Here is a 244,772-nt window from a genome sequence, read left to right as displayed (position 1 = left end):
CCTGAACACATACGCAACAGTGTCTGCTAATTATTAAGAATTGTTCAATTCATCCCCATCTTCCCAGCATGCCAGGGACCTGTCTGCTCTACAGTGTTAAGATCTGAGTCTCACCTGAGCACCTGGGCATTCTTCAAAGGGGAAACTGACAGTTGAGTAGACATTTCTGTGAGCTACTGTTAGCTAAATAGATAAAGAAGATCGCCGTTAGCTCTCAGAGACTGAACCGTGAACTAAAGCGCATACACAGGCTGGCCCAAGCCCTCCCCTCCCCAGCACCTTTGTAGCAAATATGCAGCTCAGTCTCCACGGATGCAGCTCAGTCTCCATGGATGCAGCTCAGTCTCCATGGATGTCTGACTTCAATGGAAGAGGATGTGCCTAACCCTGCGGAGACATGATGAGCCAGGGTGGGGTAACACTGGGGAGGGAGGGCACACTCTCAGTCTCTTCCTTCATTCCAGTACTGATGGCATCACATGGCTAGGCGTGAATCCATAACAAGGATGTTGGCCTGGCCTCTGCATCCTTCCTTTCCCCATTAGTTCTCAAGTATCAGATGAACACAAGGGAGTTTTCAACTGCCACTTGGATGGAAGAGCCTTTCCCAAGCCTGCTGCAGACCTCCTTGCCTCTAAAACTCTGTCTTGTCTAAATATATGCTGAATAATGAAGCTTTCATTTGACAGATAACAATTGTATGTCTGCAGAGAGCATAAACACTGGGGGGAGAAGTACTGAAAGGGGTGAAAGTATTACAATTATATATATGTATGTGTATATGTATGTGTGTATATATATGTGTGTGTATGTGCATGTACGTGTATGTGTATATGTACATATATGTGTGTATGTGCATGTACATGTATGTGTATATGTACATATATGTGTGTATGAGTGTATATATGTATGTATATGTATGTGTGTATATGTGTGTATATGTGTATATGCATATGTATGTTTGTTTGTATACGTGTATGTGTGTGTGTTATGTATGTGTATATGTATATTATGATGAAACCCATTACTTGGTATGATATCCTAAATTTTTATAATAAATAAGTATGCATTTGTATAAAGTGGTGTTTTGGTACACTCATAGACTGTGGAGTGATAAACTCAGGTGATGGTAATGATGATGGTGGTGATGATGATAGAGATGTAACATGAGGCATGTTGCATTTAACTAACTTTTCATGGTCAAGGATCTATAGGACATCAAGCAGGCTCCTTAACTTCACTTAGCCTCATCCTTGCAATGGGCTCTCCTTTTTTCATTTCTGATTCTGTTTGGTTGTCTCCACACCAGCTTACCTCTCTAATAACAAGACAAGCATGCCAGTATATTTCAGGGTTTGGTGCCACTGGATTGCACGGAACTCTGCTGGACCGCTTTCAAACTTTGTGTTCCCTTTCCCTAAATACCTAAGTACTACCTCAACCCGAGAAGGCAGAGAAAAAGAAACCAGGTCCTCGAAGAGCGAGCCAAGAACACACAGGAGATGTAAACTCAGAAAAGCGCTCCCGTTGTCCTGGAGCATAAATCTGCAGCTCTGCGGATCTGCTGGGCTTTAAAGGCTCCAAGAACTGAAGCTTGACAAACACTGGGACACGCCAGGTCTCGCTAGGCAGAAGCCGCCCTGGGAACGCTTTCCATCTCCTGTAAAAGTTCAAGAGCTTGGCGCCAACTGTTTGTTTTCACCATTCCTGGAAGGAGCTCTCCCCTCTGTGGACTCCCCTCTCTGTGACAGGAGACAGGCTTGGTGTTTCTCCAGACCTTGAAAACAGCACAGTCAAGAGCTGTGACCTTGAAGCTATCTATCCCAGCCAACCATACTGACCCTGTTCCAGTGTGGCCCCAGAGAACACGCAGGAACATCCCAGAGGATGCCTTTTGCACAGAAAGTTCCTTTTTGCTAAACTTTAGGTCTCGTTTTAAATTTTAATCTTTTGGAGCAACAGCATCTCCATCATCTCCAGCTATCCGCAAACGTGCCGTAGCCAAGAATGATCTGGAACTTCCAATCCTTCTGCCCTACCTCGCTAGAACTTTAAGTACAGTCATACAAGGATTTGACAGCGCGGGGAGTTGAACCCAGGACTTCCTACTCACTGGGCAAGCACTCTGCCCTCTGAACCACATCTCCGGCACTTAAATTTTAGATTTTTGTGGGTGAAAAATAAATTGAGGGATACAGATGAGCTCAGTGATGTAGACATTGAGAGAATGGGCAGATTTACTGAGCACCCTCATGGGCCAGGCTTGGGGATGGGTGCAAGTGAGGCACTAAAGACCCCCACGTGAAGTGTGTGGAGGCAATGCTGTCCTTCCTGGAGTTTAGTAAGAAAGAATTCCTGGTCCTCCCTCTTACATTAGGTGTATTTACAGATTCCTGGATTCAAGAGCACAAAGATGAATAAAGAAGGCAAACCCGGCCGAGCCATTTCTCAGTCTTGCTGTGGGTTCCTTTCCTTCCTCTGCCTCAGCCACAGGACCCCATTCCTCCCCATGAAAAGCCCCAGCTCCTTTTTGCTTCTCTCCTGCTCTCTGGCTCCTGGAAGCTTTCATTGAGCTGATATTTGATAGAGGTAAGCATAGACTCTCCCTGAAGATGTGGCATATTAGATACTCTATAAACATTAAATTTTATTTTTCCATATTTTATAAGCTGGCATGTTATCAGAGCTTTCTCCCTCTGTTGTCCCAAGTGCCACTGTTTGAGGATACTCAATACCTCTTGATCTTCTAAAAGGACATAAAGACATACACACACACACACACACACACACACACACACACACACACACATCCAAGAAGAGAGAACTAAGAGAGTTTGCAGAAGCCCCTTGGCAAGAGATGATTATGCCATTTAAAGCACCCCGTGATGACCTTTGTGGCAAGCCTGGGGACCTGACTGGCAGCCACAGCACCTGTGACTGTGTACTAGGTCCCAGCAGTGAACATCTTCACTTTTTAAAAGAATATTAATGCATAGAAAAGTGAAAACAAATGAACAGTTCAAAGAATTTTCACACGCCCTTGTGGCCAGTACCCAGAATGGGAGATGGAATTTTATGAGCACACAGTAGCCTTTCAACTTCCTTCCTTTGCCTCTCTCTAAAGCAGAGGTTCTCAACCTTCCTGATGCTGTGCCCTTTCTACGTAGTTCCTCGTGTCTGTGGTCACCTGCACAAAGGCAAACCAGTCTGCATGCCAGGGTAGGGGAAGGGCTCATAGTGAGGAAATGTTAACAGTTGATGGATGCCAGGGGAGGAGAGTCAGTTTCCTTTAGAGGAATGGCCATACAAAAGGGGATGACCCAAGTCCCTACACACATGCACAACACAAAGGACTCAGTGGGTTATAAAGTAAAAGGAGACAATGTTGGGAGGGGAAGAGGGTCCAGGAGAAGTTAGGAGAAGGGAAGGGAGGGGGTGAATATTATCAAAATACATTGTATGCATGTGTGAGCTTCTCAAAGAATTAATTCAAAATATCGTATTAAGACATAAAAATAAATAGCTGGGGTGGACGCTAACGGAGAGAGGGCTCAGCAGTTAGGAGCGCTTGCTGCTTTTGCAAAGAATTGGAGTTTGGTTCCCAGCATCCAAATGGCAGTTCATGGATCCTGTAATTCCATTTCCAGAGCCTCCAGCATCCTCTTCTGGCTCCTCAGGCACCAGATACTCATGCGGTACACATGCATACAGTCAAAACACACATACAATAAAAGTAAATATATATTTACAAGAACTGGATGCAAATAATGATATATGCATTTAATCCCAGAGCTTGGGAGGCAGAGGCAGGCAGATCTCTGTGAACTCAAGGCCAGCCTAATCTACATTAGAGAGTTTTGTACCCGCAAGGGTCCCTATCTCAAAATTAATTAATCCAAAATACTGTTTAAAAATTAAATGTAGGGACGCAGCTCAATAAGGGGACTTGCCTAGCATATGCAAAGCCCGTGGACAATTTTTACCATTGAAAACATATTTTCCCAGATGATGTCTGTCAGGTGGGCAGTGATGTTATCCAACTTGCTGGGCTGTGATTAGGATGGCTAGGGTCTGGTGAATACCCGCAGACAGTGTCTGAGTTGTCACACTTGTAATGTATTTGAACAAAAAATCCTGCTTCTGTGACAAATCTTCTATCTTTTCTTGCCACACGATCACCCTCTACTGCCTTTCAAAATACTTTTCATCCTGAAAGATTTTAATACTTTGCTTATAAAATTAAAAGTGCTTCAAATTTACTTGATAAGTTTGATATCTAAAACATTACTTGAGTGTCTCTCATGCCCCTCCCTCCACCCCCATATTTAGATTTTCCCCACTCCTGTATTAGTTTGGGTTTTATTACTATGAAGAGACACCATAACCAACTCTTTTTTTTAAAGATGTTATTTAATTAAGTATATGAGTACACTGTCATGTCTTCAGACACACCAGAAGACGGCATTGGATCCCATTACAGATGGTTGTGAGCCACCATGTGGTTGCTGGGAATCAAACTCAGGAGGACCTCTGGAAGAGCAGCCAGTGCTCTTAACCACTGAGCCATCTCTCCAGCCCATGACCAACTCTTATTAAAGAAAACATTTAATCGTGGCTGGTTTACAGGTTCAGAGCTTTAGTCCATTGCCATCATAGCAGGAAGCATGGTAGCATGCAGGCAGACAGTGCTGGAGGAGCTGAGAGTTCTACATCTGGATCTGAAGGCAGCAGAAAAAGACTGACTTCCACAATGGGTGTAGCTTGAACATAGGAGACCTTAAGGCCCATTCCCCCATTTCCTCCAACACACAAGGCCACACCTAATCGAAAAAAGGTCATATCTCCTAAAGTGCCATTCCCTGTAGGCCAAGTATCCAAGCACTTGAGTCTATGAGGGCCATTCCTATTCAGACCACCACACTCCACTTGGCAGTGCTTGATGTAATCCAAGGCCTCAAGCATGCCAGACAAGCCACTGATCACTAAGTTGCATCCTCAGACTTCAGACTTCCCTCATCTACAAACAGTGCCACCATTGCCTATCTAATTGCACAGTTAATTGATGATCACATGATGTGCTAGTTAGTGTGATGTCCCTTGTCACAAACTATAGTCATCTCAAAGGAGGGAATCTCAATAGAGAAAATACCTCCATAAGATCAAGCTGTAAAGCAATTTCTTAATTAGTGATTGATGGCGGAGGGCCTAGCTCATTGTGGCTGATGTGTTGGTGGGCCTGAGTTCTATAACAAAACAGGCTGAACAAGCCCCAGAAGTTAGCCAGTAAGCAGCGCTCTTCTATGACCTCTGCATCAGCTCCTGCTCCCCGATTCCAGCCTTGGCTGAGTTTGTCCTGTCTTCCTTCAGTGATGAACAGCAATATGGAAGTGTAAACCAATACTCTCTCCTCCCTAACTTAGCAATACCAAAGTAACCCTAGCATCCAGAAATTGGTACCAGAATTGTGAGGAAGTGTTGTAAGAGACCTTCCCATGTTGCTTTGGGGAGGATCGTGGAAGGACTTTGGAACTTTGGGTTGGAAAAGCCATTGAGTGTTCAAAGCTTGGTGAGCTGTTCTTTGGGAGGCTGGAAGGTAAAAGTGTTGAGAGAAATGCAGACAATGGAGCCTGGCTTCTGAATCTCCTGGTGGACGTCTGGGAGTCACGTAAAGACCCTATCAGGACCAGTGCATGTTTTGACTTAGGAATCTGTGCTTCTAGCCCACTGGGACTGACAGAATCAGCTGTGACTAACAAGGAGCCAGAACCACTAAAGTGAAACCTTTGCTCTACTGTGACAACCGATGCTGGTCAGTATTCCATTTGATAAGAGGTTAATGTTCCAAAATTAACACAAGGAATTCATACAGCGCATGTTTGCGGGCCCGAGTAAACATGTTTGTCTCTATGAACACATGCAGGACTATCAACTTGTCCCAAAAAGTGAGAATCAGGCAATAAATAAATAAATAAATAAATAAATGTGGAGAACAATTGAGGGAGACACCCAGTACAGACCTTTGACCTTCATACACAAGCACACATAGAGGGACATACCTATGCATGTGCACACACACATACACACATGCACACACACATGCACACACACATACACACATACACACATATACACACACACATACACACATGCACACACATACACACATATATATACACACATGCACATACACACACTACACATACACACATACACACACATACACACATACACACACACACACACACATACACACATACACACACACATACACATATACACACACACATACACACACGCACACACACACACACACAGATTTTTCTAAATTCCCCTCCATTTTCCTTAGAAGTCCACAGACTTACTCATAAATTCCATTCTTTCTTGTTCTCAAATCCACCGACCCTTATTCTGTCTCCCTTCAATCTCTGCCGTTCGGGTAAGTTCCTGAGTTCAATGTTTGCCTCATGTCATAGTTTTTCCTTTCTTATTTCTAAAGATAGCTCTGAGCTGGTGGCCCCCCTCAGGCCCCGCATGTGCTGCACTCCTAAATGCTCCTCACGGAGCCCTCAGCTGTCAGAGATTCTAGCTCTTTCCACTAACTCAGTATTTAGAGACAAATAGTTTTGTCTATCCTGTGATCTTTCTCTTATATGTCTGTTACTATATTTCCACTTTTATTGCACGGTATTCAGCATGTTTGAGCTGCATTTTATCATTTGGGGAAGTACTTTTCTCCAGTGTAGTCAGTTTTGATAGACATTAATGTATGCCCACGGGGAGGATGTAGTTCCTCGATAGTAATAGACTTATTGAATTTTCTTAATTTTATTATTGAAATTCTCTTCCGTAATTCATTAAGAGTGTCTGGCATAGGATCTTAACTGTGTAGTCCAGGCTGATCTTGAACTCTTGATCCTCTGCCTCCCAAGTACTAGGATTGCAGGTGTGCTCTACTGTGTTAATTTGCTTGTTTGCTCTTTTCCTTATTGTGTGTGTCTGTTGCATATATGTGTGTGTGTGTGCTTGTCTCTGTATGCTTTGCCAGTGCGGGCATGTGTAGAGGCCAGAGGGTGCTGTTGGGATGTCTTCCTGGACCACTCTCTGCCCTATTGTTTGGGACAAGGTCTCTCACTGAACCTGGAGCTCACTGAGTTTCATTGGTTGGAGCAAGCCCCTGGGATTCTCCAGTCTCCACCTCCACACCGCAGCTGTGTAGTACAGACAAGCAAGCTGTGCCCACTTTTTTTATGCGGGTGCTAGAGATCTAAAATGAGGCTCCCATGCTTGTGCCACAAACACTTTATCCACAGAGACATCTCCCTAACATCAAATTTCATTTTTTAACTAGATCTGTAAGAACATACAGAGAATGTTTTAAAAGACCTTACTTCCAAGTGCTCGTTTTTTTTTCTCCCTTATGTATGACAATTGGTGCTTTCCATTGGTGGCTGTTCTATACAGGCTATGAATTTTGGGTTTTTTTAATTTTAGTCTGTAGTTGTTGTTTTTGAGACAGTCTTATGCAGCCCAGGCTGGCCTGAAACTCACCATGAACAGAATGCCACACTTAGCTTTAAGTAACTTTTTCTCATTCGTTTCTTTTAGTGCAGATTTTGAAAACAGCCTGTTGTATTTTCCTTTTAAGTTTTATTAACAAGACTGAGAGGTGTGGTTTTTTATTTTCTTTTTCAGAAAATTGCACTGTTTCACGACCATTGCAGGTTGTGTTCCCAATACTGAGCCATTTGACAGGTAGTCGATGAAAGTTCCTGTGCTATTGTACACATTTGATCACCTGTCAGGCCCAGTTTCTGGGTTTTCCTTAATTTTTATAGGAGTGTGAGTGAACGTTGGCTTACACTGTGTTGAGGCCTGAAAGCAAACGCTGTTTTAAGTTGGAGTGCGTCCAGCCAAGTCTGCATGCAGTTTAGCAAAGGAAATAGGCCGCTGCCATGGGCCAGGTGTGTGGGGGTGGGTCCCTGGTCATGTGATCATCTTTATATCGCTCCACCCTTTGGTTCCCACCAGTGGTTTCCCAGAAGGTAAGCTTAGGAGGTAGCAAATATAATTTCAGCTCAGCTGAACACCTGTTGATTGCTCTGCCACACACTAGGCTAGACTTGTTTATGAACCTAACCAAAATGTATCAACCTAACCAAAATGTATCAACCTAACTGAAATATATCGAGCAATAACTTATGTTGGAATTGTGCTGAGCCCCAGAGACAGGAGTGACCATCCTAAAAGAAAATACATTTCAGTACCAAAAAGGGGTGAACAATTAAAAAAAAATACATAGGAAGCTGGAGAGATGGCTCAGCAAATAAGAGTGCTTGGAGTTTGGTTCCTAGAACCTACATTGGGGATTTCACAACTACAGGTAACTCCACCTCCAGGTGATTCAATAACTCTGCCCCCCCCCCAAATTTAAAAAGTGAAAGAAATATTTTTAAGAGAGAGAGAGAGAGAGAGTTTGTGTGTGTGTGTGTGTGTGTGTGTGTGTGTGTGTGTGTGTGTGTGTGTGTGTGTTTGTAATTCTATATTGTAATATGTGCCAAATGGAAGAGAGAAGCTGAAGGCTGGGAATGTAGCTTAATAGTGTAGTATTGGCCTAGCATGTGCAAAGCCATTGGTTTGATCCCCAGCACATCTTTTAGGTGGAATGGTCAGGAAAGAGACATCAGAACAGCACTTGGAAAGGGCGGGGCCAGCTAAGAAAGATGGGCTTTAATAGTCCAGGCCAAGGGACTGGCCCCTAGGCCCCAAGACAGGAGCAGGCTGCTACCAGAAATGAACTTGAGTCCTGTTTCCATGTGCAAAGAGTCAAAGCTCTGGGTGGGTGTAATAAGAAGCTATGCCTGGGTCATAGCTCCCCTCGGCATTCAGAGAGAGGACGTGGCTGAGCTGTCTCTTCTCTCTGGCTTCTATAGGAGAGGAGGATGTGTACTGGGAGCTCTGACATAACCCAGGAAGTAAGCAGCTTACTGGGTGCATATGGTACACTCTACTGATTTCATCCTATGCCTTCCCACACTTCTACATTAAAAAGTCCAAAACGGTGGAGCTAGAGAGAGGGCTCAGCAATTAAGAACCTGGGCTGCTCTTGCAAAGGACCCAGATTCAGTTCCCAGCAGTCACATGTGGCTTATAACCATGTATAACTACAGCTCTCGGTGATCTAAACACACATGATACAGATACACACACATACATATAGGCAAAACACTCATACACATGAAGTAAAATAAATCTTTAAATGAATTTTTTAAAAGATAAATAAATGTTCAAGTTAAAAAAGGTTCTCATTAACATTTTGCAACCAAGTCACACAGCACCAGAAATGAAGTCACCCAAAAGACAGCTGCTGAACATGTCCCCAGTTCCTGCAGCCAGCTCACAGTCCAGGATTTCTACACAGTGACCATTCCTCTGATTCTTTTGGATTCATTCTCAATATAATGAAATCCTTGAACTCAATAATCCCTATATAAAAATAAAGTGGAGAAGAAAGAGAAGAAAAGCTTAGAAATCCAAATATGTACAACTATACATACATATCATTAAAAATGTAAAGGAAACAGAAAATCCTAAAATAATATAAAGTTATGTCTAGTCTAAGATGTTAAAAATTATCTATTAAATTTAAAAGTCCAATCGAAATTAAAATGAACAGCTATCAAAATTGTAAATCAAACTTAATTGAATAAAGCTGAATTTTAAATTTAATTATCCACAGTTTGAGGCATGCAATAAATAACAGATTAACAGAAGTTGCAACAACAACAAAAAGGACCTATTTCACTTAAAAATGTTTTTGATATAAAATTTGTTTAAGTCAGGAGAAACATATCATCAAGAACGTTTCAATATGCAATGTATACAATTTACAAAATAACATTTTAGCATGCAGTTAGAACAATGAAACAAAATCCTTTGTTTTACTAGAACTGTTTTGAAAAGGAACCACTTTTCACTCCACAGGAGAAGCAAGTTCAGTTTCCCTACATTCTTGCCAGCATTTACCACTGTGGGTCCTTCCTTTTATCACAGCCACCGACTGTCTGTGAAATGGTATCTCTTTGGAGTTTGAACTCACATTTCTCTTTCACCTGATATTGATAATGTGGTTCCATGTGCTCATTGCCTGTCAGCATAACTTCCTTGGTGAAAAGGCTATTTGAAAATTTTAGTCATTATATAAACTTTAATTGTGGAATTGGAAGGATATCGGGTTTTTTGTTCCTTTGGTTGGTTGGTTTGCTGTTGCTGCATCAGGTTTTTTGCTTATTTGGTTGGTTGGTTGGTTGGTTGGTTGTTGTTACATCAGGTTTTTTGCTTATTTGGTTGGTTGGTTGTTGTTACATCAGGTTTTTTGCTTGTTTGGTTGGTTGGTTTCCTGCTGCTGCTGTTGAGACAGGGTTCTCTGTGTAGTCCTGGCTATCCTAGAACTCACAGAGATCCATCTGCCTCTACCTCCCAACTGCCACCATACACCATACCCAGCTGGACAGCAATTCTTTATCAGATAGTTTACAGAGGTTTTCTTTGGTATGGCTAATCATTTTTGCCTAACTGTGTTCTCTCTCTCTCTCTCTCTCTCTCTCTCTCTCTCTCTCTCTCTGTGTGTGTGTGTGTGTGTGTGTGTGTGTGTGTGTGTGTGTGTGTGTTGGGGGTGTATTTTGTTACTGGAAGCACACCCTTGTTTGATTTGGAGTACTGGGCATAAAAAAAAAACAGGTCCCCAGTATCCTAAGCAAGCTCTACCACTGACCTATATCCCCAGCCTTCATCTACACTGTCAACTAAAGTGGCAAAGCTCTGCTTGCAACAAAGTGCAAGCTACATATTTTTTCTTTTAATTTATTGAGCTGTTCATGACCTACTTGGCATTTTCCTTTACATTCAAGGAAGACAATGTACTTTTGACTTAAAAAATATGTAGTAGATATACTTTTATTGACCACCAATGTTGAATAAACCTCATAGAGTGGCCATGTATGTTCTCATCAATTTCTTCAGTGCCAGGTTGAAAATGAATCATCAGAACATTTTACTACCCATGAAGGTCGCTCTCCGAGGAGTGTGTGACCCTCCCATCTGACTTCCCCATGTTCTTGGCTTGGTCCTAAAGCACAAGGAAAACACTTCATTTTAAGCACAAAGTCACACACGTTCCACATGCAGAACCCCACCAGACCACAAATAAGACATCAGAAATAAGAGGCAGTAGAGACTGGTTAATCACTATCCAAAACTCTTGGAAGCAGAAGTGTTTCATATTGCAGATAATTTAAAGATCTTTAGTACTTCCATAATGAGCTATCTTGGGTTGGGGGGACCCAAGTCTAAACTTAAGTTCATTTCTGTTGGGGCAAATGACCCAAAGGTAATTTAATATAGCTTTTTCAGTGTGCCTGCAGGTTGAACTAACATGAGGTCAGGTATGGAATTTTCCGCATGCGGCATCCTGTTGGCACTTAAAAGTTTTAGACATTGGCACACTCAGATGTTTGAACTGGAGGAGCTTGCTTTAGATTTGTGGGTCGGTGTTGGAGTTCCCGCCACTTACTAGCAAGGAGACCTTGGGTAAGTATTTAGTGTGCCTAAATCTGGACTGGAATAAATGAAAGGCCAGCCTGGACAACTTAGTGAGTCCTTATCTCAAATTTTAATTTGTTTAAAAAAAGGAATGGAGTTGGGGAGATGGTTCAGTCATAAAGCACTTCCTGCATAAGCTTGAGGACTTGAGACTGGTCCCCAGAACCCTTATAAAAAGCCAGGCATAGAGCATGCCTGCCATCTGAATGCTCGGGAAGAGGAGCGAGGAGGATCCTGGGGGCTCATGGACGAGCCAGTCTCGCTGAATTGGCCAGCTTCCGGTTCCGGGAAATGCCCTGCCTCAGAAAGGCAGATAGAGAGCTGGAAAGAGCTGTACACGCTAAGCCGCCCGTCAGTGCCAAGTGCGTTGTCACGGCCTTTATCATCGCTGTCATTAATATTTAACTAGGACCTGCGGGGGAGGTGTCCGTGTTCAGAAAGTCCTCTTGAATGTAGGTTTTAACGGTTCGTAGGTACACAGATAAGGACTGCTACTCAAGAATGTGGCCCGAGGGCCAGCCCCATTAGGACCATCTGGGAGCTGGTTAGAGTGCACACACTCCCGGAACTAGATTCTGCATTTTAATTTGGTGCCATGGTGAGCTTCTTGTGGGTTGCAGTTGAGAGGCATTAGAATCTTCTAGAATCAGGTGTGGAAGTGAGCATCTCGGTCCATCAGTCTGCCTCCTTAAGCTCTGGCTCCACTAATTCTCACCAGCCTTGCCTTCTTTTCATAGGGACTCTTCCGTGAAGTCCTGCCTTTGGTTTTTGGCTTTCTGTACCCAGGGAGAAGAGTCCCCTCTTATCTGAGAGGCTACAATGATTTATTTAATCAGCTGTTTGATCGGGGCCCTTTATCACGAGGTAGGTTACTGAATCCCTTCAAGAGAAAGGGGTTGATAACAAACAATTAACAAGGACAGGGACAGATAGGTCAGTGCCTAAAAGTGGGAGGGGTGCTTTCTCCTCCCCAGGAGTCAGGCACAAGCTGACAAAATTCACTCTGAAGCTCCAAAGCGCTGTTACTCTTTCAAGTCCACACCTGTTTAAACGGCTTAAATACAAACCATGGCCTCTCAGATGGGTGTTTGTGGATTGCAGGCTTTTCTCAAAGTCACAGCCTTTTTGAAGCCATTGCTCCCAGGATCAAACACAGCATGGGAAAGATTAGGTCTCACTCTAGTGTGTAGCCCATCTGTTCCTAAATCCTTGGAAGCAAAACAAATGCGTGTTCTCTCTCTCTCTCTCTCTCTCTCTCTCTCTCTCTCTCTCCCTCCCTCCCTCCCTCCCTCCCTCCCTCCCTCCCCCCCCTCTCTCTCCATCTCCCTCTCTCCTTCTCCATCTCCCTCCCCCTCCCTCCCACTCACTCATTCACTCAATGTAGAGCCCTAAGAAAAAGTGTGGGGAAAGTCACACCAGAAATCACACATCCAGGGTCCCATTGTGCTGCAGTAGACATTGAAATCTTTACCAAGAACTTTCAAGATTCTGGGTGGAAGACAGAGGCTGGGGGCTAACGAATGAGATCCACAGGCAGCAGAGGATAGTCTCCCACAATGTTTACTTTTCATTCTCCTTGGGCCTGGCAAGATGGCTAAGTTCAGTTCCAGGACCCACATGGTAAGAGGAGAGAGCCAACTTCCACAAGTTGTGTTCTGACACAAGCATGTACCCGTGCATACACACACACACACACACACACACACACACACGAACACATGCATGTTAAAGCAAGCAAACAACAATAACAAACAACCTATGACTCTTATGAGGCAAACTTGAGTTAAGAGGAGAGAAAAAGCCGAGCAGTGGTGGCTTTAATCCTAGCATTTGGGAGACAGAGGCAAGCAGGCGGATTTCCGAGTTTGAGGCCAGCCTGGTCTACAAAAGTGAGTTCCAGGACAGCCAGGGCTACACAGAGAAACCCTGTCTCGACAACCCCCCACCCCTACCCCCACCCCCCAAAAAAAGAGGAGAGAAAAAGTAGCAGCAGAGAACATAGTTTTTAAACACTGAGATGTAGATCTGGGAGTGTGGCTCGGACAGTGGAGTGTTTGCCTCGTCTGCACAAAGCCCTGGCTTTGCTCCCTACACCACTGTAACTGGGTATGGTTGTTCACACCTATGGTACCAGTTCCTGGGAGATGGAGACAGGATGGTCAGGAGTACAAGGGTCACTTCTGGTACATAGTTCAAAGCCAGCCTGAGCTACATAAGAACCTGGAGAGAGAGAGAGAGAGAGAGAGAGAGAGAGAGAGAGAGAGAGAGGGCATTCCAATTGTGTTTGCCAGTATGTGTATATGAGCAACAGCAGCAGCAGAACCCCTGGAAGTGGAGTTACCACTTGGTTGTTAAGCACCATGTGGAGACTTGGAACCAAACTCAGTCCTCTGCAAGATCAGGGAGTGTTCTTAACCACTGAGCAGCCTGTCCAGCCTGACTCAGTCATTTTTCTTCTACTGACAAGGCTGCTGACTGGTGTTCACAGTCTGATATTCTGTCACTCCCATGCTGTTTCTCTGCCTTCTCCTGTGTCTGTCTTTTCAGGACAGAATTTCACTCAGTAGCTCCAGGCTTGCCTAGCCCTAAGTAGTTCAGGTTAGCCTTGAACTTACACCAATCTTTCTGTCTCAGCCCTCGGCCATTTGTGATTCTCATCGTCAGTGGAGAACTTAGATCTTGCAGCTCTGAACTCATCCACGAATGTTTCTCCACTATGACATTGCCCCTGTATCACAATGTGTATCTATCCTGCCCTGCCCCCAACACCCTGTCATCTCTCCTTCCAGAAATCCATGTGCATTATGTCAGGAGGCATAAATGAAATTGAACTACCTTGAAAATATTGAAACATTCAGATTTAGACTTCTTCCTGGCACAGATGTTCAATCGGAAACAACTTCATGGCCAGTACCTAGGTATAGGTCAAGCCTCCTGCTCGTATCAGTCAGCTTCCCTGGTACTTCTTTTTATCTGGGGGGAAGGAGGAGGGAGGGTTGGTTGTTTTTTTCTCTCTTTTATAAAATAGGAAGTTTGCTAACAATCATTACAGTATCCTCGGCCTTTTCTCCCTTCACAAAGTTAAGATAAAGTGTATCATTCTATGTGTATACCTCTCTCTCTCTCTCTCTCTCTCTCTCTCTCTCTCTCTCTCTCTCTGTGTGTGTGTGTGTGTGTGGTGTGTTGATATACACATGGCTGTGAGTGCATGTGGAAACCAGTCAACCTGGGGTCATTCCTCAGGAACTGTCCACCCTGGGGGTGTTGTTGTTGTTGTTGTTGTTGTTGTTTTTAGACAAGGCCTCTAAATGGAACCTCAGACTCACTGATTCTCTATACTGGCCAAAGGGCAAACCCCAGGAATCCTCCTGTTTCCACCTCTCCAGCACTGGGATTACAAATTCCAATGCCCACTCCCTACACACCCCTTTTACATAGGTTCTGGGGATTGAACTCACGTCCTCTTGCTTGCAAGAAAAGCACTTTACTATCTGAGCCTTTGTGCCAGCGTCATGTGTGTCATTTCTTAACTGAATGATTAAGGATGAGAGGCCGGTAGCATATTGCCATCGTATAGTTTGTTCAGCTAGGCTTTGGGGATGAGGAGCACTTTTTAAAGGTTAAGGAACTGGGAACTTCCTCCTTCTGTTTTTTTTTTTTTTTTTTTTTTCTACCTTCTCAACTGTGATTTGTCCTCAGTGATTTCAGATCACTTCAGCTCCCAGGGCTGTCCCAGTGCCAGGAAGCACATCCCAACATCGAGGCTAATCCTCCCAGCTGCAGCTAACTTCTCAGCAGCAACAGTGGCCACTCCCTGATAGGCGCTACTAAGAACTTCCTGCTGCCATGTGTTCGTTAATGTCTGTGCCTTCTTTGTGACATAGCATATTCACAAATTTCACAACAAAAATTCATAGAAAACCGCATCTAATCTCAGCAAGTTAGGTATTGTCATTCCTATAAAAATATCACATATATTCTGAGATTATATATTTTCTAAAATATATATTTGACTACTGTGCTTTATTTTATGTTCGTGTTTGACCTCCATGTATGTCTGCACACCATGCGTATGCCTGGTGCCTGTGGAGGCCACAACTGAACCACTATGTGTAGTACTGGGAATCAAACCTGGTCCTCTGGAAGAGCACTGGTGCTTTTAACCACTGAGTCATCTCTCCAGCCCCCCTGAGATTCTTTCTTAGTGAGAAAGAAAATGTCATCTTTTGAGCAGCCTAGATTTCTCTGGAACTAGATTATACCCACCAGTGTCCAAATGATGGCAACATTCTCTGTGAAACGTGTCAGGGTGAAAAAATAAAGTTTGGGATGTCTTGTAGGTGAGCGCTCTTACTTACCACCCATCACTTAACAGGCAAGAAGCAAGCCCAGAGAGGTTAATAACTTAGTCAAATTCTCCAGTCTGCTAGGACCCCAAGACCTGTGTTTCCATGTAACATGAAGGAGATTAGCTCCAAAGGAGACGAAGCTCCTGAAGGGCTGTCTACTGCCAGGCGTTAATTCTGTCTACTGGTGTCCCACGAAGCCATAGGCTGGCTCATGTCTGCTCTGCTTTCCTATTAGTGTAATAAATGGCTCCAAATTTAAGAGCACAGATGCGTCCTCTTAGAATTCTGGAGTGGAGGGGTCTAATCTGAGCCTCTCTGGGCTAATATTACTAGTCAATTAGTGTGATCAAGATAATTGCCCACAGACATGCCTAGAAGCCAATGTCATGGGTAATTCTCTGTTCAGTTGGGTTGGCATGAAACGCCTTCACACCCACTACCATTCCCTCCTCCCCTCTCCCATTAGTTCCCTTGGCTACCCTAAAACTTCACATCTAATTTTATGTACTGATGTATCTATATAAAACTAGGAACTGCGTATGAAAGAAATATACGATATCTGTATTTCTGAGACTGGCTTAATTAACTTGATACAACTATGTCCAGTTGTAGCCATCTTTGTGCAAGTAACAGAACTTTTGTTCTCTTCCATGGCTGAAAACATTGCATTAAGTATGCATATCACCCTTTCCAAATCAACTGGGCTGTTGTTAGACACTTGCATTGGTCCCATAGCTCAGCGAATGTGAACATCGCTGTGATTCACATTGATGAACAAGCATCTCTGTGGTGTGTTCACTTGGAGTTCATTGGGTAAACAGCCAAGAGTGGAACAGCTGAGTTATATGGTGGATCCATTTTCAGTGTTACGAGGAACCTCCAAACTGACTTCCATAGTGGCCAGGCTAATTAGCATTTCTCTGAGCAGTGTCTCAGGGTTCCCTTTGGTCCTTATTCTCATCAGCATCTGCTGTTACTTATTTTCTCAATGATTGCCATCATATCCTTTCTCAGTGATTGCTGGGGTGAGATGAACCCCCCATGTAGTTTATATTTCTCTGATGGCTGGTGAAGTTTACCAATCCTTTTCCTTTTCAGACAGAAGTGAATGGCTCCCTCATATGCACCAGGCACTTTCTCTCTTCTGCACTTTGTCCTCCTTATTTTCTCTGCACGGTGTTTCCTTTTCTGTTCACCTCTGGTTTTATAATTCCTGATGTCTCACAGATTCAGTTTAAATGTCAGTATTGCCTCACATCCTTCTGCATTTCCTCCCTACCCACAGGCTGGAAACAATTTTTCTCCCAGCTTGTCAGGGCCCCCTCTACTCCTTTCATGTTGAGCACATTCTTGCTGCTTATTGCATAGCAAGTGGCACTGAGTTTAGTGCTTTAGTAAGATACCTCATGGGCCAAAATTTTGTCCAGAGCACAGCAAGGATGGCTTGATATGTCCCATGACCTCTGGAGCCTCAGCTGGGTTGTCCTGAGTTTCTCTTACTCCCACTCATCAGCACTTCCAACATATCTGACTGTTGCTTTCTCAGCTTGTGGTGGCCTCTGGTTGGAGATTATTTTATTTGACATGGTAGCCAAGGACTCCAACAGGCCAACATGAAAGCCAGTGCATGGGCCAGGCATAGCCTGACTCTATTGCCCACAGTAGTCACGTACTAGACTGGAAGTAAAGAGGAGTGCAACCACACCTTCTACAGAGTGTTAAAGAATTTGCGGCTCTGGAGATGCCAGGCAAGCCTAAGGACCTGAGTTTGATCCTGAGTGCCCATGTCTAAAAGACAGACGTGAGGTTTACTTTTAGCTTTTTGAGGATTCTCCACACTGATTGCCATAGCAACTGCATCCGTTTACAACCCCACCAACAGTGAGTGAAGGGTCCCTTTCCCCACATCCATTATTGCATTATCTTTTCTTTTTTGGTTCATCTTTGCCACTCTGACTAGGGTAAAGTAAAATCTCAAAGTTGTTTTGATTTGCATTTTCCGAAGTGCTAGGGCCAAAGAACATTAAAAAAAAAAAAAAAAAGATATGTCTTAGACATTTGAATTTCTTCTTTTGAGAACTCTTTGTCCAGATCCCAAGTCCATTCTTTTTTTTTTTTTTTTTTTTTGAATGGACCATTCTTTTGACTCTATTTTTTTGAGTTCTTTATATATTCTGGATATTAATCCTCTATAAATGTATAGCTTGACAAAGATTCTCTCCCAGTCTGTGGGCAGAACCATTTTAGTTTTATGAAGTCCCTCTTGTCAACTGTTGGCCTTTTTCTTGGTCAAATTGAGTTTTTGTGATAGTTAATATTATGCTTGGCCCAGGGAGTGGCCTTGTTGGAGTAGGTGTGTCACTGTGAGTGTGGGCTTTAAGACCCTCATCCTAGCTGCCTGAAAGTCAGTATTCTGCTAACAGCCTTCAGATGAAGATGTAGAACTCTCAGCTCCTCCTGCACCATGCCTGCCTGGATGGACCATGTTCCTGCCTTGAGGATAATGGACTGAACCGCTGAACATGTAAGCCAGCCCCAATTAACTGTTGTCCTTATAAGAGTTCCCTTGGTCATGGTGTCTGCTCATAGCAGTAAAACCTAACCAAGACAGTCTTATTGAGAGAGTCCTTCCCTGCACCTGTATCCTACAGAGTGATGCCTGTGTCTTTTTTTTTTTTTTTTTTTTTTTTTTTTAGTGGTTTCAGTGTTTAAGGTTTCATAGTTAGGTCTTTGGCCGACTTGGAGTTAGTTCTTGTACAAGGTGATAGATACAGGCCTGATTTAATTCTTCTGCATGTGGACATCCAGTTTGCCCAGCATCATCGATTGAAGGTGCTGTCTTTTCCTCAGCTTATGTTTTTGGCATCTTTGACAAATATTAAATGGCTGGGGTTCCATGTACTCACGTTTGGGTCTTCAGTTTTGTTCCACTGTTTTGCAGGTCTGCTTTTTTGTGGCAGTAGAATTGCTTTTACTACTGCCATATGATCCAGCTCTGCCAATCCTTGGCATACTCCACAGAACACTTGATTATTATCCATGCTCTTTGCTGCTCTAGTCATAGTAGCTAAGAAATGGAAACAACCTAGTTGTCTTCCACTAACAAATAGATATTGAAAATGGGTTGCATGCACAGTACAGAATGCCATTCAGCTGTAAAAGAAAAGTGAAACCATGAACTTGGCAGGTAAAAGAATGAAGCTAGAAAAGATGACTTTTAGTGAGGCAAACCAGACCTAGAAAGACAAATGTCACATGCTCTTCTCTCATCTGAGATTCCTAGCTTCAAAAGCTCCTAAAATTGATACAATCGTTGTGCAAAATACATACACGAATAGTCTTCTTTTAAAAATATAAAATAAATAAGCAAGATGTGAAAATAGGCGTTTCCATTAATGAAATGAAAAATTTTTTAAAAGAAAGTTTTCCTTTTGTTTCATTTGTAGAAGGGAAATTATCATCTAAGACAATATTCAAGTTTATTAAAACAAAAATTTTTTAAAGTATTATAGAATGTTTAGCTTTCATCTGCCTCAAGGTTTATGTTGCAGCCAAATTTCATGTATAACTGCCCTTTTAGGTCGGCTAGCACCCGATGAATGGATGCTACTTTGGACTCCAAGGCATTGATTTCTTCTTGCAAAGTTCTCTTTGCACCTTCTAACATTTCCTGTGTTTCTTCTTGAGAGTGGCTAATGAAAACGTCTCTGATCTGGTCTGGGATCATTGAGCAGTCGTCATCTGCCAACATGATGTCACCACAAGCATGCTCTAAGTTCTAGAGGTGTTCCTTCTTCACTTCTATCTCCTCCTTTAGCTCTGGGATTCAGCTCATATTCCGAGCAAATTTGTTTGTTGATCTTTCAAAGTAACATTGACGTCTTCTGCAGCCGCCTTTCTTCATAGTGGCTACCATCTTGCCCTAGCTCCAAACCTTAGATTGAGTATATAAACTGGAGTAACTTTAGAAACCAGGCAAGTGAAGAGGGACCATAAGGTGAAGGCACTAGAGAGGGAAATAGCAGGTTACAAGTGGCCCAAAGATGGAAACTGGGGGAACACAGGGGAACTTTAATGAGAAAAGGGAGGTAGATAATATAAGTGGAAAGAATTAGGAAAATCACAGTAAAGATGTCTGAAAAGGTTTGTAAGGAAGCATAGTATTAGGTAGTTATTTAAAAATACCAATAACATGTTAACCTGTGTATATATAAACATATAAAGTTTAAATCCATAGACTATCTAAGACAATCCTCAATACCAGATATGCGAAGCCCTCCTTGAGTTGGTCAGGGTTGTCCAAGAGACTCCAAAAACCTTGTAGGCAATTGCTGTTGGCCTTCGTTGTACCCCAGAGGTAGAAGGTAAGTTATACCCAAGTTGGATCTGACCTAAAACCTCTCCCCTAAGAACTAGTTTTTATGATACCAGAGGGTAAGAAACATGCTTCCAAAGGAGGGAAGCAAACATCTACCCAACTATGATGCCTAGGAGCTAAAACAACAACTAGCACGTTAGGCTAACCCTAAGGGTGAAAGAGCAGCAAATGCATCCTGGTGATAACAAACAGCTCTGTAATTGGACTTGAAGCAGGAAATGGGGCCTGGTACTGGAAACCGAGCCAACTATCTAGGGCCAGTGAAGTCACGGATCTTAAGAGGAGAAACTATAACCACCACTATACTAAGTCAGCATAATCCCTAAATATATTTTAAATATTTATCTCTATGCCCACAGATAATTGTAGTTATCAGCCCTCATCAGGAGCCTTCTCTTTGTAGAATATGGAGGCCATTATAGAAAATCATATCTGATCTAAATGCAGAGTTGTGGATCGCAGTCCCAAGCAATACATCTACAGCACAACGCATGCGCCTCAGGCTCAAGGCTCATTTTGGAAAGCAGGCCAGAAAGATCGTAAGAACCAGAGGAGCAGGGAGTTTCCAGGGAGATTATGTCTCTCAGGAATGTCAGAGAACAGATAACCATGAAGTCTCAACAACATGGCTGCACAAGGCCATGAACAAGGATGACATCAATAGGGAAAGCTAATGGGGAAAGGGGGAGGTGCACAAGGCCTCAACCCTAGACAAAGAATAACAGGTAACTGAGGAAGGCTGAGAGTGGGAGAAATAGTCTTCCCCAGGGAAAAGTACAGCAATTAGTCAGTCATCCAATACTAAATGGTCACCCATGAAAATGTATACATACAAGTGATGCTCTACAACTAAGCAGGCCAGACACACACACACACACACACACACACACACACACACACACACACTTATAGCAACAACAATTTAAAAAAGAGAGATGGAGTGGTATATGAGAGGAGTTGGAGAGAGGAAAGGAAAGAAGGGAAGTGATATAATTATAACCCCAAAACTAAACAAACGATAATAATTTTTAAAAGCCAGATGTTTTAATACATCTGGGGAGGTAGAGAGAGGAGGATCCACAGTGCTTGCTTTTCAGCCAGCCTAGCAGAGCCAGGGACTCTAGGTACACTGTGAGATTAAAAAGAAAATGATAGGAATAAGGAAGATACTAATGTTGACCTCCAGTCTCCACATGCATGTGCACATGTGTACACAGGCACCCACACAAAGACATACAGATATACCTAAGAGGTCAAGATCATCTTTAAACATCCCAGACTGCTTTCTAGGTGCTTAGGTGCATAGCTGATTATTTTCCAGTGGCTATGAGTTCTAAATACTCTGGTTCAGATGTAGAATACTCCTCATAGGTAAGAGTTGTAGAATCCTTGGGACTATGGATGGGCTAGCAGAAATGGGTCACTGGTGTGGGCCTTGAAGATGATATCCACCCCTGGTTCTGGCCCAAGCTCTCTGCTTTCTGATCCAACAGAGAATATTGGATTCACAAATAAAAACATAGACACACCTGCCTTCTTGACTCAATTGCTGGGTGTTTCTAATCAACTGTGGCTAGTGTGCCCTTCTCAGTACTCTTAGTTTAGCACCCCAAATCTGCCATTAACTTAGTTATGGTTCTAGCCTCCAGCCTGGAGAAACAGCCTATGGTTGATCCTCCCAAGATCTCACATGGATGGTCACCTTTTCTCCCTCCAAAGCAGGACAAAATCCTCTCCATTTTGTGCACCTCCTGTTCTCCCCTCCAGGGACCCAGAAGTCCTGCCTCTTTCTTTCCGCCCAGCAATTGGCCACTGACATCTTTACTGATAGTTCAAGAACCAATTGGGGAGCAGGACCTTAGAATCAGAACAACCCTTACACAAGACCATCTCTTAAAAATGGAGGAAAAGGCTGGCAAAGGTGGTGAAGCAAATAAAGTCTTTTGGTGTTGAGCACGACAAATCCGAATTCAAACCCAAGGATCACACCGTAGAAGGAAGGAGAGAATGCTCACAAGTTGTCCTCTGATGTCTACATGTGTGTGCCCTGAAGGGTAGTATGTCATGGCATGACTGCCCCCCCCCCCATCACACAATAAACAATCAGTAGATATCATTTTAAAAGATTCAAAGGAGGAAAGGGTGACCAGAAAGAGAACAGAATGTGTGCTAAGTTCTAACTTGAGGAACAGAGGACAGCAGAGAAGTTGGAGGAACGAATGGGAAACTAGCAGCAAGCAGGACCTATAAGACACAAGGTACTTTTTGTCTGCTTTTGGTATATATTTGTTTGAAACAGGTTCTCACTTTATAGCCCAGGCTGTATTGGAATTCCATATGTAGCCCAGGTTGGCCCCAGACCTACAATGGTCCTCATGCCCTAGCCTCTTGAGCGCTGTGTGCTTCCAGGTGTGAGCCACTGCTCCTGGCAATACAAGATACCTTTTGTTGTTGTTGCTATGATATGGTATATGGCTATAAGAATAAGCCTTTGTCTGGTATCTATATCCCAACAACTGCAAATAACAGAAAGCAACACTTCTGTTTTATGATCGCAGGTGACAAAGTGCCCTCCTCTCCTTAGCCAGAGTGACCTGGAGAACCTGCCTGTCTCCTGTAGTTTGCCACGTGATTTAACAATAGAACAGATGAGAAAAGTCTTGGCTCTGTTTCTTACTGGCTATGTGACCTTTGACAGGTTTCTTAACATCTCTGACATATCTTTCTTCTTTGCAAAGTGGAACGACTATACTGTCGCCCTATGGCATCGGAGTTGATATGAAACGACATGCAGAAAGCTGTGGTTTATTGCTGCAGTTGTGATAAACCTCACTGGGCCCGCCAATGCAGATGCCTGGCCCTGCCCAGAGAAACCCAGGTTCAGTGCGTGTGGGTGGAGCTCAGGAATCTGCCGGGAGGTGTGTGAACCACAGGTTGAGAAATAATGCCCCAGGAAGACAGGTGTGGGGCCATCTGGCCTGGCAATGTGACCCGGCCTAAGGCATCGATGATCAGGAACCGAGTAGCACCGAGTAGGCGGATTGTCTGGGGGTGGGAATGTTTTCCTCTTCAAGCAAGCCCAAGCCTGAGGTTGAGTAAAGCCAAGGAGGTAAAGTTAGGTTTGAGACCCACCCAACCCTCTGTGTACTCAGTACCAAGCACTTTCCTGTTGTAGGCAGGGGCATGTACAGATTATGCAAAGCTATGAGTTGGTGGTCACCTTGTCCTGTGAGAACAGCTAAGGAGCCCAAACACTGCAGTCCCCACCCAAATCCTGTCTTTCTCCCTGTAGTCAGAAGTATCTGGTCTAGGAAGGCCCTAGAGGCAGGCAGGCCTAGCCCCAAGGGACAGTAGGGAGCTATGCTGACTGCGGTGAGCCAGACAACACTGGCTGTACCCACAGGGCTGGTGGCTCCTCTCCAGCCTGTTGCTGTTCTAGAAGGAATGCAGACTGAGAGTGGCTAGATAGTCTGTTTTCCAAAAGAAGCCAGATCTCCGGCTTTTTGTGTAGTATATTCCCATTAATGAACGTTGGCAAGTAAGCCAATTTTTTAAAAACCCCATGTGGGCCAAACAAAACACATCTGCTGGCCGGATCCAGCCTGTGGGTGGGCCTCCAGTTTGCAAACTCTGGTCTAGACTGAGCGATTCCAGCCTGAGGATCTGCATGGAAGCCCCCCCCCCCCCCACCCTACCCCCACCTGCAGGAGGGAGAGGGTTTAACACAGGGCATTGCTCACCTGCCCTCCATGCACACTGAACTCATCAATATGCATGAAGTCTGGGCTCCATAGCCAGGATTCTGACTAGTGCCTATGGACAGCCCCAGGTCCTAGGAGTCAGAGCGGAGCTCCACTGTGTTTGGAGAAAGGCCTAGGCCTGGCTGGAAGGTGCACTCGTTTAAAAGCAGTGCCAGGCTGGAAAAAAAAACATGGTGTTTTTTTATTTCCCTTATCTATGGAAGAGTGCCATACTATTACAAAAGTGAGGTTCAAGTTTCTATTGGCAGGTGTGTGTGTGTGTGTGTGTGTGTGTGTGTGTGTGTGTACATATGAATACAGAGGCCAGATGTCAACTGTGAGAATAATTCCTCAGGTCCTACAGACCTTGTCTTTGAAGACAGGGTCTATCTCTGGGACAGGGGACTTGCTGATTAGGTTAAGTTGGCTGGCTAATGAGCCCTAGAGGTCTGTCTGACCTTGTCTCCCTCCCCAGCACTGGGTTCAGAAGCACATATTACCACACCCAGGCGTTTTTGTTTGTTTGTTTGTTTGTTTGTTTTTGAGATAGGGTTTCTCTGTGTGGCCCTGGCTGTTCTGGAACTCGATCTGATGATCAGTCTGGCCTTGAACTCAGAGATCCAGCTGCCTTTGCCTCCCAAATGCTGGGATTAAAGGCGTGCACCACCATTGCCAAGCACCCAGTTTTGTTTGTTTGTTTGTTTGTTTTTTGTTTTTTGAGATTTTTAAATTTTATGTGCATTAGTGGGTTTTGCCTACATGTATGTATGTCTGTGTGAGGGTGACAAATTCTCTGGAACTGGAGTCATAGACAGTTGTGAGTCACTATGTGGGTGCTGGGAATTGAACTTAGGACCTCTGGAAGAGCAGCCAGTGCTCTTAACCACTGAGCCATCTCTCCAACCCAACTAACTAACTCTCTCTCTCTCCTTCTCCCTCCCTCTCCATCTCCCTCTTTCTTTCTTTCTTTCCTTCCTTCTTTCTTTCTTCCTTTCCCACACACAGATTCTGTGGCTGATGCTCAGGTCCTTTGCTTGCATCACATGGAGTGAGCTCTCTCCTTAACCCCAGTTGTCACCAAATTCTTTTTTTTTAAAAAAAATATTTATTTATTTTTATTTTATGCACATTGGTATGTTTTTGCCTGCATGTATGTCTGTGTGAGGTTGTCAGATCTTAGAGTTACAGACAGTTGTGAACTGCCATGGGGGTGCTGGGAATTGAACGGGGGTCCTCTAGAAGAGCAGTCAGTGCTCTTAACCACTGAGCCATCTCTCTAGCTCCTGTCACTAAATACTTAACATCCTAACTTAGCATCATTAGATTAAGGTCTCAGCCACAGTCATGGTTTTAGTGAGGGAAGTAAGAAGCAAGGAAAACCCCTTCAGCCCCCTCCACCCAGAAGCAACATCTCAGGCAGGACAGATGCCTGAGGCGACAGCCAGCAAGCAGCCCACAGGGACAGTTCTGCCGCTCAGAGCTTCAGATGTGAGGCAAATCACCTTAGTCTCAAAACCCCTAGAGGAAAGAGACTCCCGAATTTGGGATAAGATGTTGATGTGTGGCTGATGAGTTACTTTTACATCTTTGATATCCTAGACACATGCTGAAGTGGAAAGGGGGGCAGATACACACAGAGACAGAGGAAGAGATAGAAGAGACAGTTCAGCTCATAGACGGCTTGCCTAGCAGGCACAGTGCCCTGGCTTCAAACCCCAGTACATTAACCGGGCTTGGTGCCACACATCCATAATTCCAGCCCTTTGGAGTTGGAGAAAGGAGATTCAAGACTGGACTCAGCCACATAGGAAATTCAAGGCTAACCTGGGCTACATGAAACACTGTTTCAAGAAGCCAAGCATAAGAGAAGCTTTTTGGTTTTTGTTTTTTTTTATTGATTTTCTGTCTTTTGAGGCCATGCTTCCTTGTCTGAGTCCCTCCCTGTGAGCAGCTTGAGGTCTGCATGGGAGCTGGGGTCACTAAACTTGATTTCATACTCCATGCTGAGGTGGTTTTTTGTTTTTTTGTTTTTTTGTTTTTTTGTTTTTTTTTTTCAGAAAGTTCCCAAGTTGCCAGGGTGGCTTCACACAATGGCCTCCCTCATGAGCTTTAATTGGCCCTTAACGCACAGGAAGACACCAGGGAAGTTTTATGGTGTGTGCAGAGCTTTTGAACCAGGAACCAGATTCCTTGTATTCCCGCACTCCAACCCTGTACACCCCCTGTTCCTTTTGAAGTCAACAGGAGCCCTGTTCAGGGTGTCTAGCAGGAACCAAGGATCTGGTCTAAGTGAATCGTTAGGAAAACGTATTAAAGCTCTTAAAGGGAGATTAAGTTACCCGGGAAAACATACTTGGGCTAGAAGCAACTGCAGTCAGAGCCACCTGAGGCTGGTCGCCCGGTCAGAGTAAAGAAGCAAACGACTCTTAAAAATTTAGTGAATGTCTTCCGTGCCTGGGAAGAAATAAGGCTCCATTGTCCTTGACGTGTTTAAAATATGAATTGCCAATTAACAATCCGATTGGCAAATTGTTCTACAATTAAAAACATAGAAATGTTGTTAGAGGCAATTAGAATAATTGTCACATGTTAATTATGGGTTGATGGATTTTGCATGCTGCCAGCAATTACCCTTTGAGCCCGAGACTTTTCTGAACAGGATCCAACCCCATAAAGACATTGATATAATATAAACTGTCTTCCTTGCTGGCACGCTTGCTGTCTTTTTAGTGTCTTTTAAGGTATGTAATTATTTTTAATTAGGCTTCCAGAAGACATTTTCTGAATATATGTTTTGCTACGTCATCCCAGAGAATCCTGTATCCAATCCGAGAGCAGAAGGGAGGGAAAGAAACCACATCGAAGAGTCAGGTTTCTGTTTCAGTGTGTACTGGCTTGCTGTGATGGGCAGCATGCTTAGTCTTTGGTAAATGACTTCAAAGTAAAATTAGGGCAAAGTACAATTCCTGACAGGGCTGTTGGATAATGTTGATGTATCCTCAGTCACCGCTCAGAATGAAGTCATTGACATTTGAACCTATGAGTGGTGTCCCTGAGCTCAGCCCTTCCTTGCTCTCTCTCAACTCTTGGGGAATTGTTCTTAGGTTGATCCTCTTCCCTCTGTATATCCTGGTTTCCCCTATTCTTGAACCTTCTGGTTTCACATTCAGGATCCTCTTGCCTAGCATCCTAGAGTCAGTTTTCTTCACATAGCTTCTCTACTTGCAAATAGGATCCTAAATTTAAATCATGTTTTGTTTTGTTTTTCTTAGTGCTTGGATTAGCATGTCCTATCTTCTTCACTGGGCCTCTAGCAGAACCCTTTTCGGCAGTATTGATTGAGGTGGTGGTGGTGGTGTTGGGATCAGCTGATTTTCACCCATAGTCCCAATTTGGCCTGCAGCTGACTTTTGTAAATAGAGGTGTGTTGGAATGCAGTTATAGTCAGTCATTTGTATACTATTCTGTGGCAGTATTTGAGATGCAAGGGCATAAGCAACTGTAGAGACACTGTAGAGACACTATGCCCACAAATATTTACTGCTTAGCCTTTCACAGAGAAAACCTGTCTGTCCCTGGTATTGATATTTATCTTACCAAGTACCTGCTTATTTTAATTTCAGGGAAAGTTAAAGCATTTAGTGGTCAGTCTTTCCTCTCACACCTTTGACATTAGGGACCAGGAGCTGAGGGATTATTTCATTTCATTTTATTTTATTTTATTTTATTTTATATTTTAGAATAAAGAACTGGAGTCACAGGCAGTTGTGTGACACTTGTAGGTGCTGGACCAATCCTGGGCCTTAAGTACTGAGCCATCTCTCCAGGTCCCTAGCATCACTTCTTAAAAGTGCTCTCCTACAGCAGAAAGGTGGTGGCCTTTAATCATAGCACTGAGGAGGCAGAGGCAAGTGGATCCCTGAGTTCAAGGCCAGTGTGGTCTACAGAGTGATTTCAAGGACAGCCAAGGTTACACAGAGAAACCCTGTCCCGGGGGGAGGGAGGGAGGGAGAGAGAGAGAGAGAGAGAGAGAGAGAGAGAGAGAGAGAGAGAGAGAGAGAGAGAGATATGCTCTCCTCATGATGCCCCATCTCTTTCCTATTTTTAAAATCTTCCTTATTTATTGTTGTTTTTAGGTGACAGTTTTATGGTGTCATGTAGCCCAAGCTGGCTTCAAATTCACTCTGCATCCGAGGATGGCCTGAGATCCAGATACTTCTGCCTCCACCTGGCAAGGGCTACGCTACCAAACCCAGCTTTGTGGTACTGGGAACTGAACCCCGGAGTTTATGCATGGTAGGCAAGCACTCTAGTGTGTGTGTGTGTGTGTGTGTGTGTGTGTGTGTGTGTGTGTGTGTGTGTTTAGTGCGTCTGTGTGAATGCATATGTGTGTGTATGCATGTGTGCATTTGAGTATGTGTAACTATAACCTGTGTGTGTGTGTGTGTGTGTGTGTGCGCATGCGTGTGTGTGTGCATGCGTGCACATAGTATTGGAAGTGTTGTCTTCAGAAATAACATCCAGGGTTTCTCATTGGTCAGTGTTCACCAATTAGGCTAGGCTGTCTTGCCAGTGAGCTCCTAGTACCTCCCTATCTTAAGTTTGTCCCCAAGTCTGGCATTTTTACACAGGCTCTGGCAATTAACTTCTGGTCCTCATGATTGTAAGATAAGCATGTTACCGACTGAGCCATCTTCTCAGCGTCCTTCCTTCCTAATCCCCCATTTATTTATTTATTTATTTATTTATTTATTTATTTACTCCACTAGAGGCTCATCAGACTTATGAATAAAATTTATTGTTAAACTGGGCATGGTGGCTCACACTTGTAATCCCAGCACTCAGAAAGCTGAAGCAAGAGGATCATCATGAATTTGAGTCCAGCCTGGGCTACATAGTTAGCTCTAGGCCATCATGAACTACAAAGTAAGATCTTGTCCCAAGGCACGGGTAAGAGGGCAGAGGGATGGAGAGGAGCAGAGTTCTTTCCAGGATGTCCAAAGTTGTTTCCTACAGCTGATTTAACTTCCATTTTGTTTCTAGAATCTTTCTGCTCTCCTGAGGTGATTGGGGCTGCATCATAAGAAAGAACCACGTTGGAAACCGTAGGATATATTTGAACTGACTGCATGATAGTAGAGGATTCTCCTCTTGTCACAGCCTTGTCACTCAAACGTGTCATTGGATGCAGAATGACTCCAATGATGCTCCAAGGATTACAGATAGGAAAGATGGAGGTATCAAGAGGGTAGGTCCTGAACAAGTGCCAGTCCTCTGTGTATGAACTGTGGCCTGGGCTGTGTACCGGTTCTTCCCAAACTTGAGGTTTTCATTCTTAAGATGTAGACACACAGGCTTCTGATACTAAGATAAACAGCAGATGCCCATCTCCTAGAGGTGCTCAAATCCAAGCTTTCAAAATTAGCACAGTGGGTTAAGTCAATGCCACTTGAAGTCTAAGTTTGGCCCACTGTTAACCTGGGTGGTGTCTGAAAAACAGCAGGCAACTGTTAATACTAGACCCCCATTTCAGCCTGTCAGTCCTCCAGTCAGTCAGCCTTCTGTGCCTGATGCTTCCGTTTCCTTCCCATATACCTGGTATGAGTCTCCTTCTATGATAGGTGCCGTGTGCAACCCACTGGGTCTGAGTTGTGGTCCCTGCTTCTATCTCCATCCCTACTGTTCGTGAGAGTATGGGACAAGCAGGCTGATTGATTGTAGAAATGACTGCAAATGTGAGAGGTGTTATAAAGACAGAGGGTTGAGATTTCATAAAAACTAAGGGCATAGCTGGGGACCTTGATGGTAACAATGATGTGTCTAGCGATAGTGGTTGAGGGCAGATAGTCCAGAGTCTGGATCCTGGTTGCACAATCTTGGGCAAGTTACTAATGCTCCTGTACTTAAGAGCTTTGCTCTGCAAAGTGAGGATACCGGGTCCCTCTGCACTAGCATACAGCGTCTCACCCAGGTTAGCCGTATGCCATGCAAAGCCTTCTGGGTAAGAATTGGGAAACTTAGGCTCTAATCATGATAACCAACTTGTCACTTGTTTTGTAGAAATGTGTCTGCTTTCTGCATCTTGAGTGTCATCCCTCACAATTCATGCATTAGAAATGGAAGCCCTCCCTTCCCACCCCCCAGGGATAGAGAGATGGCTCAGCGGTTAAGAGCACTGACTGCTCTTCCAGAGGTCCTGAGTTCAATTCCCAGCAACCACATGGTAGCTCACAACCATCTGTAATGGGATCTGATGCCCTCTTCTGGTGTGTCTGAAGAGAGCTGCGGTGTACTTATACACATAAAATAAATAAATTATTCTTAAAAAAAAAAAGAAAATGAAAGAAATGGAAGCTCCCAATTTACGTGTTCATCTACTGAAGATGAGGGTTTGGGGTGGTTATTAGTGTTAGATGAGGCCATGGGGTAAGGGGGGTCACTATGTCATTAATAACTTTAGAATATTTCATTTTATTTATGTGTATGATGTGTTCATGCTAGCAGGAGCCCATGCGTAGTGCCATGTATGTAGAGGTCAGAGAACAACTTTCAGGAAATAATTATTTCCTTCCACTGTGGGTTCTGGGCACTGAACTCAGTTCATCAGGATCACTTTACCCATTAAGCCATCTTGTTGACCCATCTTTAGTAACATGATAAGAAGAGAAGAACACTGGTCTGCATTCCTGTGACACCGCACTATGATGCAGCAAAAAAAGCCATGACCAGGTGCTGAGCAGTCACTAGGACCATGCTTTTGGACTTCTCAGTCTCTAAAACTATGAGCTACATAAACCTTTTTTCGTTATAGGTTGTCTGGTATCAAGTGTTTTGCTATAGCAATACTGTTAGCACTGGGTTTCATGACACAGGAGACTGCATGTTTCTCAGCGAACTCGGGTAACGACTTGTCACCCTCATTCGACCTGAAGCTACTTCACACCTACTGTGTGACTTTGATGAATTTAGATTAAATAGGTGACTTTTGTACCTGAAATACCTATTGTTAAATTGTTAAATTGCTCCACCTCTGAAGACAGGGATAGGGCCTGGCTTACTCTGCAAGAAAATCACCAAAGTTATTAGGCATCCAGAATTCTATCCAGCGTCCTGTGAACTGCTTAGAGTCTAGCTTGAGAAAATGGGGTTCCCATATCAAAAACCATTTATTGGATGCTAACCATGTTGAACTCCTTCTACTTGTCAAGCCCTTTCCCCAGAACTGGGGAGCCGTGACTAGAAACTCTCTGGTGGAGGTCTTGGTGAACTCGGCTTTGGACCCTGCATTGTTCTAGTATTCCACCGCACAGTATGCAGTCTAGCTCCTAACACAAGAGCCAGAAGAGAGTGGAAAATAGTCACAGCCCACATCCACTTATTCTCCTTTCGCATCTTTGAGACAGAGTCAGTCCCATGTAGATCAGGATGACCTCATACTGGCTATGTAGCTGAGGATGATCTTGAACTGCTGATTCTTCTGTCTCCCCTCCCCCACCCCACTTCCCCATGCTGGTTTTAGCATCACTGTACCTGGTTTACACAGTGCTGGGAATCAAATCCCAGGCAAACAATGAATGGTGCATGCTAACAGTACTCAACCGAGTTACAGCCCCATCCCCAAATCCACCTTCCGAGAAGAAACTAATGCTTTGTGTTTCTGTCAACCTCAAGACAGGAAGAAAGAAGCTCATTCCGTGGCCCACTAAAGAGCCACAACATATACTACCCAAGAAGCTGTGTTGGGCAGTGTCAGCCAGTTCACACATGGCACTCAATCAAAGATGGTGACAAAGATGTCAAGGAGGTCAGGAATAACACTGATCTTTTGATGTTCTTAGTGACAGGTGCATTTGATAAGACTTTCTTTCTTCCTTACAATCCACTTAAGTTTTATGACCTGTCTACTCAGTCACACTTGCAGTCTCTGCTATCTACAGCTATATAACAAATCACCCCAGACTCAGGGGTTTGAGAGCAAGGTCTGTTTTTACTGGTCATGATTCTCTGGGTCGAGAATCTGAATGAGGCTCACAGGGATGCCTGCTCATCCTGGGCCTGCCTTGCTCATTTCCACGACTGCACTTTGCCAGTAGCTAAACTGGGCTAAAAAGAGCACCGTGGGGCTGGCAAGATGGCTCAGCAGTTTAGAGCACTAATAGCTCTTACAGGAGACTGGATTTGATTCCCAGAATCCATATGGCTCACAAACTACCTGTAACTTCAGTTCCAGGGGATCTGATGCCTTCTTCTGACCTCTGTAGTCACTAGGGATCTACATATAAACATTCAGGCGAAATGTTCATTCACATAAAGGAGACAGTGGCCAGGTGTTGAGCACATATCAGCACCATGCTCATAAAGAAATATAAAAGAACCATTTTTGTAAAAACAAACAAACAAACAAACAAAAATTTTGGCTTTCCTGTCAGATCTAGGTATAGTTTGGGCTGGGCCTCCCCTTTCCCTACACACATTCTTTCTTTCTTCCTTTCCTTATGGTCTCTATTCTTCCAGGCCTCAGTTTCTAGGGCAGCCTGGGGCTCCTCATATGGCAGATAGTGTAGGAAGTGGGCACAGCCACAGTTGCCAAGCTTAGAACTTGTTAGAGCATGACGTCTAATATTCATTGGTTAGAATAAGTCACCATGTCATTCATTATTCAAGGAAGGTGGCAAAGTCCATCTTGATGCAAGAAACTGCCTGAGGCTGTCTTTGCCCACTGTTGTTCTAGACACTTGATTTCCCTGATTCTTACCCATTGATGCACTTCCAATATAACAGTGACAGTGAGGGTTTCTAGGTGACAAGAAGGAGAGTTTGATTTGCAGCATCTGTATCCAAGGAAGTGTCTGGACTTCCTCAGGGAAATAAGGAAACTTAAATGATTACCTAGTGAATGTAGCTCCTGGTTCAGATGGCAGTGAATGGCACAGAATATGTGGCTGTCTGTGTGTACATCTATTTGCTTGTTTCATGCACATGTGTATGTGCTGTGTACAAGGTCCATGCATGTATGTGCTGTGCATGTGGTCTATGTAGGTGTGTGCTGTGCATGTGGTCCAAGCAGATGTGTGCTGTGCACGTGATCCATGCAGGTATGTGCTGTGCATGTGGTCCATGCAGGTGGGTGCTGTGCATGTGGTCCATGCAGGTGTGTGCTGTGCATGTGGTCTATGTAGGTGTGTGCTGTGCATGTGGTCTATGTAGGTGTGGGCTGTGCATGTGGTCCATGCAGGTGTGGGCTGTGCATGTGGTCCATGCAGGTGTGGGCTGTGCATGTGGTCCATGCAGGTGTGGGCTGTGCATGTGGTCCATGCAGGTGTGGGCTGTGCATGTGGTCCATGCAGGTATGGGCTGTGCATGTGGTCCATGCAGGTATGGGATGTGTATGTGGTCCATGCAGGTGTGTGCTTGTGAGTGTGTGCTTTTGCTCACCTGTGATTGTGCCAGTGGAGGTCAGAGATTGGTGTATTTCTCCCTTGCTTTTCTACCATATTTAAAATTTTGTTTGTTTGTCTACATGGCATATGTTTTCTCCTTCCCCCATGTGAATCCCAAGTTCAAACTCTGGTTGTCAGCTTTGCTGCAAGCACCTTTGCTCACTAAACCATCTCAACTGCCCCTCCTTAGTTTTCATAGAGTTTCAATGTTTCATTCATTCTTTAAAAAAACAGTTTTAAGGCTGGGCATAGGAGCACAAGTCTTTAATCCCAGTACTCAGGAAGCAGAGGCTGGTGGAACCCTATGAGCTAAAGGCCAGCCTGGTCTACAGAGTTCCAAGACAGCCTGATCTGTTACACAGAGGAATTATGAAGCCAAAAAAGAGAAAATTATTTAACTTTATGTGTATGTGTGCGTGCCTGAGTATGTGTACGTGCACCGGATGCATGCAGAAACCCTTGGAAGTCAGAAGAGACAACAGATCCCCTGGAACTGGGGGTACCGATGGCTGTGAATCACACTGTATAGGTGTTAGAACTCGAACCCAGAAGCTTTGCATGAGTACTGCCTGTATCTCCTGAGCTGCAGTATCCAGATGCTTCATGTAGATTGATTGGCCAGTGAGCTCCCTCTTGTCTCCTCTCTACCCTCAGCATTGGGGTTCCAGATGCACTGGGCCATGTCTGGCTTTTTATATGGACGCCAGGATCCAAACTTAGCTCCTCATGCTCGCAGAGCCAACACTTTGCCCATTGAACTGGCTCCTGGCCCCTCTGTCTATATGTGTAAGATAAATTTGAAATGTGCAATAAACCCAACTGTGCTTTTGGAAACAAATATAACAGGTCATAAAATTCACAAATGCTTCTTATTAATCTGCATGCCACTCAAAGAAAAATAGTTGAGTGGCTTGGGAGAGTGTTTTTTTTGTGGTGGTGGTAGTGGTGGTGGTGGTGGTGGTCTGTGTGTGTGTGTGTGTGTGTGTGTGTGTGTGTGTGTGTTTGTGGGTGTGTGTGTGTTTCCCAGAATTTCATGTGCTGCAGATGTTTTGAATGCTCCTCAGTTTAGAGGCAATAATAGAAACCACATGCTCGCCTTTATTTTTGAAATTGTTTTAGTAAGCACTTGTGAAAATATGGAAAATGTAAACACGCACCAGCACATACAAATACCTAATGTGCAAAGAAGCCAGACTATCATCTAGCAACGAAGGGGCCACACTGGCATAGGGGTGGCTGTCGTAAACACAAATGACCTGGTGCATGTCCGTCTTTAGGTGTGCCAGTGAATCATGACCTAGTTAAAGGCAGATTCTGAGGCTGGGTAGAACATTTGCCTAACAGGCATATGGCCCTGGGTTGGATGGCTAGCATCACATAAAGCGAGTCTGGTGGCATAGGCTTGTTTGTGTTCCTAGCATTTGAGAGGTAGAGGCAGGAGGAATAGAAGTTCAAGTTTATCTGCAACTATGTAGCAAGTTTGAGGGCAATCTGCTCTAAAATACACAAAATCTTAACCGTGTGCATGGGGTGGGGGCTGAGGTCACACCCTTGAGAGGCTTTCAGGAAGATGCTGCTGTACAGATTTCAGTGCTAGTAAAACGTGGGAGGAAAGGGGGTTGACAAGTGTCCCTTTTAAGGAGCAGGAAGGGCTTAGGGAGCAAATATTGTGTGTGCACTTGAAATTGAGCTAGACAGTGGAATGCCACCATCAGATTAAACTCAGTTTGGGGATTTACTAAACCTCGAGTCAGAAGGAAGGTTAACCGGAAAGTGGATGGAAACAGAATGGTACAAGGAGGTGTAGAGTTGCTGTGGACTAACTCTGAGCAGAGTCTCGGGTTCATGCTCACTGTTTAAGTAGTACATGGCATGAGATGAGTGAGCTCAGAGTCTCTGTATTTTCATCCAGAAAAAAAATGGTGACCACTACAGTCCTGACCTCATAGTTTGAAATCACAATTTCTTAGTGCGAAGCATCAGAACGGTACTTTGGGCACTCTAGGTAAGTTCTCTGCCACTGAGCTGTGCCTCAGTGCTTACCTCATGGTAGGAATCAAGTCATAATGTGAAATAATGCTTAGCAGAGAGTAGTGCTCAAAATGATTAACCATTTAATACTTGCTGTTACAATTTAATATAATTATAATTATAAAGTAATATAACTTATCATATATAATATATCACATAGATACATAATAAATAAAATAATATAAATTCTAATTAATAATATTATATGAGTGTTGGTAACTAAAGAAAATGTCCATCTGCTTTCTAAAAGAAAAATTTAGCTTATGATTCATAGATCCAACTCTGGAAATCTATTAGTAGGCATGAAAAAGAAAATAATTTTGGTCACTCTCATAATGTTGTTGAGAAAGAGGCATCCTGATATAGTTGATGAGACATTTCCTGAACATACATCATGAGTCATGGGTTAGAAAACCACTCTAAGATTTTACTTATTCCTGACTTTGTGTGAGCACAGCTCTCACCTCTATAAAGTGGAGACAGTTACAACTGTCATATCCAACTGTCATGTAGTCCCAGGAGGCTTGAAGCTGAGGTACAGGTTGACATTTAAGATCAATCTGGGCGACATATTGAGACTCTGTCTCAAACCAGAACAACAACTTCAGCTCCCAACCCCTACACTTTAAGAGGCACAAATGTCTTAAGGAGTCTGACGTCCACAGAGCTGTCACTTCTTAGCCCATGTGGCCATGACCATTTTCCTTAAATCCTCCCCACAATGGAGAGAAGTATAGAAAGCACTCAGCAATGTCACAGACACAAAGCAAACACACAGGAAAATGACAATTGTTGCTGTGATATGAAATTGCTTTAAAAAAAAGGAATCACAAGGTGTGTTACTTCATGAAGATGGTTATTCTGTGCTGTGATAAATATGCTGTTTTCAGTATACATCCAACTGTTACTTCAGAGTTGCTGGCAGTGAGGAATAAACTTTGTGTCTCTGCATCCCTAAGCCCTCACATGCTTCTCCAAGTGACATTGAAGAGACATAGACTGGGGAGGTGTGTGTGGTGGGGGGGACTTAGCAGCTCAGTCTCTGGTGATGTCATCAACCTATCTTGGAATCACCATTGGAGTTAAGAGACTGCCTCTTTGGGGAAACTGCAGGATTTTGAAGTGGTCATAACTTTGTTGACTTAAAAAAAAAACCCAACCTCTCATCTAATCAGTTAAAATTAGAAATTCACAGGTAAATGACAAGTGTCCCCAGGAGATGGCTTGTGTCCGGGAGTGGGCCACACAGTTGTTAGTTGATATTAATAGTTCTGAGAGGAGGGTAGGAGCCTGTGCAGGTCACAGCTGAGCCACAGGCATTACACATGCTGCTGGTGGAGACATGGCAGCTGCAGTTGGACACTAGCCAGCTTTCCCATAGCCAGAGATGGCACAGAAACAAACAAACAAATCCAAACAAACAAACAAATAAGCCCACTTCTTCTCACGTCTCAGAGGACAATGCTGGCACTGGGGGCAGGGAGACATCAACATTCCCTTTCATATCCCATCCCCAGACTCTTTAGCTCTCTCTCTTTCTCTCTTCCCCATCCATCTCCTTGACAAGATTATTGGAAAGAAGGAGTTAATGAGTACACAGTTGTCTTTTTTTTTTCTTGGCAGAGAAGTACAAGACAGGCTCAGAGCAGGCTGTCATCGCTCTTGAGATTTTAGGGATTTTACAGGTAATTATTAACCCTTTGTGGCATTCCTGAGGGAAAAAGCCTGGGGTTGAAAGAACCTACTAATATTTTTCTATCTCTATTAAAATCATGGACTTATGTTGCTTCAGAGTTTAAGTTTAGCAATACTTACCCAAGAAGCCTGAGATATATGTGGTCTTACACTGCCTATAACATACCTGATCAGAATGGTATGTTGTATGAGACTGTTTAGCACTTGTGCATATATGTGTACCCATGCACACATGTAAGGGGAGGCCAGAGGAGGACCTTGGTGTCTGTCCTACTCTACCACTCCCTGCCTTGTTCCCTTGCAGCAGGATCTCTCACTAAACTTGGAGCTAGGCTGACAGATACCAAGGCCTGGCCATCTCAATCTCCCCCCAGCTCTGGGGTTACAGGCTATGCCCAGCATCTTATAGGGGTGCTGGGAATTTGAACTCAGAACCTCATGCTTTGCAGCACGGGTTCTTAGCCACTGAGCTAGCTCCCCAGTTCAAACTAGATCATTTTTAAACCCCCTCACACACAGAGGGCATCATTCCCCTTTGCCATGTGGGAACACTGAAGTTCAAGAAAAGACATAACTGGACAAAGGTTTCTAGTAACAAGGCTGGAGCCAGGGCTTTTGATTTCTGCTCAGGGGACTTCATTATTATTATTATTATTATTATTATTATTATTATTAAATTGCAAAACTGGTGATGTATGCATGCCAGGCAAGGGCGGTGCCACTGAGCTATGCTGAAGACTCCAATGCTTTTTTAGTGCACCAAAAATAATGTAAGTTCTCTTTTGATACCAAGAAGCCATAATTCTGACTCTTGAAAGTTGGACTTTTCAAACAATCCCCATGATCAACCTGCTTTTCTGATTAAAAAAAAAAGTATGTGGAGGTTGGGGGTGGTGTATGCTCATGCCACAGCACACATGTCGAGGTCAGTGGACAACCTTGTGGAGTTGATTCTCCCCTTCTCCCTCTATATGGATTCTGGGGTTAGAGCTTAAGTCCTCAGGCTTGTGCCTCAAGTGCCTTTGCCCACAGAGTCAGCTTGCTGGCTCCTTTCCTATACTGTTTTGTGTGTGTGTGTGTGTGTGTGTGTGTGTGTGTGTGTGTGTGTGTGTGTTTCTCAGTGCAGTTTGCTAATTCTGGGCTTCTAGCACTGGGATTAGCATGATGTATTGCTGAGACTTTTGGATGCAAGAAACCTTGACTGATTCTTAGGGGTGTTGGTTCTGGGCATTGGTTTCTGCAAACTGTAAAATCTAGAAAGCTTCTATAGATGACTCAAGTACTCAGGAGGCAGGGGCAGGCGAATCAGGAGCTCAAGGCGATTCTTTGTTACCTATTAAGTTCTAGACTACCCTGGAGTGTATGAGACACTGTTAAAAAAATTAAAGCACTAGATTAAATAAATAAAAAAGATAAAGCACAGATTAAAAATGAGGACCAGCTCTTTGCTGGAAGGACCGTGACCTGTTCTAGCAGGTAGCTTTCCTTAAAAGTCCCCCTTGGTGTTCTCTTCCTGATCTTCGGTTGTAGCTACAGACGATTCTTTCCTAAGCTGGATTTCTGCTCTCCAGCCCACACTCTTGGTGCAATCGCATGCAGGTTGCTAGTATGTGGGCAGACTTCCATACATGGTGTGAGGAGCAGACATGACTTCATGCTTTGCTGTAGACGAGAAGAACTGCCAAGGCTCAGGCGCCCCATTCCCCCCAAGACTCACTCCCTCTGTTTGGAATCCTCTTCTCTGGTGGTGTGGTAACCAGACCACAGGGGATGCTGTACACCTGTGGGCAAATTACCTTGCAGATTCTCAAACCTTGTCCTCTAGGATGCCAGGAGTTCCCAAGTGCATCTCATAGTCCCACCCACAGCGTTTGAGAACCTTTTGGAACACTCTACTGTGGTGACCAGCCTGAAGGTCATCTCCAGCCAGGTTTCATGACTTGTGATGAACTGTGTGTACTATGCTGCTTGATGCAGGGGCAGGGTGGGGATGACCTGGCAAGTTTCTTTAAGGGAGAGCTGATCACAAGCATTCTGCATTAAATAATTCTTTTGTTTAAAGATTGTCTGTAATTCCAGTGCCAGGGGATATGATTATCACTTCTGACCTCTGTGGGCACCAGGCATGCATGTGTTGCCCAGACATATGTAGGCAAAACACACATACACATAAATTTAAAAAAAAATCATTACAAATTTAAAATAAAAATTTAAATTAGATTTGTGTGTGTGTGTGTGTGTGTGTGTGTGCGCGCGCGCGTGCGCGCGTGCGTGCTCATGTGTGGAGGCCAAGGATAGCCTGCAGGAATCTGCTCTCTCCTTCCACCTTGTGAGTTTCAACGATCAAATTGCTCTCTCATTCTACCATCCTACTGGTCTAAATTACTCTTTTGTCCCAGCCCTTGGGATGCCGAGGCAGGAGGATTGCTGCAAGTTTGGTGCTAGCCTCACTATATAGTGAGATGTTGTTTCAAAGAAAAAGAAGGTGGGGGGCAGAGAGATTTCTCAGTGGTTAAGTATTCCTCTTGTAGAGAATTCCGTTTCCAGCATCCATGTCAGGTGGTTTACAACTACCTGTGTTAAGCTACAGTGGCTGTTGGCTTCCTTGGATGTCCTGCACTCATGCCCATATACATACTCACAGACATACGTACATGCACACACATATGCAATTAAAAATAAAAGGAATCTTTAAAGTGTACTATTTTGTCTTGAAATTCGTAAGCACCATGATAGAGGACTCCAATTTGCAGCTCTTGTATATTCCATTCCCCAGCTTCCTATTTCTACCCAAGGGCATGAAAACAAGGAGACCTGTTTCTCCTTATCCAGTTGGAAGGTGTATGCTAATGTGGACTGCATGTGTAGCACATATGTTCCTGCTCATGCGTGCATGTGCACACAGATACTAGTTGGAGCTTTCCTGTTAAGATTTCTGAGGTATTACATTTGGCTTAATTTATGCACGTGTGGACACTGCTTCACCATCACTTCTGAGATATACAGAAAATGGGAGAGAAACCCAACAGCATTGCTCTATAGTGTAGGCAATCAGGAGAAAGGGAAGGCTGGTGTAAGGATGAAAAGAATGGCAAACAAAGCCGGGCATGCTGCACACACCTGTAATGCCAGTTGTTCCAGAAGACTGAAACAGGAGCATAATAAGGTTGAGGGAGTCTGGGCTACATGATGAGACTCAAACAATCAAAAAAGAAGGAAGAAAGAAGGCAAGGAAAGAAAGAGACAGAAAGCACAGACAGCTAGGCAACAATCACCTGACTACTAAATACAGGTCCAATTTTGGTTTAAAAAAAAAGCAAAACTTGAGGGACAGCCACGTTTAGCATCAAATCGTATTTCTTGAATATGTCAAACATGTAATGAAATCCCTTTAACTGTTCGGTGTTTTTCTTCCCGATGAACAGCGTTCCTACTCCCTTTCTATAAAGCCTAAGTTAGATTTAACCGTGCTGGAACAAATGTTTTCCAGAAGACTCCAGCGCCTTAGTTTCCCTGACCCTGTGTGCAGTTCGGACATCAGCAAGTCAAACCGCCCAGAGGCGGCAGATATGTATTACAGTGCTAATCTCTTCCCCCCGCCCCCCCGCCCCACTCCATTAAGTGTGTGTGTGTTCGCGCGCGTGTGCTCGCCTATGTCCAAGCACTGTTTCACATGGCGGCTATCAATCTATTCTGATCCGTGTTTGCCAAACTAACAGGTTCTCTCTCTCTCTCTCTCTCTCTCTCTCTCTCTCTCTCTCTCTCTCTCTCTCTCTCCTCTCTCCCTCCCCCCACCTCTCTCACTGTCTATAAAGAGCACGTCACGGATAATTTCTTGGAAATTGTATTTTAAAGGCACTGATTTTCAATAACAAAACACACCACCACAGCAACCCCCTTTATCCAAGTCCAGAGCACTTCCCGAACTATCCTTCAACTAACTAGGGGCGGGGAAGTGGGCGTGCCCTCAAGATTCAATTTCTGCAGCACACAGTCATTTCGGTAGTCAAGGACACATTTCTGGATTAAAGATATCAAGAAGAACGAGTGTGGAGCACAGATGGGAAAGGGGGCCCCACCTCTGAGGAAATAGCTGAGAAACTCATGAAAGCAAGTTTTAAATCTTTTTTTTTTTTCTTTTGCAAGGCACCTGAAAAAGGGTGCTCGTTTGCTGTAAATCCACCATGATGTTTTTAGTTTAGGAGAGCAGAATAAACCTTGGGTCCAGATAGCTCCCAAACCCGTGGATTACAAACTTTCTCTCTTCTCCTAGGCTCAATGGACCGAAGCTTAGGCCACTTTTCCAGATTCTGGTACTTGGTAGCCAAAACCCTACAAGTCTCCTTTAAGAGGAGGCAGCACGCCTCTCCTTTTCCCCGCCCCGTCCCCGCCTTTCACACCTTGGGTGGGAAAAGCGAGCGGAGGCGGGACCTCAGGGAGCGAGCGCTCTTATGGGTTAGGACGCCAAAAAGGCGCTCCAGGAGCCAATGAGCAACGGGCAGGGCGGGGCGTAATGCTGTAGCCCTGCAGCCAACGTGGGCCGATCTGCGCCCCGGGGCCCCATCGGAGGGGTGTGTGAGGGCGAGCAGCCGGGGCGGGGCCTGGGGCCGCGGGGCTGGACCGCGGAGCGGCTGGCCGCTGATTGTTCGCAGCGCTGAGGCACGGTGCGCTCCGGCCGCTCCGGGACGGGCAGGCGCGTGGGGTCCACGGCTATCATCAGCTCAGCGCCCTCAGTGAGATGCCCGCCCGCGCCACGCGCAGAGGCCGAGGCTAAGCGTTTTCAGTCCTCAGAGGCGGCGGCTCTCGGCGTGCGCCCGAGCTCTGAAGGCGACTCTCAGCGCGGCGGGAAGGACGAGCAGCGGCGGCCGGGCACTCACTGCGGGACTCCACAGAGTTCGCCGCGCGCGGGGCTCGGCCCGGATGGGCGCGGGGGTGGCGGTCCCCGCAGGGTGCTGCGAAGCGGCCCGGGCAGAGCGTGCCGGCTGAGCGCCGCGGCCCCGGAGCCGACTGGAGTCGGGCGTCCATGTCCCGGCGCGGAGCCTAGCTCCGAGCGCAGCCCGCGCCCGCGGCCGCCCGCACCTCGCAGCCCTCGCTCCCCGGCTTCGCGGCGCGTTCCAGACAAGATGGCGCGGCCCGGTCCGGGAGTGCTCGGAGCCCCGCGCCTTGCGCCTCGCCTTCTGCTCTGGCTGCTCTTGCTGCTACTGCAATGGCCGGAGTCAGCGGGCGCCCAGGCTGGCCCGCGGGCCCCCTGCGCGGCCGCCTGCACTTGCGCCGGGGACTCGCTGGACTGCAGTGGGCGCGGGCTGGCGACGCTGCCCCGGGACCTGCCCTCCTGGACGCGCAGCCTGTGAGTATCGCCTTTGCCTCTCGTCCGGGCGCTGTCACTAAGACGGGGCTGCTGGTGTGCTCAGCCGGAGAGGGTGCGGAGTGCGCTCTGTGGGCTGGGGAGACTTGTGGGTGGCCGAGTGGAGGTCACGCGTGGGAGCTCGGGAGAGAGGACTCTGCTTCTGGGGTTTGAAGGTGAGCGTGATTCTGGAGGAGCCTGCCTTGCGGCGAGCGTGTGTTGTGGAGAGGATGCAGGACATGAGTGATCCTGTAAGGGTGATCGAGTGTGCCTCGTGAAGTCTGGAAGTCAGCGAGTGTGGGCCGTGGAGGTGAGCCACCGGTTTGTGATTTGAAACTGAGTGAGAGTGCTGTGGAGCGCGAAATATGTGTGTGTGTAGAGTGGAGGTGAGCGAATTTGTGTGCATGTGAGACGGACGCAATGGCAGAGTGTAGGAGCCTGTGTTGGGATTGGGATCCATGGCTGTATCTTTTCTCCTGTGCTGTATGTAACCCAGCCCTTAGGTGTCTTGAGTTCCCTCAACTTACCTTCAGTTGGTAATGAATGACAGTGACTCACATCTCCAGGGTTCATGCTATTTATACTGTGTATTAGTGAGTATGTGTTGCAGTCTCCTGATCACCAGACAATCGTGGTGGCTTGACTTGGCATTGGCCAGGGCAAAAGGGACCCTGTCCTGAAGAAGCCAGGAGTTGAGAAGCTTTGAGACAGTTCTTGGAGATGTCTGAGTGTGGCTGTTAGCTCTTTTCCGCATGGCTGGCAAGTACAGGAACTGTGTTCCAGATCCCTTCCTGTCTGTTCCCTGGGGTCCCCTTGGGCTTGATCCACTGGGGCTGGGTCTGCTCCTACCCTCGAGTTTCTCCTCCATAAATGGCACAAGTTAGTTGTGGAGTAGTGCTACTATGGGAGAAGGTGACAGGGGGCCTGGCTAGCTCTGTCAGTTTAGGTGCACTTCTGTGCTGCTGGGATTGGGGTTCGTTGGGAACATTAGATTTCTGTAAACAAAGTGGAGTAGAATAGCATTGTTATTCTTAAAAAAAACAATACAAAACAAATAAAAAACCAAAAAAACCTAGACCTTTGAGTCGAATCTTGCTCAGCTATCAGTAATTAGCATCTCTAGAACTATTAGTACCTTCCAGAGAAAGGCCTAGCTTGAGTAGTCTGCGTCTCATTTGAGCTTTTGAATGTCTTTCCTAGGACACAGAAGTAGTACAGCAGTAGCTTCAGTCATGACATTTGCTGTTTTAAAAAGCGAAAATTGATGACACAGGCTTTAACTCACACCTGTGGCTTCATTGCAGAAAACTAGGGGCTGGGTATCTGACCGTCTTGAAGGAGAGAAGTTGATTCTTTTCTAACAAGAAGACTGTATTCTTAGAGTGAGGGGCTTGGGTCTTCACATTGGTCACTTGGGCAATCTGCTGTGGGAGTTCTGAAGCCAGCAAAGACCCTTCTGCTACTGTTGCTGCCTTGAGGATTTTTCTCTTCTTCAGTATCTGCTTCCTCTCTGGAATTCACTACTGAAAATGCCTGGTCTTAGAGTGGGGCTGAACAGTGGCTCTGTCAGTTACTGGGAGGTAGACACACTATTGCTCTCTGCTAAGATTTTTATCTATTAATAACTGAGGCAGTTTGGGGACATTTTGGGGTTTTTTTTGCATACTTAAGATGGAATATTATTATTATTATTAAATAATAGAACTATGTGGGTAGAGTCAGAGAATGTTCTCAAGTGTTCACTTGTTGGAAGACTTGCAAAGCCATGTGTCAGGGGTGTTCTGAGGAAGGCTCTCCGTTCCCAAGCCACACTTCCTGGAGAGGACAGAGTGCTCTTATTTGTACTTTCTTTTTGTCACAAGACCTACCTTGGCTTGCCCTTCCTTGGAGCAGAACTTGCTGGTCATTTTTAGGCTTTCAGTTGCCTACAAGTGACAATTCACACAGCATAAATACCTTTAAAATTGTAGTCTCTCTTACTCACACAATTTAGTGATCAGTAAATACCAGACTGAGTGTTCTGGGCTTCAGGAGATAGGCCTCTACTGAAGATGGTTTTAATGGATTAGTTTTAATATTCAAGCAGTTTGGTTTCTGGGTTAGTATGTGGCATGTGCGCGCACGCACGCACGCGCACACACACACACACACACACACACACACACACACACACACGGGCCTTTGAAGAATACTCACGAGTTTATTTTATTTCTGCTTAAAGTGAAATCAAGTGTGAATTGTCTCCTAACCTTCATGTTTCTCAACATATTTCCCCCCACTGGTATTGAGGGTTGCACCCAAGGGCTGCAGCACGCGAGGCTGGGCAAGCTCAGCTACTTCTGAACCGTATCTCCAATACCAGCACTTTCCTTTTAAACCATTGCTTTTACTTTTTGGCAGGATAGCAGTGGAGAAAGTCTCCGTATGTAATACAATAAAGTATCTTGTATTTTCACTGCATTTACACCTTTTAAGGTCATTGTGTCTAGAAAATGCTTTGAGCTAGTTTATAAGCCTATGAAGTAGATTTACTGCAGCCTGCTCAAACAGTTTCAGGCTGTGGGTTTGCGATAGCAGGAGACCTATGGCTTTATGGGACTCCTCCCCCTTTTGTAAACAGTACATCTACCTTTGGAGTTGCTCGTAGGCCAAGTGTAGAGAAGCTAAACGTTTTTAATAGTGAATAAAAGTTTAGTGTGAGTAGAAAAAGCAGGGTGATGCTGATGGAGGAGAACAGAACCCTTTCCAAGGCTGGGGATAACTTACTCTCTATGGCTATGTAGAGTGGTGTGGAGCATAGCTGAGTCGCCTGTCCTGTTGCATAGGAGAGATTGGCATGGTCCGACCAGAACACTCATAAACAGCGCCAAACACCTCCCAGAACCTTACAAGAGGCTGAACTTCTTAGAACTTAGGTGTTTGCTTTCCTTCAAACTATTTTTGAGAGCATGATTTCAGAAGCTCCTTAAAGAGCATTACAGATTTACTTTAGACTGTTTCTCACCTGTCTAAATTTGAACAGAGGGTTTAGTTACAAAATAGTGTTAGTGTTAACATTCTGAGAGTTAACTGATGGTTGGGAGTGGGAGGGAGGCGGGCTTAGGAGGGCAGTCCTTGGATCCTTGTTCAGTGGGGGAAGGGAACAGGGATTCAAAAGCAAGGGCCTTTAGGAAAGGACACCAAGTGTGGCCATCTCGAGTGCCAGTAGTGAGCACTTATTGTTTTGGCTTCTCTTGTATCATATACGTATTTGCAGTATCAGGTTGGCTGCCTCAAATCTAGCTTCGATGGTTTAAGCACATAAGTGTTGGTTTTGGCTACATTAGACAATATGCATTCTGTGCTTTCACTGTAGAGTTGGGACACAAGGACAACCCCTGTCTGTCAGATTCTCCAGCAGTGCTTCAAGGGCTTGGTGTGCAAAGTGTTGTGAGTTAAGGTTCTGGAAATGACCTTCTATCATTATTCAAATCAGATGACCAAATCCTTTTAGAATCCAAACTGCTGTGTGTGTACGCGTGCACATGTGCAGATGTGTACGTTTAAATGAAGTACCCAGCTGGTTGATAGTCAGTCCCTCCTCGCCCTTTCTTTTACATTGGTCTCATATCACTTTAAGAGTTCAGCAGACCTTGAGCTTGTGTCGATTTGGGATCAGAGGCTGTTTGAAGTAGAGACGGATTTATTTATTTTGTGGTGCTAGGGATCTGAACTCACTGCCTGGGACGTGCTAAACAACTGTGCTTTCCTGCGGAGGAGCTCCACCCCCAGCCCTACAGGCCTTGAGGGGATTTGCACCTTTCAAAGCTTTCTCTGCTCTGGGGCCATATTGAAGAGATCTGTAAGAATGGGATGGAACCCAAGGCTTTGCCTACTCTTAGGCAGGCATTCTGTTAACTGAGCCCTATCCTCACCACATTGTCCCCCTCCAGGGCACTATTTTAAGAATCCACACGCTCAACCCGTTCTATAATTACATATAGTTACTAGATTTCACAAACTTTGGACTTCTGAGTGGATTATAGGCAGTAGTTCTTGGCAAGATCTTGAGAAGGCTGGGGACAGACAGTGCAGTATGCTGTGTTAAGAGCTTCTTTCTGTCCCATGTCCCCATATGCCTGCTCTCTAGCCTCCTCCCTCTTTGGCTAATTATCTCTCCTGGGTTCCCTGGGCTGCTTCCCTGACCAGTTGGGTTGCCCTCTGGCTGACCTTTTCCACTGTCAGGCCCTATGCTCGCCATGAAAGAGTCTCTTCCCTTCTCTGCAGAAGTGTTTCTGTGGTGCAAAGCCTTGTCAGTAGAGCTAGAAATGCCCCAGAGCCTGCTAGAGGCTACTGAGACACCTGGCTCTAAAATATGCACCTGCCTGGAAGAGAGGTCTGTGAGATAGGAAGGCCAGATGGTGGCCGTTTGAAGTAGCCCATGGCTTTTTAGAAGTGAGAGGGAAATCTAGAAGAGGGATCCTTTGAATTGAAAGTTGCTGTAAGCAGTAAGAATGGTGGTGGTTTTGTTGATTTTGTCATCTTTCTCTTCCTTGTCCTCTTCTCCCTCTTCCTCCTCCTCTTTCTCTTCTCCCTCCTTCTCTCCCTTCTCTTTCCCCACATTTGTTTAAAACCTAAAGGGGATTCCTCTTTCCCTATAGTTGTAAGACTAGGTTTCCTGGTTATGTAAGCCTAACTTTCAACTAGTTTTGATGAGCTTGGTGACATTTACTCACTGGGGTCCTTCCCCCTCCTCAGCAATCCCCAGGGGGTCTTTATCAGGAGCAAACCGAACTTCAGGTTGTGTTGCTATCCAGAGTTGATTACAATGGATGTTCTTTCAAAGGTTAAAGCTTTGTCTGAGACAGGAGAGAGAAAGGGGTGGAGGGGAAATGTCCCAGGCAGAGGAAGAAAAATACACAGAAATCTCAATTGGTGTCTGGCCTGTGGGAGGTTTAGGGGTTGTACCAAACCAGTGGGGTCCATTAAGGGTGGACTTCATTACTTTATTTCTTGCTCTGTGCGGAAACCTTGACTGCTGCTGTTCCTAGTAACGTAGCAGTTTTGGTTCTATTTCCTTATAGACCTTGTTGAAGACCAGACGTTAAACTTTGTACAGTGGAAGTCACATTCATTTATTGACTTAGTCCACATATTTTATGTATGAATGAAAATTTCAGTTTTTCACCAGTTAAATTGCAAACTGCCAGTTTGTGTCCACACTCTCTTGGGTGGGCATTCTTTTTCTCATCCAAGAGCTTTTTGCTTTATGTTTGTGTGCTGTTATGTTTTGTGTAATCTAGTGCTTCCTTTGTAGGTTTAAAAATACTCATGTCCATTATTTTAAATTATGTGTACGCCTGAGTGTGTGTATGTGGCATATATACCCATGAATGCAGGTGTCCTTGGATGCCAAAGGTGTTGGATTCTTGGAGCTGGAGTTCTAGGCAGTTATGAGCTGCCTGGTCTAGATGCTAGGAACTGAATACAGGTCTTCCAACAGAGCAGAAAGTACACAAGTGCTCAGCTCTCTCTCGGGCCTTTATCATCTGTTCTTTTGACCCAAACATATTTTGCATAGACTTCTAAAACGCAGTTCCGCAAATCTGCTAATAAAAGTTGTTCTAAAAGTGGTTTCTTCCTTTCCCTGGGTCTTGTACTCTTTGATTTCCCCCTGCCTTGTTCTTTGTATCCTCTCTAAATGGGCACCCGGTCCTTATACCCTGGTGTCTGATGAGTGTGATGGATGGGAATGGCATGAATAGAACTTCCTTTATTTTTACTCTGCTATACATGTTGGTGCCATCCACCTTGCAGGGCGCACGGGGTGGGGGCACCGGGTGCCACCCGTCACCTCGGAGTGAGGGTGGAAAGCTTGAAAGTTCTTCTTAAGGTTTGTTTCTGGTATCTCCACTCTCCAGCCCTTTGTCCCCGTTTTTTTCAAGGGGATGATAGTATCCTATCTCATAAGGGCTGGGCGGACAGTTACATTGTGCATGTGTGCCCTGGCTTCCTCTGTGGAGTTCACCAGTTAAAGGTTAAGGTGGCAGTACCTCTGTCTTGCATCCGTTCTCATGATTAGTTCCTCCGAGTTGCATTTCCCAGGGACGAAAGAGTTTCCTAGGGAAAGGTTACTTTTCAGCTAGGAAGGAATCTTTTGCTGTGGGAGCATGGCATGACTCACAAGCCAGGCATCGTGCTCTAACAGCCGTTTTGGTGGTTCAGGAAAGCTGCAACAGGTAGACACCGCCGCCGTGTGCCTTGGGAATCTCAGATGAATAGGCAGGAAGCTGTACACAGTTGCAGTCAATTATACAATTAGCAAAAATTGTTGAGGTAGTTTAAAAATCTATTCCAGTTGTACAAATACTGCCGAGGTAGCATTTATTCTTTTGGGAAGGTGCATGGGAAAAAGCAGGAAAGTGAGAAGTCCTTAAACCAATCACTTTATCCTCTTGTTTCTCAGGGTTTCGTTGAAATTGAGCTCTACCCAAATACAGGTAGCTTGGAAGAATGCAGGTGTGCTCTCATAGACGAGATTATGTTACAGTCTTTAGGGCCGGCTGATTCTCACTGCTTCCCACCTCTGTATGGAAAGACTTGGAGGAGAGGAGGTAGGAGGGGAGACAGTTACTGTTGAAGGCAGACAAGAAGCTTCATCTATTTTGGTCTGTGTACAATGGTGTGCTAACTTGTAGGCAGTGCAGACAGCAAAGGCCTGGCCATCTGAGGAGCCTGGCAAGGGTGCACCTTGAAAGGCCGTTTGCTGTTGCTCCTGGTGCACCTGTTCACGAGTCCTTTCCCTCGTGAATGGCCATGATTCACAGCCTTGCCCACCTGAAGGGCTGCGATTGTTTGCACCTTATTACTATTTAATCCAACCTAACCGGTAAGGCCCATTGTGCTAACAACTAGTCCGTTCATCTCCTTGAGGCCCGGCCGGATTCATCGCTGCTTCCTTGTGAACCAGGATACCGGTTCCAATCACCGCTCCTTGAGTTTGTTTTGGCAAAAGACAAGAAAGCACGGCCTGTCTTTAAGTCTTTGTGATGCCTAGGTCTCTTTCCTTTTATGATCAGTAGGTATTGGAAATGAATAAATGAGTACCATTTGCCCCCCACAAGCAGCCCTGTCCCATTCTTGTAAAAGCTGATTTAAAAACCAGTTAGTCCTTAAAATTTGTTTTCTGTAGCTTCTTTGTGCAGCAGTGAGCAGTTGCCCCCAACCCCACTCCCTTCCTGTCCTTTGACCCTTCTACTAATGGATAATGTGCTGTTCAAATGATTCACTGCTCAACTCGCCAGAGCACACACTGCGCTGGTAAAATTCTGTCTTCTGGATTACCTACTTGATGATGGCTGTTGGGGATCCTCAGGACTGAATTTCTGAACTGGGGGGCATCAGGCATCTAGGTAGCACTAGGTCCTGTGGTCCCAGTACTCTCCCTTTGAAAGCCATTTGCATCTGAAGCACTTTGGGTTGGACAACAGGAAAGGGCTGTGAAAGCTGTCAACTGACTGTGACAAAGCCTGTTGCAGAGAGAACTTTTTTTTTATTCTTGTGAGGTGATTGGAATGACCAGCCTTAAAACCAATTCTGAGTTAAGGAAATGTTTGCCATGTAGCCTCTGTTGATGTAGGATGTTTTCTTCTTATCACTGTTTCATAAGAGAGACAAGTGGGCAGTGTATTAATGACGTCGTGAATTCTGAAACTGTCAGCCACCTTCAGTAATTGCCCATGCAGGCCTGTTTCATAGGCTCCATGCTCCTTTCTCCTTCTACAGGGTTTTACAGAAGTAAATCCAGAGCATGCCATTTTCTCTGTAAATGTGTAGGATGTTCATTTAGCAGGTTGGGGGGGGGGGCATACTCACATGGCAACTCCTCATTAAAAGATGACTTTAAGACATGGGAACATGAACAAGTTCTGAAAAATAATGGACTTGTTTTCTAAAGGAAATTCTGACAACGTGTTTACAGGATGTTTGCCAAGCACATATTTCATGCACCCTGTTTTTTATATTCTCAAATTACGCGGGTTTTTTTTTTCCCCCCTACCTTTGGTTTTGTGAGGAGAGTTTGAAACATTTTTAGCACCCGAGCTCAGTCAGGTTGTAAAAGTCACTTGAGTTTTCTTCCATAGATCCTTAAATGAGAGGGTTCTTCCAAGCTATTATTTAGATTAGACTCTATTAGCAAGCAAATATAATTACAATGGGTCATTTCAAAGAGGCATTTTAGATATTATTATTATTTAGTGTAGAGATGATTAGCCGGTTGGTTGTAGCTAAGTCTTGAATCTGAATTGAGTTAACTCGTGTTTACTTTGCAGGGCCTGACCCTCCAGCTGTGTCTACTTGAGTCTGCTTTAAATAGAGTTAGAAGCACCCTATAAGAAAATCCCCCAAAAGCACAGAGCCAGCTTCCTGGAACCCTCTGGGCTCCTTTTAGCTTCACACAGATTAGAACAATGCTTTTTCCTCCTTGCTACTGAGCGGTCCATGGTCCTTGGTTCCGTTTCTCTGTTCTCTTTCTGTTGGTTGGAGGAATTTCTTTAAAATAAAGTTGATGATTTTCATATTCTGTCTGTGAAAATCTAATTCTAGGTAAATTACATAGTGTTTAGTGGTTTAAAAATCCAGCCTGTATGTGTCATTTTAAGCTCACAGACTCAGTTAAGCATAATTAAGCCACTGTCATATTTGATTAGATACCATTTACAGTGGATCCTCTTGTTTACAAAAGCATGCATACACAAAAGAGTTTGCTAAAACGTATAGGCAGGAGAACTAACTATGAGGCTCTGATTGTAACTTTAAGTTCTGTTTTGCAGATTGGGATGTGTGGTACCTAGGGTCATCTTCATGCTCACAGACTGAGTTTTCTTTTCTTTCTTTCTTTCTTTTTTCTTTTTTTTGACTAAAATAATTTTGTGTGCGTCTGTGACTTCCTTTCTCCACCTGGGACAGTGTGAGTTTCTGGCACATGAGCGCCTAGTGTTTGCAAAACTTTATAAACAGCCAGAAGAGCTCGTAGCTTCCAGGAAGTGGGTTGTTGATGCAACCGAGTGATGGATGCTGAGGCCAACTTGAGTGGGGGGGATTGTCCGCTCCTCTTCAGGAGAGGAGAGCCAGAAACCAAGCCAAACAAAGTGTTTATTAGCTACCAGGGCTACCTCATTCCCAATTCACTGTTTTCTCAGACCCAATGTCCGTCCGTGTCTTGTCCACAGGTAATCTGACCTCATGGAAGAGGCTCTCTGCCTTACGCAAGAGAAAAACCAGAAATTCTGCTAAGATTTTCGCTTTGTATTTGAAATTATGTATGTATGTATGTATATGTGTTTGTTGTATGTGCATGTGTTCACATGTAGTGTGTGTGTGCTTGTGCATTCTCTCTCTTGCCCCTGGAGCCCAGAAGAGGGTGTCAGATGCCTTGGAGCTGGAGTTACAGGTGTTTCCGAGCCAGCCAACATGGGGGCTGGAGTTCAGAGTCTGGTCCTCATGGTTGAACAACAAGTGCTCTCAATCACTGAGCTCTCTCTCCAGCCCCCGAGAAGATGTCTAGATTATTTCACAACTCTGTTTGAAATAATAATTGGGAACAGTTTAATTATGTTAGTTCTGGACCCACAAGTGAAATTTCTAAAGTTGTGGATAATAAGAATGTGGTAATATGGAAACCAGCTTGCAGCTGAGTCTCAGCAGGCCTGAAGTTCTGTCCTGGCTCTGCTACTGACGGGGAGTGTGACCTCGGGCTGGTCATCTACTTACCTATCTGTAAGAGACTTAAGACTTATAAAAATTCATTTTTAGGGTTATGATTCTGGCAATTGGAAGCAAAGAGGGAGTGAATTTACTGATTATTGGATTTACTGGTAAGAGAGTAAGTGGGTCTGTGTATGGGATGCCTAGCTGAAAGTACTCTGGCTTCTCTGCACAGATACCTAGGACAGCCAAAGGAGAAATGGAGCACTGGGGGAGGGGCTCCGTTAGGGACCCTTCACTCAGCCTTTGGTATTACTAAGGAGAAGCAAATAGTGCACTTTAAAGCAAGGCGGACCTTCCCCAGTCTGAAAGTCCAAAATGCTTCAGATTCTGACAGTTTTGAGCGCTAGCATGACACCACAAGTGGAAAATTCCGTACTGGGAACTTCGTTTTCATGTACAAAAGTATTAAAATTAGTGTATAAAGTTGCCTTGAGGCTATGTGTATAAGGTGTATATGAATCATAAATGAATTCATGTTTAGACTCGGATAGACTCCTCATGTAAATAACCCAGAACTAAAAAAAAAATCTGAGATCTGGAAAACTGTGGTCCCGAGCATTCCAGATAAAGGATTCTGGGCCAAAGAAAACTACGGGACCTGCAAGCTTGACGTCTTTGACTTAGCTTTTGAGGAACATAGCTTTAGAGAAAAGGCAAGAAGTTCCAGGGTCATTTTAGTAGGGTTTTCTTAGGGCCACCGAAGGCCACGGATGGAGTAGTTGGATCAGTGAAGTTTTCCCCAGCCTGCTAATCTTTCAGCTCCATGGGCTGAGAGTACAGATTCATTGGCAACAGCTGCAAGGAAGGCCACACCCACAGCTCTGTCCTCTGGAGCCAGCTTGCCTTTGGTTGTATGCATGAACATGGCTGATTCTGAGTAGCTTTAAGCCATTTTCCCTGGGAGCTTTTCTGTGTGCTTTTCAGTGTGGACACTCAGTAGCCTGACTTTTGTACAAATCAGTGACTTCTTTCTCCAATTTTTGTATTCGCTCACTTCCTTTTTAAAAATTGTTTTATTTATTTCTCCAGTCTATTTTTGTTGTTGTTGTTCAATAGATACCAAATTTACCCATCTATGGGTTTCCTTTTGGTCTAATATTGTTTTTGGAAAGTCTTGATTTATGCCAAATAGGAGTTCCGTGGAGGACCTAGTAGCTTTTGTTTTTTGTATTCTTTATTTTAAATAATTATTTGTGTTTGTATGTGTGCATGTGTTCTTGTTTCTGTGGGTGTGGATGTAGGTGTGGGGGAGTCTGGAGGGCCAGTGTTGGGTGTCTCTCTTCTATGGCTCCCCACTTTATTTTGAAGTGGTCTGTCAATGAAGCTGAGACTCATTCTTTAGGCTAACTTAGGTGGCCAAAGGCGTCATTTAGAACCTGGTGCTGAGGTTACAGGCGCATCCTCATCCAACTAATTATGCCGGTGCTGGAGATCTGAACTCAGGGCTCTGCGCACACACAGCATGCATGCATTATCTGCTAAGCTATTTCTGCAGCCCGTTCTCTGTGCTCTTCACAGCTACCTTCCTTCCATGTGCATCTGTTGTCTTCGCTGGAGATTGTTGGGCTCTTCCTTTTATGCAATTCTTACTTTGTATGTTTTCATGAGATGAGGCCGTAGGGTGTTCTTCTGTTCTCTTCTTGAAATCATGCTTCAGGGAGTTTGAGCTTTGTTTGGGGCTACACCATGAATGGGGTGAAGTTGGAGGCCAGGTAGTGGTGTTTTGAACCTCTTGATATAAGTTCAGCAGGAATTAGAGATTATTTTAGGAGTGAGTAGTCCAAAAAGCTTCTTTTAAAAAAAATATCTCATTAGGCGCCAAGGAGATAGCTCAGATATTAACATGCACGAGATCCTGTGTTTCATTCCCAGAATTCATGTAACAAAATCCAAGTCTAATAGTTTGCACCTGAAATGCCAGTGCTGGAAGGGCAGAGACTGGCAGATAGAGCCCTGGGCTCACTGGGCAACCATTTTCGTCTACTTAATGATTGACAGACCAGCAAGAGAGAAAAGAACGGGTCAGGTGGTACCAAATGACACATGAGGTTGTCTTCTGACCTGCACATGTACGTGTATGTACACCCCGCACACATGTACACACATGACACATGTGCAGCCTTAGATGTGTATAACCTTACACCTGTAGTCTCAGCACTGGGGAGGAGGGGCAGAAGAATCAGGAGTACAAGGCCAACACCTACTGTGGTTGAACCCAATCTGGACTACCTTTGTTATTGTCTAAACAAACAAACAAACAAAAACAAGTGAAAAGGCAGCCCTTTTCTGTCCTGTTGTTTAAGATCAAAATAGCCCAAATGCTTTTCCCACCCTTGTACGAGCTTAATCTAGAGTGCCATTTTCTGCTACTCCTGTGCTCTTCCGTGTCTTTCCTGTTTGTGTCTGATCTTCTCCCAGAGGATTCTCAGTCCTATTAGGTAACTTTTTACCTCAGTTAGTTGGGGAGGCCATAGGAACTGTGGTTGTTTCAGTCCGGTCTGTGGAGAGGACTGAAGGCACATGGAGTGGGGGTTAGCTGTGAGGTACTGCCGTGTGTGGGATCTGTGTTGCCCTCATAGCCCATTGAGGTAAAGGGGTGACAGTGGCCTCTGTCAGGTGGGGAGCAGTGCTTCTTAGCTTGGAGTCAGGACTTTGCTTGTATTCGAGAGAGAATCTGGGACATAAAACCAACATTATGGCAAGTGCTCCCTTCCCTCCTCCTCCTCTCCCATTTTCTCCGTTCTGCCTGAGAACCACTTCAAAGGCTCCGATGTGCTGGTGCCGCAAGCTGCACAGTTATTGTTAAAGAATTTGGAGATATAATTGAAAACAAACTGTTCGAGCAGAGCAGATCTAGGCAAGTTCTAGCTCTGAGGGAGAAGGGAATTCCAAGTTCTTCCTCTATTTGGAGCTGATGTCTCAGAACACTTGTTCTGTAGAGTCATCAGTGAACGTTACGTCTGGGAGTTGTATGTTGGGAAACGGCGTTCTTTTTAGATGGAGAAGAAATATAAACGCATACATAGAGTTACAGTGCAGTTGGAAAAGTGTAGTCAGAGTTAAAAAAAAAAAAAAACACAAACAAGCTAACATTTAAACCAGCAGAGTGATTGGCCATGCGATTGTGACTCTTCAAATGGAATGTCCATATTTGGATGCAGTACCACAGCTAACTTACTTACTGGGCCCCCTGTTCTTCGTTTTGGGGGCCGCTGACATTTCAGAAATATCACAGGCAGAATCATTAGCCACAGCAAGTGTGACTTCGGAGTTTGAGTTCCCTAAACATTTGTGCTCCTTACGTCAGTTCAGCTTCTGTTTGCCAGTAAAGGCCCTAGAGCATCCATGGTTCGGACTCTGTGAGAAAAACTCACTATCATCTGTGAGCTTCTTGTCACAGGCTGTGGTTGGGAGATAAAACAGCCTGTGATCTCTGATTAAGAGTGGCACCCCTGGAACGTGGCCTTGTTTGAGTGACTTTGGACAGTTTATTTTCTCTTTGCCTCCTTTTTTTTTTTTTTTTCTTAAATGAGAATGACTGAAGTTCCCACCTTATTGAGATCGTTTAAGGACAAATGCCTGACACGTGGTTGAAGCCACATGAGTTGTAACCGTTTATGTTTTTATAGCAGGATATATGTGTTAACTAATTTGAAATATTCTGTTGAAATATATCATGGATGTTTTATACATCAAGTCCAGTGTTGGTAGAGGACTGGTCAGGGCCTATCCGTAGCTGAGGTTGGAAGTCTAGTCTGCTTGCACATGATCGTAATAGAAAAAAACGCTGTAAGACAGTTCCTGGCCCTTGTAGTATTTTCAGGTCTGAGTTCCCTGAGGCCAGTCACTGGCCCCTTCTGCTCTCGAGTGGCCTGAATTACCCCGTTTTGGCACACAGTTGGTGCTTTATTAGTGGTGTCTAAAGTGTGATTTTGGAGTGTATGCTTCTGGACTGCTCTGTGCTTTGCCTCTTTGGTGAGGAGGTGGTAGCAGGCACATATGCCTTGCCATCTGTTGTTTATTGTTTCTGTTAGGTTGTGGTTTGTGTCCCTGTTGCGTGTTTCTTTGGTTTCTGGAGCAACTGCCAATATTATATGCTTGGGGATCAAAAAAAAGTAAACTATTTATAAACAGTAAAGTATCCTTGGGTTTGGAAAGTGTTTTTCTCAAATGCGTGTATATTTGGTGGCTTTATTATAATCTCACTGATGTATCATTAGACAGTGTGCAGATTGAGGCTCATCTAGAAGATGGGCAAGTCAGAGTCCAGCCTTGTGTAACCAGCACACAAACAGCCTTGGTGATAAGGCCCCGGTGTTAACGCTGACCCGAGCGGTGTATTTTTAACTCAAGAACATATAAACAGTTTAGCCTGCTGATGGAGTTTATACTTGCCCAAAATCCTTGGCATGCCCAGGGCCGGGTGGTGCTGGGGAATACATGTGGTCTTAGGAGAATGCTTCGAGCAGCAGTCACCCATGGCCCCCAACCCTTCATTTTAGAGAAAGGAATGCAGGGATGGAAAGAATGAAGGGACAGGCCGGTTGCTGATTTTGTATGGTGCATTTTACATTGAACTTTAAAAAGTCCCTTTTCTCCTTGTTGTGTAGGCGTGAGGTGAGGTAGAGAGCTGTTGACTCCGGGTTTTGTCGGTGCTTTCTCCCCTCCCTTCTCAAGCCACAAGGGGTCTTTGCAGAGTCACAAATTAGAATAGACTTCCTGCTGCAGGCTGTCCACTCCCTCTCGAGCTTCCTAGTGCATTCCTAGCTGGTTCCATCTGCCCGTGCTATCATGTGGTGTTTTTTCTAGCTTCTGGTTTGCCAGCTTGTCCTGTGCATGTCTGGAAGAAGGTTCTTCAGTTTTGGAGACTCCTGTCTGTCTTTCTTAGATGTCTGTTCCCCGGAAACTATCATTTGTATTCTCTTTGACTTGGATTCCCGTTCCGGAAGACCCTACAGTACTCATATAGGCTTTGCAGGGCGTTAATGTGGCACCTCAATTTGTCTGTAAGCTGCCCTAGAGTCGAGACTGCCTTTCTTTCTAATGCTTCTTTTTTTCCCTCCACAGACTCTAGGTAGCATCAAGCCTGATAGATACATAATATGTGCAGGCAGCACAGGTACAGAAGTACAAAGACTGACAGTCCTTCTTCCAGGCTCTCTGGCAGGGCTTGGATAGCTCAGGTTGGCCTCAAGTTTGCTAGTAGAGAAGAATGAACTTGAACTTCAGATTCTCCTCTTCTGCCTCCCAAGTGCTGCCTTCCAGGTGTGTGCTGCTGCGCCCACTCTATTCAAGGGCAGGGCTTGAACCCAGGGCTTCCTGCATGGTAGGCATTTGGTCCTGGCCAGTGGTCTTCTTTCTCTCTACCTTTCTAAGTCCTGTAGGAATGGACAGAACAGCTCTGGCTTCCCAGGGCTGTGTATCTGTTCCTTTCCCCATTGACCTACTTGTTTAGCAGCCCCCTTCATCTTCTACCAAGTGCTCATGTTGAATATTTAGAAGAACAGGAAGGTTTTAACACCTTACAACAGGAGTTTAGAAGATGACTGACAGGCACTGGAGGCACTGCCCGGGACCTGTCTTCCCTGTGGGGTCCCTGGGTTCTGCTTCCTTGCTGGAGTCTTCCCCATGGCTGTCCTTGGCAGGTGGGCCAGACTGTACAGCTTTCCTCTGAGTTGTGTTTGGCCAGGGCACCCATGGCATATTTCTGAACTGTTGACATGGTCTCTCATCTGCTCCTTTGCCGGAGCTGCCCGGTGGAGTCTGTTTTGGGGAGGGTTGCTTTTCACTTTGACTAAGGCTGTCTAGACACCCTTCCCCTTGTGGTTATTCTGCTCAGTTTATGCTGAGCCCTCGCCAGGCAGCTGGTTTTGGTTGCCTGAGCTCTTGGTTACTCTGCTAAGACCTCCTCTGACAGAAAGCATGAATAGGCCAAGGTCATTTTTCTTCCTCTTTGCTCTTGGCAGAAGGAAGGATTGCTCTCCTTGACTGGATCCAGTACATACAACATTCAGGGCAGGTTACTGTATCCTCAGGGGACAAAGCCAAAGTAGCAACACAGATTTCTAAGGGCCAGTACAACAGACTCTGGCCTCAAGGACTTATAAATCTGACCCCTTTCTGTGTGGCCCTGGGGTATGACACTTCAGCCCCTACTCCATCCTTAAATACATAGGACCTCTGAAGGCAGAGGAGTCATTGCAGATCTTCTCAGGGTGGGTCCTCGCTGGGCAGTTGAGAACAGCTGAGAAGACGGCTCTGCTGCGGCTCAGCCTTGCTCATTGGTTTTGATGATTAGGGAGACTTGCTTGGGCTTGGGATTCTTCTGCAGGGAGGCCTTTGTACCTGATAACCTGAGCTAGCTGGGGGGAGGTGTGCTTTCTGACGTTGGTTGGTTGAGCAAAGCTGCCTTAATCTAGTGAACATGTTATTAATTACTTTTAATTTATATGGTAATAAATGTTAGGAATAAAAAAGGGAAAGTGCAAAAGAAATGGTGATTCGCTTTATTATTCAGTAATAAATACCATCATTTTGTTGTATGAGTTTGCATCGGTGTTGCGATTAAATGCCTGCTTCAAACTGCAGGTGTTTGTTTTGAGGTGACAATATGATAATGTTGTGCAATCCTGAATGGCTTTGAATCCCACAGCCTCCTGCCTCAGCCTCCAAAGTGTTGGGATTATAACCCCAAGCCCCTTACAATACCTGGCTCAAATTATGGGTTTTTTTTGGTCTTTATTATTTTTTGAAATAAAAATACGATCACATAGTTTTCTTCTTTTCTTTCCCCGATCCCACCCTTTCTGTGCACAGTTCTCTCCCTTGCTCTTTCTAATTCATAGCCTCTGTTTCTTTAAGAGTTTGTGTGTGTGTTTCTAAATACATGAAGACAACCTGCTTAGTCCATATACTATAACTTGTATGTATATGGTTTCAGGGCTGCTTACTTGGGTAACCAACAATTTCAACTTATGTTTTAAAAACTCAGTATTATGAATATTTCCTCTATGGTTAAACTTTATATAAAACAGTATGGTTTAAGTTATAATTAATCCTTCCCTGATAACGAGCCTCTAATCCTTTTGTGCATAGTTATTTATATACTTCTTAGTTCTTAGACTGAGTTACCTCGTCTAGGTTGCTCTTGATAGGAAAATTCTTAAGGCTTTTACTACAACTTCCCCCAAGAAAGCAGCTGCCAACCAGTTTCCAAGCTCCTGCTTGCTTTCCTCACTCTCAGCAGCTCAGAGACTGCTTTTCGCTCTCTGTGCTGCACACCAGGACGCTGCCTCGCAGCCTCCCAGCCTCCCTTTCTTTGGATGGTGAGGCTGAACATGTTTCACTGGTTAGCCACAGGTTCTTCCTCTTTCAATCTTCTTCTTCTTTTCTTCTGTTTGATCCAGTATCGATCATGATGCCCTAACCGTGGGCTTGAGACTTGGCCACTGTCGGACTCTCTGGAGCTGGCGTTTCTGAGCCAGGGCAGATCTAATTCTGTAGAAAGCTGTGCTCCTGGTGGCCATGGCATAATTTTGGCCCTGAACCAGGACGTTCTTTCTTTTTCCTTTTTTTTCTTAGACTCATTTTGCTCTTGTGTTCCACAGAGGAGAATTGCAGTGGCTCTGTGGGTCCCCAGGCTGCTGTAACCCCCTGTGGACTCAGGCCAGCCTACTCAGCCTCTGTACCCCGTCTGTGGCCAGAGTGCCTGGTACCTACAGCTGGTAGGAATCAGGGCAGATTAGCGTGGCCGAGAACCCTTCAGGAACAGCTTCCAGCAAATGGAAATTATTTTAAAACAAATTGATGTGGTTTTTCTGTCAAACCTACTTGGAGCGTAAACAAGGTTGGACTGTAAGCTGCCCGCCGTCTATGGACAAGCCTGTGTTTAGAGTGTGGCTTTCAGCACAGTAAACATGGTCTCTAAAGTGAGTTGTCATTGTGTCTGATTTGAAAAGTAAAAGTTGTAGGCTGGAGCCAAGCCGGCAGACAGTTCTAAGGCGGTGCTGCGCAAGACATCACTCAGTCATTTGTCTTTCTGCCACAAAGATACCACTTCCTGTAAAGGGCTATGGAGCGAGGAGTCATTTGGTGTTAAACCGATTAAGGGGAAAGAAACACCAGGGCGATTTCTGTGGTGAGATAACTTCTTTTATGTTGTTCCTTTGCCATGTGGTAATATCAAAAACATCTTGTGAAATGCTTAATTCTTGGGTGTTTGTGAGTGTGTGCCCTGCACCCTCTCCCCAGTCTCTGTCTGTGTGTATGTCTTTGAATTCTGTGCCAGGCTCAAGGTGGTTCCCCAACCTAGGAACAATATCTTATTAAATTGGTTTCAGCCTCCCTAAAGGGTGAAACAATGCTTTTAATGTTCTGATCATGTATTAATGAACAGCCAGGCCAAGGGGCACTTGCCAAAAAGGTTAGGGCGAGAAGGCCACCAATATCAGAGGGACTTTGTACTCTGGGAGTGTGAATGGTCTTGGGTGAAAGGAGTTTATTGCACAAGGGGAGCAACTAGAATCTCTTTGATGTTGGCTAGCATCCTCCGGGGCTTCCCAGCTAACAGGTCTCTGCTGGCTGGGGTGCTGCTGCAGCGTGGTACTGGGGGGGGGGGTGTCCCTGAACTTGCCCTTGACTGGGAAGGACCAGTTAGGTACCTGTGCAGAAGGAAGCACTGGCCACTCAGAGGGTCTTCAGTGAAGTTCAGTAAGTGCACGCCCTACTGCAGAAGGAACAGCTGTACCTCCCGAGCTTTCCTCTGGAGGGACTGTTTGAGAACCAGCATGCTAGTATTCTAAAACCTCCAGCCCCAACCACAGAAAGAGGTTTGATCCTAATCTTAATATGACTAATTTATTTTCTCCCCAATGCACTGACATTTCCTCCTGCCTTCTGGCCTGTTCTAAATTTTTGAATGGCTGGCAATTGGGAGCCCTGCTTTCCATATCCTTATTAAATAATTACTCAAAAGAAGAAAGAAAAAAGCCTTTTCAAAATCTAGAGGCCATGGGCGGGAGGAGGAGCTCCCATTTAGGTTTTGTATGGTGAGGATTGGCTGAGCTCGGAGTGAGTATGTCCTTCCAGAAGCAGAAAGGGGACAGTGGCGGAACTATCACAGGTTCACCATCATAAATGTAGGTACTTTGGACTCTCCTGTACCTTCTAGCATGAGAGTTTGAAGTTGTTGTTGTTGTTGTTGTTATTATTATTATTATTATTGTTATATTGAAGTGAGGTAGCATTTTTAGTCTGGAATTTTGAGTCTCAAAGTGGTAGGACACTATTTTATCCCCTCCCTCCCTTTGTTTTCTCCTTCCCCTTTCCCTCCCCTCCTTTCTCTTCTGTATCCACTCACCCCCTTCCTTCCTTTCTTTTTAGAGACAGGGTTTTACTATTTAGCCCTGATTGTCCTGAAAATGACCAGAGCTGTGCCTGCCTCTGCCTCCTGAGTGCTGGAATTAAAGGCGTGTGCCACCACTCCTGGCAGGCAACTGTTTTCTTTTTGACTATTAGCTTTACGGAGATAGAGTTTGAACACCACATTCATCTTTTACGTGTTGAGAGTCTGAGTTTTTAGTATGTCCAGAGTCGTGCAGCTATCACCACTAATTCTGGGTTCTTTTTAATTGCTCCACCACAAAACCCCATGCTGGTTGGCGCTCCCATCCCCAGCCTTCCTTGGCTTCTAGTTTTCTGCATTGGTAAGCCTGTTTTGAGTGTTGGGTGTAACTGGAAACATACTGTACCTGGCCTGTCATGCTACCTGCCTTTGCTTAGCCTAATATTTTCAGAGTTCTTACATATTGTACATATCATTCCTTCTTTGCTCGTTTAAAAAAGATATTTATTTGTGTGCGCATATGTGTGCACTCTCGTGTATGGGTGCTCATAGAGGATGGAAGAGTGTCCGCTCCTCTGGAGCTGGCGTTGTAGACAGTTGTGAGCACTCTGATGTGGGTGCTGGGAACTAAGCTGGTTCCTTGTCAGCTCAGCAAGTGCCCTTAACTACTGAGCCATCGTTCCATCACCTTCACCCCACTTTACCTTTAAAACATCTGAATAATGTTCAGGTTTTTTGTTGTTTGTTTTTGTTTTTGTTTTTTTTTTTGGATATAACAAATATTGTCTATTCATTTACTAGCCAGACATTGGAGGTTTTCTTACCTTCTGGCTGGCAAGAATAGCACAGTTATGAACTTCCCCCAACCAGGCCAGGTCTGGCTTTGTAGCACTGCCTCTGCTTCCTGTATGCTGGGATGACAGGTATGTACCGTACCATAAGATTTGACATGACAGTTTATGTGTATGTTTTGTGTGAGGGTATGTGTTTCTATGTGCCTTGGACATGTTCCCCAGCATATGTGGAATTGCTGGGGCATATGAAAAGTACATGGTTTGGGGTGGGAGGATTCCTAGGCTGTTTATAAAGAATCTGTACCATTTTTAAAAAAGAAAAGTAGTATGATTTCAGGTAAGGAAAGTTTGGGCTGTTTCTCAGGTAGGGATGTTCCTCTCAGGCTTGTCTTCGGGCTTAGATCTCTTGGAGTCTTCTGGTAGAAATACAAGTAGAAATCACAAATGCCCATTAACTCATAAAGGTAATATCCCACAGCCCATGGTGAGTGAGAAACACTAAATCCAAAATGTATTTGCTTCTTGTAACTTGTAGCTTAGCAACACAGTGCTTGGTTGTTTGTGTTGGTTGCTGGGAGCTGTGGCTTGCCTGCAGAGAGAGTAAGGATCAGACCACACATCACTACTAGCCTGGGAAAAGATGACATTCAAAATTCCAAGTACAGCTCCTACTGTGTGTCTCTGGCTGTTGAACCTCCACAAAGTCCAAGAAGAGTGACTGTCTGTACTTAGTGGCTTGCCCCTGTGGCAGCACATGGCAGTGGTTACTGTGGGGACCCTCGGTATCTGAGTCCAGAGGGGTTCACAGTGCTGGTCTCTGCCAGGACAGACTAGGGGAGCTTGCTTTTCTGTAGCCTGCTGAAATTTGCTATGCGTCTGCACCCGTCTCTGGGTCTGATCATTTCTTCTGCTTTGGGGCAAGCCTGCTTTGCCAACCGACTGGCTATAAATTTAGGTCGAAATGCAGAAAGCAGGCTGTCCAAAGGTAGGCTGGATAATTGCTCTGGACAGGTTTACAATAGGGAGGTGTGAAGTGCTTGGTGGAGGCAGGAAGCTGGGGGAGGGGGATTGAACTTGAGCAGTTCAGGGAGACGGTCTGACACCACTAATTGAAAACTATGGCTCTGGTGGCTTCTAATTGGAAGGGAAACCAGGGCATACAGTGGGGTTTTGTTGTTTTGTTTTGAAGCAGGAAAGCAGAGAAAAAAACCACTCACTGAGTTACTGAGGAGGTCGGTTTGGGATCTTTTCAAATGGTATTGTGGGCTGGAACCTGTATTTTAAAAGCTTTAGGAAATTGCTTTGGATTTTTAAGTGTGAGCTTTCCTCTAAAGTGTGCTTGCCTGAACTCAGCTGACGCCCGATCAGTTGTTTAACTTATTCTCATGGCTCTTGGCTTTTTTTTGTTGTTGTTGTTGTGCTCTTTTACTTGAAACACTGCCTCTGATACTAGTTGTTTATTATACCTCAGATTAAGAGCTAGATTCATTTTCATTTATTCCAGACTCCCAGCAACAACTTGCAGAAAGTCTGTTCAAAACTGAGGTATAAAGGATATATGGGGAGTGGAGGTGAGTCTTCCTTGAAGTGCAGTGGTTCTCAACCTGTGGGTCGAGACCTATTTGGGGGTCAGATGAACCTCTCATTGGGGTCACCTAAGACCATCTGAAAACACAGATATTTACATTACAGTTCATAACTAGCAAAATTACTGTTATGGGGTAGCAATGGAAATAATTTTATGGTTGGGGGTCACCACAACACAAGGAGCTGTATTGAAGGGTTGCAGTATTAGAAAGGTTGGGAACACTGTTGAAGTGTGTGGTGGTTAACGGTTAATCTCTTTTAACAAGGCTCAGGTGGACCTTTATGTTGCCTTGCAACTGTGATGGATTCATAAACCCACACAGTGCAGCCAACTCATATCCTCAGTTTAATTTCCTTTGGTTGAAATAACAGCCAGCAGCTGTTTGGCAGTCTCTTATTCTTCAGCATGCTGAAGACACTCACACGGTGGCTGGAGAGAGGCATCGTTTGCACACAGCTTTAGGATTCATGTCCTGGCTGTAACATTTCTTTGGGAAATGAGGGAAAGTGATTTTAAGTGAGACCAAGGAAAGAGTCAGAGTGGTTAGGGTGGGAGGGGAGAAGGGGCGGGGCGAGGAGGTGCAGAGTCACTTAGTCGCGGGATAAGAAAGGTCCTCTGAGTCCGAGCAGCTTGTCTCTTGAATGGTGGTTATTCTAGCTCTCCCTCTGCTCCACTGTGCCCTGCTATCTTTGGGGAGTGTCAGTTGGAAGGATCAGGATTAAAAACGGGAAAGCACAGTCACAGTACTGCCTCAGCAGCAAAGCACTGTCCTGGTGGGGAGTGTCTACAGTTCTGTAACTTACTGTCCACCTGTTCTGAGAGGCAAGGGCAGCGAGGGCCTTACACATTGTGGAGCCCAGAGGCCCAAGAACCTGGGTAGTGGTATGTCTGGCTTCACAAACAGCACTTTGAAGTGCTACCTGCTCCTAATGGCAACAGAACCATCAGTTAAGCAGGCAGCTGCTAAGCACAGGAGTGTTTGCACAAGCAACCTTCACATTTTCTGATCCTTGATGAAAGCTTGTTGGTTGTGAATGATTAACTTCAATGTGCACGAGGAAACGCTATCCTCTTAAGTGTCAGGTATATTTTTATGTAAGAAAAAAATAAAACTAACCACACCCTCAGCTGTCACCATTTGGGGTTGAGAATCTGTGTGCTCATCCGGCGAATCCACTGGGCAGTGTATTTAAAGCAGAGTAGGAATGTTAGTGTGTGCTAGCTCTCCGCTGACTGTCACATTCTGTGAGAACGGGAAGAAGGGAATGGGTTCTGTGAGGCGCTGAGATGTGTAAACGTGACGATCTTATCAGGCTGCAGCGAGTATCTAGATTCACAGGGAGGTGCTGGGTGGGGTATTCCTCCACTTGGGAAACACGTTATACGCATAACATCAAAAGAGTTTGGATAAAAGGGTTGGCTTGAGAAGTCTGCCCCAGTGTCACGTCCTAGCACTTCAACAAGAGCGATTGAGGCAGGTGCTCTGTCTAATCTGTCCCTGGGGAGCTGAGGACTTTGATTCCAGTGCAGTGTGTCTCTTTGAGAGAATGGCAAAGAGCTGACTGACTGGGGAGCTACAGTGTAGCATCCCAGGGTACTCTGGATCACAAGAGACTTGGAGATAGCCATTGTGAGTCTGGTTCCCACCATGTGCAGCAGTGCCCAGAGGTCCCTACAGCCCCTTGAAGCTGACAATGATGGGGTAGTTATTTCTTCTATCATTTACTGGGGAAGAAAACTTGCGATAAGGTTTTCATGTGGAGTCAGAGTGGATGAGGTCATGGGGAAGGAGGAAGGGAGAAAAGAGTCTGGGAAAACCAAGGCTGACCTGAAGGGGCCATTTCATAGCTTCCCAATGCGTGAGAGTGGTGGAGGCTGAAGTGATGGATGTGGTGTGAGTGGTGTGGAGAGGGTGCTAGGCATGACTCTTGGGGCTTGGTTACTTTACTGCAAGCCCAAAGCTTTGCTCATTTCCAGGACAGAAAGCACGCATGCTGTAGGAGGGGAGAAAGCAGGTGTTTTGCCTTTCTTCTCTGCCTCTTTATTGTCTTCAGGTGCAGTGACATTTGATATTGGCAGTTCTGAAATACATCGAAGGCATTATTCTCAAGCTGCAGGGATTAGTCCTGACATAAACGGTGGGTCCTACCGCCAGCCTCTTGTATGGCGATGAAGAAAAGAAACTCAAGCTGTAAATGAATCTCTGTTTTGGGGCTTTGTAGTGGCAAATTATGTGAATGGCTGAATTGAAAAGGTGCCTGGTTTTATACCATCATGAATACCCAGGTCTTAGATAAATATTGACACCAGCAGTGTGACAGGCCTACCATTTGTCTCATGCTCGTAGGAATAAAAGATCTTTTCTCAGGTGCTCATGACCTTATAAACCACCCTGACGAGTTTGTGCAGGTGCTTTTCTGCACTGCTTCTCGGGGTTTGAGAGTCGGTGGTTTTCTCTTTGTGCAGACTTAAGCCTTGCCTGATCTCAACTCACTTTGGCTTATTGATCGTGGTTGAGTTGGCTGCAAGTGAGGGTAGCCACTCACACAGTTTTGCAGTTTGGCAGTCATTGGGATGACCTGGGTTGGGAATACCTTTAATGACATTGGTTGAATTTGAAGAGTGAGGGTGGCTGGATTATGATAAGAAAGGGAAAGCATGTATAGACCTGTGTGGTGTACAGCTATGGAGCATGTATAGACCTGTGTGGTGTACAGCATGTATAGACCTGTGTGGTGTGCAGATAGGGAGCTCAGCTGAGTAAACTCTGCCTGAATCCCAAACCATACTTCTCTTATGGAACAGAGCTAGCCTGACACTTCTGAAGATAATACCAGTTTTGCCAGTGTGAGCTATCCAGCAGGCTAGCTCTCCTACTCTCCAGTGCTAATGGGCCAGGGCAGTCATGTTAGGGTCATTTGATTTAGGGCAGGGTGGTGAGCAGATTCATCAGCAGCTCTGGTTTGATACCATCTTTGAAAAGGTGTGATTGGTGGAACTGGGACTGTTAACCCGTAGGAAGTTCTAGCTGTTCATAGGGCAGAGCGTCAGTGGCCCAACCTCATAAGTGTCTGCATCTGAAGAGACCCTGGGCTTTGATTTCTTGCTCAGATGGGAGGATACTCTGTGGACTGACTATTCTGCCTTTCCTAACATACACAAGCTGTAGAGTATCTAGATCTGTGGGTCTACTCTTCTTTCTATACACAGGTATCTAGGCACATGTGTTGTATTTCTTAGGATTTTACCTTTAAATAGAACTCAAAAGGGGGTCATTTATGTGTGATTTTGTTCAGACTTCTAATCACCTTTGCTGGTTCTATTCTATAGGCACAGTAGCATATCATTTGGTTAAAGTAAAAGGAATCAGGTAGAATTGACTGGTCATATCAACTCTCTGAGACCTGCCTTTTGGGAGCAAATGACCAAAAGTCGAGTGGAGAAGGAGTGGCATGCTACCATAAGCCTCGCTGATGCATGAGTAAAAACCAAACATTTGTTTTGTAGCCAGCTTTCCTTTATGTGTGGTATAGTTTTAGTGTATTAGAGGAGAGAGGTCTTAGACACGCGTCACCTGATTCTCTGCACTTGTAATGTCGTTGAAAAGGGAGGCCCATGTAGGGACAGCAGAAAGCAACCTGTGAATGGTGCGTGCTGAGTCCTGCTGTTCAGTCAGACACTGGCTTTGTATCTGTCGGGGATGTTGGCACCAGAAGCAGAGTGATTGCCACTGCCCCTGCTTCTCAAGCAGAGAAGGTAAAGCTGTGGACCGTCTTTCATGTCCATAGTGTCTTAGGATGCTTTCCTGTGGCAGAGAGAAAACTGGCTTCCATCTTCAGCTAGGCATCCTGTAGAAACACATGCAATCTTTACAAAGCTCCTTGGAAAAACAGACGGAATAAAAGCCCCTGTCTGTTAGCTAGTTAATAAGGTTGTTAGCTGCAGATACCTTACGCCTGCACCCGTGTATAATGCGGAGCACCGTGGTAAATTCTAGTAAACATGGGCTTCTATATTGTGTTACGGATTCTGATGCTTGTGCTTGCCGTAGACTCATAGTGACATCACATAGAGATGGTAGCAGGCAGCAGGCGTGACGTTAGTTAAAAATGCAAGGACACGTGTAAGCCAGGGGAGCTCACAGTCCACTGGCAAGGGTTTTCCTTATAAGAAGTTGCAGGATGGGAAAGTTGTTACATTCACTGTGTCCTGTGCTTATTAAAGCGGTTTATATGGCAGAGAGAGGGAGGAGGGACTGATAACACCAAGGTAAGCTGCAGTTTGTACAGATGTATTTGTTTAAAACACACCACTTCTGTTTCCTTCTTCCTCCCTTTTAGTGGAGGAAGTTAGGCAGCATATTATGTATTGTTCCTTTGTAAGCTAGGACATAGCTGCCGAAAATTATCCTTCTGACTGCTTACCTTAAACATTGAGGACAGTAGGCTCGGTGGTTAAAAGCACTGGCTTCTCTTTCGGAAGACCTAGGTTCAATTCTCAGCACGTACATGGTTATCCCCCAGTGGGACTCCCCCCATGGTTACTCCCAGTACCCACAGTTTACAACTATCTGTAATGTTCCAGAGCACCTAACATACTCTGACATCTTCAGGCACATACATATAATGTAGTTTGAAAAAAAAATCAAATAAAATTTAATAGTTGGGTGTAATTCCAACACTCAGGAGGCAGAGACAGGTGGATGTCTGAGTTTGTGGCCAGTCTGTTCTAGAGAGTGAGTTCCATCACAGACAGGGCTATACAGAGGAACTCTGCCCCAAAGGAAATAAAACAATGAATGAATGAATGAATAAATATTGAAAGCTCTTGATTATTACATGTTAAGAAATGAGTATCAAATTGATGTTGTCTGTTTGTTTCTGTGATATGAAATTTTGTACTAGTATTTTCCCTCAACTGGTTTATATATAGTAGAAGAAAAAGAATTGGAACTAAGGGTTTAAAAACAGAAACTATAAAAAATTATTTCCTGGTTCTAGGAAACTGGAAACTGGTGTTTAGGATGGTCTCTGGTGGGGTGGTCCAGATAGAGGAATTTTGTTTGTTTTTATGAATGCCTGTTTTACTCAGAGAAAGTGCTGAGCCATGGAGCCTTCATTCTTAATGCATATTTATATCTTCTGCCAGGAAGACAGGTGTGGAACTTGGTCCCTTTAATCAGGGATGCTCCTTATAGAGCTCTGCTAAGATGGTTATTTTGCACATTGAGAGCTGTCCTTTCACGGCTCTTACTGTTAAACACATAGATGTGACTCTGGGCATGAAGTAGAGAATCATTTTAGGTGCTGGAACAGGAAGTTGGTCACAGCATTGTGGGTGGTGACTCTACCAGAGCTGACAGCTAAATTCTGTCGCTCATCAGAAGTGTCTATCAAGGTAACCAGTTTCCATCTTCCTATGTATACTCTAAGTAGTGAATTTTAAATCTGTCTTGTGAGCTCAGGAAACACACTGTCTCCCAAGAACTCACATTTGGTGGGCTTTGCAAAGTACTTGGAGAACCCAGGATTTCAAATTTATTCACTAGGCTAATACATCTTTTTTCTCAGTCCCTCCTGTCCTGACCCCTTTGCCCAACTGATTTTTGTTCCTCTAGAGGCAAACGTTAGTTCCCTGTTTCAGTAGAGCATTAGGAAGCTCCTTTGCCATCCTCTCACTGTGAGCACTTATTAGCTTCTAAGTAAGTGGCCAGAAGTGAGCACTGTCTGTTCTCAGGTCTGGTGGCCATCTTGGGATCATGAAGTGCCCAACTCCGAATGGAACCATACTTTAAAAGGTAGATTATGACCCAAGAGTGACTGTTGTACAAATAATGAATGAGGACTCTGGGAGAATAAATTTATGACTTCTTTGTAGAGACCAGGGAAGAGGCGATTCTGAGGGGCTAGACTTGTACCCTGCTTCCCTGACACTTCCATTTCTAAGTCTGTTTGAAACCGTTCTCTAATGGTAAAATTAAATAGTGGCCCTCCATACCACTTCCCTGCTTCGGTGGTCATGGTCACACGCCTCTGGTGGCAGATTTGTGTGTGTGTGTGTGTGGGGGGGGGTAAGTGGGGGGATCAGGCTTGTGACAGGTGGCCATCTCATGCTGAAATAAACGCCTTTTGCTTATAAAGTGCCCACCAGCTACAGCAGTCATGGGCTGGAATGCACCTTCATCATGGAATTAATTCATTTGTAGGTGTTAATGATGCACAGACCATGTTAACAAGTGACTATTATGGGGAAATTGTGACTTCCCCTCAGTGTCAGCCTCTACCAAGCATGCCTTAATAATAATAATAATAAATAAAACCATGCCCAGTCACATCACCCCTAGGTGGCCAAGCAAAGATTCTGTAAGGAAAACAGACCCTGGAATCTCTTTTGTAAGGCGCGATGTACAGAAAGCGAATGCTGTTTGTCTGTAGCGATGCCAGCAAACATTCCGGTGTCTTAGGCTTTAGGTTAAAATGTTTACCTGGAGGAACAGTAGGTAGTTCTGTGACTGAGAAAAGGACTTTAGCGGTCCAGTGATTGGCATTTAGGGAGAGTCTTGGCTGTGAGATTAGGTTAGGATTGGAGTAAACGTGGGCTCTCACCTGCTTGTTGGACGGACCAGGAAGCTCTGGGCTCCTCTGTACCACTCTGCCCTTTCCTTTCTATGAGGTTCTGGTCGCTTGGCATCTTTAGCCATTTGTTTTACCCGTTTGCCGTGTGGCCTCTCTGCTCCTCCTATCTTGCTACTCAGGACTCTTCCCCCAGAAAACAAGTTCCTCCACATCTCTTCTGCCTCAGCCTTGGTTTTTTAAATCATTCTCGTCACAGCAGATCTTCCGTGCCCTGGATGCTTCTGGACTTTATGTGCCCATCCCAGGGGTGCTAGCCTCAACTAGGGGCCAAGCAGATACTGCTGATGAGATTAGAGGGCGAGGTTGTTGGTACAGAAAAGCCCACACAGTGATTGTTCTCGAGAGAAGCTGCAATACACTCACTGGGGAAACAGTTTGTGCTTGTCTTGTTCGTTTTAACATACATACATACATTTATTTATTTATTTATTTATTCACTATTTTCATGTGTTTGGGTATTTTGCTTGCAAGTCTGCCTGTATACTACATATAGTGTGAGTGGAGGCCAGAAGAGGGTGTCTGATCCCTCTGGAAATGCTGCCACAAATGGTTTTGAACTGCCATGTGGGTGCTTGGAAATCATTTTTCCAAACACATTTCTCTGCAGTTCAGTTTTGGCTCAGGTCTACTAGTGTGCAACTTTTAGTGTACCTCTGTGAGATTCTTTCTGAGAGCCGTTTGGTTATGGTTTTTGGTCAGGAGTCCTACCTGATCAATACATTGTAATCTTCAGACAACAGATAACATTTTATCCTAATTTATATCAGAATTTATTTATTCATTTAAAGATATTTTATGTGTAGGGATGCTTTATCTACTTGTATGTCAGTGCACCACTTGTGTCCAGTGCCCCCAGAACTAGAAGAAGGTGCCAGATGCCTTAAAGCTTGAGTTACAAATGGTTGTGACCTGCCATGTGGGTGCTATGAATTGAATCAGTCAGTGGTTTTACCTGATGAGTCACCTCTTACTTCCCAGAAGGTACAAACACAGACACAGTGCTAAATGCATAGGGCTTATATGGCTTGAACTCTCTTGCACTTTAGAATTCTCAAAAGGAACAATCCTGGTTTCCTGAAGTGGGCAATTGCCTCTATAATGGGTGACAAACACTACGAGTTCTGGGGTTGAAGAAGAGACAAATGGCCAGAGCATATGGTATCATGACAAAGGAGTTTCTGGGCTAGCTCTGGGCACCTCCTGGTACTCAGAAGTCGGCCATTGGTTGTCTCTTACCCCCATCCCCCTTTGTTGTATTTCACTTTAGCAAATATCTGAAAGCTTAAACTAAGCAAAATTCTGTGTAGTCCAGGAGCCCAGCCAGGGCGGAGCAATGGGAAATATACTCACTCGGAGGCCAAACTGTGTAGGGAAACCTCATTCAGAAGGGAATGCTTTCCCAGACTTAGGAGCAACGCCTCCCACTTTGACTTCTCGGCTGTTAACGTTGAGAACCAGAACTGTGCTTTTTTTTTTTTGGTTTTTCAAGACAGGGTTTCTCTGTATAGCACTGGCTGTCCTGGAACTCACTCTGTAGACCAGGTTGGCCTCGAACTCAGAAATTCGCCTGGGATTAAAGGCGTGCACCACCACGCTCGGCTAGAACCCTGCCTTTTGCTGTGCTTTGTGCTTCGCAGTGAGAGTTTGCCTGTAGAGGCTTGTTTGTGGGGATGAAATGCTAATTGTGTTGTCTAGTGAAGGGAGGTTACTTCCTCACCACAGCTTGCTCAAAAAGTAAGTGGCACTTTTTGTCCCTCAGCTTCCAAGAAGTCAGTGGATTATTGTTTGCCAGCTTTGGAGCATGCTTGCCAAGTTTGTAACATGTGGTTCAGGCTATAATCCAGGAAGGTGCTGGTCAGATTATGTAAATACCGATTAAGCCTATAGCATTACACTAGAGTAGTTTTTATTAGAGTCACCTTCCGAGGGACTTGGGATTTCCAGGGCCCATTTCCTGCTGGGATAGTTATAAGAACTCGGGGCCAGTCTGGTGGTGCAGACCCAAATCCTAACATTTGAGAAGTACAGGAAGATCAGAAGTTCAAGGTCACTCTCAGCTGTTTAGTGTGTTTGAGACCAGCTGGAGTTACATTACTAAGACCCTGTCTAAAAAAAAAAAAAAGACTTGGATTAGTTTATTAATATCTCTGTACACTTTGAACAAAGCTCTTGTGTTATTAGGAAACAGCTTTGGAGTGCTGGTGATCAAAGTGCAGACCTTGAGTATAGGCAAGCACTCTCCCACAGCCCTGAGTTACCATTATCATTATTCTGCTTGGTGTTGGGGGGGCCTCACATATGCCAGGCAAGCACTCTACCCCGAGCCCCTAAGATTAACTTCTAGCATCCATCTTTCTTCTGTAGTTGCCATTTCAGTTAGAATGGTGGGGTGGTCATATCATGACTTAGATGCATTGGTTCTGACACAGTTTAGCAGAAATTTCAGTGATAACTGAAGTGCCCACCTCCATGTAGTGCACATGTGTCTGTTGAGCGCTTACAATATGGTTAATATGATGAGGAGCTGAGCTCATAGACTGATATGATATTAAGTGGTTTCAATGAATGGCCACATGGTTAGCCATGGTAGTGATCTCTCAGCTATTGAAATTCTCTGGCTTGTGGGTGGGGAGCTTGCTGGGCAGCATGCTCAGCGAGCACAGGGTTGTCCTGTGCCCGGTTAAACAGTGTGCTTTTCAGACACGCCTGAATAAAACCTGAGCTGTTCTCTGCAGCCTTGCCTCTTGTGTGTTCTGCAAATGGTGGGCTGCACGACCATCTTTCAGCAGATTAGCTGAAAAAAGTGTCTATGGCTGGGCCCAACTGTTTGAAGATCAGCGTGCTCTTTGTGCAAGAACAGGGGCGATTTGTGTTGTGACAAGGCTGATGGTACTCAGTGAAAGCAGCAGTTGGCAGGGACTAAATTCCCGAGGTTTCTTTCCTTGTGCGCTACCGAAAGGTGCAGAAGTACTTTCGACCGTGTGTCCTGCTGACAGATGGATTGTTTTGACAGGAGAATCTGAACCCTCCACTGAAGCACCATTCAGATGTCAGGCAGGAAGGGGCAGCCATGCTCCTTGAAATAAGTGGGATGTTTTAGATGTGTGTGCCTGTCAGCTGCCACCTGGAGGAGCAGAGTTCGGTAGTTAACCCTTTCACTGGTCTTGGGATCGGAAATAAATTCATGCTCCTTTCTGCTGGCTTCGTGGGCTAAGTATATGTCTGTTAATGTTGGAAAATGAGTGTTGATATTAGTAAGTATAGAGGACAAGCGGTTTAAAAGCCTGTTACTTTTCTTTTCTTTCTTTTTTTTTTTAATTTTGGGAAAAACCACACTGTACTCATAATTGCTTTATTTATAGCAGCCAAAATAGAAACAAGCTAACTGATCCTCAGAAAGTAGGTAGGCAAAATGTAGACTGTTCATACCAAGGAGTATTGTTCAACCATCAAAAGCAATGAGACTTTCACATATGTGATGAGATTCATCTATGAACCTTGAAAGCATTGTATTAAGTTAAATAAGGCAGACACAAAAGGACCTATACCTGTGATTCCACTTACATGGGGTTCCTAGAGTAGAGTTTATGGAGACAGAATGATGGTTGGCACATACAGGGAAAATAGGATTAGGAAAAAGTTGATAGTGGTGGTGACGATGGGTGTGTCTGAATGTGTATGTGGTCACTGAGCAGCAACGTACAAATGGTTACATACATTTTATAACAGTGAGCGAGCGGTATTGGGCATTTTTGTTTTGGCCGGTGTTTGACTATTTTATTCCTTGTTAGATTTTCACAGGGGAATTAACTGGTTTCCCTGTTTCCTGCTAATGCATTTGAGGTCTCAGTTCCTTCAGAAATTCAGGACCTCTTCTCAAATTTAAAAGCCAGAGTAGCTCTGTCTAGGGACAGGAGCAGTTCCAGGGGCTGTGAGCTGTAGCACCTTCACCCTGTGCTGCCCACAGGTGTTATGGGAGAATGGCCCTTTCTAGGCAGTCCCTTGGCACGTGTGTTGGTCTGTGGCTTTTCTGGTTCAGTGACTATCCAGGCTGACCCAGTGAGGGCTAACACACTTAGTGTCCTGTCTTTGTAGCAGATCGCTGGCATCCTGGTATCAAAGACCTGGTGTTCCTCAGCTCCGGATGACAGTGTCGGTAAAGGTTCTTTTCTCAATCTGCCCTAAGAAGCAGAATTAGTGTTTCTGAAAGCTAGTTATATTATCTTTCCAAGAAAATACAAAGCATTGGGTATATGGCTTTTAATGGCTATGTGAGGTGTGGGAAAGGAGAGACATGATTTTGTCTCAGAGTGTTCAGAATGAAGCCATCAGGACTATAGAAAGCCTGCTGAGCCCCAGCCCCTCCCACGGTCCATGCCTTCTGAGCCTGTAGCTTCTGGAGAGTCCAGGTCCCAACGTAAGCTGGTGTCCTCAGGCCAAGTGTGGCAGCTGGCAGAGAGGTTTTGTTTGCCCTGTCCTTGGTTACTCTTTTAGGTTTGTTTTTTTAAGGAACTGAGAACTTTTCTCATAAGACTTGGAGTTTCTCTGAAAATCCAAGCTTGGTGTCAGCACGAGCCCTTGCCTCTGGAGTGAAGGAGTAAATGCCTGTGAAGGTGGGTAGGTGGACTTGCTGGCTTGCTCCATCAGCAGCCTAATCTGATGACCCTCCCACCTGCTCAGTGGCCTCTGAGAGCCTTTATTAAGTTCTCTTCAGCTCAACCACGCCAATTACCCGTGATGATGTAAGTTCTGTGCTGCCTTTACATCTCCCCCGCCTCCGCCCCAGACAATGTTCCCATATCCTTAATGATAATCTGATCAAAGCAGCAAACAGTAGTCCAGGCAGTCTTTTATGATGTAGAGAATTCTCTCAAAACTGGAGTTTCTTTCCTGGGCCTAAGCTGTTAATATCTACATTCTCATTAATAAATATCTCCCAAGCACAGTCAAGTTCATACTTGACTTCAGTATGTGGTTTAAAAATTACCACCTTCAATCTTTATGGTAACTTAATCTCTGGACAAATTGCTTTTAATTCAGACTGTGCCATGAACACAGATGGGCCATTAGTTTCAAGTGCAGTTTGACTTTTATTTAGACGAATGTCTTTGAGTTCACAGTAAAATGGCTATCAGCTCTAGGGTAGTATTGATCGAAACGTCTCCAGAGTAAGTTTAAAAGATATTTACCATTTATGATTAGTAGCATTGTTAATTGGCATTAATGTCAATGGAATTAATAGCCAAGATGAAAAATGTTAATCTCTTGCACCCACAGGCCTGGGTGGACTTCTGTGGCAAGGAACTGGAAGGCAGTGAAACTCATCTTGATTACCTGTAGTGGCTTCTGTTCCTGATGGGTTAGCCTGGCTTGTGTTCAGCGTGTGGTTAAAGAAGCTGAGCTGACTGAATATTACTGAGCTTACTCTGCCTGCAGCTAAGGCTGTGTTCCCTAGGCAGTGGAGGGGAGAGAGGTCCAGTTCTGAACAGGATGGGTGCTGTTTTACACACACACACACACACACACACACACACACACACACAGCTCTTGTGTGGCTTCCCTGCCTGGGGTTAGCAAGAGTATGTGTCCCCACCAGTTGGCTTTCTTTTCTTGTGACTGTCATTCCTAATCTTATTCATTGATGGTAGGCATCCTGTGTTCATAAATAGTCACAATTCTGAATCTGTTCATTTGTCTAAATGTCTATCCCCCCCCCCGACATTTTTTATTATTAAATTCTTGTTTTGACTGAGATTTCTGGGTCTGAGAATGAACACTGAGGTGCTGTGTGCCTGCTTGTGGGACACTGACTGCTTATGCTTGGTGGGATGTTTGAGAACATCTGCAGCTTAATCTACCAGATCTTAGTACCGCCTCTACCATTGCTGAGAGCTGAACATATCTCTAGACATTGTCATGTGAGTGCGTGGGTTGCACGCCCGTGTGTGTGTGTGTGTGTGTGTGTGTGTGTGTGAGTGAGAGAGTGTGCGCGTATGCATGAAAAATCACCCTTGTGGAGAACTGGCTTAGACTATGAAGTGCTGACATCTGTTGTTCTCTCTCTCTCTCTCTCTCTCTCTCTCTCTCTCTCTCTCTCACTTGATGTTGATACTTTAGTTAAACATTCATTTTTTAAAAAGTCATCAGGGCTGAGCCTGTTAGTGTGCTTCTTTAACCCTGCCAGAGGCAGGGTGATCCCTGAGTTCTTGGGCCAGCCTGGTCTACATAGCATATTTAAGGCCAGCGAGGGAGACCCTCTCTCAAAACAACAACAAAAGCCATTAAGACTGTCCTTGAGGAGTCGGGCATGCCTTTAATGCTAGCACTCAGGAGGCTAAGTCACATTCGTCTCTGTGACCAGACTGGTCTACAGAGTGAGCTCCAGGTTATCCAGGTCTGCTACATTGAGAAACCCTATCTTGAAAAAACAGACAAACAAAAGATTGTCCTTGAGGATTTGCTGTATGGGTCTCAGCCTGTGGGTCTCAGCCCCTTTGGGGGTATCAGATGACTCTTTCACAGGGGTTGCCAAGACCGGCAGAAAAAAAGATATTTACATTACAATTTATTGATCCATAACAGTAGCAAAGTTATATTTATGAAGTAGCAACAAAAAATAATTTATGGTTGGGGTTACTACAAAATGAGGAACTGTATTAAAGGGTTGCACTATTAGGAAGGTTAAGAACCACTGACTTAGAGAGTGAAGGCACACATGGTGGCAGGCAAGAACCAACTCTCACAGATTGTCCTCCGATCTGCACGCGCGCGTGCACACACACACACACTATAAATAAAAATGTTTCTGTGTATAAGCCTGAGTATATGTATGTGCACCATAGCCTGTGTGAGCCTGCAGTTATTAGTAGAGAGTGTTAGGCTCTCTGGAACTGGGGTTACAGGTATTTGTGAGCCTTGTAGGTAGGTACTGGGTACCTAAGCCTTCTGCAAAAACAGTAACTACTCTTAACCCTTTCTCCAGTCCTAATACATGCAGTTTTAAAACCTGAGTGGCCCTGGACTTGATACGGTACAAAGCATTTGGATTAGTACTGGCCCTTCTTAGTTTCTCAAGTGTTGGTTAGCCAGTTGGTACTGGAAGTCTGCTTGAGTCCACCCTGGAAGTGCAGGTTCCCGGCCTTGCTCTGTGCACTCTGTGTGCACTGAAGCAGGCGGGGAGAGCGATGTTTATGAAGCTCACCGTGTCTGTTACTAAAACAGGACACAGGAGGGAAAGGTCACTAGGCAGAGGGTGGAGGTTTCTCTTTGAGGGACTTGGTGAGTGGGGAAAGGTTTCTTAGTCTTTGATGAAATGTCAACTATTAATTTCGTACTTTTCACTTTCTCTTCTACCAGAAACCTGAGTTATAACAGACTCTCCGAGATCGACTCTGCTGCTTTTGAGGACTTGACGAATCTGCAGGAAGTGTGAGTGTCCCCTAAAGCCATAGGGGTGGAGGGCAAGAACGATCTGGGGGAAATCTTATTCTATTATACTGTTCTCACTCTCCCGGGTGGCTGGTCTCAACTTATAGGAAGGAACATTTGCATATGGTCAGCCATAGATGGATGCTTGTGTTCACGTAATGCCAATTTCCCGAGTAATGGTCCCAAAACACAGGGTTAGTGATATGACAATAGGATATGCCAAAAAGAAGCTCTGAAGTGGTTCCTTTAAGTGAGAAAATGAAAATACAGTAAGGTTTTGTGTAAGAGATCAAATTCGCATAAATTTTATAATATAAGTGTTCCTTAAATTATTGTCAATCTCTTTCTATGGTTGACTTTTGTATGGAAAAGGACTATATATAGAATTTCAGGTACCCATGGAGGTTGAGGAGTGGAGCCCTCATAGATAAAGGGGTGCCATGTTAAATTCCTTTCCCTTTGCTGTAGGCCCCGTTTTCTATGAAGGGCATGCTACAGTGCAGTAGGTGTAGTATTATTGGAAATCCTGGTTGCCCAATGGGAGTATAAGAGAGTGTCCTTTGATGGAAGGTCCTGTTGACTGATTGGGGAACACTTCTGTGCCAGTGCATTCTCACAGGTGCCATAGAGGTATAATAGTGTAGTCAGTGGTGGTACCTGGTGCTAGCCCACCACTTGCAGTTTCCACAAACCTGGCAAGAAGCATGGGCAATAGAGGCTCCTCTTCCCTGTCCCGTCTAGCAAACCAAGCATCACTGTCACTGAGCACCAGGCTTGCTACCTCTTGAGCATCCTTTAATGCAGGCCCTAGACATTCTGTATATTATAAAGATTTATGCTTTGGTACATCCATTGGGATTATCAAGAATTTTAGCCCCACAGCAAGTTTACAGAAATTTCATGTAAGTTGTGCAAAGCTCTCGTGATTACTTGCTGTAAACTACACACATAAATGCATATAGGTTTAGAATCTAATGTATATTATAGTTCTTTTTCCTTGTATTTTTTTTCCCAAGACAGTCTTGCTGTAAGCCCAGGTTGGTCTGAAATTCATAATTCTTTTGCCTTAGCCTCCCAAGTGCTTGGAAATATAGGTATTTATGGATTTATATCTGGCTTGCCCAATACTTCTCACAGTTAAAAATATTTTGTTGTATAAATTAAAATTTTCCCACATTATTTAGAGACTTCATTAGGATTACTTTCATCTATCTTAGGAAGTTTCTGCTGCACTGGTTCCCATACTCCCTCGCCAGTGCCCCTCACTTCTGGCTGTCTCTCTCTACATTTCTTCCTTCAACCCCACTTCTGCTCCCCCTCCCCACTTGATCTTTCCATCCTGTCATGCCCCTCCAACCCTCCAGGCCTTCCAATGTGCTCTATGCTCTTTTATGAATATTTATATAAAATTACTATAAATCATTATCAAGTTGTGTTATAGCATTTTAGCAACTCATTAAGTTCTCTACACATTTTTACTCCAGGCAGTTGAGGAAAGTCTTTGGTGGCTAGTCTTTGTTCCATTGTAGCGGTATATCTAATGAAACCTTAATTTTACTTACTGATATAGTTTGCAAAATAGCTGCATTCCCTATCCTCATGGCCAGATTTTATGGCCTTTATGTCTTTTTTTCAAAGCATAGACTTCCAGGGTTAAATCCCAGAGTTGGAAATGCCTTGTGTTGTGCCTTCATTTGCCCATGAGGTCAGTGAGACGGGTGTGGGAGGATGAAAATGTGAAGGCGGCCAAGGCTTCAGTAACAGATCCCGTAGACCGCTGGCTTCATTAGCAGAGGCTGACTCCTCCTGGTGGGGAGCTAGAAGGCTGTAGGGCTGGCTTCACCTGCGCGCCCTCTCCTTAGCTTGCAGGCGGTTGCAACTTACTGTGTCTTCTCTTGGTCTTTCCTCTGTGTTCATGGAATCTCTGGTTCTCGTGATGCATCCTGATTTCCTTTTGTACAGATACCGGTCACATCACTCAGGATCCACCCATGTGGATCTCACTTAACCTTAGTGACATCTCCTACCCCTGTGCTAGAGATTAATTGCAGAGCCTGGACCATGCAAGCCAAACAGTCCACACCAAGCTGCAGCCTCAGCCTCCTGAGTCTTTAAAGGCTTGTCTGTAAACATCTATACTCTGACGTCCTGGAGCTTTGTCCTTCAATACTGATTTGAGGAAGGGGACACAGTTCAGTCAGTCATAGTTTTCTAAGTTGGTAAGCTTAGTCTACCAGGAGCCCGTTGACTTTATAACCCAGGGCTTTGCTGTGCTTTGCTTTGGTACAGGATGGTGTTGACTCTTGCGGTTATCCTACGTTCAAATTCTCTTGTCATTCTCAGAGATTATTATTGGAAGAGATTAGAATTATGCCATTTCCTGTGACATCACAGACTTCCGTTTATACTTACTTGAGTGTCTGCTTTGTGCCAGGTGCTCTTCTGAGCCAAGCGAGCTACAAAAATAGGTCTGTGACTAGGATGAGGCAAGAGAAGGCCTGTCCTTAGGCACTGATGTCACAAGGGTGCCAAAGCTTACCAGCCACGATAATGGATATTTTGACGTCACATTTAAAAAGTCAAGACGAAGAATATTTTAGAAAGTGTACAGTGAGCAAAACATGGAAAGTCTGAATCAGTGTTGCTGGTGTTTTCCCTTCCATCTCAGCTCCAGACTGGCTTGACCACGCTGTTTTTGATCTATCTTGTCTCGGACTTTTGAGTTCGTTCATTATGTGTTTCACATTCATTTTGACCTTTATCTTAAATTCTGGTAATAGATTCAGTGTCCTGCCTTTCAGACATATTGTAAGCTCGTTCTTTATTTTCCCTACATATCTGTACCTTGCTCGTGAGCTTTCTGCTTCCATGTGGTTTTACTCCTTTGACCTACCCCCTCCCCCTCACCCCTCACCCCCAGAATCTCCATCATACCATAGCTAGGAAGGGGCCCCCCGTGTACCACAGACCGCCCTGTTCTCTGTGACTGCAAGGCCTCCCGGTGGGAAAATGGTTGTTCTGGTAGCAAGAGTGCTAGATTTGAGATTCTAGTTCTGGATCTGTTCCTGCACAAGTGACTTGGCTCTTCAGTGTCCCTTTCCCTTTCTGTGACATGGACAGAGTGACCCATGGTCAGTGCCTGATGTGCATGTGTGACTCCTTCCTGCTTTTGGAACCTGCAGCTCCCATCCTGAGTGCGTTGTTTAGAAACACATCCTTGAGGCTGACAGAGCGGACTGCTTGCCACTGCTGACTGCCTCCTACCTCTGTGGATCATAAGTTGAATTCATCATGCCCAGGGCAGCAAAATGAACTTCTCAGTGGTGGAGACCCAGGACTTTCCCTTAGAGAATTCTGGTAAATCCTGGTGACTCAAAGAGGTACCAGCAGTGAGTGGTGGAAACTAGGTAAGAATATGGAAGGGGAAAAAACCAAACCAAACCAAAACAAAACAACACAACACAGCCCACAGTTGACACACCAGTGCTTCCAAATTAACTGGGCTCAAGTCGGTTCTCCCGGACCTTGCGGTCTTCAGAGCCAAAGGCGGGTGCAGGAGTTGTGGTGGCTTAGCAGTGGTTTAATTTTAGAGGCTCTAGAACCACATAACATTGTGGGTTGGGAAGAGAGAGAGAAAGCAAGCCCTTTGGAGGCTCCTGGAGGACATGTGCAGCTGCTTCCAAGCCACAGCTCTCCACTGCTCACAACCCTGAGGAAAGCCCATCAGGGAGTGCCCTAACCCGGAGTGCTGGACACCGAGTCCTCTATAATCAGAGGGCTATTTATACAGTCCTCTATGAAAAGGCCCTTGGATCACATTACTGTGGTGGCTTGGGGGTGCTTGCTACTAAGCTGCTTTGCTGGGGCCACTGCCCTACACGCTTCCTGGAGAGGGTAAGGGAGCCCTGCCTTCAGGTATTTATGGCTCAGCTCTGCTCTGTCCATGCTGCTGCTCTTTCTCTCACCCTGCTGTGTGCATGCACAAGAACAGGTGCAGAGGGTTGGGATGGCTGTGACGTGAAGGAAGACTGAACTACTGAGGAGTGTTTGATAGACTGCGGCTGTTAGTTAATAGCTAATAGCTGTTATTGCTATTAGTGCTGACTGATAAGTATTTCCCATGTAAGTATCCACAGCCTAAACTTTTAGATTTATTTCTCCTGGATCCTGCCAAAGCCCCATGACTCTGGTACATGTATTATTTACATTTTTTTTTAAAAGAGGAAGACTAAGGTTCAGCAAGGTTAGGTGGCATGCTGAGGATCATTTGATTGGTACGGAGTAGAAGAATCGCTCTCTGTTTTTTAACAATCTGTTGCTGTATGACCACATGCCTCTGACATTGTAATTGAGTGTACTCCTGAAGGACTGGTGTGTTACTCAGACTTTGGACAGAGCTGGACACACACTCATCTTTCACCCTTCTTGTCATATGCGACTATTAACTTGGACCTCCATATCCATGGATTTGTCATCTGTGGATTCAGCCAACCACTGATTGATAATTGAAAAATGCATCTGCTTGCAATGCACAAATGTCCTTTTTTCCTTGTCTTTATGTCCTATACAGTATAATTAATGGTTTACCTAGCACTTACATTATCTTAGGTATGCTAAGTAATCTAGAGACAATTGAACACAGGGCACATTCAGGTCTCAAACAGGCACTGTATATATTCCTGTAAGGGTCTTGAGCAGATTCTGGTACTTGCAGGGTGTTTGGATCAAACCTTCATGGATTCTAAGGGAAGATATCGTATATTATCCTAAAGTAATTTTATCTAACCAGCTGCATATATCATAGTCTTACCAAGGAAACTCTTTAGCCAGTGTTATTCTCTAGTCCCTTGAAGCCTTGATTATAAAACCCGTGTTTGCTTGTAAGCGCTAATGGATTTTTTTTTTTTCCTTGTAAGAAATGACCATCCAAACTTCCAACCTGACTCCTATGGACTGCAGCTCCATCTCTGTTAGGAAACAGCCAACAGCCCAGAGCACCCACTCTGTCTACAAAGAGCCAACTGGCTAAATAAATGAGTGAACATAGTGGCTTGGTCTCACCTCCCACGTCAGCAAAAGGCTACCCTGTTGCTGGTCAGAAGAACGTTTGTAGTACGTAAGAATCTGTGTGAAACAGAAATGTGCAAGTCTCCCCTAGCTGCCAGAGGAGCGTCCTCTGAGGAAGTGTGGGGCCGGAAGCGTAAGGAAGCATGCTTTATCTTTCATCGGATTCTCATAGTCTTCACTGGGGTGTTTGAAATTCTTATTGCCTGTCCATTTCAGCCATTTGGTAAATTAATACAGCACCCTCCCCACCCCCCACTGTAACCCACAATTACTTCTTAGGTAGGTTTTATGTCGTTTGTTAAAGCCAAATTTGACTAAGTTAATTAATGATGATGCTGTACTGTGAACTGCCCTTTATGACGCTGTGTATATTACAGCGTGTAATATTCTCTTTAACAAGCTACTTGTAAGTGGAAGCTTGGAGAGAAAGCTGCAGGATCAGAACGTTCCGACTGACCTCCAGGGTCAGGGGGAAGCACCCCTCCCCCAGGTTCTGTTCTGGGGTCGGGCACTCGGTGTGCCTCATTGACCCCCACTTACACCTCCTCCAGCTCCAGGGTTGGGCCATGATTCATGCTCTGGTCTTGAATCATCAGGGAAAGGTTTATAAAAGCCAGACATTTCAGGAAGATTTGCCGTGCTTTGCATGGAAGTAAAGTTTTGGGGGTTGGGTGGGTAGAGTCAGCAGGGAAATGCTAGGGCACAGGGCTCGAGGAATGGAAGTACACAACCGTAGATAGTGAAAGTACCTCAGCTCACACTAGCCTCCATCTTTAAAAGTTCTGTGTTCATGGAGACTGCTGTACACCCAGCACGTCTTTTTCTCGCGGTGCTCCAGTGCTATTTTTGACTGGTCTCTATTTCAGTCTGGCACACAGCTCTTCGTGTCTCAGAGTGGGTTTGATGCCTTTGCCTTCTGAGGATTGCATTCTCCTTTTGGCCTGACAAACAACTGGGGAGCCAAGAGTGGTGGGGCTAGCCACTTACACTGAACTAGCTTTTTTTTTTTCTTTTTTAAAGTAAAAAATGATCTAAAAGTAAGCTAGCCATGCAGTTAGTTCCTGTGCTTTGGGCTCCAACTGTCCTCTCCATAAATCAGGCAGCCCTGTTGAAATTAGAGCCTGCTATTTCTGACTGAGCCTGTTGCTCCAGGACTGCTCATCAAGATGTATAAATTCACCGTTCAGCTGTAGCCCTGCTCTACCGATGGGAAGTGCTAGCTAGCCCCTTGCCCTCGCTCATTTAGTTCTGTGATATGTATGGAGTGGGGTGACTGTCCATATGTGTAGCAGGGCTGGCCTGAGACCAGGCTTCTCAGCTGAGGTTCACCTGCAGGGAATCCTGTACTCATTGTTTCAGGTTCAAAATCAAGTTATAATAAGCAGGCAGGAAATCTGGCACTCTTGCTGATCCCTGAGGGTTCTGAGTGGTCAAGCCTGCCTCGTGCTTCCTAGCCTGTGAGCTTGCTGCTTTCTGATTTGCCCAGCAGGTTGTCTCCTGGCTGTGCTGCCCTGGTCATGTGACCCCAGGCTAGCTTTTTAAATGGACTTAAATTTACTGTAATGTAGGGAATACCAGTTGCTGGTATCTGACTCAAAGTTGTGGCAAGCGATGAAATCACCAAAGCGCATGGTGCACGGGCTGTAATTACAAAGCAGCAGCCGGTAGCGTTGGGCACCTAGTTCTTGAGGCTTCCCTCCTTCAGCCACTGTCGCTTATTTGTGGTGACCTTGGTCTAGTTACTTTACATTGGTGTACTGGGATGTTCCTGGGACCTACATCTAGGTGTCGAAAGATGAGGTAAGCTCCTAGAGCGACACCCACCCCAGTCTCTAGGAGATCACTGCTGTTATTGTGACTATCACTGCCATCCTGGTTTCCAGTAAACCTTAAGAAATGAGCTTTTAATTTTTTTTTTTATTTATTCACTTTACATCCATCCCCCTCTCCTCTCTCATACTGTCTTACGCAGACCCCGCCCCCACCCCAACAACTCCCCTGCGCATCAGGTTGCTGAAGAACTAGGCACATCTTCTCCCACTGAAGCCAGACAGTCCATTTAGGGGAATGAGATCCACAGGCAGGCAGGCAACAGCATCAGAGACAGTGTTCTCCCCATGACCCGCCACCCCACTCCAGTTATTGGGGACCAAGCTGCTTATCTACTGTATATGTGCAGGGGCCTAGGTCCAACCCATGCTCAATCTTTGGTTGGTGATTCAGTCTTTGGGAGACCCCAGGGGTCCAGGTTAGTTGACTCTGCTGGTCTTCCTGTGGGGTCCCTGTCCTCTTTAGGTCGTGCAATCCTCCTAACTTTTCCATGAGACTTGAAGAGCCCCATCTAATGTGTGGCTGTGTCCGCATCTTTTTCCATGGGCTGCTGGGTGGAGCCTGTCGGAGAACAGGTCTGCAGGATGCCTTGTTGGCAGCAGACCTCCAGCAGTTTTCTTGCTCTGATAAACCGAGGGGGTCATTTCTACTCATCAGCACACCGCTGGGCACTAAGAAGATTTATTGGTTGAGATTAGGACTGATGAGCGCTTTCAGTGCCTCCACTCTGTGATGGGAAATGGCAGGCAGGAAGAGATAACAGGAGAGAAGCAGGATCTATGTGATTTAGGGGGCAGTCAGATAAGAGACTGTTAAAGTAATTAATTGTCTATTTCCCCAAACAAGGGCTCTTTAAGTAGCGAAAGGATTTGCCACATGATACAGACCTGCCTTCTCCCTGCCAGATGCTTCAGACATGGAATTAGTGAAAAAGGCATTCTGTGTCCTACAGACAGTAATTGCCAAGTTTCATCCCTAACTGACTCTGGCACTGAAGAAAGCAAATGGGATAATTCAAGCCCCCACCACTTCTATTCATTTCTGAAAAGATGGCAGCCAGCCAGATGATTCAAGCAAGTATCCAAGCCATGTACTTGTTTGAATACAGCTGTCATTTCTGTGGTCTTGTCCCCAAATGGAGTGACATGCTTTCTGTAAGATGTACCTCCCTTAAGAAATTGGGAACAAGATAACCAATTTCTTTCCCCTCACTCCCCTTGTTAAATACTATTTCCTTCCACCTGATCCCCTCAGAGCCTGAACTTTGTGCCTTGGGTTTCTTAAGGCTTCGGGGGCTGGCACTGTAAGTCTGACTATGGCTTCTCTTCCCAGATTTAGCCATGCGTGCCCATGGAAAGAGGTCAGGTTACCCCTCTCGGGGCAGGCAAGGCAGGCTGTGCTTTGGCTTGCGGACTTTCCCATTCATGAAAAGATAGGAACTGTGGAAATCTGGATTTAGACTCTCATAATGGGACAGGGTCCTGGAGAGTGAATCCTGTCTACAGAGGAGTTTCAAAGTTTGCACTTTTTTTTGTTTGTTTTCTTCACATGTCACATAGTCCAACTAGGCTGGAACCTCAAGAAGATGAGGGTGTGAGTCTAGCCTCCTTGTTACATCAGAAGAGGAGCACTGGATGCCTGGGATGCCCACCCTGCAGTGAGCAGGCTCCTGCTCGCATTCTCTCGTTGCCCCTTGCCTGGGGCACAGTGCCACTGAGATCTGTTCTTCCTATCTCCGAGACCTTTGTGACTGCTTCAGTTCGCCGCCATCGTTTCTGTTGAAGGTCATGGGAACACATTTGGCTAGAACCTGCACCAGGGCCTGTTTTCACTTCCCTTGTTAGTCTGATGTCTGAGCTTGATGGGAGGCCAGAACATAGTTCCTGCCTGTGTGTACTTCTGGCCAGGGATGTGATAGGTGGTTAGTGGTTTTGACTTCAGGTGGCTTGTCTCCCTTTAAAAACGCATTCTAAATGCCTTATCTCTTACCTCACATCTCATAGCCTGACTATGGCTAACTACAGCGTTGATCTGTTATTTTTGTTGTGTGTGATTTCTAACTACTAATGTAAATGTTCTAAGTGATGGATTGCTTCTTCTTCTTACAGGTACCTCAACAGCAATGAGCTGACAGCCATACCATCACTGGGCGCTGCTTCCATAGGAGTTGTCTCTCTCTTTTTGTAAGTGGTGACACCTGAGGACTCTGGGCTGTGTGGTGGGGTCATGGCGGTTACTGACACTTGGTTACTGATACCTCCTGTCCTTTTTGGTAAACAATGACCTTCATGGTGCCTAATAATGATTATAGCAACACTGTCTTTGCTGTTTGAGAGTTTATAGAATTACAAGTTGAAAGTTTGCTGCATTTCTAATGGGGAAAACTAGTCTTTTTTTTTTTTTTTTTTGTAACACCCTGACAGAGGTACACAGAACAAATCCTTTGCTTTTAGTAATTGAGTTCTCACTTGGGTGATGATACTAGGTTAAACGACTGAACTATGACAGTTTTATCTTTGTGCAGTGAATTTTGGTAAACGCAGTTTACTTTTATGGCCCTAAAAAAAAATAATAGAGTCCCTATAAAGCACTGGCACCCTCCTAACAGTGAGGAGTAATCCGTCGGCATCTGTAGTAAGCGGAGACAAAGCCTATGTACGGCGCTTGCTTGTGCATCTCTGAGACAAAGCACCTGATGGAAACGGGTTATGCGAGGAAACACTGATTTTTGGTTCTGAGGGGTTTGGTCCCTCAGAGGGGGATGCGAGTGGTGTGTAGTCGATTGGTCTGTTGCAGTAGAAACTTGTGGCAATGGCTGTCTAAATGCCACAGAGAGGCTAGAACTAGTCCTCATAACCTCCAAACACCTGCTCCTAGTGGTACACTCTGCTATCTAGCCCCAGCTTCTAAGAGTTTCACAACCTCTCCCCAAACAATACTGTCAGCCAAGGAACAAACACTCAAACGTGGGTCTGTGGGGGACAGTTCAAAATCACATTGTAATACCATGTGTTACTGTAGACAAAACATTCAGGGTCTTAACCAGAAACGAAGAGGAGGGAGCTTTGAAGGTGTTGTCATTTAAGCTGCTTCTAGCCTTTTCTGGGGATTAAGCACCTGGCTTCACTCCATTCCTGTGGCATCAGGTGAAGTGCCACAGGTTTCAGCTCACTCAGCGCTCTTTCCAACTGTGCCCTGAGTACAGTAATGCTCAATACCAGGTTTTACTGGCAGCTTCCCCAGCAGATTTCCATGCGTTACTGAGTTTCCCATCTTCCGCACGTTTCTCTGCATACCTTCAACTTGTTGGTTTAATGATTCATTGCCTCACCTGTATACATTGGTTTTTTTTTTTTTTTTCTTTTCTTTCAAAGTGGGCACAGCAGGCTGAGCAGAGGGACTTAGCAGGAAGCTAGGAAGATTGCTGGTGTGGCTTACAGATCTGATTCTGGCTGGCCACAGGAGCTGTGTTCAGGGCTGCTGTGTCCTGTGAACTGTGTCCTGGAACTTAACCCTTTCTAAGGCCTGGTGGCTTGCAGGAGAGCACAGGAAGTAGAATCTGACTCTCTGTGTCCTGGGGATATGACTCGCCCTCTCAGAACCTCTTTTCCCTCATTTACAAAACGCATCCCTTATTCTTTACATATTCCCCATGAGCAAGGTCAGGACTAAAGGGGAGTGGAAGGAATTTTCATAAAGTGTTTGTTATCCCATGAGACATGATATATGGCTACTGCTTCTGGCGGGTGGCTTGTCACAGCTCTGTGGACCTTGGAGACCTCTCACTTTTAGGGGCATAAGATTTGTGAATCAACACTCATTCTGTGAGGTGCTTTTGTGAAAGCTGTACCCCTTTTAGACAGGCAAAGGTCTGGTTTTTTTGTTTTGTTTTGTATCTACTTGGCCTTTGTGCATAGCATCTGGAGAGTGTTTAATTGCTGGTAAATTAGGTCAGTTAGCCTTATGTGAAGCTAATTAGGGATGTGATAATCCCTCGTGTGTCCATGAAGCACAGCCCTTGAAGATGCTTGTTAACTTGTGGCTCCTGGAAGCCCAGGTTGTAGACCAGCGGTGCCTGTCAGCTCCCGCATGCTAGAATGCAGAACCTCATGCCACTCCCATCACAGGCCTTATTTAACAAGGGCTCGGCCACTTGCCCACTCATCAGAGTACAAGAAGTGCTGCTTTCATTCCCTGGCTCCTTACTTGGTGAGGAACCCAGAGAGGGCTAGCTCCCCAAAGTCGTCTTAGTTGCTGGATGAGAATGCCCTGACAGGTGATTCTTGTCTTGACTCGGTAATTTCTCTGAATCTAGCAGTTGAAGGATCTTTATCTTCTTGTTCTGAAACTGCCTTCCTGATGATTTACAGTGTGACCGCTAGGGAGCATGATTATAGGCCATCTTGCTTCCAACAGATGGGCGGTAGATCCTTGGTCCACATTCAGCTTCTCGCTTTCCTTCTGTGGTGTATCACAAAGACACATCGACCTTCTGCCTCAACTTCTACCCTTGGTACTTGAGACTGGAGGGGGTAGGTTCTGACTCTCAGTGTGGGGCACCTGCCATTCTGGATGCAGCTTTAAAGCATGCTCCTTCCTTCTCTCTCTCTCTCACTCACTCAGGACTGGGTCTTCACATCACAGTTCCCTTCTTTCTCGGTGTCAACCCTGGGAAGGCCTCGTGGAGGAGGTTCGGCTTCGTGCCTGTGTTTAATATCAGGGCATCAAAAGGGCTTGAGAAGCTGGGGTCATCAGCACAATTTCAGTTGGTTATTGCTTTCTGATTGAAGGCATCTGGTTCAATTAACGTGCTTGTCAAAGAGCAGGTTTATTTGCATTAATGTTGAGGATAATGCCAAAGCCATTTGTCCTTAATAGCAGAAAGCATGAAAACCCAAGGAAAGCTTTTTGATAGGATTGGGTTGGCGTGAGGGAGCTCATGTCATAAAGATAGACTTTAGGGAAAGAAACAGACTTTTGTTAGGAAGGGACAGAATCTGCCAGCAGATGTTTATGTTTGAGATAAAAAAAAAAATGTTGGTTTTGTTTGTTTGTTTGTTTTTGTTGTTTTGGGAAGTTCAGGAAACTCAAGTTTTGATTGTCAGGGCGACAGTAATTTGTCTGACAAATGGATCGCGTTTCTGTTGGAGGTGTGTGCCCTCCCTCCAGCGTGACTGCACTTAGACTACTGAGTACTGGAAGCATCCTTCATCCGTCACTGCAGAGAAGCGGGCTTTGACTCTGCCTCGTGCACCTGCTGCCGCGCATTCCCCACGTGATCCTGTAGCGGCTGCTGTACTCCTCCAGGTGTCAAATGTTTCAGACTTGAACTTGTCACCACGCCATGCTCTTTGTTCTTCTCGGTCTGTGTCCTGGATAGGCAGGACACCCGAGCAGCAGTGAGCACAGAATCGTTTGTGACTTTGTAATATTGCTGTCTAAAGTTTATGTTGTTACTTCGAAATGCTTACTATTACTATTACGATTACTTTAGCTCACGTGTATGGTTGTTATAGCTCCACATGCCTGGTGCTCACAAAGCCCAGAGGAAGGCATTGTGTCCCTTGAAACTGGAGTTACATGTGGTTGTGGGCTCCCCTATGGGTACTGGGAATCAAACTCAGATCCTTTGGAAGAGCAACCAGTATAGAAATCAATTCATAATGAAAGTGTAATTGAAAAGCAGTTTTAAAGGGGAGAGAGCTGTGATTTGCAGACCCTGTACCTCCACCCCCACTCCTGCCATGAAATTATGCCTAGTCCTGAGCTAAGACCATCAGGAATTCAGCTTGAAGCATAGGCAAATTATTTTCTCTTTTCTCCTCCCCTTCTCCTCCTCCCCTTCTCCTTTCCCCCTCCTTCTTCTCCTCTTCATCTTTGCGTGTATTATGTTTTTAGAGGCAGATCATAGTTCACAGTCACAGGTATAACTTGGCTGGGTATAGAACTCAGTTGCTAATATTCTTGAAGTAGGGTTTGTGTACTGGGACAGGAGTGTTTTTACCCTTCACCTGGGGTACAAGTGGAGGAGGGGCTCTTGCCTTTGACTTTCCCTAGCTGTCTTTCAAACTTCCTGTGAGTGCATCCCCCAAAGGGCCAGTATTTGCAGACACAATAAAGAACTCATGGGGGGGAAAAATCCCTTCGTTAGCGCATGATGTTTATCCCAGGAAGGATGAAATAATGGTCATCTTATAGCTGAGGCTGACTGTCATATGGGGGCTCATTGTATAAACTGGGCGTTGTGGGGTGTGCACAGTTGAGGTGGCTGTAGCTGCTCCCCTTCTTGGTGTAGCATTTGCCAGTCACCAGTAGAAGAAAGACAATCAAGGGTGTTGAAAGCTGGCTGCCCTGATTCAATAGTTATGTTTGGGTCAAGAGAATTAGCTTATGTCTTCCAAGGTGCGGTTGTCCTGCTGTGGAGGACCACTGCCTAGCTTTACGTGAGATGTGGGAGAGGAGCCCAGGGCTGATGTATTCTTAAGCCCATTGGGCTTTGGAAGACAATAAACTATACATTTCCTTGTGTCACCTGTGTGGCAACCTGGAGTCGTGGGCTACAAGTGAATGGCAGGAGACTACAGGCATGAGTACCATGGATATACTGACCATGCCAGAGACCCATGACCCTTATCAGTTTGATGCTTATAGGTGAGCTACTTGGGGCTCCCAGCTGACTTTCCAAGGTACTAGGGAGGGAAGGAGCTGAGGAGCACTGAGGAGCACTCTTGTGTGTGCCCTAACCTGGCAGGACACATACTGCCCCTGAACAGATGATTAGAGACCTGGTGGCTGTTGAAGCGGTCCCCCATTCCCCCGGGGCAGGAGTCAGGGTTAACACCTCTTACTTTACTGTGATTATCAGTTACTGGAATCCCTCAGGTCCTTGTCCTTACCTAAGCCCTAAGGCACCTCTTTGTTTCTTATGGCAGTTAAAAGGGTGTTGGTGAGGTCTCAGTTCTCTCCTTGCTCTAATGGGCCCCCCTCTTGTCTTTCCCCAGCCTTGAATTGTATATAATAACCCTGCCATTTCTTCTTGCTTTCCCAGCCTTCTGCCCTGAGAAGACTTTAGTCCTTATCACTGGTAGGCAAAAGAAATAATGAAGAACCAGCTTGCCTCCACTTTAGGCATAAAAGCTCTCTTAGAATAAAGATAAACCAGGTCCATTCCTGTTTATGATTAAACCTGTTTCTCAAGCATTGGGCTATGCCCCCTGTAACCTTAACTACAAATGGTTCTGTGCTGCCTGTTTCAGGTATGGCAATCATGTCTTTGTTTCAAAAAGCTAAGAAGCATCCTGCTACCCTCCCTTTGCATCAAAGGGTTGCTATAGCTACCTTGTTGCGACCACCTGTTGTTATGCCTGCCTTGCAACCCTGTCTTTGTTTCAGGAATCATGATAGCTAATCTGTTATTCTTATGTTCTGCTCCTGTAACCCTGCTGGTTTTTTTGTTTGTTTGTTTGTTTGTTTTGCCTGCCAACTCCCCATTTGGAAACCCTGTACCCGTGAGCTATAAAACACTTGTCTTCCTCACATCCAGGGCTGTTCTCTAAAATTCCAATTTAGGGTGAGACAGCTGGCTGGCCAATCCTGGGTGCACCTCTAAAATAAAGCTTGCTTTAGTTTGCTCTTTCCTCTTACAGTGCTCAGGTTTAACAATAAAAGCAAAGCAGTAGGGCACAGGCTGGCTCTCATGGACTTGGCACTTATAGATTAAGGCTGCTGTATCTGTTGGGAGGCTCCTGGGAGGGCCCTAGGAGCTCAGTAACAACTGGTCAGTGTCTTCTTTTCCTAAGGAACAACATCTACCTGCAGAGAAAGACAGAGAAAACAGATAATCATCATACAAGGGCCGGGTACTGTCTGAGTCCCTTCATGTTGCTGATGTGTGCATGACAGGAAAGACTCTCAGATAACGAGTCATTTGACCCAAGGTTGCTTACCCTGTCTGTGGTAGCAGAGTATGGCATAGAGAAAGAGGCATCAGAGGTTAACAAAAGAGCCAAAGCCAGTTGGCAAAGCCACTGGGAACCCCTCCCCACCTGGCTATATGAAACAAAAGTTGAAGCAAAAGCCCACAAATTCTTCAAGAGAAGGTGGGTGTGATGGGCATGACCTGCATAGGGTCTCCAGGCTTAGGGCAAGAAGCTTTGACAAAAGTCTCAGTCCTGTCCCAGCTGTCTAGCCCACTCCCATCTTAGGAGTGCCTTTCTCTTCCTTAATATACTTTCCCTATCTCTATAACTGTCTGTGTGTCCCTATTGTAATCTTTGTTCTATGACTCAAGAATTTGGAAATCTCAGCGGCTACCCTGTGGACTCTGACCCACAACTCTAATATTAGACTTGCGTTCTTACCCCTCCTGGAAGTGGGTGTGATTTAGCACTGTTCAGCTAGCAGAGTGAGACCCTGAGGCACTCAGGGGTACTTGCAGGACGACTAGGACATGGCTAGCTTTATTTGGGGGCCAATTTGCCTTTCTGTCTTTTTTTCTTTGTCAGCGAGTGGGCTGTTAGGCAAGCCAGCAAGCTTCTGTTGAAAGGCCCGAGAAGGACCTGTGGACTCAGAACTGCAGTCTCATTGGATGCTGGGTACCACCAGTGAGCCTGGAAATAGAAAACTATCTACTTTTACACAGTGATCAGTCCTGTGTCCCGGCAGCTTCCCGGGGACTCTGCAGTGCAGACGTCCTTTTGCCCCCAGTTGAAGTGAGCCTTTCTCTGGGAAAGGAGCCCATGTGGCCTGCCTCCTAGAGAGCCTGCCAAATTACACACAGTCATGACTGGTCATTTTCCTTCTCTCCCCCCTCCCCTGTCTTTGAGAGTGGGGGTGGTGGTAAGCCAGGGAGATGAGAGGTACATCTGCAAGTTATTTGCTGAGAAAGTGAAGGGAACACCAGCTGCAGAGCTGGGGAGCCCAGGCAGGGGGGCGCTTGCCGAATACCAACTTGGTCATGGAGGTCCCTGCCTTTTTGGGAACTGAGCAGCTGAAGTTGTGCTGATATTAGTTAGGCCTTTGGGTGGTTCTCTCCCTCCCCTCTCCCATCTCTCCCTTTGTTCCTCCCCTTTCTCTCCCTCTCTCAATATAGTACAGGATCCAGAGGGAATACAGGCTGCTTGATGCTTGAGAAACCAGGAAGACTTGGAGGGGAGGAGCCACTCCTTGCAGCAGCGGGCTCTGAACACCCCCCAGGGCTCCGGGACTTGCAGCTTGGAAGCAGAGCTGCTCTGGTTGCACAACCTCCCGTGTGAAAGGGGCTGGCTCCTGCCCACACCAGCAGACTCATTCCAACTGGGCCATTTCCTTCTCCCCTCCTCCCCCTCCCCACTTCCTGCAGGTGGCTTCTCTAATCCAGTTAGCACTTGGGGAAGCCTCCTGTGCCTGTGCACCTAATCCGAAAATGGCTGGCTTGACTTTGACCTGCAGCGTGACCTTGCAAAGAAGGCTGGACCTATTGTGTCTGCTCACACCTGGGAGCCATTTTCAGCTGTCCTAGTGCAAGTGAGAGAAATGTGTTCGTGTTTATACCAGGCAGGCCTTTCTTTCATAAGGCCTGTCATTGTTGGGCAGTATATATGGAATGTAGAATCAACCCACTTGTGCAGAGGTTGACAGTTTGTCAAGATAGGCTACATCGCTTGGTATATTGACAGGCATATGAAATAAACTTTTTTTTCTTTTAAATTAAAAAATGGCCAGATGTTATTCTTCCACCTTTTCACATATAAGACATTGATAGCAGGTTTGGTGTGTCGTCCTGTGTACGTTCTGAGATCCAATTCTGTAGCCCAGTGAGATTGCGAAAAGCACAGGAAGGCAGGTATCTTCCCCGAGGTTCCTTTTCTCTGCTTCTCAAGCTGGCTGCTCACTTTGTTCTGGAATCTGTGGTCTGGGAGCTTAGGAGGGTTAATACAACTTGATATGCCAAATCCTGAGCTGACATATCAAGTTGTATTAGGTGTGAGACCCCTCGGGGTGTGGGGCAAGATGCGGTCTGTCCAGGTAGTGTTTGCTTTGCAAGCATTCTGTCAGCCTCAGGTGAGCTCATTTGGTATCATTCTCATTAAAGATTGCAAATCCTTGGAAAGGCTTCCTGCCTCTGCACTTCAGGCTAGTCCTCCCCATCCTCTCACTCACATAGCTGCTGCTGCTTCTGGTGGTGGTGGTGGGGCGTTTATGGCTGTCTACTCCTAAGAGCACATCCAGGGACGTGATCCTGCTGCCAAGCCTCTGCAGAGCCCCAGCCCCCTTTGTGGTAATGCCAGCAGAGTTGCCCACAATGGGGACCTGCCCTTGAAGACATGACTCTAGGGCAGATTCCGGAGTACTCTCCTCACTTCCTGGATGTATTTCAAACCCAAACAGCTGAGGCAAAGGTGCCAATTTGTGGTTTCTCTTCCCAGCTTCTTAACTGGGTGCTGAGTGTGGGGAGGCTGCAGCACTGGCACCCTGGGCCCTGTCTCCAGTGCCAGCAGCCTCTGCACAGCTGCTTGGGACAGAGCCTTGGGGGATAAAAAGGTACTTTCCCTGGGAGAGCTGCCGGGGAGTCACTTCTGGACCACGTGGCTCTGGGGTGAAGGTGAATAGGATCTCCTTGCTTCCTACCATCTCCTGTAGCTTCAGGTTGCGGTGAGGTGGCTCTTGCTTTGTTGCTGTGCTCTGAGACTATTGCTTTCCTTTACCTGAAATCAGGAGGCCTGGAATTACATAGTCTGTCTGCCTGGAATTGATCTTACTTGCAGGAATTCCTTCTGAATGATCTCTTGTAAACCTGTTGGAGTTCAGAGACTGTGTGTGTGTGTGTGTGTGTGTGTGCGCGCGCGCGTGTGCGCATGCTCATTCTTGACTTTCTGTTATATTAGTTCCTTCATTGGAAGCTGTGGAGTATAGCTCTCTTACTCCACCAGGCCTTCTGGTAGCTGTGACTGTCCTGGCATTTTGTTCTTGTTACACGTTTTACTTTGGTACCTTAAAGTAAATTGTTGATTGACAAGTGGCTGTGAGAAATAGAAATTCTCTGAATAGCTTTAGCTCCATTTCCTCTGTGGTGCAATCTTGTAAAATTTCACAACCAGGACATTCATATCATATAGTCAAGTCCTAGAACGTATCCATCCCCACTAAAGGCCCTCCTCCTGCATGGCCACACCCACTGCCTTCCTTGTAACGTGTTCTGAAGAGGAAACGGACTGGACAGCACAGTCTGTTGGGATTGGTCCTTCTGTTGAGTGTGATTCCCTGGAGGTTGGTGGGGTTTGTGTGTTGATACTTTGTTCCTTTCTGCTACCAGGTTGGGTCTAATCTTTCACCACTGAAGGACACCTGTGGTCCTTCCAGGCTTTGATTGTTCTGAGAAAGACTGCTGTGACCAATCATCTTCAGCCTTATTGGCTACCTGTGGGCTGTTTTTATATTTTGCTGGTTTTGATACAGCCCAGGCTGGCTCTTGCACCCAAGACCCAAGTGCCCAACTATCTGTGAATCTTTTTGCTGAAATGTCAGACTTCTTGCTTATTTTCAAACTAGTATTTTACTTTACTTTTGGTATTTCAGTTCTGCAGGTCTTTACATATTCTAGATACTGGGCCTGTGTTGGATGTGTGGTTTGAATATGTTTTCCTCTAGTCTGAGGTCAAGTCCACCACCTTCTGGATTATGCTTTTAGGGTCAGGTCTAAGAATTTGCCTAGTGCTAAGCTAAAAGATTTTTTTTCTCTCTCTCTCTTTTTTTCCCCTCCATATGTTTTGCAGGCTTACCTTTGGCATTTAAGTGCACAATGGCTTGCTTTAAAAGCATGCAGTTCCAAGAAAAAAAGAGCACACGCGTGCTCTGGTGGGGCCTGCAGAGCAGACTGGACTGGGGTCTGGTATTCAGGGGTGCAGAACAGTGGCATTGACCGTGGTGTTGCTCTGGTCCTGTGGCAGTTGTGTCACCTATGGGGTGGATAAGGAGGGCATCATGAAAGGGCCTGCTCATGAGCCCATCCTTGAATCTCCAAGTGTACTTAATTCATATGCTGAAAGGCTTGGGAAATCGTGTGGTAAGAGAGAATCTAAATCTTATAATCAGTAGATCAAAAGTCTTCCAGATGAGGCAGGAAACAGGCCTGGTTTTATTTTTAAAGGCACAACATGGTATAACTCCCCAGAGGGAGAGGACTTTGTCTCAGAGGCTGCAGCCAAATGCTGAAACAGCTTCCTCCTCTGCCTGGAACTGCAGGGCTGTTTCAAAGCTGGCTTATGGATCTAGGGGAATGTTTCAGTGGCAGGCAGCCCGTTGGTGCCCCTGAAGAAATTTCTAAGACATCCCGGCTCCACCAGTTTCCTTTTTGTTATCTTCTTGTGCTTCTTCTGCACACAGGACATCATAGCTGGGAGTCTGAGAACACCTGGGCTTGCACCCTAGTTAGCTGGATAACTCCCAGCCAGGATGTAGCCTCTTCAGTGTGGACCTGGATGAGCCTTGACTGGTATGGTTGGGAGCAGAGGGTGGAAGGCTTCTCCTTGGACAATAGGTCTAATGCCCTAGAGCAACAATGTGTTTATAGCTTGTGCACTAAGGGCGTGGGACGTTCTTTGCAGGTGTGTGGGTCACTAGGGGTATATATACAATGTTTCCTAGTTTCATTTGCTTCCTTGGCATCTGTAAAGACAGGTCCTACTGCTGTTCTGATCACGTGGTTGCCCCTCACTGGGGATGCTTCTCTCTGAGGGGAGGTTCTGGGTTCTGTCCAGTGATGATCTCTTCCCCAGGGATCTGACTACTGCCCTCCTCCATCTTGAGGCTTTTCCACATCTCTGAGACTGTGGGTGGGATTTACATTCTGGTACAAAGTTATTTCCATCTGCAAAGTGGGAAGGCCAGCCTATCTGTGGACAAGCTCCAGTGGGTTTAATCCAGGTTCCAACTACAGTGGCTTTTTAAAGGGTCTACCACCTGGAGTAGGCTCACATGCTGTGAGACTATGTTAGGGTACAGGGTTCTATAGGAGACTCCAGACTGCAGTACCCGGAATTCTCATCTGTGCACAGTGCACACATAGCTAATTAATGAAGGCTATGCCCCATACATACTCTTTACCTAGGTATTTCCAGTTAAAGATTAGGACTCAGGAGGGCCAGAGTGATGGCTCAGTGGTTAAGAGTCCTGGTTGTTCTTCCAGAGGACTAATATTCAATTCCCAGCACCTACATGACTCCAGGCCCAGGAGCTCTGGTGTCCTCTTCTGTCCTTTGTAGGCACTGCACACTTGTGCACAGATATATATTCAGAAAAACAAAAACAAAACCACTTCTACAACATAAAAATAAATAAAATCTAAGAAAATAATTTTAAAAAAGATTAGGTCCTACAGCTCAGCATCTAATGCACATTTAACTGGTTTTTATTTTTATTTTTTAAATAAGCTTATTTACCAAATTGGAAAGCACAGTGGCAATTGTGCAAAATAGTAAGAGTGAAAATTTGATTGCTGTCAGACTCTGGTGAGAGCTCTGTCCTCCCTTTCTCCGTCTAGGACTTTTAGAGTGGTCCCCACACACACTGACAGCCCATGTATCCTGCCTCTGGCGTACCACATTGGATAGACGATGTCCTGGTAAACTTGACACCCAAGGATGACATGAAGGATGGCCATGACATGAAGGATGGCCATATGAAGGAGTCTGTGCTCTGCTTGGGAATGTGGAATGAGGTCACCCTGTTGTTGAGGTCACCCTGTTGTTTCTCATCCTAGTTACATCAGTTTTTCTGGTCCTGGATGGTGAGGTCAGTAGGAAGAGGGACCACAAGAGTTGGTGACAGAGCCCGTTGGTGTTTGGACTCCTGGTGTTCCCCTCACAAACCAGCATTTGTGTGGGGTCTCTTTCATGAAAACCCTTGCTGGGATAGAGCCCTTAGAGGAGAGAGACTATTCCTATGGTTACTTGGTCAGAGTACCTGGAGTATGTTGCTGGCCTTAAAAGGTCCTCTTCCCATCTTGTTTTGGTATCTGCCATCTCCTACCTTTTCTCCTTCTCCATCCTGGTAACAGGAAGAATAATCCACTTAGTGGACCGTTAGGGGCAAGGCACTGTGCAATAACACGGGTGCTGCCTGGCTTTGTCTGACTTGGTCGTTCAGAGACAACTGCCCGAAGGCTAGGAGAGCAGTTGCTCCTCATTGTTCTGTAGAGTTTTCTCTCCTACAGGCACGGGCCATGACCTTGACCACGTAAGACACTGGCCTTAGACTCCTTTACTCTAAGTCAGGAGAGGCCAGGCTGGTCTTGCTGCACCCTTCGCCCTTCGGTTGTGCCAGGGATGGGGGCTTCACAGCCTGGTAGTCTGCTAAAGTCTAGTGGAGGGGGATGCAGGGAAACATGGTGGATGTGCTAGGGCGTGTGAGGTAGCAGATGTACCTCATAGGTAGACTACGGTCGCTAGGGTCAGAAACAAGGAAAACAATCTTGGGGAAGAGAAAGCTGAAAGAGCATCTGAGGGCCACGGTGGTGGCCTTGACCAGGAATGAAAACATCTGTGGCTTTTCCCTGTAGGATGTCTGTATGTAGATGGAAATTCTAATGGTCTCATGGCTGATAGACAACACGCTTCCCTGCCCAGATATCAGGACAGATTCCCTTCCTGCAGGTATGGAAGGAAGTCCAAGCCTTTAGAAATCCCAGCCAGTACTGGGGATCCCAGCATGTGTCCCTGGGGATTAAAGGCAGATGTGGCTTTTAGAACACACTGGTCAGTGACATCTGATTGGAACCCTTCTGAGGGAGTGGGAAAGCATTGAGCTGGTGACATTAGGATGACTCAGACTGCTGTCATCCATCTCTCCAGTGAGTTTTAATTCAGGTTCCAGCTACAGTGGCTTTTAAAGTGAACCAGGCAAAAAGAAACAGCAGCTAGCCTTGATGTAGCAGTGTCTCACTCACCCTTGCTAACTTGGACTCATCCATGGATCTCAGTGTTTGGGGCTGAATGAAAAGGTGTAAGTAACTCAGAAACCCACTTCTTCCCACTCTATTCCTTAACATCGCCTATAGGCTCCTTACCTGGAAAGGAAAGTTAGCTCTCTGCTTTACTTCTAATTTCCCTGCTTTGTTAACAAATGTTAGCTTGGTGGTTTTACTTGCATTTGCTTCTATGTAATTGTCAGGAGGTTGAGCTACAGTTGTAATTCACTTGTTTGCTCAACAACCCTTGGTAGAGCAACTTCTGTATCCTAAGCATTTTTCTGGGTTCTGAGGGTATAGCAGTAAAGAAGAGAAGTGTGTACTCTGCATTCTGCTGCTGGGACGTCAGGACTGTATAATACTTCAGGAGACTTTTTTGAGGTGGGGGCAGAGATTTGAGACAGTCTCACTTTGCAGCCCAGGCTAACTCTGGATTCATTAGGCTGCCTCATCTCGTGAGTGCTAGGATTATTGGCATGGGCCATCCACACCTGGCTGAGATTGTATTTTTAATTAATATATTTTTAGAGCAGGTACAGGCTTATAGAATAGTTGCACAGAGCATTCCTCTAGCACCCCCTTCTACCCCAATGGTTGCTTCCCTTGTTTTACTGTGGTTCGTTATGTTTGATGAATCACAAATTGATACATTATCTCCTGGTATTGGAATTCTATGGATCTGAATGTGCAGTGTCTACCCCGAGACTCTGGAACTCCACTTGTTTTACCTATCCATCCTGCCGCCTTCCCTATCGCTCTTGGCAACTACTGATACCTTACTGTTTCAGTGTTTTTATCTTCTCAGAATTTCTCAGAATGTTGTTCTTCAGAGTGTGTATTAGGAAGCCTTTTCACGTGGGCCCTTTTTACCCAGCAATGTACACTTTCCCCAGGACATTCTTTGTTACCGTTTTATTTGTGTATCTTTATATAGGATACGACAACACTCTGACAGGACTTCCTCATGAACCAGTTCTCCCCTGGGCAGGGTCCCTCTATACCCGGGCTTCTCGCTCTTCCTAATGCTGTTCCTTTAATACAGTTCCTCATGTGGGGACCCTAACCATAAAGTTATTTTTGTTGCTACTTCATAACTGTAATTTTGCCACAGTCATGAATGACAATGTAAATATCTGATATTCAGCATATCTGATGTGCTCGTGAAAAGGTTGTTAGAATCCCAAAGAGGTGAAGATCCAAAGGTTGACAGCCACGACTCTAGACTTAAATGATGCTGACTGCTCCTTGGTTGTCCCCTGGTTCTTCTTCGTAAACCTTTAGTTTCTAGCTCAGTCCTCCTAAGCCGATGGTGGGGGAACCACGTGGGATCTGCCACTGTAGCCGCGTCCTTGGGGCCATGCGTTCACATGGGCATGAGACACCAGGTCCTTTTTTTTTTCTTCCCGAGAGTTAATGGAAACTGTCTGCTGAGGACCCCAAGGGGGTCAGTGATCCTGAAGGAAGTGAGCCGGCTGGGAGAGTGGTTGACACAGCCCAGTCCTGCCTTAGGAGGGTTGACCCTGCCTGGCGGAGGCTGTTTATCCTGCCACTGGGCTGCTCTTGTTTTTTATCCAATCTCCACCTGAATAAACAGATTCAGAACGTCATCTGCAGCCAGGCTGAGAATCTGCCAAAATTCCCCAGGGAACGGGTGATTCACTAGCAGCAGGGGAAAGAGAGAGAGGCAGTGGGCAAGAGACCTGCTCACCCTGATTCTCACTTCCTGTCCGCCAGATCATCCGGGCTGGGCCATCTTAAAAGATACTGGTGTCTTCAAGCAGGTTGTCAGTTCACACAATGGGCCAGATGGTTCTGGTTTTCTCTTTAGGAAGATGGTTATAAACCAGGCTAGTGGGGGCACCGAGACCTCTGATTGTCATGCTGCACTCAGCCTTTGAAAGCTCTTCTGTGCTCACTTGGTTTAAACCGCTCCTGGGCCTTGTGTTCAGGCTGCATATGGGCACTAATCTTGACATCATCCTTGCCAGCTTATACCTTACACATGTTCTCATCACTGCTCATTGTTAGGTCCTCACTTCACAGCTTAACAAGGTGATTACATTGAATGTTTGTGGTTCTGAGCTATGTTCCTGATACTTAAGGCTCTTTTTTTTTTTAACATTTACTCTGAGATGGATGGATGAATGGATGGGCGGATATATATATATATATATATATATATATATATATACATACATACATAGATAGATACATAGATTTTTCAGGAGCTAGTCTTCAGTAGTCAGCTTCTACCATGTGGGTCCCAGTGGTGAACTTAAGGTTGCTAGACTTGGCAGCAAGTGTCTTTATCCACTGAGCCATCTCACTGGCCCTTGTAACATAATAGGTTTTACCGAGAAGTGGGGGACAGGAACATGGTGTGACTTCCGGAAATGGTTAAATGAAACAGCATAAAATGGGTATTTGAACTCACTGTTTCTCAGGTTCATTTCAACCTTGGAGAATGTAGTCTACAAGAAAGCTACCAGCGTCTGCGTGAGGCTGAAAATGTGCATGCCTGATGACCGTGTGTAATGTCAGGACTGGCCCTTGCATGCCTACCAGATATGCACCAACAGGCCTATTTGGAAGACTTTCCTGTGTTCATGGTTATGATTTTTCACAATAGTCCCAGCTGGAAGTACTCCAGTGTTGGTTTAAAAATGGAATGGAGAAAACAAACAAACAAAAAACAAATAACCAAATTAAATGTCAGTAGAAATACGATGCTGTAGTTGGGGTGGAGGCTCAAGCTTTAGGAGGTTGAGAGTAGTGCCAGCCTGGGCTACAGACCTAGACTCAGTTACACACACACACACACACACACACAGAGGCAGACATGCATGCACACACACACACTCTTTCTCAGTAGAAAAGAGCAGTCTGAGTAGAACTTAAACTCTGAGGGAAAGTAGCTAGAAAGAGAAGAGTTTATGTGGAATGATTTTGTGTATATAAAGCATACAAATAGATACAATTATTCATGGTTGGAAGAAACTATAGGGTTGGTTTGAGAAGAATAACAGCTAAGAGAATGTCAGTCAGGAGGTGGCAGTTTTCTGTCCTGATCTGAGTGACGTCACGTGGATTGTGTATGTGCTTTTTAACAGGATACTCTGAACTGTGCATGTATAACATATATAAAAGTCTCAGGGTGACTAGTGTAGTGTTACAATGTTTATAAATGTATATAAATAAATATCACGTGGCCTGCTCAAGGGTGCCTTGGTTTTTTGAACTCATCATCTCAGTTGTGGTTTGCGGTGGAACCGAAGGTCATCAGTGATCGGATGTGAGGTCTGGTGAACTAGCCAGCTTCAGTCTGCTTTAGCGTAGTTGGGGCAGTTTTCGGGAGCCATACACACAGTATGGCTGTCTGTGTGCTCCACTCTCTCCAACATGAGGCATTTGAATGCAAACACCCCCCTAAGAAGCCTGAGGGCCTCTCAGTGCTGCACTGTTAAACTTCATGGAGGGTCTCTGGTTGTCTCACATCGTGCCAGTTACATGTATGATGTGTTAAGCTACACTGTAGTTTCCCGTGTCTGACCAGACTTGAGTGTCTGCTGAGGTTGAGCAGTGGGCTGTGTGCTAAGTGGCAGAGTCTCTTAACCCCAGAGCAGAGCTGTGCTATGCAACGTGCTCTATGAAGCCAGAGTTGTCCTGCTGCTGGAGGGTCTGATCAACTGTCTCCAGGCTGGCCATGGGAATGCTGGGCTGGAGGTGAGAGAGTTGAAGGTATGCTGGGCATGTTACAATTTTTTTTTCCTGTTCAGGTCTAGATTGTGTAAAAAAACTATGTTTTCTTCAGAGGTTCAAGCAAAGAGTTGTAATTTGGATTTTTGCTAACTTCAGTGATTTAAAATTATGGAAGCTTTTTTATTTCTTGTTAAGAGTTCACAGTCATAATGGCTTGAGAGAACTGAAGGTCATCAATGACTGGATGTGAGGACTAGTTTCCCCCCAACCCCCAAATCTGCTTCAGAAGAGTTGGGACAGTTTGAGAGTGACACACACTCTGGTGCACACCGTGTGCTCCTTGATAGCTGCATTGGCTGAACTCTTTCCATCAGCTCCAGGATGTAACCTGGGTCATCTTCAAAGAACACGCCAAAGCTGGGAATCCGGCTTTCATTTACTTCTGAAGAGCTGGAAAAGACAGGCAGTAAAGAGTGCAACTCGAGATGTCCACCATGGGCAAGGAGGAGAGGGAGAAAGGGAGACAGACGGGGAGGTTTTCTCTGGAGAGGGATGCTGAGCACAATTTTGCAGGTAGCTAAACCTGATATAAGAAGGAGACTGACACACAGGTACAAAACTGTACCACACCTAGAATTGGAGTCTCTCCTAGAAACAGAAACTGATTGCCCTGCTACCCAGAAGGTAGCAAATAATAGCAGATGCCCAGCCTGGGCCTGCTTCTTGTTTCTGTTAGTAAAGTTTCAGAAGAGCACAACCATGCTGACTTTGTATTGTCTGTGCTGCTTGGACACTGTGGTCAAAGCAGAATTTGAGTAGTTGTGACAAACATCACATGGCTTACAAAACTTAAGTTATTCACCACCTGGCCTCTTCCAGAGAAAGCTTGCTGGTTCAGACAGTGAGTGGGGTGCACAATTTCAGGAACCAGAAATTGCCACTCGACCTACCGTGTCCCTGTGCCTTTGATCCACTCACCTCTCCTCCTGGCTGTGATCTCTGACATAAGATCTTTTCCACTACTAAGGGGACGTGGTGAACCAGGCTTCACAGGGTGGAGTGGAACAGGTGCTCGTGATAAGAAGTCTTAAGTGCTCTTCTGCATGCCTCGGTCTGTTTTACTGTCTAATTTAACATCAGCCTGAAAGTGTAGCCAAGTGGAGGGAGCTTATCATGCTTACCCTCCTCCTTTGAAGACTGATATTATTTTTGAAGCCTTTGGCAGGTGTTCCTGTGACAGACTTCTGCTGTATCGAGTTTTCCTTACCCCAGAGGGCAGCCTCAGGGGTAAACTAACACAGGATAGAAGTGAGTACCACGTGACCAGGCTGACTGCAGAATCACTGGCTTTGTGAGTGCTCCTTTGATGAGGCCATTGCTGCCCCCCAAAATGTAGCCTTTTGCTGCCTCACTTGCCCAATGAGGAAACAGCTGTCTGTGAGCCAGTCTCCCTTCCAGTGTGAGCGAGGCCTTTGGTTCCATCTGTCATGCTTGTCTAGGCTTGGTCCCACAGGTCCTGTACCCGTATGCTGTTCATGTAGAATCCTGGGAAGTTGGAACTGGTGGAAGCCAGTTTACATAGACCCATCAGAGTTGATCAAGAAATAGTTAGCTAGGGGCTGGAGAGATGGCATACCAGTTAAGAGTACTTATTGCTTTGGGGCTGGACTGATGGCTCAGCAGTTAAGAGCACTGACTGCTCTTCCAAAGGTCCTGAGTTCAATTCCTGGCAACCACATGGTGGCTCACAACCATCTGCAATGGGGTGTGATGCCCTCTTCTGGTGTGTCTGGAGACAGCAACAGTGTACTTGCATACATAAAATATTAAAAAAAAAAGAGTATTTATTGCTTATCTAGAATACCTAGGCTTGATTCTCAGCTCTTAAGACTGCCCGTAACTCTGGTTTCAAGGAATATGAAGCTCTGTAAGCACAGGTGCTCATGAGGTACCATGGCATACATGTAGGCAAAACTTACTCATACACATAAAAGAAAAAGAAAAAGGTATAGCCAGCTAGTATGCAAATAGAGTCAAGCTTTCTGTGTACTTGCTGGGAGACCCTTAGCAGGCCAGGCCAAGACTCGAGCTCTCCTGGGTTTGCCTCACACCTCCTCTTACATCTAACTGTGACCTCAATTAAGTAAATTCCGACAGCTCTGAGCCTTCATTGCTTTGAACCATCAAGTAGAAATGGAAGTCACATTTACCTGGCTAGATGGCTCTTTGGTTTCATTGTTTTACCCAGGACTGGCTATGTGACATGCAGCAGTGGGTCAGCTATGGTCATGAACTTGGAGATGAGTCAGAGTATGGAGATGAATGTGAAATGACTTGTTTGAATATTCATTAGGAATGGGGTGTTTTCTCATCTGGGCTGTATGGGACTCTGTCTTAAGCAAACAAGCAAGCAAACAAAAAGAATAGGAAGTTTTGTGGTATGCTGTCTTGAGTTGGTGCAGCAGATGGGCTTTCATGTCCTCTGCTTTCAGGAGGGAGAAGGGATGGCTTCTCTGTGTGATCTCCATGCTTGTCCTTTGCTCTAGAGCCAGGAGGCAGGGCCAGCGAGCGACCAAGAAGAAACGGTGTTGGGGGTGCTTAGCACTCATGGGTCAAAGATGCATGCTTGCTGTAGGAACAAGAAGTGGATCTACCCCAGCTGGTTAGAGGTCAGTCTTGGATTTGCTTTGGAGTCTGGCTCCCTGAGACAGCTTGGTTGTTCCAGTGGCTGGAAATGGTATTCTTACCGCTGAAGCAGGCCTGGTTCCTAAGTGAAGAAGCTGAGAGCTCTGACTCAGTCCTTTGTTCCTGAGAGAAGAGCCAGGCTTGCCTATTTGCATTGAATGTGCAATGGAACAGGAGGGAGCCAGTCAGTCAGTCATTGTTCTCACTTTTTATTTCAAAGCACTTCCTATGAGCTAGATTCACAGATTGCTTCTGAGGATGCAATGTGACTAATAAAACAAGTACTCATTTTATTGAGCAACTGCTAGAACATGTTAGGTCATATCAGCCTGTGGGTTATAGGAACTTCATACTCCACTTTACAAATGCGACTCTTTAAGATTCACACCTGTGAGTGGCACCACTGGGCTGTGAGCTTGAGTGACAGCAGACACAGCACATCTCCAGTAGGGCTCAGACAGATCTTGTGCATGTTCACGTTGATTGTCTTTCAAGGAGAACACAGAGAGGCTCTGAGCTTGGCTGAGTGTTCGGGAAGAGTTACTTGGGGCCCGGGGTGTAGTTGATGGCAAAGATGAAGCCCCAGAGAGAATGTGGTTATATTCTCAGCAGCTGGGCTGCCTTGGACATGACATAGGTGTTTGCATCTGGGCAGGGCTGTCAGAAGACCTGTGCCGTAGCAAACTTCTTCCTGTTGATTCTGCCTGAAGTTCTTTGCTCGAACGATTTCTTTTGCAAGAATGCTGGTGAATCCCATTTGTGTGCTCACCCGTAGCTCTTTTGCATCGAGCTGCATTCCCTCTTGGTGACCTGTATTGCAGCTTGTACCCTTCTAGTGCCTGGAGGCACAGTCGGAAGTAGAGACACGTCTTTCTTCGTGGCAGCATGCCATGGTGGGAAAGAAGATGGTGAACTAGATAAATATGCACCCAGGATAGCAGACAGCAGTTGGAGTATAGACAGGGCAGGTGACGGGGTGGGGGGGGGGAGGTGGTGGTGGTGGTGGTGTATGTGGGTGTGTGATTTCAGAAAGGGTAGCCAGGAAAACCTCACTAGCAGGGAGTAGGGGATGAGACGCACGGCTCTGTGGAGTGTCCCAGGCAGTAGAAGCTGGAGGTACAAAGGCTGGTGGCTTCCCCAGCGAGGACAGATATGGGACAGAGCATCTGAAGTTGAAGATTAGGAGCTTAGGCAGGTCTGGCACAGACACTGTGCCTAGAGGCCTGAGGTGACAGGTGGGCTACAGTTAGGGTGGAGTTGATTTCAGGAGAGGTGTGGCAGGAACCAAGGACTCCGTTCCTTTTGACTTTTAATTTTTTTTTTTTAACTGAAGTTAAAATAGACATGAAAATGAAGCAGGAAGTTCAGTAGGTTTTTGAGTTTGTTGTTGTGCAGCCTTCCTCAAGGGGCTTCCTGACCTGCAATACTAAAACTCCATGTCCACTGCCAAGCAATCTTTATTTTTATTTATTTATTTATTTATTTATTTATTTATTTATTTATTAAAAGCCCCTGATTTTGCAACCACTTTTATATTTTACTTTTTGGTGCCTGCCCACCCTCCTTTCCTTCCTTTTGAAACAGGGACTCATCATATAGCCTAGGGTACCTAGAACTCTCTAGAACTTGCCATCAAACTTGCAATCCTCAGGGCTAGGGTTAGGATTAGATTCTGGCACCCACGTAATGCTAGGCATTCTGAAATGCCCTTAGCTCTAGCGCTGAGAGATCTAATAATACCCTCTTCAAGCCTTCACATGTGCACAGGTTTGCATTACACACACACACACACACACACACACACTCAAAGTAAATCTTTTTAAAAATTTATAATTGTTAGTGCTAAGAATGCTATTTTGTATGTGTTGTACAAAATGATAAAAGTATGGTTAGGGCCATGTACAAACTGTTGGAAATTCTATCCTAATTTAAAAGAGAATTCTTTGAACAATGTGTGTGTGTGTGTGTGTGTGTGTGTGTGTGTGTGTGTGTGTGAAACTGAGATCATCAACTGAAACAGCAATTTTTAAAATGTAATATTTGAATATATTTCAGAGATGAACTAGTATGATCCATGTTCAGCAATGACCGGAAAGTTTAGAAGTCTTTGCTTTTTAGAGTTAAACAATTACCTTTCTATAAGAACAGAGAGCTTGCACAATGGTAGGCATATGGGTGTATAAAATAGGTATACAAAATAAACCTACTGACAACAGGCCATCAATTACTTTGAAACATTTCTTTGGTGTATATACAAATCGTACAGTAAAAGCACTGGCGTTTGTAACTGACAGTCGTTTCAAATGTAAGCTGAGATGTCTTTCTGTAGCGTGCGGACACACACAGCACAGCCATTGGTATTCAGACCCTGGGCTGCAGTAAGTCCACGTGATCCACCATGGGTATGTGCAATTGGGAGCACTAGTGACACCTTCAATTTTGAATTACTATTTTGTCAGTGTACATTCAGAAACCTACTACCGAGTTTTCCCCTCCTCCATGCATCCATTCAGTTATACGATCACACATACGGTGGCACACACAGCTTAGGCAACTCTACTTTATCCCTAGTTTTCTTTAATCATCTGCCACTAGACATTTGGGTTGCTTCACCTTTTGAATATTCTGAACACTACTTCTGTGAACACATGAAAGTGTGCCCTTGAGACCTGCCTTCTGTTTTGGGGGTGTTGAACAGTGGTGATTCTGAATGGCTATGATTGAGGTAACTCTTCAGCCATACTGTTTGCTGCAGATCTTCACTCCACACTGCTTGCTGCCATCCATTTTCTCCACATTCTCTTGTGTGCCTTTGATAGCAGCTACCATAACTTGGATTTATGTTTCCCTCAGGAACACTGATGCCTACTGGGCATTTGTGTATCTTCTTCAGGAAATGTCTATTTAAGTCCTCTGCTGATTACAAACATTTTTGTGTTCTTTATGTATATGCATGTTTATGCGACTGCATGCCATGTCTGAGGTGGCTGTAGATGGTATCTCCCTTGAGCTGCTGTTGCAGGCCCTTGTGAGCACCCTGACATTCATGATGGAAACTGAGCTCTCTCTCCAGCCCTCTTTGCTGATATTTTAATCGATGTTTTGTTGTTGAATTGTAGTGGTTCCTTATCAATACCTAAACCCAGAATGCTTAAGTTCTATATGCAAACTAATGCAGGATTTGTATGTCCTGTCTACAGTACTCGAAGTGTCTGGATTACATTTAATACCCAGTGCCGTTCAAATACTTAGTAAATAGTTGTCTTACTCATACGATATTGCTTTGGGAATGGTGAGAAGACTGCGTGTGTGCAGTACAGGTGAGACGCCTTTTTTCCTCCTGAGTATCTTGTGAATGCATTTGTTTAAATCAGCAGGCGTGGGACCCACAGGATCTAAGTTGACTTTGCTTCGCCCTTACTCTGATGCTTGATTTGTGGGTGTCTCCCCCTGCCTCACATGTGACCCCATTGGTTCCTTCAGCTGCTGGCTTGGGAGCTGACTACAGGTGGCATTGCTCACGTGGCTGTCTTTGCTGACCAGTAGACGTTTCTCTTGATGCGGTGCCTGGCTCCTGTCCCCCTTTTTTGGTGGCTACCCCTTTCTCTTGGCCCACTGAGTGCCTCCTGGTTTGGTTCAGCCTGACGGGCCAGCTCTTAAGTCTGACCCAGCGCCTGATCTCCCCACCTGGCTCTTCCTGCCTCAGTCCTCTCTTTAGGCCTTTCCTGAAGACTTATACCCTGTTTTGCCCATAGCGGACGGAGCTCATACCTCACGCCCACAGTCTCTTCATCTCCATGGCTGCTGCTCTGTTCAGTGGGGAACTTTTCCCACTGTGTAAAAATGTCTTGTCTTCTTAACAGCGGCATCTAACCAGAATGGGGGCCTAGAATTCAATTCAGGGGATAAATATACTGCCAAGAAAGAAGAAAAAGTGTAAGACAGAAGACAAAGACAGAGGGGAGGTGTGGGGAGAGAAGAGAGGCAAGACTGACACAGGGCTTGCTTGTGTCAGGCTTCAGAGTGCCAGACTCTTTTGTGGAGCCTGTCTTCTCTGTCCAGGTCCTCTGTCCCTGGCTTCCTGGTACTATATTCAGAGTTCCCGGATGAGGCCCAGTGCTGTGGCCTTTATTTCTTGTTCTTTTTCTTCCCATACTTTACATAATAAAGCTTCTATTTTTCTTTTGGAGTCAGAAAACTGAAGAGACCGCCTTTATTAAAGACTTTAATAAAGAAGTCAGGAAGTAGCTTGGGGAGGAGCCTAGAGAGCTAAAGGGACAGGATTGCTCCTCTCTGGGAAGTCTGTCGCTCCCTCAGCACAGTTGTGCAAATGCATTTTGAGTTTCAGGGCCTGGGAGACTTGTGAAGAGAACAAAGGGGCCTGGGAGTCCAGAGCTTCTGGGAAAGAGGTCCTTGTTTATGCCTGTTGGAACTGATTTGGTCAAGTGTTTGTTTAAAGGAGATGCCACCAAGCTTTTTTGGTTTTTGTTCCAGAAGGCTTCTGATTGGCTGGAGAGCTGCCCCTGTTTACTCATAGCTGGCAGAGTGTGTGCCTGGGACCCGCAGTCTCAGCACTTCCACCCAGCAAACTTTTCACTGTGGCCCAACTAGGCAGCCAAACCCACACCAGTGCGCCCGCCCCTGCCCGCACCCGGTTGTCTGTTGCCTTTCTCCTGATGAGTGCTAACGCTGGCTAGTTAGGTTTTGGGTTTTGCACAGAGAGGATTAAAGGTGTGGATAAATCATGCCAAGGAAGTTAAGCACCAGCAGTACTCCCCAGAATTTTCAGAGTGGTTTCAGGTAGCAGGCTGTGGTCTCCCCTTTCTGATCTTTCAGACGAGAAAACCAAGGCCCAGAGTCACCAAGGGCGGAGATTCAGGGATGTGGTCCCAGCTGGACCCAGCAATGATCTCCCGCCTCCTTTCAGAGTCAGGTTTAGTCATTATCATGGTGTTCTTTACAGTTCCATCTGTCTTCATGCCTGGCATACAGTACATGTCAGTAGACTGTAACCTGTGACATGATTGGTTGGGTTGAACTGAGCTCTGGGCTCTGGTGCCTGCAGTCTGTAGTCACAATGCTACATTGGGTTCCAGAGATCGGGATGGGGTTGGACTGGGGCAGCATGGTGTACTTGCATATCCTCTATGCACTGAGCATGAATCATCCTGTGTTCTTTTGGGTGGATCAGCTGAGGCACAGTACTTGGGCAAAGAACTTATTCTGCACAGAAAGCCTGTATATCACATTGAAGCATCGGATGACAATGCACTAGAAAGAGGAATAGGTTACATACTGAACGTCACTGACTTGTAGTTTTAGGTAAATGTAGAATTGCAGAAACAGTGAGGAAGACAAGAATCTTGCCTCCTGCTTAGTCTCAGCGTGTATGTGTATGTGTACGTATTGTGTGCGATTGTTGGGGATAATCAGCTGTTGTCTTACCCCCTGCTCTGTCTCAGGCAGCACAACAAGATCCTTAGTGTGGATGGGAGCCAGCTGAAGTCGTACCTGTCCTTGGAAGTGCTGGATCTGAGTTCCAACAACATCACGGAAATTCGGAGCTCCTGTTTCCCGAACGGCCTGCGTATAAGGGAACTGTAAGTGTCTCTGCCATCCATGTACCTCAGCTTCCAGGTCTTGCAGTGGCTGCCCTGGTGCCCAGCCCTGGACACAGGATGGGTGCTTGCCTCACTGTGGCTCTGGCCTGGTTAAGTCCATGAGGCTGCACAGACCTTTGTTTGGCAGACCAAGGGCGGGGTCTACTCTTGATCCCTTGGACACCTGTTGTAGACCATTTCCAGCTCCCTTATAGTACTCTTGGTGTTACAGGCAGAAGGCAGCACCGAGGTAGGGAGAGGTTAATTGGCTATCCAAGGAGCCTCCCCTTGCTGTGCAGAGCCCAAGAGTCAGGCCTAGGCTCTCTGCTCACAAAGTCTAGTTTTGCTCTCATGCTCTGGGCTCTTCTTCCTGAGAAACTTGTGGGGAAGAGTTGGGTGAACAGTGGATACACAGCAGAGGGAGCTAGGTTTAAAGAGCTTGTATTTCTAGCATCAGAGACCACTCAGATAAGCTGCGCTGTGTTGTGGCTGGCTCCTTTGCAGAGGGCAGCTTTGTAGTTGTTTAGATGGCCTTTTTTTTTTTTTTCCTTTTAAATAAAAACCCATTTCAGTACCTGCCTCACACAGTGTATGGTAGACAGGAATGAGGAAGCTAAACCTATGTAATCCACTCGCTGCAGGTAGGAAAATGCTGCTTTGGGTAGGAATCTGAGGACTGAGGCTAAAGCAACAGTTTCTAGTTATGAGTGCATTTCATCCCATCTCCTTGCTGTTTCTGGGCTGTTCTGTAGCTCATCTGCAAGGCTGCTGTAGGTCTCACTGTGACCCATCTTCTCAGGGAGGGTGACACTTGGTACATCTTTCCAAGTCATTCTAAGACTCCAGGGACAGAAATGATACTTTCTGAAAGTTCATCAAGGTACAAGAATTGGAGACAAGAGGCTCTGGCTTCTATGAAGCCCTGGGAGGGGGCTTTCTAAAGGCCCAGCTACTACCTGGTACTTCTTGTGTAGAGAGCCGCCAACCACGACGCTGGATTGTATTGTCCTCTCTCTGCAGAGATGCAGAGGGCACTTTCTCCTTGGCAGCTGTTGGCTGCTGTGTCTCCATCACACTGATGACTCTTTAATTGGAGTGTTAAGAACAAACAGTCCAGCCCCGTTTGCAGAGTCCTCATGTGCCCTGCCCTCGGCTGCTGCCTGATGGCGGGAATAGAAGTACCTCATTCCCTCTTGGCACACAACCCACTGTGGTTGAAGCTTCTCTCTAGTCTGTCTCATTTGCACTTAAGCTTTTGTCTGGGGAAGGCAGGAAGAGGTGTGGGGTGGTCCTTCCATGTCTTGTCTTTTTTACTACCTGAGAGAACATCTATGCTGTATGCTGCCATGTAACTTTGAGAAAGAGTCCCTTCCCGTGTGGTCACAGGAGGCTCCCCTGGCATGCGTAGTGTGCAGCCCCATGAAGATGTATCTCTTGTTTTCTAAAGGACTCACAGAGGTCTCTAAGTGCTTCTTGAAGTTGTTAGAATTATTTAAACGAACGGTTTGTGCATCTTCATAAGTCATACAGTTAGCCCTCTTCAGGATTAAATAAAGGATGTTTCTTTAAAGTATAAAACCCATTGACCTTGTCTGCCAATTGACTTTTTTGCTATTAGGGCTTTCCTGGCCAGCCTGAATTAGTGGGCGGTAAGGCAGGAATCTGCAAGTTCTCCCGAGGCAGGCATTGTTCTGTGCAGCTGTGTGGGGAAAGGTTAGTCATGCCCACCGGCACGAGCACATTGCTTTGTGCTGCAGTAAGGCCTGTGCCAGTGTCTTCTCTTCATGAGACATTCCTGCTACCGGCATTCCCAGGTTCCCTGTCTTCAAGTCAGGGCAGGCTGGGAAGCCTTGAGATGATGAACAGCTAACTCAGTGGAGATCTGCCCCTCTGGGTCTGCCTTAGCACTTTTCCTAGCGGACCCAGCTGGATCTGGAGGCACAAGGAGTGAGGAAGGCCTCCCACTGCCACTACATTTTCTCTCCTGAATCATTCCAGCAACTTGGCGAGCAACCGCATCAGCATCCTGGAGTCTGGAGCATTTGATGGTCTGTCGCGGTCACTGCTGACTCTCCGTCTGAGCAAAAACAGGATCACCCAGCTTCCTGTGAAAGCGTTCAAGCTACCCAGGCTGACACAACTGTGAGTACAGAAACCTGCACTTTAATTAAGGTTAGCCAAACTTTATGGGGCCAGATTTCCCCAAGGACCCTGTACCAATCGCCACCCCTTCCTCACCCCCCTGGTAAAGCTCTGCATAAACTATCATTTATGACCCTACCGCAACACCTAATAAAAGCAAATTAGGAGCTGGGTCTGGTGCTGGCAGGCTGCCTCAGATGGCCAAGGAAAAGACCCTCGTGCTTGGATGATTAGCCTCCCTGATGCTATACTTCTGAAGTGCAGGCCCCACCCCCCCCATCCCCACCCCCCCTTGATCCTTCTGCCTCAGCCTCCCAAGTGCACTCACCACTACCATCCTCACTTCGTTGAGCTCTCATCTTGAGTATTAGCAATGTTTAAGGTGCTGAGGCCGTCTGTAGCTTGGAAGGGAAGGTATCTGGTCCTTCTGGGGAAGTTAACCTGACCAGAGGCAGCTGCCTCTTCATTTCCTAAATTTTAGAAGGTTAGCCAGTTTGGTTTTGTATAAAAGGATTTATTTATGTCTCTTTTCATGGAGCCTAAAATGGCACAGGGTGCTAGAAACCATATATTAACCAAAACTCCCCAGTCAGTAAAAGGTTCTTCAACTCTTTGTTTCCCTGTGTCTTCGTTTTAGCAGAAGAGTATATTTCAGGGAAATAAGCTAGAATTCACAATTTGGTTCGATCAGGATGAAACAGTTGCAGACCAGGCTGGCACAGGGCAGAGAGTGCCCTGTCCTCATTTCTCCTGAGTGCAGGAGCTTGACTCTGCTCTTTCCAGTCTAAGAAGCTGAAGAGGCTGTGTGTGAAGCAGGGTCATGAGACACTGCAGAAATATTTGGGGAAAAACCAAGGGCTTTCTAATTAGTGCAGTGTCTTCCCACCTTCCCCAGAGTTGCTAATGGGATCCAGCTGACCCAGATTCCAGATAGCTATTGGTCAACTAAGGCTGTTCTGCTAGGACGAGGTGCCAAGTGTGTATCTGCTCCACCCCCCACTTCTCCACAAGCTGTCACTTCTTCCCATTGCACAGAGGTCTGTCAGATGCCCCGAGTGGAAGTTTTGCTGATATTTGGTACCCAATGGTTAGGATTTTCTTGGGTTGAAGCATCTGGTATGGATTTCTGTTGCTGAGCTCAGAGACACCTCAGCGAAGGAATGAATGTACCTCTGAGTCATGCCCAGGGCCTGCTCTAGACTCCTGAATGGTGGCTGTCCTGAGGGAAGAACTGTGGGGTGCTTATGTCCCCACAGTACTGGGGCAGTACAGAGCTAGCCATGCAGCATTCACTGTCCCTCTCCTAGGCTGTCACCCTTGCTGTTGACAGTGCCAGTGTGCCAGCTGAGGTGTCCCCTCCTCCATGGTTTCACCACCGACTCGGAACGGTGCAGCCTAGATGTGCACAAGGGATGCTCTGACCCGATGGCTTCCTCTCTCTCCATAGAGACCTGAATCGGAATCGGATTCGGCTGATTGAAGGCCTCACGTTCCAGGGGCTCGACAGCTTAGAGGTGCTGAGGCTTCAGAGGAACAACATCAGCAGGCTGACGGACGGGGCCTTCTGGGGGCTGTCTAAGATGCACGTGCTGTGAGTGCGGCCTCCCTCCTGGGCACGGGGATGGTGGCCACCTGGATGCTGCCTTTTTCTGCAAAATGAACCAAAACCAAGGTTGTTTTCCTTGCAAGGTAGAAGGAGGTTTTAATGGACACATGGTCAGCTAAGGAAGTGGGAAGAGATGGATTGCACTAGTCTGCTGGGCCTGCTCTCCACCCCCACTTCCTCCACAAACCCAAGACTGCAGAGTGATTCCCTCCCCACATCCTCTCCACTCCCACACCTTATCGGAAGTCCCTTCTTTCCTCACGCTGGGCCCGATAGGCTTTCTTGATGTGCAGGTGGGCCAAAATGTATAGTTCATCTTGGGAGATTTATTCCCGCCTTGTGAGCTAATCAAGACACGGAGTGCAGATGTGCAGCTTTTATCAAGGGAGTTTCCAGCCAGATGTGTGCAGCAGCAGAGCTGCCTGCTGCCAGAATAATGAAAAAGAACAGCAGAGGGGCAATTACTGATCTTCTGATTTTAAACCTCTACAATTGTTTAAATCAAAAGTAACGAATCTGCATAGTCAGGAAGTAAAGAGAAGGTGGTGTTGTGACCCCCCCCACCCCCGTTGCCCCCAGCTTGTTTTCCAAGAGGCAGTCATTTCAACCATCCATATCTTTGGTGTTTTGGTGTTCTGGTTTTCATGTTTGCCAGTGTCTCCTTTCAGGTGGACACAACTGTACCTCTGCCTTTGCCTGTGTCCATCAGCGGCTCAGCTGCTCACCTCTTTTACGCCTGGTTTCCTATGCAAATTACATTACAACCTGTACATATGCTGTTATTTTTGTAGCTGAAATCAAAGTCGGAAGCCTAGGTTCACAGCCACCAGTGTGTTCCCCAGCCTCATCAGCAGAAGCATCTCCCAGTGACTCTCCCTCCCCACGTATGCCCACTTTGTATGGCATGCACAGGAGGAGCCTGCTGCTTGGCTTCTTGCTGTTCACACTTCCCACTTCTGATTAGCTGAATATCGGTTTCCTGTGTTCATTTAGGAATCTGAGGTCCAGATCAGAGTTCTCAGAACAAAATTTGTTATCTGCCACTTGGTTTTTAATGTTGCGTACATCAGTACAAATGAGGGGTTAGTATGTTTCTCAGGACTTTAAAAATCCACTAAGTTCTCATGCTTTGAGCGGTAGGAGAAAGTCAGATGGACCAAAGCAAGATCTGCTTGCTTAAATTTCCTCTCTAATACTGAATGTGGCACAGATGGCCTCCTGGTTGCTGTCTGTGTAATGGGAGACTGGCAGTCTCATCCCCTGCATGTGTGTCTCTGTAGGCACCTGGAGTACAACAGTCTGGTGGAAGTGAACAGTGGCTCCCTCTATGGCCTCACAGCCCTGCACCAGCTGCACCTCAGCAACAACTCCATCTCTCGAATTCAGCGTGATGGCTGGAGCTTCTGCCAAAAGCTGCATGAGTTGTAAGTCTGGGGCAGTGGGCAGTGAAGTACCTTGGGAAGTGAAGCCTCTAGAGCCCAGCTCACCCCATGGGGTCCAAATAAGGAGGCAGCCCAAAGGTGGGAAGGCTGGCAGTGTGTGCAGGAAGGAAGACCCACGTGGACTCGCTGCCCGCCAGGTCTTAGACTTGGAGCTGGAAATAGAGGACAGGGTGTGCAGGAAACAGAAGCCTGATGTCGTCAACACAACACTCATGGGTGGCAGTAGTCCACACGCATCTCTTGACTGAAAAGGTCACATCTGAGTAGGACTTTGAAGCTATGCTGATGGTGGAAAGATGGGTCTGGCCTTGGGAACTCCAGCAAGAGACAGTTCCTCAGGACACTGGGATCCTTGCTGCCTGTTTGCATCCCACTGCAGAAGTGGAGATGCAGGGTCCTTTAGACAGGGTTCCTAGGTTGTGCCCTTGCTTCTGAGAATGGTAGTGACAGACTTCCATGATGGGGAGGGCGTGGCCTGGGTGGCCTGGCCATGCCCTCACAGCAAACACACTAACACTGCCAGAGCCATGGACTCATCAAGCATCTTTTGCCCCTTTGTCCCTGTCCCTCATCTGGGAGTTCTTTTAGTTTAATAGACACTGTATAGTCCAGTAGGTTTACTTTTGAGAAATTCAGGGTTTCTCTTTTTATCTTCTTTGGCTAGGCTTGGGTATAGGAAAAGATTGACCCACCAAAGCATATGATTGGTAGAAATGTTGCACCTTACTCAGCCTCTCTTGTATTTGTTTATCTCAGCAGGAATAGTTAGAGACCCTGGAACCCAATGATGACTCCTGCAGCCTGTTGTCCTCTGGTCTTCTCTATTCTGATCTCGCTCTCAGTGTGTCTGTCATTACCCAGGGTTCATACTTTAGCCAGTCCCTGTGCTTTGTGAAAGGCCACAGTCCTGCCCCTTGCTTTGTATTCATTTCTCTTCCATTCTGTGTTAGTGTGCATTCTTTGAGTTTAGCTTCCTGCCACCTAGAGGTGCTCCTGCTGACCACTGCCCATGGCTTTGACCGAGGCTTTTGTTGGGAGCTCGGACTTGTAGGGAAAAGAGAGGCCTTGAAGGTGTTCAGTCTAGTTCCCAAGTAAGGACAGTCTTATGGAACACACCAGAACGGTGTGGGCCCCTTGAGTTAGGGCTACATGGAAAGGGAAAACTCGCAGGCAGACCCCTGAGTTCCTTCCTTCCCTTTCTGCATGGCGGACAACATTACGCTATCTCCTGTGCCATTTAGAGGAAGAGAAGGTTCACTTGAGTGTATTAGACTAGTCCTAGCGATCTGCTCCATTTTAGAAAATGTCAGAGCCAGATATAGGGTTGCTCTGCAGTGTGTTCTTACCCTGCCTTTTAGTTAAATTCTTTAATTGCACATGAGGATGTAACGATGGTCTCCTGCTAGGTCTTTGCAACTGATAGACACTGTGACATATTTCTCTTAATAGGGACAGAATATGGTCACTGTCACCTTTAAAACTGCATTAATCTTCCACCAATTCATTTTTGTTCCTTTTGTACCAGTCCAGACTTAACATTTCCAACCATAGATAACTAATGTTACATAAACCTACCCAGTGTAGTGCACACCTGCAGTAGTGCTAGGAAGGGGGTTTGGTTCTAGCAAAAGGTATGCTTTGGCGCCCAATCCCTGTTGAGCGGTGTACAAGTCACAGCCTGAGCCTTTAGTGTCAGGGTCTTCCCCTGGTGTGGCTGTCCCAGGCAGTGGCTCATGGTGCCCTCTGCTGGCTGATACAGCAAGTGTAGCTGTGGCTCAGTTGCTCAGTACAGAATTCCAGGTTCTGTTGTGTCAGTCTCCATCAAGATAGGTCCTTCATTTCCTACACCAAGACATGCAGTGGAGGGGTTTGGCGCCTTGGGATTTGGGTTGTATGACAGGTTTTTACAGTGTATGTAAGCGGTAGTTCTCAGCTCTGTGGTACTGGTTTCATGGCTTGCATGATAGTTATCAAACTAGGTGATTGTTGACCTGATGGTCTTCTGACAGCAGGAGTCCTGTGGACATGCTTCAGTCTCCTGTCTCCAGGGAGGTCAGGCCAGTTGTGGCATGAGACACAACTGAAGACAAGAGAGAATAGGGCACCCACATAGCTGCTCAGTGGTGACATTTGTCTTCTTCTTTCTTCCTTAGGATTCTGTCCTTCAACAACCTCACGCGGCTGGATGAGGAGAGTCTAGCGGAGTTGAGCAGCCTCAGTATCCTGCGCCTCAGTCACAACGCCATCAGTCACATTGCTGAAGGCGCCTTCAAGGGACTCAAGAGTCTGCGGGTCTTGTAAGAATTGTGCTTTTGAGGGTGACAGCATGAAGGGGGTCCCCAGATGGGAGAGCACACAGCAAAGCACTTGCTTTGTTGAGATTCCCTCTTGCTGGCTTGTAGTCAGAATTGGGCTGTAAGCTGGTCTGCAACAGGAACAAGGACTAGAACCAAAAATAACTGCTGAACAGTTAAATCCTTCCTTTACTGAGCAGAAAAATCCTTCCTTTCCCACAGTGGTGCCTATTGCAGGATGAGGACTCTTGAAAAATCACTGTTATCAATAGTTCTCAGTACACTTGGCCGGATGGGATGGGTGGGTCTGGAAAAGCATTTCTACATAGGGTATCTGCAGCAACATTCACACAGTCCTGCATGTCTCTGCTCCATTCTTTTGGTTGTGACCTCTCATTTATTTCTCTTTTAGAGAGGGTATGGTAGTGGTTTTGTTCATTTGCTTTTAAAGACTGGGTTCTCTGGCTCAGGTTAGCCTCAAGCTCATATATTGAGGCTGGCCTTGAACTTGTGGCCATCCTCTTGCATCAAGGGCTAGGATTACAGGTATGTGAGCCTCCAGGCCTGGATGTACGTTTTGAGAATTTTTTCCTAAGGTTTCTATGGATCAAACCCAAAGCTTTATGTGTAATAGGCAAATTCTCTTCTACTGAGCCACACCCCCAGTCCTGTCTTCCGTTCTTAAATCCTATGTATTGTTTTCTGTAACTCAGTACCATGGCTACTTTTCTGCTCTTTCTTTGAAGCTCTTTAGTGGACCTGGTATCCAAGATAGAAGTGAGGGTCCTGTGTCCTTGTCCTCATTCAGGAGTGGTGTAAGAAAGAGAAAGTGAGAATACCATGTCCTTTGAAGGGTCAGATGGGTGAGGCTGCTAGAAGCTGCTGAGGGTGCTTTTCTGGGACTTTTCATAGAACTTTTTTCACTTGTAAACGCTAGGCTGTCTCCTAGCAGCCTTCAGTCTAAAACCCCCCAGAAGGGCACACAGTCTTCCACAGATAGTGGTAGCAGTTCCACAGCTTTCTTCTGCAGCCTGGTCTGCTGGGGGAGCAAGCCTGTCGTTGTGCCTGGAGGGAGGCCTCTGCACTTGCACCAGGCAGAGTGGGCTTCAGGTTTGAGTCAGGGATGGGGAGCTAGTGCCAAGCAAGCTATCCGAGCCCAGGTCAGTCTGTGAGCCCTTCCGAGGCCCGGACAGAAAGGCCAGAAACATTCAAGCTGAGCAGGCCAGAAAGAGAGGACTAATTTGGCAGGCAAGGCCCAGAGCAGGAAGACAGGCACACAGAACCGCAGTCTCTGCTGTACTCAGTCTAAAGATGACAGGGTGGGACTCGTTGAGAGCAGAGGTCCCTTCCAGCAGCACATTCTCTTTTAGCTTCATGCTGGAAAGTGAAGGTCAGAGCAAGCATTGTGTACTTTCGTCCCAGCTCCACTCCCAGCTGGCAATGACTTTCCAGCGTCTTCCCAGAGCCAAGAGCTGCATCCCTTTCTGTCCTTGGCCATATCTGCAGGGACTCGTGCAGGGGATGTGCAGGGACCAGGGCTCTGTGAAAAATTGGAAAGAGTGAATGTGAGAGTAGGGGTCTGGCTGCCAGGTGCGTGTGGCTGGGCAGCGTGACCTGCCCTTGGAAGCTCAGGGAGGAAGCTGAAGCACTGACCATATCCAGACAGCCTGGGGCCGAGTAGTTGGCCTCCTTTTTCCTGTCCTGGCAAGTGGGTCACAAGATTGACTCAGCACCCAGATGTGTGCTCTGGCTCAGTATCCAGTGCTACATAAGCCTCACGAGGAGCAGGGTGCAGGCCCTAGGCTTCCAGGCCGGCCTGGAGGAACATCAGGGCCCAGCTCCTTCGCCGCCACCTCTTCCTTCCACGTGCCTTCCAGTGTCCTGGTTGAACCCGAGAGAGGACTGTGGCTAAGAGTAGACAGAAATGGTTAGGAATCTTTTGGGTTAGAGGTCTGCTTCAGAGAGGTGTGTGCAAGCCTGGCTTCTTCTTGTGCTGTCTCTACTATTTCCCTCCCTGAGGCCAGCCAGATTGGTTGGTGGGCGGGCTGGCTTTGTTGGAAGCAGCAGAAGCAAGGTCATGCTGATAGTACACAAAAAAGAACAACAGGACGTTCTCAGGGCCATACTTCTCCTGGCAATGCATGCTGCTGGGCCCCCTGGGGTGCACCTGGATGCTTTGCGGCTCCTAGTGAAAGCCTGGGTGTGGGGCTGGTCTCCCTTCATGGTGGAGAACAAAGGCAGAGCTTAAGATAGTGGGTGAACTTGCCTTCTGTTTCCTTCTTAGGGACCTGGACCATAACGAGATCTCGGGTACAATCGAGGATACCAGTGGTGCCTTTACGGGGCTTGACAACCTCAGCAAGCTGTGAGTATTTCAGACTGGGAGTGTGCGGTTCCGCAAGCTCTGGGATGCAGGGGTGCCACTCATGCAGCTCCCCTGAGTCTCCTGTGTCCTGGGACCACAGAGGACAGCAGCAGGCCTTCTGCTGTGTGCAGAGAAGAGGCTGAGGGCTACAGTGAGGAATCCGCAGTGGCTCACAGGCCACTCTCACAGTCTTCATACTGTCAGTGTGTGGTGGTCCTTAGGGCTGCTGGGCTTGGTCCTGTTTACAGCCCATCTGAAAGCACCTATATGTTCTGTCCTCTGCACAGAGGGGTGTTGCTGCCTTCTTTAGTTTCTAGAGATGTGTGAAGTACCTTTCAGTAGTATTGAGGCTCTTGTCAGTCTTTTTGTTGCTAATTATAATCACAAGTAGAAGCAGCCATCACCAAGAGCACTAGTCATAGCTACTTTGAATTCAGTTTGGAGAGTCTTTGTCCTGCCCTCCTAGAATTCGTCCACTGCTGTAGTAGGTACATGTCTGTGTGCAGGCTCCATTATGCAGCCTTTAGAGCTCCAGAGACAAGTGAAGGGAACTAGCCCAGGACCTGGCAGGTGGCAGGTTCGGATTTGTACCCCTGGATATGGTATACTTGTTCTCTTGCCCAAGTTGCAGAATGCTCTGCAGTTCTGCTGCTGGGGGCCTGTCCATGCCAGCTTGTGAGGGAGGGGGCATTTCTGGACCTCACAGAAGAACTTCAAGAGAACCTCGAGCGACCTGTGTAGAAGCAGCCCCCGCCCGACCCCTGTCCACCTCTGACATTGATCAGGAGGGGAAGAGGGTGTTCTGTGTAGGGCACACGTAAAGGGGGATAGGTAGAGTACACAGAAGTGGGACCCTGGCTTCCTGTCAGGATGGGCACTCCACATTGTGAGGAAGGCTTGTCCATGCCATGGCTCCTTCCAAGGCCGTGAATACAAAGCCGACCATGACACGTTCCGCACTCTGTACACCCATGGTGCCTTTGTGCTTGCTTTAGCAAGCACTGAAATGGCTTTTGGGAGCCTACGCTGGGCTGGCCAGATGTGTAAGAGGTGACATCTGAGATCACTGCCTGTCTGAGTCCTTAGCAGGGAGGTCAGGCTAGCCACCTCTTCCCTGGAGCACCCTTCCAGTCCAGGGAGGCACCGATGTGTGCTGAGAGGAGGTCAGGGCCTGTTTGAGCCTATCAGTGGTATGATTGGCACTGTGTAATTGAGAATTTGAGAATTTGTTTTATTGCTGTTGTCACCATTAGAAGTAACAGCCTGCCCTCACTGTAAGAGGTCAACGTGACTAATATTTAATGGATGAAACAAGGCACAGCTTTTCCTAGATCTGGTTTACAGGAGATTTCACTAAACAGCTCAGCTTGTTTTTACTAGGCCCCGGAGCACATGGTACCCTGCTTGTGGGATCTGAGTAAGTGCAGGAGCTGGCAGACTCGCAGGCACTGGGGTTCAGTGCCCCGTGAGCTGTTATTTGCTGCTAGTTTTGTGGCTAAGGAGCCAAAGTGAACATGGCCACTGGGCTTCTGGCATTTGGTTTATTTTAGAATTCCAGATTGCGAGTTGTGGAAGTCTTTTCAGGATGAGATTGTTTTCTTGTCCACCCAGATTGCCTGTGAGAGAGAGGGGAGATAGAAGGGCCATTGGCTGTTTGCCCTAAGTCAGGAAACAGTAGGTTTTGTCTAAGGCTGAACTGACCACAGGGGCCCCTGGGGCCAGAATCTGTAATGAAACAGGACTTAGGAGGCCTCATGGTGTGCTCTGGCAGGGCCCTTGGGGGCAGGTGGATCCGCCACCTCTGTCTGTGTTCTTTGCATTGTAGGAGGCTGTTCTGGGATGCGGGGCCGTGCTCCTGCAGGCCAGCCTGTTTCTGCCCCGTGTCCCTTCAGAGCCTTGACAGTTAGTCTGAAGCTCAGGCCACATGGTGGGTGATGGCGAGGCCATGGTCACAGGCAGGCTAGTATTTGTCTTCCCTTGAGGGAATCAGTCTGACATAGGTGGAAGATAGCCTCTAGTCCAGATCTTAGCCCTGCTTCTCCTCTCTTTGGGAAGAGGTGAGCCAGGCTAGCTCTGTTCAGAAGCTTCCTCTGTCCACTGCTGCCTGGACTTGCTGGTTCTGATTTCCCAGGCCTCCAGCCTATGTATGTAACATGCCTGATAGAAAATGCTGGAAGACATTACCCTCGAGGGGCAGAGCTCATTAGGCATCACTGTCGTGCCCTGAGCAGACACATGCTTGTGTTGAGTTAGCGCATACCTTTGATGCACCTCAAAAGCAAAGGAAGGAGCTTTGCCTTCCAGCTACCTGGGCCACAGTGCAGAGCCTCTTCTGCAGACCCTGAGAGGAGGGTAAATATCATCAGGGCAGCTACATCCTGGCCACTATAGTGCATGGCAGACGCAAAGAGCTACGGGGCTATCTTGATGGATGCCCTCTTCCTGTTCTCTGCTGGTTAGTTGGGACCCTTTATGCCCACAGTGCAGTGCACAGAAGTGGATGGCAGGTTTTAGTCCCAGTTTCTATTGCCTTCTGACCCTGCTGCTTCTCACTGAAACAGTAACCAGCCTAGTTTTCTCTGCAAGGGCACTACCTTAACAAACTCCCCACCCCCTTGGGTGGTCCCAGGAAAGACAGCATGGCCTGGCCATGGCGATTTCCGCTTGACACTACAAGGGCTCTCTTGAGACTGGGTGGAACATGCAATTTCAGCCTGTCATCACCGTGAAATGTAATAGAGCTAGAGACATTTCATTTCAGGGTGGGGATGGCCTGTGCACCCCAGCCCTGTAATCCCCTTACAGGTCTGCAGTGCACCTGCCTCTTGCAGACGGGTGTCAGGCAGCACTGCCCTGATTGTGTGCTTTCTTTCTCGATTGCTTCTCGGTCCCTTTCTACCTACCTACCCTGGGCCTGGATGTTTGGAAACTACAGGACTCTGTTTGGAAACAAGATCAAATCTGTGGCTAAGAGAGCCTTCTCGGGCCTGGAAAGCCTGGAACACCTGTAAGTACCCTGCCAGACCCTGCCTGGCCCTGCCTGCCAAGCGTGGCTGCCGGGGGAGTAACCACTTCTTTGTAAACCAAGAAACAGGCTGTTTGGAAACACCATCTGCTTCCTTCTCATTATAAGTCAGCTTCAACTCTGGCCTTTCTTTTGCCTCTGCCAGGAACACTCACAGAGCATATAGTCTGCTGCTGTGCTCCCAATTAATGTGATTGGTATTTGAACAAACACCTTCCTCCCACCTGTTGGGCTATATTACCATGCATCAGACTCCTTAAAGGGTCCCTAAGCTCTCGCCACTTTCATAAGGATACTTTATTCTAGCAAAGCCAGGCAATACCCCTCCCCCTTTAACAGCTCCCTGTCCTAGTGCATGCTGGGAGCTTTTCTACTGGGGTGCTTGCCTATGGGACCTTGGAACTGATTGAGGAACGCTAGTCCTGAGATGTTCATACTGCAGTTGGGAGTGGATGCTTCTAGTTCCTGGCTCTTAGTTTTATCTTCGAATCAAAGTAAGCCTTTATTCTGGGTAAATTTTTCCCCAGTTTTCTACCTAACGTCAAGGCTGCTCTTAGGTTGGTTTGCTCCCAAGTCATTCTGTGTGCTTGCAACAACAGGAGAACCGAGAGCCTCTCCCAGTGGATCTGGCACACGGGGTATGGCTAGCACCTGTGGGTCATCTGTGAACCAGGGCTGGCCTGAAAAACCCCCAAGTGTCCTCACTTGGCCACACATTTGACAACTGCCCATAGCTCCTAAGCACAAAGTACTGTGTTCTGTTTCAGGAACCTTGGAGAGAATGCAATCAGGTCTGTCCAGTTTGATGCCTTTGCAAAGATGAAGAACCTTAAAGAGCTGTGAGTACCTGGGAACCCATGGCCTCACTGGCATGAGTGGAGACTTGTAATTGCATTGTGCTCATTTTCTGTAATAGCTGTGATTGTTTAGAGGTCAGATAGGACTTGTCTTTAAAAGCAAAATGCCGGATGGGACTTAGCTCTGGATGGGGGTGGCAGATTCTTTCTGAAATGCTGACATAGCAAACGTTTTGGACTTTTGGGGTCACAGGGGCTGGGTCAGGAATACTTAAATGTGTTATTACAGCAGACAGCATTAATAATACACAGACAAATGGGTGCAGCTGTGTGCTGCTAACTCCACACCAACAGAGACAGACAGTGGCCCGCAGGCCAGAGTCCACTGTTCTGTACCATTCTCTTCCAAACAATGGATCGGCACCTTTTTAAGGAGAGCAGTTTTCATCTTTTAGATTTATTTTGTATTGAGAGAGGGTTTCTGAAGGTGTTCTTTGGACAGTGGCAGGGTCTCTGTGGCCTGATTCCGGACGCTCAGCCTGGGTCCCTTGCCTGGTCTCCCTTTAACTGCTGTGTGTTCTCAAACCATGACTGGTCCTGGGCCCAGTCTTCTGATGGGACAAAGAGGCTTCCTCGGCTCCATCATTTTCTTCCACAGCAGATCACACAGGTTACCCTCTGCCCTTAGTTTCTGGGTAAATTTCCACAATCAGTGATGAGAAACACACTTGGAATCATGAAAATCCACAACGGAAGCCAGTGAAGCACTGGGATGGTTGGAGGCGGGCCACAGAGAACACTGCCTATCTGCCTGTGTGAAGAAGAGACTGGGATCTACAGAGCTTAGGCAGCCATGGTCCCACCATCCAACCGGCCTGGCCTTTGCCTCTAACTACGGGGTCCCATGGTTGTCTAGGATCTAGCGTTCTCACTTCTGTAGGGCTCCAGTCATTCGTTCCCTGTGTTCCTTGCTCCTGTACTCATCACTTAAGAAAACCTTCCCTTTCCGGGTTCCCATGGTTTTGCGTTATCTAGCCTGGCCTCTTTCTCGGTGCTAAAGACCTTAGCGCTAAACCCAGTGTATACACTGACTGTGGTACAAAGCCTGATTCTTTGAACATATATCTGGTCAAAGGTTGAGGTGAGATTTATTTCTTCCAGCTTGTTCCTGTGGCTAACATTTAAATATACCCCTGTCATGGCTCCCAGCAATGCCCTGGCTTCGTTCTCTAGGCCTTCTCCTGTCTTGTGCTCTACCACACACAAGTGTCCTTTTGATGAGGAGGTGAGGAAGTGGACCTGACAATGGAAAGTTCCTCTGGCCCTTGACCTTGACTGAGACAGCCAGCCTGCCACCACACAGCACTCATTGCTGTGACACTTGCCTCCTTGTGTGGTGTATGAATCGGTCACTCTCTCATGGGTAGTGTGAATGGCCTTCTGCCACCACAGTAACTCCTCAGCAGGACAGCCCTCAGATACCTCCCAGTTGAATACTACCTGCCCATCAAATGAAAGTGCAGTGCCTCCTCTGGTACTGCTGTCACAGAGGGATATATCACAGGATGCTATCACAGCATCCCTGTTACCATGCTTTGAGATAAATTAGTCAAGTCTTTGGAAACGTATTTCCTAAAGTGATTTAAAGAGGCCACAGGTGGGTGATGAGAAGAGAGGAGGAGGGGTTGACTGTGCTGTCAGCCTAGGGTGGTGGTGACCTCTCCTGTCCTTCACCAGTGTGACACCTTCACTGTTCATTAGAAATCAGGAGAGGAAACAGAAAGCTAGTTCATTTGTTGGTATGAGAAGAAGCCGTGCTCAGGATTTCTAAGTACACGTGGGTTCCCTTTGTCCCTGCGTACCACAGGCCGTTCAGGACAAGAAGCCCATGTTTCCTTTCTTGTTCTTGTCCTTGGGTATGTCTGGTGTCACTCATTAACTCAGGGCTCCAGGCCTTTCCGAATCAAGGCAGCTGGATAGTGTGTCACTAACCCAAGTGACTCTTGGAGAAGGGATGTCCGCTAGGATGGCCATTTTGAGTTCTGTTTGGAAGTTTAACCTAAGTTGCTGAAAAATGAAAATGTTCTCTGTTTTGGTTGGAAACTCAGAAAACCAAAGTTGAGCATTCTGCTGCCCTCCTCAGTAACACTGGTGTGAAGGTAAACACAGGCAAGAGGAAGGTATACCGGCGAGGCTCCAGCTTAGAAGTTAAAACATCATACTTTTGCCAAATTAAAAAGATAGCAGCCATGTAGGAAAAGATTTCTTGGGATTTTTTGCAGAATTTAAGTAAAGTCTGCTTCTGTTTGGCTGTTGCACTCTGCAGAATGAGGAGAGAGTTGTGGGTAGTGCCCCTCACATACAGTGTGTATCCCAGGTCACAGCAGGTTAGAAGGCACCCCCAGGGTGACAGGAGCTTTGATCCCCTGAGAACATGGATGCTGCTGTTCCAGTTGTGGTCTTCAGACCAGCATTCTCAATGCCGCTCTGGGGCTAGTTTGGCATGTTGTATCTTGGGCTCTGTATCAGAAGCCATATTCTATTCAAATCTGCATGGAGGGTGCGTGAGCTGTCCCTGGTCACTGGGGAAAATCGTTCCCTTTGGAACTGCATGTCCTGCCTTCTAAGCTGATTAGCTGTGATGTTTTGCAAAGAACCCTTCCTTATGGTCTGTTAAATATTCACCTCTTGTTTCTCTTTCAGCTACATCAGCAGTGAGAGCTTCCTGTGTGACTGCCAGCTCAAGTGGCTGCCCCCATGGCTAATGGGTAGGATGCTGCAGGCCTTTGTGACAGCCACCTGTGCCCATCCAGAGTCGCTGAAGGGCCAGAGCATTTTCTCAGTGCTGCCAGACAGCTTTGTGTGTGGTAAGATTATCCTTGAGGTTTTTGGTTTTGTTTTTGATGTAGGGCAGAGAGGCCAGGAAGAACGTCTCATCATAAGACTGATTCCTGTGACCCTAGTTAGTGTAGTCCATGGTTACAGATCAGCTGCTGGGTGCAATTTATTTCCCACGGAAACCACATGTATTTACTGCACAGTGCCTCATTCTGTGGTTCTTGGAGTACACATATTTAATTAAAAAGGGGTAGGTTTAGCTACAAATCTAAATAACTGGTTACAGTGCGATAGTTCTGATCTTTTCAGAAGGGTCCTGGGCCCAGGTTTGGCTGTGAATGAGTGCATGGGGATAGGGTTTCAATGTGTGTTTCTTTCCAGCTCTAAGAATGAGAGGTTAAACACAGGAAGAGCAGGTCTCAGGAGAGCAGCCACTGCAGTAAAAATAATTCCTCCATGTTGACTTGCACTCTTGCTGCTTGTCCAACCCGCTGAAATGTGCACTGGGAGAGTCTCTTTCCTCCACTTTGCTGGAACATAGATTTAACCATCTTCTTGACCAGTGGTAGTCAGGACCCAAGTTTAGTTACAGAGAGCACAGAGAACACGGAACAGCTGAAACACACCCACAGGCTAGCTCTGGCAGGACTAGCATAGCCTCCTAGCTAAGGAGATGGGATCCAAGACCGAGAAGACCGTTGAGGTCTCGTTGAGGTCTGTCTGGGTTGCTCTGAGCAGCAGTGGGAATGCATGATCCTCCTGTCAGTGGTTCCCTGTGGCCTCACGGAGCTACAGGATCACTTCCTGAACGATGCTAGTTATGACCCATCTAGCAGCCTGGGTGTCCCGGGCCACTTGTCCGACCTTTTCCCTGTGAGTTATGCCTGCTAGAGGTAAGACAAGCATCCTCTACCTCCCACTGCATTAATTCCCAAAGCAGGCTTGCTGACTCTCGGTGCACTGGCTACCTGGGTAGAATCAGGGTTGTGCAGACAGCACCCTAGTCACATTAGAGCAGGCAGCACTTTACAGCCAGTGCTAATTGACTCCACACTCATTAACTTGTTTAGGTTTTCTCAAGTTAAGTTGTCTTTGGCTTCCCCCTCTGTCTGGTGGAGGGCAGTCTTCTGTTTCCCTAAAACCTGATCCCTAGTTGGTGACCATGCTACACTGGGCATTGTAGCAATCCCCTCAGAACTACCCACCCACGGTTCATGAGAATCCTTGGTAGGAAATCAGAGGTTCAAACTCTGCTCCCTGTCTCCCACTTGTTTCTAAGAAACAGAAATGGCCACCATACACATTCTAGGAAATCAGCATGAAGCTAGGTGATGACAAGAACAGATGAGATGGGGAGGTCCTTTTGTGGAGGAAGCCTCGCTATGTAGACAGCACAGTATCGGCTCCTGGGCCCACCCTGGGATCCATCCAAGCGGATGGGAGCAGCTCTGACCAAGTGCTCAAAGAGCGTTTCTCATAACAGCCCCAGCTGGAGCAACCCAGACACCCATGCATAGACAGTAGGCAGGTAGCTATGCCATGGGACATTAGGTCAGTCTGTCTGTCTCACAGCATGGGTGAATTTTGACAATGATCTGCCAAGTGAAAGAAGTCTCATGAAATGTCTAGAATAAAGGACCCCATAGAGGTCAGAAATGTATGTCACCAGTCCCACTGGTGAGCAGTGGAGACAGAAGGGAGAGCTAAACAGGACAGCCTTCTCTGTTAGAGATGATAAAAACATTTAATATCGATTGTGCCAGTGATTACAACTATTTGTGAATACACAGCGACCGCCGTGTCTGGTGGAACTGACTCGCAAGTGACCAGTTCCTTGTCAGCCTGAACATTTGCTGGTGTCCGAACAGAACAGGGGTCTTACACTTGGTTCTCTCCCTAGATGACTTTCCAAAGCCACAGATCATCACCCAGCCTGAGACGACCATGGCTGTGGTGGGCAAGGACATCCGTTTCACATGCTCCGCAGCCAGCAGCAGCAGCTCACCAATGACCTTCGCCTGGAAGAAGGACAATGAGGTCCTGGCCAATGCAGACATGGAGAACTTTGCCCACGTCCGTGCACAGGACGGCGAAGTGATGGAGTATACCACTATCCTGCACCTCCGTCACGTCACCTTTGGGCACGAGGGCCGCTACCAGTGTATCATCACAAACCACTTTGGCTCCACATACTCCCACAAAGCCAGGCTCACTGTGAATGGTAAGGACATGGCATCTCGTGCTTCTCAAGCACAGAGTCCCACAGACTACACTGCTGATTGTCCTCTCTGACACTGGTGTGAAGAGACACGAGCCGTGGGGTGCATCTCTTTGTACCAGTCCTTGGGTTTGTCCCAGACCAAGTTTAACAGATTGAACCATCGTTTTTTGTTTGGGGTGGGAGATTTTTAAAGTCCAGTTATGTTAAGTGACATTGTGGAGTTAAGCTTTGTATTTTTATGTTCCTTGTCTTCCATAAGCCAAGAGATGCGGTTTCTAGATTCCAAGCATCCCTAGGTTCTAAGGAAGCTTGTGACCTTAGAGTAGATGTTATAACTGGGAGCAAGGCCGTTTGGGACAAGTACAAGCCCCACTTCCTCTAGAACAATGGTTCTTAACCTTCCTAATGCTTGACCCCTTAATATAGTCCCTCATGCTGTGCTGACCCCCAACCATAAAACTACTTTCTTTGCTATTTCATAACTGTAACTTCGCAACTGTTATGAATCACAGTGTAAATATTTTTGAACATAGAGGTTTGCCAAAGGGGTTCATGATCCACAGGGTGACCCATTGTTCCGAGCCGCTACTCTTCAGGCTGTGGAGAGCAGGTGTGGGTTGAGCCCCTGGCTCCGAGGTCCAGTGTGCAGGGAAGTTGTGACAAGGGTCTCTTACTCAGGAGCCAGCCCCTGGCCATCAGGGTGGCTTTCTTCTGGACTACTGATGGATGTGGTATGTTGAGGGATGAGGACAGCATCAGTAGCTAACTCTTCCACACTAGGCTAAGCTGGCTTGTGGGTGGCCTGAAGCACTGCCTCCATGCTCTCTGCTATTGTACAACACCACAAAGCACTCTACCACAGCGAGGCTGGCCTAAGAGAGGCCAGAGTGTTTCTTGGAGACCAAGTAGCTGTAGACTCTCCACCACAGTAGCTCAGACATCAAGTCTGGATACTGTCCACTGTGGCAGCATTGATACTAAAGCTACAGAAGCGAACGAACTACATATTTTTGCCTGGGTGTGGCTGGTAGTGTAGCCCCCATAGACCCCACCCAGAGTGGGTTTCCTCAAGAGAGGTGAGCCAGCTCACTGGTTCCTCCTGGTGACAGCATCCAGCTATCCCCTAATAGCAAATGTTTTGTTGCCCAGCTCTCTCCAGATAGCTAACTAAAGCAGGTCAGCACCAGACTTTTACTTCTGGAGGATTCCCTACATAGTAACTACTGTGGAGCTTCGGGAGGCAAAACGCTCCATCAGAAGCCTTCCGAGAGTGCTTAGCACCAGGCTATAGCAATAGGAAGGCGTTAAGGGTAATGGGTGCAGTATTGTGTCTGTGACGGGGAGAGGCTGGGCACCCCTTGGGTGGGATGGAGTAACAATGAACTGAGGCCTGGGCACAGTGGGATCTGTTTACTATGAGTTTCCTTTTGTATGCAGCCATTCCAAGTAGCTTTACCTATCATTTTTTTCCAGTGTTGCCATCATTCACTAAAATACCCCATGACATTGCCATCCGGACTGGCACCACAGCCCGCCTCGAGTGTGCTGCCACGGGCCACCCTAACCCTCAGATTGCCTGGCAGAAGGATGGAGGCACCGATTTCCCGGCAGCTCGTGAGCGACGCATGCATGTTATGCCAGACGATGATGTGTTCTTCATCACTGATGTGAAAATAGACGACATGGGGGTCTACAGCTGCACTGCCCAGAACTCGGCAGGCTCGGTTTCAGCCAACGCTACCCTCACAGTCTTAGGTTCGCTACGACAGCTCTCGCGCACGTGTGGCAGGGTCGGGTGGGGATTCAACTCAAGTATTAGAGAACCTGCTTTCTGGAGTCCCTGTGGTAGACTCTGTCTAGTTAATTTGAATTTTGGGGCTGCTTTTAAGCGAGTAGTTTCAGCTCATAAAAGACAATGAGCTATATGTTAGTCTGCGTGAGAATTCTGTGTGTGTGTGTGTGTGCACTCACACAGGTGGGCTATGATCTTAGGAGTAGTGACAAAGGTCTATAACAGGACAGTTTGGGATAGGGTAGGGCTTTAGTTCTTTGCTCTGTTGAGCTGTTCCTAGAATGGCAGTGATTTAATTACATTAGGCTTTCTGGAAAGCTTGGTGCTCCAATAAAAGATCTCAGATAGCATTTCACTACAACATGGGATTGTCTTCTGTCTGGAAAACATGTATACCTCCAGCAAGCGAGACCCATAGAATAAATGTGCAATTTCCACTGCCTTCCTGCAGAAACTCCATCCTTGGCAGTGCCTCTGGAAGACCGTGTGGTAACTGTGGGAGAAACAGTGGCCTTCCAGTGCAAAGCAACCGGGAGCCCCACACCACGCATCACCTGGCTTAAGGGAGGTCGCCCATTGAGCCTCACAGAGCGCCACCATTTCACTCCAGGCAACCAGCTGCTGGTTGTTCAGAATGTGATGATAGACGATGCAGGGCGGTATACCTGTGAGATGTCTAATCCCCTGGGCACTGAGCGAGCACATAGCCAGCTGAGCATTTTACCTACCCCTGGCTGCCGGAAGGATGGGACCACCGTAGGCATCTTCACCATTGCTGTGGTGTGCAGTATTGTCCTGACCTCGCTGGTGTGGGTGTGCATCATCTACCAGACCAGGAAGAAGAGCGAGGAGTACAGCGTCACTAACACAGGTCAGCAGCACAGCGGACTTGGGGGGCTGGGGGCAGATGGGGTGACACTGCCGCAGTCCGAGGTAAACGATGCAGGCCTGGGGGCTTGCCTAGAACCTGAAAGGTCTCTAGAACATTTAGGAATATGGACTCTGCCTGTAGAGTTGGGACTTTGGTCCATGTCCTCCCCCCCCCCCAACAGCAAGCTAGCTCTGAAGGACAGAACAGAAAATGGGAATACTCTCACATGCAAGGACTCGCTGGTCTCTGCAGTTTCTGGTCTCTTTGGCAGCTCAGAGGCCCTAGGGCCACGCCTGTTATGAACCGGATTGTTCCTAGGCTCTCAGTCTTGGTTAGGCCTTCCTTTCCTTGTTCCTCATGGAGCCAGGCGTCTGACTGCCGTGATGTTTACACCAGGGTGTAAAGGAGGTTAATGAGCGGCTGCCGAGCCTCTGCACAGCTTTCTGTGTGTGAGCCACTGTCGTGTGACCTTGTGATAGTGCGTAGTTATCTGTATTTATTGTTGTGGCAGCCCTGTTATTTTATTGTCTTGGCTCCTTGCAGATGAAACCATTGTGCCTCCAGATGTTCCAAGCTACCTCTCCTCTCAGGGAACCCTTTCTGACCGGCAGGAAACTGTGGTCAGGACTGAGGGTGGTCATCAGGCCAATGGGCACATTGAAAGCAATGGTAAGTTCGGAACAGTGAGCCAGCTGCCCTCGTCCTGGATGAAGTCTGGCACTGGGTCACATTTGGTGAACCAGGCCTTTAATTGATAAGATAGTTTGCTTTGGATCTGGTGTGTGCAAGTTCTATACTTTTAACGTTAGATCCTCCGGAAAGTCCCTGCACTGGGCTTAGCACTCTGTCTTCTGGTCAGAAGGATTATATGATAGGATTGCCAGAAAGAATATATGCAAAGGACATTCCAGGCCCCCAAATCAGCCCATAGCTTTTACAGTACTGTAGCACTTTACATGGGCTAAGTATAAGTCAACCAACCACAGACTGAAAATATTTAGCAAAGAAAAACTGAATCTATATGGACATTTTACGTCGTTACTAGGTACTATGAGTGAAGATGACTTAAGGTCTGTCAGAGAAGGTGTACAGTTTATGTGCAAACAGCATTTCACAGAAAAGGAACTTGGCATCCTTGGATTTGGGCATCTCAGAGGAGCATAGGAACCAATCCCTGGGTGGATGCCAAGGTGCTGGGAAAAGCAGTGGTCTGGTGGCCATCAGGCTGCGTGATGTAAGCAGCTTCTAAGTGGTAAGGGCTCTGTTTCAGGTGTGTGTCTGAGAGACCCGAGCCTCTTCCCAGAGGTCGACATTCATAGCACTACATGCAGGCAGCCCAAGCTGTGTGTTGGATACACTAGAGAGCCCTGGAAGGTGACGGAGAAAGCCGACAGGACAGCTGCCCCACATACAACAGGTAGGAGACACTTAAGTCAGGGGACGCGGTTGCTTTTGGCCCTGAAGCTGGCTTGACTGAGTAAACTAGAGTAGCGGCAGATCACTGGCCGCACGCTGTCTCTGAGTTATGTTTAGAATACAAACAGGATTTTGTGTGATTCTAGAGTCCTGTGTCGCTTAGGTAAGTCAGTCTATGATGTGGTGAGCTGAAGGCTGAGTTTTCTTAACATGGCTGAGTTTTCTTAACATAAGGAACTTACAAGACAAGGCCTGCCCTTGCGCCAGGACTGTTGTCCCGACAAGGTTTCACTTCGTGGATCAGGCTGTCCTCAGCCTCCTGAGATGCTGTGGCTGGGCTACCGTGCCCGTCCCTTAGAGTGCGCCTTCCTCATGTCACTCAGCTCATGTCCTCAGTCACTCTTTGTCCTGTGTAATGAACAGGGATTCTCTCTCAAACCCAGGGTTCACTGATCCAATTTTCTAGCCCGCTAGCCTGCTCCGGGGTTTCCTGCCTCTGCGTTAGCTGGGCCACCACACCTGCCTGGCATTTCCAGGAGTACTGGGGACCTGAACTCGGGTCCTTATGCTCAGCAAGCGCTTTCCCTACTGAGCCCTCCCTCTCCGCAGCCCTGCTGGCGGGACTCTTTAAGGCCTACTGATTAAGATTCCTTACTGTATGATGCCTAATGCAAACCGTTCCTCTTCCTCTCCCCACCCTCATTTTCCTGTGATTAGAGTGTGCCTTCGAAATTAATTTTACACGTATACTTAGGCACACAAGACTAAGACATGGTTGGTCTAGCTCCTCTCCACATACACATTCCAGGGGGTGGGGAGGGGAGAGACAGGGTGGTTATGAAGGCAGTGGTAAGCTGGACTCATCTTCCAATAGTGCCTCTGAGAGGGAATGGAGACTCAGTTGACCTCTGGTTCTCTTCTTCCCTCAGCACACAGTGGCTCTGCTGTATGTAGTGACTGCAGTACTGACACAGCCTACCATCCCCAGCCTGTGCCCAGAGACAGTGGGCAGCCAGGCACAGCGAGCAGCCAAGAGCTCAGGCAGCATGACCGGGAATATTCTCCACACCATCCTTACAGTGGGACTGCGGATGGGTCTCATACCCTCTCTGGGGGGTCCCTCTATCCAAGCAACCATGACAGAATACTGCCATCCTTGAAGAACAAGGCGGCGTCTGCAGATGGGAACGGTGTGTATTGTGTTAGAGGAACCTCGGTGGCTGCTGGGAGCCCTTTGGTTACGGTGCATAGGCTGAGCTGCCTCTTTTTTTTTTTTTTTTTTTAAACAGGAGATTCCTCTTGGACTTTAGCAAAGTTACATGAAGCAGACTGCATAGACCTAAAGCCTTCTCCTACGTTAGCTTCAGGCAGCCCAGAGCTCATGGAAGACGCCATATCTACTGAAGCCCAGCACTTGCTTGTTTCCAATGGCCACCTCCCCAAGGCCTGTGACTCCAGCCCTGAATCTGTGCCACTGAAAGGGCAGATCACTGGGAAACGGAGGGGACCACTGCTATTGGCACCGAGAAGCTAGGCTTCATCTACCTCAGCTCTTTTAAAGCAGTCGCTACAGGAAAGAGGTAGGAGAGGCCGTGGAAAGCTTGTGTCCAGACGTCACTCCGGACAGTCCGACTTCCGTGTGGAATGTCAGTCAGTCGGCTAGAGGAGTGGCATCTGGAGCTCAGAAACGTGAGAGACTATTTGTGTACAAAAGGCAGGAAAAAGTATTTGATACCACTGTACATAAGAGTTTTCAGAGATTTCATATATATTATATATCTTTTACAGAGACTATTTTAATCCTTAGCGCATGGGTCCCGCTTTTGGTGATATTTTCACATTAGGTTGCTGTCTAATTTTGGAGAGGGTCAGGAATCGTTCTGGTGCCTTAATGCACAGCTGGAATTCAGGTAAACACATCAGCTGTTGCTGGCGGTTGGAAAGGAGGGCATCTTGGCTGTGTGGCACTTAGTGGTCAGATTCGAGTGCACTGGCCAGACCTATGCAGGCGTGGTGTTGGCAGCCTCACTGTAGAGCAGGGTGCACGGGTCTGTAGTTGAGGACGAGATTGAGAGCTGTTAATCCACCAAATGCAATGGCTCAGAACAATTAAGCACTGCCTTTCGTCTTTCTTTGTAACTCACTTGGTAAAAGCAAATGTCTTGTCTCCTTCAGTGGTTCTTTGAAGCTTAGTGAGGCGGAGGCTGCCAGTGTTGGTACCTGTGGATTTTCCAATAGTGAGGGTTAGCTCTGCCTCCAGGGCCCGCTAAGTTCTGCTGAGCAGGCCTGTCCACGCTGTTCCTTACCGGTGAGACTGGGCTTGGACTGTACAAGACTTGAGTCCTAGACCTGGGTGTATTTGCACTTTGGGGCCCTGTTGCTAGCCATCTTGTGAGTGCCAATGTATAATGCAGTAAAGACTACATGGAAACACAAACTCAGTCCTTAAAACCCCAGGAGTTGAGGGGAAGTGTTGGCACAGTGATGGCCTGTGTCACCGTGTAGTGTCATAGGCCATCACTGTGCCAGAGCAAGCACGCTGAGAAGGCTAGTCTCCATAGTTGATGGTTAATGTTACTTCCACAAAATATGTGAATTTGCTGCTTCTGAGAGGCAATGTGAAAGAGGAAGTATTACTTTTTATGTACAGAGTTATTTATTTATAGAAATTTTGGTACAGTGTACATTGAAAACATGTAAAATATTGAAGTGTCTAACAAATGGCATAAAGTGTCTTTAATAAAGGTTCATTTATAAATACTAAGTGTGTGCGGCGGTCACTGCTCTTTTATTCTGCTATTAATGTTTCTCCAAAAGGAGAATACTTAGACGAAGCAGCATAGACTACACACTGTTGCCCCAGAAAGACAGTGGCACTGCATTCCTCAGATAGCTTTTTTTTTTCCACATGGAGTTGGTTAGTCAAGCCTTATGCTCCCCAAGTATGCTGACCCTCCCACCTCCTGCTGGCATATACCATGAGGACAAAGGAGCTGCTCCAGCTGGCCTCCAGGGACGGACAGTGGTGGGCATGGGCTTTGCTTCCCTCAACATGTTCCTAACTGAAGTCACTTGGGCCCACCCACTCACTGGCGCTGCAGCTGTCTGCTGTCTGTCACACACTCCAGGGACTTTGGGGCACTTTGCTGTAAAGTAATATAATCATGTGTTTTTATAGGAGAAATACAAGGTAATTAAAAACAGCATCCTCACCAGAAAGAATGCATGCTATGCACCTGTAGCTCATGCTTTTTAAACAAAGCTATAATCTTACACAATAGGCACCCGCCCAGGGGAGAAACAGCCACACGCACGGTTCTTGCCCCCTTCCTTTTCCCAGTCTGGTCATTCACTGCAGTTGTAGCCAGTTTGCTTTCCTGGTGACTCCAACAGACAGCAGAAAGCACAGGATGCTAATAAAAAGCATTCTGAAGGGCCTGGCCTTGGCCTTACCGGGAGTATTTATTGAGAGGACTGAGACGGTGGCCCCAGTTTCACCAAGAAAAGTTTCCTGGGGCAGCCTGTGCTTTGGCCTTCATTAAGCTGCTCTCTGCAGCCATCTTCAGGGAGCCACACTGGAGCCCCAGGCACAGGAAGGACTGCAAGGACATGTAGTGTCTGCTTCATGGGCTCTTCCTGCCCACCTCTAACAGCAAGCTTCGCGCCTGGTCATAGGCGCCCAGAAAGATGAAGCCGCCCATGCTGATTGCTGCCATCCTCGGGAGGACACCTGCGAATAACCTAGGGACAGGAAATGGTCATGTTCCTGACTGCCCGCAGTTCGCTCATTCCATCACATCCATTGTGAAATCCCACAGAAATTTACAGTGTCTTTCCTTCCTTTTAGAAGGCTACTAAGTAATATTCCCCAATATGCATGAGAAACTGGAGCTTAGCCTAGCACGGCCACACTAGCTGGGAACACTCACATTAACACAGTAACCACTCTCCCAGCAGTGTGCTCGAAGAAGGGAGTCAAGGATACATCTGAGGTGAGGCTGGTAAGGGTGTGTGGCCCTGGGACATCTGAGGGGCCTCTAGGTCTCAGTCAGGGAGACAAAGCAAATTCTGAAACAGTTCTGCTCTCCTACCCTGGGCTCGGTTATATTTGTCATTGGAGTCCCACAAATGCGATTCTACAAGAAGGGGATGATGAATCTTTGTGGACTCCCTTTTTCTTGTTCAATCGAAATAAGGACGCCAGAGTCACATGACTGTGGTAAAGGTGGAGCGCCTCACAGTGTCAGTTCGAGATTCTCAGGTGTCCCATCCCCAATCCAGTCAGAACACCACAGTGGTGTCAGGAAGCCATTCTCCAGAGGCCCAGGAAATTTCAAATATCCATCGTGACATTACTGAAGTAATCTACTAGTGACCTTACCTGGCCAGATGAGACAGCATTGTGAAAACAGAGTGGCGCACAGCTGGAGAGAACAAGACAGAAGCCCCAACCCTAAAAGGTTACCATCCCCATGGTCGCTGGGCTGATGAACACAGGGCAAGTCCTAGGCTGTAAATTACTGCTTTCTACAGAGGCAGTGGGAGTGAGAGAGTGACAGACAGAAAGCCTGATCTTATTTCTACTGAAACCCTGTTACCCAGAAAAGTGCTTCTATATGCAGAAAGACAAACTTAGAAGCCAGAACTTGGGCTGCCTCGGTGGGAAAAGGCACTTGCTGTCAAGACTGATGGATAACCCAAGTTCGATCCCTGGACAAGGAAAGAACCAGTTTGATGTCTATGTGTGCACACTCGTGGAGAGGCTTTGGGTATAGGGCAAGTGTTTTATTATAACAATGCTCATGCCTTTTAAAGATGTGGGAAAGCCTTTGTGCTAAGCTAAGTGGAAGCTAATGAAGAAAGCTGACAGGAATCTCTGCTGGATACACAGCCCATGCCCTACACAGCCAGTGGAAGAGATCCGCTGCCCCTCCCACCTCTAGCAGGCAGCACAGAAGAAAGCAAGGACTTTACATAGTGGGACCCCTCTTGCTAAGCTACTTAGGGAGCTAGAGAGAATAGCTTAGTGGGTAAAGCGAGCAAGACCTGAGTTCAAATGTCTAGAAACCTCGTGAGGCTGCGCGTGGCAGCTCTGCAGTAACCCCAGTGCTCCTGTAGTGACAGGAAGTCCCGGAGGCTCTTGGGTCAGCTAGCCTGGCCCAGGAAGTGGCAAACAAGGCACCTACCATATAGAAGGCAGGCCTGGAGACACTGAGCTGGGCTTGGAGGTCAGTCTCCCTCAGCTTTGCCACTACCCAGCTCAGCAGAGGCCAGAGACAGATGGGAGCAGTTACAGCGTCACAGATGACCAACAGACTGCAGCCTCCTTAAAGTGGAGGTTTTGTAGGGGGGAGGGGTTCCACCTCTGCTTACAGGCAGACTTGTGAGTAGGGCAGGTTGTGTTCCAGGGACAACAGGTGACAGGATAAGCAGGAGCTCCCAGCAGCAGCGAGTACATAAAGGGCATATTCAAGGGAAAACGTTCAGGGGATCAGCCAGGGGCAATCCAGGACAAGTGGACCTCCCCTCTGCCCTGCAGCTTCTGGGCTAACCCCAGTCTGCCCTCCAGCGTGGCTCCCTACCATCTCCTCTGAGATAGCATCAGGTTCCTTGGTGGGAGGGGCTGCTGGGAGTTATGTAGACTTGATAGGCTTAGTGTGTGTGCAGGGCAGGGGGCACAGACAGTGGTGGCTCTATCTGGCACTGCCACAGAGGAAGTAGGCTGAGCCACCTGCCCAGAAAGGGACCAGTAGTTTTCATTTGTCTCTTGGTCCAATCACTTGCTCACTAGAGGGGCTGGAGTTGCTGTATGCTCAGGGGTGGCCACTGCTGCTGGGAACATGCTGTTCAGTGCTGCCCTGGACAAGGTGACCAGAGTCCAAGACTGGAGACTCAGAAGACGAGCCAAAAATCCAAGCTACCTTTCAGCACCAAGGCTGGGTCAGAACAAACACACACCCTTGGCCTGTTTTGCTGTCTTTCCTCTGGCACTGCTTAGTTATAGTCAAGTGTGTGCCATGACCTGGACAGGGAAGGCCGCTCTTGCATCATCTACCCAGCAGCATGCGGTGGCCACAGCGGGGCACTGCCTCATCCAGTGTGTCCTTTCTTGTCACCACTTTCTCGACACTGGCAAATGGGCTGCAGCCCCACAACAGTATAGTCAGGGGCCCAGCTAAGTCACCACACAATCTGGCAGCTGGCCTTCAGGATGTCAAAAGTCACTGTCACCAGCTGCTGCCTCGTGAGCGCAGCCACTGCTTTCCTAAGAGGCTTCTCAAATAATGCATATGGGGCACACAACCCATGTCCCTCCTCATTCCATCTTTGTTCAGTGTCAAATTCGTACCCAAATTAACAACTAATATGTTCTTATTCCTCACGCGGGGTCAGCCATGAACAGCAGACTCACTCCGGAAGCTAGCACCATGCCTTTCCTATGTCTGACACATCTAGAGTCAGTAAGTCCTGTCTGTTAGATCCAATCTGCACCTCCGACCATCAGAGCAGACATTGAGTGAAAGCACCCAGCCACCACTTTGAAGCATCCAGCTGGAAAACTCAAACAGACATGGAGTTTGCTCTCTGGCAAAAGCATCACCATGTTTCCCGGACCATCAGCTGAAATTTAAAATGCCAAAGTTACACAAAAATAGTGATCAGTGATGTACCCTGGCATGGGGGTGAGCGGGGCGGCTATGCCAGGTAAAGAGGCCAGGAGGGCACAGTGCTGCTGCTCCCAATGCCAGCCATCCCAGCTCCAGGTGGAGGCACGTCCACACAGCATGTCCAGACCGTTCCGTAGAGAAAACCCTTCCGCTTTTCTAACAACTCAGCATAGACACAGCTCCAGCACCACCGTATGGTGAACCAGTGTGCAGGGACGGCTTTTTAGGACTTAAAGCAAGACATTTGGAGGCATGTGGGGCTGGAGAGATGCTTCATTAGCATGCTTGCAGGGCAAGCTTAACCCAAGCTCAGATCCTCAGCACCACAGAAAGCCAGGTGCAGTGGTCCTCACTTGCAACCCAGCGACGGGGAAGGGAACAGGTCGGTCCTCGGGTCCTACTATAGTCAAAATGGTGAGCTCCGGGTTCAGTAAGAGACTGTTTCAAGTGTGACTGAGGAAGACATCCAACTGAAAACTCTATCCTCTATCCTCTATGGCTACACTAGTGGGCACACACACCCATCTGCATACCACATGCAAAAAAATGTGAGGTACTTAGCAACCAAACAGTAATGGCCACCCAAGGCTGAGCACTGTGGAGCAGACAGCGCAGTGATGAGCTGGGTAACGCTTTAGAGAAAAACAGACTGCATATAAGATGATGGTGCATCTGAAACCCACGATCTCTCCATTTCTGTATCTCCAGACACACTAATATCTACTGCTCTTCCAACTGTCCATGATCTTCTGGGTATCACCTGCTGCACTTGCAGCCAGGAGCCCGATTCCACAGGTCTGTAGGTGACACCATCTACATTTGTGTAAGCACATGATGTTTTTTTTTTTTTTTTTTTTTGGTTTTTGAGACATGGTTTCTCTGTGTAGCCCTGGCTGTCCTGGAACTCACTTTGTAGACCAGGCTGGCCTCGAACTCAGAAATCCGCCTGCCTCTGCCTCCCGAGTGCTGGGATTAAAGGCGTGCGCCACCACATGATGTTTTAAGTGACAAAATTACCCACTAACAACGCCCATGGTGCAGAGCGCAGGCCCATCATAAGGCACGGCTGCCAGTGGTTCCTACTCAAGCCCCAAATGCTTTCTTCTAATTCACTGGCAGTCTGCACTGCGTAGGTGGGAGCTTATTTGTACCAATGCTGCAGCCAAAATACGACACACATTTGCATGTCATCCAGTGTCAAGGACAAGACCGAGAACCATGTGGCTAGAATGGTATGTCGCCGAGTGTGCCATCTTACATATGCAACCTAAGAAAAGGCAAAGGCGAAGTGTTCATCCACAGCAAGCATAGGGACCTGAGAAAGAGCCAATGAAGAAGAGGCAAGGCAGCCGAGGGCTCGCTTTGTCCTTACCCGGCTAGTCCCTGTGAGCGCCACACCCCGTGCATGGCAGAGAGCACGTTCCCCACAGCAGTGCTGGAACCCGCCTAGGGAAGATAAGGAAGGGAGAGAGGGCCGTTACCTTCTGGTTCTCTGAGCAGACTCCCCTCACCTTCATCCAAGGCTTGCCCTGGGGTTAGCTTGGAAATCTTGCCTACATTTAGACATACAGACAAATACTTGGGGATGGGGGCGGGGGGGGGGCAGCTTCTCATAGCTCACCTAGAAACTAATGGTAACTATTCAACAGGAAGCCCGATGGGGGTGGCACTTCTACGTTTGCATGGGTCTATCTTTAAAATGACCCCGTCATCAGGGTTGGTCCTCTGTACTCTGAGAGTATACTCGGTCCAGGGATGTTACTGGAATTCCTTAAAGCTCAGCTCAGAGCTTGTTTTGTTGTTTGGTTTTCCTTTTAACAACATGGACAACTGTCTTCAGTGGTCACCGCGACCCATGGCCTGAGTTCTGACTCTGCAGATCAGCTGCCTCAGAACATGAAGCCTGTCAGCCTCTCTCAAGGCTTAGATCTGAAAACAGCAAGAGCAAGCAGGGGCCCTCAGATGTGCCGCTCCCACGGCACAGCTGGGAGAGTGCTGGAGAAATGGAAGCGTGCTACACACAGATCCATCACAGTGACAGCTGCCAACATGCGGTGGCGATGACAGAGCCGCTCTTCCAAAGTCAGGGTTATTAATGGTCCGGCAGGTTCTCCGATGCTTCCACCCCCATACCCTCCGCTAACAGACACGGCATAGAACCTGCATTATCTGATACCCACCTTTGCCAGCATGATCCTTGTCTTAGCCACGTCCAGAGGTGTAGTCACTGCAGCTGCAAAGCCACCTGTGTGTAAGACCCAGCAGTCAGTGACATGTCCAGACTCGACAGTAACCTACACGTCTACACATAACTGCGCCGAGTACACATAACTGTCAGAATAACTTGCCATCGTGTCTACATGACGGCGTTGAGAGCAGGATACACGTGAACAAGTTCATCTCCCTATTTCACATCTTTTGCCGTACTGGAGAAAGAAGGTGAAGGGTACTCAGGCTGAGGAGTGAGGCCCTGCGACTCACCTTGCTCTCCCACCGCCTGGTACACTAATCCAAATGTGTACATGACACATGTCAATGGCCAGATGTGGATTTTCGGGGAGAGAAGCACATGGCTCCCAGGGCTTTGGGGAATCGCACCTTCCTGCAGGCTACCTGTCTTAAAGCACCAGGACGCTTTGGTGCTCCTGTTCTGATGAGACAGATGGGCAGGCTCCGTCCTGTGTGTCACAGGGGCTTCTGTATAACCAGCCAAGCTCTTCATGATACAAGACTATGTTTTCTTTATTTCCGTATAGCCTCTGCATCACCCCTTGCCCTGGCGTGCATTTGGCCTCCGCACTCTCACTAGGTTTTCCTCATCTAATTTCTGTGATGTCAAACTGTCCATAGATTTTTAACAGTGTTCATATCTGTGGACACAGAATCCAAAACTCTTATTGCTAATGTAAACTACAGTTTGTGGTCTGACATGATTTTGTTTGCTTAAGACAAGGCCTTCAGACTATGTACTTGGAGCTAGCCTGAAAATTGCTATGTAGATCAGGCTGGTCTCGAACCCACAGAACTAGCTTTCACCCCCACCCACCTGGGATTAAAGGCATGTGACACCACCATACCAAGCTTGATGTCAATATTTTCTTCATTTGGTACAACAATGCAGTTGAAACCCTGAAAGGCCAGAAGAATGGAGAAATAACACCCCCCCCCCCCACACACACACCCTAAAGGGCTTTCAGGAGGTTCAGCTCCTAGGAGCTGCCGATGAGCAGCTGTTTGGGGGGGGGGGGTTTGCACAGAGGCTCTAGAAATAGCTCCAGGCGCCCCCTGCTGTGGTGTGTGAGCAAAAAGGGCATTTGACCTCTGACAAATATCTTTCTAAATACGGGGCTGAAATGAAGTTGTTACAGTGACCCTGGCTGCGGTGACATCTGTTCTGACAGTTGTGGGAAGGCCAGGCCTGCCCACTCCTTGTTTATGTTCTATTTTCAGTTACCCACAATTGGCCCACATCTTAGGCCTGTCAGTGCCCCCTTTGTCTAGAACCTCTTACTTTTTGTCCTTTTAGACAGTTTGTGAGCCACCGAGATGGCTTGCAAGTTCAGAGCATTTGCCATGAAGCTACGTGGAGGAAGAAGGAAGCTAACCCTCACCTGCCCTGACTCCCCAAGCTTCCATGGCACACACGTGCCTTCACCCCCACCCACCACACACTACACAGACAGATCTTACAACAGTCAAAAACTGAGGTCCGCTCAGAGGTCCAGCTTTGGCCCTGGTCCCTGATGCCTCAAAGGCTCACCTGTAAAGTGCAGGCAACCGTGGGGCAGATTCTCGTCACTAAAGAGTCCCTACAGTGTCTAGAAGAGGAGTAACCCACAGCAGTGCTAATAGGTAGGACCTCCAGTCTCGGCGGGCACTGTGCTCATTAGCTCTTTGATAACTTGATACAAGCTGGAGTCATCTGGAACATTACTTGAGGAGTGGCCTGTAAGCAAGTCTGATTCGTGTGTGAGGGCCCAGCCTACTGTGGGCAGTGCCACCCCTTGCCAGGTGGTCCTAGGTTGTAGGAAAGGGCGGGCTGAGCAAGGCATGTCGGGCAAGCCTATACAGTGTCCCTCCACGGACTCTGCTTCCTTCCCTGCTTTGAGTTCCATTCCTGACTTCAGAAAAAGATACAAGCTGAACTAAACCCCTTCTTCCCACGTTTAGTTTTGGTGTTTATCACAGCAACAGGACGCAAGCTAAGACATGGGTAGAGAGAATGGGTGATTTTTCTTCCCATCTCTAATCTAGTGCACATAGTAGGCACTCAATATGCGTAGTTATATCTCCAGACAAGTCTACAGTTTTTACAAACTAAGCATGTAAGGTGACCCTGTAAGACGCAGGGAAGGGCTGGCACTAGTGCCACCCTCGCTTACTTGCCAGGCTCTCCAGATTGATGCCAGCACCATCGCTGGTGTCTACTGCTGCCACACAGCAGCCGTATGGAGCTGGGAACAAGGCTGCAAATATGCTAGCCCCTAAAATGATCTCGCCACACCCAAGGACTCTGGTACAACAACACACTAAAATAAGTCTGAGCATTAAACTTTATTCTTTTATGTAAAAATATTCACAAGCTGCCCTAAATCAACTCATAAAGCTGACAGAGAACATTTAATAAATTTGGTTAACTCAAGCCGAACCTGCCCTGGCCACAGACAGGTTAACCATCCTTCCCTGTGGACACCTGGATATTCTCCAGAGATGTGGGCTCCGTGAAAGTAGTGTGGAAGAAAGATGAACTCAAAACATTTTTTAGCTTTGATAGGCCCTGATTTTACTACCACACTGAGATCTGTACTTTATGGAAGGCATTAATAAATCAATTTAAAGGCCCTCAAACGCTGGGCTACTTTAACTCACACAGGGCACAGTTTTGTATCTTTAACATTTAGATTAAAAAGTAGTATTATTAGAGGATAAATGTAAGGAACACACTAGCACACCAGATAGGAAACAACCATTAGGCACAGCAAACACAGACTGTTCTCAAGTGAACCTAGCTCCTGGGGTGTTTACTGAATGTTAAGCTGGGCCATATCCACTGATCTGATTTTCACAGAAAAACTACTTTCTGCCTTGGGGAACAAATGCCCTCTGACAGGCAAAGGAACTCCTTTCTTTCTGACAGCCTGGGGCTATCACCTCAGAGCAGAAGCTAGGAATGTACAGGAGGGCAGTGAGGTGGAGGCCCAAGCTCAGCCCCGGCAGCCTGGCTTCTCTCTGCTCCTGGATCCTCGTAGCTGATGCTTTCAGGAGCAAGACCTCCTTCCTGCACCCCTCACACTTAGTCTGCAAGCACGGCTCCACAGTGTGGCTGTGTGACCCAGCCTGTGCCAAGCTCTCACCTCTGTCACACACTGAATCCTGCATTCCGTGCTACCACGCTAGGATGAGAGAGCTGCCTCTCCCTCATTTCTTCTCTCTTAAGAGAATGTAAGAAGTTTCTACTGTAAGAAACTGATCAAAAGATACTGGAATGCCATAATGGGAGGAAGTATACCATATCAATACTCAACATCACTGTTTTAAGAGTCAGGGCCTGGAGTGAGGAGCTGGCAAGGTCTTTCTTTTTCCTTACTTTAACCCTGACCAAAAGCCAGGGGAATGTCTAAGCATGACAAGCCATCAACACCTCCAATCTCAAGAGACAGTTTGGGTATTTGTGCCAAGTCGTTTATGAAACAAGCAGGAGCAAGGAGCAGGCCGAGGATGGCAGAGCACGGTTCTTGGCGATGGCCACGCACGCCAGGGTAAACTTGGAAAACACAAATGCAGAAGAAATCTGATCTGATGGCGGGCGAGTTTGATCCTGAGGAGAAGGGAGTCCATAGGCAGTGTGTGGGTGTCTGGACAGGACTGTGGATAGCAGGCCGTTCTTCATCTCCCCGGCCGTACAAGACAGGGCTGCAATCTGTCCGCTCTTGCAGAACTCCAATTTACTCAATTTGGACTATTTTCAAATTACGTTTATCCTGCAGCAATGTTTTCAAAATACTCATCTTGTTTCTCTAGACTAACATTTATACCAAGTAACCCCCCCCCAATAAACAAAAACATATTTGTTTTTTAATGTATAAAGATCTGTTAACATTTCCCACGCAGGTCCTAAATGCTTCTCTTTGGCAGAATCTCATCTGAAAACAGTGAGGTGGCCGGGGAGAACGTTTACAGCCTTTAATAGGAAAGCACACTGCACAGTGACTTCAGATCCTGACATCTTCCAGTGCCATTCAAGAGAGAGCAGCTTGCCATGTGGGGGAAGGGAGTGCTGCTTTTTCTTGCTGGGAGAGTGAGGAGTCCTTACTGCTGGTCAGCCTTACAGATCACCAAGGGCCAACACACATTATAGCACTGCATCCCTTCAGGGAGGAGTGAGTATTGCTATGCTACGGATCAGAGAACTGGTGCTCAGAGAGCCCAACATCTTCTCCAGGAACTGGGGCCAAACCAGAGACTCAGCCACTTGTCAGACAGAAAGCCCAGCCTAGGTTCCAGACACTATCCCAGCCCAGCCTCACGGCAGCCTTAGTGAACTACCACCTTCTGATGGTAGGTTCTCACTACAGAGGTAGTGTGACAGAAACTGTCCCCTTTGACAAATGTGTCATGCAAAGGGGACTGTATTGAAAGCCATTTCCCAAACACATAGTATCAATGTATCTGCATGTGAATCTCTGCTCTCATGGTGTGGGGTCTCTATCGGAACATGCTTATCCCTTACTTGAAGATGGACAAGTTTTAGAGCAGTGGTTTTCAATGTGAGGGTCGAATGACCCTTCTCAGGGGTCACCTAAGACCATCAGAAAACCACAGATATCCACTTTATATCCATAACAGTAGAAAAATTACAGTTATAAAGTAGCAACAAAAACAGTTTTATGGGGTGGGGGTGGGGGTCATAAGGAACTGTAATGAAGGGTCAGAGCACTAGGCTGGCTGAGAACCACTGTTTGAAAGTATTCAACTCCAAGAAGTGGCTTTCCTTGACCAGGGCAACTAAATTCCCATAACGTTTACTTAGTGTTCTGCATCCAACACCACCCCCACCATCCCCTGGTCCCTTGACCAATTCAAGCAGACAGTCAACAAAAATAAACTTCTCTAAAGGGCTAGGTAGCAAACCTAACCTCTGGAAAATGAATTAAGACCACCTCCTCCTCTAACCGAGCCACAGACGATCCGGGTATGGAAGCTATTACCCTCCCCATCTGTGTGTGCTGATACCCCATCTCCAGGGAAAGTGCTTAGTTTTGGTGATTACTTCCACAACTTAAATAGATTTAAATTATTAACAAAGGAACCTATAAAATGTATGACTTCTACTGCCCTAATCAGTACATGGAAATAAATAAATCCAACAATTGATATAGAACTTGGAAAACAATCATTTTCCCCTAAAGTTGCTGATCTTCCAACCTACCTGTCCATCTGTTCACCAGCATTGCCTCTAAACCCCTTACAATTCTCTGGCCAAGTTCCATTTGCTTTACTGCAACTGCAGCTACCTGCATTTCTCTTTCTCTTAGGGGCTGAACTTACCACTTACTACATCCTTTAAAGCACCAGTGTTCTCGGGACTTCATGATAGGCAGCATGGTACTGCACACTGCACTCTGCTCTTGCTTTAATGTCTCCAGAATGCCCAGATGTTCACAAGGCTGTATTTCCTGCTCCATGCAGTTCAGCCTGCAGGAAGCTGTGGAGTGGCCCCTGCTCTCCCAATAGTAATTAATCTCCCGCACTGTCAAACATGTCACATGGGCTGTGAATCTCGGATCACCCACAACACTGCTCCTAGCAGACAGCTGTGCAGCACACCCCCACTCCCACAGAGTGCTTTATAAATTATCCTTAAGATAATCCAAGGGCCCGAGTGAGGCTTTAATAAAGATAAAAAGAGAGAGAAAAATTTGTCAAAGACAAATTGGTTGTCATTGAAGCAGACACCTCTAACGGGTTTTTTTTTTCCCCTCTAAGATAATTCTTTTCGTAAATAGCAGTGAAGCTGTCTTCATCTAACGATCTGGAATTCCTGAGGAATGCTGTTTTGCACAGCTAGCATTTTCACATTCACGTCCCCCCCCCCCACACACACACACTCCGGTCTCTCCCAGTACAATATAATCCCTTGCACCTGCAAAAGCTCCGCAGACTGCTGACTGCCAAGAATCCACCACATGACCCCGCCGCCACGCCCAGAGGGCCTGTGTGGAAGGAGAAAGAAAAATACAAGTTATTCCATCTTGGAGTTTATCAGAACCTGCTGTGGGTTTAGCTTGGGATGGAACTTAAGTGAGAATCTATTTTGGAAGCATTCCTCAATGGTGACATAAGTGACTTTCCCAAGGATTTAACAGCATTCTAAAATTAGTCAAAAAAGTACGGGTGGCAGCTACATTACGGTTCTCAAAGGAAGCATTTTCAAGGACGATTTCATACCCACAAGGTAAAATAAAGATAACAAATTTATGACAATGAAATATTTTGCATATTTCCCATATAACTCTAAGCATATAATACAATACTTTATAATTATTCCAGAACAATATATGTCAACTTCCTTAGTTCTTTTCAAAGTCCTTATCCATAACCCACCTTTGGAAGATACTAGCTGTTACCTGTGCGCTACTTTAATTGAAGGGGTGGAACATGTTTTGAGACAGGGGCTAACAATAGTCCAGGCTACCCCCAAACCCAGGATCATGCTTCCTCAGATACCTAGTGCTAGGATTGCAGGTGTGTGCCACCGTGCCCAGCATCAATTTAAATTACTGAAAGCATGTTTATGCTGTTCACACAATAAGCTGGAATCATGCAAACACCACAGCAGGTGTGAGCTGGGGAACATGGTAGACAGTGTTTTGCTCGTTGAACACTTACTGCCTGGTATTATCATGGACTCTAACCCTCTGCAACTGCAAGCCACCATAAACATTTTCTTTTATGAATTGTTTTGGTCACAGTGTCTCTTCAGAGAAGTAGAAAAGCAGCTAAGATTTTTATGATGAAAAGGTCAGGGGGAAAAAAAAGCTGTATTGCTAATGTATCCATTCTGTCCAAAAACAATCCATGGCTTCCTGTAATCTGGATGAACTCTCAGAAGGATGTCCTGGGGAAATTGGCCATCTGATATTAAAATTCATATGGAAATGTGAAGAACCTAGAAGAGTTAAAACAACGTTGACAAAGAACGAATCTGGAAAATGGAACTTCTTCATTTCAAACTACATTAAACCTGTGACAGTCGAGAGTCCAGAACTGGAGTCTACAGTCTCCGGAGAGCAGACTTTGGGAGAACGACTTCACTGAGGGAGAGACTTCACTGAGGGAGAGACTTCACTGAGGGAGAGACTTCACTGAGGGAGGGACTTCACTGAGGGAGAGACTTCACTGAGGGAGGGATTTCACTGAGGGAGGGCCTTCACTGAGGGAGAGACTTCACTGAGGGAGAGACTTCACTGAGGGAGGGACTTCACTGAGGGAGGGACTTCACTGAGGGAGGGACTTCACTGAGGGAGGGACTTCACTGAGGGAGGGACTTCACTGAGGGAGGGACTTCACTGAGGGAGGGACTTCACTGAGGGAGGGACTTCACTGAGGGAGGGACTTCACTGAGGGAGGGACTTCACTGAGGGAGGGGCGGTTTATTTCAAGCTCTAGAGCCAGTGAGTGAGTATCCATACTGAAATCAAAACGAAAGCACCTCAGCCCAGACTTCCTAACCTAACAGATTATTAACTCAAAGGGAAAGATGGAAATACTCTTCAAAATGTGAAATTTACAAACACAAAGGGGAAAATCTTTGTGCCATGAAAATAGGCCAAGTTTTCTTACAAATGACACCAAAAGCAGGGTTCATAGCCTAGGCACCGTGGGCCGCGGCAGTGACCACAGCGCTAAGCCACAGCACTCAAAGAATCAGCACAGGTCTGGGACCAACTCCATCTATGTGGTGAGTCCTAGGTCAACTCCATCTATGTGGCGAGTCCTAGGTCAGCTTGGACCACGCAGTGAGGTCCTGCCTCCAGCAAAAGAAACAAAGTGCCTCCTCTGTAATATGAACATATTAAATATATATTAAATATATTAAAATAATTTGGACTTAATCAAAATGTAATGCTTATTCAAAAAACACTGTTCAGAGAATGAAAAGGTAAGTCACAGACATTTACAATGTTCTGAGAATACATTAAGAACTTTGCAATATCTTTAATTTCGATAATAGACAACCTGATACAAATACACAAGTATTTGAACATTCATAGATGGGAGATAAGTATGTGAAGAGAATGTACCATGCTAAAGCCATAGTAGAGGGGCTGGAGTAACAACTCAGTTAAACATGTGTACTGCTCTTACAGAGGCTGCACGCTTGGTTCCTGGTACCCATGTGGAGTGGCTCACGACTATCTATAATCTCCAGCTGCAGGCATCATGGATGCCTTCTTCTGACCTCTGTGGGCATCTATATCCACGTGCCCATACTTTCCCCTCCAAGGGACAGATGCACATATATACAGAACTTAAATTCAAAAACAACAAAACAACATAGTGATACAGTACTGCACATTTTACTAGAGTGTGAACACTTATAAATGCTGGCAACCAAGCTTGGGAGAGTAGTAGTGGGCAAATGTAAAATGTATAGCCATTTTGGAAAATAGCATGGTAGCTTTATAAGTTAAATGTACCTTACTTCTGACCTAACAACTTCCTTCTTAGTTATTAGTTATTTCTTTATTTGGAAGGAGGTCAGGCATTTCCCATGTAAAGGCTCGACTATAAATGCTCATGTAGAATTATCACTAATAGCCCCAAACTAGAAAAAGAAATGATGCACCTATGTCAGGAATATTGCTCACTAACAAGAAGGGAATGAAGTCTGATCTCTGTCACGATGTAGATATAGCACAGCATAGTTATGAGAGGAGGCAGATAAAAGAAAATGGGTTTACATTGTATAAAACTCTGGAATATGCAAACCAGCCACTAGTGGCAGGAATATCAATTGCTTAGAAGATAGTGAGGTGTGGCTAAGGAGAGAAGTTCCCAAAGGGATGTAGAACTTTTGGCTCTTAAGTCAGTCTATGGTCTCTTTGTAGCAGTGATTGTGTGTGCATGGCCATCCAAATTTATCAGATTGTGTACTTTAAATATATGAAGTTTAGTGCCTGCTTCCTCAGGGAAGCCAAGGAAGTGAGGTTTTTTGCAAGGCTGTTCCTCAGAAGCCTAAACAGAAGTACTATGATCCATCATCTAAGGTTGTTGGGAGATCACAGACTTCAGAAGACAATTAGAGACTAGACTAAGCATTGTGCAATAGTAATATTCCATGTGGTGCGATTATATCATGGCGGGAAGCACAGGAGCGGTCAGGCATGGCACTGGGACAATAATGGAGAGCTCACAAGCAGGAGGCAGAGAAAAGAGAACAGGGAAGGGCATGGCCTCTCTGAAACCTCAAAGCCCAGCCCCAGTGACACACCTCCTTCAGCAAGGCCACACCTCCTAATCCCTCCCAAACACTTCCAACAGGGGCCATTCTCATTCAAACCACCACAGTAATCATCTCTCCCTTCACTGGGGCTTTCTCTATTTTTTTCTAAACTCTGCACTAGCATTTCATAGGCTTTGACCCTGTTTTTATCAGATTTATTTTTAAGTACTCCACATGTTGCAGAACTATGTAAAGGAAACTGCTTGCTTTGAATAGTCAGTGTCTGTCTGTTCATTGCTAATAGAAACTGATCATCAATACAAATGATTGTGTATAATTTGTGTTCTACAACATCAGCCACTGAATGGTTCAGCTCTGCTCCTGTGTGGACACCATCAACTTTCTCTACAATTAAAGGCAGGCCTACTTCCTTTTTAATCAGAACATCATATCTTTGCCTTGTCCTGAAATAATGACCACACCCGTTCATTACCAAACATAGCTCCTGAATATCTTAGGTGTTTAGAATAGTACGATGACCCAGAAGTAGAGTGGTCTCTGGGGAACTGAACAAACATAGTACAAGTAAAACAAAACAGCTGACTCGGCATCCATCTCCTGTCTGAGTACTTATTTCCCCACTGACAACTCCCTCCGGAAGGGTTGTGACAGGATCACTAAAGACTGGGTGGTGATTCTACAAAAACAAGACAAGATGCACAGAGCTCTGTTTTCCTTGACAAGTTCAGGCTTTTAACACTGAATTGTTATTCAGTGCTGCTGTGTGATATTTCATTTCTTCCCAGCCCTATGAGGAGGGATAATTCTCTGTATATTTACTAAATCTACTGGATTAGAAGTATACCTATCAAATAGGCTTTTTAACCCTACTTAGGAAAACAAATAAGCTTTAAGAAACCTTGGTACAAATAAACTTCTAAAGTTCTAAGCTACACAGCACAGAATTTGGTAGATTTTAGGAAATGCTTTAATGTTTGAAAATAAATGGGTGCCTCTGTGGAAATCATTATTTTCTCCATTTCTCTATAAACATTAGAGATGCAATGGGACACAGGGAAGGACAAGAACATTTATGTTTCGTAGAAATAGTTATGTATTTATCCACAAAGCATGGATGTTAAATGTCTGCGTGTGCACACTCTCCCCTGCACCCCCCTCGCGTGTGTGTCTGTGTGTGTGTGTATGTGTGTGCCCGTGAGTCTGCCTTGCTCATGCTAGGTACATGTTCTAGCACTGAGCTATACCTCCAGCCCTTAACAGCAGGCCAGCTTTAACACCATCACTCACTAAAATACTGACTGGAGAAGAAATGCAGACATGAACCACATTTTCTTAGTGAGAAGAGGTCATCCTCAATTATTAATCTTCTGACATTTTCTCAAGAAGAGATGATTCCGAACACTCAAGCTGCTGCTCGCGGGCTTGATTTATAGCAACAGTAAAGAACAAACACGGGATGAAAGACATCACAGAAGTCAAAGGTGCTATGTAATTCATAATACAACAAATGTGCAGAACTGTCCTCCAGGTGTGTGCTGCAAGCTCAAGGGAACAACAGAACTTCCAGGACACTCCATGAGAGGTGTGTGTGTGATATACTATATATTATAAATATATTGCATGCATAGGAGGAAGAGGGTTTTGAAAAAGAGAGATGGGTGAAGCAGCTTTACAGAGGTGTCGGTGTGTTCTACAAAGAAAAAGGGAAAGAAATGATCAAAATAGATTCCAATGTTTGAAGACTGTTTAAATGTAGAATCCCTATAGACAAGCCTAACTTTTCACTTCACCTAGGCAAAATTAGCCTAAGAAGATATAAAGAAATCATTTTGTAATAAAGTGAAAACTAATAAAAATCTTAGGAAAAACAGTCCTTAAGTCCCTAGAGAAACTAAAACAAAGTCAGAGGCCAATGTCAGTGGAAAATTCAGTGTTAATAATGACTGACAGCAACAAGCACAACTGACTCCTCTAGCCACTAAACACATCACTCAATAGGACGCTCACCACAGTCACCTGAAGAATGTGCAACAGTTAGAGTTCAGTCATTCTTTAGACAGAAAACCTGAAGCTCCAAGATCTTAAATCACTAGCAAGCCTAGCAGTGATGTGAATGGGACCACGTGGTGTGTCCCCAATACAACACCGGGATTTGCACCACCTTCAAAGCAGAGCAGTATATGCAACAGAATAAATACAACAGGAACCACAGTTGCCACTGCAATGATACTGAAATATCCAAGAGAGGTGGCTTATGCCTATAATCCCAACATTTAGAAGAAAGATTACTAGGAGTTTGAGGCCAGCCTGGGCTACATAGTGAATTCTTTTTTTAATGAGTAACTGAATATAAAATCTTGGAAAAGTAATTTTGAGACTGACCAATCTAAACAGATCAGAACCATTTACAAATGCTACATCCTCGAGTTAGTAAGAACAGTAGGAACTGTGCTGATAAAAAGTACTACATATACATTAGAAAAATATTTGAAGTTGTAATTTAGCTCATATGTGTGGGGACAGGAGGATGGGATAAACCAAATCAAATCAAAACAAAACAAAAACAAACGAACAAACAAACAATAACTCACTGGGAAGCTAGGGAAGATCACTCACAAAAAGACTAAATAACTGGCTATATTTAGGTAAGTTCAGACCACACTGGCAATAGAATAAAAATAAAGATAGCCGCAGCAGTGGGCCACATGATTCGCACTGATGCTGTTGGATGCTCTCTGAGTAACTAGCATATCCCAAGTGGGATATTAAAGAATTTCCCAGATCTGTACAAACCACCAAGGGTGTGGTGCAGAGGCTAAGAGCAGTGTGGAGCAAACTTTCCAAGGTTGCGCAGCTGACACAGATGGCTTGTTTTGCTTTGCACAAAGCCACATATATTGTGACAGTCAGAACTGTCTGTGTGCCGCTTCTCCAGGTTAGCCACGGCCGCCGCACAATGTCCAGTGGAGTCACAGTGCATCAAGCAAATGGTAGAGAAAGAAGGTTTCACGCCAATAATGCTTAATTGTTGTAGTCTGTAACAGAGCTTTTTTGATGTTTAGTTTTCTTGCCTGAAGAAACTTTCTGAATGCATATGCAGACAGTTTAAGCTCCCATAACATTCTCAGCTTGAGTGAATACTCCCACTGCCACAGAAGTGGACCTGAAGCAGCCAGATGACAGGGGAGGTGAGCGAGTGAGGGACAGAAAGGGGTCCAAACATGAACAATCAATGTCGGAGTCTCAACTTTGAAGTTAAGTAAGAATTTAAAAATACAGAAGGCCACATATCTCAGGTATTTGCATCCTGATATCTATTCCATGGGTTTTTTTTTCCTTTTTCTTTTCAAATAAAAATGAAGTTCTATGATGACTATGTAGACATTCATTTATATCAGAGAGAAATTTAAATTTAAGGGTTGAGACCAGCCATCAGAATGTGTTTAACGTCTCCAGTGTCCCTTAGGTAAACCTTTCTTATTATGAGAGGGATAGAAACATTTCTAATAGCGTGTGCAAACAAATTTATTGTAAAATAATTTTAGACTTACAAGAGAGTTGCTGAAACAGCAGAGTCCCTACGTATTCTCCCACTAGCTTCCATAGTTTAATGATCAAACTTGACTACAGAAATCAGTATGCCCCTACTAAGTGCAGGCCTTTAATGCAATGTCACAAGAATTGCTACTGTCTATAAGTATGCAAGCTACAGACATTAGCCTGGCTCTTTTCACCCAGTGGTAACTCAGTGGCACTGCTTTACAGATAACTGAGCTGTTTCCATTTCCTGAATGCGTCTCACTTTTTTTTTTTTCAGATAATGTTTCATCTTGTAACTTTGTCTAGAGCTCCCTATGTAGACCAGGTTGGTCTTGAACTAAAGGCATACACCACAACCTGCTTTTAGCCGTGGTTGAAAGCCTATGCAAGGAAGAACAATGTGAGAAACTCTGGCTCGCCCTTCCCCAGCCCAGCCCAGCAAACTCCAGTAACAGAATTCATAGATAATCTTGGTACAAATAGGCAGTGTCAGAAATGGATGGAGTCCAAGTGAGGGCAGCTACCTTCCATTAGAGCACACCATGAAGACCTTGTGTTTTTCACTTCTAAAGACCTACCCACATGGACGCTACTGTCTGATGAAAGGCAAACTGAAAAAAAGTGACTTAGCTCCAGCCTGACAACATTCACAACGTGGGACTTTTAAGCTGTCTATTCAAAAGGACGCATCTGCCTTCCAGTCTTGTAAGATTATAAAATTTTACTATGTGGTTTTCATGGGTACATAATAGGTTTTTTCCAAGTCATCTATACAATTTCAAAATAATACCACCAGACAACCAAGATAACATGGAGGTTTTCAAATCTGCATAGCTCTTGGGATCAATCAGCTCTGGGGGCCTCACAGCTGTGAACCCACCAACAGGTTTTGCCATACAGAGAGCTAGCACATGACCACTTCCTGGACATGTTCGCTTACGGAAGCTGACCAAGCTACTGTGTAGCCTTACACAAGCATTCCCAAGGCCATTCTGAGAGCTGCCCATGACTGTCCTATTCAGTCAGACAAGCCATCTTGTGAAGTGATCGTACACCAATATGTGTAAGGCAAAGGTTTCAAAATAAGCTTTGGAAACCAAAAAGAACAGAAAACACAACAGCAAGACAGCAGTATCACTGGGTGGCTGTGGGCGAACAGAGACGACTTAGCCAGAGTTTATGCAATGAAGACTGGAGGCATCACTGGGTGGCTGTGGGCGAACAGAGACGGCTTAGCCAGAGTTTATGTAATGAAGACTGGAGGCATCACTGGGTGGCTGTGGGCGAACAGAGACGGCTTAGCCAGAGTTTATGCAATGAAGACTGGAGGCACCCTGCTGCTCAGTAGGAATCATCCAGAGCCCACAGGCTGACTGGTTGTCCTGGTGGCTGGGTGATGCTGTGGGTGGGAGGTGCAAGCAGTAGTCTCCTTCCAGTTGATCTTTGAGTAAAATACTGAATTTAAGCTGGCTGAGGCTTTCAGAACTATGCCTTTCTAGATAGGGGAGAAGGGTAAAGATAAGAATTTCTAAAAGCCTTAAACAGAAAAAAATATCATTCTTGGGCAAAGGCAGAAGTGGCTACAGAACCATGCTTGCTTAGTAAGAGTTAGGGAACACTGTTTATGCAGACATTTCTTTTTTGGATTATGTAGATGTATCTTTTGGGATATTCATTCTAACTGGGAAGTTCTCTGACCTTTCTGTATGTTATTTTATTTTGTATTAGTTTTGTTTGGGTATTTTGTTTTGTTTTGGCAGAAGGGAGAAGAGGCCATATTCACACAACAGCATCTCGATGTCTGTTGAGTAATAATTACGATAAAACAAATTATAATTGAGGTTCATGATGCTTCCTATGAGTCAACAAATGGCACAGCTGTTTTAATGCTCCTGCCTTTGTTTCCGGAAGAAAGAACTCTAAAATGACATCTCATGGGATAAGACACAAGCCTGGATACTGTACCAAATGCCAAACTAACCATGTACATACACAACCACTATATGACAATTAAAACTAAAAATCTCAGAGAAGATGCTTATCAAGCTAATGAGCTGAAGGGCAAGCCCATCTCAAAGCACCAGGAAATCACAGAGCAGCCACTGTGAACACCAGCCTTCAGAAGCTCGCTCAGTGCCCTGTGCAGTCAGACTGAAGCATCAACTACAAAAGGGACCGTTACCTTCAGGCAAGAACCGGGCAGTGGTGGCGCACACCTTTAATCCCAACAATTGGGAGGCAGAGGCAGGCGGATTTCTGAGTTCGGGGCCAGCCTGGCCTACAAAGTGAGTTCCAGAACAGCCAGGGCTATACAGAGAAACCTTGTCTCAAAACAACAACAACAAAAAAAAAAAAAAAAAACAAAAAAAAAAAAAAAGAAAAGAAAAAAAAGCAGGCAAGAACTTGATGACTTTAGCTTGTATAAAGAATGTGTGAATTGGCCATTCATCACAAATCCTAACTCTTAGATTAGCTGAGAACGCTGCAAAACAGGAACAGAATGTAGGTCCCACATCATGGATCACAGGACGTAGCATTCTGCTGAGCTTTCCAAAAACGTGAGCTTGATAAGATGTGGGCTGTGTGATCAACTAGTGATGTCTGCTGAGATATAGCACACACACAGCACATTGCATACCTAAACCTGTATACGATCACAACAAAGCTTACGGGTTCCCCCAAGGCAGACTTGGTATCCATACTGTGGTCTGTCATTGGTTCCAGATCTCGGGTGAACACATGTTTGCTCATATCTCCTCAGCAATGGTGTCAGACAACAGGTCTCTGCTTCAGTCCCTGCTTTGAGCTCTTGCCTGACTTCTCATGATGATGAGAATAAACCTTTCTTCTCCTATGTTTTTTTGGTCAGTGCTCACCACAGAGAAGCAAATGAAGACAGCATCTTAGACCCAGTGATCAGGGAAAAAAAAAGCCACCCCGTTCTTATTTTAAGACTTCTTCCTCCGTGCTGGCATGGAGTTAAGGGCATAGATCATACACGTTACTCTCACCAGCCCCAGCTCAGCCTGACTGTACTGCGGTCTGTTGTGAGCCAGCAGCCTGTGTGTGGAAATGCTGCTCTCTCCCGGGCATCTCTGAATGGCTGGTTACTACTCAACCTCTACGAGATGCTTCCGTGGATGTGGTAATGGTGGATATTTACAGATCACTAAATCACAACAGCAAAAGGTTACTACTCTTTTAACTTGAAAACATGGTTTTAATACAGCACTGCTTCTGCCGAAAACCTATGAAATACAAGAGAAATATCTGAGTAACTACTGTGCACAACTCCGAGTAAGGGGAGTGAGGGTGTCCCAACCCCGTCTCCTCTTCCACCCTAAGAAGCAGAGAACGCCGTCGCAGGCTTAGCCCAGTAAGCTGACTTCCCTTTTTTGGCTCATGTTTCCCTTTCGTAGGTACTGCTATGCGATTCTTATAGCAAATGTAAGACTATTCATTCCGACCTGGGAGTGATTCCCACACTAGGAATTGTTCCTGGCTTTGTTTTTTGTTTCTTAAAGCTTGACTTTCCTACAGGAGATTTCAATATATGTTTTAGTAATATATACTCTTCAACTAAACTCAACAAGAAAACATGTATGTTTAGACAAAGAAAACATGTTTTTATGGCTGTGAATATAGTTCTGAAGGAACCTATAAATAAAACAGCCAAGTAACTCCATCAGGAAAGAATACTAACCTGCACCAATCAGCAAACGCCTACCAACAGCCGGGACAAAAGGCAGAACATGAAGCATATGAACGACACCGTTCATTCATCTTCATGCAGCGTGCTATGGGGAACGTGACACAGACACTCACAAAGGGTAGCTCTGGAGTGGCCTTTGCACAAGCACAGTGGTCCCTAAGAACTGCCTTCAGGGGTTCAGGAGAGAGACTCTGACTAACTCTCACTAACTCTGGAGCATATGAAAAAGAAAATAATAGTAAGGACATCGCACTTCGTGATCAGAAGGATTAGCACAGGGCTGGAGCCAGACACCTGGGTTCAGTCTTGATGGTACTCTTTAGCACTCCTGTAACTGGGAGCAAGCCTTACTGGTTGGCATGCTCTGCCTGCCTGCCTGCCTGCCTGCCTCCAACCCCCCTCCCTTCCCACAGCTACAAAAAGAAGACAAATAAAACACTTATCTCCAGAGGAGAAACAAAGGTTAGCGCCAGATCACCCATGCACAGTGGTCACAACAGGGCCCAGCACACTGTACCTTTAAGAAATGCTGGCTATGGTTTTTAGTATTTCTGTTATGGCTACTACTGTTGCACAGTAAAAAAGTGTTATGAGCAAATATAAATCCATCTGACTTGAAGACAGAGGTCTCTCGCATGCCCGGCTTTCCCATCTAAGTCTAATGAGAGGCTGAGCTCTTGAATCCTGCAGGATGCGAAGCAGATATAAATGTAGGCCCTCACCCAGGGCCTGCCATGCTATCTGCTCATCCTACAGCTGATGGGTTTTGGTAAGTGTGGTTAGGGAGAGACTACACAGGTGCTGTGATGCCCAGGGAGAATCGGGGGATTTCTTGAAGAGGGTGGATGGGAAGCGTCTCACTAGCGTGATATTCAGTCTAAGACCTAAGTGATGACTAACTGGACTTGAGGAGGCTGAGGGAAAGAGTGGAGTACATGGAGCCTAGGAGAGAGTTTATAAGAAGGATAAGTATATGACATGCATGTGTGGACGTCTGTGAAGGCTAGAGGGAAGTCAGAAAACGGCGTCGGACGGCCTGGAGCTGGCGTTTTAGGTGCCGGGCACTGAACTTGGGTCCTCTGGAGGAGCAGTGAGTACTGCTAACTGCTGAGCTGTCGCTCCAGTCCTAAGGCATTTGCTCTCTATCACTCTGTCCCTTGGAAAACGCCCACTCAGCATGATGAACATCTCTTTCAAACACCGTGTCACACACCCTAAAGACAGACCATCATCACTTGTCTTGTTGGAAAAGTAGAAGTAAATGTCTCTCACACCCAAGCAATAGTGCATCAAATGAACAACTAAATGACATGCAGCAGGGAGCACAGTCCAGCAAGTGCACAGCGCCAGAGTGAGCAGGGCAGCAGGGAGCACAGCCCAGCAAGTGCACAGCGCCAGAGTGAGCAGGGCAGCAGGGAGCACAGCCCAGCAAGTGCACGGGGCCATGGGGGAGCAGTGCAGGTGGCTGCACGGAGAGTGATGGTCTAGGTGAGGGAATAGGCTGGGGAGGAGGAGGAGAAGGAAGAGGAGGAGGAAGAAGAGGAGGAGGAGGAGGAGAAGGAGGAGGAAGAAGAAGAGGAGGAGGAAGAAGAGGAGAAATTCTTCCTCCTTTTAAGGTTTTAGAGAGGTTTTAGGAGAGGGCATAAGATGTGACTCACCTCAGTCAAAGAGCACCTGACCATCTGGGGAAGAAGGGAGTTAGGGAATTCAGAGCAAAACCAAGCTGGACACAGTAGCACATATCTGTAACTTCCACACTCACTCAAAGGGTTGAAGCAGCATTCCAAGTTCAAGGCCAGCCTGCTCTATGCACCAAAAAATATAAGTCTCTAAATACCCTGAGGGAAACTTGGTGGTGCATCTGAGGCACAGCCAGGGTAAAGTGGAGTCTGGAGCCGAGCAAGGCGTTGCTGATGGGACACACTCAGGTAAGTGAAGGAGAGATTCTGGAATGATCCCCAGGGTTCTATTAAAGGTTGGGCATCTTGTTCTGAACTGGTCACCGTGTGACACCTTACTTGAGGGTGCCAATGAGACTGCTGAGCATCCTATGCTCGCACACAGAGGAAGCAAATGCCTTGAGCTACACATGTACAAGTCGGTACTGCTGCCCCCTCAAAGCCCAGGAGAAGAGGTAATGCTACCAGGTTGGTCAGGGTAAGAAGTGTCATAGCTGTGACTAACACGGAAGTGGGGACAGCTGAAGGAACTCAGCTTAAAAGGAAGGTGACTGCTATGATTTTGACAAAGAATTTTTCGGACAGTGGTGTCCAGACTCCCACTGCTCACTACATACTATGTACTGCTAGGGTCCTGGCTGAGAAAGTTTCCCAAGTCATGTCTCCACATGAACACAACAGAGACATCACCTCACATGACACAATCTCCCTACACGACACAAAGCAAGTTTGCGTGTAAAACCATAAACACACACACACACACACACACACACAAAAATAACAACAACAACAAAAAACCAGCCACAAGTTTTCTGCTTCCACAAAGACTCTGTGATCTCATGTTTAGATGTTAAAGAAAAACACGGAATATAGGAAGGCGTGTACACTGTTATTTAACCTTGAGGGAAATGCAAATCAAAAACTCCGATGACTCAGTAGTCTACAACTCTCAGAGTGTCTGTTTTCTTTAAATCAATGAATATGTAGCATGGACACAGAACAGGAATCTCTCACCCGTGCTGGTGAGAATGCAGAATGCACTGGAAACCACACACACACACACACACACCCCTTTATGGACTTTTATACAATTAAGGAAACACCTGTCGGAATTCTTACACATTAAGCACATACTCTCTTTCCAGCCTAGCGACACCATTCCTAGGTAGCTTTCTGAGACAGACAGACCGACAGACAGACCAACAGAGAGAGAGAGAGAGAGAGAGAGAGAGAGAGAAAGCAAGCGTATGTGCATACAAATACGACAGGTGGATATTTACAGAAACTCAGTGAATAACCAGGGAAACCTGGGGATAGCTCAAATGTCTATCAGTACTGAATGGAGCCACACATTCTGAAATGCCACCGGGGCAAAAAGACGCAAGAGCACTCTAAATGAGGAGGAAGCAGAGCAGGGGCGCTATATGGCACACTCTCCTGCTTACAGGCAATGCAAAACAGTGGCTAACATGAACAAGCTGGGGTGCGAGAACAGCAGTGGCTCTGAACACCCTCAGAACGGATGCATCTTGTTTACTGTGTGCATGGTATTCCTTGGGGAACTAACACTATGTACCACTCCACAGTTGCATTTATCAAGACTGGAGAGATGACTCGGCAGTTAGGAGCACTGCTCTTCCAGAGGACCCGAGTTCAGTTCCCAGCACTCATATGGCTGCTCATGACCATCTGTAGCTACAGTTCCACAGGAGCCAATGTTCTCTTCTGGTTTCTGCAGGCAGCAGGCACACAAGCATGCAGGCAACACATGAAACTAAAACTAAAATTTTAAAAGAACTTTAAACACAGAAATCTGCAATTTCTACAAAAATTCCTAGCAATTTCTTAGCTACAAATGTCCTTAAATTTCTGGATAGAAATGAGCCAACCCCGTACTTCTTCCATCTTTGGACCTGCAAACATTCCTGTGGACGCGGCGTGCAGGGGCGTCAGCGTGAGCAGAGTCTGTGAATGCTGGTTATTGTCAGGCCCTGCAGGCTGTGAATGCTGCTCACTGAAGAGCTTACACAGGGCTCTTGTGTGCTGTTGGCCTGGCTGTTCTTTTGTCACACACTGAAAAGGAACCTAGTATGCTAAGGGAATGTGACCTTCTCATTGGATGGCTGTTACATCACGCCTTGAAAAATGGGCTAAGGAATCTGTTTTCACCCTACACCACGAAGGAAACATTGAAACATGACAACAAAGGGCCCTGAAACTCCATTAAATGAGGGGCAGTACCTTTTAAAATCATCACATGTAATAAATCTTTAGGGTTCTAGTTTATTTGAAACTTAAAAAAAACTACATTTAATTGTGTGTTGTGGGTGGGAGGGGGCGCACACGTGCCTGTGTGTGCATGAATCGATAAGAAGATAATTTTTAGGAGTTGGTCCTTCCACTGATCGGATCCTGGAGACAACGTGGGCCATCAGGCTTGAAGGCAACTGCCATCTTGCCGGCTCCAGCTTCCAGTGCTTTTAAAAAGAGCAATGTTTTGAATTCATTTATATTCTTTGGTATACAACTTTAATAGGATTTATTTTGGAGTCCAAACTAACTCCTATGATACTTTTAAAGACTTTTCTATACACCATGCATAGCAAAGCCATAAAATTATGGTGGCATCGGCGTGGTTTTTGTCTGTTCCTTTTCTTGCAGTAGTGGGGATTGAATTTGGGGTTCTAAGCGTGCCAGTCAAGCACTGGACTGCAGAGCTGTCCCAGCCCCGACTCCTACCATGATAATCTGCCATTTTCCTGCTTCATTACTTATAAACCCTTCTCACTGAAACAAGAATGTTCCATCTTTCATGACCATTATCCTAGCAAGACATACAGTCTACATTACGGACATACAGACTCAGTATAGCTCTCTAAGTGTATGTGCACAGTGCAACACTGATGTTATATATGATGATGACAACCCGAACCATGTAGTACTCTTTTTATTAAGTCCTTTACAATACTGGCAAAGACCCACGTCATTCCTAGCACTACCATTGCCCCAAATGATGAAGAGCAGATACAATGCCTATGCATGTTTAAGTCATTTAATTAATCAGTTGCTATGCATGTATGCATGTGTGCACGCCTATGTGTACAGATTAGAGGGTGACCTGTGAGAGTTGGCCATCACCTCCCACCTTGCTGAGGAACGTTCCTCAGCATACTCCACACCATCCAGCCCACAGACCCCCAACCTACTGTTGCCATCTCAGCTCACCATAGGCATCCTGCGATACACTACCATACTGGCTTTCTATGTAGGATTTAAGGATTGAACTAGATTGTCAGGCCTGTGTGACAAGCCTTCCACCTGCTGAGCCACCTTCCCAGCCGTCACTGCATAAAGTGTTCCCTTCTATCTAACAGATGCGTGATCTTCCCCAACCCCAGGATGCAGTCACTCAAGGCTCCTAGTTCCACTAGGACTCCACAGCAGAGGTGAAGGAGAGCCAGAGCTTCCCAGCCTAATGTTGCTCCTTCTGCCTGCCGGGGGCTGGAGGGGGCTGGATCCTGCTGTCTTTCCACTCTTCCTCATTGCTCTTCTTGTGAGCCCACTCACCCACACATGCTCACACACCATTCAACTAAGTGGAGAAAAGCGGCAGTCCAGGGGAGAGCGAGGCAAGATGCTTCTAGCACGTGCGTCTCAGTTCCACCGGCTCTACCTGACAGCACACACCCCTCAGTAGTGTCTGAAACCGCCTGAGGTCACATGGAACAACGCTCTCAGCTGCGGGTCATTTGAAGTATGTAAACTTCTACTCACTATGACCTTTTTCCATCGCATACCCACACTGTTGGGCACTAGAAAAATCTTCACATGATGATTTTAAAACTTACTTTCAAGGATTCCCACAAGGGAAACTGGACCAAGGAGAAAGGAATCTGGAGAGAGAGAGAAATCATGCGGATTAGATAAAAGAAAATCAGTGGTCGTCCTGGCATTATTGTAAGAACCTAGGATTATTAACAGTGTTTCATTTTATTGTTTGGCTGCATTAAGACCAGTATTAAGCAAATAAGCAGGCGCAGTACACATTTAAAAAGCTGATAAACCCTGGCCATAGGTCCTCTAATACTTCAAGCTCAAGGAGCATAAAGAACATTGTGAAGCCCTGTGAAATGGAGAGAAAATCAGAGCAGAAACACGGCTGACACAGAGACAGACACAAAACATCTCCCATAGTAACGGCAGCACTGAGAGCTGGCCAGGCTCTCTCTATGTGAGAGCTACGGTGGAGTGCTCTCAGCGAGCAGTGTGAGCATTCAGAAGAGCCGCTGAACAGAAAGGATGAGGGGGAGGAAAAGGGAAAGAGGTGAAAGATGGAGACAATATAAAGAAAGACAATGGAGAGAAAGAAAAGCAAGAGAAAAGAGGCAAGGAAGGCGAGGGAAAGGACAGTGTGAGAAGACAGTGGGGGAAGACGAAGGACAGGCAGGCCTGAAGGAGAGCAAGTGGAATGTGGCAGACTGACAGAAGGAAGAGGGAGTCAGGGGAGAGGATTGAAGGCAAGGAAAGCAAACAAGTCCAGAGCCACTTGCAGGAGCATGCCAACATGGCAGACTCCAGAGACCTGCTGACTGCCTAGGAGGGAACCGCTGCACCATTGAAGAAGAAAAGCTCTGAATGATGCTCCATGCAGACTCTACAATAAACCTAACGGAGCCAGGGAGCAGGTCACCTACAGACATCAGGAGAGGTTAAGATCGCAATACTTAGGAAGTGTTTACAGTGAGCATCACCACACCCTCAGTAAGCTGTGCTTCACTGAACCTGCTAACAAGCCATACGCCAATCAGTGAGGTTGTCACTCTCTTGACAGATGAGCAAGATGGCCTCAAAGAAACCGTGTGACTTGCCAAAAGACACATAGTTAGGAACTCGAGTCAGACCATCTGAGTTCAGAGCCCTAACTACTCATTTACCTGCAAAGGCATCTAACCATGTTTATCTGCTTATTAATTCCCACACAGTAGAACTACCTTTACTTTTAACTGAACTTTTTGAAATTCTAAAAAGACAAAAGAAGCCACGCCTACTTTTCCAAAATAAAAATGAACTCCAATGGACTCCAGCTGCTGCCTTCCCATCTCTGCCCTGTGTGGCACACTAAGTGCCAGCAGAGGTGACACTTGGGGCACAGTGGCCCCCGTGTTGCTGGCCTCTATGCAATCTACTTCAGGTATAGACCATGTAGACTGTGCCGTGTAGACTGCAGGCAATGTCAACTATTGTGCACCGCACACTTGCTCCTGGAGGAATTAGCAGGCGTGTGACAACTATTTATCATCACATGAACTTGGGGTGGGAAGTGACTGCTGTGCTTAGAACTCAAAGTCCATCAGCATCTGTCTAAAGCAGCTGAATGGGACTGACCTCACCACAGAGATGGATTCTGTCCTATTCAGCAAGAAAACGGGAGTGGGAGTGTGTGTCAGTATCACTAGTTTGGATTCACGTGACAAATGAAAATCTTGGAAAAACTAGTCCATGTCATGAGTAAGCAGTCAGCCACCCTACGTGTCAAATTCCCACAAGAAGTGAAACTAAGTTTGGTGTTTTGATTCCCAAAACAATTCTGACATTGACCATCCTGAAACTTAAGAGCTCTATTTTCAATGAAATCAAATACCAAAACCAAAAACCTGGCTGTAGAACAGGCTTCTAAGAACTTGTCTAAAGCTTAAAAAATCATATTGTGCCATAAGATACAGCCAAGAGGAATAGCAGGAAGGACTTAGAGTCTTCTAATTCTATGTTTCTTCTTGGGACTTTTCCTTCCCAATGTGAAGGTATCACATTCTACAACAATGTTAAATTTCACCCTATAGATGAAAAGGCTTAAATGACTGTAAAAACTGTTGCTAAAATTACTTTTTTTAAAAAAAAATTAAAATAACCTAAGTGACTACACAGACTGTTAACTGAATTTATTGGGCTGTTAGGACTATTTAATTTTCATTCCATAGATAAACAGTTTGCCCTTTGTCTCAATTGCAAGTTATGCATAAAATTCTTACTTTAGCTTACAGAGGCAGCTTTTATATAATACACTGGAATACCCAGCCCAACTATTCCCTAGAGCTTTTGCTTTACAAAGAAAGCCTACATTAAATGCCAACAGCCGGGCAGTGGTGGCACACGCCGTTAATCCCAGCACTTGGGAGGCAGAGGCAGGTGGATTTCTGAGTTCAAAGGCACCCTGGTCTACAGAGTGAGTCCAGAACAACCAGGGCTACACAGAGAAACCCTGTCTCGAAAAACCAAAAAAAAAAAAAAAAAAAAAAAAGCCTAACACATGGGAAAAGCAAGATTTGGACTTGAGATCATATCTCATGATAATGATAGAGCACTTTAAGAAGGACATGAATAACTCCCTTAAAGAATTACAGGAGAACACAGGTAAACAGAAACACAAAAAAATCCCTTAAAGAATTACTGGAAAACACAACCAAACAGGTGAAGGAATTGAACAAAACCATCCAGGATCTAAAAATGGAAGTAGAAACAATAAAGAAATCACAAAGGGAAACAACTGTGGAGATAGAAAACCTAGGAAAGAGATCAGGAGACATAGATGCACACATCAAAAAAAAGAGAAAATCTCAGGCACAGAAGATACTACAGAAAACATTGACACAACAATAATCAAAGAAAATGCACACACACACACAAAAATCCTAACTCAAAACATCCAGGAAATCCAGGACACAATGAGAAGACCAAACCTAAGAATAATAGGTATAGAAGAGAGCGAAGATTCCCAACTTAAAGGGCCAGTAAATATCTTCAACAAAATTATAAAAGAAAACTTCCCTAACCTAAAGAAAGAGATGCCCATGAAAATACAAGAAGCCTACAGAACTCCAAATAGAATGGATCAGAAAAGAAATTCTTCCTGTCACCAAATGCACAAAACAAAGATAGAATATTAAAAGCAGTAAGGGAAAAAGGTCAAGTAGCATATAAAGGCAGACCTATCAGAATTACACCTGACTTCTCCCCAGAGACTATGGAAGCCAAAAGATCCTGGGCAGATGTCATACAGACCCTAAAAGAACACAAATGCCAGCCCATGCTACTATACCCAGCAAAACTCTCAATAACCACAGATGGAGAAACTAAGATATTCTATGACAAAAACAAATTTACACAATACCGCTCCACAAATCCAGCACTTCAAAGGATAATAAATGGAAAACTCCAACATGAGGAGGGAAACTACACCCTAGAAAAAGCAAGAAAATAATCTTCTTTTGACAAACCAAAAAGAAGATAACCACAAAGAAACATAATCCCACATCTAACAACAAAAATAACAGGAAGCAACAACCTTTTTTCATTAATATCTCTTAATAATTCCCCAATAAGAAGACATAGACTAACAGACTGGATACATAAACAGGACACAACATTTTGCTGCATGCAGGAAACCCACCTCAGTGACAAAGACAGACACTACCTCTGAGTAAAAGGCTGGAAAACAATTCTCCAAGCAAATGGTCCCAAGAAACAAGCTGGAGTAGCCATTCTAATATAGAATAAAATCAACTTTCAACCTAAAGTTATCAAAAAAGATAAGGAAAGACACTTCATATTCATCAAAGGAGGAATCTACCAAGAACTCTCTATTCTGAACATCTATGATCATAATGCAAGGGCACCGACACTCATAAAAGAAACTTTACTAAAAATCTCAAAGCACACATTGCACCACATACAATAATAATAGGAAACTTCAACACCTCATTCTCAGCAATGGACAGATCATGGAAACAAACTAAACAGAGACACCGTGGAACTAACAGAAGCTATGAAACAAATGGATTTAACAGATTATCTATAGAACATTTTATCCTAAAACAAAAGAATATACCTTCTTCTCAGCACCTCATGGTACCTTCTCCAAAATTGACCATATAATTGGTCACAAAACAGGCCTCAACAAATACAAGAAGATTGAAATAATCCCATGTATCCTATCAAATCACCACGGTCTAAGGCTGGTCTTCAATAATAAAATAAACAGCAGAAAGCCCAAATACACATGGAAGAAATACAGAAAGAAATTAAAGACTTTTTAGAGCTTACTGAAAATGAAGCCACAACATATCCAAACTTTTGGGACACAATGAAAGCAGTCCTAAGAGGAAAACTCATAACTCTGAGTGCCTCCAAAAAGAAACTGAAGAGAGCATACACTAGTAGCTTGACAGCACATCTGAAAGCTCTAGAACAAAAATGAGCAAATTCACCCAAGAGGAGTAGACAGCAGGAAATAATCAGGGCTGAAATCAACTAAGTGAAAACAAAAATAACTATACAAAGAATCAACCAAACCAGAATCTGAGAAAAAAACAACAAAATAGATAAGCCCTTGCCAGACTAACTAGAGGGCACAGAGACAGTATTCTAATTAACAAAATCAGAAATGAAAAGGGAAACATAACAGAAACCAAGGAAATCCAAAATATCATCAGATCCTACTACAAAAGACTACACTCTACAAAACTGAAACATCTGGATGAAATGGACAATTTTCTAGACAGATACCATGTACCAAAGATAAACCAGGATCAGATAAACCAAACAGTCCCATATTCCCTAAAGAAAAAGAAATAGTCATTAATAGTCTCCCAACCAAAAGAAGCCCAGGACTAGATGGGTTTAGTGCAGAGTTCTATCAGACCTTTAAAGAAAACCTAATACCAATACTCCTCAAACTATTCCACAAAATGGAAACAGAAGGTACTCTACCCAATTCGTTCTATGAAGCCACAATTACTCTGATACCTAAATTACACAAAGATCTAACAAAGAAAGAACTTCAGACCAATTTCCCTTATGAATATTGATGCAAAAATACTTAATAAAATTCTCAATGACCAAATCCAAGAACACATCAAAATGATCATCCATCATGATCAAGTAGGCTTCATCCCAGGGATGCAGGAATGGTTCAATATATAGAAATCCATCAACATAATCCACTATATAAAACAAATTCAAAGAAAAAAAGCATATGATCATCTCATTAGATGCTGAGAAAGCATTTAACAAAATCCAATGGTAAAAGTCTTGGAAAGATCAGAAATTCAAGGCCCATACCTAAACATAGTAAAAGCAATACACAGCAAACCAGTAGCCAACATCAAGCTAAATGGAGAGAAACTTGAAGCAATCCCACTGAAACCAGGGACTAGACAAGGCTGCCCACTTTCTCCCTACCTATTCAATATAGTACTTGAAGTCCTAGCCAGAGCAATTAGACAACAAAACGAGATCAAAGGGATACAAATTGGAAAGAAGAAGTCAAAATATCACTATTTGTAGATGATATGATAGTATACTTAAGTGACCCCAAAAATTCAACCAGAGAACTCCTAAACCTGATAAACAACTTCAGTGAAGTAGCTGGATATAAAATTAACTCAAACAAATCAATGGTCTTCCTCTACACAAAGGATAAAAAGGGTGAGAAAGAAATTAGGGAAACAACACCCTTCACAATAGTCACAAATAATATAAAATACCTTGGTGTGACTAACTAAGCAAGCGAAAGATCTATATGATACAAACTTCAAGTCTCTGAAGAAAGAAATCGAAGAAGAGGTCAGAAGATGGAAAGCTCTCCAATGCTCATGGATTGGCAGGATTAATATAGTAAAAATGGCCATTTTTTGGAAAGCAATCTACAGATTCAATGCAATCTCCATCAAAATTCCAACTCAACTCTTCAGAGTTAGAACAATTTGCAAATTCATCTGGAATAACAAAAAAACCCAGGATAACAAAACTATTCTCAACAATAAAAGAACTTCTGGTGGAATCACCATCCCTGACCTCAAGCTGTACTACAGAGCAATTGTGAAAAACAAAAACAAAACAAAAAACATGGTATTGGTACAGTATCAGGCAGGTAGATCAATGGAATAGAACTGAAACCACACACCTATGGTCACTTGATCTTTGACAAAGGACCTAAAACAATCCAGTGGAAAAAATGACTGCATTTTCAACAAATGGTGCTAGTTCAACTGGGGTTAGCATTTAGAAGAATGTAAATCAATCCATTCTTATTTCCTTGTACAAAGCTCAAGTCCAAGTGGATCAAGGAATCATAAACCAGATACAATGAAACGAATAGAAGAGAAAGTGGGAAAGAGCCTTGAGCACATGGGCACAGGGGAAATTTTTCTGAACAGAACACCAATAGATTCTTAAGATCAAGAATTGACAAATGGGACCTCATAAAGTTGCAAAGCTTCTGTAAGGCAAAGGACATTGTCAATAGGACAAAATGGCAACCAACAGATTGGGAAAAGATCTTTAACAATCCTACATCCAATAGAGGGCTAATATCCAATATATACAAAAAACTCATTAAGTTAGATTCCAGAGAACCATATAACCCTATTAAAAAAATGGGTACAGAGCTAAACAAAGAATTCTCAACTGAGGAAACTCAAAGGGCTGAGAAGCACCTAAAGAAATGTTCAACATTCTTAGTCATCAGGGAAATGAAAATCAAAACAACCCTGAGATTCACTTCACACCAGTCAGAATGGCTAAGATCAAAAACTCAGGTGACAGCAGATGCTGGCGAGGTTGTGAAAAAAGAGGAATACTCCTCCAATGCTGGTGGGATTACAAGCTGGTACAACCACTTTGGAAATCAGTTTGGCAGTTCCTCAGAAAATTGGACATGGTACTACTACCTGACAAACCACTAATACCACTCCTGGACATATACCCAGAAGATGCTCCAACATATAATAAAGACACATGCTCCAATATGTTCATTGCAGCCTTATTTATGATAACCAGGAGCTGGAAAGAACCCAGATGTCCCTCAGCAGAAGAATGGATACAGAAAATGTGGTACATTTACACAATGGAGTACTACTCAGCTATTAAAAATGATGAATTTATGAAATTCTTAGGCAAATGAATGGAACTAGAAAATATCATCCTGAGTGAGGTAACCCAATCACAAAAGAACACACATGGTTTGCACTCACTGATAAGTGGATATTAGCCCAGAAGCTCAGAATATCCAAGATAAAATTCACAAACCACATGAAACTGAAGAAAAAGGATGACCAAAGTGTGGATACTTTGATCCTTCTTAGAAGGGGGAACAAAATACCCATGCAAGGAGTTCCAGAGACAATGTGTGGAGCAGAGACTGAAGGAGTGACCATCCAGAGACTGCCCCATGGGAATTCATCCCATATACAATCACCAAACCCAGACAGTTTTGTGGATGCCAACAAGTGCTTACTGACAGAAGCCTGTTATAGCTGTCTCCTGAGAGGCTCCACCAGTGCCTAACAAATACAAAGGTGGATGCTTGCAGCCTACCATTGGACTGAGCACAGGGTCCCCAATGAAGGAGCTAGAGAAAGGACCCAATGAGCTAAAGGGGTTTTCAGCCCCATAAGAGGAAAAACAATATGAACTAACCAGTACCCCCAGAGCTCCCAGGGACTAAGCCACCAACTAAAGAGTACACATGGTGGGACTCATGGCTCCAGCTGCATATGTAGCAGAGGATGGTCTAGTCAGTCATCAATGGGAGGAAAGGCCCTTGGTCCTGTGAAGGCTCTATGCCCCAGTGTAGGGGAATGCCAGGGCCAGGAAGCAGTAGTGGGTGGGTTGGTGAGCAGGGGGACGGGAAAGGGATAGGGGGCTTTTGGAGGAGAAACCAAAAAATGAGATAATATTTGAAATGTAAACAAAGAAAATATCTAAGGAAAAAAAAACAGAAAAAAAAGAGAGAGAAAGACATTCCATGATAAAACCAAATTCAAGCAGGGTCTGTCTACAAACTCTGCCCTGCAAAAAGCACAGGAAGAAAAAATGTCAACCTGGAAGGTAAATCACAGCCAGGAAACACAGGGAACAAAGAGTCCCAAACCACAAAACTAAAGTGGGGCTGGGGAGGGGCGGAGCACAACAACAAAATGACAGATATCAGGTATCACTGCTCATGGGTATTGCTCAACTTCAATGCTCTCAGTTCCCCAATCAAAAGGCACAGGCTAACAAAATGGATGAGAAAACAGGATCCCTTCTACTGCTGCAATCAAGAAACACAGGTTAAAATAAAGGGTAGCCATTACCTCAAGATAAAACAATGGAAACAGCGAGGAAAAAGCCAGTTAGGATTTTAATATCTGACAAAATAGACTTTAAACCAAAACTAATCAGAAGCAATAGGGAAGGACATTATATACTCATCAAAGAGAAAATCCATCAGGAAGATACTGAACGCTGACACAATTGCATACACTAGCAAGATTTTGCTGATAGGACCCTGATATAGCTGTCTCTTGTGAGACTATGCCGGGGCCTAGCAAACACAGAAGTGGATGCTCACAGTCAGCTATTGGATGGATCACGGGGCCCCCAATGGAGGAGCTAGAGAAAGTACCCAAGGAGCTAAAGGGATCTGCAACCCTATAGGTGGAACAACAATATGAACTAACCAGTACCCCGGAGCTTGTGTCTCTAGCTGCATATGAATCAGAAGATGGCCTAGTCGGCCATAAGTGGAAAGAGAGGCCCATTGGTCTTGCAAACTTTATATGCCTCAGTACAGGGGAATGCCAAGGCCAAGAAGTGGGAGTGGGTGAGTAGGGGAGTGGGGGGGAGGGTATGGGGGACTTTTGGGATAGCAATGGAAATGTAAATTAAGAAAATACCTAATAAAAAATATGAAGGTTCACAAAAAGAAAAAAAAAAAAAAGAAAAGAAAAAGGAAGACACTGAAGTTCTTAACATCTATGCCCCAAACACAAGGGCACCCAAGATCATAAAGGAAACACTACTACAGCTAAAAATCACATATGGACCCTCACATACTGATAGCGGGAGGATTTAATAACCCACTCTCACAAACAGACAGAATATCAAAACAAAAATTAAACAGAGAAATGCTGGAGCTAATTGATGTTATAAGCCAAATGGACCTAATATTTATAGAACACTTCACTTTTGAGAAGGTACAAAAAAAATATACCTTCTCAGCATCTAATGAAACTTTCTCCAAAACTGACCACATACTCAAACACAAAGCAAATCTCAACAGATACCACAAAAAAACAAACAAACAAACAAACAAACTGAAATAACACTTTGCATCCTATTAGACCACCAGGAATTAGAACTGAAAACAATTCCATGGCACTTTCACAACAATACCGTGGACTCCCTGGGCTATCCGGGAGCGGGGGAGTACAGATGGGTAAGGACGGCACCTTCTCCTACTCATGGTATTCAGAATAACTCACGCCTGGTTCAAACATCACATTGGGAGGTAGGCAAGGATAAGGGGCAAAGAACAGATTTACTTTGTTGGCAGACATTTCTCTTCTGCATAGCACCTTTTCCCCATGGACAACTGTAAATGGTTTAGTTAAGAAAGCTGCCATGTATCCAGCTACTTTCCTCTGAAACCTCATCTAGAGTATTTGCTGAAGGGGTAGGGCACATGAACTCACCTTTCCTCGGAACTTTTACCATTTCTTATGGCCACCTTCTTTTTTGTTTAACATTTGCTTTAAGTCTTGTCCAAACTAGAAATGCATGCATGTTCTAAGAGAAACACTTAGACTAGGACTGTAGAAATATCAAAGGAGACCAAGAAAAGCAGAGCTAGTGGAGGCCGTATTCCACAGCAACAGAAAGAGCTCACCACAAGGGTGGAAGAGTCTTAAGGAAGGGGGCTAAAGGAATATTTGCCCAAGTCTGTTTAAAACTTCCCTATACTTCTCTTAAGCAGTCAGTCACCTGTAGGACATCTGTCTGTCACACAACCCTATGGAGTGGCCTGTGTACACTGAGGCTTGGAATCCACTGAGATGATGTTGAAAATACAATAAGTAGCTGTAGAGCTGGACATATTCAAACCATTCTGTTTTAAGACACTAGCAAATTCAACATGGAGGGCGGAGGGGTGGCAATTTGAAAAAAACTCCTCGCCTGGGAGGCCCAACTGGGTTGCAGTATTAAACTCCTTAGCTGTGACATGTGCTCCCAGGTCTGCACTTTGCTGTAAGCAGCATGAATGGGGTTATACACAGTGCCAGCACAGAGCCTGACTTGCAGCAGAGGAGTGAGGTTGAAGTCTGTGGCTCACCAAGCACAAAAGGCACATGTGACATTCTGAAAGCTGCAGAAGGGGATAGTCAACTGCTTCCTGTGTGACCAGACTGTTCTTTCTGGCTGTGGCCTCCCAAAGTACCATGCCCCCAGGTACTCTTGTAGAGTTCCACATTACAAAGTGCTAGGCCCCTGAGGGCCTTGAGTACATTGGGAAAGTACCTGCTACTCCATGATAACAGGGCAGAGGCAGCTAAAGGTGAAAGGCAACAAAGATGCCCTTGCTGTCAGGAGTGAAGCAGATGCCATTCGAATTTTGCTCCAGAGAGCGGTGGAGACTTTGAACACAGGAAAGACACTAACTCTTCTTGCTATTCCTGTCACCTCAGCTGACCCCAGGTAAACAATCAAAACCAAAGAGTCGACATGCAAAAAAGGAGGAAATGAGACATCTCCACAATGGGCATCTGTGAGCTCAGGAGAAAGCAAAGAAGACAGTGAGCCGGAGACCAATCCCCTGATAGGGTCATAGGACCATCTGAGGTGGCATGATTGAAACCCACGTCAGAAGCCAATAGAAACAACATGGTCCCATCAGGACACAGCATGCTAGATGTGACACTTGGTTTGGAGACTGACTGCTCACTGTCCGCAGGCGCTAACACCCAAACCTCTTCCCCTGCAGCAAAGTTGGTTTCTCAACAATTCCCTCCAGTTCCACCTCACTCAGCAGACAAGGTAAGCACAAGGACGGCCTGTGGAAGACTCACACTGTCCTCAGGGAGACATGTTTTCCCAGATTCTGTGCTGAGAGGGACCCTGGAAACCATGGGGACACTGTGTTCCCGAGCCCTTAAAGAAAGGGTAAACTCCAAATATTATAGACTGAATCCCAAATTACAAACCCTGACATCACTTCACGAGTAGTGAAGCACATTCTAGACATGTGAAGCTGCTCCACCTTCCTGACATCAGCGCAGTTTGTAGTTAAGAGCAGCACGAAGAAGCGCTGGTGTAGTCACTACAATAGATATGGGAAAGGTTCCTGAAAATACCATATGCTTATCATGAAACGCAAAAATACCTACCAGACTATAAGGAATTCTCCTCCTTAAGAAATAAGAATAAGGATCAGCAGGATATCTCAGCAGGTAAGATGTCTGCTACCAGCCTCGGCAACCTGAGCTTGATCACAGGGGCCCAAAATGGAGGAAAATGAGAACTGACTACATAAGTTGTCCTCTAACCCCCACCCACCCCGTCCCCACCCCCACCCCCGCCACACACACTAAGAAATGTTAAAACAATTTCAAATAAAATTAAAATTTTAAATATATATATAAGAAAGTAATATCTATTATAACAGTAAATGGCAAAAACAAACTAACAAAAAGCCCAGACTGTACCTTTGATAGAGACTGGGGACATGGGCAAGCTGTTCTGAGTTCTATCCAGTGTTCACCACTTCTATTCAGCGTTAGACTGGAGAGCTGAGCCAGAGAAGCCAAGCAAGAAAGAAATAAGGCGACTGCATAATGGAGCGGGAAAGCTCAGAGTTGTGAAGACTGGCAATACCTGTCACTGGCAAGGACATGGAGCAACTAGAGCCCTCAAATGGCTGGGAAAGATCTAGTGTGACCAAGTCACTCAGGGAAGTTGTTTTTGTTTTGTTGTTTTGTTTTTTAAACAAAGCTTCCCCGTGTAGCAACCCTCAGACTCAGCCTCCCAAGCGCTAGAATTTCAGGCACCATGGCTGTCCAGTTTACATACCATATTAACCACTTACTCCACTAGGTACTTACAACAAATATCTATAGAAAGATTGTAGAAAAATGGACAGGGTTGCTTTACTAACCTGGGCCCGAAGCTGACAGCCCAAATGTCTACCTGTGGGGGGACAGATGAGCCAATGGTCACATCTTACTCAACTAAACACCACTTAACAACCTAAAGGAAGAGGCAACTGTTGCATGTGTGACTGAATCCAAACAATGTGTGAAGCCGAAGAAAGATGCAAGAGTTTAAGCAGCAGTTCTCAACCTATGGGTTACAACCCCTGTGGGGTCGGATGACCCTTTCACAGGGTCACCTACGACCACCAGAAAAATACACATAGTTGCATCACAATTCCAAATAGTAGCAAAACTAGTTATGAAGTAGCAATGAAAATAACTTTATGGTTGGGGTCACCACAGCATGAGACTCTGTATTAAAGGGGCAGAACTGGAAAAGCAGAGACCCAAGGCACTTAAGTCCTAAATAGGTAGACAGCTAGGGAAAGGGCCTGGATCAGGCCAGCTGACCTCTGACTGCTTTCACTTTGATCAAAGATGGCTGACTCCCAAGTTCTTGTCCAAAAGAAAGGCTCTTTGGCAGCTTTTTCTCTGGAGAAATCGCAGATCTCTCTAAACCTGCCTTATCCAGTAAGATCCTGCTTCTCAGCTGAACCTACCCAATCAGAAAATGGAATCTTTCCCAGTCCAATTCAAGAAGGAGAAAGCAGACCTAGCTCTGTCCCGTTCTATAGGACATATAAGAGGCCAGACCACCCCTCAGAACTGGAGCACCCCCACCGTCCCTTACAGGAGTCTGTCTTTGAATACTGTGTGTGCTCTTTCTGCTTCAATATATCCTGGCTGTGTGCTGGGACTGCAAACTTCTCGCCAGGTGTTTCTTTACCTGCCGGAGAAATGGACCCGAGAAATAACCACTAGAGGGCAACAGTAACAAGAGCCAGATAGCAAAAGACCTCCAGTCTAATTCCTTACAGCTCAAGTTGTCTAAATAAACCAATCCATTTTCAAACACCCTCAGCCTAAGGTACTGATAAGAGGAGCGTGGATAGTGGGACAGGAGCACAGGACAGCTATCTGGTGGTGACGAAACATTCCCAAGCCCAGGCTGCCACTGAGTGAAGCATGTGAAGCCAGTCGGTCATCTGTGCACCCACTGTCTCTGCTCTCCAGCTGCCCAGCAGGGCTAAGCAGCTACAACAGAGAGGTCAGGCATGCAAAGCCTAAAAGGCCGTCTGACCTGCTGCGTAGAGAGCTTAGCGGTACCTGTGCAACATCCCCATCTTACATGAGGCAGCCAGGCTGGAAGACTGTGAAAACTCACAAGCCATGAGATGAGCATGTGCCCTAGACATGAAAATAACAGCTCACTAAAACCAGCTTAAAAGGAACAGATATTTCAAAGAGGAATAACCATGCTATAAATACAGTCAAATTATTTTCAGAAAATAGGAAGAAAAAGCTACGACATGAAGTAATGCAGATCACACTACTGTAACAAGAAAGCTATTTTAAGTGGAAGACATTGGAGCTCTCAAAACCCTTTTATCTGTTTGAAAGAAGAGTTGACTAAAAAGAAGCCCATGGTCATAAATGCCCGGAAGCAACTCTGAAGTTTCCCTTCCTGGAGGTCACTGCCACACCATTCAGAACCCTTCAGAGGTGCCGCAGTCTAACGTTTGAATGTCACTAATCTTTCCAAACTCATCTGCTGGTCCACACATATGCCACACCTATCCTTACTCTACAGGATGTCTGCTTTTCCACAAGAGGCCCCTGTTCTTCTGCAGCCATACTTGAGACAGCAGGTTTTACAAACCCAATATAACCCCACTCCAGTTACACTGTTAATGATCTTGTACACACAAATTTAATCTGTTTTGGTTTTGTTTTGTTTTGTTTTTGGTGTGTGTGGGGGGGTCCTAGCTAATCTGTTTTTCCCCCTTGCTAATACATGAGTTTTTTTTTTTAAAAAAAGGTTTTTCATGGACATGAAATATAAGGTAAATAAAATTGGGGTTATAAATGAACATTGGTAACTAATAAAGAATATTACTTTAGCTCTTTATATTATTTCTTCTTACACCAGAATATTTTCATTAATGCAATCTCGATTTTTAAACATGAAGTTAATGAGTTGAGGCCTGGTCACAGCAGGACATTCAAATCTGATCTGGCCTCTCATCACCCCCACACATCAGCACTTGCAACCTCTCCATCTCTCATGTCTATCTTACACATCAGAGGACAGGCACACTGACACAGAACAGCTATGAACCCTGGGCCACCAGAGAGGGAAGAAGGAAGAGACAACCATGTGTGCCTTGTCTTCAGAGAGGATGACAACGTGCTCTGATGCAAATATGATTTCAGTAGGAACTTTGCAGTTATTTTTATCATATCATGTTTGGTTATTTTGAAATTGATGTTTTGATGCAGTATAAACAATAATAATTCAAAAAGAGAACAAAAAGGATCCCTGAGGGAAATCCATGCCTATTTCATAAAACTTGACAAGGAATGAATTTATTATGAAGTTTCACCAAAATGGTTTATTGATAAGTGTTTTCCAATTATGAACAGGCACTCCCAGAAAACTGACATGCAGAAAGAAAAAAATCCAAATTGTTACTGATAAATTACTTAACACAGGCTGAGGGCTGAGCTACAAAGTGGCTCAGAGGTTAGTCGTGGCAGATGTATAAAACTTTAAATTCTAAGTCAACACTCATTTGCCAACCCTTATTTGTTATTAAAACCACATGTTGGCACTAAGTCATTTTATGGTTCATTTGAAATAAACATGCAGAAAATTATGGGAAACAAATAGAGCCACAGCAGTCTGTTAAAGCAAGACACTCACTCCAATACACCCTCTGTCACCAGGCTTTGGAATGCCATCACTAAAAAGTGCATCTGTGGTGGAAGGGGGTGTGCTGAGAAAACTGCTTTGTAGCAGTGAGATCAGAATTGTAGCCGACTGCCTATTTTTATTCCAGAAATGGAAAAACATGGATCTCAATGAGAAAATGTATTATAACACTTTAACAAAACTAAAATGTGCATTAAGCTGGTGAGTTAATATTAATGCAGAGAATTCCCTTCTAAAAGATTCTCTGCCATATCTTCATGGCAAATACAGATCATCTCAAAATGCCCCACCCCTTCCCACAACCACCTTCATAGTTTATCGGTGACAATACAAACCCTGTAAGCCAGTGTGCCTGGTTCATTTTGGTCCAGGTGTTTGAGAGACAGGATGTCTGCTGACAGGACTCTCAGCTGGGATGCAACCCAGCAAACCAGCATGACTCCAGAGGGTCTGGGGCTGAAGAGTGCCTTCCAACCAGGACAACAGCCAAATGAGCCAAGGTCTAGAATTTCCTAGGGTGCTATAAGGACCAGCAAAGGACTCCAAGTGGAGAAACTTGGCAGCTGCAGAACCACCTGCAGGCCTGGTTCATACACAGGTGCAGGATCCTATGTGATTCCACTTTAGGCAGGGCCTGAGAATGTGTCTTCCTTGTCAATGCCAGTGGACGTGCTCTTTGTGCAAAGACCACACTTGCACAAAGTGTGTCCACTGTGAAAGGCAGACGATTATGATCTATTTGAAAAGCCCTAGGAAGGTTAACTGGCAGTATATGCTGGCATTCATCTAAAGTAAGCTGGGTGTGCGGTGCACACCTGCAATGGTGGCGCTTGGGAGAGGAGGAAGGGGGTCAGGAGCTACCTCACCTCAGAGGGTCTGAGACCATCCTGGGCTAAAGAAGAGCCTGTCTTCTTTAAATAAATGTAAAAATGTTTGCCCTTCCCTACAGAAGCTTTCTACCACTTTGTTCCTATGTTTAAGGTGATCTTCTCATGGTTCCTGACTGCTGAGGTAAAAGTGACCAGTGCTGACATACAAATCCCTACAGTGAGGACAGAACACAGTGAGGACAGCTGGGGTCACACTGGACTCAGAAGCTTCCACACAGCAAAGAAAACTATTAGAAAAGGAAAAGAACTGTGAAGACAGTTTTGGAAGCCATACATCTGATAAGAGGCTGATGCCGTTGTCCATGGAGTGTGCAGTACCACACACCTAGACCTTGTATGCCAGGTACGCCAGACCACTGAGCTTCAATGCCACTGCCTGTTTTGTTCCCGGTGTTGTTTGTTGTATTGTTCCTATGTTGCTGCTACCAGTGGGAATACATTTGTTTGGTTTCATTTGTTGTTTTTCTCTTTTCTTGAGATAGTGTGTCACTATGTAGCCGGGACGGTTTTGGCGTCTCAATCCCCCTGCTGTCTCCTGAGTGTGATGATTACAGGCCGGTGTCACCATGCACAGCACTAATTAAAAGGGGCAAACACAGGGCTGGAGATTCGGCTTAGAGGGCACTCGTTGCTCTTGAAGAGAACTGGAGATTTGGTTCTCAGCACTCACATCTTGGACCACTGCTCACAGCTGCCTCTAACTCCAGCTCCAGGAGACCTGACACCCTCTTCAGGCCTCCACCAGCATCTACACATATATACACATAAATAAACAAAGTAAAAATATAAAAATATTTTAAAAGAGTTATTTGTGTTATTTTGTGTGCCTGTGAAGGCCAGAAGAGAGGACCAGATCCCCAGGAATTGGAGTTACAGACCATTCTGAGCCACTGGGTGGATGATGGAAATCAAACCTTGATCTTCTGCAAGAGCATCAAATGCTCTTAACTGCTGAGAGATCCAGACACCAAAAAAGGTAAAATAAGAAAATATGAACACAGCAGGCAAGTTCTATGGCACAGCACAAAAATATCTAATTTATGAATCACTTGAAAGAACAAGAACTTCAGCCTAAAGAGATAAAGAATGTGTCCAGGAAAACCATAGGGGAAAACATCCCAACTTAAGAAAGAGATGAACATCCAGACTCGAGAGGCATTCAGAACAAACAGGCAAGCCCAGAAAAGAGCCATCCCACATCATATTATAGTTAAAACACTAGAGAGAACAAAGAAAATATATTGAAACTACAAGAGAAAACTGTCAAGTCATAAATAAACCCATAAGAATACAGCATATTCCTCAACATAGCCTAAAAAAACAGGAAAACACTGAATGATGAATCTCTAAGCACTGAAAAACAGTAATTGCTGATGGAGACTGCTATGCTTAACAAAACTATCTGTCATGATTGAAAAAAACAAAAGACCTTTCATGATAAAAAAGAAACAAGCAAACAAGCTGAAGGTGTCATGACTACTAAAGATCCTTGAAGAAACTCCAGGCTTCCTATCAGGATACAGGAAAAACTAAGTGATGCATAAGTAAAGAATAAAAACTGTAACTTTAATTTTTCAAACCTTATTTTTAATGATGGTTCTTAAATGCTTTAACCTCCCTGCTAGCCCATCACCCACCAGAGGTAGTGGAAAAGAAAACATACGGGAAAGTGGACCTGTTTAGAAATGGCTCTTTGGAACAACTCCTGCCTGTACTGTCTGGAAATTGACAGTTCAGTTCAAAGGTTAGCAACAGCAGTTTGATCCACTCACAAACACTCTGTGGGTACACCAATAGTCTAGCTCAGGAGAGTTGGAAGAGCAAACAGGAATCAGCAGCAGTGGCACTACCTAGCAGAGACAGCCAGGCCTCAGCCTCCACACAAGTCAGCAGGAGGGACCAGGAGGAAGGCCAGGAGAAGTTCTCAGCTGTGCCTCTCTCAGCAAAGCAAAGATCAGTAAAGACTCTAGACTAACAAGCTTTACACAGCTAACTCTATAAGCTTGCCCAGCTCAGCCTCCATCACTGTCCAACGAGTTCTTGTTAAACTCCCTCCAAACATCGTGTGTCCTCCAGAGGTCTTATATCTCAGCACATGTGTCTGTCTCAGCTGACATCACTCTGCTAATCAGTCCAAGTCTGCAGAAGTGACAAGAAGCCGAGGCACACCAACAGGGCTTTTTTGGTGCATTTCTTTCTATAGAGTCCATGTAAGGCAGATCAGTACAAGGGTGTTGTTAACAAAGAATCCTTCATCACGTGCCCTTTAATGTGCTTACTTTAGCAAATCATCCTTTTTCCCATGTCTGCTTCATCGAAAGTTTCTTCATGGGTCTGCCTTAGCCTTTTACTGGTGTCCACTTTAGGAAAATACTCTTTTACGCGTTTGCCCCAGCAAAACACCATCTAACACAACTGACTGTCCAAAGAATCCTTTAAGTTCCCACTTCAAAAAACAGGAAAACACAAACTAGTGCAAAAAAAAAAAAATCAATACAATGACAAGAGTTAATATATCTCTCCCAATAACAACTTTGAATATTAATACCCCAATTAATAAATATTCCAATTAAAAGATACAGACTAGCAGACTGAATTATAAAAAAAGATACATCTATTTGTTATCTGAAAGAAATACAGCTTATTAAAAACAAATACAATCCTAGAGTGAAAGGTTGGGAAAGGCATCCTGAGGAAATGGACCTAGAAAACAAGGGGGGTTGCTGTTCTGAGTTCCAACAAAAGAAAAGCTCAAACCAAATTTAGTCAGAAAAGATAAAGACAGCCCCATCAACCCAAGAGGACCTTACATATTTAAACATGCCAAACACAGGTGCATCCAACCTCATAGAACAGCACTGAGAGAGGTGAAGACACAGATTTACCCCAACACAAAAACAGGTGAAGCAGAATTTTCCCTCAATTAATTTAAATATTAACACAACAAGAAGCCTGTGATTGGACAGGGGAAAGGAGGTGGAGCTAAGAGTTTCAGAGACAGGGACAGGAAAAGAGGAGGAGGAGAGACCCTACCTCAAAGCAGTACAGTAGTGATAGAACAAGACATCAAAGATCCTCCTCTGGCTTCTAGACACACATGGGTGTGAGCATACAAATGTGTATATACACCACATAGAGCACACATGGTTTTTAAAAAATAACCAAATGAATAAAAATATTATGTCAGATGGAAATGTCAATATCATCTCAATAGATACATAAAAAGCTTTTGACAAAAATTCAGTCATGGTAAAAGTCCTTAAGAAACTAGGAATTTAAGGAAGATATTTCAACATGATAAAAGTCCTGTATGACAAATTCACAGCCAACATTATCCAAACAAAGAAAAACCTCAAAGAATTTCCACTAAAATTGAAACATGACAGGTTGTCCACTTTCTCTACCCTTATGAGGTACAATACTGGAAGCCTTGGCTAGAGCAATAAAAGAAAAGGGGAGTGAGAGAGATACAAACAGGAAGGGAAGAGAGTCTCCGCGTCTGTACACCACACACACACACACACACACACAGAGTTCCTAATGAGTGCGCCAGCACACTTTTACATCTTACCAATATGTTCATCAAAGTTGCAGGACAGAAAATCAAGATACCAAAACCAGTAGCCTTCCCATAAACCAATAACAAATATGTTGAGAAAGAACGAAATAAACATAAATATCATCCACAATTGCCTTAAAAAATAAATTAAAAATACCATGGAATAAAACTAACCATGGAAGTAAGTACCTCTACATTAAAATCATTAAACAACGAAAGAGGCTGCAGTGGTACCCTAGGTCCTTCCTAGCCTGCTGTCATCCTCAGTATACTCAATAAACTATGTACACATAAACACACACACACACACACACACACAGCAAGGAAGGGAAAAAATAAAAGTTACTAGAAGATGGAAAAATCTCTTGTGTTCATGGATTGGAGCATTAATATTTTGAAAATGACTATTTTGCCCAAAATGAACTCAGTAAAATCACGAACAAAATGTAAACATCATGCTTCATAGAAATAGAAGAAAAAAATCTTAAAATTTATATGAAAGCATAAAAGATCCTGGATAGTCAAAGCAGTCCTGAGCCAAAAGAACAATGTTGGAGGTATCACCATCCCAAACCCAAAGTTCTACTACAGACATGGTAATCAAAGCAGCATGGTACTGGCACAAAACCAGACACGCACATCAATGGAACAGAACAAAGCACCCACATACAAACAGAACTACAATTACCTCATTTTTACAAACCTGCCAAAACCTCCCATTGAAGACCACCTCTTCAACAGTGTTGGCAAAAGTGAGCATCCACATGTAGACAAATGAAACCAGTTCCTTATCTCTCACCCTCACACAAATCAACCCCAAATGGACCAAAGACCTTAAGACTGGAAACTCTGAGACTGATAAAAAGACAAAATAGAGAGAAAATGTCACGCTATCAGGATAATAAAACTGAGCCCAATGGCCCACACTCATGATCCCAGCACTTAGGAGGTGGAGGCAGAGGGATCAAAAAGTCATTCTTGGCTACATGATGAATTAGAGGCAGCCTGCTGTGTGAGAGAACCTAGCTCAAAAAAAAAAAAAAAAAAGAGGAGGAGGAGGAAGAGGAGGTGAAGGAAGGAAGAGAAGAAGGAGAAGGAAGAGAGAGGAATAGGAGGAGTAGAGTCAACAATTGGCAAATGGGACTTCATGAAATTAAAAGGCTTTTATACAGCAAAGGATAGACAATCACATGAAGACAGCCTACAGAATGAGAGAAAAATCTTTACCAGCTACACATTTGATACAGAATTAACATCTGTACAAAGAACTCAAAAACCTAAAACAAGAACCCAAACCTAATTAGTAAAAGAGCTACTGAAACGAAAGACTGTCCTCCGAGGCTGCGGTACTAACAGCCAGTATACATAGGAAACAACACTCAACCCTCACCTTCCTTCTGAGCAGTACAAACAAGAAAAGTCAGGCCACTGGGGTCTACCCAGCTCTTCCAGTAGTTGTCTGTCTGTGGCTGCCACTAGGTAAGTGAGTCACTCACTGTGTGCAGCCTACCATAAAATTCTACCCCACCACAGGCCACCAAGCAAAGGGATCAGCAACCATGGACCAAGACGCCGAGTCAAAATGAACATATCCTCTCTCTTCAGTTTATTAGGCCAAGTATCCTGTTTCTGTAACTCAAACCTGACCCATACAGGGTTTCCTGACATCAGGAACGTCACAAACAGGCAACGCACCTCATTTCCCCACTGTGACTGCCTGCTGTGACAGCAGGCATCCATTATGATCTCATGAGACATATCACTACCAGCTCTGTCGACAAAGCCATTCCTGCATGCTGTACAGTTACATTAGGAGGGGGAGATTAGCCGGGCAGTGGTGGCACACGCCTTTAATCCCAGCACTCGGGAGGCAGAGGCAGGCAGATTTCTGAGTTCCAGGACAGCCTGGTCTACAAAAGTTGAGTTCCAGGACAGCCAGGGCTATACAGAGATAATGCTGTCTCGAAAAACGGAAAAAAAAAAAAAAAAAAAAAAAAGGAGGGGGAGATTAAAACAGCACTAGAAACAGTCACAGCAACTGACACATAAGAATACTCCATTATAACTGTCACTTCCTGTGTCTTCAAAGCTGTCACTTTCAACCCAAGGACGGTTCAGCCTGGGCCCTTCCAGCCACCCAGAATATCTGGGTTTCCCTACATCTAGTGCAGAGAGGCCAGGATGCTGCTAAGCATCTCCCACTCCATGGGGAAGCGAGCAGGTCCTGACGCCCTGCTGGAGAGCCACAGGTATCCCTCTGTATTCTCACGGGCCCCTCGTCCCACTGACTAGGAAAGCTGTTCAAGAGTGGTCGCAGACTCCAGAGCAAAGTCTGGTCAAACCCCAAGTCTTGTGTCTTGAGTTCTCATCACTTTTGGTGTAGGGCTTCAACTTAAGCTCTATTTTCCTCTTAGCAAGCAACATGCACAGTTCTGGAATAGATAGGGCACACACTGAATCTTATTTGTCCACTTTTAACACACACACACACACTCACACACTGACTGAGGGGCTGATGGAAGGATAGAGTACAGAGTAGACAGGTGAGAGCTACCACAGGTGAGAGCAATTGGCTCCAGCGAGAAAGGGATCAAAATAGCAGGAAGGTGGACACTCAGGCCCTGGGGCAGTTCCCCAAGAACTGGCAGCCTGCAGGGGCTGAGCCCATCTCGGAAAGATCCTGGATAAGTACGGCTGGACACACAAGGCACTCTGGAGATACTCAGGAGGGGCTGAGTGGTGAGTCAGAGAGGAAGCTCTTCAGGGACTGCCAGGAACATCAGCATCTCCATAATAAACAGGATGGCCCACACAGAGCACTGTTCCAGGCACTCTCCTGAGCCCCTCATGTGTGTGAACACATATGTTGCTGGCACTCTCCTGAACCTCCAACATGTATGAACACAGATCTTGTGGGCACTCTCCTGAGCCCCTCATGTGTGTGAACTCCTGAGACCCCACACGTGTGAACATATATAATTCTCAGGTAGGCATTGTTTTGTTCTTATCTTAAAGAGAGAGAGAGAGAGAGAGAGAGAGAGAGAGAGAGAGAGAGAGAGAGAGAAAAGACAGTTGAAATAACTTGCCTAAGGCCACACAGGTGTCAGGTGTTGAGCTGAGATCTGCACCCTGCCAGGTGACCTCAGAGCCTGTCTTCTAGCACCTCCAAACATTCTCACGCAAGCATCTATAGGCATTTCTAGACAGTTAGCTCCATAGCTCTCAGACTCTGTAACCATAGACAACCTATCTCATCCGCTCAAGGTTTCTTTTTCTTCAGATTTGCTTTACTTTGTGTGTGTGTGAGAGTGCTTTCCCTGAATGTACCCCATGTACCACAAGCATGCATGGTACCTAAGGAAGTGCTGAACCTCCATGTGGGTGCTGGGAATCGAACCCAAGTCTTTTGCAAGAATAACTCTCCAACCCCTCAACTCGAGTTTAAATGACAGCACTCAGACAAGAAACAGATGGAAGGTGAGCTCAGGGTTCTCTGGGGCAAAACTAGAAGTGGCTGGTCAAAAAAACGCTCGCCACCGCTCTCGGGAAATGGTCTGTGCCCAGCACAGTTCTGTCCCTTTGAGTCCAAGTTTGTCTTTTCCAATCACAGGCTCCAGTTCACATAAATTGTCATTCACTCTCCCTGGAGCTACAGTCAAAGGCACACTACTGTGTTCTTTTGACACAGCCCTGTCCTCCAGCCAGAGTGGGAGATGCAGCCAACAACCCTAGAGCTAAGCTAAGATTTGAATCTACTGCCGCTCAGAGCAAAGCTCAAATTTCAAAGTACCTAGCATAAACACTGTCTTAGTCAGGATTTCTATTCCTACACAAACATCATGACCAAGAAGCAAGTTGGGGAGGAAAGGGTTTATTCAACTTACACTTCCATACTGCTGTTCATCACCAAAGGAAGTCAGGCTTGAAACGAAAGCAGGTCAGGAAGCAGGAGCTGATGCAGAGGCCATGGAGGGATGTTACTTCCTGGCTTGCTTCCTCTAGCTTGCTCAGCTTACTTTCTTAAGAACCCAAGACTACCAGACCAGGGATGGCACCACCCACAAGGGGTCCTCCCACCTTGATCACTAATTGAGAAAATGCCCCACAGCTGATCTCATGGAGGCATTTCCCCAACTGAAGCTCCTTTCTCTGTGATAACTCCAGCCTGTGTCAAGTTGGCATACAAAACCAGCCAGTATACACACTAACTTCACACTCACTTTAAAACAAAAGGCAGGGCCATGACTGACTCACAGAAAGTGGCAATTTTGAGGAAAAATTTCAAAATAAGTCAGTTTCCACCTTACCAAGAGTACTGATTTTCGCTTTTCTTTTTCTCTTCTAAAAATAAGCTCTACTGTACATTTCAGATTTAAATATCCTGAGGAGAGAGTAAATCTGCCATTTGATTCTTGCACCTTAAGATTGATCCAATACTAAACCTGGAGAGGCTTTTACTTACAGATGAAAAGAAACTTAGAGTATTTTAAATTGCCATTATCCCCAAATATGCTTAGAAATCCAGAAGTGAATTGTAAAATAAAATCTACACAGTGCTGGGGAAAGCCCCCAACACCCATGGAGGCAGAGATGGGACCAACAGGACACTACAGTGGAAGCATGCATGCTGGCCAGCAATCACGGCAGCATCAGGCATGTCAGCACAAGTCCTGCTCCGTTAGTTCACAGTGGTATCAGACTTCTTCCATTTTCTCTCCAGTAAATGCTACTGTCCCAGATAGGTTTTTAATGAAATAGGAAAGGCACTCTTTTTCAGAACACTGGGACACGGCACAAGCCATGGTGCCATCCCCAAAGGGACAGATGGAAACCCTTACTGAGTTTTAGATCTTAAGAACAATAAAAATAAGCATGAGCAACAACAAAGCCAAGGCCTTCTCTAAGAAAATCCCTTTCATCCTCCAGGAGGCCACACCCCCTGGTCCTTTCCAAACAATTCCACCACCTGGAGAACTCATTCAAACACCACACTAAGTACAGTTCAAGTCCCTCGCTATTGTAGATCAAACACACCTAAAAACAACTGGCAAATGGAAAGAGAGCAGAGCGGAGTCCTCGGACTCCCAACACAGTAGCCAGTCAATCTAGTTTGATATGGAGCAGATAATGGAGGAAGTTAACAACCCAGAATTCCCAAACCAAAAATATAAAAGAAAATAAAGGAAGTAGTTCTCAGATTTTAATGCTGGGTGCTAACTGTTGAAACCACTAAGTATGATATGAGGAGATTACATAATTATGCAAATAAAGAAAATTTGCTTGTGACTAATTCCTGATTTCCTTTAAAAAGAAAAAGGTTCAAATCATATTACCATGTCAATGTAACAAAAGCCTGGTCACTGCAAAGGGTCTTTCACACTGTGGTCAATGGCCTGGTTGCTTAATGTAATATTGGTAATGGCTGAATTCCAGTGTAACATAAAAAAAAAAAAAAAAAAAAAAAAAGAAAGAAAGAAAGAAAAAAAAACAGCCTGGAAGTCTACTGTAGTTCACTGTAACAGGATTTGAGCTATAATTAAATTTGATTAGTTTGGTTCAAACCTCAAGTTCAAAAGAATTATCAGCATGAATGGATGAAAAGCCCTTTTACACGGGCATTTTGAAAATATGAAAAGGGCTGACACAGCAAGCATCAAAGACTTTAAAAGCAATTGACCCTTCCCAGAGCAAAGGAGAAAGGCTAACAGCTGAAACTCAGATGCTGCGTGCAGAGAAAATAAAGTTCCAGATGGCTCCAAAGCCTGGCAATTTATTAAATATTAAATACGATTATTGTTAACTGGAGCTGGCTTGGGGATAGCCAATGGGTCATCGATAAAATGTGAAAAAAGTCCGATTCCATCCTCAGAAAAAGCGAAGCAAATAAACAGTCCCTTTCCGGAATCTACCAGCACGAGGAAACCTCTCCAGGACTTTCACAAACAGCTATGATGACATTTAAATAAGCACACTGTCCAATAAACAGTATGGCACAAGCACTGCAGTCTAAAAGTCCAAATCAGGTCCTTAGAAGAAAAGCAGTCCAGAGGATCTAACATAGTCATTCTCACTGCCTATGTGAGCCCATGCCCGCCACACCTGTGTACCTCCCTTCACACTGGATACTGAGAAAGAAGACTCAGGCAACTAGTGTACCACACAGCCTATGGAAGTCTAGTGACAGGCGGTTCACATGGGTCTTAGAAACACTTGCAAAGGACTATTATCACTTGGAATATACAACAGTGTAGAGAGTGCCTAAGTATGCACACATGAGGTCACATAGGCATACACTTCCAGATAGCATGTGTGTTTATGTACAGTCATGTACACACACACACACACACACACACACACACACGGGAGCCTGTTTTCAATAAAGTAAAAAGTACCTAAAAGTTTGTGTACCCTGGGCTTTTCGACAGCACTGGTGCTTGCTATGGCTCCTTGTTAGCTTCCGCAAGCCTGGGGTTGGGCTGGCAGGCTGTCTGCTGGTTGTTGGGAACACTGTGCCAAATGAAGCAGGTGTGAGATATCTCAGAGATGAAAGCAATGCTCCACACAACAATGCCATCCTGGGGCGCTTTCCTGACATGTGCAATTCTTCTCCCCTCTCCCTGAGCCGCATCTGAGGAGAACACATTTCTGCTGGGTTTTAGCACTGAGGAAAAAGTCCATTCCACGGGGTCCTTCTCAAAATAGTAAGAAATCCAGCCACAGCAGGAAGGCTGGCTAAATGTTCTTTTTTCCAAGTATTTTCTGTAAAATCAAAATAATTCCTCATGTAATTCTTTTATCTTGAAAACTATTTAAAATCATTTAGCTTTAAAATAATTCTAAGTAGCCTACTACCAAGATTGGGGGGAAGGGGGAGAGAAAACTTCATGAAGAAGGTAACCATGTTTGCTGTCCATTAACAGCCACAAGGTGACAAGAGAGGGTAGGGCTGAGTGTGAGCCAAGTGCCTGGCTCGCAAACATGAAAACATCAAAACAATCCACACACTCGCGTGTGAAGGAAAAACCTGTGCAAGATGACACAGGCCCCAGGAATTTTGTTAAAAACCGGCAATTCATGACAGAAACGTTGCTAAAGATGAAAAAACTGTCTCCCGAGTTCCAGCAATGTTATCCAACATTTCTTTATTTCAAAACAGAACACCCAGCTCTGTTACAACCCTGACCCTAACCCTAACTATAACCCCTGCTCCTTCATTTCTGGCTTGTTTGGGATTCGCCTTGGTTGCTGTTTGTTTTGCTCTGCTGGGAACTGGATGGCACAGAGCCCTGTAAGCACCAGGTGAGCCTCTACCCCACAGGGGAATCTCTTCCCTGAGCTCAGTGTCTTAGATCCAGCTGTTCTCACAGTAGGCTCAGGGTCACCTGCAGGGGATAAAACGCAAACTCTTGATCCCATCCCCCGAGTTCCAGATTCACAAGTCTGGGGCAAAAGCTAAGGACTTATATGTCTGCCAAGTCCCCAGGTAATGGTGATGCTGCGGGCCCAGGCTCCACACCTGGAGATGGGCATTTCCTCTGGCAATGGCAAAGACCTTTGGGCCCTGGAACTAAGGAGGGGTTCTACCAAAAAGGAAACCCACTCAAGGCACAGCAGGTACTTTGGAGATTATTGAGTCCAGGTCTCTGCAAACTTTCTAACTGAGCCGGATAAGGAGCTCAGGCTCTATGGACCACACAGTCCCAACACTACCACACTCCGCACTGCAGTGTGAAGGCAGCGGGGCACTCGAGAGTGCTATGTATGTGCCTACAGCGTTACTACAAAGACAAGTTACAGCTTACCATCTTAAAATTGACACGACCAATGTCCGGATGACTGGACATCTCTGGGAGGCCACAGACAGCAGATTACATCACTGCAGCGCGTGGACTCTGCTTCCTGATGTTTGACACAGTGAACAGTAAAGAAAAGCCACAAATGGAACGCACTGTTAAATCCTGCAGAGTTTGTAATGAACAGAAAGGCTTTACTAAATAAAATGAGATCTCACTTCTAAAATTAACCTGAGACATGACAATTTCCATTTTTTTAAGATTCTATTTTATTTTTTAATTATGTGTATGTAGATGTGTCCCAGGTGTGCAGGTGTCAGCAGAGGGTGAAGGAAATGAACACATGTCCTCAGAAAGAGCAGTGCGCTCTTAACTGCTCTCAGCTCCGCAGCCCCTATCGTTTCTAGGATTATGTGTAAATGGAAGGCTGCAGAGGTCACTTGCTGCATTCCTGTCACCTGGCTTCGCTGCACACCATAGCAGCTGGACTGAGCCTTGCTTCCCTCTCACTCTCTCCCATTCACTTCCTGCCCTTCCTTAAAGCAATCCTCCCAGTTCTAACCCCTTCTCACATGGACCACAGACATACAAGTCATGATAACTAAGCAAAATACACTTTTGTGTACTGAAGTGAAGTAGCCTAGGTGTGATTTTTAATTCTAGTTATCAAATAATTCTTAAATTTAAATAAATACTTACCAAGCAAGACAAGCATGGTAATCTTCACAAAGCAGATGTCTAAAATATTTAGTTATATGTATGTATGTATGTACACACACACACACACACACACACACATATATATGAATAACTTTCTATGTGTTTATAAAATTATAAACATGCACAGGTACAAACATAATCTATATGTGTTCACAGCTTTCTCAGCTTTTAGAATGAAAAGTGATATTTAGGAAGTCAGTATATTTTGGTAGTTAGTGAGCAAACTTTATGTGGTACCTTGTAACTATGCTATAACACAAAATAAAGAATAAAATCCGTTCACTTCTGTTCCCAAATTCAAGCTGGCATTTCTATAGGAGCTACAGTTACAGTGTGCATGTCCAGTTTAGGATCATAATGATGAGTCCCAAGTCTGAGAAACAGCTTGGAACGTGTTTCATGTACCCTGAACCATGCATGAAGAAACAGCTGTTATTTACAGATCAAAGCAACCCCGAGGATCCTAAAACAACCAGAGTGAAAAACGCCTAAATCTAATTTCATCCCTGTCCACACGCTCCTTTGAACTAATAATTCAGAGAATTGGTCAGTACATTGAACTAATTAGCATGCTTAACGCTTGCCAATTTTGATGGCTCCAATTTTTTATTTTAAGAAATGGAATATAAATAACAGGCTTTTTCAGACACACACAAGCAAGTTAGAGAAAATACAGGGGCCACTTCAACTTGACAAAGTCATATATATTGAGCAATGCCTAAAAAGTCTCACCATGAGGTGAGGCCTATTTGCTATTCTCTAAGATGGGAAATGGGAAATGAACTACCTGGGGTTATTATATTGGTTTGCATGGGACATTCCTGTATTTACTCAGTGTTTGCAGCCCACATCTAGCACCATCTCACCCTGAGGAACTGCAGTAGGTGCCCTAAAAGGATGGGGCTATTTTTACTTGCAGTCAGGGTGAGGAGAGGCGAGACCTTCTAAGTGATGCCACGAGCAAAAGCAAGCAAAAGGACGTCCCTTCATATCCACACATCAGCCTCAGGGAGTGCACGCTACAATCATTCTTATTACCTCTGGCACTCAGCCAGAACCCACAGTACACAGCTTAGTGGACATCACACAGTGTCACCACTCACAGTACACAGGCTAGTGGATGTCACACAGTGTCACCAAGAACAGGTGAGGAGGATGAGTATCAGGTGGTGTTTCATAAAATAATTGTTTAAATTATGATAACAGCATTTCCCCCTTTCCTTCCCTATCACACCCCCATCTACCCCTCCTTGCTCTCTCTCAAATTCATGCTTTTTTTCTTTAATTGTTATTGGTGTGTGTATGTGTATATGTATTTATATGTGTATGTGTGTGTTGCATATGTGTGTTTATCTTTACTATCCAGCACTGACTGTTTCAAGGCGACCCTTTCTTGCAGTTCACATGAGACCAATGCTCAGAGCCTTGCAAACCAACTCAACCTCAGCTTCACCTGTGTTGCCCTTCTAACTTCTGTCTAGAGTTAGACATGGGATAGGAAGGAGTTCCAGCTCCAAAAAGGTCTGGGTATGTGATTCTAGGCAGGATCCTCAAGTGCAGAGTTTAGTACCACTTGAAAAGAATATTCCAGTTACAAGAGATTCTGGAGGCAATTATGCACTTACTAGAATGCTTCCCAATATCAGCCTGCCCAACTCCTCACTCCTCCTCCTGTTAGAACTCTTGTCAGAGCATTACTCCCTGTTCATGGAGGGGGGGGGGGGTCACATGCTGGCCAGTGACTGCTCACACCTGCACCTGCTTGCACTTCTCAAGGTCCCTACTCATTCTATGGACTATCTCAAGGAATAAATAACCCATTTAACTATTTTTTTCCACTCATCAAATGAGAGCTTAGATGCAATGATGTACCTATTATCCAGATATTGCTTCTAAATACACTTTCCACCAACATCAACCAAGGACCAGTACAGCTAGGTAAGATTGCAATGGCTTGGGACAACAGGAGAGGAGGTTCTCGGTGACAATAGAGACTTAGGCCTGGAGAGGCTCCCACTGACCACACCAAACAATATAATTATAATTATTGAACAAGGATTCCCTGGCTGTGGTGACCAGGAGCACCTACCTGTGGCTACACTAAGACCCACTAAAGTGTCACTTTAAATGAGTGGATTTGACGGTATGTGAATTATATCTCAAAAAAGCTGTTACCCAAAAAGAAAAAAATAAATTCATGAGACTGCAGTGAAGATAAATAATGGTTTTTTTAAAATCTGGGGGTAAAAGAGGAGAACTTCTTCACAGATGAATGCCAATTAACAAACTCCGAGGAAAAAGACAGCATTAGGAAAATCATCAGTTTGCAATACCAATGGAACAAGGGTTCCAAGCAAGAGCATCGCAGACGGTAAAACTATTAGGGGAAAGATTATTGGGGAAGAGGAGAGTCACACAGCCTCAAAATATTACCCCATGGAACACTTCACAACAAATACCTGAATCATCTGTATGTGGAAATCGGGGAACACCTACTCAAGTGATTAAACAGGGCACTGCCTGCCGCCAGCCATACACTACCATTTGTGTCGCGCCTGTATAAAAACAGTCAAACTAAAGTAACCCAAATCTAATCTTAAGAACATCAGACACGCCACATGTGTGGCTCCATAGCATGAGGGACATGGGGAGGCACATGCAGTGTACGATCTTCCAGCGTCTGAGGAGATGCTGTGGTCTTCATTAGAGAGACCCCTGTGTACACTACAGACACTGTTTAAACTCGGTGTCTGCAAGGGTTGGAGAAAAGCTCTCAGCAAACAACAAGGTAAATCAACGGACACCCCACACACTGGGTAACTGTCACAGGACCTGTCAGTCAAAACAAGGCATACCACGTGCACCACAGAACTAAATGCATTTATCTGGAAGGCTAAGCCGTATCCCTGCTGGGGAGGAGCACAGAGCAAATCACACCCTCTCTTCCACGGAAAAATCCCACACGCTAATGTTTCAACACAGCATCCAAAAGTACAGGCCTTGGGCAGGCGAGGCTGCTGGCCACCGCTCCTTCTGTTACAGCCTTACACACACTTCGTTGACAAAACAGTAAGATTTTTAAGAATTAAGTTTTAAATTTAACTTGCCAGCCGGGCAGTGGTGGCGCGCGCCTTTAATCCCAGCACTTGGGAGGCAGAGGCAGGCGGATTTCTGAGTTCGAGGACAGCCTGGTCTACAAAGTGAGTTCCAGGACAGCCAGGGCTACACAGAGAAACCCTGTCTAGAAAAACAAACAAACAAACAAAGATTATTTTAAATTATATCACACACCACCCAAATCTGATCTCCCTTTTAAAAAAACTTTTAAAAATAAAGTTATTATTATTTTACTTTTATGATCAGTGGTTTGTCTGCCATGTGTGTTTATGCACCACATGCATCACTAGTACTTATGGAGGCCAGAAGAGAAGACAATTTCCCTAGAACTGGAGTTATCATGTGGGTCCTAGGAACTGAACCTGGGTCCTCTGGAAGAGCAGCCAGTGCTCCTAGCCACTGAGTCCTCCCTATAGCCCCACAGCTTTTTTCTTTTGTGTTTTTGAAATAATTTATAAAAAGATTTATAAAAGTCATTAGGATGGGATAGAGTCCACACATATTCTGCTGCTGGCTCCAGACTAATCTTTGAAGGCTTTTTCCTAGTGTGGAAAAACAACAGTAACTACAATAGAGAACAAAGCCCCCACTGGTGCTGCAAACAGAGGCCAGTACACAAACCCTAGCTGCTAAACTGTAGCTCTCAGCTGAACTTCACATTCGCCTGTTCCAGGCCCCAAAGCCACCTCCCACCAGCCTCTAGAGGCTCCGAGCTCTGAGCTCAGGCAGGCCTTTCATCAAGACTTGACAAGTTCACGCACCTGCCTGTCTGGGCCTGTATGAAGTTTCCCCATGATCACACTGAAATCAGGGACATTTTTCTTTGGGTTGGGTTAGTAGGCTGAAACAGGGGGACTGAGTCTGAGAACAGCCTGCTCTAGATAAGGAGGGAATGTCTTCATTTGCATTTCATTTTTGTTTTTTGGGTTTTGGTTGGTTGGTTGGTTGGTTTTGTTTGTTTTTTTAAGTGTTTCATGTATCCAAGGCTGCCCTCAAACTGGACTCAGGGTCATACTGTGTCTGTCACCAGTTTGGGTATTACAGGCATACTACTACACCCAATTTTATGCAGTTCTGGGACTCAAACATCAGCTCTATATCAGGTAAGCACTCTACCAATTGATACTGTCTTTAAAAAAAAATAGTCTGAGCATGTATGTAGCAAAGTTAAAAAAAAATGCATTTTCCAACGTGAACCACTTTTATTGAAGCCAGGTGAACAAGGCCAAGCTTCCTGCCTGTGGAGAGTTCTCACTTCACATTTAAAACACAGGCCTTGGGCACCCTCTAGTGCTTCATTATATATCACAAGCTTCAGAGCAAGCCCAGCCATCAAATGCAGCACTTTGAAAGGCGAGAATACCCCTTTCCTACTGGTTTCTTCTTTTCTGCCATTACATAATGCACTTGGCTATGTGCCAAAGCCATCTCAAGGCTTGAGCATCACCTTTCCCACCTACTATACACGATGACACCCAGAGAGGGAAAGAGGAGGGGCGTCCAGGAAGTCTAGTGAGGATTACAGGAGGGAAGATGCTGAAGCAAGCATTAATGCCTAATTTTTATCTTTTAGAAGTCTTTACAATTCAAAAACTGTGCTCTAGGAATGGCTCCTGAGTCCCCAGCACTCATGCAAATAATAAAAAGAAAAAATCAGGGCACAGCCACATGCTTGCCTCTAACCCCAGTGCCACTGGGGGACAGACGGGAAAATCAGTGGCACTTGCTGGCTGCCAGCCTAGTGACAAATGCTGCCTCAAGAGGGTAGGACAGAGAGGGATAGAACACTCAGGGTCTTCCTCTGGCCTCTGTGTGCAGGCACTAGCATGTGCCCCTGCATGCCCACACTCATAGACACACACCCCTCCACACGCTCACAAGACCACAGCCACACACACAGGACACTGATTTGTATTCTACTTCCTAGGTGTTGATCCAAGCCTTGCACATCTGTTGCCATTGTCCAGGTTACTGAGAATCTGTGAGGCGATCAATCTGTGAGGTGTGAGCAAGAGGCATCTGGGACCAGAAAGGCACACACACACAACCTCACATTCCAGTGCCACCACTTTGCTAGCTCTATTGAATTTCACAAGCTTCAGCTCACTGATCTGAAAAAAGGCTAATATTTTATAGATTAAAAATTTTAAAATACATTAAGTACATGATCATAATCCATTTCAAACTGTACTTTTCTCTTTATGAGCCCATGCTAGTCTGGGCCAGACTGTTGAACCTCAAGTTCCTTCAAATAACCTTCAGCCTTGAATTGCTTATAAAATTTCTATATTTTGTTTCAAACTGAATTTTCTTAATGCATAAACATAGTTTCTCTCTTAATCCTCTTATGAGATGGAATTTTTCCGACAGTAAAATTACACAGTAATGGGACTTAAGATTTTTCAGCCTATGATGTTCAATGACCACACATATATGATGAAGGATCTTCCTCATGAAACAATTGTTTACTATTTTTGTATGTAATTTTAGAAAATAATTCATTCATATATGTGTTTATATGTATGTTTGTATATATATACATATATATATATACACACACACATATATACATGTGTTGATGAATGTGTATGTATATATATGTGTGTGTGTGTATGTGTGTGTGTTGTTTTTACAGGTTGCAGTTGCTCCTATGGAAGGGAGACATATCATATTATGAAGTTTTTCCAACAGTAAATTTACACAGTAATAGGATTTATATATGTGGGGTGTGTGTGTGTGTGTGTGTGTATCCCTTCCACAGGAGCAACTTTAACTAGAAAGGATAAAAATTAAGAGTACTTATAGAAGACACAGAATATAAAAACTGACTCCACTGGATGGATATGTAGAAGAGTTGGCTGATGGGAAACTATGAAATATACCATAGAAGTATGTGAAGACTCCATAATTCTTTTTATTGCACTTTATTTATTGTGCCTATATGTCTGTGTGCACATTTGAGTGCCACGGCTCATATACGGAGGTCAGAGGACAGCTTATGGGAGTTCGTTCTCTCCTTCCACCATGGGGGTCCGAGGGATTGAACTCAAGTGGCCAGGTCATCATCAGCTAAGCCACCTGGCAGGCCAAGAAATTTGAAACTTTACAGTAAAAGCAAAATTCATCCAAAGAATAAGAAAAGTAGCAAGCAGCTGCTTCTGTAAACAAACCCTAATCACACACAGAGTAGGGGGCTGAGGTTATTTTCTCTACATTAAATCCGTCTTACTAAATTGTTCTGCTTAAAACTGCTTGTGATGAGAAGATACAAACTGTAGGCTAAGGTCAAGGACGGTGACGTCAAATCTTGCAGTAAAGGATTAACTGAATGAACCGTCCTCCACTCTTCACAGATTTCTACAGAAGCTACAACAATGCAAATGCAATAAGTGACTCATCTTATAAAGCTCTGTGATTAAAGGGGAAACTTCGTGTTTCATTTGTTTAACATTCCCACTAATACGAATGTCTTAGTACACGTTTGCTGACTGAGAAAGCAATGGACAAAATCCAAGGCCAAATAGGGATTTCCCTTTCTTTTCCCATGAAGCCAGCATTATGGAATTTAAACAGATGTTCTATTTGGACATAGTTAATAAAATGAATTCTGGAGGATTAAAATCAGGCTCGGTGTGTTTGCACTCAATTGTAACTGAAGGACAACATTGCATTAAAAGTTTGGAAAGGCTGCTGGCCACTGCGTCTGATAATCTTTGTGATGCACAACAGTGAGTGCCCACAGCACTCCTGCTCCAACAAAGCCACACTGAGTGCCCACAGCACTCCTGCTCCAACAAAGCCACACTTACAAAAAACAGTTTTTCTAAGGGTTAAGAAAATTCATGTCTTGGAAAAGTATCTCCAAGTTGGAGTTTCACTGCCTAGCAATTGTACAGATCATAACAACGCAGGGCAGCAGCAGAAGAGCCTGGCTGTTTCAGCCCCAGTCAGAACTGCCTCACCCTCCAGCGATGAACGTGGTGTCTGGTAGCATGGGAACAAAACAGAAGCGACCCAAATGGGCTGTGGAATGTTTCCTGAGAGCCCACTGTGTAGATGGTGCTGTGCTCGAGAGGCAGTATGCAAAGGGCAGAAAAAAGGTGTCAGCTTAGAGAGAGATGCAGACAAGAAAAGCAAACACTCTGGAAATGAGGGGGAGAGACCAAAGACAAAGCAAAGGGGCAAATCAAAGAGACAATTTTAAAGACACATGCTGGAACGCATAGCTAAAAAGAGAACCTCTCTCATTAGACAGTAAAACGTACAACCAAGAATGGAGAAAGCAGTGGACAGACCTAAGGACAGACAGTGGTAAAGTCTCGGCAGTGGCAGCTGCTTCATGCCATTCTTCAAAGGAGGACACTGAAGTGTCCTGAATAAGCCAGGCTCATTCAGAAAGGCTGGGCTGAGGATGCACCTCAGTGATCGAGAGCCCGCTTGCCCACCAGGCGCTGGGATCAATCCCAGCAAAGCAAGAGGCTTTCCTTGAATGGTCATTGTGCTGGCTAATGCTCTTTCAACAGGGATAGGAGCTGGAGGGGCCTCAACTGAGAAAATGCCTCCACCAGACTGGCCTGTGGGCAAACCTGTGAGGCATTTTCTTGGTTGCTAATTGATGTGGGAGGGCCCAGCTCTCAGTGCAGTGCCACCCCAGTGGCAGGTGGTACCAGGTATTTAAGAAAGCAGGCTGAGCGAGCCATGGGAGGGAGCCAATAAGCAGTGTGCCCTCCTGGGTTCTGCTTCTGTCCCTGCTTGAGTGACTTCCCTCAAAGATGGACTGACATGGAAATGACTCCTCCCCAAGTTGCTCTTTGTCAGACTGTTTTTATCAGAACAACAGAAAGCAAACTAAGATGGTGCTCTTATTTGAAAAACAGCAAACTTTTACAGCAAATCAGCACCAACATTTTTTAAATCACAATTTTTCCCAACCTACATAATGATTTTGAAAGTCCAATCATTAGGGTAACTATACCCACATTCTATTTACGATGATAAAACTCCTCTCTCCCAGATATCTGGATGAAGCATCTTGCCCCTTGGCTGAGCAACAGCAATCCCTGGGACTCTCTTTTGAACACCTACTATCTATCATGAACCACAGTCACACATTCAAATGCAGATAGATCCAAGTGGCTTCCGGAGGCCAGAACTTAACCTCAAGTCAATTTTAAGTCTTGGTGTCAGGGCAGGCTGTATTACTCTAACATCTCTCCAAACTACCTAAGATTTCAGTAGAACCAGTGTATGCAGCGTTCCCAGCCAAGCAGGGGAAACTGGGAAACATTACTTGCCAACTGCAGACAGCATTTGGGGGGTAGAGTTACACCTTACATGGAGATATTTTTTACTGTTGAAGGCTTTCTTCTGGCTTTGGTTTTCTTTGAAGACAGGATCTTGCAAGATCCCTCATACAGGCTTTGAACTAGTCATCCCTCTGCCTCCAACTTTAAAGACTCTTGATTACCAAGACTACAAACTTAGTTCATGGGGTTTTGTTTTTTTGGGGTTTTTTTTTTTGTTTTTTTGTTTTTTGTTTTTTTTTTTTTTTTTGAGTTCATATTAAAGAAGATTCACGACAAAAGAGATTTACATAAATCCCCTGGTTTAATTCTAAAAAACAAACAATAAACAAACGAGTTCTAACACACATTAATACATTCAGTAGAACTCAAAATCAAAACCCAGGTGACATTATTTTCAGCCTATGGACAGCTAGCACCACTAGAAAGCCAGAAAACAGGGGAGCTTCCATATTCTCAACAAAATACAGACTGGAACTTCCATGACCTGCAACTCTATATCATCTGTCAAAATTACACGTTTATTTCTTTAGCCAAATTGTTCTATATCTTGACATAACCTACAAGCCTGAACCATGAACAAGAGGATATATAAACAAACAGTATTACACATTGGTGCAAAACTGTTACAGCCGCCAAAAGGAGGCTGGTTAACTATATAAAGGTTCATTGTACAATCAGGCACTACGCCATTGTAAAGAAAAAGAAAGAGCCAAAAATATATTTGGTTAGCAAATACCATTACCATAAAACAGAGCTCAAAGGAACAAATGGATGGCTGTAGAAGGCACTCAAGAGACTATAACAACATGAAGACCTTAGGGGAGACATCAACAGAGGGCAGACAGCAGAAATCAGAAAGAAATTTTTATAGACAAGTCACAGGCATCCTTAAGGAGGCATGCTTGTTGCTAGACAGGATATTGAGAGTAACTGAGACTGCAAAGTGACCATATCTCTTCTGGGGTGAGCTAGTCAATGGCTTTTCAATCTCAATTTGGGCTCTCAAATTTATAGAACAGGCTGTAGATTTGGCCCGCTTGGAAGTAGGGAGGTGAGGCTACACCCCTGTACAAGAAGCCAGGAGTTACTCTTTTGTTGTTCTTGGGTTTTTTGTTGTTTTGTTTTGTTTTTCAAGACAGGGTTTCTCTGTGCAGCCTTGACTGTCTTGGAACTCACTCTGTAGACCTTTGAATTCAGATTCACTCTCTGCATTGAGAGTGCTGGGATTAAAGGTGTGTCCAACATGCCCGGTTGAGCTACTCATTATTAAGATGGAAATTTCTATCACTGACACAGCACCAACAGCAGCAGCATCCCTTCACATCTGAGCAGCAAGAGCCACAAACTGGAAATTTCTCCTCTACATCTCAAGGACACAAAGTCAGACTCTTTCTGGGGCATCTTCCATGTCTTTTCCTCCAGCCTTCTGGCAAATATGCAGCTAAGCTGAGAGGTTCCATTTATCCTCCTTGCAAGTACCCCACCTTATCAGTACTCTCTGAAAGCATCCTTCCTTGGCTCGAGATTCATGCCCCCTATTCTACAGACAGACAGACAGACAGATACACACACACACACACACACACACACACACATAAATACGCATGCACTCACGCACACACGCACACACTCACGCACGCATGCAGTTCTTTCCTGTCTTTGTTCAGGCTATTCTATCTGCTTGTTTTCTTTGACTACTTCTAACTGGCAAGCTTTTGTACAAGTGTACCTCACTTGCACATGCATACACATGTGTGCATGTGGAGATGAAAGATCGATAGCAGACGTCTTCCTCAATCACTTTTTACCTCATTTTTTTAACACAATCTCTCACCAAACCTGGAACTCATCCAATCAGCTAGGCTGGGTGACCAGTGAGCGCCAGGGATCTGAATAGCTCTGCTTCTCCAACCCTGAGATTATAGGCAAATGTCAACACAACCCTTTTTTATGTGGGTGGTGAGGGATTGAAACTCAGGTCCTCACACTTGTGTGGCAGGTACTTCACCACCTGAACCACCTCTCCAGCCCTAAGGCTTGCTTCCATGTGACAGATGCTGAGAGGCACCCCAGGTGGGCTTCCCCAGGTGCATCACCTCAGCAGGCTTTAACTGCATGGCAAGGAAGACTCCCCATGTACTTCCCCATCAGGACAGAGCTATCTGCATAATGCTGAGTAGAATTTGTAGACTAAAGGCACCAGCTGAATTTAGTTTACTCCAAGTTCCTTTGAAACAGATGGCTTTTCTCAGCTTTCTTTCCCTCCCCAAGTCCTTCTATGTCACATTCAACAGCATGAGTCAAGTACGCCCAGAATTCAGTCATAACTAATATGGTCAAGTCCATGAGAAAGATGAGAAGAGACAAGGTGAGGGAAACAGTCTAATCTGTTGACCTTGATTAGACTCAGCGTAAAATTCACAGAAACTGAACTAGTTCAGATGAGCAAGAGGACAGGGCTACAATAGCTACAAGCATCAAGCACAGCACAATGCATGTGACAGTGCTAGGGAAGCCCAGAAAACATGTATCTTCCTTATAATGCATGGACCCAAACTCCAATCCCCTTCTAAACACTAGCGAGAGAAAACTATTTTAAAGGAAAAAGCCTCACACTGAACAAATAGCACACATTTCCTGGTGGTTCTCGATAAAACGTCTGTGTATTTCTTATTGAAACAATCAGACGGCTCCAGACAAAAAGATTTGATATTACTGCTAGAATAATGTAAGGCTCAAAACTCCTCATAATGCGAAAGTGTTGTTTAAAGCAGACATTTCACTTCTGATTTGTCTCACTTGGAAGAGAAGCTACATTTCCTTCAGTAGTAATTCCTCTCTCGTTCCAGCCGAGAATGTACACAGAGTAATAGACCTCAAGCAAAATCAGCTCTGAAGGCGCCTTTATGAGCCTGCATAATGCTCAAGACCCCAATTAAATTGCCAACAAAGCACTGCCATTTTGAGTAAACAAAGTCATCTCAGTAAGGTCACACAATTCATAAGGACTGTAGCCAAAAAATTAATTACTAGCATGACATATGTCAAAACAAATTTTTGAAAGGATGGAACAACAGTTGTGAGCATGTGTTTTATCTTTGTATGAAAAACTAGCACTCTCTGGAATGGAAATGTATTCATTAATTCAGACCTTTTCAGAAAAATAAAACACGTTGATTACTTTTCTCCACGTTTCCTGCACCCAGGTATAAGATGGGCAAATCACACAGATATGGTGAGTTAGAAAGAAAGGGCAAAAGGAGACTCACACAGGTGATATTTCAGCCAGACAGCAGCAAGTAAAAACAGGCCGTTCAGTCTGCCAAAAGGGGAGCTGGCAGGCTCACAGCAACAGGCTGGAGTGCAGGTTGTTAGTGAAAACCAAAGCTTTAGGCCACACCACACAGTCTGTCAGCGTCCTAAGGAGACCTCCAGGAGTGCAGAACAAGAACACTTCACTACTCTATTAACTGCCCCATCACGTGCACTGCAACACTCTTACACGTTAAATGCGTTCATCCCGGGGCTACGAGAAGAGGAAGAAGCATCAGCAAGTTCTTCCTTCTGGGCCCTGGACCAAAACTGTTTCTTACATTTCACTGCGTAGACGACGAAAGCTTGCCGTCTACAGCATTAGTGACGTCATTATTGAGGACCAAGTCTTTGCTTTATCATCCCCTCTCCCACACCACCCCTCTCCAAAGACCAGTATAGCATGTTAGCTGGAAGGCACAGGATGAAAGCAGCAGGCTTCTCTCAGAGTGAGATCCTCAGCCCACTGCACTTCCCATCGGGGGACCCAAAGCTACCTCCCTGTGGTGGGCTTCGGAGGGGTGTGGCTTTGGAGTGCTTCTTGCATAAGCGGCTTTGCATGAACTTGTTGGCAGACACTTGGTAGTTCTTCCTTACTGTTTCAGCTACAAGGCTCAGCTAGGAATACAAGGACACCAGCCCATTCAGCAAACCATCACAGGCATTCTCCTAGATGGAACAACCACGGTGCAACTCAACAGCTTCTGGGGAACTTCTTTAAAGATTTATTTATTTACGTATATGAGTGTCTGTCTTCCTCGATGTCTGCACACTAGGAGAGGGCATCACATCACATTAGAGATGGTTCTGAACCACCATGTGGGAATTGAACTCAGGACCTCCTAAAGAGCAACCAGGGCTCTTGACCACTGAGCCATCTCTCCAGCCCTTCTTTTTGATTTCTTAAGCCAATTTCTCCAATATATTTCTGATACTTAAGAAATGAAATGTAGGTTCACGAGTCAACAGCCATTGGATTACCTCTCTTAAAACTGTGCTTTTATAGCCTCGGTACAGTCCTTGAATGCCCTGAAACGAACAAAAGCCAGGTGATTAAAAACTTGAAACAACAAAGATTTGTGAAGAACATTCTAGAAAGAGAATTACATGCTCCAAAATTTGAGTTCTAAGACACTCACTAGCCACAGTTTTCTGAAGTTAAATATTCTAAAGTGGCTTAAACTGTATAAGCTGCAAGCTCATGATATCTCTAATAATGAAACAAGCTACATAGTATAAGTAACAGCATTTTTGACTTTTGAAAATAATTACATTACATACATTTTCAAAATCCAGTACACAAAATGTTCATTATCCTTTAATGTTAAAAAAGACTTACTTCAGAAATTTGCCAGTTATCTCTCAATAAAGCATATACTGCAGATAATCCTAGTATTATCTGCTTAAGCACAGCCAACAGCAATGGCCTCACTCCTACAGTTGGTAAGAGACCAGAAAGATGTGGGATATAGTGAGTGGCACACACCTTTCATCTCAGCACTTGGGAGGATGAGGAAAAAGACTGAATACTCATAGGGGGCGACATAGGAAACCCCCGACCTCCAAAACAAAAACAAATAACTTTTTTTTAAACCTCAAATAAGATCGCTCACATTAGTTAAGGAGGAGGAGAAAAAAAGTCACTGCATGGTGGCAGAAGCCATGGCCACTCAGGAGCCCAGGTAGCAAGACTGAATAACCCCAGAAGCTGAAGGCCAACCTGAGGTAACACAATGAGGTTTTGACACCCACATCAAAGCAAAATTGAGGAGAGGCTTCTGCTAAATGCATACAAGGAAAACAGCAGCATGCCTAGGAGCCACACATCTAGGTAGGGCAGATCCAACGATAGCCAGCACTGATCAGGAAGAGGAGGGGCATTCACTTATTGTTTGAGGCAGGGTCAATCTATCTATCATCTATCCATTATCTATCCATCTGTCTGTCTATTTGTAGCAGGGTCTGACTATGTAGTCTTGGTTGGCCTGGAACTCACCGTGTAGACCAGGCTGACATCAAACTTACAAAGTTATCTGCTTCTGGCTCCAGAGCACCAGGATAAAGGCATATGCCCCCATACCCAGGAAGCAATGACAATTTCATATTACATTATGATGTTATGGTAATGATTTTCTGGTAATGATGATCAGCCCATTATTAATAAATACTGCTTCTCTCCCACAGGCCCTCAAATTTGAAGCAATGTTCTAAAAGAGTGTCTTAGTTCCCTCACATGATTAGTCTGTCTGATTCTGACCCTGAGACAAATTACATTCAGGGCATATGCGGCAGTGGCACTTAATACATGACTGCTTCAAAATTAGGGGAAAACAATGAAAATAATTCAAAACCAAATGAAAACTAATCCCAGAAAAGAGTTATTGTAGTTGAACGTTAAACTACCCGAAAGTCCCGGAGGCTTGGGCAGTGAGCCCTCGGTGTTCTAAGAGACCATCTCCCTCAGCAGAGGAAGAAGAGACAGGACCTAAAGGCAGCCTTACCTCTTCACTTAAGATAGTCAAAAAGATCTGCAAGGTCTTTGAAGAAGCAGACACCTGTGCCCTCTGCTTAACCACTTCAGAAGGAACTCGAATCAAGCAGGCCACCTAGAATATACAAATTTAATTATATCGGGGAAGGCAGTAGCTGTCGATAAAATTGACATCTTTTCATAAGCAAAACTAGTAAGGCAAACATCATCTCAAGGTCTAATGGGAGGTGTCAAAAGTCTTTTGTTGACCTAAGATTCTTGAACCTTTGGGGATGCACTGTCATCAGTGCCAAAGCCCTGATCTGAACAAGTTCTTCTCACTTCCTGACACCGTGTTCCACACAACTCTTGGTGGCAGGAAGAAAATTCAACTCATAGAACAGTATGCCACACGGCTCAACTTCTCAACCCTGTTTGACCAAGGAATAAAACAGAACAAACTTTGCTTGACTGGAAGTAACACACCTGGGGAGAGAAGGCTGACTGTAAGCTGGCACTCCTACTCCTGCCTACCACACACCAGTCTCTGCCAACTCTCAAGCAAGCCTGGCACCTAGGCCTTGCCACCACACAACCGAGGAGTCAACACCCCAGGCACTCTGGGACCCAGCCCCATCATTCCCAGACTCTGGTCCTGACTAGCCATACTCAAACCTAGCTAGGTCAACAAATAATTGCCTAAATTGCCTTCGGTAAAGTGAAGGGGAATTAACACTAAAGGCTACTGCGTACCAAGCACTATCACAAAGATCTGCAGGAATCTGGCCCAGCCAGAGAGGCCAAAAAGTTGCAGCTCTCCAAGGGGGAGCTAGAGCAAAGTGGGCTACCAGGTCTCTTCCACAATCGCTGCTGGTCCAGAGTTGATGGCAGGTGGCCGGGCACAGTGGGCAGCTAGGAGCCAAAATCAGGGCCACCAAGCAGGAAGTGGCTAAGGCAGGCTGGAGCAGTTTCAAGCTACTAAAGGTCCGGGAAAGAATTCTCTTCTCTTAGGGTGTTACAGCAACAAAACAGGCACTCTCAGATGGTCTTTAGTGAAATAACCGGTGTACTTTATTCCTTACGAATAGGACCTTGGTGAAATAACTCGTGTACTTTATTCCTTACGGATAGGACCTTATAAACATTTTGGAGTGGGGTGGGATCTAAAGGCAGATGCTTTCTATTGGTTTGGTCTGAGATGTTAAGGATGTCTCATCTCAATGTGGAGGGGCTTCAGGTGTTGCCCCTATGTGACTGGTTGTCATAGTCCATTCCATGGAGTACAGTGGTCACGTGTTCCAGGACAGGAACGTGGTTGGGAGTAGATTTAAACACCTACCATTCTCAATGAGAAATGCCAGGGTTTCTGAATCTGCTCGACCTTACCAGGTTTTCCATCTGGTCAACTGCTCCATAAAAGGCTGCCTGCCTTCTTTCAGAAATAGAAGACTAAGTAATTGTTCAAACCAGAAGGCAGGAGTGGAGAAGGGTACTCAGACACAGGGAGGAAGACATAAAAAAATCATTCAACTGTTTAAAGGGGAGGCTTGTGCTTAAGCCTCAACATAGCAGTAATCCAGACAGGCAAATGCTTTCTACATCTTGGGTTGGTGTGCCATGTTTTACATATGCACAAGGGTAATACATTCCAACCTTTAGAATATGAATATACCCTCATACGTAAAGGATGGCAAGAAAGGCAGATCATCTTTCTTCAGCGACACAGAGAGCCAGGCCTGGTAGCACAGGTTTATAATCTCAGCTTCTGAGGTGAATAGAAGAAGAGGATCCAAAGTTCAAGGCCTCCTTGAACAACTGAGCAAGACTGCATCAAAAGACATCCTGGAGACCGCCCAAGACAACACAGGCTATCATCACTGCTCTTGGTTGCCCACCAGAGCTTGACAGTTAAGAACCTATGACTGCAGACAGCACACACGTGGGTAACAGGACATGGAGAAATCAGGTTGGTGCTGACAGTTGGTGCTTCCTCCTTACTGGCTCGGCCTCACAGAGCCAACAGTGCTGTGCAGGCTGCTGACAGTGCTGTGTAGGCTGCTGACAGTGCTGTGTAGGCTGCTGACAGTGCTGTGTAGGCTGCTGGAGCAGGACAGCCATCCACAGTCTCACTCAGCTGAAGTGTGTTTGTTCAAAGTATAGTCTTCAAATTACTAATCACGGATTTTAATATAACTTGGATATAACAAAAAGGGATTTTACTTTTTCCAAAACTAATAGCTCTAAGAGTTACAAAACTTTTGGTGTCAAAAACACTAGTCACAAACATTTTGGACTCTTTAGCTTCACAGCCTCTGATACAATGGTTCAACCACACTATTTTAGTATAAAGAAGCCATAGACAATGACATGTGAATGAACAGCTTGTACAAGTTCCAATAAAACTTTATTTACAAAAGCAACTAGCTTGCTCTTGGTATGAACACTGACAAACTCTTCCTTGGTACCCTCCTCTGTATAGCACACAGCACCGATGTATGCCTCAGTACTGAGGTGCAAGGACACAGGTGACATGATACATGTGCTGTGGAGTGGACTGACATGCAACATCATCTCTGAAAGCTCAAGATAATGATGCTTTTTCTTGACACACAATAAGAGATATGGCTCTAATGAAGGATTCATTACTGCAAGCTACATGTCTTCCAAAATTGATATTTTTAAACAATTTTTAAAAAATCTAATTTCTGTTTCTTCACTCATCAAATATTTTAATCCCACAGGTGTGTGTGTGTGTGTGTATATATATATGTATATATATATATATATATGCAATGGAATCCAACATCTTCCTACCCAATCTTCCTTAAACTCAGTTCAGTTCAAAAATGATTTTGAGGCAGACAATGCACACGGCCTCCACTGTAAAGATGAATGAGGTGTGCCCCGTTAGTTGGTGTGGTGGTGCATGCCTGTAGTCTCAGAACTTGGGATCAAGAGGCATCCTCAACTCTGTATGGAGTAGGTCAGCCTGGGCTACATGAATGCTGACGAAGAAGAAATAGAAGAAGAAAGAAAACAAATGGGGGAAGAGGAAGGAGGACAGAAGCAATGTCTCAAACACAGGACTTCTGGAACCATGAAGAAGAGGGTATTGAGTCTAGGGTAGTGGGGTAGTGGATGTGACTTCCAGACCCAGAGGAAACTTAGAGAACTTTCAGTTGAAGAATCTTCCAAATGAGCAGAAAGGTGCAAATGGAAAGGCAGGAAGAGGAAGTACAGCGAAAAAGGCACATGAACACAAAGAGTGCTTGAGGGATCGCCAGCCTGTGTCAACACTGTCTCTTGGCTGGCAGCCGCCCAAGCCATAACCTATTATCAATGCACCAAGTCACGGTCAGGAGCTCCAGGAAATCAGACAAGGAGGCCCAGCCACCATAATACAGAGTTTGAGCTTCATGCCACAACTTTAGAAAGTGAGAGAGTTTAAGCAGAGACTCGATCACCTGTGCCAAGACTGTGGCGCTGTAAACAGTACGGTGTGGGGGAAAAGTAAGATCCAAAAACCAGCTACACGGCAGGAGACGAGCTAAAAGGCTGCCACAAAAGTCTGATGAAAGATGCCAGGTACCAACAGGTTGGAAAAGATCTTTACCAATCCTACATCTGATAGAGGGCTAATGTCCAATATATACAAAGGACTCAAGAAGTTAGAATCCAGAAAATCAAATAATCCTATTAAAAAATGGGATCCAGAACTAAACAAAGAATTTTCAACTGAGGAATATCGGATGGCCTAAAGAAATGTTCAACATCCTTAATCATCAGGGAAATGCAAATCAAAACAACCCTGAGATTCCACCTCACACAAGTCAGAATGGCTAAAATCAAAAACTCAGGTGACAGCAGATGCTGGAGAGGATGTGGAGAAAGAGGAACACTCCTCCACTGCTGGTGGTATTGCAAGCTTGTACAACCACTCTGGAAGTCAGTCTGGAGGTTTCTCAGAAAACTGGACATAATACTACTTGAGGACACAGCTATACCACTTCTGGGCATATACCCAGAAGATGCTCCAACATATAACAAGGACACATGCTCCACTATGTTCATAGCAGTCTTATTTATAATAGCCAGAAGCTAGAAAAAACCCAGATATCCTTCAACAGGAGAATAGATACAGAAAATATGGTACATTTATACAATGGAGTACTACTCAGCTATTAAATACGACGAATTCATGAAATTCTTAGGCAAGTGGACAGAACTAGAAAATATCATCCTGAGTGAGGTAGCCCAATCACAAAAGAACACACATGGTATGCACTCACTGATAAGTGGATATTAGCCCCAAAGCTCCAAATAACCAAGATACAATTCACAGACCACAGGAAGCTCAAGAAGAAGGAAGACCAAAGCGTGGGTGCTTCGGTCCTTCTTAAGAGAACAAAATACTCACAGGAGCAAATATGGAGATAAAGTGTGGAGCAGAGACTGGAGGAAAGGCCATCCAGAGTCTGTCCCACCTGGGGATTCATCCCATATACAGTTACCAAATCCAGACACTATTGTGGATGCCAAGGAGCCTGATATGACTGTCTCCTGAGAGGCCCTGCCAGAGCCTTACAAATAGAGATGGATACTTGCAGCCAACCCTTGGACTGAGCACAGGGTCCCCAATAGAGGAGTTAGAGAAAGGTCTGAAGGAGATGGAACCCCACAGGAAGAACAACAATATCAACTAACCAGTCCCCCAAGAGCTCCCAGGGACTAAGCCATCAACCAAGGAGTATACATGGTCCCAGCTGCATACGTTGCAGAGGATGGCCTTGTCATGCATCAATGGGAGGAGAGGTCCTTGGTCCTATGAAGGCTTGATAGATGCCCCAGTGTAGGGGAACTGAGGGTGGGGAGGTAGTAATGGGTGGGTGGGTGGAGGAACACACTCATAGAAGCAGGGGGAGGTAGGATGGGATAAGGGTTTTCTGGGAGGGGGGAAACCAGGAAAGGGGATAACATTTGAAATGCAAATAAAGAAAATATCCAATAAAAAAATAAAAAAAAGAAAGATGCCAGGAAATAAATGTGGCTTAGAGAAGAAGGGTCAGATTCAAAGAAAAAGACAGAATAAAGTCTCAGGCTTGCTTTGTTAAGACTACTCAGACTGCAGTCTATAAATTGCTCAAATAAATCCCTTACTAATGCATAGGTGTATCATCAGTTCTGTTCCTTGGAGAACCCTAATACACTCAGTAAACAAGAAAAATACCATGGCTGGAACTACAGAAGCCACCAGAGGTCAGATGAGGTCTGGCACCAAAAGAACAACGCATCACCCAGAGAAAAAGCCAAGAGAGGAATCAAGACCAGGAACGGAGCCCTGAGGAGCACCACCTCCTGAGGGCCAAGAAAGACAAGAACTGGTCAGTGAAATCCAGGGGCAGGAAATGAAGTGTCCTGGTTGCAGTGAGAGGCTTCCCTGGGGGTCGGGATGGGGCACACAGAGAGCCAATCTGGGTTTAGAGTGCACTGCCCTGTATGCAAGGCAGAGGCCACCCAGGCCCTGGGGCACCTACAAAGGAGCCAGGACAACTGAACTATGCCATAAGTGCAATGCACACCAGATCCGGAGCAGGCAGTGTGAGGAGGCAGACTATCCCATTATGAATTCCTCTACCCTGGTTACACACCAAAATATTAATATTATGGATGTGTGGATGCAGCATGAGAATCAGCCTGTTGTTTTCCACAATTTTTAATGTGAAACTACGGGTACATTCTTTCTGTGCTGTGCTTCCAGCGGGTCTCCTAAGACAGCTTCATCCTCACGCATAGCAGCAGTATCTAGGGATGAGGCGTCAGAGTCCAGGTCAGTGTAGTGGGGCAGACCAGCAGTGGCATCTCAGCCATGCTGCTCTCGAGATCATTGTATCACCCAGACAGGCAGGCCAAGTTGAGGCTCTTCCTGTGGCCTTCCCTCCATAAGCCTTTCTAGACCTCCTTACTTCAGATCAGAGACAGTAACAACAGTGACCATAAGTGATAGCTATGTCGGCAAACTCATTTAGTGATGAGTTTGCCCATGAGGTGGACAGGGGGCTTCAGACCACTACTGTGATACTCTGAGTAACCTCGTAAGCAGTCCCCTGCCCTCCCTCAGCTTCACTCTGCACCTAATGGTTCCACTTTCATTTCCTGACTAGTGAATAAACATATGTTTATATAATTACATGCATATGACCATATGAGTGACTTTCTTTAGTTGTTCTGAAGCAGAAGGTTTTTTGTTTGTTTGTTTTTGCATTTGTTTTTTTGGTTGGGTTTTCTGTTTGTTTGTTTGTTTGTTTGTTTGTTTGTTTTTGGGGGGGTTGGTGTTTGGTTGGTTGGCTGGTTTTTCAAGACAGGGTTTCTCTGTATATATAGCCCTGGCTGTCCTGGAACTCACTTTGTAGACCAGGCTGGCCTTGAACTCAGAAATTCGCCTGCCTCTGCCTCCCAAGTGCTGGAATTAAAGGCACGCACCACCACTGCCTGGCTGAAGCAGAAGTTTCTTATGATATCCATTAGATACTATTTATTTGTTGTGTGTGGTATGGTATATAGTGTAGTATATATGTACATTTAGGCAAGCTCATATGACTTACCTATGGATGTGCATGCATGAGGCCAAAGGAGACATTGGGTCCTCTATGACTTTCATCTTATTGGTTCTGGTGGTGGTGGTGGTGGTGGTCTTTCTTATTCTTGAGACAGGCTTTCTCTCTCTTTCTGAACCTGAAGCTTTCTGGTTCGTCCAGACAGCAAGCTTCTGAAATGCTCCTGTCTCCAGCACCCTCCAACAAGGTTAATGGCCTACATGGCTATAAGTGGCTTTTATGTGGGGGTTGGAGGTTCGAGCATGGGTCCTCCTGTTTCACAGGAATCATTCTTACCCACGGAACAATCCCTCCCAGCCTCTTAGTCTTTTTTTTTTTTTTTTTTACTTTCCCATTATTATACCTTCTCTGTTACAAAAAGTCCTTCATTATTCTTAATTCCCACATAAACTCTTACCTGACTTATTCACTCTGTGTGTGTGTGTGTGTGCATGAACATGCTGAGTTCTGAAGTCAGTATGTGGTACGCTCCTCAAATGCTTGTTACTTTTACGCTTTGAGACAGGGTCTCCTCTCCCACAGAGCCTGAAGGGGGCCATTTCAGCTAGGTGGGCTGGCCTGTGAGCCCAGGGTTGTTTTCATCACTGTCTCCCAATAATGGGGTTACAGATGCATACAGCCATGTCTGGCTTTACATGGGTGCTGGGGATTTGAACTCAGATCCTCTTGCTTTCATACTGAGCAAGCTTATCCACTAAGCCAACTCCCGAGTCCTACTTAGTAACATAATTTAAAAAAATTTTTTTCTACTGACCATAAGCACCTTGAGAGTGAGAAAATATATATCAATCTCACTAACCAGCTGAAGAAAAAGAAAACTCTATATTTTTGTAGAAAAAAATCAAACTACCAAGAAGGAAGAAAAACACCAAAAAGTTATACATTTCCACAGAAATATCTTTACTGATCTAACATTATTTTTCAATTATCTTTTTTCATATGAAGAATAAGGAAAAATGCAATAGGATTACAGGTAACTTTTTCCTGCTTATCCATATTTTCTAAATTATTTGCAATTACAATGAACAAGTTCTGTAGACCAAAGACTCCATGTAAGGGAGAAATAAAAAGCAGGCCAATTAAAATACACTTACAGATATGAGATTAATGCTAGGTTTGACAAGATTGTCTCTTTTTAAGTTAGCAATGATCTACAACAGAGCAGTTCAGACAGCTTCTTAGAGGCTTGAAACTGCGTACAAAATTGCTTCTTCAGGTAAGAGTGTGAACTTTGAGAAACCCCCTGAAATCAGAGATGCAAAATGAAGTCCACATCAACAGGAACCTAAAGACAAGCTCCCAATGTCTACAACTAACCAAAGAATGAAAACACAGAAAGAAATGAAAGAGAAGAGAAAGAAAAGGGCACAGTAATACCGTGTGCTTTCCAATTCAGGAGGTCAACAACGAAACGTAACCCCAATATCGGGGAAGAAGGAACTGACCACTTCTGAGGCTCAGCATCAATATTTATGGAACTGCATGCTTCAGAACCCTTTGTGCTCTTAGATTACATTTTTATTTCTTAAAAATACAGAAACAAAAGAAAAACTTGGAAAAGGGTCTCCGATGAAAAACCATCCTGGCCATTGCCTGGTACAAAGGCCCCAGCATGGCGTCTGACTTCTGTGGCATGGCAATTCGGGCCCAAGGCAGTCTACAAAGAAATGCCTCATCTATCTCCATCTGCCCCTCCATGCCTCCCATTTGGTTTTTTGATCTTTCTTCAATTACAATGTAATGGACAACAGAGCATTCCACTGCACAAGAACAAAGCATGGCTGAGTGCTACAGATCTGTGACAGGAAATGCAAATAATGCAGTCCCCAGGTCCCCTGGCACGCGCTCTGTGGCATGCTATCTCCTCATATACATGGGATGAACCCAGGACATGAGATGGTGACATTTCATTAGACCTGAGAATGCTTCACCTGTTAGTGTTCTTTCTAAAGATAATGGTAGTTTCCCAGAAAGGAAATATGTATGGAGCTAAGCATGATAGTCCATACACGCAACCCTAAACCTCAGGAATAGAGACAGGAAGATTAAGATAGGATAATATAGCCTACAGGAGAGGAGACAGAGAGAAGGGCAGAGATATAGAGGTAGAGGTGTGTGTGTGTGTGTGTGTGTGTGAGAGAGAGAGAGAGAGAGAGAGAGAGAGAGAAAGAGAGAGAGGAGGGGGGAGAGACAGAGACATAGAAAGAAACAGAGAGACAGAGAGAAAGAGACAAAGACAAATGTGCCCCCATTGTTTTTTCAACCTTAAAAGAGAAACAGAATGTTGGACTCACTAGAATTAATACCAGAAATATAAAACTTAAGTCTAAATTGTGGCTAAATACTAATGAGGTTACCAAGAGTTGTTGAAATTTCTTTCTTTGAAATAAAAACCTCTCTGAATGTTAGCTTACTGTTACTGTTGCAGGGGGCAACCCAACCATCTATTAAATAAAACATAAAACTAAAAAACAAAAAAAACCCCTCTAAACCATAATGTATGAAAGTGAGTTGGTGATCTTCCGCATCACACTAAGACACAACCGAGGACAATGACATCACCATTCTCTGGACTTCTGCTGTGGAAGTTACTAGAGACCCAGGAAGCACAGGTCAAACCCAGACTTTGTGATCACCACTTCCAGAAATCATCTTCAAAGTTTGCCATACTTACAAGCATTCGAGAGACTCAGCTAACTTTAAATCAGTAAATTCCTCATATGGTTTCAAATGGCAACTCGGGAATACATTCAACAGAAGCCCGCATACGCCAAGCAGGGACTAACTGTATCTGGAGAAAAATCGGTGTTGCGCTTTACAGAACAAACTCAGGGCAGACTGCTACAAGGAACATGGGGAAAGACTGTAACACTGAAGACTTGGGAAGCAGTCTAGTTACTTGCATTCTATGACTCTTTCTTTTCAGAGTTTCCCAAACACTCTTTAGAAAGCAGGCTTCATAGGGAACTTTCAGGATAGCATTTGAAATGTAAATAAAGAAAATATGTAATAAAAAAATGAAAAAAAAAAAGCTGGCTTCAATTTATAGCTAACATATCTTTTCTATACCACTATTTAAAGTGAAGAAAACTTCTACAACTCCACGGTTCATTTGTGTGTCAACTCTGCCATCTTCTGGTTCCATATGGAACTGTATTTGTTGGTGAACAGCAATTCAGAAATCCTACTTACATTTCTCATATTGCAACACAGTTTAGCAAACCTTTCTTCTTAAAATGGCCCCCTCACATATACAACCTATAAGCACCATAAGAAAAATTTAAATCTCTGCGGGTACTAGTCTCTCTCTTGAGAAAAACCAACACTGCCCACTGATAACGCAGACTGCACACTACGTGAACAGCCTTCTCAACAGAAATCATATTGAACTGCAGGCCCTGGGTAGTAAGAATCAACATACAAACCAAAGGCTTCCCACTTCTAGTCTCCGTCACAGAAGTGAGTCGTGATTTGTGGGAATGGGAGCCCAACTCATCAATCTGTAGGTCCCTCTTAATGAATAACTACTGTTTCTCTAACACACCATATACGTGACGGTAGGCTGGGACAGAGTATTTTGGGAGGAATTATAGGAAGGGGCCTCCTCAGCTGGAGAGAAGCTATCAGGCAGCTTTCTGTAGCACACAGGATCACCTGCATCCCCTGGCTTGCGGCTCCTCTCTCCACCGTTGAACCAGCAGCTTGGCATCCTTGGGGTCCTGGACCTGCTGCTTCCCTTCCTTCCTGGTGTAAGATGCTTCGAACTGCACTGAGCTCCCCCCTGATGTCTTAGGAAACCCCAGCTCTCACGGTCTCCAGTCTTATCTGCTCAGTCTCTTCTGCCAAGTAACACTCTCAGGTTTCACATATCAGGAGTGGGAGGCATGATGTCCTCTCAAATCGAAACAGGACATTCCAGAACATGCTTTTCTTATTCTAAAGAAACTCAAAATGATCTACTTTTTGATTTTTTATTTAATATGCATATGATATGTTTACATCATCACCCCCTCTCCACTCTCTTACACCTTCCCCCACCTCATCTCAAATTCAAGGCTGCTTTTCTGTTGTCTGGAGTTGTCTGCTTGATGTGTGTGTGTGTGTGTGTATGTTTGTGTGTGTGTGTGTGTGTGTGTGTGTGTGTGTGTGTGTGTGTGTGTGTTGGAAACTAACCTATTAAGAGGCACATCCCTGGAAAAGACTCTCTCTCCCTCTCCCCACAATCATGAGTTGCCTGTAGTGGAACCCCGTGAGACCCCCATCCACATTAGACATGTCAACTGGTGCTGTCATTGTTTAGGCAGCCTTACTGGTGCGATTTCATGAGTGTAGCTTCCCTGTCATACCTAGAAGACACAATCTTGCTGCAGATTCTCTGGTCCTCCAGCTCTTACATACTTTCCACTCCATTTCCCAATGTTTCCTGAGCCTTGGGTGTATGGCTGTACTATGTATTATCAGTTGGGGCTGGGCATTCTACAGTAGGCTGTCCTCTGCATTGACCTGCTTGTGGGGGGAGGGGGTGTTCTCTGAGGAGGGGGAAGTGTAACCCTCTCTGTACCCACAGAGGGTATAAGGAAAAGAAGTTAGAATGGAGATAGGAATCACACTGGTTGGCGAGTGGTGGAAGTGAGTTCTCTTCTAAGATCTACGACCTCACTAGCCTTGGGCACCTGGCCGACTTTCAAAAACCAGGCTTCATTTCCCTCCTGGGCCTTAAATCCAATCCGACAGCTGTTAGTTACTGCTAAAATTGGAGAGAGCTTGCCATGCTGGTCACTGTTGCGGTTCACAGGCATCGCAGCTACGTAGGACAGTTTATTGTTTCCTTTCCTTGGTAGCTGGATATCTCCTTCTGGCACTATAATAGCTAGCCTCAAAGAGGAGGCTTCTGGGTCAGATGCAGCTCAATTCCTCTAGGTCCTGTGTCTGAAGCATACAGTATCTTTTGCAACTGTCTTAACTTTGACTGATCTGGAGGCAACAAGACTAACAGTAATATTCTACATTGTTGAGTTACTTGCACTCTCCTGACCAACAACTCAAAAGAAGATTTCTCATGCCTGGGACTAAAGTTTTGTTACACAGTCTATGGCTCCTATAAGGAGCCATCACCCAAATGGCATAACTTCATTTAAACTACACACACACACACATATACCCACCTGCATGCACGCACATATTATATAGGTATATATAAAATAGTATGATGCCCTATGGCTTTTTCACAGATCCTTAAATGTTATTTTCCCTCCTCCTTAGGATTCACCTAGGTCATTCTCACTGGAGAATGTTTCTACAGGACTGGTTGTGTGTGTGTGTTGGGGGGGGGGGTGTCTCTCTTGACCTTTTATACTGTTTATTTTTTAATGAAACCTGGGCATGTGAGTTTCTTTCATTGGTTATACGGCTGATGTGGACAAAGTGGGCTGGGCCAGGGTGCTAGCTGCTGCAGGTCTTGGGCTGGGTATGGGACTGGGGAAGGAGCAAGTGGGCTAGGGTCAAGTGGACTCACCAGGCTGGGCAGAGCACAGGTTGAGTGAACAGTGCTGGGCATGTGGGCCAGATATGGTGCAGGAGAGACAAAGTCAGGTGGACACAGGGGACTGGACTGGCACACAGTATGAAAGTCCTGGGCCAAGCCTGGAGCTTAGGGATGGTACAGGCTGGGTTCACCAGATTGGATTGGTACATGGGATGTATAAATAGGGTTAGGCCTGAGGACGGAACAAGGAACAAGTGGGCTAGTCAGGCAGGCTCACCAGGCTGAGTCTGGGTATACAATGGACAGATGGTGCTGGGCCTGGAGGTTGAATGTAGCACAGGCAGGAACAGGTCAGATGGATACCTGCTCCAAATGTCTATTACCCAAGTCCTATCCCTTCCCATCTCTACTCCTGTCATTTTATACAGAACATAAAAAGCAGAAGTCTCTGCAGAGTTGGCAGTGCACAGAAACCCTGGCCTCGTTCATCATCTTCCATGGTGTTCTCTTGTCCATGCAGAGCTAAGACATCTTCAGCAACTTGCTCAAATATTTTAGTTTAAATTCTCTGTATTCTTGTATCAAAGCTGTAAAAATGTGTCACACAGAAATTTATATGGCATGAAACCAGAAATAGCATTTATTATAGCTCGTGTGTGAGGTGCAAGGCTGAGCACTGTGTAAGCACTGCATTGTTTCATCCCTGTAAGAACTGGGATAGGGCAGCAGGCAAGCATGTTTGTCTAGATGAAGAACAGAAGCTCCATGAATCAAATAGTGCGTGTGCGCACACGCGAGTGTGTGTGTGTGTGTGTGTGTGTGTGTGTGTGTGTGTGCGCGCGCGAGTGTGCGTGCGTGTGTATAAAAGTCACAGTTCTGACCCTCACCTATAATTTGAAAATTGATTATCCCCCATATCACAAGTCCTCAAAAATAGTCCTTGGCCATTCAATAAATGAATCCAGTGATTTATTTTATGTGCTACTCAGAAATAGAATCAACAGTTCTTATTCTGCTTCCTAGCACCTGTCATGGTACCAGCTATATATAGCACACACGAATATAAGAAATCACACAGCTACAGACAAGGCAAACCAGTGATCCAGGCATATAACTCATTACCTTTCCAAGACCCGTGATCTAGCCAACCGGAAGATGGGCACTAGGAGGAAAGGCCACATTCACAAGTCGGCACTGTCCTAAAAATGAGTTTACCTCTAACAAATCATGGACAAATCGTGGGCTCACACATACAGAGCTAAACCTAACTTCCTTTAATGCTGCTGTGCTTAGAGAGAAGGACTCTGTTTTCCTATTCTCAACATAATGACATTACACACTCACAGCTCAAAACAGTTCCTTCAAACTCATCATCATGTCTGAACATCATGTTGTTACTATAAAGCTCAGCCTAATTTTCTCCCATTAACTGATACATTTCGAAAACCCAAAATTAACACATCTTGTATAGTAGCTAAGTAGCATGATCAATGAGAGATGACATTGGAACCATAAATCAATGCCATCTGCACTAAAGCTGCAACACTGTCAGAGAAAAAGGAGTATTTTCCAGATGCAAAACCAGCAAGGGTCAGAAGGGACATCAGCAAGAACCCTTCATCAGATCCCTCAGGTCCTCAGCAAGTTCACGCAGCGGTGCCAAGCCAGGGCGAGCCTTGTCTCCTGCCTCCTTGTCTTGCCTGTGCACTGGGCCTGTGGTAGCGAGGACAGCTGAGAAGATGGAATGGTGTGGACTGCATTGAATCAGTAAGCTCTGCTGGAGAATCCAGCAGGCACTCAACACACATCAGTCAGCAAATGTGCTGGCCACTCTTCTGGAAGACAGTCTTTTCTCCGCTGAGACCTCGTGAGCCTCTCAAGTTCACCGTCTTCCTCCACAGCCCCTCCCCTGGCTCTGGTGATCTCTAGTGCACCATGCTCTCCACAGCCAGACAGCTGGCAGACAATGGTCTAGAAGGCACAACTAAGGTCACTGCTGCCTTCTGTGCAGAATGTCGAAGAGTGAAGACCAAGTGCCTAACCAAACCAGGCAGACTCTCTAGACTGCAGGCCCCCCTCACCTAGATGGCCTCGTCATTACGCTCGTCATCAGGAACTTGAAAGTATATGCCAAGTTCTCTACAAGATTCTTTCTTACTTCCACTCAACAAATCATCACACTGTATAATGCAAGGTAATAAAACTGTATGGTAGTTGGCGTTCTTGTTAAGTGATATCTTAGCTTCCCTTGCCACCGGAAAAGAAACGAAAAAAATTAACTACGTAAGGTGAAAGATATGTAAACTTGTTCACTATCATAACCATTTTACTATCTATGCCTATTCAATAACATCAATGTGTGTGTGTGTGTGTGTGTGTGTGTGTGTGTGTGTGTATTTTTTATGTATATGAGTACACTGTTGCTCTCTTCAGACATACCAGAAGAGGACATCAGGTTCTATTACAGATGGTTGTAAGCCATCATATGGTTGCTGGGAATTGAAGTCAGGACCTCTGGAAGAGCAGTCAATGCTCTTAACTGCTGAGCCATCTCCCTAGTTCCAATGTATATATCTTTTGTTGTTGTTTTGTTTTTGGTTTTTTTTGTTTTTGTTTTTTGATTTTTGTTTTTTGAGACAGGGTTTCTCTGTATAGCCCTGGTTGTTCTGGAACTCACTCTGTAGACCAGACTGGCTTCGAACTCAGAAATCCACCTGCCTCTGCCTCCCGAGTGCTGGGATTAAAGGTGTGTGCCACCATGCCCGGCTATCAATGTATATATCTTAAATACATACAATAACATCTACTTGTATAAGTAAGTTAGGAGCAGGGGAGATGGCTGTGCAGGGGAAACTCAGAATTCAGATCCCCAGAACCCACATATCTGGGTAGGCATAGTGACCACCTATAATCTCAACATTCAGGAACCAGAGACGGGGGATCCCTGAGGCAAGCTGGTTGGCTGACTAGCTGGAGTAGTTGAAACAGTGAGCTCTCTGCTCAGTAAGGAGCTGCTCTCCTTTAGTGAATAACATGGAGGACTACAGATAAGGCACCAGATGTTAACTTTGGGTCTTCACATGCATGCACACATCCAGGACTCATATGTGTATTCTCAAACATGCATACACATATATATGATACACAAGTCTAAATCAACATCCCATCACCTATCCCAATCCAGACAAAACCAATCACACCTTCCTTGCCTTTAGGATCTCACTCTACCATGGACTTCCTTTTCTTAAAAACATCTGGGCCACTTGAGTGTACTCCCTGTCTCTTGCCCACTTTCTGTCCCTCTACCTCAGCCTAGACATAGGAGACTCAGATCTAGATCCACAATGTCAGGCAAAGGCAGCAAAAATGGAGGAAACTAAGATGAAATGAACAACAGTCATCACTAAACACACAAATGGTCTAAGAAAGGAATAGAGCCCTCTATAGGATATAAAGGGCAACAGAGATGGGCTGCTTTTACTAAACAACTTTTTATATAATCCTATGCTGTAGAACTGCTAAGAAGAAATAAGTCAGCTATTCATATGTGCAATGCACTGTGTAAAATACTGGGTCCCAGGCACACAGGAAAGCAGGATGAAGGTGCCTTGAGCACAGGCGTGGAGTCACATCGCATCAAAGAGAAAGAGCACTTGCTTGACTTGAGAGGTCATGTAGGGAGCAGTTCTGTGTTAGCTCCTAATTGCCTAAGGTCCCAGGGGACACTCACACTTCCACCTAAGGTCCCAGGGGACACTCACACTTCCCCTAAGGTCCCAGGGGATACTCACACTTCCACCTAAGGTCCCAGGGGACACTCACACTTCCCCTAAGGTCCCAGGGGACACTCACACTTCCCCTAAGGTCCCAGGGGACACTCACACTTCTACCTATTTGTGTTCCATAAGCAGCTCCTCCAGCGGCGTCACATCACAGAGAGTTCCTTCTGATTCAATCGCTGCACTGCCTGTGGCCCAGGAGAGGAGACCCTACTGTCCACTCACCGACCTGTGCCCTGTGACTCCACTACACAACTGAGCAGGAGTTAGAAAAATACTACAACTGTGGGAATCTGGCTTGTGGTGTGTGCCTGGAATCCAGCACTCAGGAGACTGGGACAGGGAAATCAGAAGTTTAAGGCAACCTGGCTATCAAGCGAGATCCTAACTCAAAAAAAAAAAAAAAGTTTAAATGTACAGGACAGTTCACATATATCTATGACTATTGTCAATGTCTATCATAAATAATTCAAAATATAAAATTATTTTCAAAAGGTTTTAACTGGGAGCTGTAAAGATGGCTCAGTGGTTAAGAGTAGTTGCTGTTCTTTCAGAGAACCTGGGCTCTGTTCCCAACACCTACTTGGTGGCTCAGAGCCTTTCTAAATGCAATTCTAGACCATCCAACACTCTCTTCTGAGCTCTGTAGGCACAGCTACTAATAGACAGACAGACAGACAGACAGACACACACACACACACACACATATACATATATACAGGCAAAACAATTTTACATATAAAGCAAAATCAATCTTTAAACGATGTTTTTAACCCTTCTATTCCCTTGCTCAGTAGTTTTCGTTGTTCTGTTTTCCTTTTCACTTCCTTTCTTTTCTTTCTTTACTTACTTAGTTTGAGCCAGGGTCTCCCTGTGTAGCACTGGCTGGCATCTAGCTTACAGAGATCCACCTCCCTCTGCCTCTCACATGCTGGGCTTAAAGGTGTATACTACCACATACAGTGCATTTTAAAGGTCATAAAAAACATCCTATGTTCCTTCACTCTTTATTTATGTGCTCACACATGTGTATGCATTCAGGTTCCCTCAAAGGCCAAAGAAGGGGACCAGGATCCCCTGGCGCTGGAGTTACAGGTGACTGTGAGCAGCCTAATACAGGTGCTGGGAATGAAATGCCAGTCCTCTACTAGAACAGCAAGTGTTCATAACTGGTAAGCCATGTCATATTCACTTTACGATACTAAGGATAAACAAATCAGCTTACATCCATTCCCACTAGGCAAAACACAGCAAACACTAGCACAGACTCTGAGCTTTGTGTCTGAGAAACATACTTCAAGTCCTCAGTACACTTAGCCAAGCAGATCATCTAGTGGAAACCTTAACTACACTGTATCCAGCTAAAGTCTGAATGGGCTGGTACATAGCAGGTCCAGCAGCCTTTAGTGACCAGAGGAGGGAGACCTGAATATAAAGTGTCTTTAGCAACAAGACTCTCCTATAGCATAAATAAGCCTTTAAGAGGAGGCTGCAACAGTCACGCAACATCCTTTTACAGAAAAGCCAAGTCTATATATATGATTATTGTTCCACCCTCAAAAATAGCGTGTCTGTCTGTATGTACCAGTGCCATCTGGGGTTTACCTGGCAGAGCCCTTACCATCTCCAAAGACCTTCAGTTGCAAGCAGCCACACAGGCAACTGATCCCACTTGGGTGCTCCCTAGGTCCCATGTGGTGAAATGCTATTAGAAGCTGCCAGAATGGCATGTACAAAAAAAGGTAACTTATGTCGTGGATGTTTCTGTCATAAGTGAGCATGGGTTTAGAAAGCACAACCAACAGGTACCCGTGTAAGGCGCCTCCATGTTACTGTGCATGCACTTCATTCACAGTGGGGCTGCTTTTGGATACAAAGAATTTTCAGTGTTCTCCCATTTCTAAAAGTAGCAGAAACCAAGTTTCGAGAAGCATAAGATTCAAGAAAAGTAAAATCTGAAAGTCGTTACAGAGCATTACCACTGCTGGGTCACGGCACCCACACTGCTAAGAGAAAGCTGCAGCACCTTGACCCTCATTGTGGATTCTGCTTCTCACAGGGCTTGTTCTGTGTGTGATGAAAGCTAGGCTGGGAAATAATTGAGGTAAGGATTTAGAGATTTGGAAGAGCAAACTTCCTAATAAAAAAGTGGCACAAATGGGACTCTTCTTACCGTGGTTACACATTAAATCTTATTTGATCGATTTCTCTGTATTCCAAATTACAAGCAGAAGGCAGAAGGTTGTGATTAGAGTCGTATTGATCCACCATTAACATTTAATCAAGCCTCTATAGCTATTGGGAATGCTTACTTTGGCAGTGCTCTTTTCTTTCCAAGTTGCCTTTATCGTCGCTACAACAAGGAAACTGTGGATCTATTCAATGCCAACAAACTACAGCATTGTTTCTATGGAACCCATGTGCAGCATAACAAGCCTGGATCAAAGCAAAGGAGCTGCCTGGGAACGGTGGGCATGGGTACCTCTGATCATTGCCTGCTAACCCTGAGTCTCCCATCCCTTTTATTTTACACATGAAATTGCATTTCCCCTATGTCCACTTGTTGCTTTCTCTTATTTTTAGCACATTTACATGAAACTGAAGCTCAAAGTTTGTGCTCTATGAAATGGAAACAAGATACTACAATGGGAAGGAGGTAATCTCTACACTCAGTAAACAGGTTGACAAACTGACCCTGAACTTCAGGGGAGTTCTGAATTAAGTTCCTAGACCATTAGCATATCAGAATACTTCCATAAAACTCAGAATTTGGAAAACTTTTTAAAATATGTATTTGTTCTTGAGAAGTTCAACCGTGTATGAAATATGATCATAACCACCTTGAGGCTCATCTCTTCCCTGCAGCTCCCACATTCTCCTCAACATGCTGCCCTTCTAACTTGTGGTTCAGATAGTGCTACCCACACATGCACAGGGATGGGACCATCCACCAGGATAAGGCAAGCTGCCACTGCCACATCCTCAGGAAAGGGTGATTCTCACTCCCTAGCAACTATCAAATAGCTCTTCAGAAAGGATGGGGCCTGGAGAGCATCTACCCCATCTAAAATTTGGAAATTTTTTTAACAAAATAAGTTGTACTGCCAATTTTTTAAATTATTTTTAATTGTGTCTCTGTGTGTGGGTTTTTGCAGAAGGTGTCACAGAGGGCAAAGATGTCAGACCCTATAACTGAAGTTACAAGGTGGCTCTGAGCCTGAGGTGGGCTCTGGGAATCCGACTCAGGTCCTTGGGAAGAGCAGAATATATGCTTAACCACTGAGCTGTCTCTCTAGCCACACTCCCCAAAAGAGCTTTAAATCAACCAAAAGTCAACACAGAGAAATGATTCATGCCCCAAGCATCTGATGTATGCACGCACTGCTGATCCGTTCTCCTCCTGAGCGCCTCTGGGAGTCATGGAAATGATACACAGGTAATGAGATAAGGCCTTGCTACCTAAGGCATCAAGCAACCCTAAGAGAAGCAGTGAGTGTCCTTGCTCTTATGAAGGCTTGGTTCTCAATTCTAAGGCCTAACAGCCCATCTCATGGCCAACAGTATGCATAAGAAAATTATATTTAAAAGCTCCAATTGATAAAAAATGATAATTTCAGATATCAGAGGCATCAGATCATATAACAGTTTCTACAAATGAAGAAATGTAGCACTAATATAAAAATGCAAAGCTTTAATTTACCCTACTTTATTATGCTATGTGGTCCCCAGTTGGTAGCACAATTCAGGGAAGGTGTGGCACCTTGAAATAATGGGATCCATGGGCGACAGTAAACTACCAAGGTGGCCTATGAAGGTTGCCTCTGGCCTCTGCTCTTGGTTCTATGTGCCTTGCTCTCTGCTATCTAGTGTCCACAGGCTCCTGCCACCATCAACTGAGCTGCCCTGCCATTCCTTCAACACCATGATGAACAGAAGCTTTCTAAAACCATGAGCCAAAAGTTTTCCTCCTTCCAGATTAATCAATATTAATATGCAGTCACAGCAACACAGCAGTAATAACAATCATCTCTATAAATTCTCTCAGGAAGCTCAAGGGAGTGTGGCACCCAAGGAAAGTCTAGTTTTCAGGCAACAAGCCCTCAGGTGAAATGAAATGAATGGCTAGCTTCTATTTTGCTGCTTCCTTTCAACAACATATTAGAAAATATAAGCCAAACATACAACTTATGAAACTATATTGAAGCCGATCAATACAACATGCAATTACAAAATAATGGCAAGGCTAGGGGTATAGCTTAGTGGTAGGGTGCTACATGCAAGACTATGGATTCATGCTGGGGTGGGGAGTTAAATAACAGAAGAGGAACTGGGGAGACAAATAACTCAGTGAAATACTTGCCCCATGAGCACAGGAACCTGAATTTGGTCCCAGCAGCCATGTAAAATGCCATGCCCAGTGTTCAGTGGAGGAAACACCCAGATCTCTGGACGTTGCTGGCCAGTCAGCCTAGCGTGGTAAAGCCCAGGTCCCAGTGAGAGACTGTCTCAAAAACAGCTCAAGGGCCAAGACCTAAGGTAGACTGTGGTTTCCACAGATATGCCCGCACTTGCCAACACTTACAAAACATCCATGCACCTACACATAAACACAGGAATAAGTAAAAATAGTAAATAAATAAAATAGGCAACAGCTATCATAAAAGCAAAATTTTTACATCCCTAAAGGCACTTAAACCTTCACACCATTTTTTCATCCCTTAAAATATTCAAAATTAACTGTATAGAATGAATCTACTGTCAAAACATAATCAAAATTGGTTTAAGCCTAGAACAAAAGGTTAGAAGGAGTTTTTAAATTAAATGTGGTCTGATTTTAAATTAATAGATTGTTAAAATGACAAAACTCCCCAAATTAATGTATAGAATCCACTGTAATACCTCTCTGATATCTTGCAGAAATGTATAAGTTGATTCTGAAATTCACACAACATACCAGGGCTGGAGATGGCTCAGCGGTTAGGAATGTTTGATGTACAATCAGGAGGACCAGGGGTAAGATCCCAGCAGCCACACAGCAAGCCAGCTCGGAAGAGTCCAATGCCCTCTCTTGACTCTCATATCCACAAGTGCCTGCACACATCTACACATGCACACACACAAATAAAAGACAAAAATCTGCCAGGTGTGAATGCCTTTAGTCCCAGCACATGGAAGTAGTTTGAGGCCAGCCTGGTCTACATACTTCATATCAAGTTCCAGGATAACCAGAGCTACAGAATGAGACTCCGTTTCAAAAAAGGAAGAGGAGGGGGGGGTGGGGAGGGAAAGGAAGGGAAAGGAAGGGAATGGGGAAGGGTCCTATAACAGTCAAAACAATGCTGAAAAAGCTAGAAAGGAAAACTGTCAATGATTTCCAGACTTACTACAAGACTACAAACCATGTAGTGCATGTGCAAGGACACACAGTGACAGTGGGCCAGAACTCAGAACCCAGAACTAAATCTCATGCTTATGGTCAATTGCCTATTGACAAGAATGCCGGGGCCACTCAGTGCAGAGAAAGTGTCTTTCCCGGAAAGACATTAGAAACCTGGGTACTTACATGCCAAAAGAGTAAAGAGTAAAGTTATGGGCCAGTGAGATGGCTCAACAGGTAATTATGCTTGCTGTTTGTTCTAGTTAGTTTTACTAAACCAAATCAACCTGGGGGCAAGAAAGGGCTTACTTCATCTTACGGATAGCCCATCAATAAGAGAAGCTAAGGCAGGAGGGCAGGAACTTAGAAGCAGGAACTGAAACAGAGGCCATAAAGGAACACTCCTTACTGCCTTGCTCCCAGGCTCCCATTCAGCTGCCTTTCTAACACTGCCCAGGATAGTCTGTCTGTCTTGCAGTAGTCTGGGTCCTCCTGCATCAGGCCAATCTGAAGGAGGCAATTCCCAGCCACATCAAGTTGACAACCAAGACTAGCTAGCCATCACATCACATGACACAGCTTGACTACCTACATTTGATCCTTGGAAGCCTCTGACCTCCACATGCATGCGGTGGCACTGGCGTTCACATGCGCACGCACACACACTAAAAGTAGACTTAAAAAAGAATAAAGTTAGACCACAAGCCCAAACCACACACAAAACTCAACTCACAATGCAGCAAAGACCCAAGTATTAGAGTTAAGACTATAAAATATGTATTTAAGAAAATAAAAGTCTATTTTGACCTCACATTAGGTAACGGTTTCTTAACATGATACCAAGTCAAAGAACACACACTCGATCTAGAGCCCTCACCACAGAGCTACACATACTTGACTCAGAATCTAGAGACACTGAAGGAAAAAGAGGGGAGCGGAGAAGCTATGGGCCGGAGGTCGACATAGTAGGCCAACAGGGACAGTGACAGAGCGGTGTCTGCCACAGTGCCTGCTCCTGTACCCAACTCCTGTTCATAACCACAACTGCTACTTCTCTGTGCCTTAAATTTTTTGTGACTACTTAAAACTGTGCTGTGGAAGCCATTCTAGGAAAATTTGTTCCAACTCAGCTACACTAACACAAACAACCCCAACCAAACTTATACGAATGCCTTCTTCTATCTCTTTAGCTCTAGCTGTATAAAGACGCTTTAGGGCTGCCTCATCCAATAGTGCACAACAGACTTTTCTAACATCCTGAGGCTATCCTTTAACGGTCATGTTTAATCAATTCATGTTTATTGAGATTTTACCACTTTCATATTTAAAAAAACAAAAAACAAAAAGCAAAACAAAACAAGAACGGGTAGAGGCTAGGGAGACAGCTCCAGCATGAGGATCTAGCGTCAACATCAAAAGCTGGATGAGAGGCAAGCACTGTGAGCCCAGCACTGCTCGGGATGCAGACAGGAGGATGGCTGGGGCTGGATGGCAGGCAAGGCTTGCCTAGCTCCAGGTTCAGTGGGAGACCCTGTCTCAAGGGACTAAGACAGGGAGTGATAGCTCAGGAGACTAACATCATCCTCTCCTGGTGCTGCATACCGGGCACAGGACCACAGGCACACGTGTGTATACACAGCACACACAACTAAATGCAGCATCCACATAAAAAGAACTGGTAAAGCCTGGTGTGGCTTTAACATACCTTCAATTTTTGTATTCAGAAAGCTGAGGCAGAAGGATCACAATTTCAAGGCCAAATAGGTACAAAGTCAAACCCTGACTCAAAGGGGGTTTGATGTGTTTAATTAAATAAAATTCATAATAAATAATACATTTTGAGGAGATAAATATGTATATTATGATTTAAGCATTACACAGTAGAATATGATACAGTGATAACGATTTTGTCTAGCATGTAAAAAGCTCTGAACTTGAACCACAGCACCAAAATAACATAAATAACATTACAAAATATATATGTTTTAAAGCATTGCTTTAAAAGGTACATATACAATTTTTAGATTTTTATCTATTAGCTACCTATCAGCTAAAAGAAATTTAAAATTTAAAAATGAAACAATTATCTGTACTGACCAACATAATTTACACAGGCATAATTTATATTTCTGAGATGCTGTATACATGTAGCCAATTGCTCACCACTTCTCCTGTAGAGGCAGCCAGCATGTGCTTCACGGGTTTGAAGTGTGAAGTAGAGTCCGTGTGCAGCAAAGATTTCACATATTCATAGGTGAGAAAAAATGCAGCAGCTGAAACGCAAAAGTCTTCATAAGAATAACTACATATCTCACCTCCTAAGGGATGTCTCTCAAAAGCTGGGCCATCATCGTTAAATTATGAGATAAGAATTGGCAAGCACACGCCTTTTCCGTAGTTCCTGACCCTGTCCCAAGTGCACTTAACCGGGAGCCTGGCACCACCACACTTCACTGATGAGGGACTTAAAATTTCCTAGCAAACTTCTGCGAATGAACTGTGGGCTTCACAGACTCAGAGTATCATTATAGTCCTAAAACAAGCAGCCTCACTGAGTTATAAGCAGGTTAAGACACATAACTTAAGTTAAATGTCAGCTCTACAATGTTGATGCAAAATAACCACGCTACTTTTCACTCCTTGATCTTTACAAACATCAACTATATCATTCAAAATGGAAGTCAGTGCCAGGCTTGGCAGCACACACACCCAGCACACTGGAGGCAGGGGCAGGCTGATCTCTGGGAGTTTGAAGCCAGTTGAAGCCAGTCGGGTCTACATAGCTAGTTCCAGTCTAGCCAAGGTTACATAGTGAGACCCTATTTTGGGCAAAGGGATCAATAGAAAACTGCCTTTATTGCTCTAAAGTTACCAGAACTGCACATGAGGCTTTAAAACTTTCTGTATACTATCAATCAAAAGATTTTTTTTTTACCTCTTCCATAAGAGATAAGGCACAGAGGATAAAGAGACAACAAATTCCTCTTCTGAAGGACATGAGAGAACTAAACACCCAGGAAAACAACCAGCAGTGAAAACCATTCCCCAAAGTCACCCAGTATGTAAGGGCCACCAGCTGCTCACATGAGTAATTACAAATACAAATACTGTAAGTAGCCAGTCTTCAAGTTCCTCACACTGGTTCCCGCACTAGGGCCCTTTCACTACAGGTCCAGCTATTAGGTCTCTACTGCACTCAGCTGTGTGTCCTGCAGATGCACACACTCCCTAAGCCCCACCCCACCCCAGGACAAAGGAGGAGGCTAAAGGCTCCAGGATTCCATCAGCAACAGCCCCAAGCTTGTCATTTATAGCTACTTTTATGATGTAGAAATGTAAATTCTGGCCCCTGCCAAACAGGTACATCCAAAAAGGCTTTACTAGTTGGAAATGACAGCACAGTACAGCTCTGAGAGAAGTTCAGAGCAAAGCAGAGAAGAGGAGGTGGGCTGGCCAAGACCCACCCGACACGAGCAAAACCCCAGGCTGGTGCTTCTTCTATTATGCTCTTTTCAAAAAAGGAACTGGTCTTTGTCAAAGGTTCCCCCTCTCCCTCTAAGTTCTTCATCTGTGCTGACTTTGTTCTCAAAAATACCCATAGCCATCAACAGACACAGTGGGCTCTGCACTCAGACTAGACAGAGAGGAAAGTGTGACTCAGCAAAATTTATAGGAAACTCCATTTCAAAACGACTGTGCTTCGACTTCTCCTGAAATTTACAATATAAAAGGCAAGAATTTGAACATAACCGTCCCAGAGACAGACAGACACACAAACATATGTGTGCGTGCTGGAGTGAGTGTGTGTGTGTTAAATTCAAAAACCATATTCTGCATGTAAATGCCCTGGAGAAGGTAAAACAGTCCTATGAGCATAACAACAGCACATGTCCCACATACACCACCAGTGAGGTCACACCTGCCTGAATCCTTGTGGCAATACGAGAGAGAGAGAGAGAGAGAGAGAGAGAGAGAGAGAGAGAGAAACCACAAAAGCCACAAGAACTGGTGACTATGAAAAGCTATGAGCACAGAGCAGACACCTCTGCAGCTCCTGCTGATAGGTCCTCCAACTTGTCTACAGAGGAGGATCACCTTGAGGTTCTTCTTAAAGCATCAGTGTCCTGGACAAAGCTAAGACTAATAGCCACAGTCTCTGCAGGTGGGCCACGGGCATCACTGGCACTAAGCTCCTTGTTGACTGGGTCATTCTATTTAGGATAACCCTATCCTTTTGCCCATACTTAGAAAGGTGCATTATATAGAGCCAGGGTCCAACAACAGCTCATTAGCTAATATTCAAAGAATTAGGACAGACAGAGAGTCGGGGTAACCCCAAGGGTGACTCCTAGGGGCTGGGGAAGAAAGTGACCTGACAGCAAGAGGCTGGAAGACCATTTTCTCTTTGCACTACAAATCTTTCTTTATGTGAAGGCTATGCTCAAAGCATAGGGACTTATGCAGGAGGTTAACATACTCATTCCTTATCTGGAAACAGAGACAGTAAACCCCAGCGTTCACAGAGCTAGAGCCATGATTCTTTGGATGCGTGCTAGGTTAACATTTTTGCTAGTTGGCTTAGTTTACGTTTGAGCATTAGAAGTGACCGTCAGAGACTGGGAGATGAGAGGTGGGCACTGCTCAAGAGAACACTGCCTGCTCTACATGTGCAAGGTCCTGGATTCAATCCAAAGGAAAAACAAAGCACCCACTGGCGAACAATTAAAATCAGGTAAGTAACTGAAAATAGATATACTCCAAAGCAAATTAAATAAAAATAAATCACCCTAATTATCAAATGAGAGCACTTAAAGTCAGGAGATGACTTCAAAGCCCAAACAACAGGTAGTGGCTACAGGGCATCCAGGACAAAGCAGCAAAGCACGTGCCTCATTTAAGATGTAAAATGAGCAAGGCCTCTGGGTCTCACCCGCTCTCAACCCAAAGCAGGGATCACCAGCCAGCTTCACACTGGGTCCCCCGGGATGCTTGCCACACGCCTTTATAAAGCTGCCGGAGAATTCCAGTGCCACAAGGCTGAGAGCCACTGCACTAAGGAACCATGCTGAAAAGGTGACAGTTTAAAAATTCTAACTGGGGGCTGTAACAGCAAAATCAATTTTAAAAGATTATCTTTTATGTTGCTGTTTGCTTGTTTGGTTTTGGTATAAACATCCTGAGTCCTGGAATGGATTCTACAGCACTCTACATTCTGTTTAAATATAATCAAAGAACAAAAAATTAAATTCAGAAAACCAGCTGTAAGGCTTAATGAATTTTGCGTGTTAAAATACTCATATTATTCTGAAAACATTACCTTGGCTTCTGAGCACTGGGAATATCAACACCCTTACCGTTAGGAAAGGATCCAACAGCTGCAGAAGGGACCCCAGCATATATCCCACGAAATCCACCAGCCTTGTTAAATCCCTGGGGACTCTGCAGCCTTGTCTTAATGGTGTCCAGAGGAAATAATATCAAGTCCACAGAGACGCCTGCTACCCCTCCAGCCTGTGCAAAAGGTGGGGAAGAGAGAAGAGAAAGGTGAGCTCTCAGCCTCAAGCCACAGGCCAAATATTAATCACTTCCATTCTTCTTATTCCATGTTAGAGAACCTAGGTTCCACTAAGAAAGCTACCATTTATTTGACATGTGACCCTAAAAGCATGACTCATACCCTAGTCTCCAAATCCTTCAAATTGGGAACTGAAATCAATACTAAAGGAATCTTCTTTTTTCCCACGCTGGATCAGAGCTGTGGCCATCTGCCCATGCTAGCAAGTATTCCACCATTGAGCTGTGTCCCCAGCGATGAGGAAGTCTTTAAACAAACATCTCACATCTTCCAGTCCATGATTTTTGTTGCAATACTCAAAGGACTTGCATTTTATAAGAAAATAAGATGCTTATCAGGTGTACTAATTTGCAACTTGTACAGGTTTTTTTTTACCTTTTAGATGAATTTTAATGAATTAATTTTTTAAACAAAATTAAAGCTCACTCTTAATTTGTTCTTATAATTCAACCACTGTTTAAAGCCATTTTAAAAAAAAGAAAAAGTTAAAAAGTACAAAGCATCCTAAAGATTCAAGCAGTTCTTTTATGAGTTTCTTCTCGTCTTTCCAAGGTTCCCTAGGCATAGTCAAGCAAGCATGGGTCCTCTTTTCTGACTTAGTTAGGTTTTTTGTTTTATGTGGTATCTGTACTGTTCCTGTGCATGGGTGGAGACCAGAGGGAGACATCAGGCATTTTTCCTTGATTGCTTTCCACCTTTGGTTTTGAGTAGGATCTCACTAACCCTGAAGCTTTGGAACTCAGCTGTGCTCACTGACCAGTGAGCTTCACGGCTCCCTCCCTTCCTCTCTCTACAGGAGACCAAATTAGACTTGAACTTGTTATACATCCAAGATGACCCTGAGCTCCTGAACCTTCTTCCTCCACCTTTCAAGTGTGATGGACATATATACACAATGGAATACTATTCAGCCGTTTAATAGATAAATTATTAATTAATTAATTAATTAATTAATTAAAATCTCAGGTAAATGGATGGAACCAGGAAACATGAGAATGAGTAAGGTGTCCCAAACTCAGAAAGACACATGCCACATGTTCGCTCAGTTGCACTTCTACCTCAAAATCGTCAGTAAGTGCATAACCTGGAGTAATGTGAGAAACCAGGAAAGCAAAAAGGGACCATGGAAGGGGGCTAGAGAAAGGAGAACTGGATTCCAGTGACACAAAGAGGGAAATGGGAAAAGCAGGAAGGGAGGCTCTGTTTTATGGAGGAGGGGGAGTCAATATAAAGTAGAAGGGGGAGAGAAGGGAAAATGACACCAACAACATTTGATAAAGCACCATGGAATCACACTAGTATATATTTACCTAAAATCATACACAGTACATATAAGAATTGTGAAAATGTGTGTGTGTGTGTGTGTGTGTGTGTGTGTGTGTGTGTGTGTGTGTGTTAAATGAAGGTATGCCTCTTCAGCTGGCAACGCTCTCCACACGTGTAGGCATGAGTTATTGGTCAGAGTAGACAAGTGACTCCCAAAACAATATAGGCCATGGCTCTTTCCCTTCCTTGGTTGCCTCTCAGAGGGCGAAGTCTTCTATTGCTAAAGACGCCACACACTTCCCACACAGGACTCTGAAGATCTGAACTGGACATAACCTGCAAGCCCCCTACCATCCATCTATTCTTCCCAACCCTTAGAATCAGAAAATACTAAGCAAGCTGCTGAGAAAAGGAAGCCATCAATAGTCCTACCCAGCTGTGGCAGCACTGAATTTTAACAGTGACTACCAGAGCAAGCTAGCCCTAAAGGTGCAGGACTGGCACTCGTGTGTGTCTTGGTGGTAACCAGCTCCCATCTAGTTGGACTTAAGACACCACTCAACAGGAAGAACATCATCCCTGGTACTAGAAACCTAACCAACAACAGGTCATATGCAGAAATCAATGTGTTGTGGGAAGCTTGGCCCCAGCTGATACATCTACAACAGGACTCCAGCACCTCAGGCTCAGGGAACATTGTGGAGGAGGAGGCAGAGAGAATGTAAGAGCCAGAGGACTAGGAAGTCTGCGGTGAGATTGTGTCTCCTAGAAATGACAGGGAAGCTACATCCATGATACCTCAACAATAGGGCTGCCTAAATAAGACCTGAACAATAACATCAACAGACATGATAACACAGAGGGAAATTTCTAAAGGGGCCCCACCCACAGGGAAAAAACTCTTGGCAACTAATGACTACTGAGGGAGGATACTTAGCTCTCCCAGGGATGAGTCCCACAACTGGCTATTGAATACAAAGCGGTCAGCCCTGAAATCATACACACACAGCCACAAAGGGATTCGGCAGGTTGTGTTTATATATTTAAGCATGTGTATGGAACAATAATAGTCAAAAGAGGCCATCATTTTGATGGGGGAGGGGTATGGGCAGGAAGGGACATGGGAAGGGAAGAGAGGACAAAGGTGGGAAGTAATATAATTTTATCTTAGGTCTTTTAATCCTAATAAAAAGTGAAAGTAAATAAAAAGTGAAAGAGATATTCCAGCATATATTTGTAATCTCAGCACTGAAGAGGGTAAGTCAGGGGACCTGGAATTCAGGACCAGCCTCAACTACACAGTAAGAATTCATTTCAAAATTATGTACAGAAATAGATAGATGGCATACAATATATAGGCTGTCCAATAGCACTTTTATTTCCCTCAACAATTTAACCTATGGCCTCATCAGACCAAATGCTCTATCTTGTCTTTTGAACTGCTGAGTACTAAATCTGCAATAACGGCTTCTCTTGAGACTTAGATTTCAGACAGCTAATAATCCTTTTCCATCTAGATCTCTATTAAGAAGCACATATCTAAGGATTCATGTATTATTTTCTATGTTTATTATATCTGCTCATCCAGATAACTTTTATTAAGTGACTAAATGTTTTCTAAAGGAACTGGTGCTCATTCCCAAGTTTCTTTAAAAAGCAGAACATTAAAAACTGTACCTCGTGACTATGGTGACATACAGGCAGAATATTTTAATACTAATTAAACTTTAGTAAAAGGAGTGTGAAGTTTTGAAAAATATACACACAAACACAGTGCCAAAGAAGGCACCACTCACAGGTGGGCAGACGGGCAGACCACACAATCTCAGTCCTACCTAGTAACTTGTACGTGCTTGGTAGTTTTTATCTTTTTAATATTGATACATACGAACATACATCTCTTTAAAATACAGATGTTTACAACTAAAAAGTACACGTCCTTGGCAAAGAAAGGAAGGGAGGTGGGGAGGGAGAAGAATGGGTACTATTCACACTTAGGAGCAAAGTTCAAATTCCATCTCTCCTTCCTTCGAGCTTACACAATTCCCAGTCTGTGCAAAGCTTAGTGTGAGGAACTTACTCTACTTGCCTGGCAGCACAGAACCACTCCAAGGGTTAACTGGAAAAACAAAGCTCTGGCGAGGAACAGAGCAATGCCTTTCTTTTACTCCTTCTTTATGTTTAAATTAAATAATACACGTGAAGTAGTAAAAGTCAAAGTGCATTGGCAGATGTACTAACACTACATGATCAGCCGGAAAGACATGAAACTTTAAAGACTATGACCTAAAATGATGTCACCAGAGAGCTCCAAGATGTGTCAGTCAGGAAAGGGCTGCAAATGCCACAAAATGACCAGGTCGGTTGTGGTGGCATGTACCTGCTCTATGTAACCCAGGCCCATGGGGTCGAGGAGGTCATGGGAGCTGGAGCCACAAAGGAAGAAGGAAGAGAAAGAGACAGGATGCACGGCTCTTTGTGGAGACAGGGTTGGCTTTATGCATCCTAGAAGAGGCTCAAAGGGATGTCGGAACAGAGCCACCATCTGGCATCCTTGTCACTCTTTTAAAGGATTTTAATGCCGTTCAGCAAGTAAACATGCTGCCTTCCTTTCCTCAGAACACAGAACAAAAATCTGATGAGAACTGTGATCTGCACCGATTCTTTAAAAACAAGCTGCACTGTGGTTTTCTCTTTAATCTCCCACAGTTCAGAGAAATGCTAGCTATCTGGTGCTAAACTTTAATCAATGAATTCTTCTCTAAATGTAGGGCTGCTGTGCAGGCATCAATTCTCTAAACCTTTTTCATCATAGCTCTTATCTTCTGATGATAAAATGACCAGAGATTTGGCCTAGTAAAACGGCAATCACAAGTTATTCTGTGTGTGGACTTCACGCTTCTATAATTGAGATGTCATTTACTAAGATGTCTCATAACTTTATGAGCATGACAAACAGAGACTCTCGGAGCATCTGCTCAGCCACGTAATATATTTAACACTTAAGCAAAACCTTTAGGGAATGCATACAATTTCACAAGTACTCTGTGCAGACACAAGTCATCACCAGCTAGATTGTAAGAGGCACTATCAGATTCATTTGTTCTTTAAGTTTGATCATTTGCTAAAAAGGTTATCAGGCAACTGACCAAGTTCAAGATTTAGGGTGACTTGTGCTGAAAAAGTGTAAATTCAAAACAAGACAAGATGGGGTGGGGGGCAGAAAACTCGAAAGCTGTGCACAACCAATCAACTACCTAGGACCTGAACGGCATGCATGAGGCTCTGAATGCAAGCACCAGTACCACCCCCCAAAGTCAATCTGTGCCTCTCCCTGCAGAGAGACATACATTATGCTCTTAAATTTATCAAGTAAGTGATATAATACATACTGTACACTCCCACCTCTGACTACACGCAACTATGGGTGAACCCAAGTCTAGACACATACACACAGGTGGCTAGAGGTTAAATACCTCCCTGGAATGGGCTTTGTGATAAGTAGGAGTATTATTACTGCTTTTTATTGCTTGGTTTATAAGGAACACTGCAGCATAAGTCAAAGCCATTCAACATGAATATGCCTAGTCCTTCAAAACTTCTTCAATCCACTGGCTGCAGCTGACAGGCACTAGGTAAAGAATAACTGAGAGCGTGCCCTCATCGGCCCTTGCTTCTCCTCTCCATTGGCAACCTGTACACTTGCACAAAACGTGGAGCGCCATTCACTCCAACTATGATGAACTACTATGGTTCCCAAACATGTCCAGAACTTTCTCCTTCTCTGCTTTAGCTTAGGTTTTTCTCGAAATCTGGAATGGCCTTCTTACCACCTAATTCTCCCCCCTTTAAACCCCACAGACACACATATCCCTGCCAAAAATCCCATCTGCTGGTTTGACAGCAACCAAATGCTATTCCTCATAGAGCTATCCCCAACCTTCCAGTTAAGAATAAAAGGCTACCTCCTCTATTCCTCTCATAACTATATTTATATATTCCTTTATACTACCAATCATGTGTGGTAATGCAAGAGTCTTCGGAGTACAAGTCAGGTCAGTCACCTTCAACTTGTCTAACAACTAACCCAGCATCTCTGACACTGCAGGGTTTCCCAATCAACCATAAGATGATAACATTTCTAGGCGTTCGTTCCCCCAATCACAGTGGTACTTATACCCTGGGACACTTCTCTAAAAGCCAATTCATCATCGCCTCCTAACAGGAGGGCTGTAGGATTCAATCTGTTCAACGAGGCTGCTCTTAAGAATGAAAAGGTGGCTGTCGAATTGGGCTTGAGTATTCTTCCATTCCTTCAGAAATTCTCTCAGGTTAAATTATGGCCTCAGAGCACAGGTCTGTTATCAGACAGAGCTAGCTGGCATGAGCTCACTTCTTGGGAGAGCCTTGGATCTTCTTAGAAAACGATTTCATTTCTATTTCTTCATGTACAAAATGGGGGAAAGAGCACCTGTGCTTTCAGAGCTTTGGAGAAGTAAATAACAGTAAATGAAAATTAAATACAATGAAATGAGCCTGGGTGCGATGTGCTATGTGCTTGTGCTCGTGCACATATGTGTGTGTGTGTGTGTGTGTGTGTGTGTGTGTGTGTGTGTGCAGCCCAACCTTGAGTCAGAAGTCTTTCTCATTGTCTCTCCTCTTTCTTCACTGAAGCAAAGGATCTAGAGATCACTAAAGGTTAGTCTAGCTCACCAGCTTGCTCCAGGGATCCCTTGTCTCCACCTTCTGAGCACCGGAATTACACATGGGCCACCAGACCCACCCAACATTTCCCAGGGTTCTGGGAACTGAACTACAGATGCTATAACTACTGAGCCATCTCCCCAAACACAAATGAATCTCATATATTTAGGATGCCTGGCCCATAACCTGTTATCACCTCTTCCCATAATGTCCTGAACCTAGTCCACCTGTCACTTACCCGAGCAGTCACTTCTGTACTGTCTCCTACATCTAACTCTTATGGGCAGGTTTCTCTTGTTCAACACTCTATCTCCAACCCTTCCATCAGAGCAGTAGCTAGTTCTGTAAACAAATGCCCCTGGGCTTCTATTTGCCCTTAGCAGGAGCATTTTAAAAATGAAGGTATTTCTTGTCTGCTTCTGTTCACTCTTCCAGAATAAAATCAAAGTTAACCAGTCTCTCTTACATCTGCTAAATCTATTATCTCCTGCTAGACCTGCTGTTATAGGCCCCTCAAAAAGCACTGGTTCTCATAAATCGACAGAATTAGCCAATAAACCATCGACTCCACAACACCACTACTTATGCTCAGTATTTCTTCAAAGCCTAAACGTGGAGAAAAATGAGCAGATTACTAGGAACTAAATGTGTAGAAACTTCAAAAAGACAAGCTAGTATCTTGGATGGATGGGTCGTAAGTGTTTTCCTGAATAGTGTGTATTTGCATGTTTAATTCCCAAGTTCAGGTGAATATGGTGTACAAGGGAAGTCTTAATTTACTGAAGCCTTCAGTAAATAAGACAATGTGTCAAGCATACCTCATCTCTAAAAGCCCATCAGAAGCCACCAAGCCTTGAGAACAGACTTCCCAGACGTCTCTAGGCTTGGTCCTAGATCTAGCAGCCAGTGACCTGAGGACAGACCGACCACTGCTTAAACCCGGAAGAAAGCGGCAGTGCAGAGAAGCCGCCACAGCTCCCACGCAGCCTGCACCCAGCAGCCCACCCCTACCCGGTACTCACCACCAGCGAGGCCGTGAAGCCCGGCGCGTCCATGGTCTCCCAACGCCGCCAAGGTTAAAAATCACAAGCTGGGCAAAAGCAGGTGCTGACTTAAAGAGCTGGGCGCCGCCATGTTGGGGCGGGATATGGAGCAACTACTTCCGGGGCAGAACTCGTGACGTCACACCACAACAAAAGCACGTGCGTCGCTCGGTGCTGGTCGCTGAGCCTTTCCTGGAGGACCCTGGGGTTTGGAGCTTCTCCGGCTTCCTGTCCTTCAGCAGCCGGCTCCGGAGGCGCTAGGCAAGAGCCTCGCACAAGCCTGTGGCCCCGGATGGGATCTACGAAAGACCCCGGAGGAGAGACCAGAGCTGGCAGGACTGGGACCAGGCGGCACTGCCTGTACCTGAAGGCCAGCCCTGTGGTTTCCTACTCACAATCCAAGTCCGTTATTCCTTCGCTTTATCTGTGCAGGCTGGCTGGATTTCTGTTGATCCAATTCCAGAAAGAAAGAAAAAAAATGTTAAACAAAAATACGTTTTTATTACCAAAAAAAAAAAAAAAGTATTCTCCATTTGTACTGACGTTTATTTCTCTTTAAATTAATGTACTTAAAGTAGGAGAGTGATCACTAGAGACTACGAAGGGAAGAAGGATGGAGGTAGCTGCTATCAAAATACAATTAGTTAGGGCCAGTGAGATAGCTTAGTAGGTAAAGGCGCTTGCCTCCAATTCTGGAGGTGACAACTAACAAATTCCTATTAGATAGGGCGAGTGAGATGGTTCTGCAGGTAAAAGCTCTTGCCACCAACCCTGCAACCTGAGTTCACTCCCTGGGACCCATAGGGTGAAAGAGACAACCAGTTCCCACAAGCTGTCTCCCAATGTCTGTGGACATACCTAATATTTATTGTATATCATATATTTTGCATATTATATTTTATTACATATTAATATGTTGATAGTGAAATAAATAGAATTTAATACTTAAAAAAATACAGCTTAATAGTGAGTGTAACTCAATGGTAGAATATGTGTTTACCTAGCAGGGCCCTCGTGTAGATGGAGGAAGACAGGAAGAATAAGTACCATTGCTCTGCAGGACAGTAGGATTGCTAGTTTACAATTTACTTACGTGTGTGTGTGTGTGTGTGTGTGTGTGTGTATTTCAGTTGGTATTTGAGTTTCACTGTAGCCTATGATAGGCTAGAACTGGCAATGTAGTTATGTAGTTCTGGTGACCTCAAACTCATAACAATTGTCCTGCCTCTGCCTCCCAAATGTTGGAATTACAGATGTGAGCCATTACACTTGGATAATAATTTGGGTTTTCTTTCTAGGGTCTTGAACATGCAAGGGCAGTATAGATGTAGCCACAAAGGCTACATATATAGTTCCACCTACCTAGTCACTGTTATATATTTTTATAGAGAACTAAAAGAAAATAGAAAATTTCAAAGATGACCCACAAAGAAATGATATTTAAGGAATTATACATGCTAATGGCTGACTTAGCCATTTCACATCGTGTGGGTGTATTGAATTATCACCCACTACCCTAATAAATTTGTACAATCACTGTGTCAGTAAAAAATAAAGTGGCATAAAAAAATGACTTGCTTTGATAGTTGATTATTCATCTTGCTCACTGTGAAGGCAACGTGTGCTCTTGGATGAACATGTCATTAACTATTTAGCAAGTTTCTTGGAGTAGACTTGTCTTCCCATTTACTGGACAATACCTTCTAACCTCCGCATGCATGAAGGGCCTACTACATCTCAGGTAGCAGGTATGTTGTAGAACTAAGTGACTAGTGGACTTTTTAACCTCCAGTAATCTTGTGTGAGCCACAGAGGATAATCCTGACTCACTCAGTCAATTTATTGGAGACCTGATTGACAACTGCAGAAACCGTTTCTGTAATATAGAGCAACGTGACCATAACAGCAGGGCTCACACAGGCCGTGCTCACACTCAAAGGCAGGGAGCGAGTATACAGACTGTGAGCATGAAAGGGCAGGGATTCTGAGGCCATCTGAGAATTCACCCTACCACACTCTTTTATAGCATGGCTTCATTGGAGGCCTCCTCACAGCCCATTGGGGTCTACCAGTAAGCTCCCACTAGAATTTCCCTCAGAGTCCCTATACCTTTCACTTTTGCTTTGCATCAAGGCACTCCCACAGCTCACTAAATACTGTTCTACACCATCTCCATGTCCAGAAATCTGATTGGTTGGTGAGTTGGTTGGTTGGTTTCAGCTTAACAAGTAAGTAGCTTAAAATACCAACAGCTTTTACCTCATACTCCTTCTGTTAGGTAAAAATCTGAGAGAACTTAAGCTTGGCAGTTCCAAGTCGGGGATTCTCGTAACTTACAGTGTCAGTGTTGACCAGGATCATCTCATAAAACTTGATCATAACTGGAGAATCTACTTCCAAAGTGGTAGCTCACTTCCATAACTGACAAATCAGTGATTAGCAGGAGGCCTCAGTCCCCACAATATTTACCTCTCCGTGTTGCTGCTTACCGGTCCTCATGTGACTATTTTCCTCAGAGTGAGTACTTTAAAAGATAAAAAGATAAAAACTACAGTATTTTTACATTTTAAAAAATGGTATGTGTATGGGTGCTTTGCTGCATATATGCCTATGTACCACGTACATGCCTGGCGTCTGATGCCCTAGAAATGGAGTTGTTCATAGTTGTGAACCACCATGTGGGTGCTGGAAATGAAACCCAGATTCTCTAGAACAATCAGTACTCCTAACTACTGAGCCATCTCTCTACCCACTCCCAATTTTTAAAAATTATATCTATTTTATGTATATGGATGTTTTGCCTGCCTATATGTGCCTGAGAAGGCCCAAAGAGGGTGTTAAGTCCCTCGAACTAGAATTACAGATAATTGTTCCTTACCATGTGAGTGCCAGGAATCGAACCATGATCCTCTGTGGGGAGGAGAGAGCCAATACTCTTAATCCATGAGCCTTCTTTCTAGACCAAATTTTTTTTTAATTCTAATTTAAAATACACATCATTTTCCCTTCCCTTTCCTTCCTCTAACCTCTCCCATTTCCCCCTCCTATTCCATCTTAAATTTATGGCTTCTTTTTCTTTGATGATTATTGTCACACACACACACACATACACACACAAATACAACCTGCTGAGTCCGTTTACTGTTTTTGTATATTTTTTTAGCACTGG

General features: G+C 45.0%; 2 protein-coding genes, 1 non-coding gene and 1 pseudogene across 23 annotated transcripts, besides 1 other annotated feature; 2 read left to right on the top strand and 2 right to left on the bottom strand.

The window, feature by feature from the left end:
* On the bottom strand, positions 19,237 to 19,871 carry Gm6638 (predicted gene 6638; annotated as a pseudogene).
* Positions 41,742 to 137,511, top strand: Lrig1 (leucine-rich repeats and immunoglobulin-like domains 1). Of its 8 annotated transcripts, XR_377425.3 has the most exons (20): positions 41,742 to 42,578; positions 78,042 to 78,113; positions 87,119 to 87,193; positions 111,801 to 111,938; positions 113,937 to 114,080; positions 115,528 to 115,671; positions 116,967 to 117,110; positions 119,282 to 119,425; positions 121,707 to 121,787; positions 124,723 to 124,794; positions 125,580 to 125,651; positions 128,313 to 128,476; positions 130,348 to 130,668; positions 132,142 to 132,423; positions 132,912 to 133,331; positions 133,875 to 134,000; positions 134,602 to 134,748; positions 135,677 to 135,937; positions 136,037 to 137,130; positions 137,261 to 137,511. XR_377425.3 is itself a non-coding variant. In XM_030255196.1 (19 exons), exons 6-19 carry the CDS (start codon positions 115,661 to 115,663, stop codon positions 136,279 to 136,281), a joined length of 2,490 nt encoding a protein of 829 aa, XP_030111056.1. In that variant the 5' UTR covers positions 41,840 to 42,751; positions 78,042 to 78,113; positions 87,119 to 87,193; positions 111,801 to 111,938; positions 113,937 to 114,080; positions 115,528 to 115,660; the 3' UTR covers positions 136,282 to 137,511. The 8 variants fall into 8 exon arrangements, 7 of the variants coding, with proteins under 7 accessions (XP_030111056.1, NP_032403.2, NP_001342198.1 ...); XM_030255196.1 differs by having other exon boundaries at positions 41,840 to 42,751; positions 136,037 to 137,511; NM_008377.2 differs by having other exon boundaries at positions 41,895 to 42,578; positions 136,037 to 137,511.
* Positions 93,046 to 94,621: an enhancer, noted in NCBI's record as "VISTA enhancer mm1736". NCBI's record gives its function as "enhancer in: midbrain (mesencephalon)[8/10] | limb[5/10] | branchial arch[7/10] | nose[6/10] | facial mesenchyme[9/10]" and the evidence as "EXISTENCE:transgenic organism evidence [ECO:0001131][PMID:17130149]".
* Mir7041 (microRNA 7041) lies at positions 135,625 to 135,676 on the top strand. The gene has a single exon (NR_106008.1). It is a non-coding gene; the product is annotated as a microRNA 7041 (primary transcript).
* On the bottom strand, positions 137,381 to 241,745 carry Slc25a26 (solute carrier family 25 (mitochondrial carrier, phosphate carrier), member 26). 14 transcript variants are annotated; one of them, NM_026255.5, is made up of 10 exons: positions 241,583 to 241,726; positions 234,370 to 234,526; positions 231,179 to 231,288; positions 207,792 to 207,896; positions 206,272 to 206,319; positions 165,662 to 165,706; positions 149,559 to 149,628; positions 143,596 to 143,660; positions 142,788 to 142,861; positions 137,385 to 138,488 (listed from the first exon to the last, which is right to left on the bottom strand). In NM_026255.5, the coding sequence occupies exons 1-10, from the start codon at positions 241,613 to 241,615 to the stop codon at positions 138,371 to 138,373; spliced, it is 825 nt and encodes a 274-aa protein (NP_080531.2). In that variant the 5' UTR covers positions 241,616 to 241,726; the 3' UTR covers positions 137,385 to 138,370. The 14 variants fall into 14 exon arrangements, 9 of the variants coding, with proteins under 9 accessions (XP_006506580.1, XP_006506581.1, XP_006506587.1 ...); XM_006506517.4 differs by lacking the exon at positions 165,662 to 165,706 and having other exon boundaries at positions 137,381 to 138,488; positions 241,583 to 241,729; XR_003956252.1 differs by lacking the exons at positions 137,385 to 138,488; positions 142,788 to 142,861 and adding an exon at positions 192,845 to 192,941 and having other exon boundaries at positions 241,583 to 241,737.
* Positions 241,746 to 244,772: the final 3,027 nt, after the last annotated feature.

This window comes from Mus musculus, chromosome 6, assembly GCF_000001635.26.
Source record: "Mus musculus strain C57BL/6J chromosome 6, GRCm38.p6 C57BL/6J".
NCBI classification, from domain to species: Eukaryota; Metazoa; Chordata; class Mammalia; order Rodentia; family Muridae; genus Mus; species Mus musculus.
The sequence above is the reverse complement of the archived record's forward strand: the minus strand, read 5'-3'. Positions and strand labels throughout refer to the sequence as shown.

Excerpts from the sequence above, each read along its gene's own strand:
- Lrig1 (NM_008377.2), top strand. The coding sequence starts at position 42,355 with ATGGCGCGGCCCGGTCCGGGAGTGCTCGGAGCCCCGCGCCTTGCGCCT. Across the intron at positions 125,652-128,312 it reads ATGAAGAACCTTAAAGAGCT|CTACATCAGCAGTGAGAGCT; the intron begins GTGAGTACCTGG and ends TTTCTCTTTCAG. Across the intron at positions 132,424-132,911 it reads CGCTACCCTCACAGTCTTAG|AAACTCCATCCTTGGCAGTG; the intron begins GTTCGCTACGAC and ends GCCTTCCTGCAG.
- Slc25a26 (NM_026255.5), bottom strand. The coding sequence starts at position 241,615 with ATGGACGCGCCGGGCTTCACGGCCTCGCTGGTG. Across the intron at positions 206,320-207,791 it reads TGACTATCTTAAGTGAAGAG|GGCATTCAAGGACTGTACCG; the intron begins GTAAGGCTGCCT and ends TGTTCGTTTCAG. Across the intron at positions 142,862-143,595 it reads CAAGGATCATGCTGGCAAAG|GCGGGTTCCAGCACTGCTGT; the intron begins GTGGGTATCAGA and ends TATCTTCCCTAG.